The 288,358-nt window shown below is 37.8% G+C and overlaps 2 protein-coding genes, 1 non-coding gene and 3 pseudogenes across 33 annotated transcripts; 3 read left to right on the top strand and 3 right to left on the bottom strand.

Annotated features, from left to right (window-relative positions):
• Positions 1-10,001: 10,001 nt before the first annotated feature.
• On the top strand, positions 10,002-11,048 carry LOC147823506 (syncytin-1-like). The gene has a single exon (XM_087193022.1). The coding sequence runs from the start codon at positions 10,002-10,004 to the stop codon at positions 11,046-11,048; it is 1,047 nt and encodes a 348-aa protein (XP_087049148.1).
• Positions 11,049-50,204: 39,156 nt separating this feature from the next.
• Lmo7 (LIM domain 7) lies at positions 50,205-269,677 on the bottom strand. Of its 31 annotated transcripts, none has more exons than XM_087192899.1 (33): positions 196,953-197,023; positions 184,705-184,774; positions 147,959-148,065; positions 113,160-113,190; positions 112,235-112,348; positions 108,549-108,747; positions 105,055-105,307; positions 104,448-104,726; positions 103,835-104,113; positions 103,351-103,554; positions 101,800-102,519; positions 100,728-100,757; positions 92,021-92,138; positions 89,922-90,064; positions 88,060-88,489; positions 85,645-85,950; positions 74,709-74,823; positions 73,325-73,486; positions 72,385-72,572; positions 71,278-71,338; positions 69,494-69,550; positions 69,305-69,346; positions 67,513-67,538; positions 66,886-66,990; positions 66,228-66,320; positions 65,492-65,850; positions 64,428-64,496; positions 62,165-62,217; positions 59,609-59,822; positions 55,171-55,455; positions 53,487-53,595; positions 52,267-52,369; positions 50,205-50,945 (listed from the first exon to the last, which is right to left on the bottom strand). In XM_087192899.1, the coding sequence occupies exons 7-33, from the start codon at positions 105,267-105,269 to the stop codon at positions 50,923-50,925; spliced, it is 4,788 nt and encodes a 1,595-aa protein (XP_087049025.1). In that variant the 5' UTR covers positions 105,270-105,307; positions 108,549-108,747; positions 112,235-112,348; positions 113,160-113,190; positions 147,959-148,065; positions 184,705-184,774; positions 196,953-197,023; the 3' UTR covers positions 50,205-50,922. The 31 variants fall into 31 exon arrangements, with proteins under 31 accessions (XP_087049025.1, XP_087049029.1, XP_087049053.1 ...); XM_087192903.1 differs by having other exon boundaries at positions 72,385-72,491; XM_087192927.1 differs by lacking the exons at positions 69,305-69,346; positions 104,448-104,726 and adding an exon at positions 269,306-269,677.
• On the bottom strand, positions 56,629-56,765 carry LOC147823505 (small nucleolar RNA SNORA2/SNORA34 family). Its single transcript, XR_015443756.1, has one exon. It is a non-coding gene; the product is annotated as a small nucleolar RNA SNORA2/SNORA34 family (small nucleolar RNA).
• LOC147823504 (U5 spliceosomal RNA) lies at positions 58,651-58,741 on the bottom strand (annotated as a pseudogene).
• Positions 175,756-176,685, top strand: LOC106009419 (mitochondrial nicotinamide adenine dinucleotide transporter SLC25A51-like; annotated as a pseudogene).
• On the top strand, positions 212,466-213,864 carry LOC101716232 (glycoprotein endo-alpha-1,2-mannosidase pseudogene; annotated as a pseudogene).
• Positions 269,678-288,358: the final 18,681 nt, after the last annotated feature.

Raw genomic sequence — 288,358 nt, 5'->3', positions numbered from 1 at the left:
GCTCAATGGTTCTGCCGCCTGCCTCACAAGCTCAAGGTCCCGAATTCAATTCCTGGTACAAAAAAAAAAAAAAGAAGTGTTTATAAATAAATAAATAATATTTTGCCTGGGCATGAAATTCATAAGTGTTGGCCCACTGTTTTTTGTGGAGAAGTCTGAGCTTAGACTGATATTGATATAGGGTATATGATACATGGACCTCCAAATAATGTAAGGAAAATAATGATAACTCCCAACCTGTGAGATACTTCAAATGCTGAGCTTGTGTTTTTTTAAAATCAAAGAATGGATTTGAGGAACAATGAAAGTTAAAGTAGGAAAAATTAATTGAGAGAAAGAAAGCACCTGTCTACGAGAGACAGAAGAGAGCCCAGAAGGTGGGTTTCTAGCCAATCCTGCTTCTCAAGGGTGATTTATTGAGCAAAGCCACAAGGTGAGATGGGTTTGAAGTGGGACAAGACTATAGTCAACTAATAATGCTAAGGAAAATATAAAATAATATAGAATAACTGCCTGCCTCATTTTGCTTCTGTAATTTGTTTTGCTTCTCAGAATAGCAATACCAGATACTTCACCATTAACCATAAGTTTGTGGGCATGAGATAAGCAAATGCCTGAAATATTGCCTAACTGCAACCCCCACCCAAGTGAGGCCGGATGTCCACATCATGCCTCACAAACAAAAGTACACATAGACCCTAAGCTTTCTATAAACCACATGACCAGAATTGTGTAAATGTAAGCCACCAGTGTAACTCCAGGTCAGTCCTTGAAGGCATGTTCTGTGGGGTTGGGCTGCTACCAAATAAATTTTGTTGTTTTACCCCTGCTACTCTGTCTCTTGTGAGTCTTTTGGTTATTCCCAGCAAAATCTACAACATTTGGTGCGTTGGCCAGGAAACTGAAACTGCTCACCACTCTCATTTGGTCAGTCGCTTTGGACCCTGATGGAGTGAGATACAGCCTCCTGACCCTCTGGAAGGGGTGATGCCCCTCATACCTGATTAGTCCCTGGCCCTCTGGAGGCCCCCAGATGCCATATCACCACCAGTGGTAAGGATGAGCCCATCTAAGGAGACCGAGAGGCACAGGCATTGGTGACAATGGACATGGTAGGCCCCTGGGACCAGACCCTAGATTCTCTACTTTGTAATTGTCATGCTGACTTCGTTCATTTGTTAAAGGGGCCTGATCACCCACACCGGGTATTGTATCACATTTGGTGTCCACAATTTGACTTTGTTCTGATATTCTGTATCTTAGGAGGTCCCGGGGTGGGAATGTTTAAGCTCTGAGTGATTGTGTGTGAATGTTAGAATGATTGTGAGCAGACAGTGGAAAAATGGACTCTCTTGCCTGTGCCACAAGACCTAGGGTGGGGTACCTCTGTGCTTAAAGATCCCCCAAGTCATGGGCTTGATTGGGCCTGATCTGTGAACTGTGGACACATCTAAAAAAGGCCAGATGGGAAACTCTTGTGACGAGTAAAATTCCTGAATGCCTAGATGGTCCTTAAAGTGCAAGTCACCCAGTCAGACAGGCACCTGAGTGGGTTGCTTTTGAGTGGCCATCCCCCTTTTGTCTTGAGTCTCCATACAAGGGTACCCATACACACACCAACACTCTGATTGGCTGATCCTGGGGACAGAAACATGTCATCCTACTGTTTTGGCATGCATGCTTGAGAATTTTAAGAAAGGTTTTACTGGAAATTATGATATTAAGATGAAACCCCAAAAACTTAGAACATTTTGTGAGTTAGAATGGCCCAAGCTTTGCCCAGCTTGGCCAACTGAGAGGTCCCTAGATGAGGGTCTCGTCTGGTCTGTCTGGCTAACAGTCACCACCCCTGGATGGGAACATCCAGATCAATTTCCCTATATTGATTTATGGCTCAAATTGTGCCACAGAATGCCTTCTTGGCTTCATATGTGTGCCCTGGAAGCAAAAAGCAATATCCTGGTCCTCTGTCAGAAAGGGGACAATGCTGGAAAGAAACTAGTCCTTTCAGACCTGGACTGAGAGAATTTAGACTTTCCCCTCCTTACGCGGCTGTCCCAGCCCTATGACATCAGCATAGGGCCCCTGCAGCCTCGGCCTCACCTGATTCAACCCAGCTGCTCCAAGACCCAGGTACCCCAAGATGAGGCAAATAAAAACAATGGAACTTGGGGAGCTTGTCAAAAATAACAACCAGATAGCTCAACGAAAAAGGTTATCTTCCTTGAGACTTTAACTGAGACCTTGACAGCTTGGAGCCTTGCACACCAAGCCTCGGAGCCTCTCAAGCTTCTGCTCCACAGCAATCAGTGGCTGATGAGAACTGTTTAGTTTCCATTTTAAAACAACCACTTGTCAAATCTGCTATCTTTCACACCACAGACTCACCTCTCTCAAAAATGTAACATCATTACAGACAAATCCTAGGGCTCCCCTCTGGAGGAGATCAAGCTGCCTCCCCCTCTTTTGAGTTGCTAGGTTCACAGGTGTGGAGGAGGTGGGGACAAAAGCATGAGAATTCCTTGGCTTTAGAGCACCAGAATGTGCATGCTGTGGTCAGACTCAGAGAGGATTGAATAGGGCTTACACTCAAATTGGAAAAAACTGAAAAGAGAATATAAGTAATGGATTGAAAATAGCTAAGAAAGCTCTGAAGAGCATAAGCCAAAATGAGAAAAAAACACACTCTTGACTTTACAAGCCAAGGCCAATGCTGTAGTATCAGCCTAATGCTGCTGCAAAGGTCTGGAATCCAAAACAAAGCCAGAAAATCTACAACTGTGCTCTACCAGACATAAAGAGATTTTACAAGAGAAATCAAGTTACAAATTTTAGCTAATTGACAAATGTATCTGTGTTTCACTTTGAGTTGACATTTAATTGGTGTGTTTAAAATATTCCTTGCACAGTGCAAATTTTTCAATTGTAATTATAAGGTTACCTTGCTCTTTTCTGTACTCTGTTGATTAAAAAAACTCAATGTTACTACCATTCTATTGACAGCCAACCAAATTTAAAGTATAAAAATCGAAGAACAAAAAAGGGGCACTTTAAAATTTTAACAGCTAAAGACAAGTTTATGATGAAAGGTCTATAGTAAGTGAGATAAAAAAATATTAAAAAGCTATAAGTAAAAGAGATACAATTTTGATATAAAAAATTTTTGTATGTTTATCTTGTTAGAAAAATAAAGAGAGATATGTAAGACCAGAAGGCCTAGGTATGTCAAAAGATGAGCAAAAGTGATTTATCAAAAAATATGTATGTTTGTTGGTTGGTTTCAAGTTTGTTATAAAAAGTTTAAATATGTTTACATTGGTTGTCATCAAAGGGTTAAATTCTAAATATGTTACTATAATATGTGTACATTAGTCATCTTCAAAGGGTTTAAGAGCCAACAAGTAAGCCAGTCCCAGCACCTGGAAGGAAGCTCCCCCGCCGCCATCCCAAGCTCCTAGGGCAGAGAAGCTGACCTGGTCCCAGCACCTGGAAGGAAGCTCCCCCACCGCCATCCCAATCTCCTAGGGCACAGAAGCTGAGCTGGTCCCAGCACCGTGCAGGAAGCTCTCCCACTGCCATCCCAAGCTCCTAGGGCAGAGAAGGTGAGCCACATGGGCACCAGAAGCACCCCCCTCCCCACCGTGGAAATGAGAAGACATGTAAACAAGTCTCAAAACCAGACTTCTGGATCACCTACAGCAACCCCAAAGGGAAATGAGATGGAACAATCTGATACTCAACCACCTGGACTCTCTGAACTGGCAACAAAAGAGGATCTGGGAAAAATGAAATCAGAAATAATTACTCAGATAACAGCAAAGATTGTGCTCATGGTGCAAGACATGATTAATAAATCTAGAGAGGACACAGATAAAAAAAATAGAGGATCTGAGGAACATGATGGAATCCCAACATAGGAAACAAATGGAATCCATAAAACAGATACAAACACATTTCCAGGAGATTAAAAACTCCATTGAAAGTCTGCACAGCAGAATGAACCAATGTGAGGATAGAATTTCAGATGTAGAAGAAAAGATGGCAATTAGTGACCAGGAAAAGAAAAATTGCTTTAAAATTGTAAGTGAACACAAGAAATCAATCCAGCAGCTGCTAGATGATGGAAAGAAGAATAACATAAAACTGATTGGAGTCAATGAAGAAAGAGGAGAGAGTGCAGATGACATAAAAAAGCTGTTCACAGAAGTGATGGCAGAAAACTTCCTAAGGAGGGGAAAAGAACTTGACATACAGATAAGTGAGGCATAATAGGACTCCAAATAGCCTTGATCAAAAAATTCTACACATAGGCATATAATAGCTAGGATTCCAGAAATCCAACAGAAGAACAAAATTCTGCAAGCAGTGAGAGAAAAGAAACAAATCACATACAAAGGAAAGCCCTTCAGAATCACAGCAGACTTCTTAATGCAAACCCTCAAGGCAAGAAGAGCTTGGAGTGATGTATTGCAAGCCCTAAAGGAAAACAGCCTCCAACCCAGATTGATGTACACTGCAAAACTATCTTTCAAAATTGATGGAGAAATAAGATACTGTCATGATAAAGAGCACCTCAGGAACTTCATGAATATCAAACTGGCACTCCAAAAAATTTTAGGCAATACCCTAGGAAAAGACAATGAGGATCACAACCCCAGGAAACCCAGCAGAATGAATCCATTGGGTGTGAGAAATTAAATGCAAAGGGGGAGAATCCAACAAAAAGAAAAAGTCATGACAAGGCTTTTAAAACTTTTAACTTCATCTCCCTAATGAGGGTATAATTCAGTCTTGTTCTTGTACTGATTAGTATTTTTCTGATTCTAGAGTTGCACACCTCTCCTTGTGCTATACTGGCTATTTGTCATCTTCTTGTATCTACTTTTTAACTGGGTTGTCTATTAATGAGCTCTAAGTATTCTTTATATATTCTGGTCATAGGTTATATGCATTGTACATATGGTCTGTTTAAGGACTACTTTTCATTTTAATGATGTCATTTAAAGTTCTAAGTTTTAATGGAATCTCATTTATCAATTTTTTCTTTTATACATCATGTCTTTTGTATACTAGATAGTTCTTGCCTACCCTAAATTCATAAACATTTTCCCTTATAATTCCTTCTTAAAGTTTTATACTTTTAGGCTTTCATATTTAGGTTCATAGATCCCTTCAAGTTATTTTCATGTATGGAAATAAAGTGTTGAGGTTAATTTTTTATATACTGATACCAGATGTTCTAGTGCCATTTGCTGCAAACACTATCTCTTCCTCTGCTCTTGAATTGAGTTTATATTCTATAAAATGCTAATGTTAAATAATCTTTCAAAACTCAGTGGACCATATATGTATGGTTCTATTTCTAGATTCTCTGTTTTATTGAAATGATCTATATGTCTTTCCTTTCACCAACACTGCTTTGATTACTGTAGATTTAGAATAAGTCTTAAAATTAGGTAATAAATGTCTTCCAACACTGTTTTTTTTTTTAACTTTTCTAGGTCCTTTGTACTCCTGCATAACTTTAAAATTTCAATATCCAATTCTTCATTTATAGAAAGTATACACAGACCTGAATTTTTATATATACCTTGTGTTTTCTAATCCTGCTAAATTCAAATACAAGTTCTAAGGGCTCCTAGAGATTTCTTAGTATTTTCTCTGTAGATGATCATTTCATCTACATATAAATATTTTGCTTCTACTTTGCCAATCCTATCCTAATTGCGTCATTTTATTGCCAGACTATTTTGGTGGGGCCTAGGTTTCAAAGTTTAATAGACAGATAAAGAGTAAGCATATCTGCCCTTGTTCCCCACCTTAGGGAGAAAGCATTGTATCTTCTCCATTCATAGAAGGCATTCTCACTGGAAGTATGGAGTACATGTCTTTAATCTGTGGAGAAGTTTCTGTTCTACTTCTGGTCTCCTGATAGCTTTTACCATGAACATCTGTAGAATTTAGTCCAATACTTTTTCTCCAACTAGTGACAGGATCATATGGCTTTTTTCCTTTCCTCTGTTAAAATGATGACTTTTGGGGGTGGATCTTCCAGTGCTGAACCAACACTGCCCTCCCTATAACAAAACCACTTTCTACATCCTGCCAGATCTGACTCCTAATAGTTGGTTTTGTTAAAAAATTTTCTATCTCTGTTCATATTTTTTCTTCTATTATCTTTATCCAGTTTTAGGATTAGCACAATGTTGATTTCCTAAAGTGAGGGGAGAAGTGTTCCTTCCTTTTTCTGCTTTGTTTGATATAATTTATCAGTTAAAATGTATATGAGCCTGTTGTTGTCATATAGGTAGGTTTTCAAGCTAGGAATATACTTTCTTTAATAGGTGCTATTCAAATTTTATATTTCCTCCAGAGTTAGTTTCATTAATTTGTCTTCCAAGGTACTCCTTAGAAGTTGTCACATTTATTTCAAAACAGATTTTTGAAATATGCTTTCTGTATCCCTTTAAATTCTGTAAAATCTGTGGTAATGTCTCCTAGATCTTGATATTGTAATTTTAAAAATGTATAATTGATATTGTGTAACAGGAAGTAAAGATCTAAAGGAGCAGGGGAAATGGGAGGGGTAGGGGAAAGGAGAAAAGGGAAAAGAAAAAATATGAGAAAAGGAAAAAAATGGAAACAAAGTCTTTGCAAATAGGGAAGGGTGGAGGGGGTGAAGGGAGGGCAAGGGAAGGGGGAAAAAAAAAGAACCAAGAAACTCATGTAATGGTACAAGATCCCAATGATGAATGTAACTGTACTGTATACCTAAAATGTACCAATAAACTTAATGGGAAAAAAAAGAGCCAACAGGTTACAAGATGACCTCCTCCTTTGTAATGAGTCAAAAAAAAAAAGGACTGTTGGGAAGGGACCAAGTCCCTCTTCAAGTTCCTGCAAGACTCAGGATATAAAGTCTCATGGAAAAAAGCACAAATTTGTCAGACCAAAGTGCAGTATTTGGGGTTTGACTTAGAAAAAGGACAGAGGAGACTAGGTCCAGAGGAAAAAGAAGTCATTTGTTCTCTGCCAAGGCCCACAACCAAACAGGCTCTGAGAATTCATCAGGATGGCAGGATTCTGCAGAATCTGAGTCCTGGGGTTCATGGAGAAAATAAAGCCGCTATATGAGATGCTAAAAGGCAAGGAAAAGGAACATTACAACATAAAATGGAACACTAAACAAGATTCATTCTTCAGAGAACTGAAAAAGGCTTTGAGCGAAACTCTTTCACTCGGCATCCCAGATGTCACCAGACCCTTCAACTTGTTTTTAGATGAAAAAATCATGTTGCCTTGGGGGTCTTAACTCAGAAGGTGGGCCCTTAGAAAAGACCTGTTGCTTACCTCTCAAAAGCTTTTGACCCCATGGCAAGAGGATGGCCTCCCTGTTTACGAGCTGTGGCTGCTGCAGTCATATTAACAAAAGCTAACAAACTGACTTTAGGGCAAGAACTAACTGTGTATACTTCTCATTCAGTAATGGAGTTATTAAATAGTAAAGGGCAGAATTGGCTCTCCAATAGCCACATCATTCAATACCAGGCACACCTGTATGAGAATCCTCACCTGACCATCGCAGCTGTAAAAGCTCTAAATCCTACAACTTACCTGCCCTCTGAAATGGGTCCACCTGACCACAATTGCCTGATGACTGTTAATGAAGCCTGTGCTAGCTGACCAGACCTTCAGATGACTCCCCTGACTGACACTGAGTACACCCTTTTTACAGATGGAAGTAGCTCAGTTAGGGAAGAAATCTGCTGCTCCAGATATGCAATGGTAACCACCAAAGACATGCTCCTAGCCGGACCTCTTCCAACAGGATGGTTGGCACAAAAGGCCGAACTGTGGACATTGATTCAGGCACTCAGATGGTCAAAAGGAAAAGTCAATACATACTGATTCCAGATATGCTTTTGTTACCATACATGTCCATAGTATGCTGTACAAAGAGAGAGGATTGCATATGACAGGAGAAAAACAAGTTAAAAATAAAAAATCCTGCAGCTCCTTGATGCAGTTTGGGACCCTCTAAAGGTAGCTGTCATGCATTACAGAGGCCATCAAAAAGTAAAAGATTCCATTACTCTTGGGAACTCAAAGGCAGAAGCTCTCCTTTCAAAGATATACGAATAGACTTCACAGAAGTGAAGCCATGCAGAAGCTACTGATATCTATTAGTGCCTACTCAGGGTGGATTGAATCTTTCCCCACTAAGACAGAAAAAGCCCAAGAAGTATGCAGGGTCCTTCTAAGAGAAATCATTCCAAGATATTGACTCCCTCTGACCATTGGCAGTGACAATGGTAAAAGTAGGAAGGATGAACAGAACTATTAAGTTAGCTCTAAGTATTGCCTAGAGACCCAGGCCAATTGGGTAGATCTCTTACCCTTTGCCTTGATAAAAATTAGAAATGTGCCTAACAAGGGAAAGTTCTCCCTTTTTGAGATCCTGTTTGGAAGGCCACCACCTTTGATTAAAAGTCTTAGGGGCAATATGCACAAAATAGAAAGTCTAATGCTTAACCAACTGCTTGAGGCTCTAGGACAGGCTTTTAATCAGCTACACAAATATTATGGGGAAAGGGATAACATTCCCACAGATACTTCTGCTCATTTATTTGAGCCAGGGGACCAAATTTATATAAAAGATTGAAAAAAGGACTCCCTCACCCCAGTGTAAAAAGGGCCTTATGTTATTGTTATGACAATTCCCACAATAGTAAAAGTTGCAGAAATCCAGCTTTGGATTCATCATTCAAGAATCAAGGAATTTCATCCAGGAGACTCCTGAATGTAGTAGCCGGATCCAGCAAACCTGCTGAAGGCAACCCTGCTGAGATGGTGCTCTCAAAGCCCTGCTCCTGTCACTCTGGAAACTGACGGGTCAATGCATGGCTGAAGAAATTAAAGGAGACAACTCTCTCAAAAGCCCTGCTGACAGGCTGAAGTATGGCTAAAAGCTCATAAATAGTTGTACCACTTTGTTGACTGGGACTTTCCTACTCACTGTTGTTGTTTAGTTTTATTATTGTTTTGCTATTATTGCTGTGTGTTTAGTTCTAATTGGGTTCCTCTTTGGCATTGCTCTGAGTGCTAGTGCCCCAAAAGACTGGAGTACTTGCCAAAAATGCTGGTTTGCTATCACATATTGATGTACCTTCCCACTTTTCTGTGTTCTTATGTGTTTAAGGTAAATACAGGACATTGGAACTTTGAACTGAGTATGTAAAAGCCTAAAGATTCAAAGTTTGATGCCCAAACAAAACTAAGGTAATTAAATGGAAACCCAAAGAGCATCCCCTGCCCATTGCATTTGATGGATGCCCCTGCCAGCAATACAGCTGGCCAGAAGTGATAGATTGTGAAGGACATAATAAGGAATGGCAATACTGTACAACGAGGTCAGACGGGCAAACAAGAATGGCTATAAAGTTCCAAAGACAACAAAAGGCTTAAATGGAAAAGAACACACAGTCCCCAAATTGCCATACTTGTAAAGAAACAGAATGTAACCCACTTAAAATAGTTATACCTAAATAACTCAAAGGACAGGTTACTTTGCTGGCAGATGTAGTGCTGCAAAATAGAAAAGTCCTCAATTTATTAATTGCTAAGTATGGGAAAACTTGTCTTTACCTAGGGAAGAATGTTGTTATTATGCAAATAAATCAGGAGTAGTCAGAGAATCCATGACCCAACTGAAAGAGAGATTAAATCAGATGAAAACTAAATAGGTTCCCAGGATACTAACTCCTGGTAAAATTGACAGTTCACTGGATGGAAAACATGGTTGGGAGCTCTAATGGGACCCAAAATGGCTAAAGGGTCATTGGCTACAAATTGGTATTGGATTGGGAAGCTGGTGGCAGTACAATTTTGAAGGAATCCCTGTAGGTTGGACCATGCTCATAAAAAAGGTCTGGACCACAGATAGGTCCACTGTGTGAAAAGGCCCATCTCTAAAATTACTAAAAGGTTTAAAGAAAAGCCAGATGAATTACACAAGTATTGATATGGTCCAAACAATCAATAGCACCCACCAGCTCCTATTAGCAGCAGACCCAGAACTAGCCTCTGATTGCTGGATCTGTGCCCCCTTAAGCCAAATGTCATACCAGGCTCTCAGTATTATAGTGAGTAACACTGTGGTCAGGAACCCGACCTTAGGGGCCTCAGCCCTGCTAATTGAAGAACCTACTGAGGCCATAGGTAACAGTACCTGCCTTCTTGGAAACAAACTACACCTGAATGCTACCTGTGAGTGTACAAATATCATTGTGTACAGGGATAGTAATGTTTCTGCCCCTGAAGGGACCTTCTTTGTTTGTGGAGATGGAGTTTATAGAGTGTTCTCCCCCCAAATCCATGGACTGTATGCCTTAGTAATTTTAATTCCCAGGTTGTCAGTCTATACCCCGACTGACATGGCAAAAGTACCTCTAAAAATTGGCACAATCAGAGGTCTCAACAAGAGGAAAAGGAACCCTATCATTGTGCCCATAATGGCAGGACTAGCCATTGCTGGAAGCCTTGCCCTAGAGGAAACAGCTCTTGGTCTAGGACAACAACAGTACCTGCTTTTAGGAAAGGAAGTAAAAGAAAGTCTGGAGGAGGTAAGAGCCTCTATCCTCACACTCCAAGGGCAAATTAACTCCTTGGCAGGTGTGGTATTACAAAATAGAAGGGCACTGGATTTACTAACTGCAAAACATGGGGGAATTTGCTTATATCTAGGAGAGGAATGCTGTTACTATACTAATAAGTCTGGAATAGTAATAGAATTTATGGATAAACTTAAAAGGAGGTTAGACAAAATGGGAGAACAATTTGACACTGAAAATTCAAATTCATGGGGCAACTGGGCCCTATCTAAATGGAAACCATGGTTAGGGGTCCTTGTGCGACCACTACTCACTTTGCAAGCCTTAGCTACAATAGGCCCCTGCATTATTAGTTGGATAACCAAGTTCATCACACAAAGAATAAACTCTATCCAGAACTACCAGATTAGTAATGTCAATGATGAAGCATCATCATGAATCAAAACAAATGGGGGAATGTTAAGGAAAATATAAAATAATATAGAATAACTGCCTGCCTCATTCTGCTTCTGTAACTTGCTTTGCTTGCTTGTTTCATTTCTCAGAATAGCAATACCAGATGCTTCACCATTAACCACAAGTTTGTGGGCACAAGATAAGCAAATGTCTGCAACATTGCTTAACCACAACTCCCACCCAAGTGAGGCCAGATGTCCACAGCATGCCTCACAAACAAAAGTACACCATAGACCCTAAGTTTTCTGTAAACCACATGACCAGGATTGTATAAATATAAGCCACCAGTGCAACTCTGGGTTAGTCCTTGAAAGCATGTTCCTGTGGGGCTGGCCGGCTAGCAAATAAATTTTATTGTTTTATCTCTGCTCCTCTGTCTCCTGTGAGTCTTTTGGTTACTCTCAGAAAAATCCACAACAATAAGATTAAAAGTATAGTCATTTAGGTAATATTAATCCAATGGGAAATCACAAGGTGGGTGAGGTGCAACAAAACTATGGCCAGCCAAAAATTACAAGTATCGCTGCCTAGGTAATAGATTGATTAAAGGGGAATCAAATGGGGAAGCAAGTCATGTAGCAAGTGTACATGAAATGAACTAGGATTTTCAGGGAGGAATGGGCTCAGGAGCTTTTGGTCCCCACCCAAAGTGATCAATACCTATTTAGAATATCAATCACTGCTGTTCTCCCTCAGGGAATTATGTGGGTGTAGTGGTTTCTCTTTTCTTGAATCCTGGCCTTCAGTGAATGTGCCTCCTCCAGTCTCAATTGTCTTCTGTACTGAGGGCCCAGACCTGCCTAACTGCCTTATAATATTTTCTAAATAACTTAGCTGTTTGCAATAGTATTTTTTACTAGACTCTTTCTTTTATATGAAGTTTGTGTTTATCATTCTGGTTTTAATTTTTCTGGGAAATAGTTCTTTCAAACTTAGATTTTTCTTTTACTCATAAAATATTCCAAATATTTTCCTAAATCATTATTGCCATTTTACCTCTTTAGGACACATATATCGCCTTGTCATTTTTACTCCAAACTTTTAAACTCTCCTTCCATTTTAATGGGTTCAGTTTTATTATTTCTCTTACTCTGTTTTCATCCATGTTTAGTCTTTATTGTACCAGTGCTTTGCTTTTACTTTTGTAGTGATTTTATTCATTTTCCTTCTTTCACTTTTCTGCCAGCTCACAATTTATCTCCTCATACATTTAACCAACTATCTCTGAGCTTTTTTATTTATGCTTTGCGCTTTTGCTATTTTGGAGCAGTGGACCATTAATTTTTCATGGTTTTGATTTTTTTTTTTTTTCGGTACTAGGGATTGAACTCAGGACCTTGCACTTGCACTGTGCCACTGAGTTAAATTCCTGCCCCAGTTGACCATTAATTTTTGTAATGAAGTGAAATACATTAAATTTTCATCTACAATATATTCCTAGAACACATTATTTATCGGCACATTTTCCCTCTTTTTCTTTTCTTTTTTCTAGTAATGACTTTGTATACATCTGTGATGATTTTTTTTTTTAGTTTGGTTTTAATTTTCTTTGTGTGTACCAGGGATTGAACTCAGGACCTTGCACTTTCAAGGCAGGTGGCAGCACCACTGAGCTAAATCCCTGGTCTGTGGTTTTAATTTTTATATGTGAGTCTGTGGAAATCAGTATGGAGATACCTCAAAGAACTAGGACTAGAGGTCCCATTTCACCCAGCTATTCCCCTGCTGGGTATCTTCCCCAAAGAATTAAAAGAATCATACCACAGCAATATATATGCACCCATGTTCAGAGCAGCACAGTTTGTAATAGCTAAAGTTTGGAAACAGCCCAAGTGCCCATCAATTGGAAACTGGATAAAGAAGATGTGGTTTTTTTATAAAATGGAGTACTACTCAGCCATAAAGAATGAAAAACTAGAGTCATTTATAGCTAAATGGATGCATATAGAGGCCATACTCTTAAGTGAAATAAATAGGACACACATGTGTAAATACCGAATAGTTTCACTAGTGTGAGAAACTGATAGTGTAAACAAGGGTTAAAATGATTAAAATGAATAATTGATAATTTGAAATAGGAAAAAAGGTCCAAAGACGAAGGAGTGAAAGGAGGGGAAGGGGAAAGGAAAGGAGGGAAAGGAAAAACTATGAGAAAAGAAAAAAAAATAAAAATGGAAATGTGTGTATAAATAGGGAAGGGCAGAGGGGGTGAAGGGCACACAGGTAATGGGGAAAAAATAAGAACCAAGATACATCATGTACAGGTACAAACACCCAATGATAAATGTAAATGGATTGTATACCTAAAATGTACCAATAAAAGAACTTAGAAAAAAATGTTTATATGTGAGTGAGGTAAATTTTCCTGAACCAGTTTTAGATATGAGGGGCATGTGAGGAAGAAGCCAGAACAGACTTCTCCAATGGCAGGAATTTTCCTACTGTCCCATATTTATGCCCACAGGCTCTTTGAGAATTCACTTTTCCCTAGGCATAAAGTTAGTCAGTTGTGGGGATATTTGTAATGTAGAGACATCTGCAGTCTCACCACGCTCTCCACAAGGACATTTTGCTTTGTGCAAGTTGTGTTACTAAGATAATTCTTCCTTCAGTCCCTCTCTTCATTTCTCAGAAAAAAGCCAATGTGAGAGAAACTTCCATGACAACCAATGTTCCTGATTCCTGTTATAAATGGCATGTGAGAGGCTACTCAGACATAAGCTATATGAGAGAAAAAGCTTTCTTCCTGTACAGATGTGAACAGGGACTGAAATAGGGGGCAGATTTCAGCAGATACCTGAGAAGAGCCAAATTTATTTCATCCATGTGTGGATGAGCTGACAGAGAATAAGAGAGAGAGAGAGATCAGCAACTAGCTGGGGGAGAAATTAAGTTTGTATGAAGCTTGAAATGGAGGTTATAATCTAGAGTGGAATGTTTATGATTGACGGTCCAAGGACAGTCAGCACAGGGGTGCAGACTCTTTGGCACTGGGGAAATTATATACTCCATCCTATATTTTCTTTATGGCCAGCTGTCCTATTCACTGAGAGTAGCCTGTTGTTTGCAGAGAATGGCATGTTTACTATGGAGGTCTCATTCAGACCAGGCATAACAATTCCCAAGTTCCAAACAGAGGCTTTAGTTTTGCTTCTTTAGGTGAGATCTCCAACTTTTAAAAGCACACTTCTTTTGGGGATTTTTCATGAACCAGTTCTCTAATTCCTCCCATCCCTATGTTTGATGGCTAATATAATCATTATCACTTCACCTCTTTTGTTGTTAAGAATTTATCCTATCTCCTTTTTTAAAGACAGATATAACATTTCTCATTCTTTGTTTGCTTTTGGTTAAGTCAGAAGCAAAGTTAGTAAATGCTAATTTTATATTACCACCCTCAAGATGGAAGTACATAATCTTCTTAAGAAAGAACCTATTTTGCAATTAAAATGACACAGAGAAAATAATAAAAAGGGAGAAGAAGGAAATTCAACTTCCTGATAAAAAACCTATTCTAAAGAAAGCCATAATAAGCTCTACCTACTCTTGGCCTCTGATTTCCATTTCAGAAAAACCATTACTAATCATCATGGTGGGCACTTGTTAACAAGGAGGTCATTTTGCCTCAGTACCAAAGTATTTTCTTTGAACAGATGCTATCAAGTGGTGCTACACCTGGCTGTTTAACACTGAAAGCTCTACAAGGTTTGCCATCACTGCATTAGGCCAATAACAATTGCTGTAATTTTTAAGGCTTCATATAATAACAATGAGATGATAACTTATCCCATCATGCTATGCATTTATTTATTTTTATGTAAAAATTAAGTTATAAAATGAGAATACAGAATCATTCAACAAAGAAAAAGAAGCAACTCACACATGACAAGCAGCTTTTTTTGTGGGTAACAGAAAGACTAGTGAGACAGAGAATTTTCACCCCTGAAAGTGTCACAGAATCAGCTGTCACATTTGACATTAAAATTAATTGTGGATAAACTGAATCTTCTGACAGATTTCCAGCAGCCAATAATTTAGTAAAAGTGTTCTGTTTTGGAAAGCCAAGAATGTCAGCTAAAGGTCAGCTCCTCAGTACTTAAAATGCCCCTTTTCTGTAAGAGAATGTTAAAATTAGACTATTCTCGCCACTATCTAAAATTGAAGAAAGTAATCAATAGGTGTTAAGTGTCCCTACACTACAAAATAAAGGATAAGACAAATTCTGCACAACTTGCAAAATAAATGATATATCAGTTTTGTCATAATCTGCTAATCAACCAGCCTAACTGTGTTGAAGGAATAAAGTTAAAGGAATTAGAAAGCAGAATTAACTTCAGAAAGTTATGGAGTGCTGTAACATTCTCTCTCTTCCCGGCTGGGGATTTAGCTCAGTGGTTCCGCAGCCTGCCTTGCAAACACAAGGTCCCAGAGTTTGATCCCTGGTTCCAAAACAACAAAAACAAACAAACATTCTCTCTTACCATCAGAGGAGGGAAGAGGGCAAGAAAAATAAACTTCTAAGTGAAGGGAGGTTGGCTTCAATCACAATGTACCAGGCTCATGGTTTTGAAAACACCAAGGGATGAAATCTTGAAGCAAAGGAGGAATTGTACTGGAAATAAGGAGAAGCAGAATAGCTCCTGGATTTCCAGGAGGGCTTCTGAATGGAGTGGCCGCATTGCCCCCCGACCTAGAGCTAATTATAGATAAACAGAGCACAGGAATTGCTCAGTGGTTTAGTGGTCACTTACCACAGATGGCTCTGTGGATTTAAAATGACCAGTTCTGCTGGGGACATAGCTCAGTGGAACCATGCCTGCCTGGAAAACACAAGGTCCTGAGTTTGATCCCTGGTATTGTAAAAAAAAAAAAAAAATGATCAACCGGGACTCAGGCTTTTAACCCAGTTCTTAAACATGAAACGTTTACTCCAAACTAGAATCTCAGAAAGAAGTGGTTAATTTGCATTATAATTTCCTCAAAAAAAAGTAGTTTAGTAAAGAATAGCTGTACCTTCCTTTAGTAGAGAGTAGGCTGCATTCTACACTGCCTGAGGAATTTCATTCTTTGTCCAAAGTCCTAGTTCACTATTCCAATTTATATCAGTATGGCTGGTCACCCCACTTTAAGGCCCTTTCACTAACCAGTTGCCTTACTCATAAACTAACTAAACAAACTATTTTCTACAGCATGATATATGTAGAATCCCAGACTGACCTCAGATCTTTTGACTTTGTAAAGTCTAAAGCAAGGAGCCCCTGCCCTGGATGGAAAAAAAAAGTTTTAAAAACTCCACTGGGAACAAACTGTCCCTCGTTTGGTGTGATGTGAGTTACACAGGGAAGAAAGCTGACCTGGCCCTGCCTTGAAGTGGACTTTGCTTTATATGGTAGTATACTACCATATTACCATATTACTATAGTATAAGGTAGGACTTGAAAAGTGAGCGTTAGCATGAGATGGACTCCTGGATAACCAGAGGCTGAGGCTCAATTCATGAGAATTACAAAGAACTTCAGCAGCAGTGTTTCCATGGAAATTACCTGAAGATGATTGCTTCTTATGTATTTGTCTAGCTTTCCAGTTGTTTATGTTGGGAGAACTATTGGTTACCATGATAACTGGAAGACTGGTGGACATCTCACTGTCTAAGAGTGCATGGAGATACAACAAAAGCTGGCTGAAACTTCATCCCAGTAGCAGAAACAAAACATCCACTGTGCTTGAAATGATAATAATGAGAAACAGTAAATTTGTCTTCTGCTTGTGCCATATATTCAACTCATTCAATATACCAGTTATTACCATTTCAGAGCAACTGTTTTCAAATAATGGCATAAGAAAGAGGGTATGTTTAGGGAATGATATCATTGCCCTTTAATTAAAAGATGCAGGAAATGGTGATCTATAAAAATTTGGTTGCAGAGGAATAAAGTTGGAGTAAGCTGGTGTAGGGGAAGCTCTGAGTTTAGAATCAGTCCCAGCTCAGCTCCTTATCAGCATTATTGAGCAAGTCATTTAACTTCTCAAAGTCACTGTCCCCTATCAATATAGCTGTATTACAACCTGGCCTTCCTTTTTCTCATGAGTAATAGATGTGAAATTGTTTGTAAACCTTCTATACCTGCTAGCTTTATTAGTAGAAACTTGATTTGGGAGCTATATGAAATAGAAACACAAAAGTTGTATGCTAGATATGAATATAGATTCTGTTCCTAACTCTTCTCTAAGAATATATAAAAATAATGACATTTCCCATTTATTCAGTGTCTGCTACATGCCTGGAACAATTTTGGAGATTTTTGCTATTTACATTCTGTAACAAACTTGAAAGATAGCTATTATCCACACACCCCCACCCCTGATTTTGCAAATCAAAGAACCAAGGGTACAGAAAATTAAGAATCTTACTCAAGGTCAAATGAAAAATTGAAAAATCAAATTCATACTCTTGTGTCTAGAAGCCTAGATTCCCCCCCCCCCCAAGGCACTACACTAACCAGGATAAACATTATTCTTTTGGAACTTCCTAACTTTCCTCTGTGAAATGAAGATTTTTTTAATTAATTAAATTTTTTTTGGTGCTGGGGATCGAACTTGGGTCCTTGTGCTTGCCAGGCAGACACTGGAATCACCGAGCTAAATCTCCGGCCCTAAAAAGAAGATTTTGAACCACATTGTAATTATTACCATCCTTTCTCATCTAAACATGGACAATCACAACATGGTTTTGTAAGACTGAGGGCCTTACCAAATGCTCCGAGGAGCTGACTGCAGTGAGGATCACCTGGGAGGAAACACACCGGACAGATTGAGATGGAAAAAACAGACCTTTATTAGTCTGGCCAGATGGCACCCTCCGAGCAAACAAGCTTAGAGAAGCCCCGAGCTCAGGGGGTTGGAAGGTTTTATAGGGGCTGAAGGGGAGCTTAGCAAGCAGAACTACAGAAGCGGAATTTTTGTGGTTAGGGGATGGTTAGGGGAGTTTGCAGATGTTCTTTACTTATCTACAGGATGTTCTTTACACAGAAACAATGGTACATTCCATGGTGTCCTAACAGATAAACAAGTACATTCCAGAAACTCTGTGTCCTTTAGTGACCCCGAAACCCATAGGGACAAGATGGAGGGCCTGTAACAAGATGGCGTTACTTGTATTAAGTCTCACCTGGGTCTTACAGTTTCATAATCTTATTAAATTTCAATTGTAAAAAAGTCTCATTTTGGGAAGGGGATTTAGCTCAGTGGTTCTGCTGCTTGCTAACAAGTGCGAGGGCCTGAGTTCAATCCCCGGTACAAAAAAAAAAGTCTCATCTAATTCCATGTTCATATAATTGGAATTATTGAATTCTAGGAGTATATTTGGTCCAGTTTTTGTATTCAGCTTCTGATCTGCTATCCAGGGATTTCAACATGAACAATGATTTTCTTATTTGATCATACAGGTCTTGGTGTTCCACTTGTTTTCTCCCATACACTGGTTTTCTTGGTCACTTTCCCATCTCTGAGACAGAATACCCCACACTCACAACATAAAGGAGAAGAGGTTTACCTTGGCTCACAGTTTCAGTCCATTGCCAGTGTGTCCAAGGCAAGAACAGGATGGCAAAGGGGCAGGGCAAAGGAAAAGATGCTCAGCCAGAGCAACCAGAAGGGAGGAGCCGGAGAGGAAGACATAACCTTTCAGGTCGTGTGCCCAGTAATATGCTGTTGGGAGCAATGCTACATAATTTTAGGGAAAAATCATTTGGTTAGCCTAGTTCTCCTGCCTACAGCCCAGCTATGGAATCCTGAGACATAATTCCATTTTGGCCTCCAGTCACAGCTGAGCCATCAATGATCCAGTGATGCTGTTATTCTGCAGGACAAGAAACATCCTGGGAGCTGAAAACATCCTGGTAGGAACAAACATCTACTCAGTTCCTCATTGTTCTTGGATTGTTACATCTTATTTATGCAGGATGTACTGAACTCTCTGCAAGTCATTTGTTACATTTGTTTCTCCCGATGTACTGAGTACTGAATAAAAGGTGCAGTAAGCTGGGGGCTTTTGTTTTTGCCATCCAGAGCAGCACTGATCAGACCCAAAGCTCAGCTTCTTCTCAGTCTTTTTTCTACCTTTCCTGTAATTCGCCTTGTGCTGCTGTGGCTCGCAGGAGACTAGGACTTACTGCAGAGGTTCTACTAACATCCCCTTTCCCTGTTCCCTACAATATGCCTCTTCTGATCAAGCTCTGCCTTCTACCAGCACATACAGCTATGGACTCATCAATGGATTAATCCACTAGTAAGTATAGAGCCCCAATGATCCAGTCACCTTCCACATACATGAGACATTTGGGACCATTTCAGATCCAAACTATAGTGTTAGTCATCTACTTGGTATATTGCTAGATGCTTTATCTCTTATAGCTGGCTAGAAGTTGAGGAAATGTACTCTAACAGGATGCATTTAAGAGTTAGTCCCCTTACCCATTCTAATATCCCTTGTGTCTACTGAGATTATGCAAAAAAAAAACCTTATTACCCATCATTTTGTACACACTCGGTTCATGCTGCAGACAACTAGTATTTTATCCTGTGGTCATTGGTACCAATCGTAACTTTCATTTCTTTCTTTCTTTTCGGTACTGGGGATCGAACTTGGGTCCTTGCACTTGCAAAGCAGGCAGCAGAACCACTGAGCTAAATTCCTGGCCCCTATTTCTTTTACTTTTAAATTCATACAACCCAGGGCAATAACACTACCACTCTGTAATTGTAGTTGTGGAGTTGGCCTGAGAAATGAGAAAAAGGAAAGCCTTCATCTCACTTTTCACTGATGGCATTTGAAGTGGGAACATGGTGGAAGGAAGAATAAGCTACTGCCTTCCATGGGGTAGCAGTGGTAGCCTTTGACATAACGAAAGATCATTCCACAACCATTAGTGGGCAGGGGAAAACTAGAATAAATGCATCAAAGACATCATCAAAGAGACTTTGCCCCCATCTCCCTGTGACAGATAGTCCAGCTGGAACTGCATTGTACATATGAAAAGCATAGAAGAAAAGAAAATATTCAGCATCAAAGTCAATGACATTGGTATATGACTGGCTCAGAGAAGGAGTTGCTTGAAAATATTTGTGCTATTGATAAATAAACAGGGAAATACTAACTTAACTCATCAGGGCAGACATTCTCCTTGCACAATCTGGGGATCTAAGGACCTAAAGCCCCAGGTCTTTGTGGTCTAAAAGTCCTTGATACTCTTTAACTTCGGGTCTCCAAGTGTGATGAGCAACTGGCAAGTAGTAAGATGCTAACTTGGCTGTCACCTCCAAATAAATCATTAATTTCTCTCCTTGATTACCAACCATAAGGGTCTTAGCACACATAACAAGTTAATATATCATCACTGGTCAATTTCTTAACACCCTTGAGAATATCAAGGGCATTATGACCAGAAAATTATTTGGCTGAAACACAAGTTTCTAAGGCATTCTGCCTCCTACAGAAATTCAGGCAATCTCTACATCCAAGTTGACCTCTTTTTCAATCTCCTGAATTTAAAATTAATGCAACATCACTCTTTGCTGCATGATTGAAGATTCTAAACTCTGAAATGTAATCATATGCAAAATGTTAGTAGGGCAAAAGATCAAGGGCATGTATAAGGCAATTTGACACATTCTGAGGCCAAGTCAGAAAGGCCAAAACAGAAAATAAATTGCAACTATCAAGGGCATGAAGAAGCAGCAGCAGGGCCATGCTTTGTAATACATTAGCAATGAGAGCAAAGTATAGATTCCTTAATTGTTGTGGTAGGAAGGGAAATAGAACAATAGATAACAGCAGAATGGTGGAGATATTAAACATCTCCACTGTTAGAACACACATATCAAAGTTTTGAATAGTTTGACTTGATTTTTGACATAAATGAAAGCAAAATAATATATCAATAATCAGAGACCTGCTTCTTACTGTACTTGAAAGAAAAAGCAGTCAGTCTGATCAGAAAGTACTTTCCCAACTGCCTACTGGGTATTGCTGGATGTCTCAAAGTTACTGCAAATTCAGTCCATGCAAAAGAAAATTCATCACATTTTCATCAAAAATAATTCCTCTCCCAAAATATTTTCTGTCACTGCCAATGACACTACCATTCATTTTCCCAAATCTACAAGCCTTGAAATATAATCTTTGACTCATCTTCCTTCCATCCTTGATGTTTATTATCAGCCACTTAAGGTTTTTTGTTTCTTTTGAAACAGATGTTTCAAAAGAATTATTCACAAAAGGAACCAAAACACCTGTTTTGAAGGGGAAAGAAAGAACCTAAATTGGTTCTCTTGATCTATTGATCTCTTAATCTATTCCTTTCTCTGTGTCCACTGCTTCCTTTAATCTTTCATCTTACAATTTAACTCTTACACCATTGCCAGTTCCTTCTTGGAACCCACTTATTTTATACATCAGAGTTATTGTCTTGAATTTATTTTCCAACACCACAAGTTTCCTGTCTTCTGTCTCACCAGCTCTTCACCTATCAGTGTTGTTTTCCACAAAATGTGAAACCTCATGTGATGTGATGTGCCACTGCTATTCTGCTATCTTTTTCCTTGTCAGTGCCAAACTTCTCAGAATGCTCAATTCTCTACCCCAATCAAAGGTGTACTTTTTTTCTCAAGGACCCAACAGAACACAAACACTGAATATGAGCTCTGCTTAGACCCACATTCAGAGAGTTCGTGCTTCACCTCTCAGGTCAGACACCTCAGTTCTGATGCTCATTAGCTCCTTAGCCAAACTAGAGTTTGGGAACTGAAAGTAAAAAGAGGTGGAAGTGGAAGGAGTACAGTATTGATATTTTGAGCAGAATCCAGCTCGGGCATTGTAAGTACTTGTCTTAGTAAATAACCTTGGCTTGTAGAAACCAAAACTTATGATCTCAGAGACTGTACACAACAAAAGTTTATTTCTCTCTCTCTCTCATACCTCAGTCCAACATGAATCATGGTATGGGAGGAGTAGGGAATGGGGAGCATGAACACTAGACTGCCTGAGTGTTTTTGTTTTTTGGGGGGGGGTTTGGCACCAGGGATCAAAATCAGGACCTTGAGCTTGCAAGGCAGGCTCCTGAGTCTTGATATTACCACTACTTTCAGAGAGAGAGAGAGACACATCATAGGAGCTTTATATAGGCCATGCCTGGAAGTGGGGTATATTTCTTCCACCATATAGTCAACTAGACAGAGCTTGAGAGTACAATGAGAGAAGATTGGTTCCCATCTCCCAAAGCCACCAGCAAGAGAGGACGTGGTTCTCTCAGGAAAATTTCATGTGGGAACTCCAGGCAGAGAAAACAGCTAGAGAATCCTCAGTGAAAGAAAGAATAGAAATATTTCACATTTGTGCATGCAGAGGCCCCCATGGTTACTCTCGTTCCAGCCCAGAAGATCATGGCCTTCTCCCCTCGCCCTTCCTTTGCATGGTCCAACACTGCCGGAACCCAGCCCACCTCCAGGAAGCACTGATATGGGATGGAGAGCACAGGATAGAGGTTGACAATGCTTCCTCCCTCACTACAGGCTTCCAAGCCAGAAACAGGATAAACCTGGGTCGAGGAGAAGCTTCAGCTGTTAAAAATCCACATTTTTAATGTTAGTCCTCTCAAGATAATACTGCTCACATGAATAATAAACACCAGAAATGTTATGAGACTAGCCTAAGAGCTCATCCAAGAGTGGGAAAATCTGAGCCATGTGGTACATTCTAAGGGGAGAAAGCTAGAGCTGCTTTCTGCTCATTTAGACAGTGTCCAGCTCCTCCTTTAAACCAACATCACCACTTTGCTTTACCTGTTCTCCTGACATCTTGATGTGATCATTGAACTTGTGCTCAGACAAAGGAGTATGTTAAGGATACATTCACTTGTACAGTAAATGAACATCTTGAGATATCACTATGGCTTGTATATAGATGTCCCCCCCAAAGCCTCATGTAGACATGTGGGGAGTTTCAAAGGTGGCTAGATTAGGTGTGTCAATGTGGATAAAGGGTATGATGCTGAGATTAAGGAGGTGGAATTCCCACCCTGGGTGTGGGTGGCACCAATCAATAGGCTTATAGCCTGGATGAAATATAAAGACAGAAAGGAAAAGCAGGCCTGCTGCTGCTTCTGCTGTGGCTGTTGCTTACTGCTTGCTGCCTTCTGTCTGCTCTACCACACCATGAACTGTTTCTCCTCTGTGATGCCCCTCTTCCATGCCACCCTGCCTTAGAGCCAGCTGACTATGGACTGAAACCTCTACAAACTATGAGCTAAATAAATCTTTTCTCCCTTAACTTGTGGGTGTCAAGATTTTTGGTCCCAGCAACAAGAAAAATAACTAAGACACATATTATACTAATCTAATAAATATTTTTTGAGTAAAAAACATCTTCCATGGAAAAAATAAATACATATTACAAACTTAAATACTATGTGTAGATCCTGTGGTGGCTTTATAATGTATCATTTTGGCCAAACTATATTTCCCAGAATTCTGTTTCCTTTTTGTTTCTAGTCAGACCAAAAGAAGGATTCTTGGGAGATATAGAGGAAAGAGGAACATAGCAAGCTTTCCATAGATCACACATGTTGCCAATCTGGTGAGTCACCACCTGACATGAAGCAGCCACGGGAACCAGCTTCCCCAATCTTCCTTCAGCTTTGATATCTGGGCCAGGCTGACTCCTGGAACAAGTGTATGTATTTAGCTTCTTGATGAAGGGCCTTGACTGCTGCAGGATATTCTTGGCAGAGAGGCTAGCAGCAAAGGAGGAGGAGAAGGAGAAGAAGAGAGTGGTGAGGAGAAAGAGAAGAGGAAGGAGAAGGAGGAAGAGGAAAGAAAAAAAGAAAGAAGGGAAGAAGGAAAGAAAAGAGGAAAGAAAAAAGAAAGAAGGGGAGAAAAGAGATCAACAGATGGACACAGGTGGATCATCCTCCTATGGAGCTCCAGCTTGTCCCTGTAGGTTCCACCCACCCTTAACCTCTGCATTGTGCATACATCTCCCTCCTCACCCACAATGCTGTTCTGTGAACATCACACTCCAGCAACACATGGGGGCCCAAGGGTGGGGAGAGATCGAATTTTTCTGCTTAAACTTGGCTTAATGCAAGAAATGTGAATAAAAAGAAAAAGATCAGTGGGGTCCTGTGGTAGGTTGTTACAGGTGGAGTCATCAGTAAGCCTCTCTGAGGAGGTAACATTTGGACAGAGACTTGAATAAGGTAGTAAATGAAGCTCTATCTGGAGTAACAAGTACAAAGACCTTGCATCCAGCATGCTGAAGAAACAAAAAGGCTGATATATAGTTGGACCAGGGAAGGACACAGCCTGGCCACAGGGTGAAGAACTGACTGGGAAGAGTCAAAAGGGAAACTAGATCTCTTGGCAGGGGCTGGACCATGTGGTAGTGGCCAAAATGGTAAGAAATGACCTGACTCAGTACATATTTTGAAAGGAGATCTGCTGGGGAATTGTTAATGGAATGTATATGGATGTGAAGGAAAAGAGAAATCAAGAATAAGACTATGATAATCCCTATTCTCAAGGAAACAGTCTGTGCACCTACATTTTTTAGGGTAAAACTTAGAACAAGTGCTACCAACCAGAAAACCATGGCTATTTCAGAACACAGCAGGATTAGCTCTGTGCATGCCCCATACTCATGCTCTTCCACACTACCCTATCTCATTTAAATAACTATGTCTTTCATCTTCACTCAACTGTGAACTCCATAAGGGCAGGGATTATTCTTACTCAACTGTCTTTGCCCCAGTCCACTTAGAGCAGTGACTTGCGGAAAACAGAATTTAATAAAATTTTGTTTGTGCTAATTTTACTTGAAAAAGTCTAGAAATGTTCAAAACTGTCATAAGCTTCCCTAATTCCTTCAAATCATATCACAAAGCCTTCCTTTATGGAAAATTAAATATGCGGATTTATTTACATGTGCAGATCTCTCTCACCCTCTCTCTCTCTTTCAGCTAAGTTCAAACATTTGAGAATATGCTAGGAATCAAAGATTAAAAGAAAGAAATTGTTTTATTCTTGCCATTTACTTCATAAAAGAATTAGAATTTAACAAAGTCCATTCATATATCAGACAGATTTTGGGCAACTACATTCTAATCAAACCAACTAAGGCCAATTCAATATCCTACCCATGTTAGATATTAATTAATAAAGTTAATTAAAGCAATTTGAAATCTTCCTTTCCTGATTTCATTAGCACTGACTTTTTCAACTAATAAAGAACCTTTCTTAAGTATTATGAATTGTTATGGAAATCACAAATTGCAGACGCATTTGTGAAGGAGAAATAATTTATTCATTAATTACTAAAATTCACTGACCATAAATTTGTCACTGAAATAAAACTGTGGCACTTATACGCAGATGCACTCATAAATAACTAAATAATTAAACTCACAGCCAAAGAATAAAAGCTGCTCAATGGGCACAATGAAACCCAAATAAGTATCCCACAGGACAAAAATAGAACATGTAATAAAAATTATGCTAATCTGCACGTGACCCTGTCAAAGCTTTTATGCTAGCAGTTTTCAGAAATTCTACTTTGTTTTCCAAAACTTAGATCCTGTTCGGTGTCCCTTAAGAGTACCAATGTACTGGAAGCATCCAAGAGTAGATAGTGTCCCTGTCAACACTGCATCTGTGTGGAAATGAGAAGTGTGGTCTTCTAGCTGTTGGAGCACATCCTCCCCCAACTTCCCATTTCCCCAGTATGGCCCCAGCTCTCCAGTGGGGAAGAAGCCAGAAGGATTAAGAGAGGACAACCAGAACAACTGAACACCTATGACTTTGTAATAGCCACACTCAACACCTGCTTAAAATTTTTTCTCCACCTTCAAACAACATAATTGATGGTGAAGGTTTAATTAAATAGCTCAACGTCACCCAATACCAGAGGTTTTATATCCAGCTTTTGCTGACTCCAGATCCTATTGTTTTGCCATGTGAGTTTGGCTTAAAGATAGGACCTCAAGTCTCTGGTTTGGACCTGTCCTCCAAAGAATCCTGCACAGGAGTTCTGTGCTGAGACCACTCTGAATAAACTGGCCTGCTCATTAGGTTAACAGCTCCTTTTTCTGCATCAAACTATTTTGTTCAGCAGTCTCTTTCTGTCTTTGGAAAGCAAATCAATGCATTGACAGCAACCTGGAGACCTCTGCTATATCAGAAGCTTGTTGATTTTTATACTCTATTTATATACTGTGTTTTTGAATATTGTGTGAAAAGATGAGAAAGGTAACAAAGAAAATCAGTGGCAGAGCCTTTGAATGATGAGTTAGATAATAGAAGAATGAGTAAGAATAGAAATTAGTTAAGCATTTCCACCTCTTCCTGCCCCATCACTTTTTTATAAAAATTACCTGGGGTTGGTTCTGAGAACTTGAACTTGTTATCTTGACCCTCTCAGTAACTAGCTAAGTTGCCTTGGCCAAGTCTTTTATCTTACAAAACTCCTACCTCCTCATTTGCAAAACTGTGTCCATGAAGTCAGTGTGAAGGTTAAGCATAATTGTTAACTTAATTGGCTTGGGAGCTGCCTTAATCTATGAGATTAGTAGAGCACACTGCTGGCTGCATCTGGGTGGGTCATGGTGTGGTGACCTTGGGTACTATATCTAGTCTCTGGCCCCTTCCTCTGTGACACTGTTCCCATTCTCTGCTTTTCAACCACTACGAACTAAACAGCTTTGTTCTCATTTGCCCTTTGTCCATGATATTTATGCTTTGGAGCCAGTTTACCATGCACTGAGTCCCTTGGAACCATCAGTCAAATTAAACCTCTTCTCCTTTAAGTTGTATGTGTTGGGTGTTATGTCCCTCCATTGAGAAAGCTGACTAACACAGTCAGTTTTACATAGTTGTCATGTAGAAGCTCAACTAAGAATATGTATGTCCAAGAAGAGGCTAACAGGAGAAATATAGCCCCTAGATATGTTTTACTTGACCAGCTGAGTAGCTTTTTAAAATGATAATTTGAATTTAAGAATAAATATGGTTCTCAGTTGGGCACAGTCCTCACCACTCCCTACTGTCTTATAACAGGCAGGTCCACACACAGATATTATTTTCCTGGGCCCTGGGATCTGGTGAATTTATATTTGTACCTCAAAAGCTTGAATATCTTCTGTTAACTGCAATGAAGCATATTGATAGTGTAAATATTGTGTATTTCTTTGAGGACAAGTATCAGATCCTAGCATCTTTATGTCATGATAATATAATTTAACAGAATGCATTTAGATATTGATCTCCAAATAGAAGCTTCTAGAAATTAAATCATGTTGATGGTGTCTTTATAACAGTGTGACATTCTCCATGGAGGATTCCATGAGTCCCCCTGATCAAACTGCAAAACACTGATTCCCAGGACATAAGACATTTTACTTTGTCCTTCCAGAGAATACTTGAATTCTTTTTAAAAAAGCGTCATAAGGCCTGACTTGAATTGAAATCCTGCATTTGTATGCTATAGCAATGGCTCAGGTCATGGACATTTTAGAAGGAAATCAAATAAGTAAATCAATAGTACAGAAACTATTTACCCTGGGGCCCAGCTGCTACCCTGTGGTGCATTATAGTACTTAATATTTCCATGATTCAAGTTCCCCTGATTTCAAGGAATAAACGGTATTTCGAATGTACAAAAAGTTATTATATATTCAATTAAGCAACTCCCAAAGAACTTTTATACACTCCTGAATACTGGGTATTGCATGGCCCTAGAGGGTCTCATCTAGAATCTAAAGCAGGAATTAGAAGTCAGGCTAGCCACAGGAGAGGGTAAAAACAAGAACAGCTATTTTGGCCTCCCCATGCCAAATGTTCTCTTGCAGGCTGAGTGCCTTTATTTCTATCCACTAATAAAAGAATAATATATATGTAAGAAAATTGTATGTTCTAGACCTCTTGTCATTAATTTATATAAATGGGGGTGGAACACAAGTTAATATCAGTTCTACTTCCTTATCCATAATTAGACAGTTTTCTCCATAGGTTTAAATAACACCTTTTAGCCAAAGCTTTCAGATTTCTCCTTTGTAATGACTTCATTTTCTCAATAGTTATGAGCTAGGGTGTTGCTATGGTTTAGATCTCAGATATCTCCTATGTTCAGAGGTGATTGGCTCATAAGGTCTCTAACTTCAGCAGAGGATTCATCCACTGATAAGATCATAATTTGGTGGCATCATTGGGAGGTACTGGAACTTAGGAGGTGAGACCTAGTTAAAGGGGGTGGGTCATTGGGGGCATGACGTTGGGGATTATATCTTGTCCCTGGCCCCTTCCTCTTGGGCTCATTCCCTCTCTCTGCTTCCCAGCTGCCATGAGGTAAGCTGCTTTCCTCCACTATGCCCTTCCCCTTCCACCATGTTCTGCTCACCTCAGGCCCACAGCAAAAGAATCAGCTGATCATGGACTGAAAGTGTGAGCCAAACCTTTCCTCCTTTAAGTTGTTTCTCTCAGTCACAGCAATAAAAAGCTAACTAACACAAGAGCGTTAGAGTCTTTGTGGTACAAATAAAAAAGGAGACAAAATGATTAGCCCCAAAGCCTCATCTGGTTCTCTTTTTCTAGGCCCCCACCATATTCTGCAGATACATGTGACCAGGGATCAAGGTCAGCACTCTGAGCTACATCAGAAATAACTGGTTCCAGTACAGACATAAGTAAGAGAGGAAAAATTTCAGCGGAGAGAAGTTTGAAGGCACATCTCTGGGAAAGCTTAATCAATCATCTACTGTTCTTGTTTTCACTCTGCACAGTACTGACTCCCAATATATTAGCTCATGGGTCCCCCAGAGATCTGGAGAGCTAATCCAAGGAGAGATAGAAGGACCCATATTTTCAAGACATACATCTTCAAACACTGTCCTCATATGGCATAGTTTGTATATATAGCTGTTACTATTTTTAATCTTATACAATTTATGTGCTGCTCTGAGTTATGAAATAGCAATTATTTGAAATGCTATTAAATTCATTATAGTCTTGTAATTAGTTATTGCCTCTATCATTATATGATAAAAGCGCAAGTATTATTGTATGGGGGCTACTGGAAAATGAATAATGTTTTATGCATTTAAAAAATGTTGGAAACTGCTATCCTAAATGATTTTCTGAAGTATATGTTACCAGACAAAACTGCATACACAGAACCCAGTTTCTTGGGAGTAATGAAGATTTACAGCAAACTATTCAACACTTTCAATCATTCATATTTTATTATTTCTATTCATACCCTTATGTGTCCGCTTTCTGAAAGTTTTATTTCTCAAACAATTATAACTATTTTCTTATTTGGTCTTTTTATCGTAAACATATGCTACCTATGAAGATGTCTTAATATTTTAAATTAAAAATCTCCTTTCCTCACCATTATTTAGCTTAGGGACGTCTGATTGGGAATTATAGCTCTGAAGTTTCCACTTATTTTGAGTTTATTTTTACAATGATCAGAATCTCCAACACTAATTTCTCTGCATCACAATAGGTACCTAATCACCCTTTTTTATTACTTTGGAACAATTAACATTCTTCTTTACTTAGTTTAGAAATAGTATTATAACCAACAATGGCCTTTGTTTCACAACTGGCTGCAAGCCAGGTAAGTATGATTGATTTTTCTGCAGAAGGAGTTTCGTTTCCCAGTGTTTGCTGAAGTAATCCCCTCAACGAACTTACAGGCACAATGCTGATTTCAGTATAGACTTCCTATTGGTCAGTCTCCAGGCTCAAAACTCAATGGGAATTTCAGAGAAAGGGCAGCTGTGATTATGGGAATGACACTGATCTTTTTCTGGTATTGGAAAATCTTATGAGAGATGAAAAGTTTAGAAGACAATAAATTGCAACACTTGTAACATTGAAGGAAAAGAAACACTGAGGCTGACAGTGAAATTAGGCAAAAGTCTACCTAGATAAACCACAGACTTAGCAATGATGTACAACTGACATCTTTGAAATGGGTTCCATATATGATCATTTTCATTTTAATCATTATCATTTTACACATGAAATGTGCAATGAAACCAAAGCTTAAAATACCACTTTCTCACTGTGCTTAATGATAGACTTGCACTCATATTTCAAATGCATTATACCACAAACGATGGTATGAATCATTCTAAATATCCTATCCTAAGCCCTTTGCTAGATAATTGATCTTTGTAACCAAAGAAACAGTCTTGAATCTCAACCAAGAAATGTAAGAGAAAAGTTTCAAGAGAAAAGTAAAGAGTAATTATAAAATGTTTGTCCAAGTAAGTAATACTTGAAAGTGATTATCAAGATCACCTGGGAAATTTTTTTTAACACAACTTTCCATCTTCCATGATTAAAGTTTCAATTAGTCTTAGGTAGAATTTAGGATCTACACTTTTTCACTCATAGGGTAACTCAAATAACCTACCAAATTTGGGTACCTAACCTTCTTGGGGTCCCCCATATAATGTAATCACCCTCGATATTTTTCTGAACACACCAACCAGTGTTACCAATGGCCCAGCCAAGAACCATCTTTCCCACTTTTCACTCATTTGCCAACAATAAGAGAAATAGTACAGTATGTGCTTAGAAAAACCACATCCAGTAATTATTGGCACTTGCTGTCTAGATGGATTGTTTAAAATTATCATCTGTTTTGATGATAACTACAGGAACCAGACTTGTTCACTGCTTTCAATTTTAACACTGATACTAACCTATGATTAGTTTGGGGCCACTGTGAGTAGTTAGCTTGCTATTTGAAGCAATCATAACAAATCCAAAGAAAGAATGACAAAGTAGGACAAAGAGCTAGCTTTTGTGTCCTCCCAAGGCCAAGAGGTGTCCCCACAGTGACCATGCCACGGTAATAAGGATGAGTCAGGGCTTGGAAGATCATAGAATCCTAGTGATCCTCAGCCAGGAACTTTCCTTTGTGTGACACTGATATATCCTCTGGTTGAGTCATTTTAATTCAAAGTAATATGTGTTGTTTGCTATTTGTTTTAGAGACTAGTTGCAAAAATGATAACTTTTGTTCACACATTAATGGAAACACCCTGGTGTTCTAGAAATCTAGATAAAAGTCAACATCCTCATAAGGATTTTTGCATCTTCCCTGGACTATTTTGCCTCTTCCCAGAATTGCTGAAAGAACTTTAGTCTCAAACGTTGCGTGAAATTTAGTAAAATTGATTCAAGATGTCAGAGATTATGGAAAGTCATTCTATGGATTAAGAATTCCACCACCAGCTGCCCAGTTCCCCTCATTACTCTCACCATCACTCCCCTGTCCATCGCCCCTCCACCCCAGCTCTGAAACCTGGCCAAGCAGTTCCAAAGTCTCGATATGAAGTGGGATATAGTATTTAGAGACATGATCTCCAGGCACACTGGATTTAAAACCCACCATGATCAGCACAATGCCTTTAGAGAAGACTATTGGCTATTAGATACACCATTTGTTAACTGGAAATGATATTGGAATTTTCTCCTCTGGGTTTTTGGAAAAATGATATGAGATCATACATTAAAGCACAAAGCAAAAAAAAAAAAAATTGGAACGTGATAAGTACTCCCAAATATTTACCCAAGGGTCACTTAATAGTTGATGAGCCACTGAGCTATGAAATGATGCAATTGATCTTCTCCTTGCCTCATAAAGGCGAATCAGAAACGAAACCAGCTCAGAGAGTATTTTTTAATATTAATACTCAAATACCAGAAGATTTATACCAGTGATCTCAAAAAATTTGCAGTTCAGTTAGCAATACACTACAATCACATGAAACAGGGAATGTGAGAAGCAATCTACGTGATGATGAAATTAATAAAATAAAAAATAGAAGTTAAGCAAAATCCTATTGAGTAATGATATTCAAGGAAAGCATTTGGGAAAAGACATTTTGAATTTAATGCTAAAAGTGAGAAGTAACCAATTTGCAGTGACAGAGAAGAATGTTTCAAATAAAGGACGTTGTTAGGAACACCCTTGACATGGCTGGAAGTAGTTACAGTGAGAAGGAGGAAGGGTAGATGGGAGCAGTGATAGCCAGAGGGGAGAGTTTGTGGAGTCCTCTGGCCACTTGCAGCTATGAGTTTCCAACAGAGAATGGAGAGGAGGAGAAGAAGGCAGGCTTCAGTGAATCAGCAGTGTGTGCCTTGTGGGAGTGTGGAGTACGGGCCTTGGGGGAGTAAATGCAGGCAGAACAAGTGGATCAAATCATATTCCTGAAATAATTTCATGACAATATTTAATCGAGGTTTCTATCATTTCATATCAGAATCATTCCTTCTGTGACTGCAGTAATGAAGTCCACGTGCACTGGGAGAGGGAGGAAGTATGGAAACCAACAAAGGAAAAAAGCAGGGCCTGGTTAAAGAAAGCAATCAGATCTATATTCAGATCCTAGCTTCACCAATTTCCAACTAGGTGACCTTGGGTAAGATACTTAACCCCTCTCAGCTTCAGGATCCTTCTGGATAAAACCTGGATAATACCCAGTATGCCCAGTTCATCTAATATTAAAGGTAGCATGTAAAGCACAATGCCCTGCACACAATAAGCACTTCATAAATGCTAGATATTACTATGGCACACAGAGCAGGCAATAGAATCCAAACAACATGAAAAATGTAGTCTAGAGTTGGGAGTATTCAAAGATCCTATCAGAAGCTTCAAAAAAATTCCTTTGTTTTAGAACTGTATTCTAAAAACAAAACAAAACAATTCTTGTATGACATGCCAGCTCCTCAGGGTTTGTCTTCCCCCTAGTGGTCAGATAAGCCCACTTCAGGCGTGAAGGCTGGACAAAGCCTCTGAACATCTGATTTCATTGACCAGAAACCCAAGTCCTGAGGAGGTAAAGTGACCTTCCCAAGGTCATAGTATTTAAAAAGCAGTGTTATAATCCAGGTCTTGGGCACTTCTCTTTTAGTTTCTTCCAACCACCCAAAAGGCTAGAAGGAGATGTAAATTTAAGCAGGAAGTTTAATGTTTACAAAGAACAGGCCTCCCTCACTCCACTGTACTTACGCAGTAAGATCTATTTTCTTTTTGTAACAGAGAGATTTTAACAAGACCTTCCTGGCACTTGCCTGAGCCAGGCAAAACTGTTGAAAACAAAGGGAAATCTGTGGTGCTTGTGATCAGCCACAGCTGGGCTCCATGGGGCTAACAGAGACAAGTTAATGCATATTAAGGAATTCCTGACTTAGCGGGTCATCAAGAACATTTTTTTATCAGGAAGCTGACCTGGGAAGGAAAAAAGGGATGAATGCCCTCTTCCTGTGAGGAGGTGTTGGGCTAGGGATGGTTTGCAGCCCAGCCAGATTAACTGATTTAAACTGGCTGTGTCTCTTACTTGCTCTGTGGGCTTTGCCTAATCTTCAAAGCTAGATTTTGTCATCTGCAAAAGTCAGGTTTGAGAACTTGTATTTGAGTACCAAATGGCCATATTTTCCAAGCATAAATGTTTTGCATACTGCTGTGCTTTGGATACTGAATGCCCCCCAGCCAAGGCCAATGTGTGGAGGTTTGGTCCCCAGGGTGGCACTATTGGAAAGTAGTGGAAACTAAGAGGCAGGGCCTGGTAGGAGGTCTTTAAGCCATCAGGGGGAGGTGTCCTAGAAGGAGAATATGTGACCCTGGTCCCCTCATTATTATCTTTTGCTTCCTGGCCATGAAGGAAGCAGTTTGCTCTGCCATATGCTCCCCACCATTGCTGTCCAACAACCCCAACACAGGCCTAAAAGCTATGGATCCATCTGACCATGAACAGGAACCTCTCAAACCAAGAGTCAAAATGAACTTTTCTGCTTTATACATTAATATCTCAGATATTTTGTTACAGTGACAGAAAGTCAGCATAAATATAATAGAACTTCATATAAATGTAAGTTGTTAACATTTTCACATTGCACTAAAAGGTGAGTATAAAATCTACAACTTTGGAAAAGAAAGGTTTATAATCACCGTGGTTCTATTGTGAGAAAGTCTTTTAACCTTTCTGTGCCTCTTTACTCAACTGAAAATATAAATACTTTATAAATTAATGAGAATTCATAGCTCAATGTCTAGGTGTTCAAAAATGTTATTTGAATTTAAAATGAAAACAACCCACCCTCACTTTTCTTCCTCTCCTTGTCTACCCTTTAAAACTGATAGGTCTCCCACTATCTCAGCAGCTATTATGTATAGTAGCTGCCCCTTCCTATTGTGCCTTGTCCCCGCCCTTGTGTGACATCACACCAAGATGGTTGCTCCCACCAAAGAACAAACCTTTCTTCCCAGCATGCCCCTGTTCCCACCTAGAGAATAACCTAATACTGGTTCACCTCCTACCACCTAGTGACATCACCGGCTCCTCCATTCCCTAGCCACTACCTCACTCAACCCCACCTCAGCTCCTACAAGCCCTACCCCCGCTCCTATAAAAGGCACTTGCCATCCCAGCCATAATGCTTTTGTCTCTCCTTTGTTCAGAGACAGCCCAGCAGATCTGTTCCCCTAATAAAGGCTTGCTGTGGCCTGGTCTGGTCTTGGTTTTCGGCCCTTTTACCTGACAAAAACTAAATTTCAACTTGAAGTTTTGGTTAGAGGCTTGGTTGGCAGGTATGACTGAAGCCACTCAAACAGCTCTGCAGATTTACAGATGAATAAATTACGGTTTGCAGTACAGACTCATCTATGGTTCCACCTGAATGTTCCCATTTTCTATAGCTTTATATGGGATAAGGAGAGTTTCTGCTCTGACACTTTTTTTAAAGTATGACTGAGCTAGACCATGGTCCTCATGTCTGGTGACAAGTCCTGTCCTCATTAGCTCTTACATGTTCCATAATTAGCACCGTGGATCCCAATTACTTCTCTTATCAATGATGATAACACAGAGGGAAGAAGCTGAGGGGCCATGATAAGGAAAGAGCATAAAAGCAGCAGGCTGATGGTTACCACAGGTGAGCAGCTAGGAGTAAACAGGGAGGAAATGCTGATTCAAGAATACATGGATTCAGTTAGATAGTATTGCAGATAGGTAAGTTAATTAGATGTCTTGTAGGCAGTTAGACAAGGCCAGCCCACAAGGAGTCAACATGGAGGACAGTGAAGACACTTTCACTGAAGGCCAGCATTATAAAAGGAGAGAAACTACCACATCCCTGTAGGATGAATAGCAGTGATTGATATTCTAAACAGGTATCAATCACCTGTGTGGGGGCCAAGGTCTTAACCCAGCCTTTCCAGGAAATATCCCTGACCCACCCTTACTGAAAATCCTTGTACCCTTGCTATGGGACTTGCTCCCCCATTTGGCTCCCATTTAATCAATATTACCTGGGTGACTGTACTTGTCATCTTATTGGTTGTTCATGGTTTTGCCCCACCTCATGCCCACCTTGTAAATTTCCACTGGGTCTTTTTTTTTTTTTTTTGGTACCGGGGATCAAACTCGGGACCTTGCACTTGCAAGGCAGGCTGCAGAACCACTGAGCTAAATCCCTGGCCCTCCACTGGGTCTTATAGTTTTGTCCCACTTTGTACCCACCTCACCACATGGCTTTGCTGTAAAACATCTTTGAAAAGTAGGGTGAGCAGGCAACCCACTTTCCAGTCCCCCTTCTGTCTCTCTTAGAGGCTTTCTTTCTCTCAATAAATTTTTCCTACTCTTAACTTCCATTATTCCTAGAATTCATTCTTCAATTTTAGAGAACACAAACTCTCATTTCGGATATCTAATAGGTTTGGGAGTTACATCTCTTCCCCCTATAACAATAGGAGGAACAGGCTTCAGTGATCTATTGTGCAGAATGATGACTATAATAAATAATATCATATATATTTGAAAATTGCTAAAAGAATAGACTTTAATTATTTTCACCACAAAAATATCTATGAGGTAATAGATGTCTTCATTAGTTTGGTTAATCATTCTACATTTCAAACATACATCAAAATATCACATTATATTCCATAAATGCATACAATTATTATTCATCAATTAAAAATAAAAATTTTAAAAAATAAAGTACCTAATATAAACTGACATTTTGTGCCAAGAACTGTCCTACACCAAAAATAAAGTCAGCTAATGCTCATAAACATTTCATGCTCTGTGGACTATCATGAGCTTCATTTTACAGAGGAGAAAACAGAGACAAATTACAGTGACTTGCACAGAGAGTGAGAAGACTGGTAAAAGCAGCAATTTGATGCCAAAACCTGCACTCAACCTCTCTGCTAGATTGCTTCTCATTATACAAACAGATCATGCAAATAACCGTAAGTATGAAGAAAAACAATCAGCTCCAATGTTGTCAAGAATGTCACACTGGTAGATAAGGGGTCACAGGCTGTTTTAGGATTGAACCTTTGGTCTAAGTACACAACTCTAAATTTCCAACTAGGAAGTCCTATCTGTAGACCAGGCAACAGTGTCCTTAAAATAGGCCACTGCCAGGTAAAGATTCTTCTGAAGTACACATCGTATTTTATAAATAGGATTTACATATGCTTAAAATATTGCATTATAAAATGACTACTAATTTACCAATGAAATTACCTAACCTTGACTCTCCTTCATCCATGACCACCACACTGCCAATAAAACCACCATTCCTAAGCTACCATGCTTTTGTCATGTGCTCCTGTTGGTAAAGTAGAACTATACAAAATGGGAAATCTGTCTGCTATGACCAATTGGGAACATTTGGACTCTGGATTACAGAGTTATGTTAGTCTCCCAAACAAATCCTATGCTCTTGGATCCCTTTTCCTTCAATGACTGCCCACTATGGCAGTCCATCAGGATGTCTTCCCGCTCTGTCCAGATGAATTACCATGGAGTAAATGAAACTTGAGGTTCAGGTCCCTTTCTTAGAAAGTAATATGTGTTGACATGGTCATAAATTGTGTACTTTGCTGTCTTGATACATGAATGTCTTACAGAAGAGGCCTATGCTCCTCATGCTGCCCTGCCCCATCGTGTCATCATGTGAAGGCACAGGTCAAAGGAGATGCAGATGGCCCACTTTAGAGCTCTCTGGCAGTAGGAAAAAAGACCAAGGCTTGAAATGAACAGAATCAGAAGCTAGTCAGTTGAAAATTCTTCCAAATCTTTCTGGTCATAAATGAAGGAATTTTCAGAGTTTTCCAGTACCGAGATTCTTCAAAATTTGCATGGCATGACAAAAAAAAAGTGAACCTGAAAGAAATGTATAAATTGTTGAAAGTTTGTTCAACCATGATAAAGGAAAGACTAGGTCGTCTGTTTAAAAATGTATTACCCCATCAGAGATGTATAAAGAAGCAATCACAATATGTAGCCAAGACTCTAGGGAAAAACTCTTCTAAAGATGCATCAGGATGTTAATGAATAAAAATGTCCTTACTGGAGTTTAATGCTTCACAATTTGTCAGTGCTTCAAAATTTGAAATTTTGAGGGATTTTTCTTCTTTTAAATTTTTACTTTTGTCCTAAGTTATATTTTCACTTAAAGAAGATGACAAATTCTCCTAAGCTTCCAGCTCTGTCAGTCTGCATCTGCCAGTTTCTGCACACTCCCCTAGTCTCCTCACACACGGGTCTGCCCCCCAACCTGGTAGGTACATTCCTCCCCTAGACGTGGCACCTCTCTCTCACTTCATGCAGGTGTGTGCTCAGATGTCCCCCTTATCAACAATCTCCCCAAGCAAAGTCCTCTCTAGAACAGACTCCTTATTCCCCACCAGCTTGATACACTGCATGTCACAGCTCTGCCACCTGACACATGTGTGGGGTCTCTCACGGTAAGAGACACTCCAACTAAGGGTCACTTCATCTGTGCATCTGCTTTGTGAGATCAAGACCTGGCACATAGTAGGCACTTGATGAATACTCACAGGCTGAATGAACAAAAAAATGTGAGTCTATTCAGTAATCTCTCCTACTCTGAGGTTTTGTTTTCCATAATTTTCAGTTACCCATGATCAACAGTGGTCTTTGTTCAGCATATCCACACTCTAAATTATTTGCCTATTTAGTCACTTGGTAATCAGATCGACTTCAAGGTATCAGGTATCGTAGTGCCAATACTTTTGGTTACTACAGTTTCAGACATTCACTGGGGGTCTTGGAACACATCCCCCATGGATAAGGGGAAACTACTGTCTGTGTGTGTAGATACATGGATATATAGTTGACATATATTATTTATACTTCTTTAACTGTAATTATATATTATATACTATTAAATATGTATTATATTGATGTTAAACATATTGCTCAATATTATAGGGTATATTATACAATATTAAATGATAAATATCAAAAACATATTATTACATCTGCAATGAAGGATTGCTCTGCCTAATGGGAGCTCTCTGGACTCCATTGGCCCTGAAAGCCCAAGTTAAAGGAGGACCAGAAGCTGTCAGTCATCCTCCTGGGGCTCCTATGCCTTTGCCCACTGAGGTCATTGCATTTTTTAATTTTTATTTTTATCAGTACACGTTTGCAGTAGTGATTATATTCATCGTGGGGAGTTGGTACACCAACTCATCTTAATTTCTGTTACATCCCTTTACCTGCACCCTCCCTCCATCCCTTGATCCCCTTCTTATTATTCCAGCAATCTACTCTTCTTTCTCCTACAAGGCCAAGATTTAAAATAAAACAAAATAAAATAAAACTTATATTTAAAACCTTGCAATGTGCAAAGTCAGAAGCCGCGTTCCTGACAATACTCGCCTCTCCCACTGAAAAAGAAACGACAGGAGCAAAGGCCCCCACGAAGAGGGCTGGCTCATTAGCTGGGGGAACACTGAGAAGCCTGGGACACAGCGGCCTCCATCAAAGCCTGCAGCTCGCTCCGGGACGACCGCAGGCTTCCGGAGCCGAACGCTAAATCCGCGGGTGCAGACCGCGCCCCAAAGCTGAAGGCCCCGGAGGAGCAGGGGGCAGCGCAATGCCCCGTTAATCCTTCAGCCAGTGTCCATCAGGACTCGGTGCGCGGTGTCCCCAGACTACTACTGTAGGACTACTGGGTAATGCAAAAGCTGATTTAAATTATAAAACAGAAAGGAAGGGGGCGGGAGGAGCCGCTGACTCTTCCTCCATCTGTACTCACACTGCCACCTAGTGTGCAGAGTACGTAAAAGAGCCACACAGAGATTTAGGAAATCCCTGATTTACTAAAAACTTTTATTAAGTGCCATTTCTTGGTGATTTTCCAAATTTGTGCTGATTCCGTTTCATCTCAAAAGCTGAAGTAGTTTTTAGAAAACAGCTTAATTTATCCTTTCTTTCAAAATTCAGATTTCACTATTCCCCTAAGAGTTAACATCCATCCTTTTATTTGCCAGCCACTTTTCCTAAGGGCTTTACCTGAATGCACTGAGTTCATGGTCGCGGGAAGCTCCTTCGAGAGGCTATTGGCAACCTTCGTTTACTTTAGGTTTGCACATAAAATAAGGCAGAGAGACTGTGAGGCCGTGGAGGTTACACGTGGAGGAAGAGACTAAGGCCCACAGTGAATTCCCAAGACTGCTGTCTAAGCCTTCACCCCATCCCGCTTCTCATTCTAAGCACTAATTGCCATGAAAACATTAAAAATAATCAGAAAACTTGGTTAGACCCCTCCAGGACTTGGGAAACAAATACAGCTTGTGGGGCATAATTATGGGGGAGATTTTTATCTGATCACCAGCAGCTTTTCGCATGGAGATTGGTGTATCTGAGTGTAACTTCCTGCTCCAGGTGAATTATAACAAAACAACAGAAAGAGTGCCACAGCTAACACTCCAACTCCAACTCTCAACAGATGCAAATTTGTTTTTATTGCAATCTCCTTCACAGTCTTAAAAGTATCCATATTAGTGAAAACAGGTAAGGTGAGAGTGCTATGAACAGGGAATGAAAAGACCTAAGATGCCTTGTGTGAAGCACCTTTGTGAGTTTATTTTTGTAACCTGAGTTTCTGGGACTAACATTTTTTATCCTTTTTTTTGGTGCCGGGGATCGAAATCAGCGACTTTGTGCTTGCGAGGCAGGCGGCGGAACCACTGAGCTAAATCCCCGGCTCATCTTTTTAAACAAGGCATCTCAGTTTAGAAAAGAGAAGCACATAGCCCCCACTAGGCATTATGTGATGGCTCTTAGTTGGATTGAGAAACACATAGAAATTAATAAACCACACTTCTAGGAGAGCGTGTGGGGTGTTTCCAGAGGCTAATAGGCATGTTGGACAGCAAACGGGGCAAGGAGATCTACTCTGAATGTGGGTAGCACCATCTAATAGGCTGGGGACCGATGGGACCACTGCAGGACAGGCTCTTCCTCTAGCTCTCTGCTTAACAGCTGCCATGAACTGAGCAGCTTCCTTCCACCAAGCCCTTTCACCATGGTGTTTCTGTCCCTCCAGTTTCTACCTAAAAGCAATGGAGCCAGGTGACTACAGACTAAACCATGAACCAAATGAACCTTTCCTCTTTTGTCATCCTCAAGTACTTTGTCACAGTGACAGAAAACTAACAGCATATTTATATATAAATCATATATAAGCACTTTGACATGTTGTATACATCATGAAAATATGTCAAAAATAAAAGGTTACAAAGAGAAACATAAGCCGTTTTAACTGTGTGTCAGTATAATACAAATCATATTGCCTCAGATTTTTAATTTTTCATAATATCTTTGTGAAAATGATTGAATAGTCCATTTTTCTTTTTATTAGTATGTGATATATAATAAATACATTCATTATGGGGTGTTGGCATATATACATATCACTTCTTGATCCTTTTTAATTCCCTATCCCCTCCTCTCCCATCTCCTCCACCCCATCCCTAGATCCCCTTTTTATCTCCATGAAGTCTGTCTCCCTGTTTCCTACAACCTATCTTTTGTTTTGCTACTATATCCTATTTTTATTAAATACCTTGGTTGGTGATAAAGATGAGAAGATTTGGCTATTAGTGTATAGGTGTTCTTGGTTGGTGGCTGTCATTAAAGGCAAGGGTGGCTCACTCATTTGACATTCATTTGCTCAATGCCATCTACCCATTAAGCAGAGGTTTTGTTAAAAACGAGCCAGTAAATTTCCATCCCACTCTGCTCATTCACTGAGTTCCTTCACATTAATAAATTTGGTCAAACCCTGCTAAAATTACATCATTTGAAAATATTTTCAAATGTATTAGCTACCAATGAGAATTTTTACATATAAAATATTTAGTTTTTCAAAAAGCCATAACAGTAGAATATTTTAAATATTAATTTTTACAATATTGTTTTCTTCAAAAAGCAATTATTTTCTTATTCATTGTTAAATTATCTTCATCTTGCAAAAAGCTGATTAAGTTTATGCAAGTGTATGCTAATTATCTACTAGGAAAACAATAGCCTATGCTTCAGGGAAAGATCAACAAAACTTTTTCCAAGGGAAAGAATATATAATATCCTCAACTATTGCCAAACAAAATAATAAAAACAAAGCCATCAAACATTTACACAGGAAAAAAAAAAAAAAAAAAAGACTTTCCTGGCCACTCTCTAACTAACTCATTACAGAGTGCTATTCTACCCTAGTAGAAGTCTGGTTTTTATAAAATTAACCACTTTGGGAATTTCTGGCTTTGATTTTATTGACCCTAAAACTTGCAATAAACATGATAAAAATAGTATGATCATGATAATATGAGCCTTTGTTTAACTTTATTTTGGAATATACTCCAAAATAGTTATCTCTTCAATAGGTAAGCCTGCACAGTTTTATCATAACCTGTTTTTAATAAAGAAGTGATTTATTCTTGAGTATCTGGTTTTCTGGAATGTTTTTCTTGTGATGGCTCATAAAGCTGTTCTTTTGTATTCATTACTGAAACAGAATTTAGCAAATATCATAAACTCAGATATGATGGAGACACCTGTACTACGTAGCAATACTCCCACACTGAATTATTTGTTCTCATGCTTGTTTCTTCTTGACTTTGGCAATATTTACTGTATCTCTTCCAGTAATATTTGCTGACAAAGGAATCTGCGCATTATTTTCAGTGTATTATTTCAGCCATTTAAACCTCAACAAGAAGAGTAAGGTTATTTGCCTCCCTATCATTTGCCACTATATAATGAATTCTCAGAAGAGGCTTCTAAACATCTATCACTATATTTACTGTATGGTAGCCTATTATAATAGGATTAAATCTTGACTTTAAACATCACTGAAAAAGCAGATTTTTTTTTAATGTACTTCAGACATAGTTGAACATTTTGCCTGCAAGTTTAGAGGAGAGCTTGCTCAGCATGCATGAGGCCCTGGGTCTAATCCTTAACACTGCAAAAATAAAATAAAACAAAGTAAGATGAAATTAAACTTTGCATGTAAAGTTATGCCTCTAATCAATTTCAAGACATCACCCTGTGTGGAACACAAATAACCAAGAGAAGGCATCACTTCCAATGCTTCTCTGTGTGGAATTAAATTCCCCTTCAGGCCACAAGGCACCTCTATGCCACAGGTGACAAACAGAGCCACAAAGGCAAGTGTATGTAGGTCAACCCTTCCATGAGATACTAGGAAAGCTTAAAGTTTTATTTTGAACATAAAAATTTGTATAAATAAGTGTGCTAGTCTGTTCTTCCTACAAATATGACAGATCACCTTCCAATTCATTTTGGATAGCACTACCATAACAAATGAGTTACATACTGGCAAAATGGGCACCGCAGAAGTCATTGAAACCACCACTGCCCCAAAGAAAATTAAGTCTACTAAGAGTAAGTACCATTTTATTATAATTTTTGGAGATGAGCACTCATTTATAATGACAATTTGAGAAATATTAGTGTTTGTAGTTGAAATCATACTAACGTACTGTCTAAGAAATAGAGCCAGGAGGACGGGATATTAACCCATGGTTTTGGCTGTTAAATATCAAAGTGAATATTTGGCTGGTAAATATCGGCATGCTACAGTATGCTGAATAGTATTTCAAGATGTTCTCCTCCCAACCTTTGGAACCTATTAACATGTTACTTCCTATGGTCAAGGAACCTTGTGATCAAGGATCTGGGGGTGGAGATAATACACCAAGGGACCCAGAGGTGCACGATGGCAATGAAGAGCTGCAGCCCAGACCTTCCAGCCTGGACCAAATGGGAAAGTGGACACTGGGTGCAGCACTGAAACTAGGGAGAGCAGAGGGCCCCCCGGGCCCAATACAGGCCCATGTCACTATCACTGCATGAACATGCTCGGGGCTTAGATGCCACCCACAGGAAGGAGGGAAAATCCTAATTGGACAGGATATACATCTGAACAACTTGTACAGAAGAAATACACAAAACTAGATGTGTTCTGCTTTCAGAGGGGTTGGGTTCCAAAACGATACTACATTGAATTGTGTGTGGGAGGGGATGAAGATTGCAGATTTTGATAATTGAACTTTATAGTATGAAAATACCACAGGTGGGTGCTATCGTATTCCTAGCAGACTTGGCACCAAGAAAGCTCTCAGCACACACGGGGCAGAGGCAATATCCGGGCTTTCCTCTCCTGACTTACTTCATCTGGTCTCCTCTTCAGATGCAAGCTATGTACTTGAGACAAGGACCTAAACAGATTCTGAATGAAGGTATCCCGGACTGTCTAAACCTCAGCACACCCGAACCAGGGACAGTCTCCAGTACAGCGCTTCACTGGCTCTTAGACAGCCAGTCTGCCATGGAGGGAGAAAACTGCAAGAGCATCCGTGGCTGAGAGTTCCTCAGGCACCAATAATGAATGTTTCCCTGCTGCTGCAGAGCAGGCTTAAAGGGCAAATGAGCTCCTGACCAATGTAAGATGTGCTGTCTAGCCTGAAAGAGCCAGAGGCCTCAATGCCTCGCATGCAGGTCTGAACTCTGAATTCATTATTGACCTAATAGAGCATTTCACTTAAAAAAATAGCGTGTAGAACACAAAAATATGTAAATTAAAAGCCTGAATATAATTAAGAAAAAATGCTACACTATTTTCTTGATCCTAATAACTCTCTCCTATGAATTTTTCAGTAAGTCCTATTTCTTCTGCAAACTAAACAGCAAGAATTTATGACCATCTTCCACAGAACTCGTGTTGGGAAAAACTAGCTATTCATAAAACACTTTCAGGATCTTTACCCTATATCAGAGCATCACACAGAACAATGAAACAGAATAAGAGACTTACCAGGTCACCTAAATGTGTTAAACAGTTCCAAACCTTGTGATTAAAACTAAATCATAAAAAGAATATTTAGCCTATGATTTGCTTTCATAAGATTTTATATAAGAAGCCTGAAAACATACGAGATCCTTCTCACACTTTATATCAACTCTTCAAAAATTAGCTGCGTTCCCAATTTCTACCTCATCATTATCCAAATTTCCAATCAGTAACCACTCCCACACATGATCCTTGTTATAATTGAAGAAAATATTCTTTTCCCCTCTCATGCTTTTTCTATATTAAGAAACATTAATGAAAACAAGACAGGGTCTCACATCATGCAAATTTTCAGTAACTATGTTTCAAGAGAATTCATAAAGCTAATTAGAGTAGAAGTTGTCATTCATTCCTCAGCATTTATTCCATCAAAACCTCATGACCAGCAGAAACATAATTGTCATTTTCTCTTCATGGAAAGGGTCCTGATTGCCAGGAGAATAGGATTACCCTTTATTCAAAATGGGCAAATAATCCAAGTTTGTCTGATGAGAAGATTATTCTGCTGGAAGATTTTGAGAAGTCTTCTTCCACAGTGGAGAATAACAAGAAGCCAATCTCTTTTCCAATATATAATACAAGGAAGCACAAAGCCTGTCAGGGTTCTTGCAAGCATGGTAGCAATTACTTCTAGCACCAGGCCAATATGGATGGCTAAACAACCTGAAATAGATAAGCTCTTTTGATGACATTATTGAGCTGCTGGATGGATCAACTTTCTTGAAGTCCTGTCAGGTAAGGAAGTAAACTTTATATTCACAATTTAAGCATGCAAATAAATCACATATTAATGAATAGCACCTCTTCCTTCTGCTACTTAAACTCACTCCCTTATTTCCACTTACTTGTAGACATTCCTAATACATCAATTCCATAGGATGTTCTATCCAAAATAGAACACATCTCTCAACCAAAAATCAGCCTGTAAATTACCCAGTCTTCAGAGATACTTTCACTTCTCTTTGGATCCTGTCGTATTGGTGACTCACGATCTCTCCCACATCCATCTATTCCTTTTTGCAGTCTCACCATGCTGAGCCAGACCTTCTTTTCATGTATGCATTATTTATTGTGCATTTACTATGGCATTATTCTGGGCACTGGTGATACAGCAATGAAATGATGAACAATCTTACCTCCATGGAGCTTTCATTGCTCTGGGAGAAGGTACAAACAATCAGTAAAGGAGTACAACAATATGTAATAATTATAAGGTAAAAACTAAAGGAAAAAAGCAGCTTTTATGACCAGCTAGTCATGGAGAAATCATCTGAGCAGATGACATTTGACTGGACGCCTAAATGAGAATGAGCCATGAAAGTGCTTTGGGAAATCATCCATTACCCCATGACATTTTTAATCTGGTATTTGTAGAACTCTGGACCCATGTTTCTCAAAGTATTTTTTTAATTAACACATGATAATTATACTATTTATAGGGTATGTGATAACTTGATATATGCATAAAGTATGTAATGATCCAATCGGGGGTAATATTTGCATCTCCTTGAAATATTCTTTTCTGTTGGGAACCTTTGAATTCCTTTCATCTAGTTCTATATAAAATATATATACAGATGTTTCTCTTTTAACGATCTACCTCTTTAATGATTGTTCAGATTTATAACTGAGTCGTGCTATTCGGACTTAGGACTTGCCACTCAGATTTACAACCCATTTTTTTTTGTACAGTTCTTGTTTATAGAGCCTTAATGTCTTTTCTGTACAGTACACCTTGTTTATACAGCACTGTAATTTTTGCTGATTTTACTGTATGGTACTGTAGTTTTATGTTCTTATATATTGCATGTAAGAGTCATGCAAATAAAAGCAAAAATCATTAAGTTGGAGTTTCCTTTGACCATTTCTTTGTTGTGAATATGTATTGTAATGTAAATACTATATATAATTCCTCACTTAGAGACAAATTCATTTAATGACCTAGTCATCACAGGAACGGAGCTCAGTCATTAGATGAGGAATGTCTGTAGTAAATTATAAACTGTAGTATTCTATTGTGCTATACAACACTAAAACATTCCTCTTTTAGTAAGTACTGGGTAAAATAAATAATCACTACTTCTGAACACATTATCACACAGAGCATAGCTAGTGATCTGCTCATTCCTCTACCAAACAGGCCAAACTGTGTAAGGTTTTGGTGGGAATATAAAGTAGGGAGAAACCACTGGTACATGGAACTTAACTCAGAAGTGGTATTTTGTTCTTTCCACATCCTCAATCTGTTAAGATTGTATCTTCCCTTAAAGATGTGTTCAAATATCAACTCTTCTGTAAAATCACTTCTACTCCCTTAGTGTGTGGTTTGTGGATTCTCACACACTATACTTATAATCCAAGTTTCTTTTACCATGGATGAGGATCTTTTAGTATGTGCCTCTTTCATATAACATTGACCTTTTAGTAATCATAACTACTTTTAGAACCCACATGCTTTATGAAAAAGAATCTAGATGTTGCCCTCTGTATGGATTTTATGTACAAACCAGCTTTTTGTGTGCTATTTTTACTTACATGAATTGGGACTTGCATTACCATGCCTTTTAATTCTTCCTCCAGATTGCAAGGAAGGATGTTAAAGTGCTAAATAAAACAAGTAAAATCCCAACACTGACACACCCCATTAGACATACCTCTCAACTCTAATAAGCAAGACGTCATTATCTTATGTCTACTCACTGAAATTAAGTTTCACCTTTGTGGGCTGGGCTTGTTTTTACTCTATGATACAGAGGAACATTTTAAGCAAAATACCAAATTAAATTTTGAAATTGAATAAATTTAATGTTCATGCTACTTTCTTTTCTGAATTTAGCAGTGAAGGTTCATGCCTTAACATTCATAAGGGTAAAATCCTCAACTTTTCTGTGTTCAAGCCAACTCCTAAAACAGAAACATTTGCTTTCACAGAAATATGGAAGAATAAATTATCCCTTCTAATTCTTCTCACTTCTCCCCATGGAGGGAAAAGTGATAAAGGTTCGCAGTTGGCTTAGCACTTTAAATAGGGGCACAATTCACTATTTACAGAGGTAATTCTCAGGTATGGAAACAACAACAAAAAAGTGAACATCCAGGGAATATATCTGCAACTGTTGCATAAATGAAGGACCTGAAGAAGTTGGAGGAATATTTATGAAATTTTAAAACACAGAAATAGCTTATGCCTTAATAAGCCATCCATACAGGAATTTCTTTTTTTATATATATACAGGAATTTCGACTCAACCTGTCCCTGCTTCCCACAAAGCACAGGTAAATAATGAAAATTCATAGCATGAAGATTGAAAACTTGCCAATTCAATGCTAGAACTCCAAGGGAATTCCTACCAACTACCACAAAGTGCAACTGTAAATGATTATTTAAATGGGAGGGGAAGGGGAAAGGAAAGAAGGGAAAAGAAAAAATATGAGAAAAGGAAAAAAATGGAAACAAAGTCTTTGTAAATAGGGAAGCGGGGGTGAAGGGAGAGCAGGGAATGGGGAAAAAAATAAGAACCAAAATAAATCATGTAAAGGTACAAGATCCCAATGATGAATGTAACTGTATTGTATATCTAAAATGTACCAGTAAACTTAATGGAAAAAAATGATTATTTAAGGGCCAAACCCTATATGTAGCTTGAAATGTAGCAGTATGAACATAGCCTGCATGTGTGAGTCAGCTTTTCATCACTGTAACAAAATGCCTGAGAAAACAAGAGAGGAAAATTTTATTCTTAGCTCTTAAGTTTCAATCCATGGTCCACAGATTTCATTACTTTGGGCTGAAGGGTATGGCAGAGGGAAGCTGTTTACCTTATGACAGCCAGGTAGCAGAGAGTGAGTCAGAGAGGAAGGGGCTGGCCAGGGACAAGACATCATTTCCAAGGAAATGCCTCCAGTAGTGACCTACTTCCTCCAACTAAAACTGGAACTAAAATTTTAATTTTCTCCCACATTAATACTTCATAACTACATATTTTAAACCTATTCTGACAGTTCTCATTTCCTATAATTATGCAGCCATTTACATTATTTTAAAGGATTGACGCAAGTTTATATATTGGTTCAAAGTATGCTAAAGTTTTTATTCTTGTATTTCCATTCTAGATTTCTAAAACAGAATGCTTTCTTCTCTGTAAATTTTCTAAACTCACTGGGGTAATAAAATGAATGTAAAGATTTTATTCAAATGAGCCAGCCATTTATTATCACATTTTTTATCACATTTTTTTCTTACCATAAAAAATTTTGTATTCAAAGACATAACTTTATTAAAATAAAGACAAAGTTCCTCATCAAAGTTTTCCATTAAAAACATCAAGACTGTAGCAAGAGTTTCACAGATGGAAGAGACAACCCACAATGTGGGAAAAAATCTTCACCTGCTCTTCCTCAGACAAAGGTCTACTATCTTGAATCTATAAAGAACTTAAAAAGATCAGACCTCCCAAATTTAAAGACCCAGTCCAAAAATGGGCATCTGAAATGAACAGACATTTCTCAGACAAAGAAGTAGAAACAGCAAATAAATACATGAAAAGATGTTCAACATCACTGGTCATTCGAGAGATGCAAATGAAAACAAAGCTGAGATTCCACTTCACTCCACAAAGAATGGCTGCTATCATGAAATCAACCAATAACAAATGCTGGTGGGGCTGTGGGGAAAGAGGAACCCTGCTCCACTGCTGGTGGGAGTGTAGACTGGTGCAAGCACTGTGGAAATCAGTATGGAGATACCTCAAAGAACTAGGACTGGAAGTCCCATTTGACCCTGCTATTCCACTGCTGGGGATCTTCCCCAAAGAATTAAAAGAATCATACCACAGTGATATATGTATGCCCATGTTCATAGCAGCACAGTCTGTAATAGCTAAAACTTGGAAACAGCCCAAATGCCCATCAACTGGAAAATGGATAAAGAAAATGTGGTTTTTTAATAAAATGGAGTACTACTCAGCCATAAAAAATGAGAAATTAGAGATATTTATAGCTAAGTGGATGCATATTGAGGCGATACACTTAAGTGAAATAAATAGGACACACATGAATAAATACTGAATAGTTTCTCTGGTGTGAGAAACTGAAAGTGTAAATAAGGACTAAATGTATAATAGGTCATGTGAAATAGGAAGAAAAGAGGCAAAGGGGAAGGAAGTGGGAGGGCTAGGGGAAAGGATAGAAGGGAATGGGATTAATATGAGAAAATGGAAAAATAGGAACAAAAATCTTTGTAAGTAGGGAGGAATGGAGGGGTTGAAGGGAGGGCTGGGCGAGGATGAAAAATAAGAACCAAGAGAGACTATGTAAAGGTGCAAATTTCCAATGATGAATGTCATTATATTGTATACCTAAAATGTACCAATGATTAGCATGAATAATCGATAATGTAAAATAGGAAGAAAAGGTCCAAAGGTGTAGGGGTAGTGGAAGGGGCAGGGGAAAGGAAAGAAGGGAAAGGAAAAAATGATGAGAAATGAAAAAAATGGAAATAAAATCTTTGTAAATAGGGAAGGGTGGAGTGGGTGATGGGAGGGCTAGGAATGGGGAAAAAATAAGAACCAAGATGCATTATGTAAAGATACAATTCCCAATGAGAAATGTAAGTGTGTTGTATACCTACAATGTACCAATAAAAGAATTTAATTAAAAAATAAATAAATAAAATAAAATAGTTTCACAGATGCACACATACAAAAATTTGTCAGATTATACATTTTAAAGATATGCAGTTTATTCTACGTCAGTGATATTTTAGTAAAGCTGCTAAATAAAACATAATATCACAAATGACCATGTACCAAAATATGATTAAAAGGCAAAAAAAGGAGACACATACACACAAGTAAAAGAGAACTACTCTTTAAATGCATCAACAAGTTTATTTACAAATGCAGATGAACAGAAAGGCTCATTAGATTCTGGAGAAAACTTCTGGTATATAAACCATGGTTATTTTCCATTAATAAAAACAAGCAGTTTCTACTGAGAATTACTTAGCAACAGTTTTAGTGAAGAAAACAGAGCTCCCATCATCAAGCAAATAAATGTTACATAAACTAAAAATTTTTTCATCATGTTACATAGGTAGAAAGGATGCAGAAAGCAAATTTAGGGTGGATTTAAATGAAAATTTTCATACGCTTCTGCATTAACTTAGTATACATTACAATAAACAGAGTAGATGCAATTACATATTTATATTAACTATTCCAAATAATGTTTAAGAACTTAAAAAAAACAATAAAATACCTTCTTCAAAACACTAAAGAGTCAAACTAGATCATTATCCACCTCAAAAATATTTTAAAATTCTTTTTTCTCTTGTGCTTTCCAGATGCTAAATTCAATAAGTGAATACTGCACTTTTCCCACATATAATTTCCTTCTTATAAATAAACAACAAAAATACAGGTTCTACCAAGACTACAGTGCTCCCAGATAGTCTAATGAAGCCCCACAAAAGTTATTTTTTCAAAAAACAGAGCTAAAAAGACATACAACATATATTTATAGATCTACATCAGCAGCAACCACCTCTTCTTCTATCTGCAACAGTGCTTTCGAATGGAGGCTTACATCACATGGCAGTTGGCCGTCCAGCTGATCAGGCAAGAGAGAAGAGAGAAAAGTGCTTAGATTCAGAAACACGTGAATATTGCCACCTGGGATACATAGCAGTCATCACTCAGTGCGGCCCAGTGAGGTAGAAAGAGTCACCTGTCACTCAGTCTTAGGATAAAGCTAGGCAAACAGCAGCCTTTGGGCTGTAGAATTATTTTTTTTAATGGAGTAAATACTAACTGCTGATATAGAAAGATATTACACTCAACTCTCTCTTATTTGCACTGAAGAAGAGAAAAGGCATGGGCAATTTTACAATAATGATTCCAAAAATCAATTATATTTGGCTTTGGAATAAGAGAAAAGCACACACACATACACACACTCCTCAAGTCCATGCCCAGCCTTGACATTCTCCAACCTCAGTGTCCAGTGTCCAGGGAAAGTTAGGACAGCTGGGAAGGAAGGTTCAGAGCCACTGACAGATAAAAGAGAGTTGGCAGGACTTAAGCCACTTCCAAAGCACTCTTCACATGAGGGACCATACAAATACCTCGGAGTTCAAAAGCAAATGGTTTTGCTGATACCACTTGTACAACCCTTTCACAATAAGGAAGAAAAATGTTACCAGCATCAAGGTTCAAAATACACACAACAGTAATGGTTCTCTTGCTGTAGCAATAAACAATACACTAATTATGATAACCTACATTTCGTAACACACAAACACATACTGAATACAAAGTAGCATTTGAAATTCTTTTAAAAACTCAAGTTTTGCCAAAGGATGATATTAAAAAACCATATAATCAGAGTTAAGGCTCCCTTTTTAAAAATATTATATGTATTGATATATGATTATATATCAACACTAAACACAGAGTGACTTAGTCTTTATTACTTTAAATGATCATTTTCAAAGTTTTTATATTCTAAATTACATAATCAAAGTTCATTAGATAATAGAAATAAGACAATGACGAGAGAACAATCTTTAATCAAGAAGTAGATTTTAATCTATGAAGATTATTTGTTCAACTGTTTCAGTCTGATTGTATATTCTTGAATGATCAGAGCTTTCTCCAGACCCTGCACAGACTACATGAGACACTGTTCCAACTTTCAGATTTATGCCCCTCTCTAGTTCCTCGATCGTACAGCCCACCCTCATGTGGCCAGAACCCTGACAGTGACCTATTTGCTATACACTCTTTTTGAAAGGGGCAGACTAAGATTCCCAAAACCTAGAATTCTACGCCAGCGAACCTGGGGAGGAAGTGGCTGCTGGCTCAGGGAAATGCATGGGAACTCGTGGTCTCTTTAAAAGACAAGAAATTTTCTCTCTGATTTGCTCTCTTACATTTGAATCTGAGATAGCAGTTGTTGCAGTACAGTTGGTGGTTTCTGATTCGGACTTCAGCTCCTGAGGAAGAGCCTCCAAGGTCGCACTCACAGGACACACACTAGGGGACAAAAAAGAACACCCATAATTGGTAAGCTCAAGAAAGTTCAGAATCCACAGAATGTAGCTGCTAAGATCTTGGTTACATTTCAACAAAGAAAAAATAAAAATTAAAAAATCCAAGAGATGATTAGTAAATTAAAATCAAGCCTGCCAGAGAAAACCTTATTTAAAGCATCCATAAAGCCAATTTTAAGAGCCAAGATAATCATTCTAAACATACCCTCCAAAGCAGAAGTAATTTGCTGATTGGTTTGAAGAAATTTAGTCTTCATGCACCCCCAAGGAAGCAGAGGATAAGTCACCACATGAAAGGACTGGTTAAAATGAATGGAGTTTGGGTTTCTGGCGCGCCACTCTGTGGTGGGCCGTGCCCAGCGTTCCTGCGGCAAAAGCGTGGTGAGTGTTCCCACAGGGCAGCAGCTCACTTCAGTGCTAGGGATTTTGGTCCCATGTGCTCAAACACTAATTATTTTGACTCATTTTGCTCTACCTAGGAACAGCCCAAGCCAGTGCAGTGCATGCTTAAACAAGCTGTGGTCTGTGGGACTCCGCAATCAACAAATGGGAGCCTTGCTTCTGGCCAGATGCATGTTCAAGAACGAAACAAATGTGTCTCTAGAAATAAGTACTGCAAAACCAAGCAGTTAGAACAGCCTTAGTTCACTGGGATATACAAAATCCTGTCAGGCCTAATAAGGCTGTCCAATTGTGAAAATATTTACAATGGTTTTTCCTTACATATTCTCCCTAGGCAAAGCTAGGCTTTCAGACACTGCAGTAATTGCATGTCCTTATGCCATCAGTAACACTGGTAAATTGTATTTTAAGTATGCCTGGGGTAACACTTTAGAGAAAACATTTATGCACTGTAAATTTTATTTGTAGGATTCTAACAAGTTAGAGATAGGAAATGCATAGTTTTCAGATTTACTTTTTATAACAAGGCTCAAGTTTTTAGAACCAAGTAGCAAGTATTGTGTGAATCCAATGCAGCACAGACTGACACACACAGCACCTAGCTTGTTAGTGGCACAACCACACCCAGCGGCTCCAAGAAGCCATGCGCTCTCCAAGCAAAGCTTTGCAGGCCTGCAGGCTGTTTGTTGCAGTCTCACCTTAAAACAATGTAAATGATAACAAAGACCCAGGGACTCGATGATCATGGCAGCTCCTTTGCCCAGTATGTTATTACAGTAGGAGCACACACGCTTCCCACTGATTGACCTAGATGCAGAACAAGAACGGAACGGAGGCTTTCACCTGTGCAGTGCAAAGCTTGTGTTTAAAATCACTCTGGATTAGCATCAATAATGATAAGTCAAGAAAGGCTCTGAGGACTACAGGAGAAAACTTTTCACAGCCACCTAAAGCATGCCCTGACTTTACTGTAACCCTGGACTACCTGCACAGCAGCTCTTGGACCCTTGGTGCCTATCTGCCTTAATGGTGTCACCAGACAGCAACTATTTATTTAGGGGAGGGGACTTCTAGTTTACTTTTTGATGTGCATCTCATCTCTCTCAGTGCTAAGGCGCTTTCTCTTTACCTTCACATCCTTCCCGCATTTGTATGGCCCATCAGTGGCACTGAGCAATGTATGGCTGCTCAGTGCCTGATGTGACAACAGTCATCTCCCCAATCAAGACCTTCTCAGGGCAAGGAGGCTGTGGTCTGCTCTCTAGCCCCTGCTGCCCTTGGCTGGAGAGCCCAGGAAGCCCAGGAAGCACTGTCCTCTCTGCACAGATTTCGTCTCCCCTGAGAAACTGACCATAAATCCTCACCTCTTTTCTCTGACTTCAAACTCTCTAATACACATTTTGTAGGTTCTGATAAATGTAATATTCTTTGGATATAAAATGTTTTCTTTTAATATCTCTTATTTGACAGCAAAAAAAAAATGTAGTATCAGTGTATTTCAACTTACAAGCATTGTGTGTGCGACAAAAGTAGTACATGTCAGCAGAACAGAAGCACAGCTATACGTACTTAGGTGAAGCCCAAAAGATCTGGGCGAAGCTGTGCAGGTCTAAGAGCATAACCCACATTGACATCTGTGCTTCACTTCCTAGTACAAGGCCAGCGGCTGGTTAAGAGGCTATCAATCTCTTACACCTTCCCACACCACAGGACCTACACAATTCCGCCAATGCAGCCTGCACACAAGGTTGGCCAACCAGATAACAGGTAAGCAAGGGTTTGGGCAACCAAAACCCCCAAAGCAAGATCTAATCTATTTAATAATTTTCTTTTAAATCCATCTTGTTAAAAGCTTCCCAGATTATGGAGCTTGATTACACTGTCTTTCTTTTTTCTTTTGGTACCAGGGATCGAACTCGGGACCTTGTGATTGTGAGGCAGGCGGTGGAACCACTGAGCTAAATCCCTGGCCCTCTTTTTCTTTCAGTTCCTATGAGTTTGTGTTAGTGTGACTAAAAACAGTCAAACATTTTGCAATACTGCTTCTTCTAAAAAATGTGAAACATACTCAAGAGCTGCTATGTACTTTTGCAATTCCACATGTAAGATTCCTCATATTTCTCTTCCATCTAAGACACTGACCACAAGCACAGGCAGACCAGACCCTGGCAACAGGTAAACATCTTAAAGGTCTCAGGTGGGTCCACAAGACATCCATGAAGGTACTAAGAAAGACTTCTCAATTGACTTGAAAGAACTGACTTGGACACATTCAAAAGGCTCATATTTCTTTATCAGAATGCTAGGACAAGGTCTGGGGAAATTTTTAATCAAAACGTCCCCTGAGACCAAGAGAAAGAAAAGAAACTTGAAATGCCTCACCTGTTTCGGAGCTGAGAGCCTGGCTGTGAAGCAGAAAGGGAATGGCTGGGCAGGGTGGCAGACTGCGTAGTGGTAGCCAGCTTCACTGGGCCAGAAGGAGGAGGGCCCACACTGGAGGATGGGTTTCGCATATAAGCACGGTTTGACGTGGACAGGAACTGAGGAGGTGGGCGGCTAAAGTCTTGAACGGAGGAAGAAGCACAGACTCCCGAAGACTGATTGAGCCAAGGGGATTGTCTCCAAGAACCAGACCGCTGGGAGTCCAGGTTATCTAGAGACTCCCCTCTGCAATGCACAAAGGACTCATCAAGACAGCATCAAATCCTCAGCTAGAAATCTACCCAACACCTCAGGACAGCTGTGAAAAGATCCATCTTATGCATTTTATATCAGGTATCTACCCAACAGTCCAGTTACACATAAAATTACCTTTATTAAACTGTGTGTCCTCATCAGAGGCATTTCACATTTCAATCAACCTTCACTTTTATTTTTATTTATCTGGTGCTTAAATGAAAGAATAAGTACCAACCAAAGGGTAAAGAAAATTCAGAAGGAAAATATCTTTAAATAAAGACTAGGATTAAGAAGAGAGGCACTTACCCTTTACATCTTTAACAGACATATAAATCTTAAAATCTTTCAAAATTCAACCAAAAACTACATCTCAAGCACTTAAACATCATAGGTATTGGGCTAGACACTGTAACTACCATTTTAAACTTTATCTTCACAACACTACACAAGAGAGTTTTTAATCTCATGGATGTTAACTTGTCCACAGTAAAAGTCAGTCAGTAGCTTTCAAACCACTGTCATCCAGAGTCTAAAGCAACCCAGCCATGCTTCCACAAGGCTCTCATTCATTCACCACCCAAGCTCTTTCAACAACTGCTTAGTGCCTACATCATACGAAGCATTAATCAGCTACTTTCCTCAAATTGAATGTACATCTAAAAGAGGATTTAGTTTACGAGCTGATTTAAATACACCTTTTAGAACATTTTGGGGGGGGGTACAGGGGATCGAACTCAGGACCTTGAGCTTGCAAGGCAGGCAGCGGAACCATCGAGCTAAATCCCCAGCCCCTAGAACATTTTTCTTAAAGTTATATACTTATACTAATAGTGGCCTACAAAATTAACTCCAAATTATGAGGGGTTTTCTTACCTGGTCAGGTTTGTTTTTTTTTTTTTCAGTTGAAAAGTGTTTATCTCACTCTAAAATGAAATAAATAAAACTAGGAAAATTTAAGTCTGTACTTTTGATGCTGATACATATTTTTAAATAAATGTAAAACTATAAAGAGAGATAAAGATTTTGTTTGTTTGCTTTTTTGAGACAGGGTCTCACAATGCAGTCCAGGCTGGCCTCGAACTGCAGTGATCCTCCTGCCTCAGCCTTCCAAGTGCTGGTATTACAGCTATGCACCACCATGCCTGGATATAATTTGTTTAGTACTGTTTCTTTCTAATGAATTGACCATTCCATTTGCCAAGTTCTGAAATGGCCAACAGACCATAGAAAGACATCTCTTTAGGCTCCCGCTTGAAACCAACAGCTTCAGAAAACTCCCAGCCTTGATTCAGGGCCAGTGGTCAGGTTTTTTATTGATCTTAAGACATTTTCTTATACCAAGTTTAAAATGCTTAGTTTACTTGAGCATTATAGAAGTAATATATCAACACATGGAGAAAAACTGAAGCAGTACAGAAGGGTATTTGAGGGAGGGCAAAGGCCCCCTTCCTCCCTTGGTTACCATAACTACCTATAAATTCCTTACCACCCCAATCCCTAAAGGTAACCACTGTTAACTGTGGGTCCTTCCAGACCTTTCTCACCTATGCAAGCAAATATGTGCATATACATTCAAATTTACACAAGTACATATAAGTTTATATACAGGTACAATGTGCTTGTATGTTTAACCATCTATCAAATGGGATTATTCCACACACAATCTTCAATACCTTGCTACCACTTAACATATATTGTCTTAGATCATTTTCATGCCCGTTCATGTGATGGTCTGTACCCTGGAGGCCCCCATGAGCCAGGCTTCCGTATCCAGCCCTGTGCACTCCCTTCCCGCTGACTCTGAGGTTGACCTGTGACTAACCTGGCCAGTGAGGCATCAGCTAATATGATGCACTAGAGTGTGATAAACACAGGCCAGGGACTGTCCTTCTGGTAAGACCACCTCTGAATCCAGCGCCATGCCCTGAAGCAGCCTCCACGGATATATAGGGAGGCCCACAGGAAAACAGAAGTTCCTAGTCCAGAACTCTGACTGGACTCTCAGCAGAACCTCTACATTAAGGGCAGAAAAATCACAGCTCCTTACTAAGATATGTACAGCTTCTGAGCTAAGAATTCTTTTCTTTTTTTCTTTTTGAGACAGGGTCTCACTGTGTATTCCAGACTGGCCCCAAACTCATGGTGATCCTCCTGCCTCAGTCTCCAGAGTGCTGGGATTATAGGCATGCACCATAACTCCTGCTTCTTTTCATATTTCAAAGAATAATTTTTTAAATGTGACAATGATCAATACACAAAAAAATCTTGCCTATTCCAGCACTCAAGTTATTGCTGCTCAAGCGTCAGCCAACATCATGCAAAGAATTGCACAGGTAACTCTCAGAATTGAGAGAATGAATTATTATTTCAACCCCTATGTTTTGAGGTGGTGCATCATACAAAAATACACCTCTCTCATTCTTTAATAATTGTATAGTATTATATCTTATTGGTACACCAGTATTTATTGAACTACTGCTAAATATGCTCTTAACAGTGTGATTTTTTTTTTTACCATTGCCAATGTTTAAGTATACATTTTTGGATATATTTTTGCATACTTAGACAAATATATTCAGAAGATAAAGAGTATTAGAAACTAAATTGCTCACCGGGAATAACATAAAAATTTGCTTAATACATACTGAAAAACTATATACCCAACTACAAATGATAATTATTTTCCTTATACAATTATCAATACTAGGTTTAATCAATCTTTTAATCTTTAAAAATCTAATAAGGAAAAGGTTATATATTATTATGGGAATATTGTTGATCATTATACATTTACCCTTTTTTTGAGACCCGGTCTTGCTACAGAGCCCAGCCTGGCCTTGAACTCTCAGTGATCCTCCTGCCTCAGCCTTCCAAGTGCTGGGATTATTGGCATGTACCACCACACTGAGCTACATTAATTTTTTGTTGTTGTTTAAATTCTTTTATTGGTACATTTTAGGTATACAATACATTTACATTTACCATTGGGTATTTGTACCTGTACATGATGTATCTTGGTTCTTATTTTTTCCCCATTCCCTGTGCTCCCCTCCCTATTTACAAAGACTTTGTTTCCATTTTTTCCTTTTCTCATCATTTTTCCTTTCCCTCCTTTCCTTTCCCCTTCCCCTCCCACTTCCCCTACCCCTTTGGACCTTTTCTTCCTATTTCAAATTATCAATTAATTATTCATAAAACTCACAATTGTTCCTCTCCATGAAAATCTTTAGTAAAAGGCAAAAGATTTATATGATCTGAAGAGAAACCAAAGTATACCGAGCTGCATTAATTTTTGTTTCTCTTTCCTATAAACTGCCTGTTTGTATCACATGTCTATTTTTATGAAGTTATTGGGGTTCATTTGCTGATTTTTTTTTAAAAATGTTATTTGTATACTGAGAAAATTATCTCTTTTTGATAGCGCGCTATAAATAACTTTTCCCAGTTTTGTCAAGTAAGGAAATACTGAATCAGAGTAACTGCAGTATTTCCTTACCAAAATATACCTTTTAAAATGTTCACCCAGGGCCGGGGATTTAGCTCAGTGGTTTCGCCCCAAGTGCAAGGACCCGAGTTTGATCCCCGGTACCAAAAAAAAAAAAAGAATGTAAAATGTTCACCCATTTCATCTCCAATTTATATTTATATATTTACCTTCTTAAAGTTATAAAATTTAACTTTTTCACACTTTGTGAAATCCATTATGGTGATTCCAATGTAACTATTATCTCCTTATAAACCTAAACAGAGGTTTCCTTCTTTTCTTAATTCAGCAGCCTTTTTTAATAATCAGAATCCCACTTAGAGTTCTAAGACCAGACTTAACCTATTAAAACCATGTCATCCCATCCAACTGTCTTCCCTGCTTGAGCAACAGTTTCTCTTCTTATAAAATACAGTTACCATCTCTACCTTAAACCATTTTCCCTACATTAAATGAGATGATGTAGACAAATTAACAGACTCGTGCTTGACACAAATAGTGCTCCAGTAATATTGTCTTCAACTTGTCTTACTTTCGCCAAATGCCTAAAAGAGCTGAATAAATCATGACGACATCTTTATTGTCCTACTTATGAGCATGTCTATGAATTAAATATCTGTCTCACACCAGAGAAGTAATTTCTAAACTGCCTCTCACCTTCTCATAATTCCAGGCAGACAGATGGGCTCTTTATTCACACTGGAACTGCGCTGCCGGATCCAGCTGTTGTCATTGTGAAGGGATGTCCTCTTCCTCATCTCCTGAAGGATTTGCTGTCTCTCCAACTCTGCTCCTGAGGGGCCTTGATCTTTCTTGGAACTCCTCTGTGAAAAGGTAGTGCTTTCTATTCGGTCTAAGTATTTGTTGCTTCCTAAATTAAAAACATATCAAAAGCTTCCAGATTAGTAGATAAGAAATAATAATGGATAAAGCTCCAAAGATAGGGCAGCCTAAAATGTGACACTGTGCACACAAGCTAACATTACCATCTTCCAATGAGGTGGCTGCATGAGAAGAGACACTTTCTCCTCTTACTGCTGGAAATTCCAGCTCCACACCCACAGGCAGGCCACAGAGCACCCAGGAAGATCACAGCAGCAGCCCAACAGAAGAAAATTAGTATGGGTTTTAGCAACAGTCAGTTACAAAATCCTCATCTTGATATATTTCCTTCCATCTTCTTTTCCTTCTTAAATTAACCAGGGACATACTCCCTGAATGCTTGCTGGGACAACTCTACAAGAAAATAGGGAGTTTTCTTTTTAAAAACTTAACACTCCCCTTAGGGAGAGAGACATAGCCTGTTTGTGCCGTAAGTCACAGACTAAGCCATGTCCAAGTTGTAGAAATGTGGGAGTTGAATACGTGTGAGCATATTCAATTACTGAAATAGCTTTTGTGAATGGGAAAAACAGCGAAGTAATCCAAATGATAGTCCATGAATGCTACCATACTTGTTTCTAAGAAACTTGCAGAACTATAATTTGGATGTTGAACTTATTCCAAGGGCTTTGTCTCTTGAATTTGTTGACTAATTTCTCATTTGGGTAAAACAACTACAACTTTGAAGTGTCATCCATGCCTTAATGTGGATTAGGAAATTTTATCTAAGGATACTGTTAATGTTCTCTCAGAATTCATAATTTATCTAGTCCCATCTTCCAGTAAGCAATGATTTCTTAGATTGTATTTAACATAGCTTATCAATTTAGCTCAACATTAAATGAAACCTTTTCTACTTTCAAAGTACTTTATTGGCATAACCAAGTTATTTCCTCATACATTTAATAATTTCCACTGCCTATTATTCAGAAATTTGTAGTCCATTAATAAAAGGGAGAAAGCATACATACACATAGTAACCAGATTAGACACAAACAAGAAATGAACAAGATTATTCCAGAGAGTCACTTGCTGTTCAAACACAGGCCACGTGTTTAACTTAGGTAAGAATACAACCACTACATGATGAAAGTATTTAATGGAACATTGAAGCACTTAAACCATAATTTTAATAGTGGCAAGGTGCAAATTTAGGGAATAAGAAATGGAAAATTCAAATAGGGAAAAAAGTCCGAAGACCAGAGAAATGACTGATAAATTGGGAATTAAGAAAAAAGACAATTTGATTACAGTTAAGACTTCCTAGAGGGAAAAAATAGAAGAAAAAAAAAAAAAGGCTGGAAAGTTATATTAGGACCAAGATAACAGAAGACCCAACTTGTTCAAGGCAAGAAGCAGTGGAAAAAATCAGGGCCGGGGATTTAGCTCAGTGGTTCCGCCACCTGCCCTAAAAGCACAAGGACCCGAGTTCAATCCCTGGTACAAAAAAAACAGGCATGAAAAAAATCATAAATCCTACTGGAAAATGTAAATTCTGTAAGCTTCAACCAGAGGTTACCAACCAGTTTCCGCCAGACTATTTCAGCCAATAGACCTGATATTTTACTCACAGAGAATTTTAAATATTTTTAAATTCTTTGTCAGCAATTTAAAGACAACACACAGAAATACAGACTTTGTTTCCTTACTTTTTTACTTCTCTTTTAAAACAACAGAAATAGGTGGCTGTCAGAGGTTTGCATTCTCCCATGTGTCAGTGATGAGCTGGCACTGGGGAGAGCCTATCCACCTCAATGCCCGCCTGGCCTTGCATTTACTTACATAACTGACCAGGAGCCCCGCCCCCTTATGCAAACCCTTAAATTTTACTGATTGCTTAGAGTCTTTTTTCTTAGTTATGTAATTTCATTACACAAATTCATTATAAACATACAACTAACAGCATCAGCTTCCAAACTGTTTTTGGGAAGTTAGTAAAATTATCACTTTGCGTTTTTGACAGTTTGGCACTCAAATGTACCACTTCAAATTTGTATGTAATTTTAAGTCCCTTTGTATATTACAGAAATATCTTCTGTCCCATTTCTCCACTGCAGGATGAAATCTACTATACAAAACTGTATAAACATTACTTTCCGAACTTCCCACATAGTTCATTAGCTATTTAAACACCATTTTAACCAGCTGGTATTCTTTCCATTATAAATAAAGCCAAAATAAACATAAGATAGTTGTTTTATTACAGACACTAAAAATAGTATTTTAATATTAATTAATCTGAAAAATCTTGCCCTTAAAAATACTTATCATAGTATATGAACATACAAATAAGAAATTATGCTGAAGAAATTTTTAAGAAGTCACATTTACCATTTTTATTTGTGGGGTAATCATTCAGTTCAGTAATAGATCTGGATTTATTCCTAAAACATAAAACAAAATATATTAAGTATATCTCATGAAGAATATCTAGCTCATATTTATGAAACAAAAACACCAAACTAGATCATTTTTAAGGCATTCAATTTATTTCCTATGTCTGTGGAGAGCTATATTTATTTTTAAACCAAAGAATTTCTCATATCACACCAATTATCAGAAAACAGATGTGAGATGCTGGAAATGGACAGAAATATGACAACAGTGCTCTAGCTTCTATAATTAAGAATATAAGTTTCTGTCAGTGTTCACTCCATTCTGGATCTCAGTTTTATCCAGGCAAACAAAGCATCTGCCATCAGGTCACCCCAAGGCAGACTGAGCTGCTCCCTCCAGAGCCCCCCAGCATCAGGATGTCAACTTCTTGGGTATTAAGGCACCACTGGTCACTCTAGAACAGCAATTTCCAAGTGCTATCCTTGCATTCCAAACAGGGATTAAAGCATACTGCACAATCACCTTTTGAAAATGCCGAGCTTTAGGTCTATAAATCAACACATGCTGATCTCATTCTCACTCAACTAGACACACTGAGTTTCAAAAACAGTAACAATAATATACAATAGTATACAAATGCACATATATATATATATTATATATGCATACCATGCAATAATCTATAACACAGTGATGTACCACAACTAGTCGACAAGTGCATTTGTGAATAATTTTACTTAAGAAGAAAACATTTATTACCTGATCTCTGGCTAACTCCTCAGAGCCTCCAGGCATGCTTTAATCACACTACCTAGAGGTATTTATTTTCCAGGATTCCTTAATTTTCCTTTACCTGCACTTTATTTATTTAGTTGTATAAATAAAGATTTTTTTTTTTTGGTACTGGGGATCGAACTTGGGACCTTGCACTTGTGAGGCAGGCAGCAGAACCACTGAGCTAAATCCCCAGCCCATAAATAAAGATTTGTAAACATAAATAAATTCATAGCTTTAAAGAAGAGATAAACATCTTACTGATCTATAGTTATTCAGAGATGTTCATTATAAATAAGGTCATTTATCACTCGATATTCTTTTCTAGGTCTTGTCAACCCATTCCTACCTAGTCACTCCTTTCCTTTTCCCTGTCTACTCTTCTACCTTCACAGTCATCTTGATTGCCTATAGATATAATTCTTTCTTTATACCTATTAAATAAGGCAAAACTTCCTAAAGGAAGAATTTCATCTCTGAAAACACAGGCTAGTGGTCCTGCACCTGATATTTATAAACCAACTCTGTTCAAAAGTCCTGAGTAATTGCAGAGCTTCAAAGCATTTTAAGAATTACCTAAAACAGGGCCAGGGATTTAGCTCAGTGTTTCCAGCACCTGCCTTGCAAGCGTGAGGTCCCAAGTTCAATCCCAGGTACCAAAAAAACAACAAAAAAAGAATTACCTAAAACATTAAAAATTAATGCTTTAGGAAATTCTAAAACACATATAACCTTGTTGATATCTGAAATCTTACTATCATTCCCCAAAACTGACCAGTGGTTCTAACCAAACTATTTAAAAGCAAGAGAAAGGTCATAATTCTCATTTCAGACATCTTTACATAACTGTTTTTAAATAATCTTAAACTATTGCTCACAATGGATTACAAAAAAAATGGTCACAATTTTTCCCTTGTCTATATCCATTTTTCTTGCTATGTCTCTCTTCCTATAAGAAGGTAGAGTTTTTCTCTTTTCCATAAACTTGAGCCAGTCTTGTAACTTTATTTTGGACGGTAACTTAGACCTCAAGTGCCTTCCAGACTTCCTCTTTTGAACTTTCTTTCCCACCCAACCACCATGTATGTAAGCCCTCACCTGTTTGCCGGATGCCAAAAGACCCACGACCCTATTCAGTTGCTCTCATTGCCCCGCCTGCTAGCCAGCCAATCCCCCGAAGCAGAGCCGCCTAGTTAACTGTCTAGTGAACAGGTTTGTGTGAGCCCATTCAACTAAATAAAAGAACTGCCAAGTGAGCTCAACCCAGAAAGCTGATCAAGACAAGCATGAGCCAAGTCACTAAGTTTAGAGGTAACTGTTAGCCAGCAAAAACTGGCTGATACAACAATCAACTGGCAGGTTCTCTGTGCATCCCACAAACAAGCAAGGGCTAAAGTAGCTTTTCAGGTCATCAAGGAAAGCCTGGGGACATTCACTTAAAGTCAGTTACTATCAATCAAATAAAAGCAAATGTTCCACATACCTGTCATTAGGAAACAAACCTGAAGATTCTTCTTCCTCTTTCTTTGGTATATCATAGGAATCAACAGGCCTAAAAGGTCGGGGGGAGGGGGAGGTATAGTCAAAATATTAAACTTTATAATATTCTCTGATTAAGAAAAGGGTACCAAAATAATGAAATTTTTGTTTCTTTATGCAAATGCCCCCTGAGTTAAAAGTAAATATACCGAAATATTTCAATCAATCACTGTAGAAAACAGACCTACTACTACCAACAGATATTTGTTAGTCAGACATGCACAAGTGTATACTGCAGGGCCAGGGATTTAGCTCAGTGGTTCCACTGTCTGCCTTGCAAGCGCAAAGATCCTAGTTCAATCCCCGGTATCAAAAACAAAAAGAAAAAGACAAGTCTATATTGGACACCCACTCCAGTCCAGCACTGGCCTCTGGCTATGTTACAGAAGTAAGCTCATCTGTTGGCCTCACAGTGCTTACATTTTACTGGGGGAGGTAGGCCAATAGAAAAACACATAAAAGTAACATAAAACAGGGTAAGGGCACAGAGGCAGAAAAGGTAGAGAAGAGGCATACATTTTAAAAAGGGTAATTTAGAAAGTCTGACAGGATGATATGTGAGCAGAGATTTTAATAAAATGAATAAGGCTTTTATTTCTTGCAAAAGGAAAACTTTTTTCAGGCAGAGGAAAACAAAAAGTGCAAAAGTCCAGGGGTAGATTATATTGTATTGACTATTTCACAGAAAAATAAGCAGGCCAGGGTGTTTGGAACATGTGAATCAGGGGAAGAGTGTTAAGAACTTAAGAGAAACCAAAGGGTCAACACAGTTGGGACAAGGACTTTGCAAGGTATACTAAGGTGGCAAGAATCCATCTGAAGGTTGAGCCGGGAATTAAGGTAACATGACTGGTTTTGTGATATAAAGACTCCACTGGACTGCCTGCATTCCCTGTGTAGAGCAAGAACAGAAGGGACAGAGACCAGTGAGGTGCCTTGGAAGAGAGCACAATGCAATGAAGCCTAGCCTACTGCAACTCCCTCAGTCCTTGAGCTCTGGGGACAGACCTCCTATACTGGTATATTTTGACTGAAGTTTCCCTCTCTCTCTCTGCTTGGCGCATCTGCTCCTCAGCCTGGTGCTTTTGTGTTTCAGCTTCAGCCTCACGCTGCCTCTCCTCCTGCTCCTCCTGGGCCTGCTGCTCCCTCAGTTTCTGCTCCTTCTCAAGAATGAGCTGCTCCTGCAGCTTTGGGCTTTGGTCCTCATGAACAGCATCCGCTTCCCACTGCTTCTTCTCCTCTTCTCCTGCTCGGGTTCCTTCCCTGTCCGAAGACTTGGACCCTTCACTCCATGTGGCTTCCCAGGTGGCAATACCAGGTTCCCGTGGGCTCAGAGAGATGCTGTTGGAGTTTAGGACCATCAGTTCCTAAATGACCATTGGAAAAAACAAAAAAAGAAAGAAATACTCTCAGTCTTTGTCTCTCTAATTTCATATATAAATAGATTGATCCCATTTTAGATAATATTAATTGTAGTAGCCTGGAATTCCAATTAAAAATATTAAGTTTTATGACTAAAAAAGCCATATGAGTACTAAAATATAAGCTAAAAGAGGAAAAAGCGCTAAAGGAATTATGTAACAATATAATAGAAAAACTAGGAGAAATCAAAGCAAAATTCCAACAAACAAGAACTCATTACATTTTTTCAAAAAGTAACAGGTGTGCACATGAAGCCAAAATCAGGGGGAAAGGAGGAGTCCCTTGAAAAGAGAAGGAAGCAAACTATAAATGTCTCTTTCACCTCATCCAAGTACTTGGAATTCTCTCTCTCGGCCTCCTGTTTAGCCCTTTGCCACTCCTCTCTCAGTTTCTCCTGCTCACGCTGGTATTTTTCCTATGAAAAAATATGGCATATTAATCAATATTAACTCTTCGGGCAAAGCAGAATCTTCTTAACACTACTGTAACCTAAACCTTCACTTAAAGAGTGACCTTATTTTCAGTTAACTAATCAGATTTTATTTCCCAGAGTATAAAAGAGCTTGTATTGAACTAAAATGTACACATTAGGCAAGGGCAGATTCACGCAATTAGACTCATCACCACTCTTGGCCAGGGATGTAATTCATTAATGCCTCCAGCTAATGGCAAGTAAGGGAGCTGACTTACTCCACGATGGAGTTACAATGTCCTTACAAGGTCTGTGCACCTCTTACTCCTAAGTACACCCTTCACATACTGGTTTTCATTAGGGCTAATACATGATTTCAAAAGAAAGATTCTGAAAATCTTCAAGATGGAAAAGTAATTGTCCAATGTAAAATATTCAGCATACAAAAGGATTTGTTAGTGATGAGACTTCTTTTTAAAACTGGCTGCTCAATACTGTCTGACTAATCCCAGAAAAAAGCAATGAAAGCTAAGCCTCAGGCCTATTCACCCACACCCTCCGGTGCTACCTGCAGTAGGCGGTCCTGCTCCTTCTGCCACCTCTCCTGTCGCCTTCGCTCCTCCTCTTGATCCCATGCCCAACGGCTTGGGGTGCTGAGGGTTGGAACTGGAAGCTAACCAGTTATCAGAGAAAAAGTAAAAACATAGAACTTAACTTTATCAAGTTATCTATGGAACCACTTTCACATTTATCAGTCATTCATCTCACACAGTACTTAAGCTAAACCAGAGAAGATCTGACTTGACATTTACAAGTAAAATTTTTGAGAGCTTGTTTGGAGGTTCTAGCAGGGGAGCACAGCTACTCATATACCCTTGACCAAGGAAACGGTCCTCCTCTATCCAGGGGTGGTCATCCTCTTCCACTGAGGAAGTGCAGCGTGGGGCACAGCTTCGGGAGGGGCACACATGGAGCAGTGAGGAAGAGGACACCACCTAGCCAGCCAGATCATTCAAATCAACCCTGGCAATCAGATGTCACAGCCAGATCAAATCCACAAGTCTTTTGAACTTAGAAGAATTACTACCTGATAAACCTTTATAATTTAAACTAAGCAGTACTAGTGGTATACTAATTCAGTCCCACCAAGCTCACCCTATGTATGCATTTCCAATTACAAACAAATACTACTTACATCAGGAACCACAGAATCAGAGCTTCCTGCATGGCAGCACATAAGCAAGGGAGGGAAGAAAAGAACAATGTAAATCTTCATATTTCTATGCAATGATTCATTTCAGAAAACTGTATCACTATCTCTATGCCAGTATACTAAGTGACATCATTTTTAAGACAATGATCAATAAATCCTTTTATCTCTTTATGAATTCCATTTGTTACTCATCTTCAAAATTCAAAATGGTGGTGGCAAAGAAGTGCCGAAGGTATGCCCAGTTCCAGATACCAGAGCGGAACCAAGGAGATTTCTGAAGAGGTTTCAAGATTTTGTGACTGAACTGGGCCCTTTCTCACAGTTTGGCTTAATAGAGAAAAAAAACCTTCAAATAGTATGTCTACTAAATCCAATTTTTCACTTGCAACTATTCAACTACAGTGTTACAGCCAGAAGTCACATCTTTCAGATCCTCTTACTAAAAGAGCCATTTTTCACAAATCTCACACTGAAACAAACATGCTCAAGAATTCTTTTCCTTTCCTCTCCTATTATTTGAAACACATAAAACACATGTGGACATCTGCAAGCACAATCTTATTCTTTTTGTCCTTAGGAGCCCACATAATATGTGTATGTCTGCATGTGCACATGGATGTGCACATATAGTATAATGATTACAAAAAAGTAAAATGACAGATAATGGACTTTTACACAATATTTTTAAACTTTTCCTGAAACCTCAGCTGTCAAATAAATTACTCACTTACACAATTTTTTTTAAAGAAAATTGCTTTAAGACTTACAAAAATGTTCTTTCCTAAAATAGCTTGTTGATGAAAAGCAAAAAAATATCAGAATAGAGAAAGAAAAGGAATTATTTTAACTCATTTGAGTTAGGAGTTTTAAATTACCTAGTCATAGAAAAGAGGGACTATAATTTTTAAAAGTATAAATCAAGGGCCAGGGATTTAGCTCAGTGGTTCCGAAAGTGCCTGCCTCAAAAGCGCAAGGTCCCGAGTTTGATCCCCAGGACCAAAAAAAAAAAAAAAGAAGTACAAATCAAAAACACAAAGGATACTGACACAAATAGTCATGCACAGCTGGTAAGCTATTTCTGCTTATGGTCAAAAAGAGACTTTAACCTACCAAAGACTAGGTGACTAACACAAAACACGCAAACCTGTAACTATCATGTTATAACACAATTTTTTAAATGTTTCAATAGCCTTAGAAGTAAGAAACAACATTTTAGACAGCACCAGCCCAATCTCTTCTGACCACTGCATCTCAAATGTTGGATATTACTTTTAAGTATTTCATAGCAAAACTGGGTTTGAACTGCATTCATGAGACAGAGCATTAGACCGATGTGAAAAGGGAGGAAATGCCACATGCAGCACACGGTGAGGCAGCCCTGCCTGACTACACCAACACGGAGTATTGCAAAATGTACCTGTGCTTAGAAGCAACCAAAATGTATTAACTTTGCCTTTACTTCAAAGTCAACAGAGCAGCCATAGCATCACTCCTAAGCCACCATCTCAACAGCAGTACATAGCCCTGTTCTTTATTAACAGCATTTTCCACAGCCAAAAACAAGTCAGTTTTTAAAAGCCAGCCAATTGTATGTTGGTGTAATCTGATATTATGCAATTTGTAGGAAGCAGTAAGGCTTAAATGACATTCCTCATTTCTTACTGTTACCCAGTGGAAAGACGTGTGTGTGTTTAACAGCATCTCAGGTTTTTTTACAAAGTTAAAATTTAAAAACCCTTTAGAGCTATGCAAAGGACACGCAAAGACCCATTACCACAGAGGTAGACCCATGAACTGTAAAAAAAGCCTGATGACCCTAGGAAAAGAATGGAAATGGGTTACGTTGCTTGGTCGTGACGGCCAAACTGAAAAGGCTCACTGCCCAGAACCACAGACCATGAGAAGGGTGGAGAGTTGAGAAGGAGTTCATGAAAGTGAATGAATTGTTAGCTTTGTGGTTTACCTTGTTCAAAAAACTGTGACCGCCTTTTTAAGTTTTTCAAAGAAATGGATTCAGATGCTAGTTGAAAAATAAAACAAATAATAAATACATGTCATTCATCTTAACTTCTTACCATTGGTAAATCAAATGATACTTGGTACACCTTTCCAATCTGTAGAAACTGTTATTTTTAAAATGACAAAACTGATAGCCATAGGAGATATGGATTATTTCAAAGCATATAGACATACATATTTTAGTAGCTTATATTACATTCAAATTAGTAAAAGGAATGGATACTTTTATTAACAAATTTTAGTTGGGAGCATTACACTGTCACAGCTATGAAAGCCATATGATCCATGCTAGGCAAATGAAAATTAACACTTTTTGCTTAGACTAATCATCTCTACCAAAAAGTATTCACAGTATTGATGAATAAAAACAGAAGTATCAGGAGTAAGAAGGACAGCAAAATAAATACATAAAGGCTAAAATTAAGATAGTTTTCAAACTAAAATATTTTTACCTAGTTTCCAAGAGTTTATAGTTACTGAATTCAGTCAGAAAGAAAAAGGAAATATTTTGACTTTTCCCCTCAGATTCGTCACAGAACTATGACATAAAATGTGAATGCAAGTATTACTTGACACTGGTGGATGCTTAATTTGTCTGAATAAAATCTCCAAATGACAGGGCCTGCATATAGTCCCATTGCCACTAAAGAGTTAGAGGGCTTATCAGTTGGCTGGAAGCCAGATGCCTTAGAGCTACCATCATGAAGAAAAATGAACAATGTTTGATTGGAAAAATGCTTTGATTAAAAAAAAACAATTTAAAAATAGCAATATAGTCACTTTTAACCACTGAAAATGAACTACAAAGACAACAAGGGAAGGGAAACATAACTGAGGTTGGCTTTGACATGACACATTATTAACTGGCAGAGTCACGAAAGCATTGTGGAAGCCCAGCCCTGCTCCTGGCAGCCTCATTTTATGGTAAAAGAAGTATGATCTTCTCAGTCTCTCCCTGCCTAGGCAGGACCAGATAGAACTTTCCTGTTTTGTTCACCCAAAGAACAGCACACTGTGTGCAGTAGCTTAATTATTTCTGGATGGGCAGAAGGAAGAGAATGATAACTCCAGCATTTCCCTAGACCCTTGGCTTTCTTTTCTCATGACCAATCAACAAATGACAAGTGTTATTGCCATTAGTATTTCTCTATTAAGGTCAGCTGCCAGGCAGGCATGGTGGTGCACACTTAAAATCCCAGCGCCCTGGGAGGCTGTGGCAGGAGGATCACAAATTGGAGCCCAGCCTGGCTAACTTAGTGACTTAGACAGACCCTGTTTCAAAATCAAAAATTTTAAAAAGGGCTGGGGAGATAGTTCAGTATGAAGGCCCTGAACTCAAACTCCAGTACCAAGAACCTTCATACAACAATAAAGGGGAAAGAAAACTTCATCATTTTGTATGTAACAAAGATTCCTTCTGCCAGTATACTACTACCAGAAAGCTGCTGGCCTTGGGGAACACGCTTCTCCTCTTTGCCTTAGGCAAACAAGCTCCTAAGCTCCAGAATGTGGTGCCCAAGTTTTGTTTGCAGTTCCCAAACTATTCAGTGCTAGAAGTGAATGCTCTTCCACCTGACTGAAACTGGATCTGTGTTCTAACCTTTTAGTTTCAACTTGCAGGGGATCAGTTTTTCTTTCACTCACAGACATTAATTTTTATAATAGAAAAACTTGACAGTTTTGACTTTTTCTGTACTACAAATGTTAAGTTATAATGGTGATAGTTACCTTTTGATTCAAAATTGTTGCTTTCATCATGTATTCCATTGATTTCTTTGGATTCAGTATACTAGAAAGGATAAAAATGCTAATTAATATTCTCTCCAGTTAGACTTTGAGCTTAAATAATGCATTTTTCATTAGTGAAAATATCTCTTAACAAGATGGGTGTTTCAGTGTATCCAATATTTGTAGAAGAATTAATGAGTAGCTGCAGGCAAGGATGGCCTTCAGTTTCATCAGTCATTAATATTCTAAGAAATACAATTTAAAAAATAGTGATTTTTGGCTTACATTTAGGAGTAGGCAAAATAGTCATACAGAACTTTCTCTTACATTTAAACCTTTTCTACACAATATAGTAAGATCTCTTTATAAAGTAAAAGTTCATTTGGTTAATTTTAAATTATTAACTTAATGAACAATTTTTTTACATTTTTATTCTAAAATTGTGTTTGGAGCAAAATTAATCTCTTCTACTAGGGCATACCAAAGACAGACCAATGGGAGAAGTCCACCTCCAGTATAACCAGTACATTTGAACAATTTAAATTATAAACAGGAATCAAATTTTTCAGAGCCTATATGAAAAAATATTGCTTTGACACATAAAAATTTCTACATTATAATTTTTGAATTGATTAATGGAACTGATTATGTCTTAATTCCACATGTAATTCTACCTATCAACTTCACCCACACAAAAAATGAAAATGCTTCATAGTATTTTATACTGCACCCAATAGCTGCATTTTCTGGTCCCATAAAGACTAAAGAATGCATAAGGATGTAATAGTGTATAATTTTACATAGTTGCTATTTCACACGGACAAAGATCTGAAAGATGATTGCATGATAAAAGACTGGTGAGAAATAACTACAACATTTCAGATCTTTTGATTTTACCATTATATAACTCATTATAATGCCCTATTAGTCAGAAATGCCTTACAGTTTTCAAAAGTAAGTACATTGTACTCTCTTTATGCAATCCTACTGAATTATTTATGTTTTTTAAAGTAGTATCACAATTCTTCAAATGAAATATTCTTTCCCACATACAATCCCTGTAGTTTCTCTGCTCTACACAGCTAGTTCTGTTTCTCAAATACTTACAGGACTCTGAAGGCTTTCGGAGAAATCAGTTGTTACTGATAGATTTGAAGACTTGTCTGAACTGTAAATTCCAGAAGTTGTATCAATCCACTTTGTTTCAGGTGAACCTATAATTTTGGTAGCCACACTGGTGAGATTGAGGGTTTTATGCCGTGTAAATGGCAGGAAAGGTTGGTCTTTGCCCCAGTCTGATTGGCACATGAAGATCAAGTAATGAATACACATAAACAGTGAAGTGGAAAGAATAGTTACTGATTGCACATACAAAAAACACACACATACCAGACAGACAGACAAATCAAGTAGTATGTGAAAGAAATTAAGTGTTTAGGGCTTTTAGCAACAGGCCACCTTTCCAAAACACAAATGTTAAATCATGTTAGCAGTGAAAAGACTAGCAAATTTGCTGACTCTTTCTATAAATTAAGAGTAGATATTATATTTTGATATCATATATTGGTAGGTCTGGAAATGCTTGATGTACTTCTCCATCTGACCTCAACCTGTAACTGAACAATATAATAATGGAAAATGTATACTGAAAGTTATTTGAGAACAAACAATAGACATATGACCTACCATACATTCTTATACCAATATAGTTATGATTCTGCAGAGAGGGTTAAAAGAGAATGTAATTCTTAATAGTCAACATTATTATAAATGACTCCCAAATGTAGAAACATTTGCCTTTATACTTGCACTCAGTGAGATGAGTGCATTACTTACTCAAATAATGTAGAGTTCAGTAAATGTGCTAGTGAAGACTTTTCAGACTATTCAAAGAGATATAATTCAAGATTTTCCAAACATCATGACAAAACACTTTTAAGCCAACAAAAAATATGAAAAAATAAAAAGTTATAAAGCAAACTGTTACAACCACTTGCTAAAAACCAGTTTCCCCATTTAGAAAGCCAGACAAGGTGGTAAAACTCACCAGATTTTCCATAACGCCTGATATCCAGCACTAGGTTTCCAGTTTCTTGAGCACTAGTCATGGTTTCCTCCCATTCTTTTGTATCCTTATATGAAAACTTGGTGTTGTTAATAGCAATAATTTCATCATCTACCTGCAGCTGAGAAAATTCTGCTGGGCTACCTAAATAATACAAAGTAAATTAAACAATAAAATAAAAAATAACCACATGTTCTACTAGTCAGTCACTGGTTTTTATAAAAAATGACTTCTTAATCTCACTAATCATTTCTCATTGTTTTCAGATAAAGAAGTCACTTTTCTGTTATAAATTATTTGTATATCCACAACATACAAAGTAACAAAGGCTTTTTTAATTTCATAGTATATTCATCATTATTGAAAGAAAGATAATCTCACCTATTCAAAAAATTCATCAACCTCCTAAGGACAAAGAAAATTTTTAATTATTTTTAAACTAAAAATGTGAAATACAGTATACTGCACTTTAACTGAGAAAATCAGATTCACTCTGGAAGGCAGGAGAAGAAAACATGACCACTTAAAATTGCATACTATTTCTGCTGTAACAAAAATACTACTATCCTATTGAAGCAACTTTGAAATTAAAAAAAAATAATCTGTTAATGTGCAATTTTCTATAGCTAAAATAAACAAACAAAAATTTCTCTTAAACACAATAGCTCTCATTTTAATTTTAGGCCTTCTAGCAATGTGCAGTTTTTGGCCTTGGCTTGGTACAAACCTGGTGGAGAAAGGGCAATCCTTTTACAAAAGTACCAGGCATCCAGAAGACCCCATGAGCCAGAGGTATATTAGGATACTCAAAAAACACATTACACTGAAGATTTAGTTCAGTAGTAGAGCACTTGCCTGGCATATTTGAGGCACTGGGTTCAATCCCAAGAAAGAAGGAAGGAAGGAAGGAAGGAAGGAAGGAAGGAAGGAAGGAAGGAAGGAAGGAAGGAAAAAGAAAGGAAAGAAAGAAAGAGAGAAAGAGAGAGAGAAGAAAATCCTACTTTACTGATTTATCATATACCATATATGTGTCTACCACAAAACAATATAATCATGGAAATTTCATTCTGAATCTTTCATTAAATATTTTTTAGCATTTTCAAAAATTTAACTTACAATTTTGGCAAATTCTTATAGTCACAAAATTAAGACTCATCAAAACTAAAATTAATTAGGCAAAAAGAATAAACAATATGTAATTTGTAACCTCAATAGTCCCATTGAAGAGGGTACAACCCCTCCACATACTAATGCATTTTTCACACGTTTTCTCTTCCTAAATCAAATAGACTAATGTCTGTTATTTTTTTCTCCTGAAGCACAGGGTAACACAGAAGGTAGTTCGGTAAGGTTAAGTCTGTTTTACCTGCTTCAACTGATGCTACAAAGATTCCAGAATAATCCCATTTTACGGTAAACCCAAAGTCAAGACTGTTCCCAGGTGTCTGGTTTATGCTGATTCTCATATCGCTGAACTGATCCTGAAAACAAAACATGAACCGTTAGTATCAGGTGTCCCTGGCACCCACCAGGAGGAAAGTCTATCCATGAAAGATGGAAAGCTGCATGCAAAGGACACTTGACTTGTTTCATGATAAACCAGAAGCTGCATTACTTCCCTAGGTTTAGTAAAACCTGTACATATGTATGTATCACGAGTTTACTATTTTTATGATAAAGTAAGGAAAATCTATCAACAAATGATAAGTTTCTCTTTATTAAAATACCAATCTGTTAGTTATTGATAAAGCTTAGCCTTTTGTCTACCATATAATCATGTCTAATTTACAAACCATTTATTCATTACCCAGGAATGAACTAGAGTGATTTTAATCATTTTTAAATGGCAACATATTTTTAAAACAAAATAAAAACCTACCACAAACATTGAACATATTCAACCGAATAATTCCAAGTGGTTTACAGAATTCAGCTACCAGCAGTGGTCATTGAGGAATTGCCCCCACTCCACCCTTTGGGCATCTCAAATTTGACAATGCATCTTTGCTTGTCCAGTCACCACAGGAGAACCTGGTGGTAAAGGTAAAGCTGCTACACCGCCTGCAAAATACAGGCCCATAACCCCCATGAGCAACTCACCCTGAGATGACAGAGGGTACCTATGAAAACATGCTGAGCTATACATCATAACTTCCTGGGGCAGAAAGCAAATCTCTAGTTCCACCTCCATTGCTACATGAAAAAATAACCCTGTATCTCCTAGGCCTTCCTTAACATCATTTTCTAAACCAAAATTTCAGTTTTACACAAAATTATGTTTGTGAAAACTATGTCTTTCATAATTTACATATGTTGCTTTATCTTAGGAAAGCAGCAAACACAGATCTTAACATACTTAATACATGTGTAATGCATTTACCAGACTAGTCTTTTAGTTCTTTGTCTCTTAAAAAGAACTTAGAGTTACCTATTAAAAAAAAAAAAAAAAGAAAAGAAACTTCTCAAACCTTCTTTACCTCCCAGAACACAGCCTATCAATTCTTCATTTTAATTTGGCAGCTAAACCCTAAATCAGGGCCAGTGGAGCAAGTAATAAAGCTTCCTGCCTAAGTTTTTCCAACCCTAAGACACATTTAAAATGAGTGACATATTCTGAGAAAATCTGAGGTAGCTCATAAGCATTAGGAAAAAAAGCAAAAAAGGCACCAAAAAAAGGAACAGGAACTTGCTATGGTACTTGGATATGTAGAAGTAGTGTTCACACTACTTATTCATCTGTTCAATATACATTTATTGTGTATCTGTTCTGCACAACACAGTTTGGAAGGCTTTGGAAAGTAAAGACAAATTAGGCATGGCCCTTGTTCTCAAGAAATAATTACTGAACTGACTCTTCAATAGTGTTTAGGTTTTTTAAACTAAGACAGTAACGCAGCCAATAATATGAAAAAGTTTTCTGAAGAAAGCCCTTTGTAAACCAGTTAAAGCAAGAGCATCCAGAAGTAATCTGAACATTCATCAATAATCAGCATGACGAACACCAACCTGAATATAACAAAAACTTTGCTAAGAATAGAAAAAATTACTAGCTAGTTCTACTCCTTAACCAAAACCACTATACACATAAATTAGAAGTGACTCGACGAAAATAAGTGGTCATCTTCACCACACCTACCAAAAAAACAAAACAAAACTGACTTAAATCCAATTAAAGTGCAGTACAGAAACTATTATTATATAAGGACTGAGAAACAAATGATGAGCTAGATATTCAAAACGCTAGCTGAGGTTTTTTAGCTTGAAGAATAAAAGACAAGATGGAGTTTCAATAGTCTCAAGAACATAAATACTCTGCGGGAAATGGCAAACATTACCCTTTTCTACACAATATACAATAAAGAATGCATTAAGCTATAGGGAAGAGTCTCATAATTATATGAGATCAGAAGAATTGTCTAACAAAAGACTGTTCTTACTTTGGAAATAAAGAGATCTCTGTTTGAGTATGGCAAATAAAAGGACAATTAACCACTTCTCTGAAAGTGTTGAGAGGGAAGACAGCCTCACTGTGGCTATTGCTGGCCAGGCTCTTGTGTTAGTCCTTGGAACAGTACAGAAAGAAGGCCACTTGGGCAGTTACAGGTACATTTCTATCAATAACCAGGTGATCTCAAGTATGGCCCTGAGCCTGGTACAGCCTTCTCTCTACCAGTTTTTGAGGTTTTTTGTTTCATTTTCAAAATGCTACTTTCAAATAAAAATCTTATTCAGATAACCCTTTCCCTTAACCAACATATAAAGATTCACATGGATGACTATAGTTTGGGAATAAATGTTACAGGGTCCACTTGTGTGGCCATCCCCCTGGGGCATCGTTGTGGAACACTGATTTTTAGATTATACCTGAGACTCCTTACATCATGAACTATATTCAATGATGATTTCAGGCAGCTTTCTTTCTCCTTACTTTTCTCTGCAATATACGCCAACTAAGTAGTCTACACAGAATCAAAGCTTTAGAAGATGCGAATAACAGAATTACCTTTTGAGCTGGATAGAACAAGAATTTAAATTACTGGGGGAACCTGGATTCTTGATGAAAAATGAACTACCCAAGTGGTTTCAGTTGTCCGTGCCAGGAATGAGAAAATAACAGTCGTCTGTCAACATCCTGACATTTAAAATAAAAACAATTTCTCTGAAATTTGAACAGAAGTATACACCAAAGCTGATTGCCTCACCAACTGTCAAATGGATGAAGCAGAAGTACAAGACTCTAAATTTTTAAAGACAAGCAAAGATCGTCTGGAGTTGTGACAGTAAGACTTATTTTTCCTGATTCTGATGAATTAAGATTTGTGTGTCACCACAGATACAAAGTAATGAGAAACAGGGTCAATCTTATGTACTAATAAGTCTGAAAATATTCTTTCTTTTTTTTTTTTTTGTACCAGAGATCGAACTCAGAACCCTGTGTTGCTGAGGCAAGTGCTGGAACCACTGAGCTAAATCCCCGGCCCCTCCTCTAACTTTTTCAATTAGTCAAATGTGCTGATTAAGGAAAGCTTACTTATTTAATGAACAATAAAGGTAGATTTGGTTTTATAAAATTTTTATCAGTATATCTTTATACTGCATAATGATTACATTCATCATGGGAGCTGTACATTATATAAAATCTTAATTCTTTTCAATTCTCCTTTTCCTCCCTACTCCTGCCCTGCTCTGCATCTCTTAGTCACCTTCCCATTTGGAAAAAAAAAAACCTACCTATCTCTTTCCTATTATCTTTTATTTTGCTCTTTAAATTATTTATACTTTGGGTTTCTCATATAAGAGAAACCATGTGATATTTAAGTTTGTGTGTCTGACTTCATTTAATATTATTATGTTCAGATGCATCCATTTTCCTATAAGTAACTCAAATGAATCATTCTTTATGGCTGTAGTACTCACTGTGCATAAATACCATAATCTGTTTGATGCATACATCAGCAACTTCCAAGATTTAGCTATTATAAGTTGTGATACTATAAACATGAGTATGCATATATCATTGTGATATGATGTCTTTAACTCTTTCAGGAAGATACCTAGAAGGGGAATAGCTAGGTCAAAGCCAATATCTATTTTCAGTTTTTTGAGAAATCTAGTTGTCTACAATACCATAGAAGGGTTCCTTTTGCCCCACAGCCTTGCCAGCATTTGTTATTATTTGATTTCTCAATGATGGCCATTCTTTCTGGAGTAAGATGGAACCTCAGTGTGGCTTTAAATTTGCATTTCTCTGGTGCTCAGAAATGTTGAACATTTTTTCTTGGATTTATTGGCCATTTGTACTTCTTCTGAGAAGTATCTATTCATTTCAGTTGCCTATTTCTTGATTGGATATTTATTTTAGGTGGTCTAATTTTTTTTGCATTCTTTATATATTCTAGATATTAGTCTTCTGTCTGAAAAGTAGCAGGCAAATTTTTTTGCCACTCTGTGGGTTGGCTCTTCATTCTATTGGCAGTTTCCTTTGCTGCACAGAGAGCTTTTTGTTTGTTTGTTTGGTACTGGGGATGGAACTTGGGACCTTGCACTTGCAAGGCAGGTGCCAGAACCACTGAGCTAAATCCCCGGCCCTGCACAGAGAGCTTTTAACCTCATATGATCCCATTTGCTAATTCTGAATGTTATTTCTTGTGCAATTGGGTGTTTGTTTGTTTCTTTCTTTCAGAAAATCCTTGCCTATGACTATTTCTTCAAAAATTTTCCCTAATTTTATATTCCAGCAGATTAAATGTTTGTTTTAACATTTAGATCTTTGATTCATTTTTATTTTAGTACAAAAATAGTGAGAGATATGGGTCTATGTTCGGTCTTTTCCATGTGTATAGCCAGTTTTCCCACCACCATTTGTTAAAAAGGCTAACTTTCCACCTATGTTTTTAGCCTCTTTGTCAAAGACCAGATGGCTGAATGTACCTGGGGTTGTTTCTACATCCTTTATTCTGTTCCAGTGATCTCATGTTTTTGTGCCAGTACCATACTGTTTTTATCACTGCAGCTATGTAATATAACTTAAAATCCATGATAGTGCTGCCTCCGGCTTTGCTACTGTTGTCCAGGTTTGCTTTTGCCATTCTGCATTTCCTTTTGTTCCATATGAATTTTAGGATTATTTTTCTTAGTTTTGTGAGGAATGCTACTGGTATCTTGATTGGGATTGCTTTAAATCTATATATCACATTTTGTAGTACAGCCATTTTGACAATATTGTTGCTGCCCATCCAGGAACAGGGGATGATATCTTTTTCATTTTCTGATGAACTCTTCAATCTCCTTTTTCAGAGTTTTATAGTTTTCCTTATAAAGGTCTTTCACTTCCTTTGTAAGGTTAATCCCTAAGTATTTAATTTTTCAGAAGTTACTGTGAATAGCATTATTTTACTAATTTCTCAGCAGGTTAAAATTAGATTTGGATTGTAAAGTCAGGAATAACAGAGCAAACAGATAATCTTTGAAATGGTGTATACATGGTTCTTTAGTGTCATTCAGTGTCTTGGGATGAGAACATTGCTATAGCTTGGCTTCAGAATGTCTCCACAGCCTGGGGCATTAAAGGCTTGGTCACCAGCATGCGGCACTAAGGAGAGGTGGTGCAATCTTTGGGGGAGGGGCTCAGTTGGAAAATGCCAGGTCATTGGGAGCATCCCTGGAAGGAGACATGGTGACCCTGGCCCTTCTTCTCTTTCTTTGCTTCCTGGCCACCAAAGCAGCTTTGCTCCATTCACCATGTGCTCCCTGCCACGATGTTCTGCCTCATCACAGGCACCAAACAACAAAACCAAGCACCTATGCACTGAAAGCTATGAAACTATGAGCCAAAATAAACCTTTCTTCCTCTTAAGTTGTTTATCTCAGGTATTTGTCATAGTGACAGAAAAGTAACACAAACGTGAAGTAAGCAGCCCTCAAATCCTGGCTGCAAGATACATCCAAATCTTTCCTTTCTTACATTTTCTCTTCTAGAGAACCAGGTGATGTTTCCACCCTTACCTTTACAAGACCCTTCCAAGCTTATCTTCTGCCTACTGAATCCATCTTCAGTCTTCACCCTGCTAGGCACTGCCAACTATTCCCATGTTGAGGAGTCAGGCTTGTAAGTCGTTTGTTATCCTACTTTTGCTTGCCTCCCCCACCATGTCTCACTAGGCATTTCTCAGTTTCTTCATTGTGTTCTGCTTCTTTCTCTTCTGTTGTTTTTCCCCAGTCAGTTACCAACCATTTTGTCTGCATGATTTCTTCAGCAACCACCTTCACTCCCACGAATCCAACTACTGCCCAACTTTTCCAAAATTAAATTCATCATCTTCCTCCCCAAACCTGCTCTTCCACCTCATTTTGTACACCTTAACTGCATCACTACCTACCCCAATTGCCTAAGTTAAAAACACCAGATTCTTCCTGAGTGCCTTGCTTTCTTGCTCCCTCCACTAATTGCTTTCTAAACTCCAAAATATAATCCCCATCCCAACTCTCCACTACACACACATCCATTTCACTAAAGTGCATCGAGTTCACAATCCATAAGTCCATCTTGAATCATCTCATCCTTCTTCTGGTTACCAGCTGAGTTCCAGCATGAGCTCCCCTAATTTCCTGCAGTCACCTCCTAATTTCCTCTTCCACCTCTATCCCTTTTTGTCCACCTTCCCTACCAAAAATCCAGTTACAAAACATACTGATTATAATGTCACATCCTATCTTAAAACTGCTGGTAGCACTTTACAGTCTACTTGGTAGATTTCAAACTCTACATTTCAGAAATAGATTCAGTTCTGATAAGTTTCAATAAATATACACCATATTACCACAAAATGATCTTAAGAATGATCTTTATAGACCAAACAATATTTCAGTCCCTACTGGCTCTAAAATTCTAAAAAATACAGGGAAGTTAAAATAAGTCAATATTCAACATCTTAACAATACATAAGGCAGTCCTCAAATTTGAGCATATCATATATCAAAACAAAAGAGAATTTGTAGCTATGGCCTAAGTATTTCACCAGCTTGTGGCAAGTCACATAGCTTTCAAATCTCAAGTACTTCACCAGTATGGGAATATTGAGAGGATTAAATGAAACATTTAAGAGGTGCCAAGGCACATAGCTCATGTTCAGTAATTATTTTCCTTTTTCCCATGAAAAACAATATTAAACATAATATACATGCTGGTTAAGCAGTTTCCAGATCAACAAAAGAAAATACTATTTGACTCTCAGATACTTAGCTCCAAAGCCAAGAGGACTCTGTCAGCATTCAATGGCTATTTACATTCCGGGTACTGTGCTAACTGGGAGAAAGATGGTTTGCTTTCCACTCTCTCAGAGTGTGTCTAGTGAAAGTGACTATCTAGATGCAAGGCCTGAAGTTAGGAGATAGGAGACTCTAGCTATTTAAAGGGGCATTCTCAGGCTTGAGTCAGAAAATGGACATGGAAAAAGCTTTCTTCCCTCCACATACAACAATTCTACTTTTGGATACTGCTTTAAATAGTCTGGGGCAGAGGTTCTGGAAGGGGGATTTGTGTGGGATTTGAAAGCAAAGGGCTCTAGAAGGACAGAAAAGAAAATAGAAACCTGTAAGCAAGACCAATTTGGGGAAAATCATGAACTCCACATCTGCAGGGCATCTGGGAGGGGAGGAAGGACTCAGAGCCACACTCCCTCCTATTCCTTGGGTCCTCTCCCCACAACTGCCTTGGTAGCCTAGATTAGCAAGGGAAGCAGGCAGGGAATGTAAAAACCATAAGGAGAGGCCAAGGGAAGAGGGAGTAAAGAAACAAAACCCCCAGCTCAGCAATGAGGAGGGGAAGGAAATTCCTGTGGGCAGACTGTAAATGAGGCCATATTAAGGTCTTTCCTTCATTATGCTTTTTCTTCCTTAAGGCACAAACCGCCTTGTTACCACAATTCTGTGATGGCCTCCTAACGAGTTTCTGCCTTCAGACTTCACTTCCTTAAAATAATTCTATGAAGCATCACAGGGCTTACATTCGTAAAACACACTCTATTCTTAAAACTCCACCACTAAAGAACTAATAAGGACTTTAAATTACCTGTCAGGTCAAGTTTATACTTCAGCCTTATAATCAAGGCCTTGAATGCAGTTCTGGTGAATATCAATTGCCAATGATGTGTAAAGATTATGGAAGGTACAAAGAATATCAGTGAAGAAGAAACATGTTAATATATGAAATACGGAAGAATTTAGCAAATGAAAAAGGTGCACTGTTCAAATTCCAACTAGGGTAATATAATATCTTGAGTCATAAAAGAAGTGGTTCTCCTGGGCTTTGAAGGACCCACACGACTTCAAACAGCAGATATGCAAGAGCTAAGTGTTATCAAATGAGGGAATAAAAAGAACAAATACACATGATGTGCTCAAGAAAGTATACAATTTGCCCAAGAAAAAAGCCAGCTTGTGTAGCTAAATCACCTCTTTCCCATGACACAGCATGATGTAGGTAATCTTGAGCCAGACTGCCTGGGTTCTAATCCTACTACCAGGACTTGGTACTCTGGATGCCCTTGGACAAGGAACATGACCATTTCAAATCTCAATTTTCACATCTATAAAACAGGGTTAACAATGATGGTGCCAAAAAGATAGGGCTGCTACAAGGATTAAATAAAATAATGTCCTCATAAGTCTGGCTGGTATATGGTAGGCACTTAATAAACGTTAGCTATTATGGTACTGTTGCAGGCTAGTCACAAGAAGCATCAGTGCCCTTCAACAGACTACATGGTGCCCCCAAAGGCTTTGGAGTAAAGAAACTGCTGGGTCCAGCCAGACATCAGGGTGAGCTAAACTGATATCAGTCTTGTGTAGAATGTACAAACGCCTGTGACTATTTGAAAAATGTTCACATTGATAGGGAAAAGACCTGAATTAGGGTAGTGACAGCTGGGACAACAGGAATGAGATCAAGGGAGATTCTGGAGGAAGAAACACAAGGATATTATCACCAGAAGTACAAGGCAGTAAAGAGAAAGAAGACCAGAACATTATTTTACAAAGCTACCAAGACATCTAGATGTTCCATTGTGCACTATTTTTGATTCTCCTGTTCTCTGAACACCTAGAGCAGTGATGGTAAATCTTTTAGAATTTTCGGTTTTTTTGTTTTTTGGGGTTTTTTTTTTTTGGTACTGGGGATTGAACTCGGGTCCTTGCACTTGCGCAGCAGGCGGCGAAACCACTGAGCTAAATCCCCGGCCCATCTTTCAGAACTTTCAATGATAACAAATAACCTGCTGCAGCACACGTGCCATAGGTTCACCACAACTGACCTAGAATTTTAAGTTTGAAGGAGCATTTAGACAAGTGCTACTCAAGGTTCTTTACATATTGCTCATCTGCTGTTTTATGCATTCATATCCTCTCTCTCTCTCTCTCTCTCTCTCTCTCTCTCTCTCTCTCTCTCAAGTCAATAAGCTGTATAGTGAGTATCCTAGTAGCATAGATAGGGACACTGCAAGCCTCAAAGGTAGTTAAGTTACCATATGAAATACACAATGTTCAAGAATTCCAATAGCTCCAATGGTTAAATGAAGTCTAATTTTCTCTGGTACAATACCATTTCAAGTTTGGTCACAAATGGGCATAAATCCATTAAATATAAAACCTGAAATAGTAATGTATTAATTTGGTCTCCTCTGAACTGCAATAGCCTGGGACACACCCACACACTGCACACACAGTGGGTGCAGAGTATCTTTTCCTTAATCCACGGATGGAGTTTATGAGCTGCCTCCCTAGGGGACATCCCACCCCTTAGCATGGAAGGCATTAACAGGCTGTTTTGCAGAATTTGCTATTTGAAAAGGTAAAGGGAAACACAAAAGCTCACAGAATAAAAAAAACTTGCTTCTGTTTTTATTATTCATCCACCAGTAACTTATGTTCCCCAAGTAGAATACAGCCTTTGGTTCTCATCTTCTGAAACCTATAACGTTAATTACAACTTTCCGATTCTTTAAAAATGTAACAAAATCACAACAAACCATTTTGGGAAACTGAAAAAATTTTTTTAAGTACAGTACATATTTTAAGTACAAAAATGTAACAAAATCACAACAAACCATTTTGGGAAACTGGAAAAATTGTTTTTAAGTACAGTACAAATATGCATAGGAACAATTCAAAAATATTCAGATGCTAAAAATGATTATCTGTAAATCATAGAATCACCAGAGATTTTTATTCATTATACCTTCCTGCATTTGCCAGTTTTCTCGGGCACATACTGGTAGTACCTTATAATCAGAAGAAGGTTAAACCAAAAGTTTACTCTAAAATTTTAAGCTTTCTTACACAAATAAAAATCTCATAATACTACATAAATATGCTATATCAAACTATTTCACATAAAGTTATTTCATTTCAACAACTTAAGTCATATACAGTACATGATCTTTTGCCTTGGAAAACAAATATACTCTACTAAGAATTCTAAACCAACTCAAAGAACCAGAACCTCTACCATGCTAAGAGGTTCATACAACTATTAAATTGCTTAACAGGAGGTTTTTCTAAAAAAGAAGAGTTTCCTATTAGAAAAAAAAGCTTTCAGAATGCTTTACATATAGGTCTAAAGAATATTTATTACCCAAATAATTCTTTTAAAAGTCATCTGTTAGCATTCCAAATAGGAAAAATTACAAAAGTCACAGTCTTCATCACATGGTATATTTTGGTAGGACTCTAAAGGTTAAGGATTCACAACTATCATATTGCAATTAAGCCTAGATCATACCATTAAGAGATAAGGTACTGGGCGGGGAGATTTAGCTCAGTGGCACCGCACCTGCCTCACAAGCGCAAGGTCCTAAGTTTGATCCCTGGTACCAAAAAAAAAAAAAGAGAGAGACAGAGATAAGGTACAACTCAAAATTCTAGGCACTGTAAACTATAAACTAGAATCTGATGTCATTGAAGGCTAAGATGATAGAGAATGAAATGCTATGTCCCTAGAGACCAGCACCTACGATGCGCATCAATATCTCATCGTGGCTAGCTTCCTTGGGAGGGGACTTTGATCACCCACATATCATTAGATCTGCATTTCCAAGTGACCCCTACACCTGAAACTGCTGAAATTCAGAGTGTTTACCAGGCAAACCCTGAGAAAACTCGTTCATCAAGTCCCTATAGACACGGATTATGACAATTATCCAGATCTATACACTCAGAGTTGGAAGAGACCTACTTCCTTTAAGATCTATTAAAATAAACTGCTTAAGTGTGTGATCCACAATGATAAAGATCCTTCCTGAACTCACCTGGGACCTTGAGATCTCTCTTTGTGATGAGCTTCTGCGTTCTTCAGGTTCCAACATTAAATTAGGGTCTGACGTCAAAGACAGCGTATCTTTAGAAGCAGGAGCCAGGTCTTGGGAGAGAGGTGAGAAGGCGGGTGTAGGAGAGGGCAAGCTTGCCACACCTTCTCCTGGGACTGCCTCTCTCTCACTGGACAAGCTAGAAACAAGCTGGCAGGTGTCAGGCTTTAGGGCAGGGAGGCTGACTGAATTGTTCTCAGTTGTCTTAACACCTTCAACATTTCCGTGATACTTCCAACCAGGATCCATCTAAATAAGAAAGATCATTTTAAATGTGGTACTCTATTAACCTTAATTTGTTTTAAAAATGCATTCATTAATATTTTATTTATGTGCCCATTTTATAGTTCTGGAGATCAAATGCAGGGCTTTCATGCATGCCAGATAAGTGCTCTACCAAAGTTACACCCTTAGCCCCACTTCTCAATATTTTAAAACTACAAAAATAACACATTTTTATTCTGGATCTGGAGATTATCATGTTGAGCAAAAAAAGGGGGGGATTATTAGGCAAGAGGAAGGGAACAAGAAGGAAGGGGCCTGTAAGAGGGAACAGATAGGATTAAATATATTATAAAAACTGAAACCTCCTCCCCAGAAATGTGAAGCTAAGGTGTAAAGTGAGACCAGGGGCAGGAGAGAGGGTGAAAATGATCCAAGAGTGTTACATGTATGTATGAATTTGCCAAAATTAACCCCATTAATCTGTACAACTAATAAAAAAACAGTAAAAATAAAACTATAAAAATAATACCCACAGTAAAGAAACCATTGCTAAAAATTTAGAGTACATTCTTTCATATCAATAAATATACAATAACATAGTAGGAAGAACAGATGTTCTAACAAAAGCATTATAATATACAAATTTCTGAAACTTGCTTTGTTTGTTTACATCACTCCAGGTGAATCAATAAATACAACTCTAAACCAGTCCTTTTAATTACTGAATATTCCATAGTGTGCATACCAATACTTTATTTGAGGTACATTTAAAACTGTTTAAGGTTTTCTGACACTTCCAAATACATTACAACAAATTCAAGTAGATCTTTGTAAATGAAATTTTCATTCATATAGCCCCAATTCCCAAAGATGTGCTGGATGAAAAGTTTAATTATATGTATTTTTTCTTAAAAACAACTGCAACTATACACTCCTAAAGAATGTATAAGAACTGTCATTTCTCTGCATTCCCATTAACACTAGATATTTCTAGCGTTTTAAATCTTGGTCAGGGCCACAGATCTAGCTCAGTGGCACAGCACCTACCTCACAAGCGCAAGGTCCTGAATTCGATCCCTGGTACCAATAAATAAATAAATAAATAAGTCTTGGTCAATCTGACAGATGAAAATTGCATGCCTTATTCTTAGCAAGAAGCTCTAATGAGGTTAAACATGCCTCTATGTGTTTTATGTTATCGGCCATTTAAATTCCCTTTTCCTTAAATTGGCCATCCATTTTCCATATCCGTTTTCCTAGTGTTGTATTTCCCTTACCAACTTGTAGAAATATTTTATAGCTTATAGAGTTTAACTCTTCATCTGTAACACACTGTGCTAACATTTGTCTTGAGTCCATCAATTGTCTTGACTCTAAGTTTAGTTTTTATGGTGTCGAATGTGCCTATACTTTCCAATACAGTAGTCAGGGGGTTCCTGGCTACTTCAGGAGGCCTTCCCTCACCTCAAATACTCTAATTTTTCAATTCACATTTTCCTCTTGTAGACTTTAAAGATTATACTTTGGCAGAAATAACACGAATTTGAATAATCTTAAATTGATTTTGCTTCTTTCACATAATTCAGATTATGAAATTGTAAGTACGGTACTGCTTCATAATCAGGAAAAATCCAGTACTATTCCATACCCTTCGAAATCCCAATAGTAATGTAAATATATATATTCTAATAAGATAGTTTAATAATTATATTCAAACATATCAAGTTCAGAAGTGCGAACTTAAGGAAGAAATTTATGTATAAACCCTTGAAAATATTTAGGCTAAGACATATGAAAAAGCTGTTTTGTAGCTCACAAAGAGCTGACTACTCCCAATTTCGGATTGTTCAACCTAATACTTTGCAAAAGCTGTATTTGAAAAAATATGACACTAAAAAATACTCTGCTTTAAAACACATCTTACTCATTTATAAAATGTACCAGCCCTACTTTCACTGAATTTAATCAATCCTGTATCGTTATTATTACTATGCATTAAATTTCTATTGGGTCTAAATTGACATAATATAAAAGTACTTTGTATGTGTTATAAACATTCCATACATCAAGTACACACAAGCTCCCCAACTTTTGCTCTTTGGAACAGACTATGTGAACTAGGAGCATTTTTACCGTATAGCATCTGGGGAGTGCCATTCCCCTTGACTGAGTTCCAAAAGGTCTCGGTGTGACCACAGATGTTAACCTGACTGTAGTATCAGTTTTCTGGTAACTTCTGGGGAGAGAAGCTGAAATTCGAGTCGGCTCCATTCGTGTACTCAGTGAATGCTGAGAAGACAAAGAGGCTGAGCTTTGTTTTTCGGTGAGGCTTTTAGAAGGAAGCTGAATTTCAGCTGCTACACTGTACTGTCTTTTTGTAAGAGTTGTAGACTCTTCTTTAGGAATTTCAGTAGGGTAAGTTGTTCCCTTCTCTTCCACTCTCTCACTCTGGTAACGGGCTTCTGACAGAGTCAGGGTAGCAGGAAGTTCTTCATCCAATACATCATCAGAAGAGTACATCCTCCGCCTAGATGTAATGGTAGACTTTTGATCTCGGGATTCCCTTAGCAGAAAAAAGCACACCATCACCACGAAGTTATGCATTTCACACCAAAAGTAGAAAGACAGTAATTAACATTTAAATGTTTAAGATAAAGACTACTGACAACACAATACTAAAAACAATAATAACACTAACAAAGAGTATGATCACATATCACGTACATTTTTAATGTCATGAGTAAAAACGCTTGTAAAAACTAGATTTTTTTACATTAAAGATGTTCTCAAGTATTCCTTTGGATATTATTTTTTAATTTATAGAAAGATCTGAATAAGGGCCAGGGATTTAGCTCAGTGGTTCAGGCGCCTGCCTTGCAAGCGCAAGGTCCTGAGTTTGATCTCCGGTACCAAAAAAAAAAAAAAAAAAAGAAAAGAACGATCTGAATAATAAAATATGGAAATTTTAACGAGAGATTATTTACAAAATTTTATACACAACTTTTCAAGTCTTACAAAATGAAAAACACCATATATAAATGAGTAAGAACCACTTTAACCCTCTAAAGATATAGATTCCTTTGATAGCATCATGAGTTTTTTCCCTATATAAAATTTACAATACACTAGTAAAAATAAACAAGTACAAAAGACTTAGGCATTTATGAACATGTAGTCAATTTATAGCTTCATGCAGCTTGATAGAACTTCCATGGACAATTAGTACAGATTAAAAATCACTATTCATATTTATCGAGCTGACAGAACACCCTCATCTAACATTTAATAAGGGTAAGGAGCACCTACTTCGCAGGCTGTGTTGCAGTTAAGTGAATGAAATTCTGTTTATCACTGACTTTTCAAACACAAAGGAGTTTTGTTTAATTTTATGTGACAGCATATTTCCTTTTTGACATTATTCCTAAAGCATACTTACCTTCTCCCTGACCTATAAATATCCTAAGGTTTCACACAGTAACTGCTTTACAGGAAAGGATAAATTTAACCTTTATCCTTCTATGTTGCAATGCAAAGAACAAATCAGTAAGCCCAGACATTTATACTTATACAGTAGACTTCCTTTAAAAGATAATTTATGTTCCATCACTCACACAAAAAATTATTATATTTCACACAATTTAGTTAAAAGTCAGAGCTGATTTTATTTTCTCATTCCATTCCTAAATTCATTCTAAAAAGATAAAAACTAGTTATCTTTTCTGTACCAAATACAGCCAACCCTTTCCACTTTTTGTGTAAATGTACGATGTGAAACAAAGACATACTCCCTACCTGTGTTAAGCACTCATTTCTTTTATTGATCCAAGTAACTATTTCAACACTACTTTGTTTTTTTCACTGCAAGCAAAATCCTACATGTCTCTTCTATTTGATTAAAGTTGAAGCTTGCTGACTCCACATTGCACCACACTAACACAAAACCTCCATTTCTGACACTGGGCTCTCTGAGCATAAGACGCATTCAGCCTCATTACCTGTCCTGCAGCATTTCCTTAAATGTCTTGGAGCTTCTCTCAGACTTCTCCAATGCCTGCTTTTCAATTTCTTCCCTCTCTTCTTTTTTCTTCTGCAGGTCTGAAGTGTAATTTCTCCGACGATCTTTCCATTTTGCAAGATCCTGACAGAAAATCACATCAGCACAGAAATACCTGAATTCCTACACACCTTTTCTAGCAGCAAGAGTGCACCAGAGTATCCTGTTACGTTGCTGAGACTATTTGCTCCAGCTTGTGCCAAGGTGCCCTAATTTTGCTTTTTATAGCCAGCGTTTCTGTACCAAGCCTTTATCTCAGGTGTCTGTCTCACAAACCTGACCTAATATGAAAGATCCCAGTTTTGTTTTCTCAGAAAGTGTTGTCTAGTTGTTTCACAAAGAAAGCTAAATGCTTGTAATTAAGTGCCAGGTTAAATTGATCAGGAATTGTTTCAAATGCAGTTTCATCTCTCTCCAAAAGCCTGGCCGTTACATGAAAGGACATGTTCACTATTAAGAAAAAAACAGATGCTATAATAGTAACAGTTCAGGTCAGATGCATATTCAGTGGCATTAACAAACAGAAGCTCAATCACTATAAACACATACATGAATAAGTCAAAGACATGGCTCCCTTCAAGGAACTCTGAGTTCACAAGGGAGAGACAGACATGGGAATAAAATTTAGTAATGAGCAAGATAGAATTACTTGGGAAAGCAAGGGTCCTAAGGAGAGAGGGGAGAGTTTGCAGAGGCCCCACTGAGGAGACAAAATTTGATTATGTGATGTGAAAGAGAGTAAACTATTCCTAGGTTAAGGTAATATGGAAGATCATGCAGAACAACCCAGCACCATTTTCCCATAACCCCTGAAGCTTTCAGTGTGGCTTAGCTGGGTAACCCAGGACTATCAGTCTAACTGAGATTTTCAATTACCCCTAGCAACCTAGGTGAGTTCTGACACCCAGGGGGTTAAGACAGTATGAAAAGTACAGACTTTTCTCTCTCCAAAACACAAATGCCATGCTAAGGAGACCAAGAGGCATTCCAGTCCAAAAAGGAGTACATCTGAGGTCTCAGACTAAAGGAAACCTCACCCTCACAGGATTCAAAATAAGTTTGGGAGCAGACAGGGCCACTCCTTTTCAAACAGCCTGAAATCAATATGAACTATTTCCAGAAAGAACAAAAGTAGTGTGGGATTTAGTTCTTGAAGACACGTGGTATGAATTTTCACCTGACTTAACCTAATGGATAACCCCTTCAATATTATTTTCATACCAAAAATTTTGCCATGGATTTTGGCAAGGTGACACTGAATTACTTACTGATTTTTGACAATAAAATTGAGTTCCAATGAAAGAAGCATCAGAATTTAGAAATACAGCCAAGCTGGAGGTTTCAACTTCACTGCATATAGACTTCTTTGAAAATATTTTCTGTCTTTGGGTCTTTTGTTCATGCTACAACTTGACTCTCTTACCACAATGCTGTACTCAAAATTACAATTTTTTTTAAAAGGATAAAGCTTTCTTCTTTAGGATCAAAACTAAAGATTCAGTCTATATCCATATAAACACCTGAATATGTCAGCTCTGTAGAAACACCTAATTTCAATTCATATTCGATAATGACTTCTTAAGCCAAATTATTACTCTGGATTTTATTTTATTTCTTCACAATCTCTTCAATTAATTTTAACCCTTTTCATCTAGACCTACTAATGTCAAGATCCGTGCTAGACCTCTGCTTATCTACAATCCCATATTTAAACAAGGTCTTTTCCTGTCAACAGCATAATTAATGGTAATGCCCCAACTCAACCACCAAAGCAAGTAAGCAATGAAGCATTACGATTCTGCAATGAAGCTCACATTTTTTTTGAAAGCTCAGTGAATATTAGAAGATAAACATTCTTTTATATTTTTCACCGTGGTCTTTAAAATGTGCAATTGTAACAGGTTTAAAAAGAGGTTTAAAAGTGTTTGGTAGCATTTCCTACAGAACCAAACAGTGTAATAGTAATTGTCTCTGGAGTATAGTGTCTTGAAGAGAAACAAAGAAAAGTCCAACAAATATACTCAAGTGGAGAATACTCACATCTTGCCATTTCTGATCTTGTTCTTTTAATTGGGATTTTATTTTCTGCATCTCCTCATAACGCAGCTGACGCAAGTGCTGAACATCCTCTGGGCTGACATCACTCATGGACTTACTCCTGTGGCAAGAAAACCATGGTCACTAAGGTTCATGTGACCAGTCAGAAGGGCAAAAGGAAGGTTGGGCTTACATTTGGAAATTCCACCTAAATTTCTGATATGCTGCCTAGACGCTCCAGTGATAGCATCATGGGAACAGCACAAGAGAGATAAATGGTGTTTTTCCAAAATGCAGAAACAGGAGCCTGCTTCTCAAGCCAGGTGTAAATTTTTTTTTCACAAAATGGCCAAATTAATTCTGTACAAGTCTGAAAGAAATAATCTAATGGTCAGATTTGGAAAAGTCAATGCATCAAAATGTTTCTTTAGGGAAAAAATTATTATTAGCCACTAGAAATATCTGTCTTTATTTTGCTAGCTTCCCCAAAGGTAAGCTATTAAAGTTTGGCCACCTTTTCTGGGTGCTTACTAAATAATTTAGTGATTACCTGATATTTTCTCCTCAAGTTCAATACCATGAATAGATGTGCTGTTGCTTTTGAAAGATTCTGTAAGATCTACCCTGCCACTGCACTGGCCTTGTTTTCAAAGGACACAGGCAGTTTCCAGCAGCCTGTTAGAACCCCCTTGACTGCCCTTGCCTTGATCAAGGCAACGTTCATGGATTCACCTTGTTGCTCCCCTCAGGAGTTGAGGTCTAACCCCCCTTTTCCCCAACACTGGGGATTGAAGCAAAGGCCTTCACACTGAGCTGCATCCCCAGCCCTTTTCTTTTTTATTTTTTGAGACAAGATCTTATGAAGTCAACATATTGCCCAGGTTGTATTGAACTTGAAATCCTTCTGACACAGCATCCCAGAGTGCTGAGACTGCTGGACTGCACTAGAGAAGAAACAGAGAGCGGGCAGATCGACACAGGCAGTGACTGCTGTCTGTATGCACATAATACAAAGGGTAAACCACACCTGAGGAGAAAGGGAGATTAAGGATGCCCCACTCCCCACCTTTAGAAAGGAAGGGGTCAGGTCTGAATATTGAAGATCAAGTACAAATAAAAGAGACAGAAAGTGTGTAAAGGTGAGGTGCTCCCAATGCTCCTTCTTATAGATCCATCCTGTTGCACTTCTGAGTTAATCATAACTGACTATGTTCTTAGTTATTTAAGTGACTTACCTTATCTTCCTCCCATGCAATTCTGCCATTACATTTCCTTCATAAAGGAAACTCAGTCTTGTTTAGCTTAGGAATTCAATTACAGCTTCCTTGAGAAGGACTCCCAAGACTACAGCTTTGGATCTGCCCTTCCTTTCACTCATTTCCGTCTGCTCACTGAATAAAGATTTCTGCCTGAATATCCCCTAGGCAGCACAACTGTAAAAGGATCAGTTGAAATAATATCTAAAAAGGATTTTGTAACACCTGGTTATTGTTGATGTAGTTGAACTCAGTCTTGTTCCCAGTCTGCCTTCCCTCTGTATTTAATGGCCCTGCCCCCAATCATTCATATTTGAAACCTGAAAAGCATTTTTCACTTTTGTTTCTCCCTTCTCCTCACTTTCAGTTAGTTATCAACTCTTCTCATTGTCTCTTTCTTTCCATCTATATAGCCAACACCCGAGATCAGAGTATAGAAAGACCTCACCTAGACTTCCAAAACAGCTGCTTAACCTGTCACCCAAACAAGGTCTTGCCTCAAACGCTCCCTCTAACTCAAACATTCTCCCTCAGTACATGTGCCTTTTCTTCCCCAGAATTTGGAATTGAGCCCAAGGCCTTTGCACTGAGTTATATCCCAGGCACTTTTAAAAAAATATTTGAAGCAGGGGCTAAGTTGTTTGGGCTGGGTGGCTCAAATTTCCAATCCTCCTGCCTCAGCCTCCCTCACAAGCCCTGTATTCCTGGGAAGAAAAATACATTAACATAGCACCCAGGATACAGGATAGATTCATTTAATATCTGTGTTAAGAATGAGGTTAATTTTCATCATTGTTTAATCAAGAAAAATGTACTAAATTTGAAATGTTTCTAATTCTTTCTATGAGAAAGCATTAATGCTCCCACAAGATTTATGAAATTATTAAGGTTTTATTAAGGTAAGGAATAAACACAGAATATATGAGTGCACATATGAAAATATATGACTCGGGCTGGGGATTTAGCTCAGTGGTTCCAGTGCCTGCCTTGCACTGGAATTAACCACAAATAATGCAAGTATTTGAGCTAATCCAACAACAGACTCACTAAAAAGTGAAGAAAAAAATGTTTAGGACCAAAGCGTGAGGGGAATCTGGACACACAACCCATGAGGTTACATAAACTCCAGAACAAAATTGAAAGTGCTAATTAATACTTTAATAAATTTCTTTAGTGGAAGGTCGGGCTGTATAAATTGACACAGAACCTCTTTTACTGCTTTTATTCCTATGCAGTGAAACATTAACATGCATCTTCTATGCAGAAACAACTTCAGACATACTCAGCCACCTCATCTTTGACAAAGGATCCAACCACCCTCTTTGGAGGAAACAGCCTATTTAATAAATGATGTTGGAAAAACTGGATTTCAACTTGCCGAAGATTAAAACTAGACCCATAACTATCACCATGCACTAAACTAAGATTGAAGTGGATTAAAGATCTAAATATTAAGACAGAAACACTAAACTTGCTGGAAGATAAGTTAGGTATAACTCTTAAAGACACTGGCATAGGAAAAGACTTTATGAACAAAACCTCAGTAGCAAGGGAACTAGCATAAAGAATCAACAACTGGCATCTCATCTTATTAAAAAGCTTCTGCACTACAAGAGAAACCACCAACAGAGCTAAGAAACAACCTACAATGTGGGAAAAAAATTTTAGCAGCTGTACCTTAGACAAAAGACTACTATCTAGAATATATATAAAGAACTGAAAAAAAATCAGATCCCCCCTCAAATTCAAAGACCCAATTCAAAAATGGGTATCTGAAATGAACAGATATTTCTCAGACAAAGAAGTAAAAGCAGCAAATAAACATATGAAAAAATGTTCAACATCACTGGTCATTCAAGAGATGCAGATGAAAACAACACTGAGATTCCACCTCACCCAGAAAGAATGGCTGCTATCATGAAATCAACCAATAACAAATGCTGGCAGGGGTGTGGGGAGAAAGGAACCCTTCTCCATTGTTGGTGGGAGTGCAGACTGGTGCAACCACTGCGGAAATCAGTGTGGAGATACCTCAAAGAACTAGGGCTAGAGGTCCCATTTGATCCAGCTATTCCCTTGCTGGGTATTTTCCCAAAAGAATTAAAAGAATCATACCACAGTGATATATGTGCACCCATGTTCAGAATGGCACAGTTTGTAATAGCTAAAACTTGGAAACAGCCCAAGTGCCCCTCAACTGGAAACTGGATAAAGAAGATGTGGGGGTTTTTTATAAAATGGAGTACTACTCAGCCATAAAGAACAAGAAACTAGAGACATTTATAGCTAAATGGATGCATATTGAGGTCATACTCTTAAGTGAAATAAATAGGACACACATGTGTAAATAATGAATAGTTTCTCTAGTGTGAGAAACTGAAAGTGTAAATAAGGATTTAAATGATTAAAATGAATAACTGATAATTTGAAATAGGAAAAAAAGGTCCACAAGGGTAGGGGTGGTGGGAGGGGAAGGGGAAAGGAAAGAAGGGAAAGGAAAAATTATGAGAAAAGAAAAGAAATGGAAATGAAGTCTATGTAAATAGGGAAGGGTGGAGGGGGTGAAGGGCGCACAGGTAATGGGGGAAAAAATAAGAACCAAGATACATCATGTACAGGTACAAACACCCAATGATAAATGTAAACGTACTGTATACCTAAAATGTACCAATAAAGGAATTTAAGGGGAAAAAATCCATCTCACAAAAGTGCTTCTCAAGGGCAAGCCTAGAACCCATCTGGTGCTGTGTACAATTTTTATTAAAGCAAAAATGATTATGTGGGTTCTCCTGAAAGCTAACTTTTCAATTTGCTTCAAATTCACGAGTGAGCTGCACTTGGTGGTACACTCCTATATACACTCCTATATACACTCCTATATACACTCCAGTGCTCTTGGAGGCTGAAGCAGAAGGATCATAAATTCAAGCTCAGCCCAGGCAACATAGTGACAATGTCTCAAAACTTTTTAAAAATGAAAAAGGACTAGTGATATAGCTCAGTGCCAAGATCCTGCATTCAATCCCCAGTAATGAGAAAAAAAAAACAGGGACTTACCCCAGACTACACTGATAAAAATCTAGAACTTCTAGAGTCTTGAAGTCAGATCATGAAAAATTCTTTCCTGTCTCATCAGCATGAAGACCATATTATTAAATTCGTGAGGACTCACTGTGTGCCCAAAGCACTGCCAAGAAGCCTCTGTGGTTTATCTGCTTAAGCAAATCCCTAATCCAGTTCTACCACTCAGGAGTCAGCATCCTTGGGAAAGCTGAAATCTCTTTTGAAATGCAGATAACACCTGCCTGTCTACCTCACAAATTGAAATAAGCACCACAGATAGCATCAGTAAAACTGTTTGGGAAAACTACGATGGGTTACATGTTTTTTAAATGAAGTGCCAGTCACTGGTAGGTCACACCATAATTCTCTTAAAATTCATCTACCTGCTAGAGTTGTATTTCCTTATTTGGAAAGACTCCAGTTTACAACTGCATTTGGATTTTTGCCAAAAAATACAGGTGTAACATTTTGCCTTTTGGCTGAATAGAGTTATAATTGCAATTTGAGGAAGACAAGAACAGGAAAGTTAATGAAAAAGGTATCAATCATAAAATAAGATCAAACTTATAAAGATCTTATAAAAACTTATAAAATAAGATCTCCTACTATTCGGATTGCCTATAATGCTCCTGGCTTTTATTTTTCTTCTCTTTTTCTTTTTATTTTTTATTTTTGGCTAGTGTTAAGTCATCTTAGAATCCAATTTCAGGCTTACAGGTGAATATCTAAAAAGTAAGAGAAAAAAGGAATAAAGTAAGGCAAATTTTCCAAACTATGAAATCACCTGATAGTCTTACACAGCAAACAGAAATTCCAAGGGACAAAGTGAGGAGGTCCCCAGCCTTGAGAAGGAGATATGAATATACTTATAAATGTACCTCTCTATGATTTTCTTTAGATATTTTAAAATTCTGTGAAGAGTAGTCAATGCTATAACCTCTGTGAGAGGCTTTATAATTACCATAAACATAAAACAACATAATGAGGATTTTTCATTTATAGATTTATCATCTAAAGCAAGGTTTCTCAATAGAAACACTATTGATATTTGAGCCGGAAATGTTTGAGAGGAATATCCTGTGTTCTGTGGGACATTTAGCAACAACCAGGGCTATAAGGTACTAAATGAGAGTAGCATGCATACACACCTGGTTGTGACAACAAAAAGTGTCTCCAGGCATTACCAAATGTCTCCTGGCATGAAAAAAATCTACCTAAAGTAAAGCACACCAACTTTCCTTGTTCTTTCTTTTTGCTGTCTTGTGACTTGATAATTCTACAGATTCTTTTGGCCAAAACCTCTAAGAGAAGTATAAGTGGTCATAGTTGTATTTGATTATAACTTCACCTGCAATCAGTGTTTGTTTCCTGTTCATGATGCACAGACTGAATTGCTTAATCACATTACAAGATTATTTCTGTATATTCTTTTTTTTTTTTTTTGGTACCAGGGATCGAACTCGGGTCCTTGCGCTTGCGCAGCAGGCGGCGAAACCACTGAGCTAAATTCCCAGTCCAATTTCTGTATATTCTTATAACACATTTTTATCTTTCATTAACAGCTTATTCCAGAAGACAACATAACTAAATTTTCAAATTTCACAGAACCATATAGACATAAATTCATGAAGCACAAAAGCACACATGAGAAACACAGCCACATACAAAGCATCTTGCTACAAATAAACTGAAGGTGTTAAATGACAAATAAGAAGCAAGTCATCAGGCTGGGCAGGTGGCTCAATAGCAGAGCACATGCTTAGCATGCACAAGGCCCTGGGTTCAATCCTCAGCACAGACACATGAAAGTCAGAATTTAATAGGTTAAGAACTCAAAAGGCAATTGCACATTTCTCTTAAAAGTGCTCCTTACCAAAAAGAAAGCATTCATATTACAGGAGGTTATTTTTCAATTACAGGATGTTGAGCAATAATGCTTTTCCAAATAAACACACCAAGCTTAACAAGGTACATTGTGTTCAGAGAAAGATCACTGAATGAAAACATGAAATGGGTTGTGAGTTAAAAGCCTATATATAATTGAATTTGTATTCAACTGAATTTTTATTTTATTTTCATTGCCTATCAGCTTAAGGAAAGCACTGGTGACTGATAGGATATGGGGGGATCAACTGATCTAAAAATCACTAGAGTTTTCTAAAGAAACATTACTGTCCATTATTAGACAAGTTATGCATTATTCATCAGTCTCAATTTACAGATTATCTTGTTTTATTTGTATAGTTACCTTGGCACTAAGCCACTTGGGGAACAGCCTTTAAAACAAATACAGTACTATCCAAAAAACTATCTTGGAATTTTCTACAGAAACCATTTGCTGCTGCTAGCTATAGTTCAGAAAAACCTTTAGCTTTTTGAGCTTTGGTCTTTAGGTCTCTTCCCTCTCTCCTCCCCACTCCTGCCCTCTCCTCTCCCCTCTTTTCTCTCTTTTTTCCTCTCCTCTCCCCCGACCTGCCTCTCAGTTTGAACCCAAGGACTTCACACTCATGAGCTACTTCCCTAGCCTTTTTTTGGTTGGGGGTGGGGTGGGGTGGCACATTGGATCTTGCTAAACTGGCCAAGTTGGGCTTGAACTTACAAGTTTCCTAACTCAGCCTCCCAGAGTACTGGGATCACAGGTATGCACAACCACACCTGGCTGGTTCCTCCCTGAACTCAGTCACATAACATTCCCTTAACTAAGGAGGAACACACTAGTCAGTGAGATAGTATGCACACATGACAATTAAGTACTTGTACTCTGGGCACTTATATCCGCTTAAGGTAAAATAGCTATTCCTGAGACCTGCTTATTTTATAAAATCATATTTAATTCACAAATGACAAATCTTTCTGAAAGTTATTTAAAATGCTTGAAGCTCCAAAAGGAAGAAGGAGGCAGTACTGGGGAGTGAAGCCAGGGCCTTATGAATGTGAGGCAAGCACTCTATCACTAAGCTATATTTTCAACCCTGCCAAGAGATTTTTAATCAAGTTAAAACAGTTTTCCCATGATGAAATGAGAATTGCAGGCATTAAGAATTAAGTATTATTCTACAGACTGCCTTCTTCGCCTTCACAGATGAAAACAGCATTATAAGTGTATGAGGATCTGGGCAAAGGATAACATGCCTTAACATGACACACTGAAAATATGCTGAGAGACATTTTTTAAAATCAGTGGTTGAGAAGTACTCCCAGTAAGTTGTCCATGGCTCAATTACATTTTTGACATTTAGAATAGTTCTATTATTGCATTAAATGGTAATTTTGTTACCGTCCAAGATTTCTGAACTATCTAAATTATCAAAAGCTACCAAATTAGATATCCTTAGAAATGAAGTAAATCCTGGGGAAAATACTCAGCCACCAAGGCTTAGGTAGAAATTAAAATTTGAAAGCCTTAAATTCTTGTACTCAAAAACTATTACCTATAAGATTCACAAAGCCTCAGAAAGTTTGGTGGAAACTACTCAGAAATAGATACCTGGTGATTTTATAATAAGAATGAATAATTTAAAAATTTTTTTATTATTCTAGAAATTAAAAAGAACTTCCTGAGGGTTAGTTTTGCACTACCATGTCTACCACTTGACAATTAAACATCAGTAGACAAAAACTGAGAATTAGTGATACAGTTCTTGCAACAATACTGCAAACTAGCAAGATGTTATTTTTGCAATTTTGAAAATCTAGTTTTGTTCTATGCATACTATGTTATAAGTTTTTATGCTAATCAGGAATCGTAAAAATGTTTCCAAATATTTGTAGTGGAGGGGCTGGGGATTTAGCTCAGTGGTGCTGCTGCCTGCCCCGCAAGGGCAAGGTGCTGAGTTCGATCCCCAGTAACAAAAAACAAAACAAAACAAAACAAAACAATATATATTTGTAGTAGAAGACTGATGCCATTCACCATCCCTACTAACACAGCTCTCCATGAGCTGAGTAGATGAATTGTACCAACTGTGGGCATTCTAACCTGGAGTAAATGCTATTATCTTTTTCTACTACAGGCTTTCTAAAACATGGTTCAGCAACCATGAAATTAGAAGCGTAAGTCTATTTACCACTCAAATATCAAAATATACACAATCTTAGGTATTCTTAACTCATTAAATTTTTTAAAAAAGAAAAAAGGGATAGAACTGAATTTTAAACTTCTAATATAACAGAAATTTTGTTTTATATAGTATTTCATGCACTGTACACTCAAATACAGAAATAGTATCATTAGGCTGCAACATTAATAAAAACTTCCAATTTTAAAATTTCATGCACTGCATAAAGCATCCCCATTCAGTGACATGCCGAGATAGAAATGCAATGACAAGTTACACAAAAGCCAAGAATTAAGCACAGATTTTTTTTTTACTGTGAACCACAAAACTTACCCATTCTCACCATAAATCTTTTGAAAGAGTCTGAGAAATCAGAAAACCAAAAATTTTAAAAGTCACATTTTCCAGTTATGTTAGTTTCTAATTGTTCAGTGTCTTTTGAGTCTAATTGAGGATGGACATATCTCAAAAGGTTGCTTCTTCAGCTGCATTCTTGATTATGTTCCAAGTGCTCATCCATCTTATATCTCAAGAAACTCAGATTAAGCAAAATGAAAGCTTTCAATTTACTGACCCAACAAGTCTATAAGAAAAGGCTTCCCATTGTCAGGAAGTAGCAAGTTAGATTTAGAGTCTACTAATTTTATTCAGCCTAATCAGATTTGTCCATCTCAAAATTCAATAAACATTCATCAAAAAGGCAAGTTATAAATAATTACATTACCAAAATGTCCACAACTGCATACATGTAAAACTCAGCAGACAGTAAATAACATTCATGCATTTTGATGAAATTTGCATTAAACTTTATAAATAAAAATGTTATAAGTTGGTAGTCCAAGAAACCTCCTTCAAAAGCAGAAGTCAAGCTAAATAAAATTTGCAATGCCATATTTTAAGGAATATGCATACCTCAAAAACTTAGGCAATCCAAAATATGAGAAACACATATAAAGCCAAACTACCACCAGACTATTATAGAAATGCCTGAATATAAGAATAAAAGTCTGGGGCCAGGGATTTAGTTCAGTGGTTCTGCCACCTGTTCAAGTGCAAGGTCATGAGTTTGATCCCTGGTACCAAAAAAAAAAAAAAAAAGAAAGAATAAAAGTCTGTAAATATAATTGGAAAACATTTTTATGAAATTTCATATTATAGAATAGTACCGCAGTCTAAAAGCCAAAGATTCATATATATATCTTCTCAAATGGGCTTAAAAGATGTGCAAATATGGAATTGCACCTTTTTTAATGAAATAACTAAAAAAGCAAAATAAATTTTTACAGGATGCTTCAACACAGCACACGACATGCAGGGTTGAGCAATGTGATACTGCCTTTGGCACATGGAAAGTTACACAAGACCATCTATTACAAGCCAAACTCTTGCAAAAACACACTCTGACCTCTCCACCATTAGCCTCTTCTTGTGCCTAAGCCGGCTGGCCTCGCAGATGGCCCCCCACTTCTCTAAGTCGGCCTCACTGCAGGGGCCAGGGGTGAAGGTGATGGGAGGCACAGGAGTGCCCAGTTTCCAAGACTGGATCTTACGAGTCAACATGTCATCTTTCTTCCGCTGATATGAAGGAACTAATATTCTACAGCTATTACTTTTTTCTTTGGATGGGCGTGTCCTTTCAAGTACACAGAGAAATTTGGCTTGGATTTCCGGAGGCAGAGTCCAGGGATCGGGAAAAGGGACTGGCTGGTATCTATCTGGGGCCCCGGAGAGAGGCACTTCTTTTTTCGGTGCTGGAATTCGGCGGACAATCATATCGTCTTTTTCTAAATCTGGTAGTACAAGTTCACCTTCTCTATACTGCAAAATTATATCTCGCTCTATGGGTTCATCTTGCTCAGAGAATCTTTTGAAGTCTTCAAAAGCCCGAAGAACACATGGATTTGCATGGAAAGCCCCAGTTTTTCTGACAAAGAAATCATCATTTTCTAAGTCAGGATCCAGAGCTGTCATTTCAAGGTCATCTTTTCTATTGCCTGGTGCATGAGAGAGATTCTTTCTGTGTGTTATGAGCCTTGGGCCAGAAGTGGGATCGATTTTGATATTTGTTTCAGAAGACAAGATGTCGTCAGAGTATGTTTGGAGGGCCTGAAGTAATAAAAACTGACTGAAGCAGAGAAAGGAAAAAAGGAAGGGAGAATCATATTAAGTTTGAGGAGAAAAGGTAATTGCAAGTGGAATTATTTTAGGGTCATGGGAGCACTCAAAAGACAGACAGACTACCATTAAATGCTATCATCTGTGACTTTCCTATGGATCTCTTACAGAAACAAGAGCAAAACATACTTCCCCAGATAACTGGGCACTACTGAGGGCAAGGAATGGGCTAGAACTTGCACCAGGGATACCTCTCTCAAAGGCTTTCTTGTGTTACTCCTTGTGCCCATTTTTTCATTCCCTTAGCCTGAGTAGCCACATGCCCCCACTAGAGAGAAGCACTGCTCTCAGAAAGTTTTAACAGGTAGCTGTTATGCACTTTATGCAACAGGTACATATAATGATGAGCAAAAAAACCTAAATTTCTCTTAAGTTTTATAAAAGACTTTAAGGAATGCTTTGCATTCTCCCATCAGACTTGCCCCTCCCAGTCTCTATCTAAAAGTTATTTCCTTTCTCCACATCTCTATACATGGCACAATTGTAAACTCTGGTAATCTTTTTTAAAAGCCTTTTTGGAATGGTTTTCTGAAAGAACTATATAATATATAAAGAAATATATACTCTTTTGCACATTATTGTGCTAACAAAGAATATCAAATCCCATAGACTTCTAGGCTTACATGCTCATATGTTATATATTATGTTTTTATACTAAATCTATAAAGCATGTTTCCATGTTGCAGGACAGTGAGGTTGAGGTTAACACAGCAGCAAAAGCAGGCCAATTAGGTGCCTCAGGCCAGACCCCAAGCAGGTGGGCTTGTGTAGACAGGTGCACCTGGGCTCATCCAAGGCGCCACTGGCTCTCCTGGCTGCATGGGTGTCCTCTGATCTTGTGGCCTGTTTGGTAGCTAGTTCCAGCAAACGTGAAGGTCTTTGGCAATTGCTGTCTATCCTACTCTCTGCTTTCTGTATTCTATTAAAAATGGTGGAGCTTCTGTCAAAGCCTGAGTCCACTTCCTTAGAGTCTGAATTCCTTCTACTGTGAAGTGACATGGAGAAAAGAAAGAGGGAAAGAGGGAGAAAAAGAATTGGAGAGGAATAAAACTACTGGAATTAATGGCAAGCTATGACCACATACAGAAGAGGGCTTTTTAAGATCCAAATTCTAAGGTTTAAATTTAAACAAATATTCTTCAGTTATACAGGATCCATAATGTTTAATGGGAAATTCACCTTTCCCTAAGTCAAAACAAACATAGATGCACCAGGTTAGGGTACGGATAAACACCGGAAGAACAGAAACATGCACAGAGACAAACCTGAATCCCTGAAATTCTTTATACCAAGGTTTATAAGTTTCCCTTTTTATTCTTTTCCAGTTCACGTCTTCTGGGGTCCAGCATTTGGGAAGAAACTGATCAAAAGAATTCCCTGGGTTTGGTATGATTGGACTTAGCTTTCGCACATAAAGATCATCCTTTACAATGTTGGGTATGCCTGTTGGCTTTTCTTCTTCCTCTTCCAAATAACAAGAGTTTGGAGTTCCTCGAGCTGTTGACCAGTTCTGCACACTGGTGCCCCAAGTCCTCCTTTGGTTACTGTTCAAAACATCCAACCAGGTAAGACACTGTGAGCTATTTGTGACACAGAACACAAAAGGCATGCATTCCGCCTCACAAATCTTATACCACTGTGAATGAAGCAGATGAACTCCCATTCCCATCACCACAGCTCCTAGAACAAAGTTAAGGCATTACAGCATCTCATTTTAGTTAGAGAATAGTTAAGTGCACATACCCACTTCTAATTAATGACACTTAATTGGAAGCTGTGTTAAAAGAAAGACAAATTACAAACAGTTTGGAGTGTTATTTTCTGAATTAAATCAGCAGCAAGATAGACATCCAGATCCAGGACAAATATATTTCTGACCTCGTCAGTGTGCATAGCCCAGCGGCTAATGTATCAGGAGAAAATATTTGTTGACCAGAGTTGGGAGAGGTGGTTTTCGAGATGAAGCTCTCAGGCCTCTTTTTCACTTGGAATCTACGGTTGGCTAGGTCATCCAAAATCACGTCAGGCAACTTTCGTTCATTCTCAGAGTCTGAACCACTTTCAGAATCATACAACTCCTTATAGGAAGTTGGGTTTGAAAAGTCATACTCTGCTCTGCTAATTTGATGGGAAATTAAAGGAGTCTTGTCATGTCCACTAAGACCAACAAAAAAGGAAAAGAAGGGAAGAAAGTACAGCAGAGCTCACAATGAACACTATCAGTCATCCAGTAAGCTGAAAAATACCAATAACCAGAAGGCATGCATTTAAAAAAAAAAGACCTAGAAATCATATGCTGACATTCTAAAAGAGAACAAATTATCTTCAAGATATGTATGACTACAAGCACAGGTAAGAAGAAAAAATATCACTAGTGAGATTTATTACCTAATACATTTTAAGAGCTAATCTTTTTACCATATTTAAATATCTTGTCAAATTCACAAAACATACTGGACTGCGTAATCACATCACATCCTCATACCTTGAAAATGTCCCATCTGCATCCGTATAGATCGGGCTTGCCCAACTTCTTCGGTTATTCTCATTTTTGTCTGGCTTTTTCTTCCTCAAAGGTGCTGGCACATATGAGGGCTGTCTACTTTTGTTAGGTAAAAAACGATTGAATGGTAAAGCAGACTTTGGTTCAATGGCTGAAATCCTTCTATAGGACATATCATCTTTGTTATAATCCTGCATTTTGAATATAAATTCCGAATCCGTGTCACTTTCAAAACCTATAAAAAAGGAAAAAACATTTGCTTTACTCTCCAGATTATTCTCCTGACTGAAACCCCTCAGTGTGTCTGCTTTGTCTTTCTCTTGGAAACCCAGTGCTGCTACTGAGAACTGCAGGGAATATTTTTAGAAATTTGTCATGAAGTTGTGATAAGATCCATTAGGAGGAACTTGCTTTGCATACTGGAAGCCCATGCAGCACATTCTTCTTCTGTCACATTCTAAGTAGAAAAAAACCCATTCAACTGCTGAACCCTTTTTGTTCCCAGTATTCTTTGCCTCCAGGATGTTTCATACAATTTTTTGATGTAAACATGTAAAGAAAACCCAGCAATAGAGTCACAGACACTTAAAACCATTTACAAAAGTAACTCTAGGAAAACTTGGTAATTTAAAATAAGGCATGGAGCTACCAAATTTACATGAGGGGAGAGATAAGGACATAGAAAGAGAAGTAAAAATGCAGAAGACTGCAAAAGAGTCTGGTAGATCTTCATGAGAGCCTACGAACAAGAATCCAACATCAGATACGAGGTTAGGCTGGGTGACTTCTAAAGTCCCAAAAGAATCTCAAGTCTTACTGCCTACATGAGAGCACAAGAGAAATTATATTGAGGACACTGTATTTAGATTTAAAATCATTTTTTAAAAAAGCTCAAAAGGACACCCTTTGATAGACCTCAAGGTCAGATAGATACAAGCAATAATTAATCTACACTCGTAAAAACGCAAAACCCATTATTTTAAAGAAACAGCAAGAAAAGAAGAGAGAAAATAACACTACAGATTCAAACTGAGTAGTCTCATTCCTGCCCTCCTTTCTGCCTGCCTCATGCACATTTGTGAAGGCATGTATGCTGCCTGCTTCTCACAAGGCTCTCCCAGAGGCAGGCTCTGCACGGCACCTGACTGCTCAGGCTCTGTTCCTGTAGGGCCAACCTGAGCTCAAGGCAGTCCAGTCTCCTCCCTCCTTCCTGGCAGGAGTCCATAGTAAGTAACACTGAGAATAGTCTTCAGGAAGTGGTTTGACACACACCTGTGACACAGGGACAGTAAGAGGAGAGTCACAGCAAAACTAAACAAGAGAAAACATTGTCAGCTATGGCCAAGAGGATTAGGAGTCAATAATCTAGTCGTTTTTTACCACCTCCTATTTAAGACTTTTCTCTTACTTCCAAAATAATGTGCCAAGGATCCTAGTCAAACCGTACATGTGAAATATTAAAATCATGAAGTATTCTACTTCTGAATTTTTTAAGTTAAAATTTTTTTTAGCCCAGGGTAGTGCTCTGCAGTTTTTTGGTACCAGGGATCGAACTCAGTACCTTGCACTTGTGAGGCAGGCGCAGTGCCACTGAGTTAAATCCCCGGCCCAATCTCATTCTTGATATAAGTTTTCATAACTAGGGAAATTCATTTTGCAATTCTTTTGTCCCAAAAGTATTACCCTAAACTGTGGTGCTAATAACTATAACCCTGTGAAAAGCAGCAGAATTCTAATAAACTACTAACAGAAATACTTTATCATCCTAGTATCCCCTCCGGCTGCAATTGCCAAGACCTCCAAGCAAAGTCCATCTGCAGCCCCTTTTCATAAGGCTTTTTTGGAGACCAGGAAGCAGTGTGACCAGAGCCTTCTACTTCAGGTTACACACACCGAGGACCCTTCCCGGGTGTCTGAGGAGAGGACCAGTGACCTGCCACATCTGCACAGACTGAAGTCTGCCTATGCCCACAAGCTTGCAATCCTTCCATTTTTAGTCTTTGTTGGCCGGATAAAAATTTAAACATCACATGTTGTAGGTGCTTCAGTCTGGACAAAGTAATATAGTAGACTAAGAATTTCAGACTCTGAATTTACAACTTTAATCACTCTGATGAATTATAAACTCAGATTTATTTCCTTAAAGGCACAGTAACCATCATCCAGGATATGAAAATGTCATACCTAGATAGCAAACAGCTAACAAATGCAATAGTAATTATAAAGATTAGTGCTTAAATAACTATTGATATTTTTAATACTAATACTCTAAAATCTAAAGATTTTACTTTTTCTGTACTGGGGATTGAACCCAAGGCCTTTTTACTGAGCTATATCATTAGACCTTTTTGTATTTTGAGTCTAGGTCTTGCTAAATCACTGTTTTCCTCAGGCAGGGATTAAACATGGAATCCTCCCCTAGAGGGCTAAGATTACAGGCATGCTCCACCATACCTAAGTAAGAATTTAGTTTTTATTACAATGGTTGATTTTTGAAAAACAAATTCATTATATATAGTTTGCTTATGTTTGAAATTTTTCATAATAAACTTCTAGGGAAACAATTTAGAAATATAAGGCAATATCCAGAATACACAAGCAAAGTGAAATCCCTAATAATCGAGCACAAATTCACATGAAAAGTCTCAATATTTCATGAGAAACATTTTCAGTTTTTGTTTTTGGCATGGTGCTAACGATGCAAGCTAGGGCCTCACATATGCCAGGCAGGTGCCCTAATCACTGAGCTACATCCCCAGCATTTCAAGAAATTCTAACTGTTGTTTCAATCTAGTCAATTCAGAGTAGCTAGAGATTCATTCAAAAATTGCTGACTGCCTAGTAGCCACAGGAATAATGTGTGCTTAAATAAATGACTTGACTATAACTTTGGTATTTAAAAGAAGGTTCCCTGGACAGCACTGCCTTGACATATTCCTTTCAGGTTTGCTCTGTCTTGGGTTAGCTCTGACCCCGATATGACCAAAAGATATTTCTTACCACCCAATTAGGCAGCATGCTACCCAATCCATCAAAGTTTAGAGGTAATTATAAAAAATATTCCTCCTGTTTACTTCTTGACTTTTTTAAATCTTTGAGGAAAAAGCAAGAGAAGAAAAAAAATTACTCAGGAGCTAGGATAGTTATTTTTACAGAATCTTACTTATATTCACTTCTATGTTTAGATATATGAGCTAATATGCTTCTTACATGAAGATTACTAAGCCAGAATATGAAAAGGCCAAATTATCTCTAATAAATCAAGTCACAGTGAACTATCTCCTCACCAGTTCTGTCAAAAATGGAAACTATCCCCACTATGAGAAGGAAAAATTAAGAAACCCCAGTTATACTTAAATATTTTAATCTATATATTGGTGAAATTTTTGCCTAATTTTCATTCCTTTTTTCTACTTTTTCCTGCTCTTAATTTTCTCTTATGTTAACAAAAATAAAGAGCCAAACATTCAACTCACCTTCACGATCTCCTCTCAGTGCGATACCTGAGGAGCAGCTGGCCAGTGACCTAGACCCCAAGGAATCTAAGCTTTCCAAGGAATCTTCCGTCTTATGGCTGCCTGGAGGAGCAGGAAATTCTCCCCGGTCAGGACACCAGCTATCGCTGTAACCACTGTCCTGGGCACTTCTGCTCAAGCAGCCAGAGTCTTCAAGTGCCTACAGAAAACATTTTATAAGGAACAGTACGTTAGTATCCACTGCCAAAAATGTAAAAGTTGTGTTTCATTTGATAGTTGAGACAATGAGATTTCCCTGCTGTACATTTTTAAAAAGCTGATAAAAATCAGAAAATATGTCTCCAATTCTTTTCCCACCATTAATACAATAAGGGGACATTCAATATGGTTAATAAAGTGGTATAGTCTATCTTAAAAATAAGTAATATGAAAGAGGATAATAAAATAAGTTGATTAAAATAATACTGAAATGCTATAATCAATGATTACTTACAGTTCTCTGGCAAATAAACATGAAAGGAGTCAAGGAAAACAAAACCAATCTTAATTTAGGCATCTAACTGGAGATAAATTAAGATTATTCCATATATCTCCAAAAAATAATTACTATGGTTTATATTAAACATAAAACCATAATAGTTATAAAGTTCTTTAAACCTATGCACCACGCTCTATAAAAAAGATTTTTTTAGGAAAAAAAAAACACTGGGCATACATATTACAGAACCTATTTGTTTTCACTAATTTTAAAACCAAGATTTAAGATGCTAGCAGCTCTGCTGTCTTCTTGATTGAGTCAAGGGATGCATACTTGTTTGCTAACACATAAAACCTATTTTCCTTGGATCTAAATAAAATATTTGTTTGGCTTATATAAGAGATAAAAAGAATAAAACATGGTGTACAGATAAAGAACTTACACAGAATAAGAATTTTCAATCAACAACCCTCAAAGAAACTTAATGACAAAAGATAATTCATATAATTGAACTTTTTAAAATTTGAATTTAAGTAAAACTTGTAAAGTCCTTAGCATATTCCTGACACGTGGTACTAAATGAATACCTAACAAGTACAATTTTTAACATAGTAAAGGTAATTTTGTCATTATAGTAAAAAATCATCAATATTACTTACAGATGATATTACTAATACAGAGATAGTCTGAAGAACCTAGAAATTTCTAATATACAAATATGTGAACCTTGATAAATTATGATTCAGATTTTTTATAAAAGAGCTATGAAAAGTAGCTGGGAGGTAATTGGGAATTTTAATAAGGCCTGGGTAATATATAACAGGACTATATATGAAATTTCTTAATATGAACAATGGCTATACAGAAGCATATTTTTACTCTTGGGAGATGCATGCTGAGTATTTAAGAGTGAGATACGGTATCTGGAATTTACCTTAAAATGGGTAAGTAAAACTAAAGACAGATGATAGATACTTAAAGCCAATATGGGAAATATTAATAATTAACTCAGATGATGATTATCTGGGTATGTGCATTATTTTCAACTTTTAATTATGTATATATTCAACATATGAAAAACATGTAAACTGAGTAATTAACAGCTGTCTCAGGCTTATAGTAGACTCATGATAGAGCCATTACTTCATGGTTCAATTGTTTCACAAGTGTTTGAAGCTCAAATAAGGTCTAGTAGATTTATATGAGATTTCATATCCTTTAGATGCCAGATATCCTGGCATTAAAAGTTGACATCCTGTCATGAAAATGCCAGCCCTACCTTATACCCTGCTATTTTCAAGCAGATGGGAAAGCTAGACCTAGTGCTGGTAACAACTATTCCTCAAATGTACAAGAATATTTAAATTTTGTTAAGTAAATCTTTAAATCCATCAGGTTTCTTAAGCATGTACTTGTTGATGCCGTAGAGCTAGCACACATCAAAATAATTTTTGACATCATAAACATTACAGTGACTGATGGGCCATCTCAGTTATAAAATATTCAAGTCTGGCCTCAGAGCCTTGCTTTTAAGAACTTCATTCTGACATGTCACCTAAAATGACTCATCTTCAACTTGTAAAATGACTCTAGTACAGTAGCTTATGCAAAGTATTTTTTAATTGCAATGTTGGATTGGTGCTAAGCATTATCTACTTGAATGGGAAAGTGTGATGAACATAATGATTTTGAGTTTTATAGAACTGATGCAAACCAGATGACACATTCATATGGTTCTCGCGGCCATTCCCAAATGTAGTTTTATCTAGCAAAAATTCCTTTTACTCACTCTGACATTGACACTGGTAACAAAAAATGGCCTGTCATGAGGCATTCCTAGCAAAAATACTACCTTAAGATTGTTCAACCTGAGTCAGACTGTCATAAAAAGTTCCAAAGGCTATAAGGGACACTAGTACATGAACCAAAGTCCTACTCAGTTTCATTTGAATGTTTTCTTAGTTGAAACAACTGTAAAGGAAGGCTCTCTCCCTGTGGCCAAAGCCCCCAGCAATTCATCCTTCAGAGCCTCACCCTCTCTTCATAACAGTGACCAATCTGCTTGTCTATCTCAATACACAACTGTAGAACAGTGAGGCCAAGTCATTTTCCAGGAGTGTTTTCCCAACATCTATACAGTATGTGTACCTGTTAGTATCTCAAATATTGCCTGAATTAACTCATCCATGCCATTAGAATGAAATGATATCAACTCTTTACAATTCAAAAGGAAAATAAAGGAATACCTGAACCCTTCAATGCCCCCTTTACGTAAGTACATGGCTGGACTCACAAAGTAAATTTTATATGTAAAGAGGCAAATGTAGGGCAAGACGATTATTTTCCTCCAGGACTAAAATTTTTCATCCTCCAATCACAACTGACATTTAGTGCATCCTTACAATGTGCCAGAGACTAATGCTAAATGCCTCTAGATACAGCATCATTTAATCATCAAAAAAAACTATAAATCTAATACTGTAAATTAGATGGTGCTTTACTATTTTGACTGCATATCTTCTTCTAAGGCCTGAACATTCCCCTGGATAAATACCCCCTTGGAAAAATTATTTTTCCCATTTGGGTCTTATTAATGAACATTTGGCAGAACTATGGTTGTACGTCTTGGCACTCAGCTCTTCTTAAACAGTCTATAAACATTCAAAAGCTGTCACACTTAGTCTAAAATAGGAAAGAACAGAAATGTGTGTAAGACCAAGGATTCTAGCTTTAAAATCTTACCAAATTTCACTCAGCATTCACTACTCTTCAGGAAACAAAGGCACTATAATTACATTGGTATGTAATCATTAGAAATGACTTAGGATAAGAACACATTAATATACAGAAATTGAGTAACTTCTATAAATTTTAAGAGCCCTGAAAATGCCTTTCTACTGAACTAATTATTGAGTTCATAATGAGCACAGAAACAGTTAAGCTGTGTGACCTATAAGAAAAGAAGCAAATAGGTATAATACCAAATTATCTGAAATTAAGAGATAAATCTCTAGATCTTGAAAAGTGCTCTAGAATAGGTTCACTTCTCGGTAGTGGCACATGGAGCACCAAACAAGTAATAATCTTATCTACTTAGCCCAGTCAAGAGTGGAGTAAAGACAGTCAGAACCGTCATATTTGTTAGGGAGTAGGAGAAAGTCAAGGTATTAGTTACAGTGGTTGCCTCATGCAGATGTAGTTTTCTTACCTTAGTCAGAGCTTGTCCTAAAAGATTCTCAAATGCTTTCAAATTAAGATAGGGACCATTATAATAAGGGTTACTCTGTGCTTTTCTTCCCAGCCAGTACAAGGTTATCAAAACCTTAAAAAAAATTCATGAACAAGAAGATCAGTCTATTTAGCAACCAACTACAAGCACAAATGCAACTGAGTACTGCAGATAAATGATAGATCACATTACTCTATGGCAGAAATACACACTTTTAAATTTATGGCAATGAGAAGCGCCATTTAAAAATCTTAATTATTCTTACTAGATTTTCTTGTTTCAGAACAAGTTCTCTGCGCAAAAGGTATTCACATACTAGCACATATAAAGGAGGCAAAAATTTGTAAGAGAAAAACACAAATAAAACTTTAAATCCCATCAATATTTTAAATAAAATTACAAAACAAACACCTAAAATAAGTAATCCTCAGCATTCTTAATAAGAACATTAAGCTTTTTAAAAAAATAAAGCTGTCCCTTTTAGACATTCTTCTATATATGTAAATATTAAAGACAGTATATGAGTTTACAATGAATAATTACCCAGAGACCTTAAATATTCAGTGTTTTTCCTTGAAGTCTGATTTGATGGTTCCTACTTGCCCCCCTAAAAGTCCTAAAATGAGTTTGCCCTTACCACATTAGTAACATAACAACCAGCTTCCTAAATCTAACCAACCCTCATACCATGATGTCAGGGAATATATGTTCTATGTATTTTAACACATATATTTAAGTATATGCAAAGTTTGTAACTGGCTGGTTTCTAGGTGAAATTAAATTAGGAAAAAAAATACAGAGCATATTTTTATTTTTATTTCAGAGCATTTTTTTAGGTACACTACTTTCTTACAAAATACAAATGTAAAAACTGTAATGCTCAATTAAAGTAAATATATCTTACATTTTTCACTCTCCTATCAGTCTCTTCTTGCCTATAAAGAAAAAGAAAATATTAATATCCATGAGTCTTAAATTACTAAGTATAACTTTAAAATCATTTTTATTCTAAAGTTCTACAAATATTAATATCACTTGGAAATTTGAAAATCTTAAGGCACATTATTTCCCATCAGAAGAATTAGTCCATATTCACTGATTTGGTTAAATGTAATGGTCCCTGTTCTATAAAAAGTAATGTTCTTTTTCTCTCCTGTTATCCATTATAATCTGATTTTTAAAATATGTTATTGAGAGCTCTGTATTCTCATTTTAAACACTGCTTAAACCTGGGGGATGGGAGGAGAAGGGATGGATGTGTATTCATGACAGGAAAATTGGGAAACAAGAAAAAATCTTAAAAGAAAAAAAAATAGGTAGTTTTTTCTAACTACTACATTACACTACACTACACTGGAGTTTCTTCTCCATTGTCTACAAGGTTTGTCACCCAAATTCCCCAGAGCAAACTTCTCAGAGACCATGGCTATGCAGATGTTCAAAAATGCAGTTTAAAAAATAACTGTGGCTGGGGATGTAGCTCAGTGGAATGCCCCTGCCTCACAAGCACAAGGTCCTGTGTTCAATCCCCGGTACCAAAACAAAACAAAACCTGTGAACCTCAGCCCAAAGAAACTGCACAAAGTGGGGGGAGGGGGGATTTCCCACATATGAAAGAGCATGATTTTTATGGGAAGGTTAAAAGGAGGTAGATGTCTTTTCAACGTAGAAGAGAAAGCAGTATGCTATGGAATAAAGAAGCCTGAGCTAGCTAGCTTCTAAAACAGCTTTTCAGCCTAACTGTAAGTGTTTACTTTTAGGATAAAATATGCACAGACACACATGTTATCCATATGTATGTAGACAATATATAAATAAAACACATCACAGAGATCACTTACTTTCATATATAAAGAGAGCCAAAGAAAAAGATGTGAGTGGGAGTACCCAGAGGCCAATATTTAATATAGCTTTCAAAGAATCCACAAGGCCACTATGACTATTCCTTTTCACAGAAAAAAATGAACCAAAATCAATTTAAGAATAATATGCACCTCCCACCCACCCCCAAAACAGATCTTAACAATAAAATTCACAAACTTTCACATTATTGGTGGAACTATAAGTTGGTGCAACTATTTATACTCTTACCCTACTTAGTAATATCTATTTAAGCAATATATATTAATATTCTATGAACTAGTCCATTTCTACGTTTATGCTCAACAACATTTATATTTACCAAAATTCATATACAAGGTTTATAGTAATACTGTATATAATAGCTAAAACTGGAAGATTTTCACATGACTAACAGTCATAAGAATTACAGAATATCCACATAATGAACTATTACAGGACAATGAGAATGAAAACCTGTAGCTGCATTTAACCATGTGGTTCTATCTCATAAGCAATGGGGAAAAAAAGAAGCCATGACCAATAAATACATAAAGAAATGTTCAATACTTCTGGCCATTCAAGAAATGAAAAATAAGGGCCAGGGGTTTAGCTCAGTGGTTCTGGAGCCTGCCTCGCAAGTGCAAGGACCCGAGTTCAAATTCTGGTACCAAAAAAAAGAAAAAAACACTGAGATTCCATCTTACTCCAGAAAGAATGGCTAGCTTAAGAAAACAACCAATAACAAATGCTAAAAAGGCTGTGGGGAAAAAAGAACTCTTCTTCATTGTTTGTGGGAGTGTGAACTAGTACAGCACTATGGAAATCGGTATGCAGAGTCTTCAGAAAACTAAAAATATAAATTCCATTTAACCCAGCTATTTCCCTTCTAAGTATCTTTCCAAAACAGTTAAAGATATCATACCACAATGAGGAATGGATACCCATGTTTATAGCAGCATAACTCGTAACAGCTAAGTCTTGGAGCCTATATGTCCATCAACAGATAATGAATAAAGAAAAAGTGGTATTTATACACAATGGAGTACTACTCTGCCATAAAGGATAAACTTGAGCCATCTGTAGGAAAATGAATGTACGTTGAGATCACAATGTTAAAGGAAGTAAATCATACACACAAGCTTAAGTATCACATGGTTTCTCTCTATCTTTTTTTTTTTTTTCTTTTTTTTTTGGTACTGCGGATTGAACTTGGGACCCTGCGCTTGCAAGGCAAGCGGCAGAGCCACTGAGCTACATCCCCGCCCTGGTTTCTCTTATATGAGAAACTCAATATATAAATAAAGTGCAAAATAAAAGACAGACAAATAGGAAAAAGGAGAAAAAAATTATTGTAAGTAAGACAATGTATTTAAAAGTGAACCTCAATTTAGTATAATTATCTTACATGTTTTATGTGGTTTTGGCCTGTTATTGTGACTGTTAATCTGTAGGTATGATAATTAACTTTATAAAGACTTATAAGATAAATAAATGAAGCTGATGCTGGCAAAAAAGGAGGGGGGAAGGGAAGAATTGAGATGTGTTATATATTTGTACCAATTCCCCAGAGTGAATGTAATCATTATGTACTGTAAACATATACAGATAAAAATAATTTTTTTAAAAAAATTATAAACCAGAGCTTCCAAAACTATGAGCCAAAATAAAACTGTTCTCTATAAGTAAAAGAAGAGGAGCAGGAGGAGGAGGAGGGGAAAAGGGAGAGGGAGGGAGAGGGGAGGGGTAGGAGGAAGAGGAAGACAAAGAGGAAGAGGAGGTGGAGGAGGAGAAAAGGCCAGACACAAAAGAGCACAGGCTATTTGGATAGATGTACACAAAGTGCAAAAGTAGGCTTGTCCAGTTCATCTTAATTGTCAACATGAATGGACTGAGAGACTCCTAGAGTGGTGACTGGACCATGAGGGCACTATATTTTGGTGGATTAATCCTCTGATGTTCTCAGCCAAATGTGCCATTAAGAGGTGTGGCCTAGTTGGAAGAGGATCACTAACAATGTGCTTTTGAAGGGTTATCTTGTCCCAGCCACCATGAAGTGAGCAACTTTGCTCCACCATACCCTTTCACCCTGATGTTGGAGCCAGCTGACAATGGATTGAAATTGTAAGCCAAAATAAACTTTTTCCCCTTTAAGTTGTAGATGCCTGGTATTTTGTCCTAACCATTGGAAAAGGTGACTAAAACACAGGCAAAACAAAGATATGCTATTAGAGGTCAGGACAGTAGTCACCCATGTGCGAGAAATTGACAGAAGTCATTGGCAAAGGGTAGGGCTTCTAGGATGCTGATAATTTGTATTTTGATCTGGAAGTTGACTACACCTAAGCATATTCCGTTTCTAAATAAATCTTTATACTGTACATTTACAGCATGTATGCTTTTCCTATGTATATTATACTTCAAAAAAAGTGAATAGAACAAATTTCACAGCCCAAGGGCCCAAACCATAACTTACCTTTTGAGTACAAAAAGAATCATCTTGTAAAAATTAATAACATTTTGGAAGTAGTAAGTGGGGAAGTCGCTAGAAACAGTCAATGATTAGTTATAAACACACAGCCCCTTGTTAAATTAATGACCACTACACACACACACACCTCAACTATTAAATTATCCAAAGCACAGAAGAACCATTGATACAGAGTACAAAGGATGTACTAGCCCAAGAGTTAGCCCACCTTTGTCAAGAACATACTCAGAGCAGAAGAAATAGAGCTCTCTTGAACCTCCGACTTCCTTTCCACGGCCCTCCATAAAGTTTTCAATCCAACACACTCATCTACTTTTGACTTTTTATAACAATAGAGCAATAACTGGAAATGCAAAGTACAGCCTATTCTGATTCAGACTGTCACAACAGCAGTGTCCTTGGCATTATTGTCCTTCATTCACTTTACATTCCCTTCTCAATATGAGCATATACAATATGCTCTTCAACACAGTGATACCAAGTTAGTGTCCTATCACTGAAATGTAATGCCAGGAATTCAAGTAATTGATGATTTGCTGAAGTAAAGAGTTCACTCCGACACACCATAAACATCCTACTGCATGAAGTCGGAAACCAGGCCTCTCCTTTCCCTGGGATGGCCACAGGACATTACCCCCAAGACCTTTTAACTATAACAAGTGTGAGAGTGGAGGTGAGCTCAGCACAACTGGAATCTGCCTGACCCAGTCAATGAGTAAGGCAGCAGTGTCTCCACAGTTGAATAATTTCCATCATTGGAAACATGCTGGTAGAGTTGATGTGGTATAATACCATGCTGAAGGAGCAAGTGGTTTGGGGTCATATTGGGCTCCTACACTGTATTTATTTGGGCCACTTACTTGACTTTCAAAGCTTCAGTTTCCTTCTGGATAAACTGGGTATGATGCCTCCTATTTCAAAAAATCAGGAGGAAATCTACTCATGTACTTAGTAGAATCCCTAACATCACAGTCATCAGCAGAGACTGTGTGAGGTCAGGGCATTCTCATTCCCATTCTGTCCACAAAGTCCTCCTAGTGAAGTCATGCTGGATACCAATACTCATACTGCAACTTTCCTGCCTGACATTCCCCATCTTTATCCTACTTTTCCAAATAACCTTCTACTACATGCATTTACTTTTCATATTTCTCTGCTCTACTAGAATCCCAAAAGGTTTGTGTGGTTTTGTTCACTATCCCAAGGGCTTAAGACAGAATGTGGCCCCTTAAAAATTACATAAAAATATGTGTTTAAAAATGCACAGTTATGGCACACAGATGCCCTCAAATACTGGTTGAACACATTTATTCAACTTACAGAAATGTGAGGAAAAAGCTAAAGTGATAATAGCTTTGGAGACTTTTGTGGTTATTGTTGGTACTGGGGATTGAATCCAGAGCCTCGCACCTGCCAGGCAAGCACTCCTCCTGTGTTAGTTACTTTTCTCTCATTGCTGAGACAAAATACTGGACACCTAAAGTTAAAGGGGGAAGGGTTATTTAGCTCAGTTTGTAGAGGTTTCAGTTCATAATCAGCTGGTTCCAAGGCAGGGTGGCTTGGCAGAGGGGCATCCGAGAAAAGAAGTTCATGGCAAGCAGAAGACAGCAAAAGCAAGCAAGCAAGGAACCTTAACAGTGTCTTTCTGCCCCTTTTTTTATCCAGACTACTAGGGTTAGGATAATGCCAAACCAATCAGTGTAGTAATTCAGTAATTACAAATCCATAATCCCAGTGGTACACACTCTGGATTCAGCCACCTCTGAAAAATGACTTTGAGGTTTTGGGGAGACATCTAGACACAAACCACAACATTCCACCCCTTGCCCCCCAAAGACTCATGCACATCCCTTTATGGAAAAGGCATTTAGTCCATCTCCAAAAGTTGCAAAAGTTTGAATATTTTCAGCATTGCTGAAAATTCCAAGTCCAAAGTCTCCTCTGAGATTTAAGGCAAACTCTTAGCTGCAAGCCCTTATACAAACAAAAAGAAAGTTAAACACTTCCAACATTCAATGGCACAAGATAGACATTTCCACTCCAAAAGTTATAAATGGGGATACAAAGGAATGGGACTAAAGCAAGTCCAAAATCCAACAGGGCAAACATTCAATCCCACAGTTCCACTTCTTGCATTCCAGGCAATCTGGCAAATTGTGAACTCCAAAGGGCTTGGGTAGCTCCGCCCCTACAGCACTCCTGGTGGTTGTAGCTCCCATGGCTTCTCTCTTGGGCCAACTCTGCTCCCTCCTTGCAGTTTTCCTCACATGATCCACGTTCCTCGATTCTCCAAACTTCTGGGAGTCTCCACTGCACCTTTGGCTTCACACTCACAACTTCTTCACACACTGCCCTCTCAGGAGCACACTGCCTGACCTCCCTGGCCTTCTGAAATCTGGGTGAAAGTTTTCTTGACTCCACAACTCTTGCATTCTGCATGCACCTAAAACCAGCACCACCTCTGTGGATAAAGCCATAGTTTGCTGCCAGCTGGAGCAGTAGCCAGGCTTCCTTCTCTCTTGGCTGAAGGGTGCCTATGAGCCAAATCCTGAGGAACAACTTCCCTATCCTGTCACCATTCTGGAACATGGTGCTCTAGGGCTTTCTTCTCAAAGCAAAGTCTTTCACTTGTGCAATTTTGAGGCCTCAAAGGATGGAGTCTTGCTGATTCTTTGATACCTCCAGGCCATCTTTTCTAGTTTCCTGTTTCTTCTCTGCAATCAAGATCTCCTCTGCTCTCTTTCAAGACTGCAACTTTACTGTAGCTTCCTTTCTGAACAAACTCAAAACATTTTAAATCATTCTGTTAGGCTCTTTACTCTTGCTTCTCAACATAAATCTGACTAAAAACCCCTAATAGTAGCCATGTCATGACCTCCATATCAGACTGCCTTGAAATTTCTTCTGTGAGGTTAGTCTGCCCCACTAATCTTAGTCCCAGGCAAAGTCTCTGGACACGAGCAAAATGCAGACAAACTTTCTGCAAGGCATAACACACATCTCCTGGAGTCCAACAGCCATTCAGTCCTTCTTCCCAGCAGAAACCTCTTGAGCTTGGTCTTTACTGGCAGGATTTCTATCAGCCTTGTCTTCTGAGCTCTGATCATCTCCCATATAGTACAGCCTAAGGCGCTCCACCTCTACTTTTTCAGCCAGCCTCTCCAAACCTTTCCAAACTCTTCCCACAAGCCATTCCCAAAGGCTGCCGAATCACTTGGTCAGGTATAATCACAGCAACAACCCCACTTCTCTGGTACCAAACTCTGGCTTAGTTACTTTTCTCACTGCTGAGATGAAATACCTGACACCCAAAGAAAGTTAAAGGAGGAAAAGTTTATTTGGCTTATGGTTCGTAGAGGTTTCAGTCTATCATCGGCTGGCTCTAAGGCAGGGTGGCTTGGCAGACAGGCCTTGCAGGGGAGAAACAGTTCATGGTAGCCAGAAGGTAGCAAAAGCAACAGGGAGTCTTAATAGAGTCTTTCTGCCCCTTTTATTTTATCCAGACTACTGGGATTAGGGCGGTGCCAAACCAATCAGTGGACTGGTTTAGTAATCACACGCCCTTAATCCCAACATCACACACTCTAGATTCAGATACCTCTGAAAAAGGCACCTATGAGCATATGAGGTTTTGAAAGAACATCTAGACCCAAACCATAACACTACCACTGAGCTAGGTTCCCTGCCCCCTCCTTTTGGGAGAGGAGGTGAGTCAGGGTCTTACTGAATTACCTGGGCTGATCTAAGACTTTCAATCCTCGTCTCAGCCTCCTGAGTAGCTGCATCACCACGCATCACCATGGCCCCAGAGCAGGAGATTCTTAATAAATATTCATATGATGTCAAAGACACCAATTAAGTTGGATTAGCTTACTTTACATGTATCCAATTTTTACTCAGACTGAAGTGATATTCATATATTTTACCAAAAAAGACAAACAAAAGCAAAAGCCAGTTTGCAAACATTGAGGACAAAGCTTAAATGCTAATGACTGATGAAAAAGGCCAAAGAATCCATACCTACATCAAAACATAAATTTACTATTGAGAGGGAAAGAATAGTTCAGCAAAATTTTTAAAATTACTGTCTTGAATATATTGATAGCCTTCATTCTATGCTTAGATCATGTATTAACTTTTAAATACTATATTTAATATTCATGAGATAGCAAGAACAGCACAGATACAATCTTCCTCACTGTTAATGAAATAGTTCTGGTAATTCCTTTGCTGCCTCACAAAGGGCCAGAAGACATCTTCCCATCAAGACCCCTGAACTTTGCGTCCATCAGTCTACTCTCCCAGCTGTCATCACCTTATCCTAACAGCTACTTGATATTACTTAGAACCAGGCAGCTCTAGGTCTGATTTTTTTTACACTGAGTTTAAATCTCTAAGATTTTAAAAAACAAGTGTGAATCACTCAAGAAACAATTTCTAACCAAAGGACAGAGGAAATAAAAAGTCCACATCTTTGCCTGGACTATCCTTAAGAGACACTTTGCTAGTCTTCCCATGAGGAGGCAGCTCAGCCACAAGGGCTCTGGGGTCAGCCCTCCTGCCTGGATTCTGGCTCCACTTTTTCTAAGCTGTGGGAACATGATCACAGTACTTAACTCTGTCTCCAAAGTTTCACCTGCAAAACAGAACAACAGTTCCAGCCCCACTGGGCTCCAAAGAGAGGGATAAAAAGTGCTTAACCCAGGCAGAGTAAGTAAATGAGACATTTCAAGACTATCTCCCAGTGATCCGCCTGAACCAAACCAAACCACTGGGAGAAAGGGCAACGGCCAGAAGGCAGTCAACTTTTTCTTGCACATAAAGCTTCCCCCCAGAAATATTTCTATGAAACATAATTTACAACATTCTTTCATGTTACACTTTCATTGCCCTCTTGCCTTGGAAGACTTGAAACAAGGATAATAAATTATTTCTAGGATAAGGTCAAAGGAAGGGCAGGCAAACTGGAGTGGTATTAATGCCACTATCTCAACATCCATGTTGGCACAAGCCAGCCCTCCCCACCATCCGTGGGCTACGAAAGCCAAATCCAAAAGCTCAACATGTGAAAGAAAAAAATGTGTCTTCACAGCCAAAAGCCTATCTCCCTCATACCTGACTGCACAGTTTGTGAATAAAGTGCTAATGAATGAGGTTATGATTTACCACTGTGTGCCAGCCAGCTGTGTTCTAGAGTTGCACCAAAAAATCTCCCAAATCTCCCTGCAGAGGGCTAACTTTGAGCCGACACACATGCGACCTACTCAAGCCTTCCTGCGGGCCCCTCTGAGGGACTGCAGAGCTGGAGCCATCCAGACAGATGATTGTATGCCAGAGTCCATCACTGGCCAGGCAGTCAAACACTGAAAAATTCACAGGTCACCTAAAGCCACTCCTTGCCAACTTGAAGAATTAGAGCCAAAAGAGACAAAGGAAATCTCTCTCCGGAAGAGTAAAGCTTCATAGGATTTGACACAGAGCCCTAGTTTTTCTGTCTTCCATTTCTCAGTAGCCTTTTTTTCTCAAAAGTACAACCAACTTTTCTCATTTGCAGCAATGAAAGGCCCAATCTTCCTTTGCTCTGCTCCGACCTCATAATTCTCGAGAGTTGAATTTTCCATGTTCCAAAAGTATCTCTTCTCCCCAAAGCCCAGCCCCACCCTCCTGAGTCAACCTCAGTTAAAATCAAATATAGTAGCCCGACTGAACCATTACATGGAAAAACGTAACTAAAATCTGATGCTGGAATTTCTGATAGAGTAGGAATACCTGTAATCAAAAAGGTAAGGAGTCTGGCCACTCTGCCAAGCCTCTAGTCCAGGTGATCCCAGCTAAACAAAGAACTGAAAATTCAACTTGGGACTCAAGCAGTTACCTACCCAGCTTAGTGTCCTCCTTGCTACCAGAGTTAAGTTCCCTGCTGTGCTTCTTTGTTCCTCAGAACAACTGGAGCTTATGGAGTGATTATGTCCTCAAGGCTCCACTTCCTGAGGCTAGTTCCCAGAGTTAGGTATAGAATCTTCCTAGAGACCCAGCCCCACCCTACCCTGCCCTTGGTGGTGGTACCAGCTGACCTGGGTGTTGCTTTATGGGACTAGGTTGATATTAGAGAAGCTGGGCTCAATGAATACTTGGTCCCCCTCCAAGCCACTAAGTAATCTCTGTTCTCCAGTTGTTGCTTATTCTGTTGACCACCTGCTAGCACTTAAAAAAAAAAAAAATCAAAAAATGAAGTCCTGAATCATGATTTTACAAGCAGTCACAAGAAGTGTGTGGACAGCATCTGGTTACATATATGGGGCAAGGACAGAGGCACATGTACAGGAAGGGGAGACAGCAGAGAGAACTCAAAGCAGATGTCCTGATGGCAGGACAGTGGTGGCATAGTCTGTTTTGTGTTGTAGAACAGAATACCACAGACTGGGTGATTTATGAGAGAGAGAGAGAGAGAGAGAGAGAGAGAGGGGTGAATTTCATGCACTTTTAGAGATTGGGAAGTCCAAGGTCAAGAGACAGACATCTGGTAAGACAGAAGGTAGAGAGGGGTGGGAGGAAAAAGGGAAATAGGCTGCGCTCACCCTCTTATAAGAGCCTGCCTGCTGCAGTAACAGCATTAATCTATTCCCGAGAGCAAAGCCCTAATTACCTCTTAAAGGTCTCAAATCTCAACGCTTTTGCACTGGGGATGAGTTTTCCAACATATGAAATTTCAGGACACGTTCAAAGCAGAGCAAGCAGCATCTTTCTTATATATGCAACAAGTCTGTCTCCAAATAGGAAGAAAGCCTAGGCGTTTAGAGCAACTCTAGCATACTATGTTAAATTTTAAGAAACAGCAAGAAAACTTGTAACACTACTGTCTCAAAAGAAAGGGGCCATTGCTATTCAAAATATAGGTATCGAATTAGGAATCTATCAGGAATGGCTTCATTCCCCATCAATGGAAGTTCTATTCTATTAATAGAAGTTCATCCATTGCATTATTTAAAATAGAACTAATACTACCAGTTTTCTTTCACTACATCAAATAGATGTGTGTATAAAAGTTGTAGGTGAGTTCTTAGAAAAAAAAGTAAGTTGCATTAAAAGGAAGAAAGTAAGAAATTGAAGTTCTGCTTCCTTCCCTCCCACTTCATCCTAAAAATGAAACTACATTCCATTTGACAACCTTCCAGTGATGTTGGAGATGCGTGACTCACTGGTTTTAATGTGCCATTTCTACAAAATGCAGCTCCATCTGACTGAAGTGGAAACCATAAAAATGACACTTGAGAACATAACACCATCCCTGGAGATAATTAGTGAGCACAAACACATAAACCTAATTTCTATACTTACCTATGTGAGAAAAAACTCTTGGAAATTCAACAATTTTTGCCCTAGCAACATAATTATTATTCCAATCATGACATGAATAAGTACATTCTTGTTAAAAATAACTCATTATTAAATTTCACACCCCTCCCACACACTATAAAAATAGCAGTTTCACTTAAAGAGAAGGAGGGGCATATGCATTAAAAGATCCTAGCACACAATTCTATAATAAAATTGAAGAATGCTATAGCAGGAGTTGGGGGGTAGGTTTTATCCTAAACTCTCTCAGTCAGGAACATTTTTATAATTCTTTTCTATTTTATGTAATATATTTGCTATTACATAAATTTGACTTCACATTTGAGACCTATGTGTATATCCCATTAGCTAGTAAACCAGAGACAGAATTATGATCCATTTTGTATGATCCTATGTTTGTTAACTGGAGTTCAATTATATAAAATGTATGGAGGGAGAGAGCAGAAGTGATTTCAACCAAAGAAACTTAACCTTAACTTTTCTCCTATAAGTAACAATGCTAGGTAGCCACAGCAACGGAGATACTGGGTTTTCCTTTTAAATATGAAGCTTGAGACCCTTAACAAAACTAAAATGATGATTAGGTAAATGGTAATTTAGACACTCAAATACAATGCTCAAAGTAGAAATCTTGCCTGGAGGTATAATTTGGGGAGTTGTCTTGTATATAAATGAAATGTAAAGTCATACGACTGAATGAGATCACCTTTATAAGTAAGTACAGTATACACAGAGAAGAGGTCCAAGGATAGAGCCCTGGGAAACCCAAGTCATAAAGGTTAAGAAACAGGAGAAAGTGGCAAAGCAGCTTATAAGGACCACCCAGGGAGACAGGAGTGGCCTACCACAGTGAAGGCAAAGAAGGAGGAAGGTGCAAACCCAGTAACTAGTGAATTATTTTCTCACCTCTTATGGTATCTTACACACACACCCCACATATAATGACTCTTCTTCTCTGAGGAGCAGCAGTTAGTAATGACAAATATTAACATTAACAAAAATTTAATCAAGCTGGGCAGGTAGCCCACACCTATAATCCCAGCAGTCTGGACACCTGAGGCAGGAAGATCAAAAATTCAAGCCCAGTCTGGAGGGCTTAGTGAGACCATATCACAAAATAAAAATTAAAAAGGGCTGGGGATGTACCTCAGTTCAAAGGCCCTGGGATCAATCCCCAGTACCAAAAAAAAAAAAAAAAAACATATCTCAAAACCACTCATGTCCCTGAAGATACAATTTAAGAGAATATTGAACTGGGTATCTGTTAGGTATCCTTCCAGACTTGAATCCACACTCAGCAAATCAAAATGAAATTCAATTATAAATATAAATTTCCTAGATATTGGAACACAATCCTGTGCCAGACCATTTACTTTCATTCAAATGTTCCTCAAAGTGTGTATAACAGAACAGGAAAAAATGGCAAATTGTTAAACGGACTTCAGGGCAAAAAAATTTTTTTTTGAAAAATGCTACATACTCCATTGTTCTCTTGAATATATATATATAAAATAGCAAATTAAAATCCTGAGACGTGCTCTAAAAAGACACCTATTTTACAAAATTCACTTTTTAAATTTTTTGGCAAAACAGACATTTGAGGATACTACTTTTTTTTTTTTTTTGGTATTGGGTATCAAACTCATATCCTTGCACTTTCAAGGCAGGCAGCGGAACCACTGAGCTAAATCCCCAGCCTTGAGGATACTACTATTAATGAAATGTTTTCCAGCTGTGTTCTTTTTAACTACATTATATTAAGTATATAATTAATATAATCATAGCAACTGCTTTTATTAAGCATTTTTTATCAATCATTATGCCAACTGTTCTACATTACCTCCTTTAATCCATACAACAATCTAATTAATGATTTAGAGATTAGGAAAATAAGATTCCAAAAGTTTAAGAAATTTTTCCAAGGCAAAAATCTATGAAGATTTGATGTGATTCATAAACTTCCCCAAGACCCAGTATTGGTACAATCATGAACATTTTTATAGTAATATGTATTTTCAAAATAATTTACTTCTTTCTTAATTCTGAGAAATTATTCTCTTTATCCTGAAATATACCTGTCAATATTTTTTTTCAAACTGCTAGTTCAAAACTTACCTATGTCAACAATAATTTCCTTCCTGAATCTGCTTTCCAAAGATAATGGCAGAAATTCCCAATATGGCAATAGGAAATGACAAATTTTAAATACAAATTTCACAATCTCATATATTTAATTCATTCAAGGATTACTCAGAGGGAAATTGCCAAAGCACTTTTAAAAAGACTGCTATGTAAATTAATTCCCATCATCATAATCCTCAGACAGAGAAAAGTATTGATTTCCCATAGTTTACAACCCCTAATCCATTTTAAATTTGCTTTCTGTAAGAACAGCACTCATGAACTGCAAATAAATAAGATTACAGGGGCTGGGAGTATGGCTCAGTGGTAGGGTACTTGTCTCACTTGTGTGAGGCACTGGGTTCCATCTCCAATACTCCAAATAAACAAAAAAGAATGAATAAATTTAAGTAAGTACCTACAAAATTAAATGGGAAAGTCTTAGTTTCCTGAAGGTACACTTTCTTATCTTAAGGAATACTATAAAGACAGTATCTACCATTAGGTTTGCAAAAATTAAACATATATTTAAAGTGCCTAGCATGTAAATACACATCACCTTTCCCAATGTACATGAAAGTTCTCTGTGAAGCCCAAAATGGGGTAAACTGTTATTTGTAAATTATTATATCATTACACAAATCCCTTAGGTATAATTTGAATATTTTAAATATGCCATGTATCTGTAATACAAGCCCTGTACAGTCAAAATAATACATTCATGCAACATGTTCAGAAGTTTCTGTGCTACTTAACTATCGCTCTTCTCTAAGACTTGCATCAAAATTTAGTATCCTCTCCAAAACAGAATCTTACTCCTCCAGTTTTTTGTTATGTCACTTTTGTCCTACACTTTGTCTGTTTAACAAAAGCTTCTTGGGCTGGGGATTTAGCTTAGTGGCACCACACCTGTCTCACAAGCACAAGGTCCTGAGTTCGATCCCCAGTACCAAACAAACAAACAAAAAAACCCCATAAGCTTCTCTTTAATGTTTATTTGAACAATCCCAAGATGAAAAAACTAAACTTTGCACAATTTTACTTATGCTAAAGATTAACAGAGAAAATATAAAGTAATTTTAAATGAGGGCATTTAAGCCTCCATAATATTAACATTTTGAACTTCATAATCTTTTGTCATATGGAGACTATCCTGAGCATTATAGGATATAAAGCAGCTTCCTTTGCCTATAGCCCCTTATTAGGGTTGGATATGAATTGTCCCCCAAAGGTTCATGTGTTCAAGGCATGGTCCCCAATGCAGCAATACTTAGAGGTAGGGCTTTGGAGAAATGATCAAATCATGAAGACACTGAGCCTCATCAATGATCAAGCTACTTATGGGTCATAATTTAATGGGCTTTGGGAGGCGATGAAAAGTTAGTGGGGAGGACCTAGTTGAAAAGAGCAGGTCCTTGGGTTGGGAGCAGTTCCACATAATTTTTGGGAAAATCATTTCATAATTAAATTATGATTAGGCCTAGTTTTCCTGCCTACAGGCCAGCTATGGCATGTTCAGACATAACTCCATTTTTGCCTCTGGTCACAGCTAAGACCTCAGTGGTCCCATGATGTCATGACATTCCAAGGCAGGATTACATTAGCTGAGGACATCTTGGTTCCTTAAGAACTGAGTAGTAAGAGATAAGTTTCACCTGGGGAGGAACAAATTCCTAATCAACATAAAGTTCCTCACAGACCTAGGATCTTCATCTGCATAAATTCCTCATTGTTATAGGATTATCACAGCCTCTGACTCATCTGTTACTGCCAAAGTACTGAATAAAGGTGTGGCAAGCTTGGGGTGCCATCATTTTTGCTGCACAGAGCAGCACTGATCAGGCCCAAAGCTCAGCTTCTTCTCTAAGTCTGTTTCCTGTCTTTATTAATTATTTCGACTTGTGCTGTTGTGGCTCACAGGAGAACAGGACTCACTGCAGGGGTTCTGGTAATGTCCCCTTTCCCTGTTTCTTACACTTAGGGGCATGCCCCAGAGGACTTTATCTTGTCCCTGGGTCCCTTCTTTCCCTCTCTCTCATAGTCTGGTTCCTGTCAGCCATGAAGCAAGCTACTTTGCTCCACTACAGCATGCTTCATGGCATGCTGTACTGGTTGCCAGGATCCTAAAATTAGCTAAAAGGGTCCCTTAATGACTGTGATCTGGAAAAAGGTATTAAATGTATGAGCAAAGCATATACCCCAAGCAAAGACTATATCCTTGAGAAGTTAATGGGTCAAAAGGCATCACAGCAGAGACCGAGTAAATATACTACATATGAAAGCAACATAGAAAGATCCTGTCTCAAAATAAAAAATAAAAAGGGCTGGGGATGTAGCTCAGCCCTCCCTGGGTTCAATCGCCACATCACATACCATACACAGAGAGAGAGAGAGAGAGAGAGAGAGAGAGAGACATCTCATTCTCCATCTTCACCCCATCTACAATCAGCCACTGCCAGCAACATCATCTGATTTATGTCAATTTAAAACTAAATTTTCACATAAAACTATTTGACTGCAATTCATTTAGAGAATAGTTTAAAACTTTGACAACATCTTTCCCATAGCAATTTGCAAATATGTAAAAAGTTTAGGTGCCTTTAGAAAAAAGAAATTTTTCTTTATGAAGATATTCTCTAAACTTCCCAAATGTCATGAGTCTCATGTACAGAAATAAAGTCGGAGGGCCGGGGATGCAGCTCAGTGGTGCCGTGCCTGCCTGGCAAGTGCAAGGTCCTGAGTTGGATCTCCAGTACCAGAAAAAATAAAAAAATTAAGTTGGAGGAATTCATTGCTCAAAGGAAAAAAAAACTCACAATCTTTAACTTAATACTTTGCTTCTAGTAATTTGTAGAGGGTACTATCTTTCTTTAGCAAGTCAAGATGATGTATTACTTAAAATTTTCCATTTTTATATATCAATCTTGATTATATATATTTATATGAATGTACATAAACACACACACACGTACATGCACCCACTCCATTTCCTACTTAGCCTTCCATATAGCACTTGGAATTTCAGAATATTATCATAGTACTATCAACTACCCTACATAAACTGTTGAAAAGGAATGGGCATGCTTCAAGTAAAATATGGTAACTTGTTTTCAAATTCAAGTTAATATATAACTCTACCTGTCAGTCAACTTTCCCCTTAAACTAGTTTACATTTATTGCAATCAATTTTGATTTTCTCATATATGGATACCTTTTCAAGACTTCCCCAGAGTCTAACGATTTCCCCCACCCTCACTCTTCCATTCACCATAGGTAGTCCTGACCCAATTCTACTAATACTTCCCAGGAAAGTTTTCTCAGCTACAATCCACTGTCTTTATCCCTGCCCGTAATTTAAAACTTAACTTCCTCTTGAGCACATGCATCATCTAATCCCCATGCTCATCACTGGTAAAGGGCCTACAAGTTTCAGAGTCAAAAACCGGAGGCCTAAACCAGACAGCTCTGTTTCCCTCAAATCTCACTTCCCCATTGCTGAAGCTCATCAATTCTAGCTAAAATTGCATCTCTTTTTTCTCAGATGTAATTCATTGCCTGCTTTCTCTCTTGCCCTTCCAAGCCTCCTCCAATGGGAGGGCCCAAGAACCTCCCTCAAGAAAATCCTCTCTGGGGCAAGGGGTCCAGTAATACAGATTTTAATGAGCCCAGCAGATGATTTTTGATGTATTTTAATAATTGAAACCACTGTCCAAGAAACAAACCAAAGTCTAAATTATGCCTGAACTGAAACTACAGCTTCAACGAGTTCAGCAAGTTTTTAGAAAAAGGAAGTTAAACTGAAAAGTAATTCACAGCCCTACCCAACTAGAATGAAAACATAAACAATAAAAAGTACAAAGAAACTTGAAGTTACGTGAAAAGACTGGTACTTCTGGTGAAAGATTTTCAAATGTAGACTGAAAAGACCTCAATATGCTTCACCATGCCTAAGTACACTTAAGAAAGCACTGTAAAATGCACTGGGTTTGGCGCTATTACTATACACAAAGCTACCACTCAGGATGCCACCAGGACTCTAAAGAGCAGGGAAGCCCACTGAGTTGATGATTTAACAATTCACAGGATCCAAAAGAGAAGATCTAAGAGAGGAGGAAGAAAAACTACCCTACCCATCTTGAATACACAGAACACAATGTTTCAAGTAGCACTAAAGAAAATTTTTCCATAAGATTTCTGAAAAGTCAACCAATGTCAGTTTTAAAGGAAAGCTATTCAGAAAGTTACTTTTGTTGCTTTTATAATTTCCTCATAATACCATTCAGACCTGTTTTGTGTTCTTGAAAAGGGTAATTGGTGAGAAAGCAATCTAGAGATATTTTTGGTAACACCTAATTTCTAGTTTGTTTTCCCCAATTATGAAAATCTGAACTATATAATGTTGAAATAATTCATATGAATGTGATAAAAGATTAAGCACTATTATAAGAACCTTACTGGAAAATCCCAAAGTAGTTTGCATAAAAATAGTTATGCATAAATAAAATTTTCAGGTACCAGACATAAAGGAAAACACCATCATTATGAAAATGAGTACAGAACATGAGTAAAGAAAAATGTACAGTGGCTGCATAGAAAAATTAAAATGCCATCAGTAAAGTCCTTTACATTCAAAGATGTATAATTATATAAATATTTTTTTCTTCTAACTGAAACAGCTAAGCTGCCTTTAAAAATCTAAATCTAGCCTTTATTTTATTCAGATTCCTAAATCTGAATAAGTCATAAGTTAAAATGCAGAGAAAGTATCATCACTATACAGTCATTCACTGAAATGTGATTGGAGCCAGGGATTTAGCTCAGTGGTTTCGTCGCCTGCTTCGCAAGCACAAGGACCTGAGTTCGATCCCCCGTACCAAAAAAACAAAAAAAAAAAGAAATGTGATTAACGTTAGGTAAAATGAAAGAGTACTCTCTATCTGAAGTCCTTTGTCGCTCTGGTTGAGGACAGTAAAAATAACTACCCTGGAATCAGGATGTGGCACTGAGGTCCAGACACCCACCACTGTCACTGCTGATGGTACAAAAGCCACCACCTGCTTTCTTTGGGACCAGACTTTTTTCCTATATGTGAAGAGTCTGTATTAGATGAGATTATCTCTTTAGTACTTTCCCACTCTGATATTCTGACTTTTAACTCTTACAAAGAATAACTCCTCAGGGGTGAAGGGTGCAGAGGTAATGGGAGAAAAAATAAGAACTAAGATACATCGTGTTATGGTACAAACACCCAGTGATAAATGTAAATGTATTTTATACCTAAAATGTACCAATAAATATATAAATTAAAATAAAAAAGAATAACTCCTCAGAAGTACACATCTCTAAATAGTCGCACTATAATTTTAAAGCTGACATGAAAGTCAATGTAGAGCTTTACTAGTCTCCCTAGACAGTCTTTCTCTAAGTTTAAACACAACAATGTACACTTGTGCCAATTGCATGACATGACTAAGCACCTTGAGCTAATATAAATAGATGTCCCCATGTACTACCTTGATTATAACTGTTAGATAATGTGCTCCAGAGGTGCTGAAGCCCGACCTAAATGTATGCCAGGGGCGAGGAATATAGCCCAGTGGTACAACACATGCATGGCATGCACAAGGCACTGGGTTCAAGTTAAAAATTCTTTTGAAGATTCAATTAAGCCATTGGGAGCAGAAAACCGTAAGTTATTAATGCCATTCCTTAAAAGCAATTTTAAGACATCATAAAAACATAAGCTTTCAAATAATGTAATCCCAAATTTCTTCTTAAAGTTTCAATAGAATATAAAAACAGAATGAAACACCAGATTATCAGATAATGTACTTAGGAGTGGGTAAGGAGAAGAGAATCAAGAACAATGAACTTATCAGGAGGAGGAAGGAATATTTAGAAAGTCAGAAGTTATCAGGGCCAAGGATATAGCTGAGTGGCACAGTGCTTGCCTAGGATATGTGAGGCCCTGGGTTTGAAACCCAGCACCACAAAAAACAAGTTAGAACTTCAAGAAAAATCTTTTCTGAGTCTTTAATTCTCATTCTCCCCTCCATGAATCTCAAAGAGATTTAACCCTTGGACATAATGATTTACTACTACTACTAATTTCTTTTCTTTTTTCTTTTTTTGGTACTGGGGATCAAACTCGGGTACTTCTGCTTTCGAGGCAGGCAGCAGAACCACTGAGCTAAATCCCTGGCCCTACTACTAATTTCTTAATAAGATGATACCCTCTACTTCCATAACAACTATTACTAAAATTAGGAGGACAAATCATCCAGTTACAGGCAAGTCTTTAAGAGAGTAGCAAAATCAATTATTCCTAAGTGATAGACCAAATTAAGAATTGTTAGTGGGTTATTTGATAATTTTATGTGGGCGCAGTGCCAGACATCAAATCCATGCCCTTGAACATGATAGGCAAGTATTCTAACACTGAGCTACACCCCTAACTCTAATTTTATGGACTTTATTTACATTACTATATATAAATAACCTTTTCGGGGGGGTGGAGGGCAGTTCTGGAGATTGAACCCAGGTCCTCTGCGCTGAGCTACATCCCAAGCCCTGTACTTTTTTTTTTTTTTTTTTAAATTTTGAGACAAGGTCTCACTAAGTTGCCCAGGAGAGGCTCAAATTTGCAGTCCTCCTGCCTCAGCCTCCTAGAAACAAACATTTTTGCTTTCATATTTTTTGTTCTAAGACCAGTGAATATTATGTTTATATAAAATGTTTACAACTGTTATCATATGAAAATACCTACGGATGATGGAGAGATCATTCCCTTAGTTTTCCATGTTTTAAGATTTAGATTTGGGCTAGGTATGTAGTTCACAAGTAGAGTGCTTGCTAAGAGTACCCAAGGCCCTGGGTTCAATCCTCAGCACCATTAAAAAAAAAAGATTTAGATTTAATTGGCACATAGTTCTTAGTTAACTCTAAACCACAAACAAGGGGGAAAAACTTCTCATCTTATATATAAGATTAAGAGAATTCAGGGGCGCTTCCTTCCGACACTGCATGTGGAGCAGACTGAGTATACAGGGTTGTCACATGGATGGCACCATCCTCTCCAGGCTGAGGAAACCCTGCCAGTTCTATAGCAGCCTCTTTCCTCCATGTCTGCTGCTTCCCTCCTAAAATGATTTCTTCTCAAAAGGCAGATCCTGCCTTATTCCTCCAAGGATAAAATCATATTGCTTAGCTTACGCTTACAATCCTCTTGTCTTAAGACTCATCCCCACTTTTAACCATTGAGTTATTTTTACCTGTATTTTATTAAGCAAGAAGTTACTGGGAATCAGAGACTAAGGATTTAAACTGAGCTAAACATAACTGAAGATTATTGTGAGGGGAAAAAAAAATCCCTCAAATGATCCATATTTGAGAGAAAAAAGTCCACAAAAGGAAAAACTACCAACTCAGTGGTACTTTGTCCTTTCACTTCTGCCATACAAGTTCCTCCCACCAACCTGCCCAACATCTCTGCATGTTCCACAGTGTTAATGTGCTTACCCAATTAGCTTTTAACAATTATTTTCTAATTCTGCCTAGTGCTGGATATGCTAACAGTAGTTTTTGTTTTGTTTTGCTTTTGTTTTTAAAAAGCCTACCATCAAAAGGCTGGAGGTATGGTTTAGTGGGGAAAAAAAAAAAGAAACAAAACATTATAAAAGCTAAAAAGGGTTTTAAAAAAAAAGTTGGGGGTGGTAGCATATGTTTGTAATCCCAGTACTTTGGGAGGCTGACCCATGAGGATCACAAATTTAAGACTAGCCTGGGCAACTTGGCAAGACCAGGCCTTAAAATTTAAAAAAAATTTTTTTAAAGGGCTGGAGATGTAGCTCAGTTCCCAGTACCACAATCAATCAACCAATCAATAAAAATAGAAGACTGTCGTGTAGACTATACACAGCATAGGAGTTCAAAGAACAGAGAAAAGTCTAAACATTGACCAATAAGAGTATCATTGGTAACGTTGCTAATACTTATTGAATATATGCTCTTTGTCAGGTACTCAAGCTCTTTACATGAAATAACTCAATCCTCACAATAGGTCCTACGAAGTTAGTAGGTACTAGTGGTTTTTCCCATTTTATGTTTGCACAAAGAAGTTAAGGGAACTTGCCAAAGACCTCAGTTACTAATGGCTGAACTAAGACTAGTTGTCTGGCTTCCTCTTCTAGTAAGGGATGGCATCATGGATGAGACCAGATGGAGCCTAAACTTCATAAATGGCTGTCCAAGGGAGGCCCCAAAAAGGAAGCTGGTCTACTTGGTTGATAATGCCTGTGTGCGAGAGAAATAATATAGTTGAATAAGCAACAAGGAACACAAAGGTAGAGCAACATAAAGGTCTGTCAGAGGAGTGAGTGCACCTGGATCTGACAAGATGGATAGAAGGAGACATAGTAGTCTCAGCAGTGAGAATGCACAGGTCAAATCCACACACAAGATATAAGGAGAGCAATAGACAAGATACCAAATCTCTTTTAGAAAAAAATGAAGAGTCAAAATGCATTTAACCATCTGATCATACAGAGCTCCCTCAAATTCAAATCATATAGTCTTAAAAACAAAAGACAAACCTCAACCATTTATGAGCGTAAACTGAAGTACAAAGATAAGCCCTGCCAGACTGCACACAAGGATGAAAGAGAAAAGAGGTCTCCTGTGCAGACATAAACACACCCCAACCTGTACTAGATAGTGTGCTTATTTTATTAACAAACAAAAATTGTACATATTTATCAAGCACAAGATGATGTTGTGAAATACGTACACACTGTGGAACAGCTAAATGGAGCTAATTCACATGTGTTATAACCTCAACGTGCTTTCTTTTCTGACTCTAAACAAAGACCTCAACTATGTGAACATTTACAGGAGACAAAGTTTTCCAAAACTATAGTATTGTTAAAATATAACATTAATCCCAACAGCTCATTTAACTGGTGCCTTTAGACCTACTGAAGATAGACATTTCATCTAGAAAAAATATTTAACATCACATTTACAAAAAAAAAATCTTCCTTCCCTGGCCTGTCCTCACCCTGCTGTCTCTTTCTTCATAGTCCTCATCTTTGTCTTGTGTTATTTTACTTTTAGCCATTAGCTGTCCCCCTTCTTAAAGTATATGCCTAAGAATGACAGAGATTTATGTCACCACTAAACAATGTCAAGCACACAAAAGGGGCTCAATAGATGCAGATGTTTGGTAAGCTCATTTATTTATCATATCAAACACTCTGGTAATACACAAGCCTTTAAGTGTTGTTTTACAACCTCAGCAGTTAAAAGCTGCAGAAGTTTTTTGTAGTAAAATTGGAGTGTTTGGCTAAATCGTGTCTTTTCTTTGCAGACTGATGGTTGATTATTCAATGCTGTTTTGGGGGATAGGTTTGCAGGGATTGGGGAGGATGGGCAGATAAGTACACTTGCTATGTTCATTTGCATATAATGTGTCTAAAATTGCCTATTCTTGGCGGGGTTGTATGAATTCTTGTATGAATAGCTTTTTACATGAAATATGGTGTTGAGATTTAAAACCAGAGAATGGGAAGACAATTTTTCCTCTTGCTACAGGAAAGTGTACAAAACAGATGCAGGGGCTTGGTACAGCTGACATTAGCTTTGTCTGGGGATGCCACAATTAAGGACCCAAGGCTAGGACATTCATTGGGCGACACTGGAATCTCTGATCTGCTTTCAGTATCCATCTGGGTCCAGAAGATGAGCCCATGCTCTATAGGAAAAGCATGGTGTTGCCTGGAAGGGGCAAACTTTCCTTCTGCTGGTCACTCCCTTGTGAAGCAGCTCCTAGTTAGCACAGGAAGTCAGGGTAGAAAGAGAAGTATTCTTTTACTCTTTTTTTTTAATTAAGCATTTCCTTTGTGTTACATTTGCTTTCCGACTTGTGCTTATTTACTGGTGCAAAAACATTTTTGTAAGTATGAATACTTCTCTTTTACCCTCACTTTCACGGAGCTGGACTTAGTTTTCCTACAAATGATTACTGTCTCTTCATAGAAGACTCCCAAATCTACAGCCCTGACTTCTGCTTAAATATCCTGACAACTCCTGCATTTCTATCTGAAGGTTCTACTGTCAAATCCAACAAAATGTGTTAGAAACTTAATTTTCATCTAACCTCCAAAGAGGCTGCCTTTCCTGTTTTGCTAATGATTGCACAGCTCTAAAGATGGCTCCTCTTGCCCCTTTACCCTAATCAATCCCCTCAGTTCAAATATCTTTGGCATCTGTCTCTTCACTCACACTTTCACTACATTCAGCAGTTGGCATCTTCATCCCAACACCCACGAACTGCAACCATTTCCTTCTCTGCTTTCCAGCTTCCATGCTGGTTTTCACACACTGGTTTTACAGTCTACTTCATCACTCCATCTTTCTAAGCCTCTGATTTTAACATTTTACCCTTCTGCTCAAAAGTTTTGGGAACTAATCTCACAGCCAGTGAGAGAATGTTTTAAAACCCTTAGCCGGAATACTCAATGTACCACTGAAGCTGCTGCTGGCCTACCTATCATCCTGCCTCCCTTCTGCCAACCGACTCTAGAACTCATGCCTCAGCTTCCCTGGCAAATGTAAGCCTCAAGAGTGCAACCCTTGCTGTGAGTGGACTTTACTTACTGCTTCACATCTGGAGGGCCTCTAAACTGTTTGATTAAACCTCTTGCCTCTGTGCTTTTGGACGTGCCAATCGTTTTACAGTGGTCTTTCACTTTCCACACAGATCCGATCCAACCTACCTAATCCTATCCTATGCCCCCAAATCTCACTCCAGAGTGTTATCATTTTTGTCTGAACCCTTCTTGTTCAGAGGCTTTAGAATGTGATCCTCATTGGTCAGACCTGGCTAAAAACAGACTCGAATCCCTGCCATAGGCCTAATGAAATCAGAGCCTGTATGTGAATAAAATCAGTTGCTGTTTCATGGGCACATGGGAGTTTGAGAAGCAATGTTTAAATTACCTGACTTCTAAGTAAAGCCTGGGTAATTTCTCACCTGCAGCTACTAAAACACAAACTTCTCCATTATCTCTACAACTTCCTTCATACCCAAACAGCTTCATGGAGCTCATGTGTGACAGATACATGTTAACACGTTTTTTTAATGCCTTCAATCTTCATATCTTTTGAATACACTTCAGAGGCAAAATCTTATAGTTTTGAACACAGTGCTCTTATTTTATAACAAGAGTTTCCACTTGCCCCATTTCCTAAACATGACCTTGAGCAAGTCATTGAGTCAAGTTCTACACTTGTCAATTCAGGCAATCACTCTATCTTATACAGTAGAGCTCTAAGATTACACATGTAATTAAGCAAAATGTCCAGACATTACTTTCTATTCTCCACACCTTCTCAAAAATCATATTTTTCCTTCCTTTATGTATACAATAACCTTAAAACTAAAATGTTTTATTATTACACCTAACCTATCCACTAGTTATTTAAGGGAAAAGTGTTCTTGTTGGTATACTTCTGCTATACTCATATCATACCAGTTTAATGTATTCTTATTTGTATATTTCTGCTATATTCATATCTGAGGCTATTATTAATGTATCTTTAGTGATATAAAACACCACATTCTTAAAATGAAAATTTTAAGAAATTTAAGAAAATTTAATAAATATTTCTTCCAATTAATAAATGTCAATCATTTAGAACTTTAAAAATAGTTTTCTAAAGCTTGGTGAGAGAGGTGATCTCTACATTTAATTGTAAATTCTAGTAAAGGAATTCTTTAAGTGTTTCTGTGCTTGAGTCATATCTTGGACTTTGCTTTTCTGAGTCACCGTCTGATCCCCAACTTTTTTTTTCCTGCAACTAAAGAGGAGTTTCATCTTACTGGAATTAGACTGTGCTATTTATTGTTGCACTGAATGCTCTGTGCTTAACACCTGTTTCAAATCCTCCAATGGCCATGTGGATAAAAGAACTTTTGAACATTATACCATAATAATTTTTCCTCCTTTAATTTTTTTTTGCTTATAATTCATGTTTCAGAATAGAACTTCAAATTAATAACCATTAGAGCTTTGTATGAAATTTGATATACGATATAAATGGTAACAAAAATAATATCCTATATATTATTTTCTATTTTAAAGACCAGTAATGTGCAGCCAATCTAGAGGTGGGAAATGTAGTTTAGTTTGGTTTTTAACAAGATTAAGTAAATTAGAACACTACAAACTGGTAAACAAGGAATTAGTCAAGATAAAATGTATTTATCAGTTCCATTTTTAAAGACAGGTTCAATGCCAGAGCTATAAAGGTCAAAGTATGATAGTATGACCCCAAGCAATTCACACTAGTACAGTTTTACAATCCTCAGCTTTTAACAGGACTATTCCATTACCATGCCAAATACAATTGAGCATTCATAAATATCTACATCAAAGTCATAAAACCTACAAAGGTATTTATGTAAACTGTCAATAAAATCACATATTCTATTATTTCTCAACTAGCCCATGTTAAAGAACCACACTTGTACCATATTTTGGCTGCTGCAAGGCATGTTTGTCTGCATTTAACATTCCCCTAAGATTAGGAGGTTATAAAAATCAAGTATCTTAGATGTGAAAGCATATCATAACATAGCCATTTGAAGCTACTTAGCACACAAAATAGAAAAAAAATCTTAAAATCACAACACAAAGATATTTACCATGTATGAAATGAGTGAGATAGTTTCTATCGTGTACAAAAATTCACTTTGGGTAAAGCCAGCTGGTTAAAAAATAACTTGTGACAAGATTAGCCACATAAAACTAGAAAAAAATATCAGCAAATTGTTAAAGGCTGTTTAAGTCTGTTTAGAAAATACAATGGAAGGAGCACATGTTTTGCAGGCAAAGACACTCCTAGAATTAAAATCCTAGCTCTGTTACTTGGTCAAGGTCAGACAACCAAGGAAGTTTGTCTTCTCTCTGCCTCATTTCACTGCAGACATCTCAAGTAAAAGGGAAATATCCACAGGGCTATTATTAGTTTAGAAATAACTTATGTAAGATACCTGATAGTGCCCATAGCTCTGATCTAGTTTATCTAAACATACTTGATTACAGTGATAGGAATATCTGAGATGTTCTGGTCCTTTTAATACAGTGATTTCTTAATCTCATTGCTACTTATTACTCCAAATTCAGCATTCTTTTAGAGTTATCAACTATAAATCAATGCTTCCTTGGGACTCAAAAGCAAAAAATTAAATTAACTTTTCTCTTCTCTACTTTTGGTTTTAAGATCAAGGAAGAAAAGGAATAGGTTTTGTTTTCTTCACTCACAGGGTTCAGGATCTGTACATAGTAAATATTAATTATTCATTGGATACTACTGACAGGGCACAAGACAAAAGGTCCACAGATGAAAGCAATACCCCCAGCCATGCCTCATAAACCCACTCACATGCACACCCACCCACACGCCTTTTTCCTATCAGCCCAATCAAGGTTTTGCAGGAAGTCTCCACTCTCAAGAACCCACAGCTTGTAGTATCTATAGATGTCAGAGTCTTTTAATACAGAGACTTTTTTCCCTTCATTTTCTTTTAAGTAGTATGGAAAGGAGAATGGAAAATATAGGAAAGGGGGATATCAAGCTTTGTTTCTGGACTCTGAATGCTTGGGACAAAAATACTCCTATTTTTTTCCACCAAGGCATAGACCAAGCCCCTTTGGTGAAAAAACTCATCACTGAAATCAACAAAGATGTGGGGCCTCAGAAATTAGTGTGTGGACTCTACTCTTGCATACTTTATAGGTAAATACACACAATGAAACACAAAACTGAGCACGAGTTAAATAATACCTATTACAGATTTTTCCATCTCAGTAGTAAGCCAAAAGAAGCCTAGCAACATGCCAGGAAAATTGTTTACCCAGATACAGATTCTTTTGAAGATTATTTCCACATTTCCTCAAAAAGAAAAAATACAGAAAAAAAGCATTTAAAAAAAAAAATCTTGCAGCTACGAATATGATGGTGTAATGAAACAGTGAAAGGTAGTCACAATGTTGATACTTGATATTTATTTAGGGATTTCTTCCCCAAACTGCCCTAAGCATACCAGGAAAATCCTATTAAACTGAAAGCGGTCAATACAAACAGCTTCATTCAAACCAGGGCCTCTCCCACGCTTACTCTAGTCTTCTGCTTTGCCATTCTAACAATAAATTGTAATAAGTTTAATAAATGAAAATATTTTTTAAAAACACATCTGTTTTAATATCTGCTCTCAATAGAGAGAAGGTATAAGACTGAAATGTCTTAAATTCTCCAAAACGGGCTGGGGATTTAGCTCAGTGGTTCCGGCGCCTGCCTCAAAAGCACAAGGTCCAGAGTTCAATCCCCGGTACCAAAAGAAAAAAAAAAAAAAATTCTCCAAAACAAAGATATGCAGCTTATCATCACAATTTTTAAGTATCCAGGGGTGATTTTCTCACATGCTTCCCTACAGGGTGTATATATATTTTTACAGTATCAAAAAAGGAACCCCAAATTATGAAAATGTTCAATAACAACAACTACATACCAGTTATTGAACACTTATAACATGCCAGGCACTATACACCTTATACTGTATATGTGACGTCATTTGATCATCACAGCATTCTCGGGAGGTGGGGGTATCACCCAAGTAGTATTATTGTTTGCCAAGTTCCAAACAGCCAGTATATTTATCTGCCTTCTTATTGATATATCCCAAGGTTTCAGCACACCAAGCTTTGATGCTTGATGGTTTATATCTAAAATGATCCTCAAAAGTCTCATGTGTTGGAGGATAACTGGATCATGGGGGCTCTTCATTTATCAGCAGATTCATCCATTGATGAGTTCAGAAGCTGAATGTGCTTTTAGAAGGTGGGGCCTAGTTGGAATTGGGTAACTGGAGAAATGTTCTGGAAAACAGTATTCTTGTCTCCAGCTCTTCCCTTTTTTGTCTGTTTCCCGGATGTCACAGGTTAACAGCTTTCTTCTGCTGGGCTCTTCCATCATGTCCCTCTGCTACCTGGTATCTGAAGTGGAGCCAGATGATCATGGACTGAAACCATTAGCCAAAATAAAACTTCTCCTCCTCTAAGTTGTGTGTATCAGGTACTTTGTCCCGGAAACTGAAAAGTGACTAATTATCATCTGCCGTAACATTAAATGTACAGAGAATCCAACCTATCATGGGGAGAGAAAGTAACTGGTTGAAGGTCATTCAACCACTATGCAACAAGTCAGGAAACCCAATCTCTGCTCTCATCCAAGATGCTTCTGGCCACAGCAAGTGACTAACATTTACTACATGTTCGTGAGAGACTGAAACTCAGCCTGGGGCTTAGTAGAAACAGTTTATTTGAACTATTAAGAAATCTTCAAGTTTCTTTGTGTTCATATTCTTCAAATGAGTTTTAATTATGCCAAAGTCAAAGTAATTGTGATGGGAAGTGAAGTGGTAATACTTTGATATGTAATGGTAGACAAAGGTAAGAGGCACTAAAGCAGATAGGTTGGCTATGGAAAGAGTAAATCTTATTGCAAATTTGTTACCAAAATGTCTTATTATAGTAATCTTAATAACTTCTCATAAGAAATTACCTCTACTGTGGGTTCTTGTTTCTCAAAAATTCTACTCCTTTCTCTTGAGTTTCTACAAGATATTCCAACTACCTATATACCACCATATTTTTCCACTCAAAACTCTTAAGCATATCTTTTAGATTTACTTCACAAGATGAAACATGAGTGATCATGACATAAACACATAGAAATGTTCTAATATTTTGTGTAAATACATATGTAAATATACATCCTTCAAATGTCAGCTAAGCGAATTACTATTTATCACTGCATATCAATATGAGAATTTATTAAAACTTCCAGCAACTACTTTGAAAGGGATATGGTTCAAAGTTCCTACTTTTTATTACTCACCCACTGGAAGGAAATAAACACTCCTCATTTAAACTTTAGAAGTTTCAGATCACATTGTAATGTGCCACATCACTATATAGTGTGATAAGTGAAAGGCAATTGAAACCAAAAGTTCAGTGACTGGTTGACCAGATTTGCTTCACATTTGAATGATGAGAATAAAAAGAGGAAGAGTTGGCAATAAGAAAAACAGTTTCTCTCTATCTTCAAAGTCTGATTTTAAAATATCCAGGAAGTTGTCATAATTAAAATCCAATTTCAAAAAACATTTACTCCTACAGTGCCAGGTACCAAGGAGATGATACATGCTCCCTTCCCTCAAGTACTTTCAAGTCTTAGAAATAGTTACACATAGATGGGGAGAAAAAAAAAACTGCTTTGAAGCTCAGATGAAAAATCTGTCACCTTCAATTAAAAGTTTTCTGATTAAAAAGATAAAATGACTGCATATCTCTATCTTCCACAGAGATCCCTGTGCATTTATCTTTACACAATATATTCCAGCTCTGAACTCAAGTCTTCTTCATATCTATAGATGTGTAAGGCAGGGGGTTGACAAGTTGCTAAGTTTCCTGAGCTTGACTTGAACTCATGATCCTCCTACCTCAGCCTCTCAAAATGCTGGGATTACAGGTATGGGTCACCATGCCAGGCTAGTACCTGATACAGAAGATGCTAAATCAATGCTTCTTATATGACAAACAGGTGAATAATTTCTCTAAAACCAAAATTTCTTCTTCCTGGATTAAGTGTCATTTTCTACTGCAGCTCCAAAAATAGATTCAAACACACACACCCCCAGTACCTCTACCCTCACACAGAAGATCGGTTAAATCAGGCCAGAATAGAACATGAAACACAGAGAAAAACAATGCTTAATACTTCTAATTACTGGTGAAGCTTCTATTTCCAAAAACAGCTAAAGGGTCTAGAGATATGATAGGGCCATGTATACTATTTATTCTATTGGAGTCATTTACTAGACAGCCTTACAAGCAATAATTTGAAAGACAGAAGAGTATCTTCCCCAAAACTATGTCTCCTTGGTTTAACCTCCTGAAAGGCCTTGTTATAAAACAAATGCTACTGGATAACAAGCTCAACAGACTGTCAACCTTTCATAAATTGACTCATATCGACAGCTAATCAGATTAGAAACCAAGTGAAACTCTCTGAAGCAGTGAATATCAGTGAGGTTACTTTTGAAGATAAAGACCCTGGCCAGGTTCAGTATGAAATCACACCCAGCAGGCCAAGACAGAACCAAGCCCTGTGGCTTTTTGGATGTGAGAGAGTACAGAAATTAGGAAGAAGAGCTGCCATTCAGAAACTTGTATATCTGAGAAACAGATTAAGAACTCAAAATGGAGAAAAGACAGACAGAAATAAAATCTTAATTTTGCTCTGACTTATCCCAGCATCAGACTTGTCTTAAATTCTATAACCTTTCTCTACAGCTAGGACTCTTTAAGTAGTCAAACTTTTCAATCAAAGACCACTTGCCAATTTGACTATGCATTTTTGCTGCTAACTTTAAAAAGAGCCTCAGATATTCAGAAGAATTAACATTCCCTCCCAATAAGTAATACCAAAGAATGGCTGAATACAGCGATTTATATAGTATAATGAGCTTCCCTTTTGTTTTTGTTTTTTATTTTGTTTTCTAGTAAGTTGGTAGGAAGAGAACATTTAAAAATAGTAACATGAATTGACAGGTGGAAGTCACCATGTTCAAGTTGCAGATCCAAGTGTAGTTATCATTAAGCTTGCTTTAAAGAAAAGATTAAGAAGTTAAAAACTCCATTTGAAAGATATACTTGTAGAAAAGGAAGTAAACCAAGTTTAAATTGGAAAAGAGTGGAAATTAAAGAATTCAAAATTATTTTTTCTTACATGAATAAATCTTAAATAAATACACATACATATCTCAAGCTTAATTTGGCAGATGGTTAAAACAGGGTGCCATCTGGGACCTTGACTCCTAAGAAAACACTATAGTACTGCCATAAAATTGAGAATCCTGCTGAAGCTTTGCAGAAGACATAACACTTTTAAAATATCATTTTGAGCCTCTTTTATGTTCACAATGGAAAGATGTTAATACTAATTTTGCTTTCAACCACTGTTCCTTTGGCACTCAGCATGTGTAAAAATAAGATATTTTATTTCTGTACCTCACTTTAATATGTTAAAAAAATCCCTCAGTCAATATCAATGTTTATCTAAAATTACATTTTATCTTAAAACATTAAACCCTAGATAATGATAGAGCAAGTCTCCAAAAGAAAACAATTTCTTTGCACGACTGAAATATTGTGTTCAAAAGCACTACCATCCTGTAATCATATTATGAACAGATGTATCTGAAGAAGTGCTAAAAACTGGATTGGAATGATAAGGGGGTGGAAAGAAAAAACATGTTTACAATCTGTTCAAATTCTCCACTTAAAATTTTTTGAAATAAATCAGTTAGAGCAATGGTTTAAACACAGGACTTAGTTTCAAAGTCAAGTTACTAAACATATAAAATTAAAACTCTGCCTTTCTGCCAACTCTGAGTTCTCCACTACAGGACCTCTGGGCTACATTTTAAGTCACTTTTCATAAGCAAGTGTTCTGTGCTTCTCCTAAAACCCAGACGCCACTGCAAAGATCATGATGCTTGCTATCGCAGCTCCCTGGTGTGCTATTGCATCTCATGTGTTTATTCTCCTACATGAAATTTATAGGTGTGCAGATTTTGCATGTTAAATTCAGTATAGATATATAGTAAATTGTTATTATAATGATTCAAGCTTGATGTCATGGCCTCCAATTGGGGTAGACCTACATCTGTCATTCATGGAGACTAAATCATAAATTTCCTTGTGAGCCTATTGGAAAGAAAAAAGTAAAGATCAATCCTACCCATTAAGCCAGGAGACATCAACATTAAAAATAACAGCTGACTCAATACCAAAATGAATGGAATCATTCAAATATATCTGGAAAAGTTCATACCACTACTTCCTGCAACTTAAAATAATTCATTTAGAAAATTAGACCTCATGTCTAATTTAGTATGTATAATTTCAGAAACATAAAGAGTGCTCTAGTTCTGGCTCACCAGTGACAGAATTACAAATTAAATTGTAAATTTCAAATTGCTGGAAAACAGCTGTAGTTAGGCTCTGGATTACTGAAATTATTTGCTACCAATAGCTCTTTAACTGTTTCTACCCTAGCAGTTCATTCTCAGCACACAAAACTCTCCCAGGCTCCATATACTCACTATATGTTTATCACTTCGCAAAAATCACTTCAAGTTAGCCAACATAGAGGATATTAACTGTTCCTTCTGTTTGCTCTCAGTATGCCATGGTTACATTGTGTTTACAATGAGGCCAGCAACAGGGCTAGGTACTGTGAGATACACTTAGGCAGCTGAGTGATGATTGAGCACTTAAAATACTCAAATTATTTGCCACATTTTTTTCTTTTTGCTTAGTCCTGAGCCATATTTGCCACATTTTTCTAAACTAAATGTACAGAGATGAGCAAAATAATCTCAAAGTACTTCCATTACTACATTCTCAAACAATTACAATGAGACTTCCAATTGAATAAGCATACTAACAAGGAAATGTAGACATTATTACATGACAGTAAATAAGTTACATTGCAGCAGTGTAGTTTTCCTTTCCACCCAGCTGTTTTGCTGGCAAAAAGGGAATGAGTAAGGAATTCCAAGTCTGTGCCAGAATTTCTCAACTCCAGCATTATAACTATTTGAAGTAGAAAAATTCTTCATTTTGAGGATTGTCCTACGCACTTAAGGGCATTTAACACCATTCATGCCCCACTCGATGCCTGTGGCACCCTCACCCCAGTATTGCAACCAAAAATGTCTCCAGACATAGTCAAATGTCCTCAGAGGCAAGACTGCCTCCAGTTGAGAACCACTGATCTAACCAACACCAAGTCTTTAATCTACAATAATGATAGGACAAGTTTTTTAAATTTACAGGAGTCTCCACATTACATAAGAGAAAAATGAGAAACTAGAAAGCATTATTATTTAGTAAGTAACTATTTGCTTTCCCTTAAGTCTGCTTCCCTTAATAAAAATGCTATCTCAGGGTTTAAGAGCTCGGCCAATGTTTTTAAAGCAGTCATTTGCCAGCTCTCTTAGGTCTCATCTGGGAGGCTCCGGAGCAGCCAGACTCTTTATTCTTGGTCTAGCAAGACACACTTATCAGGGGAAACGTTCTCAAGCAAAGCCAAAGTCCTCACGTAGGCATGCTCACTGGAAAGACTGAGGCACACCTTGCTTTGATGGACTTGCGGTTTCCACTGAAACAAGCTGTTCTGCATACTTCTTACTGCTGCTGTAACTACGTGACCTCCTGGTTTCACTTTGTCAGTCATGTCATTTCACTAACAGCTGAGCCCTGATACTGATTTCTCTTAGCGATTTTAGACCCAACGGCCCCTGAAATAGGCTCCAGGCAAGCCTTATAGGAATAAGGAGCCAACAAACAAGTTTCACCTAGTCTAGCCTACTCAACTATAGGCTGCAGAGTTTCAAAACAATATGATGTTAGAAGGAAGCACCTTCACCCTTAATAGGCATCAACAACTGAAGAAAAAGAAGACTTTCAGAGTCTATAAAGTTCCTTTGACCATCAGAACATGTTGATCAGGAAAAATAAATTCATTTAAATTTTTACTTTTCATGAAAACTAAATACAGCCTCATATATTACAGAAGTAAACATTATGGTGATGGAACTTAGGATAACTCAACAATAACTCAATCAGCAATGCTGACAGATGCACGTATCACTGCTGTGGATTAAGGAAAATGTTCACTAGAATTATACAGGTAGGTTGGAAATAGTTTGCTCATCTTAAAAAATATTGTTAGATTTTTAAAAAATGAATGCTAACTTAAATTTGAGGTTGTACTATTAAAAAACAATGTATACTATCTGAGATATTTATCGTTATTTTTCTTCATAAAGCAATGGCTACATGTAAGTTGTTATAGTTAATTTTTAATAATGATTAAAGTTACTATTAGAGATATTAACCACATAAACTAAATCTCTTTGATAACTAGTAAACACCGATTTTTCCATTTCTATTATTTTCACAGAATAAAGTATATATTTCCTTACTCGGCAAATGTTAATTAGGTATGAAAGCCCTATAAGGAGATTGGCATTATTATAAAATTAAATCATTTTGCTGTCACATTTATCTGGTAATTTGACTTCATTACTGATTTCCTGAAAGCAAAGTAGATTTATAGGAAAAAAATCTCATAAAAATTTAAAACCAGATTTCCTGAAACTATACACTCACACATGAATACTATTTTCCACTTAAAATCCAACACCATACCTGTTTTCATCCCTACTTTTGCTTTCTTGTCAAAATATTAAAATAGTGAAAAACAGCATATTTTTTTTAAAAGCAATCACAACTGGTAAGGTCATTGGCATTACACGCTGGTCCCAAGCAATTCAACCTTCCAAATACAAACAAAGTCTCTTTTACTACTGTGTTACTCTAATTTTGATGTTAACAATTATGTCTTAACTACAAATACAGTAAAAATTACTTTTAAATAATTATTTTCAGTCTGTAAATTATAATGTACTTTATAGGTACAAAGACTATCCTTACTATGAGAAACCAAACACTACCAAACTGGACAAGCATTAAATATAAACTACCATTTTGTTCAGTACAGAGATCTAAGACACATTATAAATTACAGACAGCTTCACATTCACAGACCTCAAGCCATTTTTTAAATAGTCTATTTTGGAATGAGAACAGACAAAGACACAGAGATGAATGGTTTTCCAGTAATCACAAACTCTCAGCAGTTATTTTCACATAAGCTGCAAGCCCGGAGTTTAAATATATACATAACAAACCAGTGAAACTTACTTGACAGTGACTCGATTCGATAAATCCTGTAGATCCCCAGGATGGAAAAGCTGGGCTTCTTTCAATCCAATCTGTTCACAAGCTTTCAAAAAAACGTTTACATTATCCTGTGAAAAGAATTGGAAAGTGATTGCTTAGCTAAGCTCACTCTCAAAGGTTAAAAATTTTTATGATATAACTTCCTAGATTCAAAGTCCAATTACAGCCAGCAAAAGAGGCGGTAGCCAGACCAATGCATATGTATATTAAAAAAAAAAAAAAAAAAAAAAAAAAGATGTAGGCACACAGAGCCTCTCAGTCTCCAGAGCATAAAAGGTAGTGCTATCTTGTGCCCAAGCATACACTGTTTCTGTGATCTTTGTGACTGGCACGTTAAACATTACCTGTTATAGGACAAGCGTCCAGCCACTGAGCAGTAATCTACACTTTGATGTCAGCTCTGCTCTGCAAACAAACGCTCTCTTCCCAGCTTTGCACGACAAGCCTCACCTCTCCTCTTTAAAAATAACTCCAGCTACTGACATTCACCCACCCAGAAACTGTTGGCAGGGAAGAAATAAGAGGAGGAACGTTCAGTTTCTATGATTACAAATTACAGAACGACTGTGGAATACCACACCTGGAATCTGGGTTTGGTTGCTGAGCCAGCTCTTGACGGACAGGGAAACCATTCTATAGGACCACGGAGAATCCTGGTGCTCATTGGCTAAGTGGCAGGGTTTAGGAGTGGCATGTTACTCACTCCCTGCACCTGTCTCATGGGCTGCCCCTCCCCAAAAAGAAAAAGAAAAAAAATCTACCCTCCTCCTCCAAAGCTGCCCTTGTATCTAATTTCAAAACCCCAATCCTCCATTTACCAACCAATGCTTTCCATTAATGTAAACTGCTGCACAAACAAGGACCAAAATCTATCCTATTTTACAGTCAGCTGTACTTCAACCATACACATTTGGTCACTGGAATCAGCTTAGGCTTCATCTTTACTAGTTTTAAAAAAGAAAGAAGAAAACACCTGACGGGGCTGAGTTTGTGATGATCTAAGTAGGCTATTTTGCTTTGTTGAGGTTCTCGGGCAAAGGAATGTCCTCCTTATGAGCCAACACATGCTTGTCAAACTAAGCATGCTGGCAACCCACCTGAGGGGTTAGCCTTAGGAGACTTCACCTCCTTCCCAGGGGTCAACTTTCACAGACCAGAAGACAACCTGCCACTTGGAGAAAGCACTTCCTCTTTCCCGCTTCAGGCAGCCCATCCCACAGGAAGGGAAGTTGGGGCGGCATGGCAAAGAGACAGGGAATGATTAGAAAAAGGAGAGAGAGATGAAGGGGCAAAATTCATAGGTTAGCTTTGTAGAGAGCGAGGGGACTTAGGAAAGTGCAAAAGAAGGTGTGACAGACAAAAGCAACACTGATTGCTAGGGAGTGAAAGGACATTTTTAAAAAATCACTATTTGTAAAAGAGAGGTTGTTCCAGGGTGCTGTCAGTAAAAGGGTGGATTACCTAGTTAGAATCTGAAATCCATGAATCATTTAAAATAAGATGGCTTCAAGGATTAAAGAAGCCAAAAGTTGAGTAGCCTTATGAGAGACATTTAATGTGACTTTATGCAGAAAAAGGAGAAATAATTTATTGGTAAAATTCCAGGAGAAACAAAAAGATAATTTTATTGTTAAGCTCATAATTTCTAAAACCTACTATCTGTACTTGCCAGATGATATAAATGAATGGTTCTAAAAACTGGGTCCCTAAGGAACAAACCACACATAAAAAAACGTTTGGTATACCAATACTCCAAATTCTATAGGTAGCAAATTTCACACCAAAAAATGAAAAGTAAACTAGTAGAAGTCTTCCTACCAACTCAATTTGGCTCTGAATGTTTAAAGCATTATAAAGTACTGAGCTAGAGGTATGATTCAGTGTTAGAAGATTTGCCTAGCATGTTTAAGGCCCTGAGTTCAATCTCTAGCACCAAAAACTAAAGCATTAGAAGTGTTAAAGGAAGGTCAAACTCAAAACAATAATTTTGAGTTTAAAACTTATTGAACTGAGAGTCAAAACAATTCTTCACATATTTTGTAAAAACATAATAGCATTTATCTAGTTAACAATATGTACAAATGATAAGGATAAAGCCACACATTCCACAAAACTTATCTGAGTATTTAGAGAGAAAACACTTAAAATCTAAAGTGTCCATACTTAGAGACAAAGATCAAGAAAAAATAACTATAATTCAATTTTAGTCTTATGTAAAGCCTTCATCTTAATCAAAAAGCAGAATGTCTTTTACACAGTTCAATGCACTCAATTTTAAAGCAGAGAGACTTTGGAAATAAAGCCACACATGAGTTATTTGGCAAGAACGGATTGTACTAAGATCAGAATTGTAATCTGCATCACACTCATTGGATTTGAGCCCATTAGAAATTTATTCTTTTGCAATTTCAAAGGACCCAGGCAAAGTGTTGCCTCAAGGGATATACAAAATTATAAAATAAAATTTTCATGTCTGCTGAAACATCAAGCAGCCACACCTCATTCAGCATAATAAAAGGAAAGCATTTAGTCCTCATTTAATGGAATCATTTTTACTTCAAATGACCAAAAATAAAACTAAAAATAAAAGATAAATTGAAGCAATCTAAACTGCTACCTTGACTCCAAGTTAGCCCTGCCTCTAACTATGTGCTTTGGAAGGATTAGTTAACCCTCTGGTCCCATTTTCCTCATCTGTACAGTGTACAGTGTGTGGATCTGTATCCCGTTACCAATGGCAAACACTTCCCTTTGCAAGGGGAGAGAGGCCATCCCTGACCCAATACATCACAAATACTTCATAGCCCAACTTCCATAAAATACTTTTTGTCAAAATCCTGCTTTAAACACGCACAATCCCAATACTTTCAGGACCAAAAGTGACTTCTCAAAAAAAAAAAAAATGTAATGACAAAACTTAAAGGTATCTAACTGGTCCTTTATACTCAAAGACTTTATGACTATAATAAAAGTAGATAGTAAGATTTCTATACACTTTCCAACCACCTTCCCACTGATTAATAAACCACAATATTTACTAAAAACTAAGATAGGATGAGGAAGTCAAAAAATCTACAAAGGTTCTCAGGTTTGTATTAGTTCACTGTAGTACATCTATTAACTTTCTATTGCTGCATAACAAATTATTTCAAAACTTAGCTGCTTAAGGCAATAGATGTTGATGATTTCGCACATCAGGAGTGTCAACAACATGAAAGTAGCCTTCACTGGATGCTCTGACTTGAAGAATTCTCATCAGGTTGTAGTCATGTCAGTCCAGAGTGCAGTCATCTGAAGACCTTCCTAGAGCTGGAAGTAATCTCCAAGGTAGCTCACTCATATGGTAGTCAAATCATACCTGGCGGTTTCCAGGAAGCCTCAGTTCTTTACCAAATGGACATCTCCATAGGATTATCAGACAAAGCCAGCAATCCAAGAGAGAGCAAGATGGAAGCATAATGTAGCTTTTGAGTCACATTCCATCATTTCCTCAGTATTCTATTGGTTACAAAGATCAGCTCAGTCTAATGTAAGGAAGACTACACAAGAACATGAATACCAGGTAAGAAACATGGGGGCATACTTGTGGGTTAGCTTCCACCTTTGACTCTGAACCCCAATGATTCAATGATTCATATCTTGTCTATATAACAAAATTCACTAACTTCTACCCAAGGCCCCAGAATTCTCAACCCTTTAGAAAGTAAGATAAAAGTTCAGAATCTCATTATTTAAGTCAGATCCAGGTGTACATGAGGTTCCTTGGGTATAATTTCTTAAGTATAGTCCCTGGGCACACTTCCTCTCAAGCTGATTGTCAGTAAACTAAAAAGAAGTTACCTATCCACCGCCTGTTCTCAATACACAATGGTGGGGCAGGTGTATAAATCAGGATAAACATTGTGGGCCTGGATCAGAAGAAATGAAAGGCGCACAGGAGTTACAGGTTCACAGAAATTTTGACACTGTACAAGGCTGGCATTTCCTTCATTAGGACTCAAGGCCAGAAAATACTTCTTCATGCTTTTTGGCTCTATCCTCTGTAATCTTCATGCCACCCTAAAAATCATCTTCACTTTTCCTTGAAAAGAAACCCATGGTTACAGGTGTGTGGTTTTCTCAGTCTGCTTCCTTTATTTTTAATTTTTATCAGTACACATTGGCAGTACATAAAGATTATATTCATCATGGGGAGTCAGTATAGGTACAAAACACATCTTTATACTTTTACGTCCCCTTTTCCTCTCCTCTTCTTCTCCCTATCAGTCTACTTTCTTTCCTATCTTTCTGAAAGAAATTTGAGGGGCTGAAAGGTCTCTTTTAATTTTATAATTCTGTCTCAGTCTAAGCTGGCAGTCTTTCTGCAAATACAATTCTCTCAAAGATGTCCTAGATCTTATATGAATCTTACCGGGTTTCACTCCATTAGACAAAAGCCACGCCCACGAATCTCAAGAGAAGCCTTTCTCTGCCTGAAGTTCCTAGAAGCCCTATTACTGGGCTGGACACACCTTTCAGGCACCACCCTGGATCTTTCTAGAAATTTAAAGGGTCTTACACCCATCTTCAACTTCATCTTTAGACCTTATTTTCCTGCCAATGTTCTTAATTTGATCTATCCCTGAAAAGTATTTCTCAATTCTAGAAACACAAGGCTGGCAGTTGTCAGTACCAGCAATTCCTGTGTTGCTCTCTTTCTCTCTCATATTTGCTATAATTAGTGGAGGAATCTAGACAGCACTTCAATGCTCTGAATGTCTCCTCACTAGAGGAATGAAATCTCTTCACTAGATCACCTGGTTAATTGAGTGTAACCGCTTGGCACACAGGAGTGAATACTGGGATCTAAAAAATCACTTTGAAAGCTGCCTACCACCATAGTTTTACAATTAAAAAGACAGAATCATCATTAATTTGTAATGAAAAGTATTCAGAGAAAGTAAGTTTCAGACATCCATGTCAAGATGTCCAGCTAGCAGTAAATTAGGTTCAAAGCTCATTAGCAATATGTCATCTTAAAGTAAGGCTTGAAGAGTCAAGTACACATTGGTAGTAGTTGAAATTAAGGTTGTTGATGAGCCCTCTTAGATAAGCAAAGGAAATGAAGCATTGACAATCAATTACAATATTTAAGAGCAGTTTTTAAAAATGGAAGAAAACAATCTAGCATACAGAGAAATCAGAGGTAAAAAGGCCATAACATTATGGAACACAAAAAAGACTGTTTCAAAAATGAGAAAGGCTAGGTGGGCAAAATGGTGCACACCTGTAACACCAGCTACTTGAGTGGATGAAAAAGGCCACCACAGATTGAGCCCAGGCAAGACAACTTAGTGACTTAACAATACTTTGTCTCAAAAATAAACGAAAAGGGACCACTGGCGACAGTGCCGAGGAACAGAGCTGCCCCCATCCCAGAGGAGGTAAACCTTCTGGACTACCGGAACACTGCCCCCAGCACCTAGGAGCAGAGCTGCCCCCACAGCAGAGGAGGTGAACGTTCCAGGCCGCCATACTACCACCCCCAGCACCAAGGAGGTGAGCCATGAAGGTGCGAGCAGCACACACACCTCCACCCACAACCCCACACCCCCACCCCGATTGAAATGAGAAGGCAGTCTCAAAACATGACTTTCAGATCACCTAAAGTAACCCCAAAGGAAAACAAGATGGAACAATCTGATACTCAATCACCTGGACTCCCTGATCTGGCAATGAAAGATGATCTGGAAAAAATGAAATCAGAAATAATTTCTCAGATAACAACAGAGACTGTGCCCATAGTGCAAGACATGATAAATAAATCTAGAGGACAGAGATGAAAAACAAATTAGAGGAGCTGAAGAACATGAGTGAATCCCAACATAGGAAACAAATGGAATCCATAAAACAGATGCAAATAGATTTCCAGGACATGAAAAACTCCATTGAAAGTCTACACAGCAGAATGAGCCAATGTGAGGACAGAATTTCAGACATAGAAGATAAGATTGCAATTAGTGACCAGGAAAAGAAAAATTTTTAAAAATAGCAAGGGACCACAAGAAATCAATTCAGAGCCCGCTGCAGATAGGCAGGTCTGCGCACGACCTACCGAGGTCCTGAGTCATGCGGAAGACGCCGAATCACCTGCTGCACACAGGAAGGTCTGCCCACGCCTTAACAAGGTCCCCAGTCCTGCGGAACACACCAAATCACCCGCTGCAGACAGGAAGGTCTGTGCATGCCCTACCGAGGTCCCAAGTCACATGGAAGACACCGAATCATCCCGCTGCAGACAGGCAACCACCTGGTTCCACACTACAAAGATGCAGAGGACACCAGACCACCAGACCATGGTACTGAGTCCCACTGCTCCCGGCCCAAAGGTAGGGGCTTCTGAGCCGTTGTCCCATGCCTCCTGGTCCAGAGGAAGGGGCTTCCCGGCCACCATCCCTCGTGCTGCTCCCAGCCCAGAGGAAAGGGCTTTTGGGCCACCTTCTGCCCCACTGCTCCTGGCCCAGAGGAAGGGGCTTCCCGGCCACCATCCCTCCCACTGCTCCCAGCACAAGGAAAGGGCTTTTGGGCCACCATCCCTAACACTACTCCCGGCCACTGTCCCACCTCTCCCAGCTCAGAGGAGGAAATCCGTGCAGGCGCTAATAGCCTCCCACCCCAGTCGAAATGAGAAAACACGTAAATAAGTCTCAAAACCAGACTTCCAGATCACCTACAGCAACCCCAAAGGGAAATGAGATGGAACACTCTGATACTCAACCACCTGGACCCACTGAACTGGCAACAAAAGAGGATCTGGAAAAAATGAAATCAGAAATAATTTCTCAGATAACAGGAGAAACTGTGCCCCTAGTGCAAGACATGATTAATAAATCTAGAGAGGAGCTCAGGAACATGATGGAATCCCAAAATAGGAAACAAATGGAATCCATAAAACAGATGCAAATAGATTTCCAGGACATGAAAAACTCCACTGAAAGTCTACACAGCAGAATGAGCCAATGTGAGGACAGAATTTCAGATATAGAAGATAAGACTGCAATTAGTGACCAGGACAAGAAAAATTGTTTCAAAATGCTAAGAGAACATGACAAATCAATCCAGCAGCTGCTAGATAATGCAAAGAAGAATAACATAAGACTGATTGGAGTCAATGAAGAAACAGGAGAGAGTGCAGATGACATAAAAAATCTTGTCACAGAAATAATGGCAGAAAACTTCCCAAGCAGGGGAAAAGAGCTTCACATACAGATAAGTGAGGCATATAGGACTCCAAATAGCCTTGATCAAAAAAAATCTACACATAGGCATATAATTGTTAAGATTCCAGAAACTCAACAGAAGAACAAAGTTCTACAAGCAGTTAGAGAAAAGAACCAAATCACATACAAAGGAAAGCCCATCAGAATCACAGCAGACTTCTCAACACATACCATCAAAGCAAGAAGAGCTTGGAGTGACATATTCCAAGCCCTAAATGAAAACAGCTTCCAACCCAGATTGATGTACCCTGCAAAACTATCTTTCAAAATGGATGGAGAAATAAGATACTTTCATGACAAAGAGCACCTTAGGAACTTCGTGAATACCAAACCAGCACTCCAAAGAATTTTACACAATATCCAAGGAAGAGACATTGAGGACCTCAACCCCAGGAAGCAAAGCAGAATGAACCCATCTGACATGACAAGAAATTAAATGTAAAGGGGGAGAACCCAACAAAAAGAAAAAGTCATGGCAATGACAAGTCAATACGTTTCAGTTATAACCATCAATGTTAATGGTCTCAATTCACCAATCAAAAGAAACACACTGGCAGAATGGGTCAAGAAGCAAAATCCAACAATATGCTGCATACAAGAAACACACTTCATTCAAAAGGAAACTCATAGACTGAAAGTTAAAGGGTGGAAAACAATACTCCATGGAACAGGAACCCGAAAAAAAGCAGGAGTAGCTATCCTCTTTGCAGATCAAGTAGATTTCAAACCAACACTGATTAAGAGAGACGAAGAAGGACACTACATCCTTGTAAAGGGAACAATCCAAGAGGAAGAGATGACAATCATAAATATCTATGCACCAAACACTAGTGCGCCCAACTATATAAAACAAATACTAACGGACATGAAAAGTCATACATGTACTAATACAATTGTAGTGGGGGACCTCAACACCCCACTGTCACAAATAGATAGATCAACTAGACTAAAAATAAGTAATGAAATACTAGAACTCAATCGAACTCTTGAACAAATGAACTTAACAGATGTTTACAGAGTCTTCCACCCAAGAAAATCAGAATACACATTCTTCTCAGCTGCACATGGGTCATTCTCCAAAATAGACCACATACTCAAACATAGAACATGTTTAAGTAAGTGCAAAGTAATTGAAGTTATCCCCTGTATATTACCAGACCATACTGCGATGAAATTGGAGATTCATAGCAAAAGAAACTCAAAAAAGTTCATAAAGACATGGAAATTGAACAACACACTTCTGAATAACCAATGGGTCACAGAGGAAATAAAAGAAGAAATCAGATCCTTCAATTAAATGACAATGACAATACAACATATCGGAATCTGTGGGACACAATGAAAGCAGTCTTACAAGGGAAATTTGTAGCAGTGAATACGCATATTAGGAAAACAGAACAAGCCCAATTAAACAACCTGATGCTGAATCTCAAGCTTCTAGAAAAAGAAGAGCAGGACAACCGCAAATCTCATACAAGGGATGAAATTATAAAGATCAGAGGAGAAATCAATGCAATGGAGACTAAGAGAATGATACAAAAAAATCAATGAAGCCAAGAGCTGGTTCTTCAAAGGAATCAACAAAATTGACAAACTCTTAGCCAACCTTGTCAGAAAAAGGAAAGAAAAGGCCCAAATCCATGCAATTAGGAATGAAAAGGGTGAAATGACAACAGACCCAGCAGAAATTCAGAGGATCATCAATACCTACTTCCAGAACCTATACGCCAATAAGATGGAAAACACAGAAGAAATGGACAGATTCCTAGATACATATGAATTACCAAAGTTGAATGAAGAAGACCTAAAAATTCTGAACAACCCAATATCAACCAATGGAATTGAAAATGTAATTAAAAACTTATCAACTAAGAAAAACCCAGGCCCTGATGGCTTCACTGCTGAATTCTACAAGACATTTAGAGAGGAACTGCTGCCACTAATGTTTAAACTCTTCAATAAAATTGAAAGGGAAGCAATACTCCCAAATTAATTCCTGGAAACAAGCATCACCTTGATCCCCAAAGCAGAGAAAGACCCAACTGAAAAAGAGAACTATAGGCCAATCTTACTAATGAACAGAGATGCAAAAATCCTTAATAAAATAATGGCAAACAGAATGCAGAAGATCATCAAGATCATACACCCTGATCAAGTGGGATTCATCCCACGGATGCAGGGATGGTTCAACATATGCAAATCAGTCAATGTAATACACTTTATCAATAGAGCCAAGGACAAAAAATTTGATTATCTCCATAGACGCAGAAAAAGTATTTGACAAAATCCAACATGCATTTATCATAAAAACCCTACAAAAAAATTGGAATAGATGGTCTCTACCTCAAACTGATAGAAGCCATCTATGAATAACCAACAGCCAATATCATACTAAATGGTCAAAAACTGAAACCCTTCACACTAAAATCAGGAACAAGACAAGGATGTCCACTATCACCACTCTTGTTCAATATAGTTCTGGAAACATTAGCCATGGCAATTAGACATCAGAAAGAAATAAAAGGAATAAAGATAGGTAATGAAGAAATCAAATTGTCATTATTTGAAGATGACATGATACTCTATATAGAAGACCCCAAGAGCTCCACCAAAAGTCTTCTAGACTTAATAACCAAATTCAGTCAAGTAGCTGGTTACAAGGTCATCACACAAAAATCAATAGCTTTCCTCTGCACAAATGACAGACTCACTGAGAGAGAAATAGGGCAAATAATTCCTTTCACAATAGCATCCAAAAAACGGAAATACCTAGGAATCATCTTAACGAAAGAAATCAAAGACCTCTTCTCTGAAAACTATGGCACTCTGAAAAGAGAGATTGAAGATGATATCAGAAAACGGACAGACATCCCCTGCTCCTGGGTAGGAAGGATTAATAGAGTGAAAATGGCCATACTTCCAAAACTGCTATATAGATTTAATGCAATTCCAATTGAGTTCCCAGCAGCATACTTCATAGACCTCGAGAAAACAATCCAAAAATTCATTTGGAACAAGAAGAGACCCAGAATAGCTAAAGCAATTCTAGGTAACAGAGACATGGCAGGGGATATCACAATCCCCAACCTGCAACTCTACTACAAAGCTACTGTGATAAAAACAGCATGGTACTGGCAAAGAAACAGACTTGAAGACCAGTGGAACAGATTAGAAGATGCAGAAACAACTCCAGACACACTCAGCCATCTCATCTTCGATAAAGGAGCCAAACACCCTCACTGGAGGAAAGATAGCCTCTTTAATAAATGGTGCTGGAAAAATTGGACTTCAACTTGCCAAAGATTAAAACTAGACCTGTATCTTTCACCATGCACTAAACTAAAATCAAAATGGATTAAAGATCTAAATATTAAGATAGAAACTCTGAACCAGTTGGAACAGAGGTTAGGTAGAACCCTTGAAGACATCGGTGTAGGAAAAGTTGTTATGAACAAAACTTCAGTTGCCTGAGAACTAGCACAATCAATCAACAAGTGGGATCTCTTCTTATTAAAAGGCTTCTGCACAGCAAGAGAAACCACCAGCAGTGTGAAGAGATAACCCACAATGTGGGAAAAAATCTTCAGCTGCTCTTCCTCAGACAAAGGTCTACTATCTCAAATCTACAAAGAACTTAAAAAGATCAGACCTCCCAAATTTAAAGACCCAATCCAAAAATGGGCATCTGAAATGAACAGACATTTCTCAGACAAAGAAGTAGAAATAGCAAATAAATACATGAAAAAATGTTCAACACCACATTCGAGAGATGCAAATGAAAACAAAGCTGAGATTCCACTTCACTCCAGAAAGAATGGCTGCTATCAAAAATCAACCAATAACAAATCCTGGCAGGGCTGTGGAGAAAGAGGAACCCTGCTCCACTGCTGGTGGGAGTGTAGACTGGTGCAAGCACTGTGGAAATCAGTATGGAGATACCTCAAAGAACTAGGACTGGAAGTCCCATTTGACCCCCCTATTCCACTGCTGGGGATCTTCCCCAAAGAATTAAAAGAATCATACCACAGTGATATATGTGGGCCCACATTCATAGCAGCAGAGTTTGTAATAGCTAAAACTTGGAAACAGCCCAAATGCCCATCAACTGGAGACTGGATAAAGAAAATGTGGTTTTTTTCATCAAATGAAGTACTACTCAGCCATAAAAAATGAGAAATTAGAGACATTTATAGCTAAGTGGATGCACATTGAGGCCATACTCTTAAGTGAAATAAATAGGACACACATGTATAAATACTGAATAGTTTCTCTGTTGTGAGAAACTGAAAGTGTAAATAAGGACCAAATGTATAATGTGAAATAGGAAGAAAAGGGGCAAAGGGGAAGGAAATGGAAGGGCTAGGGGAAAGGATAGAAGGGAATGAGATTAATATGAGAAAATGGAAAAATAGGAACAAAATCTTGGTAAATAGGGAGGAATTAAGGGGTTGAAGGGAGGGCTGGGCAAGGATGAAAAATAAGAACCAAGAGAGACTATGTAAAAGTGCAAATTTCCAATGATGAATGTGATTATATTGTATACTTAAAATGTACCAATGATTAGAATGAATAATCGATAATGTAAAATAGGAAGAAAAGGTCCAAAGGGGTAGGGGTAGTGGGACGGGCAGGGGAAAGGAAAGAAGGGAAAGGCAAAATGATGAGAAATGGAAAAAATGGAAATAAAGTCTTTGTAAATAGGGAAGGGTGGAGGGGGTGAAGGGAGGGCTAGGAATGGGGAAAAAATAAGAACCAAGATGCATCATATAAAGGTACAAGTTCCCAATGAGAAATGTAATTGTGTTGTATACCTACAATGTACCAATAAAAGAATTTAATTTTTTAAAAAAAGAAATCAATTCCGTAGCTGCTAGACGATGCAAAGAAGAATAACATAAGACTGATTGGAGTCAATGAAGAAACAGGAGAGAGTGTAGACAACATAAAAAAACTGTTCACAGAAGTGATGGCAGAAAACTTCCCAAGCAAGGGAAAAGAATTTGACATACATATAAGTGAGGCATATAGGACTCCAAACTAGCCTTTGATGAAAAAAAAAGTACACATAGACATATAACTGTTAAGATTCCAGAAACCCACAGAAGAACAAAATCTTACAAGCAGTTAAAAAAAGAAATAAATCACATACAAAGAAAGCCCATCAGAATCACAGCAGACTTCTCAACACATACCATCAAAGCAAGAAGAGCTTGGAGTGCTGTACTTCAAGCCCTAAATGAAAACGGCCTCCAACTCAGATTGATGTACCCTGCAAAACTATCTTTCAAAATAGATGGAGAAATAAGATACTTTCATGACAAAGAGAACCTTAGGAACTTCATGAATACCAAACCAGCACTCCAAAAACTTTTAGACAATATCCTAGGAAAAGACAATGAAGATCACAACTCCAGGAAGCGCAGCTGGATGAATCCATCAAACACAACACAAAATTAAACGCAAAGGGTGAGAATCCAACAAAAAAAAAAGTCATGAAATGATAAGTCAATACATATCAGTTATAACCATCAATGTTAATGGTCTCACTTCACCAATCAAACAAATAGATGGGCAGAATGGGTCAAGAAGCAAGATCCAAAAACATGCTGCATACAAGAAACATACTTAATTCAAAAAGGAACTCATAGACTGAAAGTTAAAGGGTGGAAAACAATACTCCATGCAAAAGGAACCTGAACAAAAGGAGGAGTAGCTATCCTCTTTGCAGATCAAGTAGATTTCAAACCAACACTGATTACGAGAGACAAAGAAGGACACTAAGTCCTTGTAAAGGGAACAATCCAAGAAGAAGACATGGCAATCATAAACATATATGCACCAAACACTATTGTGGCCAACTATATAAAACAAATACTAATGGACATGAAAGGCCATATATGCACTAATACAATAGTAGTGGGGGACCTCAACACCCCACTGTCACAAATAGATCAACTGGACAAAACATAAGCAATGAAATACTGGAACTCAATCAAACCCTTGAACAAATGAACTTAACAGATGTTTACAGAGTGTTCCACTGCACAAAATCAGAATACACATTCTTTTCGGCTGCACACAGGATATTCTCCAAAATAGACCACATATTCACTCATAGAACATGTTTCAGTAAGTGCAAAGGAATTGAAGTTATGCCCTGTATATTATCAGACCACAGTGCGATGAAATTGGAGATCAAAAGCAAAAGAAACTGTGAGCATTTCATAAACACATGGAAACTAAACAACACATTTCTGAATAACCAATGGGTCACAGAGGAAATTAAAGAAGAAATCAGACAGTTCCTCCAATTAAATGACAATGCCAATACAATGTATCGGAATCTATGGGACACAATGGAAGAAGTTTTATGAGGGAAATTCGTAGCAGTGAATACTCATACTAGGAAAACAGAGTGAGCCCAATTAACCTGATGCTGAACCTCAAGCTTATAGAAAAAGAAGAGCAGCTGAGATACCTCAAAGAACTAGGACTGGAAGTCCCATTTGATCCCCCTATTCCACTGCTGGGGATCTTCCCCAAAGAATTAAAAGAATCATACCACAGTGATATATGTGTGCCCATGTTCATAGCAGCAGAGTTTGTAATAGCTAAAACTTGGAAACAGCCCAAATGCCCATCAACTGGAGACTGGATAAAGAAAATTGTGGTTTCTTTAATAAAATGGAGTACTACTCAGCCATAAAAAATGAGAAATTAGAGACATTTATAGCTAAGTAGATGCACATTGAGGCCATACTCTTAAGTGAAATAAATAGGACACACATGTGTAAATACTGAATAGTTTCTCTGGTGTGAGAAACTGAAATTGTAAATAAGGACTAAATGTATAATAGGTAATGTGAAATAGGAAGAAAAGGGGCAAAGGGGAAGGAAGTGGGAGGGCTAGGGGAAAGGATAGAAGGGAATGGGATTAATATGAGAAAATGGAAAAATAGGAACAAAATCTTGGTAAATAGGGAAGACTGGAGGGGTTGAAGGGAGGGCTGGGCAAGGGTGAAAAATAAGAACCAAGAGAGACTATGTAAAGGTGCAAATTTCCAATGATGAATGTCATTATATTGTATACCTAAAATGTACCAATGATTAGAATGAATAATCGATAATGTAAAATAGGAAGAAAAGGTCCAAAGGTGTAGGGGTAGTGGAAGGGGCAGGGGAAAGGAAAGAAGGGAAAGGAAAAATGATGAGAAATGAAAAAAATGGAAATAAAATCTTTGTAAATAGGGAAGGGTGGAGTGGGTGAAGGGAGGGCTAGGAATGAGGAAAAAATAAGAACCAAGATGCATTATATAAAGGTACAAGTTCCCAATGAGAAATGTAATTGTGTTGTATACCTACAATGTACCAATAAAAGAATTTAATACAATAAATAAATAAATAAATAAATAAAACAAAAATGAATCTTAAAAAAAAAAAGAAAGAAAGAAAAAGAAGAGCAGGACAAACCCAAAGCTCATACAAGGGAGAATATTATAAAAATCAGAGCAGAAATCAATCCAATGGAGACTAAGAGAATGATACAAAAAAATCAATGAAGCCAAGAGCTGGTTCTTCGAAAGAATCAACAAAATTGTCAAACCCTCAGGCAACCTTATCAGAAAAAGGAAAGAAAAGGCCCAAATCCATGCAATTAGGAATGAAAAGGGTGAAATTACAACAGACCCAGCAGAAATCCAGAGGATCATCAATACCTACTTCCAGAACCTATACACCAATAAGATGTAAAACAAAGAAGAAATGGACAGATTCCTAGATGCGTATGACTTACCAAAGTTGAATGAAGAAGACCTAAAAATTCTAAACAACCCAATATCAATAATGAAATTGAAAATTTTATTTAAATCTTACCACCCTAGGAAAGCCCAGGTCCTGATGGCTTCACTGCTGAATTCTACAAGACATTTAGAGAGGAACTACTGCCACTACTGTTTAAACTCTTCAATGAAATTGAAAGGGAAGCAATACTCCTGAATTCATTCCTGGAAGCAAGCATCACCTTGATCCCCAAAGCAGAGAAAGACCTATCCAAAAAGAGAACTGTAGGCCAATCTCACTAATGAACATAGATGCAAAAATCCTTATTAAGATACTGGCAAATAGAATGCAGAAGATCGTCAAGAAGATCATATACTTTGACCAAGTGAGATTCATCCCAGGGATGCAGGGATGGTTCAACATATGCAAATCAATCAATGTAAAACACTATATCAATAGAGCCAAGGCCAAAAACCATACGATCACTTCAATAGATGCAGAAAAATCATTGGATAAAATCCATCTTTCATTTATGATAAAAACCCTACAAAATCTTGGAACAGTCTCTACCTCAATCCGATAAAAGTTATCTATGAAAAACCAACAGTCAATATCATACTAAATGGTCAAAAACAGAAATCCTTCACACTAAAATCAGGAACAAGACAAGGATGTCCACTATCACCACTCCTGTTCAATATAGTTTTCGAAACATTAGCCACATCAATTGGACAAGAGAAAGAAATAAAAGGGATAAAGATAGGAAAGGAAGAAGTTAAATTGTCATTATTTTCAGATGACATGACACTCTCTATAGAAGACCCCAAGAACTCCACCAAAAGTCTTCTAGACTTAATAACCAAATTCAGTCAAGCAGCTGGTTACAGGGTCAACACACAAAAATCAATAGCTTTCCTCTACACAAACGGACTCACTGACAAGAGAAATAGCGCAAACAATTCCTTTCACAATAGCATCCAAAAAACTGACATACCTAGGAATCAACCTAACAAAAGAAATCAAAGATCTCTTCTCTGAAAACTATAGCACTCTGAAAAGAGAGATTGAAGATGATATCAGAAAATGGAAAGACATCACTTGCTCCTGGGTAGGAAGAACCAACATAGTGAAAATGGCCATAATTCCAAAACTGCTATATAGGCTCAATGTAATCCCAATTGAAATCCCAGCAGCATACTTCACAAAATAATCCAAAAATTCGTTTGGAACAAGAAGAGACCTAGAACAGCAAAAGTAATTCTAGGCAACAGAGACAAGGCAAGGGGTAACACAACCCCCAACTTGAAACTATACTACAAAGCTACTGTGATAAAAACAGCATGGTACTGGCAAAGAAACAGACCTGAGGACCAGTGGAACAGACGAGAAGATGCAGAAACAACTCCAGACACACTCAGCCACCTCATCTTTGACAAAGAAGCCAAACACCCTCATTGGAGGAAAGACAGTCTCTTTAATAAATGTTGCTGGAAAAATTGGGTTTCAACTTGCCAAAGATTAAAACTAGACCTGTATCTCTCACCATGCACCAAACTAAAATTGAAATGGATTAAAGACCTAAATATTGAAACAGAAACGCTGAACTGGCTGGAATAGAGGTTAGGTAGAACTCCTGAAGACACTGGTGTAGGAAAAGATTTTATGAACAAAACCTCAGTTGCCCGTGAACTAGCACAAACAATCAAGTGGGATCTCTTCTTATTGAAAAGCTTCTGCACAGCAAGAGAAACCACCAGCAGTGTGAAAAGACAACCCAGAATGTGGGAAAAAATCTTCACCTGCTGTTCCTCAAAGGTCTACTATCTCAAATCTATAAAGAACTTAAAAAAATCAGACCTGCCAAATTTAAAGACCCAGTCCGAAAATGGGCATCTGAAATGAACAGACATTTCTCAGACAAAGAAGTAGAAATAGCAAATAAATACATGAAAAAATGTTCAACATCACTGGTCATTCAAGAGATGCAAATGAAAACAATGCTGAGATTCCACCTCACTCCAGAAAGAATGGCTGCTATCGTGAAATCAACCAATAACAAATTCTGGCAGGGCTGTGGAGAAAGAGGAATATTGCTCCACTGCTGGTGGGAGTGTAGACTGTTACAGCCACTGTGGAAATTAGTATGGAGATACCTCAAAGAACTAGAAATGGAAGTCATATTTGACCCAGCTATTCCTCTGCTGGGGATCTTCCCCAAAGAATTAAAAGAATCATACCACAGTGATATATGTGCACCCATGTTGATAGCAGCACAATTTGTAATAGCTAAACCTTGGAAGCAGCCCAACTGCCCATGAACTGGAGACTGGATAAAGAAAATGTGGGGTTTTTTATAAGATGGATTACTACTCAGCCATAAAAAATGGGAAATTAAGACATTTATAGCTAAATGAATCCACATTGAGGTGATGCTCTTAAGTGAAATAAACAGGACACACATGTGTACATACCGAATAGTTTCTCTGGTGTGAGAAACTGAAAATGTAAATAAGGACTAAAAGGTATAATAGATAATGTGAAATAGGAAGAAAAGGGGCAAAGGGGAAGGGGAAGTAGGAGGGGTAGGGGAAAGCCAAGAAGGGAATGGAATTAAGATGAGAAAATGAAAAAAACGGAAACAGCCGGGGATTTAGCTCAGTGGTTCCGGCGCGTGCCTTGCAAGTGCAAGGTCCCGAGTTCGATCCCCAGTACAAAAAGAAAAGAAAAGAAAACGGAAACAAAGTCTTTGTAAATAGGGAGGGATGGAGGGATTGAAGGAAGGGAAGGGGAAGGGGAAGGGGAAGGGGGAAAAGTAAGAACCAAGAGAGATTATGTAAAGGTGCAAATTTCCAATGATGAATGTCATTATATTGTATACCTAAAATGTACCAATAAAATTAATTTTTTAAAAAGTAAATAAATAAACAAGAAGGGCTGGGGATATATTTCGAGCAGTTTTAATGGCTTCAGTGTCCAGTACCAGAGGAGGAAGAAGTGGTTTTGGAAAGGGGTTAGGGAACATGGAAGTAGAAAGTCAGGTGCTGCAAAGAGCTGCAATCAGGGAAGAATGAAAACTACCAAAGAATTTGACAAAATCAAATGAAGTATCCTTAATGGCCATAACTCCAGGGAGCTAATAAATAAGAGAAGGTCAGCTATTGGCAATGGATTGTGGAGACCCAAAAACTAAAAAATCTCCTTCCTATGTCACCCTGATAGCCAGCCACATACTCAAGCCTCCCATCACTCTACTTGCCCTCCAAAAGCCCTTAACCAGTAACATATTCATATGTCAGTTCAACCCATTTCTTGATCTTTTATTAGAGCTGGAAGTGGTTGGGAAGAATGTCAGGGGTCCAAAGGTGAATGAGTGTGACGGTTAATCATAGTATGTCAATTTGATTGGAGTACAGTACGCTCCACAGATTAGCAAAGCACAGTTGTGGGAGTGTCTGTGGATGACTGCCACATAGGCCAGCAAATTCAGGGGGAAAGACTCACCCTGATGTACATGTAGCAACCAATAGGTTTTCAGCCTGGATGCAATTAAAAAGAGAAAGTAGAAGAAAGTCTGCCTGTTTTTTGAAGAACTCCAGTTTTCTTGAGTGGGTACAACCTTTGCTGGCAAAGCCTTTGGACACTGATTGCCAGTTTCTCCAGCTTTCTGATGCAGACTCATACTGGTCACTTTCCAGTGGGCTTCTGAGCCTTTAGCTTTGGTCTGTCATTACATCTTTCATTCCTCTTGTTCTGTAGCTTCCATATTCTTGGACTGAGCAGCTACTGGAACCTCCTGCTCTCTAGGACTGCAGGTGGCTACTATAAATTCTTCTGCTTCTGCAGAGGGCCATTATGGACTCTGTCACCTCTCATCCTATCTAATAAACCCCTCTGAATAACTATATATATATATTCTATTGACTCTGTTCCTCTAGAGAACCCTAATAATACAATTAGTCATACCTATTGTAGCATTCAGTCAACATAAGGGCTCTTTTTTATTTTGTGATTTTACTATTTTCCTCCCCATCCCATATGCCCACATTCACTTCCATGCCTCTCCATTAAACGTGCATTCCCCTAGGTATAGATCCTGAAGAAATGAAAAGATTCTCAAACACACACATGTACATGTACACTGATAGCAGCACTATTCACAACAGTCAAAAGGTAGAAAAAGTTAAAATGTCCATCAACGATCAATGGAAAACAAGTTGCATAGCACAAGGAATATCTGCCCATTTAAAAGGCATGAAATATTGAAACATGCTACAATGTGGATCACTCTCCAAAACTCAGGCAAAGTGAAAGGAGCACACTAAGGTCACAGATCCTATTCATATGAAAGAGCGAAAATGGATAAGTTCCTAGAGACAGAATGTGAAGTGGTTGCCAGGAGCTGGAGGAAGAAGAAATGAGAAGAAGCTACATGATGGCCAAGAGGTTTTAAAGTACAGTGTTGGAAATGCTTACAACATTGTGAATGTAACAAGTGCCAGTGAATTACCCACTTTAAAATGATTAATTTCAAGCTATATTAGCTTCACTTAAATAATGTCTAAAGGATGCTTTCTCCAATATGTTTAAAAATGTAAATGTTCTTTGTGGGTATAATTTATATAAATGATAGTATGCTCCAGATTTTTTCCCTTACACATCAAAAATTTCATTATGCAAAAGTCTAAATCCTTTTTAAAATAAACTATAGGAGTGGGGGTGTAGCTCAGTGGTTGGCCACATGCCTAGTGTGAGGCCCTGGGTTTGATCCCCAGCACTGAAAAGGAAAGGAAAGGAAACACTATACTACCTGTACTGTCACTTTGCTCTAAATCATTATTTTCAATTTTACCTGAGAAATAAAAGAACCTTTAATGACAAAATTCCAGGTGTGGTGACTTCCAAGGTAGAAGGCTTACTTTGTATCATGGAACTTTAATGTAATAATAAATATGGAACTATCCATAAGACCAATTAGTCCTATTTGGGCAAAAGTTTCCTGCGTGTACAGGATCAAGAACTGACATAAATAAAAGTGAATTATTTATGCAGAAAGGATAATCAAGAGATTTACTACAAAAAGAACTAAGTAAGATTGAAATCCTAACTAATTCTGAAAAGCAGTGAAGCCATGCTCAGAGGTGTGCCTGAGGGTCTTGCAAAGCTTAAACCAAAACTTCAAGAAAGACATCACCTAGAAGTGCTCTCGATCAATCAGCCAAATACTTTTCTAGTGATTAGTTTGATCTGGAATCCCTAGAAAAGGACCCATACCTATTTTAAAGAAGATTTCCCCAATTACAGAGAGTCAATCCCTCTGAATCATAGTAACACAATGATGTAAATCAATTTAACCTGAGGCCATGAGACGTGGCTACCTCAGTTCTTTTTCCATTATGATATGGCACCAAAGTCCTTGCCTCCTCTAGCCCTGATGTAACAGTGCCAAAAATGTTAGTAGCTATGTGTCAGCATTCAGGAAGCTCTGTCTCCACAGATGTTTATCATTTGCAGCAGACAAATTCAAATGACTCTATACCTTAGGATAATGGACACACATGGGTCCTGAATCGGCCACATCAAAACACAAAGGGAGGCCATGTATCTTAGTTATTTTTCTTATTGCTGAAACAAAATACCATACATACAAAGTGAAGGGAGGAAAGGTTTATTTGGCTCACAGTTTGTAGGTTTCAGTCCCTATTCGGCTGGCTCTGAGGCAGGGTGGCATAGCAGACATGAATTGCAGAGGAGAAACAGTTCATGGCAGGCAGAAGGTAGCAAAGCAAGGAAGGGATCTTAGCAGCTTCTTTCTGCCCCTTTTATAGTCTTATCTAGGCTAGCTGGATTAGAGTGGTGCCAAACCAATCAGTGGACTGATTTAGTAACCACACACCTTAACCCCAGCATCACACACTCTAGATTCAGGCACTTATGACCACATGAGGCTAGTGGGGGGGGGGGTTAGACACAAACCATAACATCATGCATTCTTACATAAAGCTGATGCTCAGAGAAGCTGGAGAATGGCAGCCCTATGGGCTTGCTACTCAAAGCGAGATCTACAGACCAGCAGTATTGACTTTGCTGGGCGCCTATTAGAAATGCAGAATCTTGAGCTCCACCCCAGACCTGCTGAATCACAGCCTGCACTGAAAAGAGATTTCCCAGGTGACTCAAGTTTTTTGAAACAACAAGGCGTGTGGCAAATAAAGTGAGGAAAATATTATCAAATAAGACTTACAGCAGTTTTTTGTTAGTGAGTACCTGAGTCACCTATGGATTATAGAACTCTCACCAGTAGACCATCACCAAAAGTATTTGAATTCCATTCTTACTATGTGTTAACAGTGATCAAAGTCATTTTAAAGCAATTCCTAGTACTAAAGTGAATAAACTATATCCAAATTTGCATTTTAATTAAGAAAGCAGTTGAGCCACAGATTTGATCAGCTGGTACTACTTTTTTATTTATTATTTTGGAAAATTCACCATCTATCTTATGGCTTGCTTAATAATATATACAATCTGTCAACTCACACATCTACATTTTATGGCAACAACATATAGGTAAACACTCATTAGATAGATAACATTAATAGTTATTTGTAAGGAAAATAAGCAGCTAGTCTCACCTAGTTTTTAAAAGCTTTCTTTGGTTATCTATTTCTAGAGGAAGAAAAAGCCATGATCATTTGCTGATAGCAAAAGAGTTGAGGACAAGGAAAGCAATGAAATTCTGTAATACATGAAAACAAAAGTAGGGAAAAACTAGGAAAGCTCACTGCCAAGCAACATTGAGGGCCCAGGAGATGATACATGCTATAAGAATGCCAGTACCAGGGTGACTGATATTTTGCCAGCACTGCCTGGCAGAGTAGGAGCCAAAACCACCACACCAACGAAGGCAGACTGAGAGTTGGCAAGTTAGGGCAGCAGAGAGCCTGGAGAGGGAGGGCTGAGCATACTGTTAAAGGCTAGTTATTGAAATGTTTAATTAACTCAGGTTATAATTAACTATACAGAAGCAATAACAGGCTTTGTCAAACTGCAGCATAAAGTAACAGTTTTGCATATTATTCAAATTAAGCCTTACTTGAAAAGTAAAGTCTAAAGTTTACCTACTCTTTTATTAAAAAGTGCTGAAATTGATCCTTAAGAAGTTCTGTCCTCAAATTATCCATGTTCTGTGCTCCAAAGTAAAACAAGTAATTGCTTTAGGAAAACACATTAATGATGCAAAAACAGACTTTATGAAGCAATAAAGCACATTTAAATCAGGAAAACTACATGGCAAAACTAGAGAGCCAGCTGGAAGTTGGAGCTCTTTTGTGCACCAACCCCTTAGGGGCCACTCGTACAGATGTTTCTGCATCACCAGCCCGTGTTTAAACTTTCCAGCCCCAGGGACCTGCCACTTCACGAGGATGACTCACTTTTGGTCATTCCTGTGTCACAAGTCCAAAGACTCCCTTCCTGTAATTGTAAAACAGTGATCCTAAGTCTATCTCCTTAATAATTCGAACTCAATTTTCTGTCTCGCCTATGAACCTCTTAGTTACTTAGCCCTCCTGCTTCATCTACCCCTCAACCTCACATCTTCCTGTTAGGTGCCTTTGTTGCTTCAGAGTCCCTTGTCCTTCACATGGCATTTTTTGTTCTTGTATTATCGAATTGGCCCTTCAACTGAACGAGTTAGCTTTGCCAGCTTACTGACTATTGAGTTTTATTTTATGCCACATAGCATACAAAGGCACTTTACACAAATTATCTCACTCAAATTCTCACTGAAAAATTTGGTAAATTTCACTGTTCCCATTGTTCATATAGGGAAACTGAAGCCCAGAAGGTAATGTTACCTGCCCAACCTCATACATTAACTTATGGGGCTTGGATTCAAATACAGTACTATCACTCTTGAATCTATGCTGTTCAAAATAGAGGCTAAAACAACAGTTTTATTATAGTTTCAGAAGTACACAATTTCACTGAGCTAAAATCAAGGTTTCCAATGTGGTTTTTCTATAAAATGGAGTACTACTCAGCCATCAGGAACGAGAAACTAGATACATTTATAGATGAGTGGATGCACATTGAGGCCATACTCTTAAGTGAAATAAATAGGACACAACGTCTAAATACCAAATAGTTTCTCTGGTATGAAAAACTAAAAGTGTAAATAAGGATCAAAATGTATAATTGGTATTGTGAAATAGGAAGAAAAGGTCTAAAGGAGTAGGGGAAGTGGGAGGGGTAGGGGAAAGGAAAGAAGGGAATGGAATTAATATGAGAAAATGAAAAAATGGAAACAAAGTCTTTGTAAATAGGGAAAGGAGGGAGGGGTGAAGGGAGGGCAGGGGAAGGGGGAAAAAATAAGAACCAAGATACATCATGTAAAGGTACCACCTCCCAATAATGAATGTAACTGTATTGTATACCTAAAATGTACCAATAAACTTAATGAAAAAAAAATTCAAAGCTTCCACAGGGTGATGCTCCTGCTGCATTCTAGGAGAGAACTCAGGTCCTTGCTTTTCCAACTTCTACAAGCCACCTACATTCCCAGCTCATGATCTTATTCCATCATCTTCAAAACAAGTAGCATCAGGCTGAATCTTTCTCACGCTACCATCTATTTGGTTCTTCCTTTCAAACCTCCTTCTTCTAAAGCCTCCTCTGATTACACTGGGCCCACCTGGATTGCCCTAGATACACACTGGAACTAAATGTCAACTGATTAGCCACCGTAATTCCAGCTGCAACCTAGGATTATAGGTGTGTACCACTGTACCTGGATAATGCTGCTCTTATAAAAATGAAGATAACAGGGTTATTTTGAGGATTTAATGAGAAAAAAAATTGTGACTGGAAAATCATATATATAATATAGTTAGTAAATAGATGTCGCCTAACTTCTGTTACAGGTGTGGGTACTTTTTATGGTAGCATCTGTACAGTATTATACTGTTAACTGAGATCACATGCACCAGCCATACATAGATAACACTGACTTCAACAGTTCATTTGAGGATTACCTGTGAGTTTAAATGAACGATGGGCTGGTCAAATTAAGTTGGATATAGAAAAATCTAAATTGAAAATCATACGATCTTGCCAGTGAGGTGTCATTGGATAAAGGTTTACAATGAAAGAATAAGTTTTTAAGCATATAAAGCCACTCTAGACTCATGTGACCTTTCTTTTCAATCAAAACACAGTTAAACTCTATTTCTGATTTTTAAAAACCTGTTTGATACTTGAGCACATCTAAGTTACTTTTTAAATTTTATTTTATTAGTACATGTGTGTAGCACATAATGTTTACATTCCCTGTGGGAAGTTGGTACAAATATATAACATATCTTAATTTCTTTTCTTTTCTCATCTCCTTTCCTTATCCTCCCTCCCTCATTCACCCATCTCTTGATCCCCTTGATTTTCATGTATTTTGAATCTAATTAGAGATTTTACTGTTCAGTACATTAGCTACACAGTACTGGTTCAATATCTATAAATTGGACAATTCCCATGTTTTCATCTCATCTTTTTTTTCTTCAGCATAAACAGGACAAGCATAAAGCTCTAAGGCAAACTGCCAGAAACTTCACTTGAAGCTTACATGAATTTAAACATTCTGTCTCATAAAAATTGAGCGAGTTTACCTAGCTATTGAAGATTTCACCCATAAACACTATCATTGAGTTTACTTTTCTCCATCTTGACTATACCAAGTCCACAAGAAGAGACGCCATGCAGAAATTAAGACAGATGCCTTAAGGAAAGATGTATGATATAAATACATAAAATATTGGCAAATAAAATTGTAATGATGTCAGAAAGACAACAAAAAACCAAAGACACAAGAGACTCCCAACCTGTCTGCAGGATACCCAGATACTGGCTGCCATGAGGGAATGCAGACCCACTATTGCCACTCAAGAGAAGCCAGCAATAAGTACTGAAGCAAAAATCTGAAGATGTGGAATGGCTGGCTCAGTATATTTTGAGACCGACTCTTGTTAAGGCACTAAGTTGTCCAGGTTGGCCTCAAACTTATAAGGCTGGCTTCTAGTGATTTCCTTGTTCTTCGATTAAAAATCACAAATTGTCTCTTTATCTTTTCTGCAATTCTGTCAGGGAACACCACCTGAAATCCAAATTGCTTGCTTTCTATTCTTTTCTTTTCTTTTCTTTCTTTCATTTTGTCCTCTGCAATCTTATGCAAATTCCCTCAGGAAAAGAAGCGGTATCTCAGTGCAAGCTTTTATGTAACATTCAGGCCTTCCACTGACTGGATGAGAGCAATCTGCTTTACACAGTCTACTGATTCAAATGTCAATCTCATCTAAAAACATCCTCACAAATCCAAAATCCTCACACCCAAAGCACAGTTGACCCAATATCTAGGCAACCCATGCCACAGTCAAGTTGACACAAGAAATTAACTATCACAACTACTGAAATGAGTCTTCAACTGGCTTCCTTCTTCTCGTCATGATTTCCTTCAGTCTTATCTTCATACAGCAACAGTGATCATTTTAAGGCTTTTGTTGAGAAATAGCTCACATATCATGCAGTTCACCAATTAAAGTGTACAACTCAAGAGTTTTCAAATATATTCACAGATAATGAATACATCGATTCACCACAGGCAACCAATGACCTTCTAACCAATTAAGTTGTTCTCCAAACACCCTAATAGCACCTTGCATACTTAGAATAGAATGCACGCTACTCCCCAGTCTGAGAAGCCTCACACAGCCTGTCTTGCCTAACTCTTCACCTCACTCATGAAGACTCACAGTCCTCCTGCTGACCCCCCTGACCCTCACCTGCCCCTTGCCTTCCCAGGGCTCACTCGCCTCCCAACACTTCGTTTAGGTCCCTGATCAAATGTCAGCTCAGACAAGAGATGGCCTTGACCACCTTCACTAAAACACTTCTCATATACCCTCGGTCCTTCTTTATCCATCTGTTATTTTCCTAACGTAATTATTGGCAACTGGCAAGGCTTATTTTCTTCACTATAATTACTGGCACCTGTCAGGATATTACTGATTTATTGGCTGTGCTCTCACCTCACTCCACGGAATAACAGCTTTCTCTGTCTTGTTTCCAGCTATGTCCTAAGTGCCTCGAACAGTGCCTGACACATAGGTGTTCAATAAATATTTCTAGGAAGAAAGGGGCAGGAATAAGCCTAAGACATATCAAGTGACTAGTGCCTTTCACACCAGTCTTATACTTTGAATTCTATTTATTATCAGCCTTACTTGCTCCTCTTTTCTATATAACAAAAAGTATCTACAAAAAGTCCACATTTATTTGAAGGAAATTTCATATATGATATAATCCTACTCAAATACTGAATGCATTTTTGAATTAATTATTTTTAACTCTACAAGGTAATTATAGTGTTGCTTTAGCAATTCTAATGCATTAATGCTCAAAAAAAAAAAAAAAAAAAAGTTGGCCGCAAGGCTGAAATTGGCATATAAATGTTGATCTTAGATTTGAAAACAAGCAGGTTTGGGAACTCGAGGGACATGCTCGTAAACTTGTGCCAGCACCATGATTAAGAGATTATGACCAGAAATAAAACAGGAGTTTCCTGCTCTACAGCACTACATCACCATGAGGGTATCGGAAACAATGTCAGTGCTGACACTGAGTTTTTAAGTTTCCACTCTTAGTGACATTTATTTTTTATTAGGAGTAGAAGAGAAGCCAAGAGACAAGAAAGCTTAAGAAATCTCCTGAGAATATTTTATAAATAACTCCACCACTACTGACTTATTAAATGCCCTTTGTATGGAAATGTTAAGACATTCAGAGATTTAATGTCTAGCATTTGTTACCTTGAAGATGCCCAATGCACCATTCCCAGTCTATTCATCAGACTTGTTATTAGACAATCCTAAACATTTCAAAATATACATCATGATCTCTAAACTTGCAGTAAAACATTCAAAACCCAAAAGGTCATTTAGATTAATATGCAATCAAAGGAAATGCCATTTTCAATGTACAATATGATCTCATTTTTAGTAAATGGTGAACTTACACACTATAATTTCTGACACAAATATAACAATACATTATTACAGTAATACTGCAGTACTATGCTATATATTTAGAAGCAAATGTACTCAATGTTTATGTTATTGATGTTTTGTTTTTACAGAAAACGATGAGACTGACAAATTAGTAAGGTAAGAATAGTTTAAATTTTAGTGTTTCAGTCAAAGTTACACATCTTGTAAAAGAAGTTCATGCTCCTTTGGGTGGGGGGAACATTTCTTCAGTATAGTTTAATAATAAAGCCAAATTTAGGACCAGGGATTTAGCTCAGCAGCCTAGCACCTGCCTGGCAAGCACAAGGTCCTAAGGTCAATCCCCGGTACCCCCCCCCCCAAATAGCCAAATTTATTCAAGTTTATTGCTATCCTCTAACATTCACTGTCTCTATTTAAAAATAGGAGAATACAATCCAGGTCTGCACCTGCACGGAGGCAGGCGGGCGACTTGCCTGCATTCCTGGATTGGAGAAATGGATGCCTGGAGAATGCTTGTTCTGCGACACCATGTTGCATCGCCTTATACAAAACCAGTGTAGAATGCCCTTCGTATGGGGGTGGTGGCATCAGTCTCTGAAATCCAGGTTATCAAAATTGACTCCAGAAAAGAGAACCTAACAGACCAGTATCAATGGAAGAAATTGAGGAAGTTACCAGAAACCTGTCATTCCCTACAATGCAAAGCTCAGCTGATGTCATAGGTTTAAAAAAATCCTTCATGAACAAGAGAGATCAGAAGCAACATGATGGATTCAGAAGTTCATGAAAAGAGCCCACCAATCCTAACATCTTCCAAACAAGACATATCACCTCCCATTACTAGTGTTGGTGAAATGAAGCATTATTTCTGCAGCTGCTGTGCAGCTTTCAGCAATACAGCAATCGCATTTCCAGTTAGAAGGTCCTCTTTCGGCAGCAGCTTTATAGAATCAAAACCTGGGATGCAGTACTTCAGTTTGAGGAGGGATGGATTTCAAAACTTGTATCATGGAATCCTTCCCCCATTAATGCAGAAAACAACTACCCTGGCACTTATGTTTGGCCTGTATGAGGATTTGTCCTGCTGTCTCCATAAACACGTCAGTGCTCCAGAGTTTGCAACCCATGGTATGGCAGCAATACTTGTAGGGACAACAGAAGCCATTTTCACTCCACTGGAAAGAGTTCAGACATTGTTTCAAGACCACAACCATCCTGACAAATTTACAAACACTTATCTGGCCTTTAGGGCACTGAAATGCCATGGAATTAAGAGAGTATTATCTAGGTCGAGGCTGGGTGCCCATTCTTTTCCGTAATGGATTCAGCAATCTTCTTTTTTTTGGCCTTCAAGGTCCCATTAAGGAGCATCTGCCTATTGCAACAATTCAGTTTTCACTTGGTTAATGACTTTATCTGTGGAGGTGTATTGGGTGCTATGTTGGGGTTCTTGTTTTTTCCAGTTAATGTTGTAAAAACTCACATATAGTCGCAGATTGGTGGGGAGTTTCAGTCTTTCTCCAAGGTTTTCAAAACAATCTGGCTAAGGGCCAGGGATTTAGCTCAGTGGTTCCACTGCCTGCCTCGCAAGCACTAGGTCCCGAGTTCAATCACCGGTACCAAAAAATAAAAAACAATCTGGCTAAAATGGGACAGGAAACTGACAAATCTCTTCAGGGGTGCCCATCTGAATTATCATCGGTCCCTCATCTCTTGGGGCATAATCAATGTGACTTATGAATTCTTGTTAAAGGTCTTCTGAAAAAAGTCACCAGTGAAGAGCCATGTATCAACTGAACAGACCTGAGAAAAATGAAGTTTGGCTTAGGTTCAAATTTGGCCCCAATATAAGTTGGTGTTGGGCTCCAGGGATTTAGCCCAGTGGTTCCGCCACTTGCCTTGCAAGTACAAAGATCTGAGATCAATCCCCAGTACCAAAAAAAACCCCAATGTAAGTTGGTGCCATTGAGTCCAGGCCACAGTGAATTATGGGAAGGCTGTTTTCCCTGAGCATCAACAAAAACAGAATAAAAGGTTTCAGGGTTAGGGATTTAGCTCAGTGGTTCTGGCACCTGCCTCACAAGCACAAGGTCCCGAGTTCAATTCCCAGTACCAAAAAAAAAAAAAAAAGGTTTCAGTACAAAACTTTTTTTAAAAAATGGGAGAATAGAAACTCACCTTTTAACTTAATCAAATATCACAGTCTTAATGTAGCAGATATGAAATTGATCCAAGTCAGTGAGTTGTGAGATAAAAAATTAATTCATAGAGATACAGAGCCTTCAACTATCATCAAATATGAAGAAATTTAAAAAATAAAAATGAAAGCAGAGTTGAGCATTAGCAGAAAGAGTGTTACATGAGGGACCTCAATGTGGCTTTCCTCTACAACCCCAACCTATAGAAGTTAATCTACAGACACCTGAAAATGGGGGGAACATGGTAGTCAGAAACAGATCAGCAAGAATGCTACTAAGCAATCAAATAGGCAAGGGTGAACAAATCAAAGAGAAATTACTTGGTACAAGTATTTTCCAAACTTTCAAAGTACAAGTCTTCCTCATGCTAATCTACAAAATCAGCAATAAAATGTCAAAAGAGAGAACAGGGCCGGGGATTTAGCTCAGTGGTTTCGCCGCCTGCTGCACAAGCGCAAGGACCCAAGTTCGATCCCCGATACCAGAAAAAAAAAACAAAAACAAAACAGAGAACAGACACTAGTAATCTTAGCTTCACTATTAATCTTAGCCTCTGAAAATGCCTCCACAATACCCTCTTTCCATCTTTTCCCATGCTGTTGCATATTATCAGTGTACTGTATCCTTCAGTCCTTAAATATATTCACAGATATATTTTGCTTACCGCCAGTAGAAAGCTGTGCCCTCTGAGACAAGCACAGGGTTTGCCCCAGCAGAAAGCAACCCTCCATAACTCTTATGCAAGCATATATGGTCTGCTCCTTCCTGTAACTCATCCAGATCACATTCCAATACCCACTATTTTCTCTTCAACCACACAAAATGCATTCCTGCCTCCTACTCAGAAAAGTACTACCCTTGAATGAAAAATAGTACTTATATTCATACTTCTTATATTATTTCAACCTAGATAAGAAAGGAAAAGAAACAGAATTGGGCTTCTCCTCCCACCCAAAAATACTCTTTCCTGAAGTCTCACTGTTTGGTTTTTTTTGTGGGAAATGTCCACAAGCTCCAGTGCCACAAATTTCCCTCTTCTCAGATGAGGGGGGAATAATCAAAGTCCCTGTGTGAGAATGTCTTTAGAAAAGCACATGCTAAGACCAAGGTAGCATTATTTCATTATATATAGCAGACTTCTTGGTTGAACTTTCCATTGCTGCTGGGAGGAAACATCCAGATGTTTCACTAGAGACTTTTTAGCAAACAGGCCTCATTACTTTACTGGCAGCCAAGTATACAGGCCAGGGAAGTTGAAAGAGTCGGAAGTAGCTTCACATAGAAACAAAAACATTAACCACTAACTGACCTTTTGAAAAATGGCAGCAAGAATGGATGCAGAGACTTGCTCTGTTTCTTGAAGCAGTTATTGTGATGGCAAAAGCAACGGACACAGCCAACAGCTTAAGCCAGCTGACATCTTTGCACATCTCCTGCCTTCCTCAACATTCTTGAACAAAGAGTCAACTTTCCCAGCCTCTACAATCACACCTTACACATTTCACCCCTGCAAGTAATCTAACAAGAGTAATCTTTTACAGCAAAGATGTTCAAATTTACTCTATATTTTAGATGCAGGTGTAGATATATTAAAATAGTTGCTATTGAGTCCACTGATAGAAATGGTCAAACAAATTAGTCAAACCAAATTTCCTGCAGTACTGTTCTTTTCAAAGGAAAATTCTGATTAAAATGGAAAATATAACTAGATCAATCAAATCTCTAGTTAGTTAGCAAACTGACCCATGCAGAAGTATAGTGATTACTGTCTTGACTTTAGCTCAGTGGTTCTCAGTCAGGGATGATTTTATTCCATGGGGGTCACTGGCAATGTCGGAGACATGTTCAGCTGTCACAAATGGTAGGAAAGCTGAGTTTCACTATTACTTAGTGCACAAAAGCCAAGGATGCTGCTAAAAACTCTATAATGCACAGGACAGAGCTCCACAACAAAGAATTATCTGCACCCAACTGTCAACAGTGCTGAGATTGAGAAATCTAGCTTTATGCAAATAAATCATGATGTCCAAGATTTCCACATGCCTTAAGGTTAATAAATTCCTTAATGTTCCTTCACATATTATATTTCATCCATACTAAAATACAGATGGTAAACATTATTTTGCTTCAGTGGTTCTTTTCCCCATCAGGATATCTTGCCTGTTTTCTTGGGGTTTTGTTTTCATCTTGGGATTTTTTTTTAATTTCCAAATAAAGTTTTAGTTTTGAGTTTCAAAGTATTGAACATAACCACATTTAACAACAGCTAATTTTCTAGAAGACACAAACTCTTAGGTTAGATTTTTTTTTTAACATGGCTTTGATAAGAACAGAAATATTAGGAAAAATAAGGAGAATGCATTTCTTTATGAAATAAGAGTCAAGCAAGTAAGAAAAGATCTGAAAGAATATAGTTACTATCTTCCCAAAGAAAATAATCACATGAATGTTTTAAGCCAAGAACTCAATAAATTTCTAAGTCATCTAAACATCTCTCTTCATGTTGTTATTGCTCAGAGGACAGTCTTTGTTTTTCCCACAGGGCACTCAGCAAAGTAAGCCCTGACTTAAAAAGTAAACACATATGGTAAGTAAGTGAGGTGAATTTAAAAGGTATAGCTAACAATGCAGTAAGGAAGGAGCAATGGAAGAGGGACCTGGCCTACCATAACCACTCAGCTTATCGCATAACACAGAAATTACTACTGTATTTGACTTGCCTTGGTGTATTTACTCCACACAAACCTCGTTCACAGTATGCACTTCCACCCATACACCTGAGTTGAATGAGCCGAAGAAAAACAACACTCCTCACCATAACCCATGTGCCAAGAGAACTATCTTCCCAATTAACACTTCTGTATAAATAGCTGTAGCCTAGAAAGAAAAGGGAACCTAGTATAGCCAGATTCCATTCTTGGGAAGCTCAACTAAAACACATCCAAAAAAGGTCTCCTGTTGGAAATGGAGCAGAAAAAAGTAATCAGACAGAATGTAGCTGCCATGTTTATGGCTGAATGCTGGATTAATTGGAGAGTCTTCTGATAAATCCTCAATGTAAAACACTCTTCTTCTGATTGGAAGCATCTCTGTTTTGCTACTCAGAAAAGTATGCACTGCATGTAAAACTGATGAAATCTGACTGAAGGCTTTGGATTGTACAAGGTTTTGCTTTCCTGGTTTTGCAAGATGGTACACTGCAGAAAACTAGTTGAACAGTTCCTTCACAGAAGGACCTCTTTGTGTGACTTGCAACTTTCTGTGAATCTACATTTATTTCAATGTAAAAAGTTTTATTTAAAGAAAGTATTAGTTACCATGCTCCCTATGAAATTAATAGGGGAAGTTTCCTTGCTTCCTCCCAGCTTCTGATGGTTTGCAAGCAATCCTTGATGATCCTTGAGTTGCAGATAGGCCACCCCAATCTCATCTTCACGTGGCATTCTTCCCATAGGTATGTCTTCACGTGGCCATCATTTCATAAAGACACCAGTCAGGTTAGGGACCCATTTTTTTCCAGTAGGACCTCATTTTAACTACATCACCTGCAACAATCTTATTTCCTCACATTCTGAGGTCCTGGGGTTCAGAATGTCCACATATCTTGCGTGTGTGTGTGTGCACGCATGCGTGCTTTGGGTTCAGTTTTGGTTTTTGAGATAGAGGTCTCACTATATAGTCCACGCTAGTCTTGAACTTACTATGTAGTCTCAACTATGTGGCCTCAAATTTGCAGCAGTCCTTCTGTCTCAGTCTCTCGAGTGGTGGGGTTACAGGCATGCACCGCCATGTCCAGCTCTATGTATTTTTGAGGGGATATAACCCATAATATTATCCCATCAAAGACCCAATTCTCAATGAAAATACTATTCATTCATTCCTTTTAAAAAAATCTTCATATATATGTATGTGCATATAATAATGATACCTGGGTTGTCTAACTCAATTTGTTCCACATTCATGTTCAAACATGGAAAATTCAAGAACTAAACATATTTTTCTCAGAAGAAATAATGGAAAACCAAATAACTGATTCTGAGGCACAAAAATTACACATATAAATTTATTTTTCCAGGACTTTAACAAATTTTGCAATGATTTCTTTAGCTCTTATCGTGGTTCTCACAGTTTTCCCCTTAGCTTTACTGCTGGTATCACTAACTTTCTTTGGCACCATGGTTATGATATTTTACACAAATAAAGTGCAAAAAAAAGCACAATGATGGGGCCGGGGATTTAGCTCAGTGGCACCAGGCCTGCCTTGCAAGTGCAAGGTCCTGAGTTCAATCTTGGGTACCAAAAAAAAGCACAATGATGGATTTTTTTGGTGGTTTTTTTTTTTTTTGGTACTGGGGATCGAACTCGGGACCTTGCGTTTTCAAGGTAGGCGCCGGAACCACTAAGCTAAATTCCCGGCCCTACGTTGGATGTTTTAAAGCATTAACACAAGCACTATATGTTGTCTAGGCAAGAGCGGTGCTTAGGCTGAGGTATCACCCCTTTGTGTCCATGGCAAGATGTGACATGTGACTCACTCTCTGGCCCCCTACAGGTTTTTTTTCAAGTCACATTTTTGGTTCAACTATGAGCAAAGTTAGAAACATCAAGCAGATTTTTTTCCAATGTTGCTGTTCAAGTAATGGAATGTTCAAGTTTATATACATTTATTTGTGTATGTAAATGTAAGCAAATACACATATATATACAGTGGTACCTCAGTTCATGAACTTAATTCATTCCACATTCCAGGGAAGATGGCCACAGTCATGTTCATCTCTCAATGTGGAGTTTGTGAATGGAAGCAAAATTTTGCCAAATGCTTCTGTTTGTGAACCAAATTGTTCACGAACAGAAGCATTTGTGAACCAAGGTATTACTGTATTACTATGTTGAGTGCTGTGAATATACATAATACTGCTATGAAGAGTCTGGCTCAGATATTTCATTTTTCCTCCATAAATGTCAAAAATTAAGGCTTCTGACATTTTTCCTAAGGAATTCTTAGAGATCCATCTTCATAATCCCATTATGACTGCTCACTGATGTCCAACACATATCAGTCCATTTCAGTTTTCTGTAGCACATTTATTAGGTGGTACTTTCTTGCACATTTGCTAATTTATTTCCCACACACACACACACACACACACACACACACACACCCATTTTGAAGTGGAAGTCCATACAGTATTCATCCTTGCTCCTACAATACATCTCTATAAGCTAGAAACATTGTCAACCTAATAGTGCCTCATTTATTTGTTAAAAGAAGGAACATTTGCCAAATTATTTGTGTCAGACTCTCTCTATATACTATATGTCTTTTAACGTTCATAACAATGTCCTTCCAGGTAGCTGCCAAAACCCTAATTCACAGTTGAAATGAAGGCTTTGAGAAGTTTTCACATAACCATCCAGACAAGTATCAGAAGAAGTCAAATGAGGCAGAATGCTAACTTCCATCAATTTGGCTTAGCTCATTCTGCAACTAAAGTCACTCTTATTCTCCAATATTCAATTGAAAATACTCACTGTCTTTGATTTGGGAAATTATTCAACTTAACATACTGGAAATACATTTCATTTTAGTTTCTAAAGATAAAATCTGACTGGATAGGATTTCTAATGCTTGAAATAGAAATACTTGGAGTGATCTTTGGGCTTAAAATACATTTGTACTTGCATCTAATCATACAATCAGAAAATAGAACAAAACCTACAGTGGCCAGCAACAACAAACCGGCACAACTCAAGCATTCCAAATATGCAGGATGTTTCAGATCGAGACTAATTTCATCTAACATGCATGTAATTGAACCAATTAGTGACCATCCAAAATAAAAATATTAGACTAATAGTAACTCAAACCATTTGAAAAGATAGAAATCAAACTTTTATTTTCATAGAAGTTGTTTTACAAAAGTCATTTTCATATAAAAATTATTTAAACTACATGTTTCATTCATATAATATAACAGGAGTATATGGAGCTTTTTACCTAACCAAATTTGAGACCAATAAAAATATCAGGTCAGCTGCCTATTCATGAGAGACACAGAATAGAGGTAACTTAGTAAGAAGGAATTAATATTGGAACTAACTACCTTGGCAACTTTACATATATTCTATATTTCAAATGAAAACTATAAAAACTTTTTATTTTTCTCTCCTAGACAGGTATTCTCCAACAATAAACACTTTGCAAAACTCATCTCTCTCAAGACTTTGATGAGCTTTACATGCCACCTGGAAACCCAAAATCTTCGGGGTCATTACCTTTAATAACAGTACTCATGTTGTTAGCATCTGTAAACACATGAATGGCTCAACAGAAGTTTTTTCAATGCATATTATAAATATTGTAACTATTCCAAAGATAACCAGTTTGTTTCTAATTCCAATTATTAGCTGTCTTAAACTTCAGTGTTGTGTGAAAATTTTTCTGACTCATATCATCGGCACTGATTTTTTTTAGGATTTCTAAAATTTTGAAAATTATTCATCAATTATATTTAATTACAAATTATTTCCAAAAACACAGCTCATGTTATTGGTTGCTCCAGTGTCTTGACCCATCAAAATAACTATATAATGATGGTATAGGATACTTTTCATACATAAAGTCCTGAAATTAAAGCTAGAAGAAATCTAGAGAATCATCACTGTCATTTTATGGATAATGACTGTCAAGACAGTGACTTGTCCAATATCACAGAGGATATTAGTAGGAAACCTATTACATAAACCAAAAGAGCTAGCAGCTCTTAATATACTTGCAAATACACTTAAAATCTAAATGATGAGTGAAAAGTAATGCATAAACAGAAAGCAGCAGAAACATAATAACTCATGAATTCCTGTGAGTCCAGGAGCCCATGTGGTCAGCTTAAAAATAACATATGCACAGCTGGGCTTCAGGAAGAATTTGACCTACACAAATGCAATGTGTGGGAGAAAAAAGCCAAGAAAGGGAATATATCAAGTTTGAGGCAAAACAAACAAACAAACAAAAAAATCAAAACAAACACAATAAATAAATGCCTCCCACCAAAAGGGAAATGAAGAAAGGAATTGACAATATATGGAGGACATAGCTAAAGATACTTTTCTTCAGGGAAAAAAAAAATAAACCTAACCCAATTTCTATAGTAATTGCAGGTAAGAGAGAGAATCCATGCCCTCCTTTTTTACATTTCCAAGACCAAAAAGAAATCCAGTTTTGAACTGAGAACAATAAAAATCCCCTCTCATAGCTATTCTGAAACACACAGTACATCACTATTAACTATAGTCACCTTACTGTGCAACAGAACACCAGAACTACATCATATTGTACCCTGTAAATATATACAATTATTTGTCAAATAAAAATGAAAGTAAAAAAAGAAATCTAGTTTTGAAGATAATTTATTACTTACCAAACCTGCTATTGGTGTGGACAGTCTATTAATCTTCTTAATGATGCCAGGTTTAAGCTTATTAATCAAACTGAAATTAAACAAAGAAATAATATATGCAATTATAAGACTGTCGATATGAGATCAATATTCTTTGAAACTTTCTCATAAATGACATCTAGCATTATTTCAACCCCAATGTATTATTCAGAGACAAGAGCCCATCAGAAAGCAAGCAACAACAACAATGAATAAAAGCAAAAGAGAAAAAAACACAAGTCAAGAAAGAGACAAGAATTCTGCTGCACACAATGGTGAAATGGTCTTCTATATACAAAGCCAGGACCTTATAATAGTTTCACATTTATTATTTATACCCAGTTTAAGAATCTCTTCATTACAATTTAGTTCACTTGGGCTGGGGATTTAGCTCAGTGGTTCCACTGCCTGCCTCACAAGCGCAAGGTCCCAAGTTCGATCCCTGGTACCAAAAAAAAAAAAAAACCCACAAATAATTTAGTTCACTTGGCCCTAAGAACTTTTTCCTAATAAAAGAAAGTTCACTTTTATTTTCTCTCAAACTGATCCTTATTTTAAAAGATAGTTTCAAAACCAGATTCACAGGATACAGAGGAATTTACTGAAATAGTTAACTAGTTAGTGCTGGCTCAGTATAAGCCCAGAATTGGATTGTTACCATAGCAGAATGGGTGAAAATTAAATGTACCAGGGCTCCTCCAAATTATCTTAGAGTCTAATACTGAACTAGCTTGCTAATATGACAGATACTTCAAAGATATTTATGACTCTATACTCTACAACACTAAAAAAGAAATTCAGCTTTCACAACCACACTTATTAGAGTACAACTTTGGCTCTAAATCTAGATTATAAATTCAATGTTTTTGTTGTTCAGTGACACAGTGCCAGGCCATGTTGTAATTCAATACTATAATAATGTTTTTCTATTAATGTAAGCTTGGATAATTAATCATTAATCACTGTCAAAAAATAGTATCTTGAAACGGTAATTTCCTATTCAGTAATTCATCCAGAGAGCAAATAATTCTTTATTTTTGTAACAGAGCTGCAACAGAAAGCAAATAGAGGGGAAAAAAATCAAATATTCTAATTTACTGGTTTCCTCTTCATAATGGGCAAAAGGAAGAAAAAACCCTGAAGCTTATGGAATGTCACCCCTTCAACATTCCAGAGATTTATATAATATATATAATAAAAAAGTCTCAATTTAATAGCCTTTAGAATGCTGTTCAACAGGATTCAAAATTACAAAGCAGTGGCTTATGAAGATTTAGTTTGGCAAACAAAAGATATTTTTCTGTTTTAGTAGTTTGTTCACACAAAGATCTTTGCACATCTTAATACCGATAATAAAACCATCCCCCCTTTTTTGTTTTGTAGCACTGGGGACTGAACATACAGGCTTGTGCATGTTAGCCATGTGCTCTACCACTGAGATACACTCTCAGCCCCAACCCCTAACTTTAAGTATTTCCTACAACTATTATTCCTTGATTCCTAATTTCTGATTTGTGTACTCAAAGTCTTGTAAAGAAAGGCTTTCTCCCTTCATGACACATTATTTTCTCTAATCACTAGTTGAGGATCAAGAAAAGAACTGAGCAGATTTATAGGGAATGACAATTCCAAATTAATTCTTTAGTTGTCCCCTATTAACTGGGTATTTCTGTAATTTTATTACTGGTGGCATTCTTGCAATCCATAGAAGAACTAATAACTGAAGCACCACCTAGTAGGAACATTATTCTGGCATAGTATATAAATCCAGAAACTATTTGCAGTCGTTGACCACTAGGTTGGCAATGAATTTCTTAGAGTAACTTTTATTTTAAAGTGTAATCTTTCAGTGATATCAATTAGAGGCTAATATGAATTGGGCAACATATAAACTATCAGGAAATTTTGGCACAGTTACTCTGTTAGAGAAAGAGCATCATAAATTCCTGCCCTACCTATTTGAGTCACTGGTGACTCTGACCAGGTCATTCAGGTTTACCTGTTTATATCACCTATCGCTTTTATATTACAGAGTTAGTAATTTCAAAAGCATTTTTAAAGCACAAGTTCTGAAATGAATAATAAAACAGTTTACTTTCAATTAGGCAGCCAGGGGAAGTACTGGATAGAGGTCAAGGAAACAGCATGCATCCCGGTGATGAGTCAACTGACTCCTCCCTCACAGGCAGGTTCTGCCATAGCTAGTACTTAAAAGCAACATACACCCAACAGATTAGTCTTCCTTCTCCACTCCTGAACCTTACTAAACTCTAGTGTGCAAACACGGAAATAACCACAAGGAAAAAAACAGCACCCTGGACAACACATAAGCCACCCTTTAACAAGTTGAGTCACCAGAGAAAAATGCTGTTTCCTTTTCATCCTTACAATGGTCATAGGCTGTAAGCCTGAAAATGTGGAGGAAATGCACATATGATTCAAGCAAATACTGAGCATCCAATAAAATTATGAATATTATTTTCATAGACAATTAAAAGAAGAACTTTAGGATATTTTTTCAGTTTAGGATAAACTTCAGTGAAATTTAAGTCTACGTAAATGAAAAGAGGCAGAATCCCATGTAAAATCAAACACAAGTGTCATCTATGGAAATTCTCTCTTTTACAAACAGAAATTCTCTGCATAGTAAGTACTCTTTTTCTTTTTTTTTTTTTTTTTTGGTACCGGGGATCGAACTCTGGTCCTTGTGCTTGCACAGCAGGTGGCGAAACCACTGAGCTAAATCCCCAGCCCTATAGTAAATATTCTTAGATTACACATGTGGAATTTGTAAAGGGGACACTGCCTTCAGGTCACTGACTCTATTCCAGAATGAGATAGGACTGAGGATGTAGCTCAGTGGTAGAGCACTTGCCTAACATAAGACCCTGAATTATTTCCCCAGAATGTGGGGTGTGGGTCAGATAACATGATAACTTTCAAGATGCCTCCATGTACTAGAATCTAGACTCAGTCATGGGACTGTTTTCTCTGCCACTATCACATGTTTCATCCATCTACCCCTGAATAGAATAAACTCTCTATATCCCCAAGCTTTCCCTGAGGCCATGGGATAAACCTGGATGTATGCTTGCTTAATATATCAGAGATTAGCTCTTTTGTAAGATTAACACCAAAACAGAAATCACCTAATAATGTGATACCTCCTATGGTATCTTACAATATCACTTACAATAAGCCTTGCAAACCCTCTCTTCTTCAGCTCATTCCCCACTGCAGTCTAAATGTGTGTGTCCCTTAAAATTCCTGTGTTGAAATTCTAGCCTCCAACATGATGTATTAGGAGGTGGGTGCCAAGATCATGTGGGCTATGTTCTATAAATGGGACTAATTCACTTAGTGAAGAGGTCTTGCCCTGTCCCCCACGTGAAGTTACAGTAAGAAGACATCTGCCTATGAAGATAGCAGACACCAGGTGTCTGCAGGTGTCTTGATCTTGAACACCCCAGGCTGCAGATCAGTGAGGACAAATTCATGTTGAGTATAAGCTACCCAGTCAATGGGACTTCTTAGACCGAAGGGTCTAAGATAACCTTCAAACTATCTTTTTTTTTCTTGCTCCTCTAACCTCAAATATGTTGACCACTCCCTCCAAAAGGAGAGAGTTACCTAATAATAGATGCTAGAAAGTTGGCTCTGTTCCCAGGCCTTGTTATCAGTGAAGGTGTCCTGACTTTAATATAACTCAGATGCAACACTCTGAAAATCATCCATAAAGCTCAGCTATAAAAAGGTTTTAGCAAGAACTAGAAGTTGATGCTCTACTCTCAGTTAATCTCCAGAAACCAGTACCAAATGTCAACCTTCATTTTCAATTTATCAGAAAGCTTTTCAGGCATAGTACAAAATTTAGTAACACCTTTTTCACTTCCCAGTTCCAAAGATTTTCAAAGTGAGTAAGAAACACTGACGTGGAAAAGTGCATCAACACAGTGAATAAACTTTTTAACCTCTAAATTATTATTTTAGTGATTCATACATACACATTCCTAATATCTTCCCATCACCCAACAGTAGGATTCTGGGTTCATGTCCTAGTTCGGCCATGTAACTATTAAGTAATGTTACTGAATTCCTCTCCATCCCTTTGTGTAGGTAGATGAGGTTGAGGGGCCATCCTCTTAAGTTGTACATAGGTTCACTCCAATTTTTGCCACAGTAGAAATGCTTTGATGCATATTTGTATGTGTGTATTTGTCCATCCTCATTTTAGTTTCTACTATCCTATTTTTAAAAATGAAACCATCTGTATTAGGCTATAATCCTTAACCAGAAAGAAATGTGGCAACATGAATCAATGCACTTTTCATCAGCAGGCAGATTTTCTGCACATTTCTCATGGCACTTTCAATAGCAGTGACCCTGTTTCCCTCCACATATCAGCTACCTATTATGTATCTTTCCACTGTGCTGCAAAAGCTTTTGCAACTACTTCAGGCCAGGGGCCAGTACTGAGTATTGAACCCAGGCCTTTGCACTAAGCTACATCTCCAGCCCTTTTTTATTTTGAGATAGAGTTTTGCCAAGATGCTAAACTGTCCAGGTCAAGTTCAAATTTACAATCCTTCTGCCTCAGCCTACTAGACCAGAGTGGTAGGATTATAAGCATAATCACCACTCTTAAGGATTTTTTTAAAAAATTTCACCAACTTGACATTCACATTCCAAATATATTGACATTCACATTTCAAATATATAAGCTGTTTTTAATATTTTCCATTATGAAGAGGTTTTATAAAATATCTTTGTTTACTAAGTTTTTTCTCAGAACAGATTCCCAAAAGCAAGACTGCCAAGAATATCTTGTGATTTATATGATAAATATATTTATTAATGAACAAAATAGCACAAAATTACTTGATAAGTACTGTAAAGTTGCTTTTCACAGAGTGTACCAGGCTATATTTGGTCATTTTGAGATTAAAAAGCATATTGCCATCCTTTTTCTTGGGGGCGGGGGGCCGCTGGGGATCAAACCTAGTGCCTTGCACACACTAACCTAAGCACATGTTTTGCAGCTAAGCTACGTTCCCAGATCTGTTGCCTTGTTTATCATTATTATTATTGCTAATTTGACCAAAAAAGTATCTACTTATAGTATAATTATTTCTTACTAGTGAATGTAAAGATTTTATTGTTTGTCAATAGTACTTCCTCATTTGTGAAGTGTTTGAACACACTCTTGTACATTTGTCTACTGAGGTTTTAATGTATGTACTTTACCTCTTTGTTCAAGGACCATCACCTTAACTCAAACTATTTTATTTGTCACAACATATATATTTTCTTCTTTTTTTTCTGCTATCTTTTCAAAACTTAGAACTTTACCATCAAAGATTTTTTTAACTCTTCAATTTTATTTTTTAGCTTTTGTTTTTTTTTTTTTTTTGGTACTGGGAATCGAACTCAGGACCTTGCGCTTGAGAGGCAGGTGTCAGCTCCACTGAGCTAAATCCCTGGCCTGCTTTTGTATTATCTTAATCTAGTATTCTGGTAAATGGTGACTTGTTAAATTAATTCTTAACTGACTATTTATCCAACATGACAAATTAACTGATTCACTGCCTCCATTTTCTCCTCTCATATCATAGATTCTTAGATGTAAAAATGTACTTCTGGACCTCCTGTTCCATTAATGTACGCATTTATAAATTAATCCAGGGCCAGGGATTAAACTCAGTGGTTTCGCCACCTGCTGGGCAAGCACAAGGACCTGAGTTCGATCCCCGGTACCCCCCCCCCAAAAAAAGAAGGTTATAAATTAACCCATACTTCTTAAGGACAGTATTTTGTCATGTGTCCTAATATTAAAACAGGCAATATACACAAAAATGTTATTTTTAGAATTTTTCCTGTTCTGACCTGTTTATTCTCCCACATAAACCTTGAAAGATTCCTAGTGTCAGAAAAAAACTGGATTTGGGGCCAGGGATTTAGCTCAGCAGCACAGTGCCTGCCTGGCAAGCATGAGGTCCTGAGTTCGATTCTTGGTACCCCCAAAAAAGGAAAATCTAGGTTTTATATGAGCATTAGAGTAAAACTACCAATTGCTATCTATAGGTTTATACAAAAATGTTACCTATTTCAATTTTAAGTTTTACAGCATACCACTTTTATACATATGATCTCATGTCATTTTCTGACTGACAAAAGGTAGCTATATAAAAATTGTCAAACTGTCTCTCTTTCAAGGCTATTACTGTAGTTTTAACTTATGAGATATCATCATATATTTGTGTTTCTTATAATATCCATTTCTTTTTGCTTAATTTACCTCTTATTCTCTTAGTAGAATTCATACAGTTACAATTTAGTAGGAAATAAGTTTTCCACGTATTCACTTGACAGCCTCTGTTATATCAAAAGCCTATTTCATTAAGTTCCTGCTCATCAACTTCACTATTGTGAGACCTAACTAACTCCATTTTAAACTTTGACTCCATCTTAAATATAAGACAGTGAAGTGGCCTTGACATAAATTCCACTTCACTGAAGTCAACTATTCCCCTAGTCTCCTCTGTGCCCATAAAATAATGATAAAATGTCCTTGCTGTGGGACAACAGATTAAAAAAAAAAGACACAGCTCCTAACTCAATCCTCTGTCTGCCCAGAAAACAGATGCTCCTGGGCCCATTATCTATAGAACATTCTGTCAATGTGCTGATTGTTCCTTTTTCCCATAAACTCTATATGTAGCCACCCCTCAACCCCCCATGCGTGCTAAATATCAACCAATCATGTAACTGCTAAATGGAACATCCCCAAACCTTGCGGTAGCCACAATAAAAACCCTGCTGATTTGGAATTCGGGGCTCTCAATCCTGATCCGCTGCATCGGTGACGGTTGAGTGCCCCTGCTCAAGCTTGAATAAACGACCCTCGTGTGTTTACATCGGAATCGGCTCCTTGGTAGTCTCTGGGGACTTCGCGATCTGGGCACAGCACTATAAGTTGTTTAGATCACAGATATGTATGTAGCTCATGCATTACTTCCTTCTATTTTTAGTAAACAATCATTGTCATATACTTCCTAGAACCCTATGACTGAAATGCTGAATTTAGGATAAGAAAAAACACTACCAATGTTACACAAAGCTTATGAAGCATACAAGACTGTGTTTCCCTCTCTCAAGTTTGAGGCTGCCATATTAAAAAAAAAAAACAAAACTGCAAAACTTAAAATGAATCTGTATAATATGGGTAACATACGGAAGTACATTCTTAGGTTGATGTTTGCCAAGCAGTCCTTCAATTTAATAAACTCTTTTTAAAAACATGTTATAGTTTACATTAAGAATATCCCCCAAATTCTAATGCACTCCAAGGTGGGCCTTTTAAAAGAGGCCTGGACCATGTGAGTGCTATAGCTGACTTCTTGTCACAAGGTGGGGCCTCTCCGAGAGAGGTGGGACCTGACCTATTTCTCCCTCCTCAGCTCCTCCCTTCACTCTCTGCTTCCTAGACACCATGACATGAGTAGTTTTCCTCTGCACCAGGCCCTTCCACCATGACACTTCTGCCTTGGCACCATGTACTGCCAACAATGTACTGAAACTTTTGAAACTGTGAGCCAACATAAATTTCTCCTTTAAGTTATGTCAGGTATTCTGTCTCAGCGATAAGGACAGTGATAAGACAATGTAGATATTATATTACAGGTAACATGAATCAGTAAAGCTAATAATAAAAAACTAACCAGGGCCAGGGATTTAGCTCAGTGGTTTTGCTGCCTGCTGCACAAGCGCAAGGACCCGAGTTCCATCCCCGGTACCAAAAAAAAACAAACCTAACCATAAAATACCACCATGAAGAGAAGGAAGTTTAAATATTTTTAACTACTTCTACAAATTTGAATTTGGACCTTCACATCTTTACCTATTACTTACTGGCTGGATCATCAAGTAACATGGAAACTTCAAAGTTTATTTTCTTCACTTTGAAATGAAGAAAAACTTTTCTCTATTTAAATTTCAAAAGGCTATAATAATGGACTAGGTCAATACAAAGTGTCAGCTTCCTGGAGTGCTGTAGGTGAGCAATTGTCCTCCTCTTGAAATTCAAATTTGGAAACAGCTCAAGAAAAATGCCTTCATCATTATACTTTGAGCCTCCCATAGAGCACTACATGGAAGACACAAGGGCCCACAATGTCCCTGGCACTCTGTGTGGAAGTCTCCAACTATAACAGAAAGACGGAGCTCTCATGGGATGGATGACAAGAGACAAAGTTCTTAATGTTGTCCAATACCTTTAAAAAGTCACCTGACTTACCCAACAGTAAATATGGTTTGTAAATTTCTATTCTTCTTTTATCAGTGTATCTTTGACATATTATTATGGTATTTTAGTCACAAAGCAGATACAAATAAACAGAATTTCTCACACCAATAGGTGAACATCTTGCCATCTTTCCAAGCAGCAAGCAAAGCAAAAGAAGACTGGATGACAGTCTGAGAACTTTCCTCAGTAATATGAGCCACGTGTTCAAAATGGCACAAACTTCTGGTGTGTGTGGTCAACAAATGCAGAGCAAAAGCGTGGGATCATTCAGAGAGGGGAAGTATACACTGATTAACCAATAATACACCCAATCAGACGATCTTCAAACTTTTTTACTTCATAGAATAAAGAATGTTTTCACCTGTATATTTTCAAGATTGTCATCATAAGGTGAGTAACTGGGAAATTACCAACTGTTATCACTAGCTAGGTAGGCTTCAACCAAATACAGTAATTCTCCCAGGGCTGCCAGCAAAACAGGGTTGCAAATATTTATGTAGTGGTAAATCTTGTTTTTTTAAATATATATTTTAAATATGTAATAGGGTAGTCCCCATGAACACTAAGAAAAACTGGAAAGACAAGACAGATTAATGATACTCAATAAAATTCAGAGAAGATTATAATGAAGGGCTGAAATCACTTCATTTTTGTCAAAAAAATTGGTTTGTTCCCATTTCATTGGTTAATAAAGTCACAAGACAGTATGTGTCTAAGGTAAACAGCAAAAGAATTACTATATTGACTTCCACTAGGGGAGTATGCTTTAGTCCTCTAACTCACTGGGACTCACTGCCAATCAAACTAAATGAAATGCAAATGATTAACATGAACATGCTAACTTTAAGTGTCAATCACAGTAAAAGTCAGCAAGTGCCCAGAATTACCCTTGTACTCAGATATGCACCATGTCCAAATCCTCAGCATGGTTTATGCCCAATTTAGATGTTCTGAAATGTCAGCTCACTGCCAGTTGAGTGAAAGCTATAATAAGCTCCTCTAACTCTTGACTTTGATATTTCAAAATGCCAGTTTAAAAAAAAAAAACATTATTAGAGGATAAAGAGCTGCTGAGATTACCAGATAAAATATTAAGAAAACTCTTTAATAGTGATAATGAACAAGAATGTCTAATGATTTTTAACAAGTAACAAACAGACTCTTTATTCCATAAGAATTACAGCTCTGGCAGGGAGCCAAACAGAAATCAGCCCACCCTCTCCATCAGAAAATGATTCAGATTTCAAAAACATTCTAACCATATTTCAGCTAGAAATTAAGATCTCTAACGGGCAAAAAATTCTTAAAGACAACGTCCTATATTTGCCATTAATTTACACCTCAGGGCCTATACAGCAGGCATGTGTACAGCTGCCTTTGCCTTCTTTGTATTACATATAACTCAAGTGGATGTGGTCACAAACAGTAGTGCCTGCTTCAACATCTTGTAGACCAACCAGCTAAGGTTTCTTCAGTTATAGATTAATAAAGAATATTGTTACCTGGACTTTTTCCCCCCAACATTTCACCTTTTAATTTGTCTTTTTACTGACCAGTAGCTATGAACAATGTGATCCACAATTTAGAGAAAGTGTTTTAATGTAAATATTATGCAGCACTTTGGTGTCCCACAGTAAACTACACAACCGCTGGTTACCATTTATGTAAGTAACTTTTCAGAAACATTCATTTAAAAAATAGTACTACAAAGATCAATTAGACATATGATAATACACAAACCCCCAAGCTACATATTTCAATTTGGAAATACTGTAAGAGTTAGCTTTTGGAAATTTGTTATTGAAAGTAACTTAAAAACAAACTAATATTATCTTTAATCATCCATCAAAATGTTTGTTGTCATCATTAAAGTAGAAATTATATATTTATTCTAACTTGTATTGTTTTTTGATCAAAACAGTTTATCAACTGTGACTATCCTAATTTGTAAAAACCGTATGTCTATCTTTTTAAGCTGGATATAATTTTTAAAAATCATTTCAAATAATTCAGAGCCAAGGCTGATGAAAAAATTACACTTTAGAACAAAAATTATGTGTCCTTATCATTCAGAAGTAATGCCCCCAAAAAGTGGGATCCCTAAAATATTTTGAGCAATGCATTATCACTAAAAATGTACAACCTACATCTTTGAATATATTATTTATTGGGGTATATGCTCTTATAAACCTAAAAGTCCACCCACCTTTTACATAAACCCATCTAACTCCTATACAGAGATGTGAGGCTCAGAACTGACAATTGTTACACTATAAACGTCTCATAGTTCATACTCATAGTTGCAGTAGTTTACAGGACACTGGTGCTTTCTGACAGATATTTTCCCCCTCCATCTTCAGGACACACGACAATATTTATAACATGGTTTTCAAATCAACATAATTTTTCCTCACTGACTAATTGGGATAACCATGTGGTCTACTTAAGTGAGTTTAAACACTATCCAACAAAGATTCTGAATGTGACACTGAAGAGAACTAGAAATATCATTTAAACTTTACTCATAGCCCTCCTCTGTGTGCCTGTCCTGGCCTATATCAGGTATAACCACATGAAACTGACATTACTGTAGGTCATAAATGGCTGAATACCAGCAACCCCATATGGGACTAGTGAATGACACTCTAAAACAAAGGAGTTTCAACATCTGCCAAGAGAGCTGATTTACAGCGTTATCTTCCTAACAACAACTTGCATTTATACAAAGTTTAATAGTTTACAAAAACCTCAACAGATGCATTATTGAACCCAGCAACCCTGTGAATTAAGCAGATAAAATATCCTGATGTCTACAGATGAGAAAGTAAAGATCAAATATTAAAAGTCACTTGATCAGACATAAACAGAAGTCTCTTATTCAAATGTCTGAAAGTGACAGAGCATGGAATCTAACATTTTGACTCTGGATCTTTTTTGCAAACAACATCCTTCAAAAGGAGAATCAAAATTATCTAAATACTAGTACATATATTCCGGTGCTTACATGAGGACAGATTCCACAGATATCTATGTAATAAGTGCCTAGACTGGAGTTATTAAGTGCTTTGATAAATGTGGGTGGGTACTCAAGTGCATTCTTACAATTTATTTGCTCACAGTACCTTCCTCCTGGATTTCATCCATTTGCCTCTCAGTCCTGCCTCCCTTTCCCTTATCCCCAAAGGTCACATAAACTTTTCCATGTATCCATTGGAGAACCAAACACTGCGCTAAACATACAATGTTAGCCTTCTGTCATTAATCATGGCACCAGACTATTTTACTTATGATAATCATAGCCCACAGTATAGTTTTCAATAATATCTATTAACTGAATGAATGGTCCACGATTCAAATTGATTTGGGTAATAAAGTGACATCACTTAAAGCATAAAATCAAATTTTGCTGCTCCAATCATCATGACTTATTGATGAACAAAGTAAAGTAGTCTTATATTAATGTCAAAACCAGGTGATTCTTGGGCTGGGGATTTAGCTCAGTGGCACCACGTCTGCCTCACAAATGCAAAGTCCTGAGTTCGATCCCCAGTACAAAAAAAAAAAAAACAAGTGATTTTACATGTTAGACTATTCAGAGTAAGTGACAGGGAGTGAAATCTAATAAGCCTTCCTCTTCAACCACCCACCTCTACTGGCCTACGACGCAATAATAGAATCTTTCTTGCTTACTAATTAGAAATAATATATGTTTCACTAACTCTATCTGTAGATACAGAGACTAATAACTCCTCCTACTGTCTCCTACTCTGGGGGTGTCAATTCACAGGGATCAAATCTCACTTGTGACCAAGAAGACGGATCTGGGACTACAGAGACCATGGATGGCAGTATGGGACATATCATAGCAACTCTTCCCCACAAACACATCTTTGCTTATGAGTTATTTTTAAATGCTTTAAATACTTACTCACACAACAGGATGCCATTTTCTAGAGAAGCTCTGAAATCCTTTGTTTGAAAATTCTTCTCTGTTACCGCCTGAAAGACAGATTTGGGTGTTAACTGTCTCTTCAACAAGGATTACACACAAGTCAAATTCAGTATTAGATTAATTAAAAGGCATCCAGCTTGTACCTAAAGGATTTACATATATCACCAAAAGCTATTACTTATGGGAAATTACATGCTGTTCTGTTACAACCATTTTACTGTGAACAAATATATGCAGAAAAAAACACAATGAGTGCTTTCTGCAACATAACCTTTTTGGGATGATAAACAAAAGTTAGAAGCTAAGCTAAACTTCCAACATTAATAAACTAAGAATAAAGTTTAAGATATAAACTTAAGTATATCTATATATGCACATCATTAAATTCAATTTCATCTTTCTTCTTTTTTTTTTTTTTTTTGGTACTGGGAATTGAACTCGGGTCCTTGCACTTGTGCAGCAGGTGGCAAAACTACTGAGCTAAATCCCTGGCAGCAATTTCATCTTTAAATACCTCATCTCATTACAAAGCTAAGAAGCAAAAAGATTAATTTCCTTAATCTTATTCATGAAGTATCCCTAATTTGTGCAAAAAAACTGTTTACTGCAACTTCATAAGAAGACTAGTAAATCCTAGCACAGAGAGACCAAAAGAGAGAAGATGAAAAACATTTTAAATACCCAATTTCCAACTTAAGGCTATTACATATGACAGGCCACTTGTAGCTGTCCCCACCAAAGATCTTAATGAAACACCTAGAAAAATACCTTGACTAGGTCTCTAGAGGGTGGAGTGGTTGAGACAGAAAAGGGGGCTGCACAGGAGTGGTGAGCAGTAGCAGACAAAGGGGAGGCTATTGTGGGAAAAACTGTCACAGTGGAGAAAACTGCTCCACGAATGATCCCTGGGCCCAGATCCCCAGGCAGGCAGAGGGCGGGGAACCAACAGCAGGGACATCAGCTACCCTAGACATGTACTTGCCACTGGAGAGCAGGAGTCTTTGTTCCACCTGCTATGGCATTCAGGGAGAAATATATTTCTGGAATCCTGAATTGGCAAGTCACTAACCTTTAAATCCCAGGTCAGCCACAAGATTCAAGCATATGTGAAATAATGTTCGCCACCACACTTCTGCTTTTGTGTCTCACCTCTGCTCACTTTCAACCCTCCCAGAATTCTCTAAGTCTTCATTCTGCATCTCTTCACCATACCCAGCACTGGTATACCTAGATACAACATCTGTTAACTGACAAAATAATAGTAGCTTTCACAATTAAAGTTAGCAGGGCATGACGGTGTGTGTCTGCAGTCCCAGGATTCAAGAAGCTGAGGCAGGAGGGCCATGAGTTGAAGCCAGGCCTAGGTAACCTAGTGAGACTCTATCTCAAAATAAAAAATAAAAAGGACTGGGGATGTAGCTTAGTGTGAAGGCCCTGAAAAAAAATCTATTAAATTAACTTCTGTATCCTCAAAACATAGCAAAAATTATAAAGATCTATAAAAGACCTCAAAAATAAGTCACATTTTAAAATATGAATCCACTGTTATGTTAGAATTTATATTCTGAAAGAAATTCCAGAATTTCAAAAGAACACCTTTTTATCTAGTCACCCTAATCTAGCAACTACTCATTTAGTTTTGAACCTTACTCACTAGTAAGTTATTTAAGGTGTGACACATTTTACATAATTGAGGTTATGATTCACACAAATTAAATAAACAGAGACCACATGTTTCTCACTTAAATTATCAAAAGTCAACAAGAAAAAGGAGTGATCACTATGTAGTCAAACAGCCACACCTTGCCTTCTATACAATTTTTTTTCTCTCTCTTGCACTCCCCTTTTGCATATTTTTCTAAGGAAGTTAAATAAAATCAGTGTTACCTAAAATAATCTGAGGGGATGTACACAGACAAGAAGAACTGGGATTTAATCCGGGATCCATCTTGTACTACCTACTTGTGATTGCATCACCCCTCAGTCCTCTGATTTTTAAAAGGAAATACTAGACTTCTCTGCTTCACAGTAAACAGATGATAATGTAAAAATATTTCTGATCCTTTACAAAAAAAAAAAAATTACACACTCTAATCTAATCTACTTGTGCTTCTTCCAACCATGGTTCTGACTAGCCGAGCAGCCATCCTGCTGGGTAGATTCTGCAAAGTGAGCTCCCGGGCAAGGTGCTCCCTGGGAAGTGGTAATTAGTCCAATGAAGCATGTTATGGGCAGGGCAGTCACCAAGGGCACATTGCATTGGGCACAAACACTGCTGCCAAACCTGTCTGACTGCCTCCAGCCTCTAGAGAAACCCATGACAGGAAGTTTCAAAAGGGCAGATTTTGTGGAATAAAATACCTATCAGCTAACTATATAGGTTATACATGCCAAATTCAAAAGTATCAAAAAGCTATTTCTTTTCCTACAAAGTGTGTTAATAAATTGCCTTCACACCCTTTACTCTTTTGTTGATGGTTTTATTTTAATCCCCTTGCTAAATAAAATTTCCCACCCATATAAGCAACAAGTTTCCCCAAAGCTCCACTGCTCAGTTCCAATTCTGACCATATAATCCACATGATTTAAATCCCAAACATTCTAGGAACTTCTCAAAGACCACTTCATACCAGACTGGTTATCAGCAAAACACCACTAATGCAAGACAGCAGGCCTTCACCTCCTTAAAATCTTTCAATTCCTTTTAAACAGCCATTTAAATAGCGTCTAGAATCCTGAAAGCACTATTATATTTTTGTGCAAATCACAGTACACAAAACACAGTGCCTGTATGAGCTTGTTATAAAGAGGGAGGGGGTAGTGCTGACAAACACTAGGCCATGATCTTCATTCAACTAAGCTCATAGTTCACTCCAAACTAAGTCACTGAATAACAGATTAACCAGCTACTAGATCATGATATTTAAGATATATATCATCTACTTTTGCTTCATTGGGCTTATATTACTTTTTAGATTGAAAATGTCTATCTATACATATATTAAAATATGTGTGTATGTAGGTATGTACAGAAAATATACATACATACATACACATAAAATGTGAGTATTTATTGGAAGTACAATCAAATAGAAATTCCCTCCAAGTACTGGATTTTAAAAACAGATACATATCATTGTGCCAATCATATCAACATAAGCAATAATTTTTGAAACCCCAAGGAACATTTAACACTAGAAGCTACTGTCATACAAAAGAACATTGTGAAAGAATTCACAAAGGACAGTTATGTCCTCGAGTGGAAAATTAAGGCAGACTTGTATATTCTTCCAATGCAATAAATAACCTTACATTGAGATAATCCACACAGGAAACAATCCACATTGTTTCCATAGGAAGAAGCCCCAGGCTGTTAAAACATCAAGGAGGTGGCATGCTCTTCAGCCAGTTTCTCAAGCTGTCTCTGAATTCAAAACACCCTTCTCTCCTTTCTTTCATTAAACTTCCTGTTGGAAGCAACCACTGTCTGATCCCAATGAGTCCACAAGGCCAGTTTAATTTTTATACTGAAGTCCCTGAGACATCTATATTATTATTAATGATGCAATAACTTTACAGATTCTATTGGTTACACATGCCAAAAATATCCCCCAAAAGGCAAAGATGACAGCACACAGTTAACCTAGTAGGTAAAAATAATAATTTTAATGGGGTAAGTGTGTATCTCCTACCTCAATCCTTTCTCAGAGTAAAATTATTTTAAAAGTTATTCGTGATGTTAGAGAAGCCAGTTCTTGCCAAAAGGATGCACAGTGCCTTGTTAAATAAACATAGTGCTTCCCTCCCAACACTCCCTCAAAAAGAATCTGGAGTCAGGAAAGTTGAAATGGGAGTCACTGGCTCCCTGGGTAATGAGGGTAAATCTAACTTCTCCAGACCTCAGTCTTCTCAGATATAAACCAGGACTCCACATTATGACAGTCTCCATTTCCTGTCTGCTTTAGGAACCATCTCTCTTAATTTTCACAGTAGCTCTGTTTCTTCCCCCAGTTTGTACACAAGGAAACAGAGTTATCATAAATCTACTGCAGTTGAGATGGAGGTTAGTAAGTAGTTCCTGTAGGATCAAAGGTCTTTGAAAGCACTCAAGGAACTTTACAGTTAGAGACCTACCTACCGCCTATGCCCCCCAGGGAGTCCCAGGCCACACCATAAACTCTAAAGGGCAAGAGGGTCCTAACCCAACTCCCTACTGGCTGAAATATGGTTTAGACATACTTGTCACTTGTGCTCAAATTATTCTATGAATATTTGCACTTACAAGGAAGAAAATTAAAAAGACAAAATTGATGGTTAAATTTCTGGTGTGTACTACAGTATAAGAAGGTAGGTTGTGATGTATTGGAAGAACCTTCAGCCGGGGATTTAGCTCAGTGGTTTCGCCGCCTAATGCGCAAGTGCAAGGACCCGAGTTCGATCCCCGGTACCAAAAAAAAAGATACAGACTTGGAAGAACCTTCAGTTCCTGAAATCACTTTATTAAAATATCCTTCTACTGGACCAAAGTGAACTCATCCCAGTTCAGTTAAAAGAAAAATATATAAGAGCCCGTGAAAACATGTCACATTAGTGATCCACCTTTGTGAAAGAAAACATTCTTGACTGGAAACTTTAAAATTAAAAGCTTATCCCCACTACTGACTTGCTACATTAATGTTTATCTAGGTTAAAGAATATGCTAGAATTTAACTTTCTACATTTACATAATCAGCCTTCATTTTAACTAAGATATTAAGAAAGTGTTCATTTATCTTATTCAAAAGTCATTTAATGACATTCTGCTATACACATACCTGACATGGAGTGAGACACTCAGAATGAAAAAGGTGAAAAAATTCCTGGAAATTTCTCTTTAAAAATCTAACTCCACCCTGAGGCCAGAAAAAAAAATTTAACCCCATTTTGAAATGTGTGGTCAAAACGATATTTTAAGCCTAGACATCTCTCTGAAATGTGGTTAACTCTGAATTGCAGCATGTTCTTGGTTAATTGATACTGTATGTTCAGCAAATAACACTGTTTTATGGGACATAATTCTCCTGTCACTAGCTTCTATTAAGACTTGGCTTTGTACTCCGTAAGAGTCTGGAACACACTAGGGCTGTTTTTGCCAATACTAATAACATTTGATAGCAAAACCAAAGACAACCCACAGTCTTCCAAGTTAGTGGTAATCAGAATTGCAGAGATCACTGAATTCTAAATAGATTCCAAAAGATTCACAGTGATCAAAAGTCTAAACGTTTTTCCTTCCCCACTCCTCCCCCAAGACCTTCATCTGCAAGTGGCCAGTGTAAATTTCACCTCCCACTGTACCTACCCTCTCTAGAAAACAGCCCCCAAATCATCACACAGCCATGAGCATAGAGGGAAAACAGCAAAATGCAATGCTCTAGGTTGTGTGAAGAATCAACTATCTTTTCAAACACCCAAAATTCTCATTAGGCCAAATGTCAGCTACACTCACATTCCGAGGGCAAAAGAAGAGTCAGTTTAAACCATTTCTTGTCTAGGAGAAGAAGTACAGTTCTAAACACTGTCCAACTTTTTCAGGTTGTCATCTCAAATTATTTTTCTAAATGACAATTATGAACAAGCCAAAAGCGAAATACAAATAGAAAGAACTAAGTAAAACTATGAGAAGAAAGGAAACTTTGCTCCAGGGATAACAATTTTTGTGCAAGATTTTTATCAACATACAAAATTCAAGACAACCTGATCCCTGTTAGCAACCAGTTAAGTTCATTAAAATCATCACACACAGAAACATGCTTGTTTTACAACTACATCTTGTTCTATTAAGAATCAAAAAAATTACTTCTAAAGAGTTAATTACATTTGTCCAGAGTCATACTCTAATTTGTTGTTACAGACAATAAGAAAAATATCCCAAGAGAAAAAAATGCCTAGCAAAAGCCCTGTCTAGCACACAAGTTATTTTTTTTCTACATCAAGAGGCACAAGTGGATATGAACATCTATTATCAGGATATTTTAAGTATAGTACAAATGCTTAATATAATCATGGGTTCTCAAAGGTCAAAAGATGTTTTTGCAGAAATGTCTCACACACACATTAGCAAGTCTCAACAATTATCTGCTTACCACCCTGTGAATTACTATGAGATTCATCACTGTGGGAAGCATTCATTTTTGGAAATAGTGTGTCTGTATTACAGGTGAGAGTCACTACTTATTTTATATGAACCTTAAATTGATAGTTATGTCCTTGGTACCCATAATGTACTTTACTATCCGGTTTAAGTTTAGTATTAAAGGATGAAGCTGTGCCCTGTTGCACAGGAATTCTCACCATGACTCTGGATGGATTTCTACTACAAGTCAACAACAATGCAGTCCTTCTGCTACCTGTTTGTCAACCTTCCTTCAATTTGACAATAAATTTCTAGGGGGCAAAACAGTAACTACAACTGTATTCCTAGTGCATACTCAAGTGAAACGAAAACATATCTCTTTGTCAAACCTTACACATGAATGTTCCCAGAGTGGGAACAACCCAATATCCATCAACTGATGAATGAACAGATATAATGTACATAGAATATTGTTTGCTAATAAAAAGGAACGGAGTGCTGATATATGCTACAATATGAATGAACCTTGAAAACAGGCTAGGTGAAAGAAACCAGACCCAAAACACCATATGTCATATCATTTATGTGAAATGTCTTCTCTAATAGGCAAACCCATAGAAACAACAAACAGGTTAGTGTTTGTTAGATGGCAGAGGATGGAAAGGATGGGGAGTGACTGCTAATGGTTAAGGGTTTCTTTCTGGGGTGATAAAAAAATTTTGAACTTGGTGTTAAATGCAAAGCTCTGTGAACACATTGGTATGTGAATTGTATCTGAGTAAATTTATTCTTTAAAAAATTGGCTGAACTTACAAATTCACACATTCTATTCATATTCAGTAAAGATGACTTTCTCAAGCTAATTACAAAAGATCTTTCCCACTCTTTCATACCTTATACACAAAAGAATTCATACCCGGCACGGTGGCACACACCTGTAATCCCAGTATTCTGAGAGGCTGAGACTTGAGGATCGTGTGTACCACTCCAGCCTGGACAACTTAGTGAGACTCTGTCTCAAAATTTTTTTTAAAAAAATTTTTTTACAGGGCTGAGATGTAGCTCAGTGTGAAGGCCTTAGGTTCAATTTTCAGTACCAAAGAAAAATAAAGTCAATATACGTGAAGCTATTTAAGTGACCTTGTATACTTTAAGTGCTTTTCGACACAAACACACAATATATCCCCCATAGGAACAGTTGTTAATTTGCAAAGCAGAATTCCCATCCCTCTATTTCACGCACAGAAATATTTTATCGTTAAATTATAATCATATTTTCTTTTATATATTTGCACCTATCCTGTTTTTAAGTGTGACATCTTTGCATTATACCTAAACAATTCCACAGCACTAGGTTGTCTCAAGGGCATTTATTGTCTTCTTTTCATAATTCACGTTATATGGTTTCAAAGCAAAAAATACATTTAAAGTGGAATGAAGGCCACAGCAAATGGGCAATGGAAGCCCCTACACACTCCCTACTGTGAGTTACTTACATTCCCAATAATAGATCTGTGAAGAAGTCCATTTCCCTCAAACAACTTTCAGGAGCAAAGTTTTTCCTGGACTATGTGTGTCCAACCTTTTGGCTTGCCTGGGCTGCACTGAGTAGAGACATTGTCCTGGACCATGTATAAAATATATAATATGGTAGGTGTATATAAGTAATGAAACCCCACCTTTTTACATTTTTATTGTAACATTATAAAAAGGACGGCAACATGAACATGAAACTAGTGGGATATGTGGCTTTGTTTTGTGAATCTACTGCATCAATGACTGGTTGGTAGAACTGGTTATAATTCTTAGTGAGTTCTCAGGGTGTTTATCTAATCTAATTTTCCTCTTTGTATATTTCATCCTTGAAAATAGTTCTAAAACGTATATACTGCCAAAAATGACACGAATAAGATGTGACTGCAAGGGATATTCTTCTCTGGGAAGACAGGTCTTCTAAAGGTGAGACATGATCAAATTTTTTCAAGTTGAATATCTGTAACTTTATCCATTCCAAAAACTTGTAGGTAAACATTTGTTTTTCTAGTACTAGCAAAGTTGTATATGTAATTAAAATATCATGAGCAAAAAAACTATCTAAAACATTTTTGTACTTCCTATACCACAATTACTATAAAACTACTTTAACTTATTAAATCATTTTAGAAAATAACAAGCCCAAACTCAGTAATTAAATCAGAAAACTTACACATCGGCTTAATAATACATGTGTAGGTAGGCTGAAACACTATGATGGCTAATCGCTGTCTTTACAGTTGCATACACACACACACACACACACACACACGGAAGGAAGCTGAAATGACATCAGTAATCACTGAGTTTTACTCACCAAGTTGCAGAAGCATGTAACATGATGTACACAGGCTTTGATTTGGTTGCCTGTGTGTTGCAGCCCACAAGGCAGAGTTAGCAATGCACTGTGTTCTGCTTTACACAGCTTTCCATTGTTGCCTACAGACTCCATTCTTGAGCACCAGGCAACCAAGTAATCAAAATGTCACTAAAAATCACATAATAATGTCAACAGTTTATGACCTCTGAGGGCCTCTTTATTAGCTGTTCCACACCGCACGCAGGCCACAGGCTGGACACAACTGCCCTAGACTTTCTACAACCTTATGAGATCTCAAGAAGTTTTCTAATTTATCTCAAAAGTAGACATGCTGACAGCCCTACAATGCATCCAATTTATTAGTTTAAATTGTTAGTTTAAAATATCCTTGACCAAGTAATAATTTTACTGATGTTTACTGGAATCATTTGTTGAATGGTTGAATGCACAAATGTTGAAACCCTAAAAGTAATTTTTTTAAAACACTACTTTGGTGCACTGAGACATATAAAAGACCAATATGCCACATTCCCCCTCAGGACAGCAAAGAGAAGGAGGACTCCACCTAGAGAAATGAATAGGTTGGTTTTTCCCCCAAAATATCAGTAACCTTGAGAATTCTGTTTCAGGAAGTCTGCATGACCTCCCTCAATAGTGCTGATGGCTTTCTCTGGTCCCGTCTATCCATTAGGTTTCTAGCCCTACACAACAAAAGTACACCTCTCAACTGACTTCAGCTTCTGAAGGAGATAGCACAGCCTACAGGCTGTTTCCACCATGTAGATATGTTTTGTTTGGCTCCTGCAGTAGGTTGATGTTGGGAAATAGTAAACAGAGGAGAATGCGAGCTCCTCTTAAAAATAAATAAATAAATAAATAAAGTCTAGCAGTCAAAGGCAGCATTACCTCACATCCACAACTGGCTGCCCCAGGTAATGACCAGCTCCTCAGGAGCAAGCACATTCTCTAGGGAGTGACAGTCCCCAGATATCCCATGGACTTACGCCATCCTGCATTGCTCTTGGACAGCACCTGTGTGGCCCTGGCAGCCAAGTCAATTTGAGAATATGTGGGCTTTTTGCTTTGTGTCCTCGAGGCCTAGAATAATGCCTGTCCCACAGAAAGGACTACCTGATCAACTCAGAATTGAGGGTGAAGAAGAATCACCCACGGAGCTGTTTGGTTTTTTTATTATATATACATACATACAGGTCACTGGCCTTTCTCAAGTCCACCTTTTCCAGAATCTTACTAAAAATGTCTCTAATGTACTGTTTGGGGGGAAAGAACTTGAGATACCTTCCACTAAGTCCTAACTCTACCAATAACTGTTTGATTTTGAACAGGTATCTAGAGTTCCTATGAGACTTGATTTCCTTATAAGAAAATGCATTTGTACTAAATCATCAACTCATCATCTCACAGCTTGAAGTGCTCTGATTCTTTTTTCAATCTAAGGAAACCAAGTGTTTCTGTTCTCTGCTACCATCTACTGGCACATCCCTAGTACCACAGAGGTCTAAACTAGCTTTGGGACCATTTTCCCTGCCCTTATTACATAAAAAATAACTCATTTCAAATTTTTTTTAAAAAACAGTAAAAAAGTTATACTTGGTGACAAGTAAAAACACTTTTATATAATAACACGAGTTTGTCACCTTTATTAAATCTCCAAGAGCTTCTGATGTGTTCCTACACAACTAGTTTTGGAACACTCAAATACACTGAAACTTTTTGTGAAATAAAAACCTCCATATTAAAGTATGCAATCTGTCCAACTATAGATTTGAGGCTCTCCATGGAACAACTTTCTATAGTTAAAACAATTCCAAAACGGGGTTGGGGATGTAGCTCAGTGATAGAATATTTGCCTAGCACGGATGAAGCCCTGGGTTCAATCTTCAGCACAAAACAAACAAAAAATCAAAGATGGAATGAAGTTCACTTTTGAAGAAAAGTTCCTGACACAGAAAATGTTCAGAGGCCAAAAATATGCGATTCGCCTTGAGTGAGAATGCTAAGATTCCTCTCAATGCTCTTGATAATTTCTCTTGTTCAGGCACCAGGGAGCTCATGGATTTGAGTTCCCTGCTAGCTTATACATGGATTTTGCTCTCTAACCTAGAACTCCAGCCCAGCAGGGAATCAATATGGATAGACAGCCAATGATAATTGGATGCTCCTGGCCTGGATGTTTAGCCAGAACTGGGCAGGACCTGCGGAGGAAGCAGCTGGGTGTGACAGAACATGTAGGAAGCTGGAGGAGATGGGTTACTCTGCCAGGCTTTCCAAAATGATTACTTCATCCTCCTCGAAACTAAAGCTTGATCTCCCAACCACTCCCTTGTTCAAATTCTCCTGAGCTCACCTGCTAGGAGCTCCACCTTAAAAACTGTCCATTTAAACAAACTCCAAGCAGGTTCTTCTAAGTCTGTAACTCTAGTCCTTCCCCAAAGCCTGACATCCTTCCTTGCATCTGTACTCTCTGTTGAGAGTTTCCTCTTGAGCACTCACCTCATCTTCAACCCGGCACAGAAAACAGTCTCCACTCTCTCACCCAGGACAGAGTTACCACATCTCACTTCTCTGTTGAAATCCAGAGACCATCAGTCTCCTAATTGCTGAGACTCAAGACATCAGAAGGAGCCTTGTCTCCCCAAATCCCTATGATTCTTCCCACTCATTCCAGGCTTGTCCTCTGGCAGATGCAACACCTCAATATTTTCCCTCTGTCTTAATCCTCTGCTCTGCAATTCAATGCCAAAATCACTGCTAACAAAATTGCTGCTCAAAACCTTCCAAAAGACTACTGGCTTGTAGAGTAAGGGCTTCTAGCCTACCTTTTACCCCTTGATTCCCAACACATGGATAAATTTCACCTAAACACAAAAACTCAATGCCCTCAATATCTTCAGTTCTCCTTTTTTTTTTTTTTTTTTTTGTACCAGAAATCTAACTCAGGGCGTCATGCTTACCAGGCATGTACTCATGCTGTACTGCTGAGCTACATCCCGGGCCCAATGCAAATTACATCTTTCCACTGTCTTCCCCAAGACAGTCCCAGGGAGGCCTTCTCCCTTCATGTCTTCTACGACACTGATCTTCTAAGGCACAAAGTTAGTGATTCCACTATTCTGCCTTATGTCTCCTTTATTTGTTCACCTTCTCTTTTGTCCTACATTGAAATTTTATTGAGGTCAGGAAACTCCATAAAAGTTTTGCATATTTTCTACTGCTTCCTTCCACTGTATAACATCACAATGTTTTTTTTTAAATCTTAAATTCTTCTAAAGGCAAAAACTTGGTCCCATGAAACAGAGTTGAAACAGAAACCATTGCTTGAGGGACACAAAAACAACTAATTCAGGTTAAGAGACTAAAGAGCACAATTAAGGACTATGATTTTGACCTTTAAAAAAGGTGGTGTGATGAGGTAGAGCAAGATGAGGGAGCTCCATGACCTCCACAGATGCCAGTCACAAAAGCAGGAGGTGGCAGGAAGGCAAATCTGCCTCATTGCCTCTGCCGTGGCCACAATTCAGAAACAATAGTCCCGGGTCAGACAGGTGGCACCTATACACCATGGAAAAACACTCTGAGAGATGCTGGTGGGCAAGCAAAGATCTAACAAATACCTTGAGGGGAGAAGGGAAAGCCTCAAATTGCCATTAACTAATATTTTCCTCCCCAACAAAGAACAATGACAATTACCCTACGTCATGATACAGAAAATGGAAGCAGAAGACCAAAAAACTGGAGGAAAAGGAGAACGGATTCAGGGGAGGCAGACTGTGAGAGGCTCATGAAATAATTATCACCCCAGCCTAAAGCTGAGCCAGATGGCAGCCACAGACAATGGAGACCCATACAAGCAATATGAAATTTTGATGAATTCTTTAATGGCTAGAGGATGAAAGCCCATATTCCAGAAACAGGCTAATCATAGAACAAATGTCAGTGCTACACACATACACAAGTACTTAAATTGCTTTCACTATTTACTCATCTGTATTTGTACATTTCCCAAAATGTCATTGCTTAATAAGTGCTTTCACTGGTGAGAATGATGATAGTTTATCTCATGAATGTTAATGTTACAGTTCTAAACTCAAAGGTTATACTCCAGATCATTATATTATCCAAAAAAGGCCACATAATACAGCTACCTACACATGTGACCCAAACTTACAGCTACAGTTCTTAAATGAGATCCATACATGCCACTTCCTGGCATCTCAACATGAGGAATTAAGCAAAGTTATATCTCCTATAACAGTATGCTTTTAATCCTTAAAATGAGCAGACTAATTACATAAGAGTATGTACGGAGCATTATGAACTCTAGCTTGTCTAAGCCAAAGAAGATTGTGTTAGTCAGCTTTCCATCACTCTAATGAAATATTTAAGATGACCTATAAGGAGAAAAGATTTACTTTGGCTTAGAATTTTGGAGATTCCAGTCTATGACTAACTGGCCTCATTTCTTTGAGCCTGTGACCAGACAGCCCACCTTGGGGAGGAGCATGTGGCAGAGCAAAATGGCTCCCTGCGTGGCCAAGAAGCAAAGGAGATAAAAAGGAGAAGACCAGGGTTCCACATTCCCCTTCAAAGATACACCAACAATGACTGGAAGGAAGACCTCCCACTAGGCCCCAACTACCAAAGGTTTTACTATCTCCCAACACCACTACTCTGGGAACAAAGCCTTCAACATAAGGGCCTTCAGGTTCATTCAAGATCAAAACTACACAAAGATGGACTAACCATCCTGAAACTAGCTGCTGTCTGTTGACTTGTGACCCACTCTGTAGAGCTAGGGCCTGCTTATACTGAGCTAATACAGATCAAGAATGATTGAGCAGAGGGGCTGGGGATTTAGCTCAGTGGTATCGCCGCCTGCTGCTTAAGCGGAAGGACCCGAGTTCGATCCCCGGTGCCAAAAAAAAAGAATGATTGAGCAGAATGTTAACAGTTGGGTTTTCCCTGGCAGAAATGAAAGAACAACAGAGCAAATAGGAAGACTTTTGTCACTAAAGTGGCTTAGTATTAATCTATGCAGACTACAATAAGGAAGGAAAGACAGAAGGCTGGTAAGATGGAAAAAGGTAAAGAGGTTTTGAGTATATCAATACAGTTGAAGCTACAAGGTAAGATGATGGGCAAATTTAGATGGGGGAGTAATGAGGACTGAACTAAAGGGTGCTCTTAGGTAAATCCTTAGCCCACCATCTATTTTTAAATTTTGAGACTTACTAAGTTGCCCAGGTGGGACTTGAACTTGCAATCCTCTTAGCTCAGTCTCCCCCAGTGCTGGGATCAAAGGCAAATATCCTACTCCCAGCTAAAATGTTGAGGTTTAATAATGTAAAAGTTAAGGCCCTACAGGACATAGCTAAAGCTAGTAATAGGTCATCAAACAAAGTACTATAGTAGTGGAGGTCATGGAATTTCCCAATTGGAAAAGCTGACAGCCCTCTTGGTCTTCACTGCATCTATACTGTCTTCTAGGATGGTGAGGGGGTCAAAGTGGGAAGAGAAACAGTCAAGTGCTCATGTCTTCATTGAGTAAAGAGGAATAAGAAGGAGGTCTATATAATAATAGGACAGATGTTGAGTACTTTAACCAAAAGGAGTAACCATAGGTATTTCTATGTGAACATTTCAGGCTAAGTGTCTAGAAACAGCCACTTCCTTCAAGCCCTGTGGTATATAGGGTGCTGGAAAACAGTAAACCTCACTGGGAAAGACTACAGGAGAAAACAGAAGACTGGGATTCTCGTAAGGCAAAGGAGTAAAGGAAAGGATAGGGAAAGAGGTAAACATTGGAATGTATACTTTGGAACAACTGTTCTAGAGGCCAGAGTGGAAAGGTCTAGGAGGAAGTATGGGAATTTGGCCAGGAAGTCAAAAGTATTGAGGATGACCAAAACTCCTCCATGTTGGCTAGTATTAAGGCTGACAAGACTTAGCCAGCTGTAAGGATGGCCAAATATGTTATTAAATATTTCCATGTTATATGTAACAGTAAATAACTTGTGATACAAGTCAGGCTAAGACCATACAAATCTTGCATATTTTTAGGATAAAGCAGTCTGCATTTTGAAACTAAGCTGAATAAACATCCTCTACTCAACAAACACCCAGATTGATGGGATGAATAATACTTCAAACATTAGGTCATTAGACTGTAAACAGTGAGATTTTGTGATTATATTCACATTACCTGAAGCAAAACTAATTTTTTTTAGAGCTTTGTAAAGAGAATTTCCTTCAGGTACACTTTGGCTTAGAGAAATCTTCCAGTTTTGCTAAAAGAGTCCATTCTAAATGGATGTGCCAAAACTTTTCATTTCCTATAATCTCATTTTAATTGTATTTTAAATATTTATGGATGCAACATGTAGACAATTCTTTATATATTCTCTGAAAACTTGAAGAAATGTAAGAAAAAGTAGTTTTAATTATTACTTATCAAATAGAAACAATTGTCCATGCATCCACTCAATAACTGTCATTTATGCATTTGCTTAGTAGTATGCTGAAGTAGAAGATAAAAAACTTATGAACCTAATCTTACTGAAAACTAGGTCTAAGGCCAGGGATTTAACTCAGTGGTTCTGCCGCCTGCCCCGAAAGAGCGAGGACCAGAGATCAATTCCCATTACCAAAAAAAAAAAAGAAAACTAGGTTTTAAACTAGGGATGGGTAAACGAACACCTAAGGGTAAAATCTAGCCTTCTGCCTGATTTTTAAATAAAGTTTTGTTGGAACCTAGCCTCCGATAATTAACAATGGGATTTCTGCACCCGCGGGCCCCGCCCCTCCGGCCCCTCACGCCCCACAGGCCCTCTCCCCACCCCGCAGGCCCTCTCAGGCTCCGGAAAAGGCTGGAGCAAGTGTTTGACCGGCGGGGCTGTTCGGGCTCTGACAGGCAGCTCTTGGCTTTCTCCGCATTCCGGGTCGCAGCCACTCGGCCGACGTCCGACTCCCCGAGCCTGCAAAACATTTACTGTTTTGGAATTAAAAGGATGTCATCATGGCAAAATTTTGGAAAAGGACTCGCATCATTTTGTCACTTTTTGTTCTATTTATTTTCTCTGTGATGATGAATTTTAAAATGCTGAGACCAAATACAGCTACTTTTGGAGCTCCTTTTGGACTTGACCTTCTTCCAGAACTTCATCAACACACTTCATTTGGGGAAAAAACTTGATTTACAAAAGAGTGACAGAATCAAGAGCGAAACCAATACCAAGAATTTAAAAAGTATCGAAATCACTATGAAACCTTCCAAGGCCTCTGAATTTAAGCTTGAAGAACTGGCTCCTCTGAATTACTTCTTCAATGTATTTTATTACAGTTTGTATGGAAAGCCACAATTTGATGGTAAATATATACAGTGGAACCAACCAGTCTTACAACACTGGGACCCTAGAATAGCCAAGCATTATCCACAAGGGAGACACACACCCCAGATGACATTGGCCCCAGCTTTTATCCCGAGTTGGGAAGTTACAGCTCTCGGGACCCTTCTGTCATAGAAACTCACATGAGACAAATGCGTTCAGCTTCTATTGGTGTGCTTGCACTATCTTGGTACCCACCTGATTCAAAAGATGAGAATGGAGAAGCTACTGATAACTTAGTACCAACTATTTTGGATAAGGCCCATAAATACAATCTAAAGGTCACTTTTCACATAGAACCCTATAGCAATCGAGATGATCAAAACATGTATCAAAATGTCAAATACATTATAGACAGATAAGGAAATCATCCAGCCTTTTACAGGTACAAGACAAGAACTGGGAAATCTCTTCCTATGTTTTATGTATACAATTCCTATATCACAAAGCCTGAAAAATGGGCCAATCTGTTAACTACTTCAGGGTCTCACAGTGTTCGAAATTCCCCTTATGATGGTTTATTTATTGCACTTCTAGTAGAAGAAAAACATAAAAATGATACTCTTCAAAGTAGTTTTGATGGTATTTACACGTATTTTGCCACAAATGGCTTTACTTATGGCTCCTCACATCAGAACTGGGCTAATCTAAAACTCTTTTGTGATAAGTACAACTTAATGTTTATCCCAAGTGTGGGTCCAGGATACACAGACACCAGCATCCGGCCTTGGAACACTCAAAACACGCGGAACAGAATCAATGGAAAGTACTATGAAGTCGGTCTGGGTGCTGCACTTCAGACCCATCCAGGTTTAATTTCTATCACCTCTTTTAATGAATGGCATGAAGGAACCCAGATTGAGAAAGCTATTCCCAAAAGAATGAGTAATAGTGTATTTAGACTATCGGCCTCATAAACCAAACCTTTATCTAGAACTTACTCGTAAGTGGTCTGAAAAATTTAGTAAGGAAAGAACAGCTTATGTATCAGATGATCAGATGCCCATTACTTAAGGGACTGATTAAAGGTTAGTAATTATCAAAATCACCTAATTTCAAGAAATACATTCCTTTTGTTTTGAGTTATGGAACAGTTCTGTCAAAATCAATACTATTATTATCTTTATTAAAGGGTTTTTTTTTTTTACTTTTTTAAAGATAGTAAATACTGCACTGAGAAAATATTGTAGAGAAAAGTTGTGTAAATAACATTCTTTTTTGTTTTTTTTTTGGTACCGAGGATCCAACTCGGGTCTTTGTGCTTGCGCAGCAGGCAGCGAAACCACTGAGCTAAATCCCTGGCCCTAAATAACATTCTTCATGGCATTATTTGCTACCTTTCTGACTGAAATCGAAAATCTGCTCGAGTGAAAATTTAATTTTCAGTTCACAGTGGATAAATGCCTGTTATATAAAGTAGCTATCACACAGCTAATTCTTGTTTGTATCCTAGGCCCAAAGATATAGGGCTGTATGTATATTTGGTACATCAAACAAAGAAAAATATGACCTAAAAAAGATAGTGTACAGGGGCTGGAGATTTAGCTTAGTGGTTCTGTCGCTTGCCTTGCAAGCACAAGGACCCGAATTCAATTCCGAGTACCACAAAAAAAAAAAAAAAAAAAAAAAGATAGTGTACAGAGTTTGTTTCTAATTTTTTCAGTGATTCAGTTTCCTTTATTATATTAGTAAAGAGTCTAGATAACTCCTATTGTGATAAAATTCTCAAAAATATAATCACTTTTTCTCAAATTTGCTATGAATCTAAAACCACTTTAAATAATAGTCTTTTATGTATTTTAAGTTATATACATTAACCCTTACTGTGTCAGGAAGACTACAGTCTGTACCATCATTTGAAGATTTTTGGTTAACTATAGCATGCTAAGTGTTTGGCATGTTTAGTGTTTCTGCTTTACTATGCTGTACAGTATACCAATTTTAGAACTATAGAAAGCACTTTTATAAAAGTTAGTGATTATACTTCAATTATTAGGAAAGTGCTTCACAATTATCATGAATATATGATGCCCTAGATATTATTATTTTCAGGATACCTTGTCAATCTCTAACTTTTCTGTTATTTATGTCTTAAAATTTAATATTCACCAGACATTATTAGCTAAGAAAGAAGAATGTTAATTCTATCATTGGGTTGTCTTTTAACATTTTATGTTTTACCAAAAATAGCAAAGAACATGCGCTTACCATTTCAGATATTACAGACATGGAAACAAAAGCTTGTTTATATTTAAAGTAATTTCTGAGAAGACAATAGTTTAAATTCATATATATAATGATACATATTCCCATTTATATAATGATATCTCCATTTTAAAATGTAATACATTTTATGGTATCCATCAGGTTAAAATATTTGTGACAAATAACTATCATATTGTGGCAAATGGATCAATCATTTGTGTGCTGAAAGTCAATCTCTTTAATAACACATTAACGACAGGACCATAATTCATATGTCTTTCTGCTGAGTGGTTTGAACCACCAGTGGTACATACATGACCGTCCCATACATGAATGTACCACTTCTACCACTAGGGGTACAAGTTGCCTAATGAAAGAGTCATGCATGTACCACCATTGGTTCAAGCTGATGAGAACATTCTCAAAACTAAATAAAAATAAAAGGAACTCTATTATTATAGTTATATTTGTAACCATAAGTACACTAAAAAGCATCTAATACATCCTTTTATATAAATATTCTTAGATATTTAATTCTATTATGAGAAGCAATAGGGTAATGCTAACAAGCAATATATATAAATCTTCTGAGTACAGATATTCACAAACAAATTAGCACTGAGATTTATCATAAAATTGCCTACCAGGTGATAAAATTTATTTTCTGTTGTTGTTGTTGTTTTTTGTTTGTTTGGGGGTTTTTTTGGTACCGGGAATCGAACTTGGGTCCTTGCGTTTTCGAGGCAGGCGATGGAACCACTGAGCTAAATCCCCGGCCCTAAAATTTATTTTTAAATAGTGATTTTGAAGTAAAATATGATGTTTAAAAAAAAAAAGAAGCATGGTTAACAAAGTTACTTATAATTTAAGAATTTTCTATTTCTCAGAGAATGATCAGACCATTGAAAATTTTCTGGAGAAAGTTATAAGGATACAGTATAATGATATTTTGATATAACCGAGCATCTTCACAGGAACAAATATACAATATGCATAGGAACAAATATACAATATAACCTGTGAATTTTTTTATATTGTTAGCCACTATGTTATTTTTAAATAAATTATAAATGCATGCTTACTAATATTTTATAACATACCATATTTTATTAAGTTTTGTTGGAGAAATGTTTACTATACGGGGGATTTTCTTCATTGCTTATCTTGTATATTTCAAACTGCCATAACAGAAAATGAATTTTGTGAAATGGTACTGAGATTAAGGGGAAGTATATAAAAAGATGAAGTTCTCAGAAGGGATGCCACCTTTTTCTTGTTCCTGCTGAAGACATAGATAATGCGCTATATCATATCTTATCTCTGTTCTGTCCTGATTCCCCAACCCTTTCCCCTAACCAGTTAATAGCAGTCAAATTTCAAAATAAGATGACACAGATTCTGTATTCATTGTAAAAAGTTATTCTCAAAGAAAAAATGATTGGAATATCTTTTCATAATGGCTTAGTAGTTTATAATTATCTATTTCTTGCCTTTTTGAATAAAGTAATTACAGTAAAAAAAAAAGTGTGATTTCTCACACAATGGACAGAACTGATTGGTCCTAACAGACTCATGTTCCATAAAGCCGAAACCACTACTGTCTTGTCCTCTACAGAAAAGTCTGATGCCTAATATAATCAACAAATTATTAAATGTTTTTGATTTGTTCATTCAAATACATCAATGTCAAACCTAGTACAACTTGAGTATATATACCTAATCAAAAAATCTGAGGGCTGGGGATTTAGCTCAGTGATGCCCACATCTGCCTCCCAAGCACAAGGTCCTGAATTTGATCCCCAGTACCAAAAAAAAAAAAAAAATTCCAAAATTTAAAATGCTTTTTGAACACTGACAAAATGCTATAAATGGAAAAGTACACACCTGACCCCACGTGACAATCACAGCCAAAACATACAAACCAAAAAAAATTTAAACATTATTATATAAAATTACCTTCAGGCCAAATGGACAAGGGGTACATGAAACATGTTATGGCTTGTATCTAGATATCCTCCCAAAGCCTCATGTGCTCATAGGTGGGAGTTTTGGGAGGTGGCTGGATATAGCTTGTGTAATGCTGGGATTAAATTGTGTGATGCTAGGATTAAGGGTGCATGAATACTAAATTAGTACACTGATTGTTTTAGCACAGTTCTAGGTGTGGAGGAGGGGAAGGCCCACACTGGGTGTGACTGGCACCACCCAAAATGAGGGCAGCCTAGACGGATATAAAAGAACAGAAAGAAGGCAGGCTTGCTGCTGCTTCTTTGCTACTTCGCCGCTTTGCTGCCTTCTGCCTACATGAACTGTTTCTCCTCTGTAATGCCTCTTTTCTATGCCACCTTGCCTTGGAGCTAGCCAACTGTGAACAAAAACCTCTACAAACTGTGAGCCACAATAACTCTTTCTTTAACTTTGAGTGTGGAGTATTTTGTCTCAGCAATGAGAAAAGTAAGACAAAACATAAATGAATTTCATGTTTAGGCTTGGGTCCCACTTCAATCATATCTCATGTAGATGCAAAATATTATAAAATCCAAAAAAATTGAAAATGTAAAATTCCTAGTCCAGCCATTTCCAGTAAGAGCAATGCAAGCTGTACTTGGATAGACACAAATAATAGAAGACATAACATGCCTTGAAAGAGCTTTCAAATGCAGGACAAAACAAAATGAAATTACAAGCTCCTGGTGTCTAAGAGGGCCCTCCAGAAGCCCAGTATAAGCAGATTAATCAGAGAAGATTCCTAGCCCACACTTTCCTTAGAAGGGGCAACCTGGTACCTTCATGGCCCTTTGGGAGTTTGCTGACTTTACCCCTTTAAAGATTCCCTTCTTTAAGAAAATGGAACTCTGCTTCTGACTGCTACATCCTGGAAAACAGTTATTCATGAAATGTCAACAGGGTACAGTCCCACCCAGGACCTCAGCATTTAGTTCTGTGCCCATGAGGTAAATCATCTCACTGTGGGGTGGTTGGCACAAAGCCCTATTTCCAAGACTACAGACTTCTGAATATGGCCAGGAAGGAGAAGGGTACTATCTAGAACTATTCTCTTGCAGACTTAAAACTCATGAAAAGATGTAGAGTGGGTTCTTTCTTCCTGGCCTAAATGAACTGAGATTGTATCGAATTCTAAAGATGAAGCCTCGGCTCTGAGTGTAGTTTAGTGGGACAGCACTTCCCTAGCATGCCTGAGGCTCTGGTTGTGGTTCTCAGCCCTACCGGAAGGAAGGAAGGAAGGAAGGAAGGAAGGAAGGAAGGAGGAGGGGAGGGGAGGGGAGGGGAGGGGAGGGGAGAGAGGGAGGTAAGGAGGATGAATTTTGGATGAATAGAAAATAGAGAAGGCTGAGGAACTCAGTGACCAGCTGGCTACTAGAGAGTGTGGTGTAAAATCTCCTAATGCTCTTGAAATTTTGTGAGTTAAAAGGGATGCTGAAATTGCACAGGCTGCTCAAAAAATAAAAAACAAGGTTGATGCAAAGAACAGATGAAAACTAAAAAAGAATATAGGATAAGTGCATCTTGGCCACCATTCTTGAATACATCTATAAGTTCAAGTGCTCGATTTACTTAAAGAGGTCAAAAACTAAACATAGAATTATTTCCTAAGGAATTTACCTTAGTAAAGGGAATTCTTTTATTTATACAAAATTTACCTTAGTAAAGGGAATTCTTTTATTTATACAAAATTTCTAAGTATACATTTCTAAGTATACAACAGTATAAAATCCATTTTTTCTCATAATTTGTTACAGCATAGTCAACAAACTTCTTATATTTTAACTTAGTTTAACGGTAGTAATGGTTGTTTTTAAGATTACTGCTTGTTTAGAATGGATTAGTCATAAGTGCCAAGACAGTCTCCACAGATATTGTCTTTAAAACAACTGTAAATACTTTAATGTTATAAACATTAAATCTTTCTTGAGAGGGATTGGAGTTTACATTTCAGTCATGTTGCAGAAGTCATTGATTAATTTTATATGTACTCTTAAATAAAATGCAAATTTTAAAAGAATATATAACAAGTGTTAAAGAAATATGTACTTTATCCTCTAGAATAACTGCTTGGGGAGAAAGAAAAAGTTTGAGAGAAAAATCACATTTTGTTGAAGTTAACATGGCATCACAAAGCTAGGGGAGGAGCATAACAATGTTGTCTTCATGCTGAAGTTGCCCTTCTTCCCCACAGAGCTCCATGGTGCTCTAAAATATGGAGTTCAATGAAGGCTGCATGAACACAGCCTGCCCTCTGGTGGCCCGGAAGCACTGTCTCCCACTAGGGCTTTCTCCCAATCCCCATATTGTATTTTTGGGTTCCATAACTTTTCCTAGTTATTTTCCTTCAAAATTTACTCATCCTTTATTCTAGTCACCTATGACTGATCTGACGTGCCAGTCTAATATTTCTGACAAAATAGATGCTAATGCAGTCAAGTTTTAGGCCTCCCACATAATCCATGTTCACTTTATAGAAACATCCTGGAAAGGGTAACATAAAATTCAGGACAGGTTTTACCCATCATGCAGGTAAAATCTGCAGTGTAGCTGGATGCTCTCCCATAGGACAACTTTAAGGGAAGGAATGTGTGTAGTATCCCAACATTCATATGTTAAAATCCTAATCCTGAATGTGCCAGTATTAAGAAGTAGGGCCTCTAGGGGTAATTTAGGTCATGAGGATAGAGACCTCATACATGAGATTAGTGCCCTTATAAGAGACCTCACGGAGTTCTCCAGCCCCCTTTCTGCCTTGCGAGGGCACAATGAGAAGGTACCATTTATGAACCAGAAAACTGGCCATCATCAAACACCTAATCTTTCAGCATCTTAATCTTGGGCTTCCTTGCCTTCAGAATTACAAGAAATAAATACATGTTGTTTCAGGGCCCCAGCCCAAACTGACTAAGACAAAAATTGTACATTTCCATGCCTTCTCTATGTTTCTCATTCTTTTACTGCAAGGATCAGTTTTCCAACATTATTTTCATAAACTGCCTATTCTTCTGTACATCTTCCATTCATCTGTCATACCTAAAAATCCCCTCCCACAAAGCCAATTCCAATACACTTTACTCCTTGCAGGAGATTAAAAAAGCTAAGATGGAAAATCCTTGGATTGATTAGTCTTCATTTCTCAGTGAATTGATGTGCTAGTAGCCATTTTCCTCCCTATTTATCATCCCTATTTCTTACACAAAACCGTGGCCCATGGATACATCCCAATTTTGGAGCTCAGAAAGGGATATAAAGTATTCTGAACTAAAGAAGATTGGAAGGTCCCAGAAGCATCCTCAGAACCAAAGTCTCTAACCTTTTCCTGTCCTCTAGGATTTCTTCCTTCTTACTCTTGCAAAGTTCAGAGAGAGAGCTATATTTGATATTCTCTTATCTTCCTTACGACAGATCCTCCAAAAGGAACTCAGTTGTCATTAAGTCCTGCTATAGTCTCTCACTGAATATCCAACACTCCAACACTGGGATGTATCTGTATCCATGGGCCATAATTATATACTATATGAAATGGGATTGATAAAAAGAGAGAACAATGGTTACTAACACATCAACCCACTGGAAATGAAATCCAATTGTATAGAACTCAATTTTCCTGAGTCCTGCCATACTCTGGATCTAAAATGTCTCCCAAAAGCCCATGTGTTAAAGGGTGAGCCCTCCATTTGGCATTATTGGAAACCGGTAGAACCTTTAAGAGATGGACCTGGTGGGAGATCTTAGATCAATGCGGTCAGGCCCTCAAAGGGGACTGTGAGACCCAGGTCCCTTCCTCTCTTACTTCCAGCCATGAGGTGAGTGCCACCTGCACCACTCACCCCTAGCATGATGTACTTACTCCCTTGCCACAGACCTAAAGGCAACAAGGCAACTCATCAGGGACTGAAACCTCCAAGACTATGGGCCAAAATAAATCTTTCATCTTTATAAGCTGGTTTTCTCAGATTTTCGCTTAGAATTTTAAAAATCCTAGCTAACACAAGACCCCTTCCCCAGGAAGCTCATCAACCAGGAAGACTGCCTGTATCACTGGAGAAGTGACTGGAGCTTCACACTACTACAAAGCAGACTGTCACAGGCTGGTGCCCATTCTTCTGAAGGCCCATTCATCTTTCCCCAAAGTCAACTACTCACTAGGTTGCCCTGTACCCACAATCCTCTAAGAAGAGTATATACAGACTTCTCGATCTCCCTGGGTATTTGGGTACTCACTTTTTCCTGTGATGCTCCCACTCATATAATAAATGCATGTATCTTTTCTATTACTAACCTTTCTACTGTCAGTTTATTTCATAGACTCAATTATTAAATCTTTAGAGGGTAGAAAATTTTTTCTCCAATATATCTAGACCGTGAAAAGCTGTTTCCATCCTTTCTTTCTCTTCATTGTTAGATCTGTCAGCCACATCCTGGGCCTTAGGGAGCTAAGATGCACTCAAGGGTAGTAAGTCTAAAAGCACAGTTTAAGGTCAACATGTACTTCAAGAGGCATTGTGGTTCAAATGAAGAGCTGAGTTCTGAGTTAGTTTCCCTAGGATAAAATCCAAGTAAATATTCCACTGCTTCCCTTTGTCGACAAGGCCTGGAGGCCACCCAGGATAGGCAGATGAGAAGATTAAAATGTATTGCCAGACTTTCATCTTTTAATGGGTCTCTTACTTTGGCATTCTCTTAGAAGACAATAGGCGAGGGTGAGGCTTCAGTTTCCTTCCACTTCACACAAACCTGAGTAAACTCTAGCCAGAACACTCAGATATGTAGCACTGCGGCCTTATTCCTAGAGGCCAGCAGGGTTTACAGAAACTGTAATCCCAGTTACTACAAATTCATGACTCCCCTTTACAGGATGTTTACTGAGTCTTTGCTAAGCAAAATAAATAAAGGCAAATTCCATGGAAAATCTAGACCAAAAGATACCCAGAGAGCAAAACTTTTGTTATCTAACAAATTCTTAGGAAATTACCTGTATGGTAATGATTGGTAAGTTACAAAAAAAGATGTCCTCTGTATTACTGACTCTACACAATAATTTACAAAGAGCTGAAGGTAGGTAGAATTTGCCATTGTTAAGCCAACAAATCACAATATCAATCTAACACTATGATATTCAAAGCTGATATCCAAAGCTCTTCACAAAGTGTAAGTCATTACGTATAAGGTGACATAATTAAAAATCTTTAGAGACAAAAGGAAAGTAAATGAGTAGTAAGGAGCAGACAGTATACAGTAACAAGCACCAGGTTTATGCCAGACACCTTGCTTTCCAATTCTCGCTCTGCCACTCTCTGTGTTACAGAATTTTAAGCCTTCCTCTATTTTTCCTTCTATTTAACCTAATTTACACAAGAAAGTTAGCCGACTCCTGTACCCTTCCTACAGGACTTTCTCCCTTACATAGTGAAAACCATAAAAAGAAAGAGAAAGAAGAAAAGAAAAAGAGAGGCTAAGAAATTTTATAACAAAGTTGAGGTACATGTTCTTTTCTTCTACTTCATACTGCTAATGGATATACTTATGATATTGACCTTGGTTTAAAAGTACTGGAGAAAAGTGGCACAGCGGAAAAAATAATCCGTTAAGGAAAATACAAAGATGAGGCTGTATTAAGATTGACAATAATTAATGCTGAGACACAACTGGGCATCTACAGGCAAAAATAAATAAAATATAAATTTCAATCCATACTTTGCACCATATACAAATATAAATCTAAAGGAATTTCAATCCAACTGTCAAATATGAATCTATAAAACTTCCAGAAGAAACAATGGAGACAATCTTTGTGACTTTGATTAAGCCAACATATCTTACATATTAACCAAAGGTACAACTGATAAAAGAAAAAAAGGTAAATTGATTTCCTCTAAAGTTCTACTCTTTTATGAGAATGCAAGTAAGTCAAACTACTAGGAGAAATATTTGCAAAATATATCCAATAAAGAACTTATCTCTAGAATATAGAATGCTCAAAAACAAACCAATTTAAAAGATGAACAAGTAAACTGAACACAGATTTCACTGAAAATATATATGGATAGCAAATAAGCACACCAAAAATGTGCTCAAATGACACTGGCATAATAAAAAGAATGACTCAGTGTTTGATGCTGACCCCTGACTGCTTTCAAGGTCCCCAGCCTCCCCTTTCCTCCTTGCCCCACATCTGGACATCCCTGTGAGAAAGCCCATGGAGATTTTCTTACTATCTACCCCTTGGTGCCCATGGAGATTTCAAACCACTCAGGCTCGCTGTCAAAAAAGGGCACCTCATCTAGACTCTAACCCTTAACCAAAATAAAAATCCAAAACCACCAACCCCCTTTCCACCTCTGACTCCAGACAATACCTGACCCTTCTCCTTGGAGAATCTCTTGCTATTTACTTATGAATAATAAACTTTACTTCACATTCATTGGTACCCATCTGTCATTTATCCTGACATCCAGAAATTCCTGGAGAAGGAGAAGACCATTGCCTACTGTTCATCTTAGGATGCTAGGTGCTCAAATAAAACAATTAGTAATTACAAAAATGCAGGTTAAAATTACTATGAAGTATGACTGTACAATGATCAACATACTACTACTTCTACATACTAATACTACATTTAAGAGTGGCTAAAATTTTAAGAACTCACAATAGGAAGTGTTGACAAGGATGCAGACAATCTCAAAAAACAAAATTACAAGTGCCTAAAAGGACCAAAACCAGATTAGTTGCCATGGACTGCAAAAGGGTGCACGGGAAAATCCGGGAAGGTGTTGAAATTGGCCAGTGTCTCACAGATACACAATTGTATGTATCTGGCAGAACTTGCTACACTAAAAAGGGTGAACTTTATCCAAATATAAGAAAAAAGGGTGAAAATTACCCAAATATAAAAAAGATAGGTTGGGTCCAGTGGTGCACACTTATAATCTCATCTACACGGGCGACTGAGACAGGAGAATCATAAGTTCAAAGCCAGCCTGGGCAGTTTAGAAAGAATCTATCTCAAAACAAAAAGTAAAAAGAATGAGGATGTAGCTCAGTGGTAGAGCACTTGTCTAGCATATGTGAGGCCCTGGGTTCAATCCTCTGTACCAAAAAAAAAAAGTCATTAGTGTGACTTTTTATAAGAATTGTTGCCATTTTCTGAACCAATATTAACATAAGTTTAGGACAGTGATTCTTAAATTTTGCTAAGCATTAACAATCACCAGACCATTTGCTTGTGGGAGTTTGTTTTGCTTCTTTGTCACAAGGACCTCTCAGGAGGGCCTCACATTGTACCACTGAGAAACACCACTAGCCCCTGGACAATTTGATAATACTTTAGATTCCTACCCTGCTCCAGCGTGGGAGCTGGGATCTGTAGGTAATAAGCATTTAGATGACTCTGATGCAGCTGGCCCAAAAGCTGTATCTTGGGACTGTTAAGTACTTTGTCAAGGCCAAAGCTGATGAAAACACCTTTCCTCCATTGCTTCATCTGTGTCTCAATCCTTTGCAAGGTTCAGTAGCTCTAGTTGTATAGATTATAGTATCTGCATCTTCTAGAACTGCTGTCTTACCCTATTGGCTCTGGATTAGCTAGACATAGCAAACACATCTGTTTGAAGCTCATCATTCTAGCAAGGAACCTATGATATAGTAGACAGTAACTATTTATAAAATGGAAGAAATGTTGAGCAACTCATGGAGCTAATCTATTTTCTTTGTCAATACAGCACAACATTTTTTTATATAAAAGGAGGTTAATACATGTTTTCTGAATAAAATCGTGTGTTACACAAAGAAAGGAGGGAAAATCCCCAATGGATACAGGCCTCTAAAAGATAGAACCCAATAAGTTACAAAGACAAAAATGTCTGTACACAGCAAGAGGGCTCTATCAGGGAAGGAGCTGGGCATAATAAATATGATCGAATGCCAGATTCTGTCTAAGGTCATTTCCACATTTCCATTCTATAAGAGCTATAGATTTCAGATAATCACATTTCATGTCATGAACAATTTTACCAAGCTGCAAAGACAAGAAAGAAATCCATGGAGAGACGTAGATCAATCTGACCACAAGCATTAATCATGGAACATTTAACCATTTGTGTTTAAGACAAATTTCAAACAAAAAACCATTAATTCTCCATCTTCCAACACACTGTTCCATGTGTAACCTAGACTAGTACATTTATTTTTAAAGAAATATTACAGTAAATGCTCACGTGAAAACAGAGAGGAGCAAAGCTGATCCAATTGCAGACAGGTAAGCATGGGAAGCAGGCAGAAAATTCTAGGCCCAATCCCACCTCCAACTCCCAAAACTCACCAACAGAAATCCATGCTCTGTGGAACCCCATGTGAAAACTTTGCTCAAAAATAAGGTAACAAGGATACAAGTTACAAGAAATACAGCTCATTTCTGTTCTAAGATTGTCAGCTAGTTTAATAAATTTGACTAGGTTATGAAAAATTTAATATTCATTAGTTATTCTATATGCATGTCTGATTTTTTTCACTACTATATCTCAAACACCTAGAAAAGACATTGGCACATATGGTGGGTATCAAATATTTGTTGAATGAATGAACATAATGTAGCTTGTAAACATCAAAATACAACCTATCCTATTTGTTAAATTCTGATTTCAGGTACTGTTAAAAAAATAAACGTCAGGCCAAGGATTTAGCTCAGTGGTTCCTCTGCCTGCCTTGCAAGTGCAAGGTCCCGAGTTCGATCCCCAGTACAAAAAAAAAAAAATTTAATGCCAAAGATTAACTTTCACAGAGAATAACTGTAGTTTTTAAAAAAATTAAGTAAATGAAACTGTGATTAATCAAAAGTACTTTTGTACCATATTTTCAATAGCCTATATCTCTGAGCCAGGGGCAAAGTTATGCTCCAAATGCCCCAGTCTTTATTAGTAGTGTTTCATGTGTATATAATTAGCTGTGTCTTCTCAGAATTAAACAAAATTTGAAAGGGGAGTGGGACAGGGACAGGACCTGCGCTCATTCCATAACATAAATAAGGTCTTAAAAGCCTTTTCTAAAAAGGTAAGTCGTTCTTATCTCAGACACAAAAATAAAAGTTGTACTATTTGGATTTATCCCAAACTTTACAGCTCTCCCACTAAACGCTTCAATCACAGACTAACAGCTGTAATTCCATGTTACAATTTTAATCATTCAATAGATAAAAAGCCCTGTAAGAAAGCTTCATGTGCAATCACCAAAGATCTGCCACCTTATTACAGAAAGGTACTACCTTGAATGGTTTGTTGTTATTGTTGTTGTTTAAAAACATTGGGGAGGTTGTCCTCAACTTATTTACTTATACCCCTCTTGGTGGCTAAAAGCTTTGTTAATAATGCAATGCATTCTCATCTTTGTTTGCCAGGGAAAGGAGGCTTAAATTTCACATTCATATTCGATTGGAGAAGCTGTGGAATGCATTAAATAAGGAACATTTTATCCAAAAGCAGAACCACCTTAATCTTCAGTTGTGGATTGATACTGAGAGAGACATTCCTGGAATTCAAAAGAGAATCAACGCCTAACAAATTCATGCTCCCCACCCTGGTGTCAAGTTGCCTGCCGCATTGCTTAGAAAGGTTCATTTTCCCCCGGAGTCAAAGACACTTAGAAGGTGTTCATGTTAATGCAAAGAAGCCAGATTGGAGTGTTGGGTGTCTTTGTGTATAACAGATAGAGAAAGATAAGCTGTGAAAAATCTATTTTTTGTTAGCTATAATCATATTAACAATCATAGACATAGTGGAGCAAGAAGAGTCAGTGTTAATTCAATCAGTAGGACAAATATTTAGTCTGGAGAAAGGCATACTTAAGCATTAATATGCTATACTTGACAGCATAATTTTATTTCATAACATTTACTTAGTGTCCAGTGTGCTCTACGCAGGATGCTGAGGATATTTTCAGCAAGAATATGACTGCATCTAACATTTTATATGTACATATAATAACACCTAGCATTATATACATATATATAATATACATATACACATTTATACTTTACTATATATGTAATTATACAGTAATTACATTAGTAATTACTATATATTCATTAGTGACGTGATTTTATATATACAACGGAGGGGTTTTTTGGTCTTTTGGGGGGTAGCAGGGATCAAACTCAGGACCTTGCGCTCATGAGGCAGGCGGTGGAACCACTGAGCTAAATGCCCGGCCCTACAACGGAGTTTTTTACAAGCATGTTCAGTTTTAGAGAACATTTACAAAATTCTCCATGAATCTTTAAGATTATTTTGCTTCTTGTAAGCTAAAAACCACTGTGTGTCTTTTACATGAAGATATTTATGAATAAGAATGCCAATTTATAAAATATTCTTCCATTTTATGTCTATAAGCATCATGTCTCAGTGATCAACTTCTTCAAGTAAGTTAATAAACAACTGTCATTCTTTGTTCAAAAAATAGCATTCCAGTAATGAATGGTTGGATAACATTTAGATACAGAGCTCTCTCACAAAGTTCACCCACCACCTTACAGCTTGCCCAGCTCTAAACAACAAAGATATCTTTGGAGTTGTCTTGCTGGTTCAGAATCCCAATACCACAGAACAGAAAATATCTTCAAAAAGAGTATATTCAGTTTCTTCTTGGAACTCAAAAATGAAATTAAATAAATAAAACTAAGAAGAGGAAAGGGGAAAGGGAGGTGTCAATCTGAAAATAAAGCCCATTTTTCTAAACACATTTAGATATTACTACATGAAAGCACTTGTTTTATAATCATGAAACCTAGCTTAAATTTAGTTTACAAAAGATTTTGTAACTGAAAGCAAATACAGAGTACAAATATGTTTGAACATTCTTCTGCAATAATTTAAGCCAAAGACAAAATTATAAATAACAGAGATAGAAAGTTGAAATTAATCCTGAAACAAAATACTACAAACTACTTGCTGTTACTGGCAGATTTAATTCAGAATTTGTGTGTGTGAGTGTGAGTGTGTGTGTGTGTGTGTGCGTACTAGGGACTGAAAAGTGCCTTGGTGTGTGCTTGGTAAGTGCTCTAAAACTGAGAGATGCCTTCCAACTCAAGTGCTTGGGTTTTTGTACTCTTGAGACAAGGTTTTGCTATATAGTCCACCCTGGCCTTGAACTCACTGCATAGCCCAGGCTGGCCTCCCACTTCAGCCTCACACACTGCTTGGATTATAGGAGTATACCACCATGCTCAGCTTGTACTTTTATTTTCTTTACAAGGAAAACTCTATTGTTTAAAGATTGGAGCTACGACTGGGCCAGGGATGTAGCTCAGCAGTGCCATACCTGCCTAGTAAGTACAAGGTCCTGAGCTTGATCCCTGGTATCAGACACTACTATTCCATTACTCTAATCAGAACACTGTTCAATAGAGTATTTTTCATTTCCTTTGCATGAGTTTTCTTTATCTTTCAAAAACTGAGCTAATGCCCACATGAGAAAGCCAACACATATGGTTTGAGATCCCATTGTACTTCAATGTAATGTTGTGGATACCCTGCCCTTCAAATCTATTTGGCTGGTATACTAAGAAAAACTAAGAATTCAGTCCTTCCATTGAACTGCATTCTTTCCCTGTACTTCTCTCTCTGCTTTGAGTTTGCCAACATATACAGAAGCACTCTGACCTCTGCTGCCAGAAATTGGAACTTTTTCCATAAATGTTTTTACTTCAATTACATTTTTCTATAAAGCTCACAGTATCCATAATAAGGTTTCTGAAAGTATAATCCATATCAATTTCCTGGATGATGGCCCACAAATGCTAGGAAATTGACTTACCAGTATTTTCTTTGATGATACTCTTCCTAAACTTTTTACAAGTTATCAAGGCAAAATTAACCCTTTTGTAATGTTAATTCAAGTTGGAAAAGTGTTTCTTAAATTGAGGTCAATCGGTATACTTCTGGAAATCAAAAACACTGATCCAAACATTGTTAATTTTAGGAATAAGCTTTTCTTTAAGTGTAATAATGTTGGTTATGTTAAAGTCACTGCTCTACTTCTCTATTAAAATCTGCAAACAAATATTTCAAGAAAAAAGATATTAAATCATGCATCCGAGTGTATGAAACTGTAATTCAGTAACAAATGAAAAAAGAATTTTGCAAAAAAGTTTCTATTTCTAAAAAATTTCAAATTAAAAATTTTAAATTTACTAATAGCCAAAGAAGATACTAGGAATACTACTGAAATTCCCTAGTTTGGATTACCAATGGGGTCTTTAGTGTATTTAAAAAATAGCTAATTTTAATGTCAAAAATTATTTAATATCACAGGAAAAGATGCTAAAGCATTAAAATACACATATAAAATGGGTTATGACAGTCACAAGATTATGATTAGCTGTGGTTTCCTATTTGCTTTTCATCATTTTCTAGACATTGTCCAATAAGCATGTATTTCCTTTATAATCAGTGGGGAAATTACCTTTCAAATGACAGTCTATAACGAAACTTAGTATATAATACCCAGATAGATGTCCCTTAAAGTTAATAATTGATTTTGTTCCAAGTAGCAAGAAATTCACAGCACTAAACAGCCCAAGAATGTCATCAAGGTCCCCTTTAGCACGCTGGCCTTCACTGGCATGTTTTGTTGCCTCAGCTGCTGAGCATCCACAATCTTACATTCTTGTGCAGGTAGGAAAAGAGAAATGGGCAAGACCAAAATGATGTGCTGGCAAGGTAATAGATCTTCCAGAAGTCAGACCAGTGGTGGCAAACCTATGGCACATCTGCCACAGCAGGCTGTTATCACTGAAAGCTCTAAAAGGTTCACCATCACTGATAATCTCAGAGTCTTCTGTAGCACATGACCATCCCTAGCAACAAGGGTGTCTGGGAAGACAAATAATTTCATCTGTATTTACTAACATTCTCACAAAAGTCAGGGTTCAGATCATGAAAAGAAAAGAATGGGTATCAGATGGATAGTCTATAATATCCACCATGTAAAACAGGGTGAATTCACATGGGTAATAATGGGAGGAAAAAAATAAGTTTGATCTGTAGCTCGTGCCTTCTACTTATGTTAATTCCAAGTAAATCAATGATTTTAAAAGGCATATGCATACAATAACCTCAAGAAACTAGGAGAATTTTTATACTCCAGGAGTAAGAATTATCTTTGTGATACAAAACTCAAAAATCATGAAAGAAAAGCTTAAACTCAACTAGATAAAATTCAAGATGTTTCTTCAAAGGAAAACATACACACACACACACACACACACACACACACACAAACTGGCTCACATCCTAGGGAAAAAGCTGATTTCCATAACAAAGAAGGAACTTCTACAAAGGAGGAAAAGGGACATAAAAAGCAAACAGAAAAGACTCAAATTGTACCTAAACATATTAAGAGATGACCAACCTTATTAGTTAAACACAAAATCAAAATTACAAGATAGCATCTTCATCCTTCTCCTTGGCAAAGAACAAGAATGGTGGTAACAGATCCACTCATCTGAGGCTCAAGACAATGCAAATTGGCTGAACCTGTAAAGAAAACCATCAGTTCAATTGCTAGGAATCAGCCTATGGTTTTAACTGCAAACATGAAAAATGACCATGCCCAATGTTATTCACTGAAGCAGTGCTTATAATTATTAGGAAAAAATCTTAAATGTATATTGAAAGACAAGTTATATAAATTCTAGTTCATCTATACAATGAAACACAATGCAGTCATAAAAATGAAATTTTACTTTTTTTTTGGTATGGAAATCGATCGAACTCAGGACTTTGAGCTTGTGAGGAAGTCATGGCGTCACTGAGCTAAATACCCAGCCCCATAAAAACAAAATTGTAAACAAAGCCCTTTATGTACCAATATATAAGGGCACTCAAGCTATCTTGTTACATGACAATACTAAGGAACATAATAGTTTATCCAGACACTGCTCACCTTACAATGGGGTTATAACCATTGTAACCAATAACCCCAATGTCAGAAGAAAATGCATTTAATGCACCTAATTGAACATCATAGCTTAGCCTAGCCTCCCTTAAATGTGCTCAGGCACTAAACACAAAGCTCATATAACAAAGTGTTGAATACCTCATGAAATTTATGGAATACTACACACAAGGGGCAAAGTCATATCACACACTCGCTGGTGAAAGCATACTGGGCCTGAAGAATGTTTGGTACATTGTACTAAAATTAAGTGCTGCACGACTGGGATGCATTGGAACACTGCAAAGGGTCAAGTATATTCCTCCTGATCCCATGGTTGACAGGGAGCTGGGGCTCACTTGCCGCGGTCCAGCACGGCTAGAGAGGTCATATCACACATCACTAGCCCAGGGAAAGATTCAAAATCAAAAATCAAATTTTGGCTTCACTGGGTGGGTATCATTTTCACATTATCATAAATTGAAAATCTGAAGCCAAACCAGGAACCTGTACATTATTTCCATTTGTATTTTTAAAGTTTGAGCAATACAGGAAATACACAGACCATTTAAAGCATTCAGATTTCTCAGAAGATGTCTGAATATTTCTTTCTTTACTATGCCCAGTTGACTTGCACTTTCTGACCAAACAATGAAAACTCAAGATTATGAAGAGCTTCTACAGAAGGTGAGGAAGACAGCAGCCTGGCTAGGGAAATTGAGCTTCAAAGCAGATGTGATATGTTTTACTCCTGAGCAACGAACCTTAGAAAGGTAGGGCCCAAAATGTCTTTACCACCAAATAATCACCTATAGATTCATATTTTAACAAGTTTTGATTATAAGATGTAAATAATGGTAGAAAGTCAGCTCTCATTTTATCTTTAATCAAATATTTTCACCATTACCTGTTAGTAACACAATGATAATTACCAGCTTCATGAGAGCTAGAAGGAACCAGAGGAATTTTTATTGTTAACTGGCTCAAGTGAGAAGAAGGCAAAAAATATACTTACTTCTCAATGGCAGAAAATGCAAGAAGCGACAGGAATGTACCCAATAGCTATTTTGCAACTTTAAAGATAGCACAGTGCACTCAGGAAGCTACAAAATCTTACCTTCTTCTACTTCACCCCACTTTTCTGATTCCCATACTAGCTCAGCCTAATGTGTTCCACCTACTGTGATCTCATCTGAGTATGTGTCCGCTCCAAAACTCATGTTGAAACTTAATCCCTAAATCTTATGCTAATGTATTTGGAGGTGGGGTCACCAGGATTAGAAGGTCATTAGGATTAGATCATATCATGCAGGTGGACCCCACACTATGGCATTTAGTGACTTTATAAGATGAAGATAGACTCAGGTTAGCCTAGCTACTTGATCTTAACACTCCATACCTTCCTCTACCTTGAGATTCTGCAGAAACTCCTCATTAGCAAGAAGGCCTCCACTAGATGCAGCCCCTTAATCTTGGACTTCCCAGCCTCCAGAACTGAGCTGAATAAACCTTTATTCTTTATGAATTAATCAGTCTAGATTATTCCATATAGCAAGAGAAAATGGCCTACAAAATGGTAATTCAAACTTTTCTCTTATTAACAAAAGAGAGCCTCCCCCCTCCTGACAAAAAGGAGAAGGAGTCAGGTAGGGACATGCCTATAATCCCAGCCCTCTGGAGGGTGAGGCATGAGGATTGTAAATTCAAGTTTAGCCTGGGCAACTCAGAAATTTAGTGAGACCCTGTCCTAAAATAAAGAAAAAAGGGGCAAGGGATGTAGGTCAATGTGAAAGCCCAAGGTTCAATCTCCCCTCCAGTACTGGAAGAAAAAATAAAAGAGGAGGAGGAGGAGAAATAGGAGAAGTAGGAGACAAAGAAAGAAAAAGAAAGAAGGAAAAAGGAAAGGAGACAAATAGTAGTAGTAAGGATTCCATACTTCCTCACCATTGCACAAATTTTTAAAGACTTTCCCTGCTTTAAGGGCTTAAAATCAGCAAACTTTAAGAAGCTAAACCTAAAGTATACAGCAATTTGCAATTCCCCAGCCACCTACAAAATGCAGGAAGAGCTGAGAGGGAACACTTAGACCAGAGATGTTCTCTACACACTTGGCACTGGAATCCCTGTTTCCACCAGATCACAGCCTATCACACCCTATCCTATACCCTCAAACCTCTGCCACTAAGTCTTGACTATGTGCAGAGTACAATAAAAGGTGCCATAAGAGAGAATACTAAAAAGAAAAGAAAAAAAGTCCCTGCTCTCATGGAGCTCATAACCACTAAATCACAAGCTCTGCATGCACATGTGCCAGCCTGCACAGGCAGCCTCTAAAGTCTTCCAATAGAGCAGCTTTCCAAGAGTGAAAACTCTGTAAGTGCATAAGTACAAAGAGGATAGTATGGCAAATGGTCTCCAACAGATGAGGCCAGACAGGGCACTGCTCTGCTCTTCTTAATCTTATTCCCCTCTATCAGGCAATCTCTCCTCCTCTTATCACCCAGACTTCCAGAAAGAGAAATCTATACTCTCTGTCTTCACCTCTGCGTCTCCAATTTACCTCTCAGTGGACTCCAATTTGTCTTCCACCTTCACTCTGAAAATACTCTGACGAAGCCACTAGTGAACCTCTAACTTGCTGATTAAATAGGATTTCTCAGTCATCTCTCTGAACTCCTAATTTGATATTACCTATTTCAATGTTAAACTGCTTGTAAGTCACAAACCTTTTCAGAAATCTGATGAATGCTATGAATACTCTCCCCAGAAAAAAAAAATCTCTTTTCCCTCCCTCTTCTCACAACCACCCCCACACACAATGCAGAGTATTCAGAAACCCCAGGAAACTTAACCCTGGACAAACCTGGTCAACAGATCCCAGGTTCAGAACTGCTGACCACTCACTCACTTGCTTACAGTAATGCCTTTCTCTTACAAATTATTCCACTTGCCTTTTAAATTCCTTCCTGAGTTTCACTAAGTGAATAATACCAAGACAGTGTTACAATTCCACTCTGGGCTGGTCAAGTAGCTCCCATCAGACCAATTTTTCTACAGACAAGAACTATAAACTCAGCATTAATGTATAAAAAACAATTTTTGAGGCCACTGGAGATGAACAGAAAGTAGGCAATTACATGGAAGAAGGAGTGGCATTAGATAAGAGTGCAAGTTTTTAAGGTTTACAGCCTGAGCAAAGGCCATCCAAGCGGCTAAAATTCTGATAGAAAACCCGCAGTCTCACCTGCGTTCAGAAACAGAGGTCAGAGTCCAAAACAACCACTCACTGGAGTGAGAAGGAAATTCCAGGCAAGAGAGAGGAAATATAAAAACTCCTCCCAATTTCTAGATGGCCCTGAACCTTGGATATGTAGGCCAATGTTAAGAATCCCAGCTAAGGCAAAATGACCAGAACTGAGATTTAAGCTTCCACTGTTATTCCCAAATAACAGTACAAAAGTAAATCTGTTCTTTCTCCCATATGAACTCTAAAGGCATCTAAATTACTACTTTAAAATATCCATATATGTGGAGATCAATAACCACACTATGCAAAGAAAATTAAAGCTGAAAAAAAAAAGAAAGAATGAAAAAGAAAGAACAGATTTGTCTCCAAATTTTAATTGGCTCTAAAATGTAACCTCAATTTCTGATTTAAATTTCTAAAAAAAAATTATGGAAAAAAAACTAATAGAATATTCTACCTAAGGGTAAGAGCATTAAAACTATGAAGCATTTACTACTACTTACAGTAGTTATTTTCTCAACAATAAACAGTACTAAAAAATCTGTATTCTATAAACATATGTGTCACCTTATAGCATTATTCTAATTTAAATAGAATAGAAAGTATATTCTCACCAGCTTTAGTGCCTCTCAGGACAACTATATAAAGATTTTCCAGTTGCTATAGAACATTATCTTACATTGCTTTTGTATTATGAATCCAAGATTTAAAAGATGGAGATTAGGAAGTAAATAAATATATAATCTACATATTTCTAAATGATCAAGTATAGTTAGGCAGAACCAAAGAACTAGAAAGCTTTTCTTTGTACTTATATAATGAGCAAGTAGTCCAAGTGCTATGCTTTGGATATAGTTTAAGTGTGTCCCCCAAGGGTTCCTGTGTTGGAAGTCCCACTTAACAATGTTGAGAGGTGGAGCTCAGCGGGCAGTAGCTGTGCTGCCTTCAAAAAGAATTTAATGTAGTTCTCAAGGACCCTGGTTAGTTCTCCCATAAGAGTTACGAAGGAGCAAGACTGGCCCTTTCCACTGTCTTTGGCATCCTGTGTGTCCATGTTATCTCTCTTTCTTCCTCACATTCCTGTGGTAATATTATCTGCCATGATGTGATGCAGTTATGGAGTCCCTTGCCACAACCAGTATCATGCTATGTTAGACTTTAAAATTATGACTTAAATAACCCTCTTTTCTTCCTAAGTACTATGTTGTAGCAATGGAAAACAGATTAAAACACCACCTTAAAAGAAGCCACACTCTAATGTTTTCTTAGCTAATTTGAATGATAAAATCATGGCAACATTTTAGATTAAAAAATACCTTAAAATTTATTGATATACTTCTTACATTTACTTTTCTCTATTCCATATACAGATTATAAAAATAAAGGAAAAAATCTGAAGCAACACTTAAAAGCAGAGAGAAAATTATCACCAGGAAGACAGACAATCAAAGGAACTTCTAGAAAAGAGACTAACAAGAAAAAAATGTCTAGAAAACCCTCAGCCCTAAAGAACAGAGATATATATCTTCAAAATAGAGAAAGTAGATAAAACTTATTCTATTCTATTCTTTATTACTTTCAGATTTCCACAGTAATTAAATACAAATAGACAAAATTCTTTTTCTAATTGAAAACAATATTTTTGCAGCTGTCAGCCTCAACCACAAAACATAAATTTTTCCCTATAAAGTTTGAGCAGAAACATGAGACTACAAATATAAATTTTGTTGCCTTATAAGGATATTTGGAAATATCCTTTCAAGGACCAGAAATTACCTAAACTAAAATTAACCTTGCTATTGGGTTCCAGATATATCATTCAGAGTTAGGAAAAAGAAAATCAAATGTTTCATTTGGGATTAAGTTCTATATTTAAATACACAGTGGGGAAGATTTTAATTTTTCCATAGTCATAGCATTAAATAAAATCTATAGGCAGCCCTTGGTTTGGACTAATCTCCTGCACCCAGAAGACCAAACCAAAATGGAGTCACTCATGCTAAAGTCCCATATCAAAAAGCTGAAACTACATTCTTCATTTGACCTTCTGATAAATCTCCAGAGATAATAGCCAGATCCCCAAATGAGCCAGTGTTAGTCAGCATAAGTTCTCAGTTTTACCCTTCACAAGGAAAATTACTGAAATGACCAATCCACATTCTGTTCTGTTTCTGTTCTCTTAGCCTTTTTCTGTCTACAAAGCCAAGCTGCTCTGCAAAGCGTCTCAGAAATACTGTTTTATGGAAAAAGTATTCCTCAATTCTAGGATCATAAACAGCCAATCTTTAAATTTATAATTTTGTCTCTTTGTATTGTGCTTCTTGATTACTTTACATTCTTTTAATCCTATGCATATAAACTTTTCCAATGTTATGAGAAGTGATACTGATATGGTTTGGTACTGAGGATCAAACCCAGGATGGTCACACTGAACTACAACTCCAGTCCTTTTTAAATTCTGAGATGCCCAGGCTGGGCTTAAACTTGTGATCCTCCTGCCTCAAACTTATAGGGTGCTGGGATTTCCTGTGCTATGATGCCTGCCTATCATTTTCTATCTTAAATACTTGACATAAAGACAAGAACTGGTGCCAACTCTAAAATATACTAGTACTTACTAGACCTAGAAGAGTGAAAGCAATTCTGGGCAACAAAAACAAGGTGGGAGCATCACACCTGAAATTATACTACAAAGCTACAAACAAAGATAAAAAACAGCATGGTACTGGCAAAAAATCAGACCTGAGGATCAAAAGAACTGACTAGAAGATGCAGAAACAACTCAAAACACACTCAGCCACATTATCTTTGACAAAGGAGCCAAACAGCTTCACTGGAAGAAAGATAGCCTCTTTAATAAATGGTGCTGGAAAAACTGGCTTTCCACATGCCAGAGACTAAAACTAGACCTATCTCTCACCATTCCCTAAATTAAAATCGAAAAGGATTAACATCTAAATATTAAAACAGAAACACTAAATCTGCTGGAATAGGTAAGAGAAGGTGAAGAGAAGAGAATAGGTGGAGAGAATAGGTAGAACTATTGGAGACACAGGTGTACACAAAGACTTTATGAACAAAACCCCAACTGCACAGGAAATATCACAAAGAATCAACAACTGGGATCTCATTTTATTAAAAAGCTTTTTCACAGCAAAAGTAACCACCAGTAGAATGAAGAGACAACCCACAGAGTGGGAAAAAAATTTTGGCAGCTATTCTTCAAACAAAAGACTAACATCTAGAATATATAAAGAACTCAAAAAATCAGACCCCCCCAAAATTTAAAGACCCAATCCAAAAATGTGCATCTGAAATGAAGACACTTACTTCTCAGATGAAAAAGTACAAACAGCAAATAAATATATGAAAAAATGCTCAAAATCACTTGTCATTCGAGAGATGCAAATTAAGACAACATTGACATTCTATCTCACTCCAGAAAAAATGGCTATTATCAAGAAATCAACCAATAACAAATGCTGGCAGAGCTGTGGGGGAAAAGGAACCCTTCTCCACCGCTGGTGGGAGTGCAGACTGGTGCAACCACTGTGGAAATCAGTGTGGAGATTCCTCAAAAGACTAAAACTAGAGATTCCATTTGACTCAGCTATTCCCCTTCTTGGTATCTTCCTGAAAAAATTAAAAGCATCATACCACCGTGATATATGCGCATTCATGTTTACAGCAGCACAGTTTGTAATAGCTAAATCTAGGAAACAGCCCAAATGCCCATGAATTGATGAATGGATAAAGAAAATGTGGGGTTTTTTTTTATACAATTAAGTACTACTCTGCCATAAAGAAGGATAAATGAGGCATTTCTAGGTAAATGGATGTACCTTGAGACCATACTCTTTTTTTTTTTTTTTGGTACTGGGGATCGAACTCAGGACCTTGCACTTGTGAGGCAGGTGCCTGAATCTCTGAGCTAAATCCCCAGCCTTGAGACCATACTCTTAAGTGAAATAAATAAGACACAGATTATCAAATATCGAATGGTTTCTCGGATGTGAGAAACTGAAAGTGTAAATAAGGACCAAATGTATAATGGATACTGTGAAATAGGAACAAAATGCTCAAATGGGAAGAGAAACTAAGGAGAGGGAATGGGAAAAGGAAAAAAAGAATAGAAGGAAAAAGGGAAACAAGGCTTTTGTAAATAAGGAGGGGAAGAGGGGTTGAAGGGAGGGGAGGGAATAAGGAAAAAACAGAAGAATTAAGATATATCATGTAGGGCTGGGGATATAGCTCAGCAGTGCAGCACCTGCCTGGCAAGCAGGAGGCCCTGAGTTCCATTCCTGGTACCAAAAAAAAAGATCTATTATGTACAGATACAAATTTCATATAATGAATGTTATTATTATGTATATCTAAAACATACCAATAGAGTTAATTTTAAAGAATAAATTCTGAGATAAGTCACTTAGATGTCAAGGCTGGAGCTCAAACTTGCTATCCTCCTGCCTCAACCAACAAGTGTTCTGGAAAGATCACATGAGAACATACAGGAAAGTATTTCATAAGCTCCAAACTACCAGTATGACATCTGTGAACCTGGGACAGTTAAATCAACATTTTTGCTCACAAAGGCTTCTTCCAAAGGTTAATCATTATCTCCCTGCTAGCCTTCATAGGGCAATTGTCAGAGTGGTCTAACACTTCAAGAATGTGAAGGCAAATGTGAAACCATACCAGTAACTGATAAGTATAGTCCTGGCTAAGTAACCAGTTTCTAAAAATTCCATGGGTACCACAGAAAAACTTCTGGCACATTAAAGAGCTTAGCTCCTAGGAGAAAAAGATATAGCATCTGCCCTAGAGAGGTTTTTACTGCATTGAATGAGACTCATAATTCATGAAACTACTGAAATCATGCGTAAAAAATGTGTGCTTATGATCGTTTTTAGGAAGAAAGAAATTCATAGCTTTCATAAGAATTTTCAGTACTACATCATGAATAAAATTGGAAACTACTGTTAGAAAAGCAAAAATTGTGAAGGACATAAAAAAAGAAACTTAAGGATGAACCACAGCCAAGGATGAATCTGGGCCTTCCGTTAAATTGTTAAATAAGAATCTAAAGTTATAAATTTCATATACAAAACATTTATAATTTATCATTTATAGACACAGAAAAATACAGTCTTTTTTTTTTTGGTACCGGGGATCGAATTCAGGACCTTGTGCTTGCGAGGCAGGCGCCGAAACCACTGAGCTAAATCCCCGGCCCAATCATTTTTTAAAAAATATTTCAGGGACAGGGATTTAGCTCAATGGTTTCGGCGCCTGCTGCGCAAGGGCAAGGACCCGAGTCTGATCCCCGGTACCAAAAAAAAAAAAATTTTCAACTCTTAAAGAAGTAACCCTAAATGATCATGACAATGTGGGAGGAATCATTATGAATTTTTAATAAAGCACAGAATTTTATACATGCAAATTATACCTCAATATCGTTGTAAAATATGAATAAATAATAAAATAAAGGACAAAAGGTTATCTTTTATATCTGCTTCAAGTGTAGAGGCTGATTACAATCACAATAGTTCAGAGGATATTTCTCATGCCTCCTGGGCTCAGCCAGAGATGAGGAAGGAAAATGACAATCAGGTGGCAGCGACGGGAAGTCGTGTCTGGTTACTTAATAGTCACTGTTCATTCTTTCATGCATTTATGGGATTTGGTCCTGTTCCTTCCTTTTAGTTAAATTTCCTCATTGCTTGTGTCCACATTTTGCTGCATTCCTTCATTGCTCCAACTGATACAGCTCTGTCCTAGCACCATCTTACCCTCTAAACCCCATGAAACAGGTTTTACTACCACAGTGCAAGAAAAAAGCTAAAGCACAAGGAAGTTCACTAACTTGTCACTAACTTGTCACATTGTGCAGTTTACAAAGCACTCTGAATTTTATTATTGGCCTCCCAATGCCAAGCAGCTACTTTCTCTTCCTAAAATTAGTATCTGGTGATATTGGCCTAATACACTTCAACTTTCCTTTGACACCTACTCTATACAGGGTGCTGGAAAATGTAGGGATGGAAAAACTAGTCTCAGCTCTGCAAGTGTTCTCACATCTACTTGTAAAAAGACAGTGATATGTATAATTGAGGTAAAAACGAGTAGACATATGTAGAAGAAAGAATTACTGCTGGAGAGAATATGGATAAGGGATGTAAAGTGAACAGTTAAAAAGAAAAGTGAAAGTGAAATTTGTAAAAATGTCTGTGGCCTTGAACTTCCCAACTAACTCTACTTGTGCGGATTCCATACTCCTTTAAGGATTTTCTGATTTTCATTGCCCAAGTATATTATCAGTGAACATGAAACTTCTTGACAATAAATAAGGCATTTCCTATCTAACTACTCAGAAACAAAATCTCAAAGAGTCAAAAGAATGAACACATAAGAGGACATACTATGGGAAACTGATGGAGTGATATTTAGGAACACAGGGGCCTTTTGCTCCTGGCACAGCAGATGGTTTACTCTACAACCTCTTGAGACCATGGTGCTCCTAACCACTGAGGAACAGAGAGACCGGGAGAAAGCAAAAGTAGTTAAGAAAGACCCTCAAGTGGAAGACTCAGTGAGACTTTCTATATGAAAACTGGAATCAACTGTGCCCTGTCAATGAAGAAACTGGAAAGAAAAAAACTAAGAAAAATCAAGAAAGAAGGAAAATTTGACATTAACAGGAAAGGTAGAAAAAAATGAAATGGAGATTTTATCCACTGCAGATACCAAAACAAATAAATTACATAGAAGTAGGTTCTTTAAAAGGATCAATAAGATAAACATACCTCTGAGTAAGAATTTGATACGGTTTAAAAATGTACATAAAAGATAACATACAATAGAGCAAAATACAGAGTAAAATCAGACAATAAACAAAGATCCAAGACAATGGCAGCAAGGGGTTTTTAAAATCTCTCCCACTATAATGCAATAAATTCCCAATGCTAGGGACCTTTCTCTTTGTTTGGTGCTGTGTTCCCAGCATCTACATTGTCTGAAATATATTTAAATGTTTAAGAAGCATTTTTAAGTGATTACACAGTTTTTTGTACAAGAACATTATCAGCTATTAACTAAAATTTGAGAATCTAAATAGAATAGACAGACCTCCAGAATCATGTGAAATGCCAAATAAATGTAACAAGAAATAGGCTTTGAATCAGTATTCCTCAGAAATATTTCCAGACTTAAATGGTTTTACATTTGATAGAATAAGAGAGGAAGCAACACAAATTCATTTTATGAGGCTACTAGTATCTTGATTCCAAATCCATATAACGTATGAAAATAAAATTAAGGGATGATTCATGTACAAATGTAAGTGATAAAAAATTAGGGCCGGGGATGTAGCTCAGTGGCACTGCACTTGTCTGGAAAGTGCAAGGTCCTTAGTTCAATCCCCAGTACCAGAAAAAAAAAAAAAAAGCTTTATCTCTGATTCTTTTTTTGTACATAGGGAGGGGAGGGCGGTTGAGGGGAGGATGGGCTAAAATTTAAAAATAAAGTAGCTTTGATACACACAAAAAAAAATTAGAAAACTGTCAAGTAAAAAACACTAGCAACATATCTTTAAATTTCATGACAGAGAGTATATTCCAAGAAAGGAAGAATAGCTTAATATTAAAACATGTGTCAGTATATTTCACCACAATAATGGATTAGAGAAAACAATTTACATAATTTCAACACATGCCAAAAATTCATGTGATACAGTTCAACATCAAATTGAGATATTCTCAGAACCAAGAATAGAAGAAAGTGCCCACAAATTAATGTTATATACCAAAGACTATAGCAAACTAGAATAACAGAAAGGAAAAACCTTTGATGCATTGCTATTAAGATAAGAACAAATCAAAGATGCTACATAATGCTGGCAATGCTGACCAAAGTAATGAGAAAAGAAAAAAAATATGAGAGACCAGAAGGAATTTGATGCAACTATGACTATTTGGAGATGATCTGGTTAATTACAGAAAAATAATCAACTCTTAAAACTAAGAAAGTTGGTTTCCTGAATAGTTAATTCCTCAATAGCATTTTTCTATACTAACCAATTAGAAGACAAAATTAAATAGGGCTCCTATCTGATAATTGGAATTTTAGTCATAATTTTTAAAAGAAACTGTTAGCTTTTCACTGCTGTGACCAAATATCTGAGATAAACAACTTAAAAAGAGGAAAGATTTATTTTGACACACAGTTTCAGTCCATGGCCAGCCACTCCAGGGCTCTTTGGCCTGGGAGAAGGCAGAAACATCACAGCAGGAGTGTGTGGTGGAGAAAAATCTCCGCATGTCAAGGTAGTCAAGAAGCAGAGATGGAATGAAAGAACCAGAGAGGTAAAAACAGGGGACCAGATACAGCCTCTGAGGTCACACCTCCACAATCCACTCCCTGGCATCAGTTCCTGTTTCTATCACCTCCCAATAATCCCATCAAATTATGATACTTGATGAAGTTACAGCCCTCACACTCCATTCACTTCCCAAAAAGCCCATCAGTAAAAAAAGCCTTCAACACAATGAGTCCTCTGGGAGACATTGCAGGTAACAATCATAACAGATATCAAAGGAATATGTTTAAATGATTTGAAAAGTATGTACCTCACAGATGGGATTAAATATTGTAAAGCTGTCTATTCTCCCCAAATTGATTCAGAAAATCAAGCAATTTCAATCAAATGCTAGCAGAATTAAAGGGTTTCCCCAAACTAATTGTAAAGCTTATATAGAAAAATACAAATTTACAGAACAGCTAAATCAATTTTGAAAAACTGAAGATTCATATTGTCTGATATTTGACATACATTAAAGCCAATTAAAAAGCAACACTGCTACAGCCATAGACAAACAAATAACAGAGAATGCAAAAGTAGGTAGATATCTTGATGTATAATTTTTAAGTAGGAAAGAGGGATAGAATAGATTATTAAGTATTGATGCCAGAAAAACTGAAGGAAAAAATAAACATTGCTGTACCTCATATCACATACAAACATAAAATACAAATCACTACCCACATGTGAATGTAAATATAAACAAATCAGAATAGCATATGGAAAAATATCTTCATGGCTTAAAGAACCATAAAACTCTTAACTGTAAAACATGAACAGATGAATGTGACATCAAGCAAAGAACTGCTAATCAAGAAAGGATACTGTAGAATAAAATGATAGGTGAAGGCCTCAGAGAGGATATTGGAAACAAAACAAGGAAATAGATTAGATAGATAGATATAGAGATACATACATATATATACATATACACACACACATATATATAGATGTATATTAACAAAGTATTTCTCCTTATCAATAAGAAATCCAATAACCAACAGGAAAAGGACAGAGGGTTTTCACTGAAGGGGAAACCCAAACTGGTCTATAAAGACATCCTCAATTTGACCTTTAATTAGAGAAATGTATATTAAAACAACATGAGCTAGTCTTTGAGGGATACTATATCAGTTTTAGGGGAATCTGATTCACTCTGTATTCTCTCTCTCTCTTCTATCTGGCCGGGATCTGGATCATAAAATCTGAGAGCTCTTTGGCTCAAAGACTACAGTGTAAGAATTTCAGAAACATGCTTCAGCTGTTCCTTTGTCAGGTAATTAAATCATCTGCTGCTATCATCAAAACTCACATATACACATGTCATCTACACATACATGCATGAGATATTTTACAATCTACAGGACTGGCAAAACTTACCAAATCAGATAATATCTGTGAAGGTGAGTGGATTTGCTTGCTAGGACTGCTGTAACAAAATACCACAGCTGATTGACTTAGAAAATCAGAAATTTATTGTGTCACAGTTCTGAAGCCTAGACATCTACAATTAAGATGTCTGCAGGGCCAGGGATTTAGCTCAGTGGCACCGCGCCTGCCTCACAAGTGCAAGGTCCTGAGTTCGATCCCCAGTTCCAAAAAAAAGATGTCTTCAGGGACATGCTACCTCTGAAACTTGTAAGGGAAGGATCTTTGCTGGTCTCTTCCAACTTTCTGGTGGCTTGCTCAGAATTCCTGGCATTCATTTGCTTGTAGATACATCACTTCAATTCCTTACTTTCACATGGCTATGTTCTCTCTATGTCTGCATCCAAATTTACCTTTTTTTATTAGGACATCAATCATATTAGATTAGTGCTCACCCTAATGACCTCACTTTAAATTGATTGTCACTATAAAGACTATTTCTGAATAGGTCATATTCAGAAATACTGACACTAAAACTTCCCCATACATTTTGAGGGAAACACAAAGCAGTTAACAATATTAAAGACTAACGTCTGGCTCATCCTTAGACTGCTGACCAGCAAGGAAGAAGGAAAGGAGGATCCTGAACTCTAACCCTCTTCATAGGGTGGAAACCTCAGAAAAGTTGTAGTATGATAGACCTGAACTAAGCTTTCTCATTGCCAATAGGATTGATGTAACCTTTCCGAAACTCAAATGAAACTTGCAGACTAGGATTTCTCTGTATTAGCTCTAACTATAAACCTTCTAAAGTCTACTGACAAAGGCTAAACATGGAATTTCATAAACCATAACCATCCAACTCTTTGGTAATACAAAATTATGCATGATTTATTCCAAAGTCATAAGTTAGGAGTAAAGATTACAGGCCATGTTTTAAAATATAAGCTATCTCTGTCTATTGAAAAATGCTGGAGTTAACTTTCTAAAAAATTTTGAAAAGTAATCAACGAATCTGAATTGCTGAAGAGGTGGTCAAAAACAAGATAATGTTAATAATATATCTATAGAGGACCTAAAGCATGTTAAACACAATAGGAAGTGGTAGCACATTAAATGCAGCTTTCCAACCCATCCCAACTTCAAATCCCAACTTCAAAGCTGAGAACGTTCCTGGGACTACACTCCAGGTCCAGTATCGGGCCTCCAGGGAGGAAACCCAGGTGCTATTGCAGGATTGTCTCCCTTCAACATCAGGGAAGTGGGGGGCCGAGAGGAGCTACCCTTGCATCCTGTGCCCCAGATTTGTTTTTCTGGTTTTCACCAACAGTATTTCCTTCTCACACCATTCCAACCATTCAGAGATGGTGTTCATGTGGATTAAATCCTTTGTTGATTTCCTTGCCTCCTCGTGTACATTCATAAGAGCTCCCCTTCCTGAAAGTCTCTTCATCTGACTCAAATGAGGTGCAATCCCTAGAATCCTGATAGATATCCTGGCTTAGTTACTTTTCTCATTGCTGAGACAAAATACTCAACACCCACAACTTCAAAGAAGAAAGGTTTATTTTAGCTCACAGTTTGTAGAGGTCTCAGTTCATAGAAGTCAGGGCAGCATGGCAGAGGGGCGAGGGAGAGGAGAAACAGTTCATGGGAGGACAGGCAGAATGTAGCAAAGCAGCAGCATCAAGCCTCTTTTCCTTTTATCCCATACAGGCTACAAGCCTACTGGTTGGTGCCACCCACACCTAGGGTGACCCTTCCCATTATCCACACCCAGAACTACGCTAAACCAACCAGTGGACAAATTTACTTATCACACTTGCTTAATCCATATTCACATACCCTATGTCCAGCCACCTTCAAAAGCCCCAACCATGAGCACATGAGGCTTTGGCAGGGACATCTAGACACAAGCCATAACACATCCCCAAGTTTTTACTTGGTAGATGGGTAGGGGATAGAAGGTAGTGATAATGAAATTGAGGAAGGTTCATTTTTATTTATGAAAAAAATTTTTGATATTGCTTTATGATTCAAGTAAATTCTCCATTAAGAAATTCCCTATGGGGCCAGAGATTTACCTCAATGGTTCCACCGCCTGCCTTGCAAGTGCAAGGACCAGAGTTCGATCCCCAGTACCAAAAAAAGAAAAAAGAAATTCCCTATGGCTCTAAACAGAAAAGTACACGAAATTTAAACATTGATTTGCCAACTTTAAAATTACTAGGCATTAACTGATTAGTACAATTTAACAAGGATTATACTTGAGTAATTCATAAACATCTCTAATATTTATAGTGGGAATTTGCAAATTATTTATTGGCTTATGATGTATTGTAGACCTAAATTTACTAAAATAAAACTATTGGACTCTGTTATCACAGACCTACAGTTTATTCCCTTTAGGTACAAAATAACAGAATCATTACAGGCTGCTTCTAGTTATGCCGATGGCTTTCCTTCTCCTACCTAGCATTTCTTCCTTCTAAAAGCTGCATATCTAAGTCTCAGATTTCAGTCAATAAGAATTTGTGGTACCTGCGTTATAGGCAAAGCACTGAACTCCTTCACCACACTTTTCTTTTGGAAATTTCTACGGATCATCAAAGGCACTGTGCTGGTCCTGGATAATTTGACACCTCCCCTCAATTAGCTGTGGCAAAGACAGATGACTAATTATAACAAGTGGAGTACATTTTAGACATTCTCCTTTAGGCTAACAGTCACAGAATGGACACATCAGAAACAGTTGTGATGCTACAGAAATCACACAAGGAGAGAACCCAAGTGTTAGGGCTTATATCTTCATGTCCCCCAAAGCCTCATGCACTCATGCTTTTGGGAGGGAGCTAGATTATGAGTGTGTGATACTGGATTAGTCCACCAATGGGTCTGTAGCTGGGTGTGATGCCAGGGGGCGAAGCGTGGTGGGAGCAGGTAGGTCACTGTGAGCAGGACCTGATTAGATAAAGATACAGATACAGACATGTAGATGTGTATCCCTCCTGCCTCGAGCTCTCACTGCCTCCTGCCTGCCACACCATGAACTCTTCCTCCTCTGCCGTGGCCTTCTGCCATACTGTCCTGCCTTGGAGCCAGCTGACTATGGACAGAAACCTCTACAAAGGGTGAACTAAAATAAACCTTTCCTCCTTTAAATTGTGGATGTTGTGTATTTTGTCCCAGCAACAAGAAATAACTAAGACACCATCATTAGGTATGAGGCTCTCTCTTCTTTGAACAGGTTACTTATGCCATCTGATCAGTTTTCTCATCTGCACAATGCAATTATTTGAGATGACTTGAACTTAATGTTCAATATGTCAAATATATGTTAGTTTCCTTTTTGCCTTGAAGGGGCAAGTTTTTCTCAGAGGTGTAAGGGGAAAAGTCTTTAGGCTAACAATGTACTTCAGTAGCAGACACACGCTTAGTATATGCATGTATATATATGTATATAGTATATGCATTCTTAGTATATGCTTAGTATATGCCCAGCACCAAAAAATAAAGAAAGAAAAATTTTAAAAGAAAAATTTCATTCACTGTACATCTATTACAACGAATATCTATTATTGTTTGTTTTTTTCCTTCCCTGCTGTGCTCTCCAGGTGATTGAAAGAATATAGGTAAAAGCTAGACTGTGAAAGGCATAGATGGGGTTGAGATTCCACCTCTGAAATGACAGCTACAAAGATTATGTTTGTGACCCATTATTAGCACAGGCAGTGGAACATATGGTAGGAATTTCAACCCATCTATTACTTTAGTTTATCTTTCTTATATAAATTTTTCTGCTGTCTGGCATTCACCATCCCATTACTCATCATTTAAATTTTGCCTCCTCACATTATGGATTTATGATTTATATATGCTTCCTCAATTCCATTTTAGAATTAGATAGGACTTTAAAATTTTTTAATATGGTGACATGCCCTTCATTTCTGTGAAACTGCACCTCAGCAGTATCGTAAACTTCACTCAATGTCTTTCTAGTCTTCTACAATATACACCTAAACACACACACACAAAAAAAATTTTGCTTAAACACAATGCACTGTCTACACATTTCTCTTAATTGTCTCCCCAAATGGAACCAAAATGACAGCATAAGAATTAAAGGCATTAACCCACAGAAAAGAGAAAAACAAAAGAAACATTTGGAAAATGGAAAGTAGATGGAGGAAAGGTCCTGACTGACCAGAATGGAGGAAGTTTAGACTTCAGGACAAGCAAAGGAATCCTGAGGAAGCAAAGCCCACAAGTTCTCCCAGAAAGACTCAGAGTCCACAGGCAGGAAAGGGGTAAGAGAAACATGGTTGGGTATACAAAGATTGGTAGAGAATCAGAAAGCAGCTGGACAAAGATTACTAAAAATTTAAAAGAAGCTTTCAACTTAAAAGAGGCCAGGGGCCAGGGATTTAGCTCAGTGGTTCCACCGCCTGCCTTGCAAGCGCAAGGTCCCAAGTTAGATCCCCAGTACCAAAAAAATCCCAAAAAACTTAAAAGAGGCCAAAGCCCAAAGGAATCTCAAAGAAACAGACAATTCAGGAAGGAAAAAAAAGGACTGTATTATAAAATCAACAGAAGGCAAAAATAGTAATTGCAATCCTAACAAAGTAAAATGCTACGACAAAGGAAAAATCAGAAAATAAGCATGGTAGACAATTAATGGTCAACCCAATACTGTCAATACCTTCTTCCTTAGTAATGGAGGCTCTATATTATTGAAGGCAATAGTATACTCAGCTAAAATCATTGTTTGGACTCCCTTAGATATAGGGGTTACCAAGCAGAAGTAGAAATAATTTAGTTGGGCTTCAAAGAAAGTTCCTAACGGAACAAGCAGAACTTCTTAGGTGTCTTTAATGTGACCTCCTTTAAGGCCTGGACTATCCCAGAGCAAGTATGCTTGACACACTTTAGTCCCAGATCACGCCAAATGCTGAAACACTGGTCACATCATTAAACCTGTGCCCCAAAATGACCCACCCAAAATGCAATTTTCCTCCAATATGCTTCAATTTCACAAAGTATTTTAACATTACATCGGGCATCACAAGCACAGAGAGGGCTACCATAACTAAACTGAATAAGGAAACCTGAATTTTAAATAACTTGGTAATAATCAAGAAGCCAGAAACTCATCTGGAATTTATTAAGCCAAGTATATTCATTTCCTTACACAAAAAAGGATTACTGTAAATTGTAGTGTGGCTGTCAACCACATTCTTTACCAAAACTAAGACCAAATTTCAAAAGTATCAGTTAGTTGGCAAGTTGTACCTTTAAGTTCTTACAAACATTTTCCAAGCCTAAAAATGTTTGCAAATTGGCTTTAAAACAGGCAGTTCTATCAACTCTATCCTTTGAATAAAAACACCTAAAAATGTACTTCCTTTCTTGATGGACTGTAAAAAGCTTCTCTTTTCTAAAATAGCATTTTAGTGAAAATAAAAGTTTTTAGTAAAACACTATAAATGTCCTTCTTGGAAAGATCTTACAATTGCCTCTTCCAAAATGAATACAGGACAGGAGCTAAATTAATAAAATGATTCAAAGACAAACACATATGATAAGCAATTTAAAGGGAAAAAGATGCATGAGGAACAAAGAATAGCTAGACAAATACACATAAATATCTATACAGTAATGTATGAAGGCTTAATTTATTTTAAAAGGAAAAACTTAATACATGGGCTATGTATGCCCAACTCAATCTGCAACTTCAAATAGACAGGAGTTACAAGGAAGGGTAGGGAGCAGTGACTACTGGAACACCTGACAGTGTTTTCCACAGTGCAGTAAACATAGAGGTCTCTTCCTTCAGTGTGAAATGTCTCCGGCCAGTCAACTTTAGCTCTAGATTTTTATTATAATTCTGTTGACAGAAAATAATACAAAGCAAGGAAATGTTAGAATGAACTCATAGGATCTCTGATGAGAATATGACAAAAATACCATCATCAAGAAACAAAATACTCTACTCTTAAGACATCTGTCTTTTCTCAGACATGAAAGGATTTTTTTTAATCACAGCTAAAGAATATATGGTGGACCCTCAAGTTACCACAGGCCTGACATATGAGCAACCTGGGTTAATTAGGTTAATGGAAGATTCATCTGCCTCTTGTTATCCATAGCGTGTACCCAGGTAAACATCCAGATCTCCGCTGTACTGACTTGCAACCAATTTGAGTTACACCCAGCCCTTAGGAACTGATGGAGTTCATAAGTCAAGGGTCCACTGTATAAGGGATTGGGGATGTAGCTCAGTGATCCAGCATTTGCCTAGCATGCATAAGGCCACAGGTTCAATCAATCCCCAATACTACACACACACACACACACACATGCACACACACACACACACACAAAGCAGTCGTGCTAGGAAAGAAAAAAATCATTTAGTGATCTATTTTTATTATATCTAGATTCAAGTAGAATTATAATATGGGCATCATTTGTTAAGTTTCTACATATATTTCACATCCATTTTTTTTCTTAACCCTATTACCCTCTTGCAGTTCTCATTTTTTACAACTGTGGGAACTTAGGCCTACAGACAATACACATCTCCTCCATGGGCATACATATTACCCTGGGATCTGTTATGTATGAATTTGCCATTCTTACCCCAATGCCATGCCAGCACCCAGAAAAATGAACAATCACACAGCATACCAAGGGTGTATACTCTCAGTTACATGGCAATTATGTGGATCTGTTTTCTTTTGTTTTTTTCCATTAAGTTTATTGGTACATTTTCAGTATAAAATACAGTTACATTCATCATTGGGATCTTGTACCATTACACGAGTATCTTGGTTCTTATTTTTTTCCCCATTTCCCTGCCCTCCCTTCACCCCCTCCACCCTTCCCTATTTCCAAAGACTTTGTTTCCATTTTTCTCCTTTTCTCATATTTTTTCTTTTTCCTTTTTTCCTTTCCCCTACCCCTCCCACTTCCCCTGCTCCTATAGACCGTTTCTTCCTATTACACAGTATCAATTATACATTTTTTAAATTATAATATCAAGATCAAGGAGACATTACCACAGATTTTACAGAATTTAAAAGGATATAGAAAGCATATTTCAAAAATCTGTTTTGAAATAAATTTCACAACTTCTAAGAAGTAGCTTGGAAGACAAATTAATGAAACTAACTCTGGAGGAAATATAAAATTTGAATAGCACCTATTAAAGAAAGTATATTCCTAGCTTGAAAACCTACCTATATGACAACAGCAGGCTCATAAACATTTTTACTGATAAATTATATCAAACAAAGCAGAAAAAAGAAGGAACACTTCTCCCCTCATTTTAGGAACTCAACATTGTGCTAATCCTAAAACTGGATAAAGATAATAGAAGAAAAAAGTATGAATATAGATAGAAATTTGTTTAACAAAACAAACCATTGGAAATCAGATCTGGCAGGATGTAGAAAGTGGTTTTGTTATAGGGATGGCAGTGTTGGTTCAGCATTGGAAGATCCACCGCCAAAACTCATCATTTGAACAGAGGAAAGGAAAAAGCCATATGATCCTGTCAGTAGTTGGAGAAAAAGTATCAGACTAAATTCTACAGCTGTTCATGGTAAAAGCTATCAGGAGCCTAGAAGTAGAACAGAACCTTCTCAACAGATTAAAGACATGTACTCCATACTTCCAGCGAGAATGCCTTATATAAATGGAGAAGATACAATGCTTTCTCCTTAATGTGGGGAACAAGGACAGATATGCTTACTCTTTATCTGTCCATTAAACTTTGAAACCTAGTCCCCACCAAAATAGTCTGGCAATAAAATGACACAACTAGGTTAGGATTGGCATGGCAGAAGCAAAATCTTTATATGTAGATGAAATGATCATCTACAGAGAAAATACTAAGAAATCTCTAGGAGCCCCTAGAACTTGTACTTGAATTTAGCAGGATTAGAAAACACAAGGTATATGTAAAAATTCAGGTCTGTGTATACTTGCTATAAATGAAGAATTGGATATTGAAACTTAAAAGTTATGTAGGAGTACAAAGAACCTAGAAAAGTTAAAAACAAAAACAAAAACAATGTTGTAAGACATTTATTACCTAATTTTAAGACTTCTTCTAAAGCTACAGTAATCAAGGCAGTGTTGGTGTAAGGAAAGACATATAGAACATTGTAATAAAACAGAGAATCTAGAAATAGAACCCACATATATGGTCCGCTGAGTTTTAAAAGATTATTTAACATTAGCATGTTATAGAATATAAACTCAATTCAAGAGCTGAGGAAGAGATAGTGTTTTCAGCAAATGCCATTAGAACACGTGATATCCGTATATAAAAAATTAACCTCAACCCTTTATTTCCATACATGAAAATAACTTGAAGGGATCTGTGAACCTAAATATGAAAGCCTAAAAGTATAAAACTTTAAAAAGAAATTATAAGGGAAAATATTTATGAATTTAGGGTAGGCAAGAACTACCTAGGATACAACAAACATGATGTGTAAAAGAAAAAAATTGATAAATGAGATTCCATCAAAATTTAGAACTTTAGGGCTGGGGATTTAGCTCAGTGGTTCTGCCGCCTGCTTCGCAAGCGCAAGGACCCGAGTTCGATCCCTGGTACCAAAAAAAAAAAATTAAAATTTAGAACTTTAAATAACATCATTAAAGTGAAAAGTAGTCCTTAAACAGACCATATTTACAATGCATATAACCTATGACCAGAATATATAAAGAACTCTTACAGCTCATTAATAGACAACCCAATTACAAAGTAGACACAAGAAGATGATAAATAGCCAGTATAGCACAAGGAAAGGTGTGCAACTCTAGAATCAGAAAAATACTAATGAATACAATAACAAGATTGAATTATACCCTCATTAGGGAGATGAAGTTAAAAGTTTTAAAAGCCTTGTCATGACTTTTTCTTTTTGTTGGACTCTCCCCCTTTAGGTTTAATTTGTCATGCCCAATGGATTCATTCTGCTGGGTTTCCTGGGGTTGTGATCCTCATTTTCTTTTCCCAGGGTACTGTCTAAAATTTTTTGGAGTGCCGGTTTGGTATTCATGAAGTTCCTGAGGTGCTCTTTATCATGAAAGTATCTTATTTCTCCATCAATTTTGAAAGACAGTTTTGCAGGGTACATCAATCTGGGTTGGAGGCTGTTTTCCTTTAGGGCTTGAAATACATCACTCCAAGCTCTTCTTGCCTTGAGGGTTTGCACTGAGAAGTCTGCTCTGATTCTGATGGGCTTTCCTTTGTATGTGATTTGTTTCTTTTCTCTCAGTGCTTGCAGAATTTTGCTCTTCTGGTGGATTTCTGGAGTCCTAACTATTATATGCCTATGTGTAGATTTTTTTTGATCAAGGCTATTTGGAGTCCTATATGCCTCACTTATCTGTATGTCAAGTTCTTTTCCCCTGCTTGGGAAGTTTTCTGCCATCACTTCTGTGAAGAGTTTTTTTATGTCATCTGCACTCTCTCCTCTTTCTTCATTGACTCCAATCAGTCTTATGTTATTCTTCTTTGCATCATCTAGTAGCTGTTGGATTGATTTCTCGTGTTTCCTTACAATTTTAAAGCAGGTTTTCTTTTCCTGGTCACTAATTGCAATCTTTTCTTCTACATCTGAAATTCTATCCTCACATTGGTTCATTCTGCTGTGCAGATTTTCAATGGAGTTTTTAATCTCCTGGAAATCTGTTTGTATCTGTTTTATGGATTTCATTTATTTCCTATGTTGGGATTCCATCATGTTCCTCAGATCCTCTATTTTTTTAATCTGTGTCCTCTCTAGATTTATTAATCATGTCTTGCACCATGAGCACAATCTTTGCTGTTATCTGAGTAATTATTTCTGATTTCATTTTTCCCAGATCCTCTTTTGTTGCCAGTTCAGAGAGTCCAAGTGGTTGAGTATCACAGTGTTCCTTCTCATTTCCCTTTGGGGTTGCTGTAGGTGATCCTGAAGTCTGTTTTTGAGGCTTGTTTACATGTCTTCTCATTTCCGGGGGGGGGGGTGCTTCTGGCACCTGCACAGCTCACCTTCTCTGCCCTAGGAGTGTGGGATGGCAGCGGGGGAGCTTCCTTCTGGGTGCTGGGACTGGCTCAGCTTCTCTCTATGTGTATGTGTTAACGGCTGGAAAAGTTTGAGTTCCTTTCTTGTACCTTATGATTAATATGACTATGCCCTTTAGGGTCATTAAGTCTACATAATTCACATACATTGATTCTAAATTCTGAAAAACAAAGTATCTTCACCAAATTATTCTCAGCTGAAAATTCCTGGGAAGAAGAAGGGTATTACTCCCTGTTTATCAGGAGAGGAGAGATAAGGTCAGAAGATAAAAAGGCTTTCAGATGATCTTCAGTGTCTTGAGGTCACAATTTGTTTAATTACAGCAGAGTGCTTCAACTTAATAGAGCAAAGCACAATGATTCTTTTTTGGACTTGTTCTTAGAGTACAATTCTTTTAAATATTAAGTTTTTGTACCTCTACTATATCTAATAGTGTAGGCTAGGGGGTAGGGAGTGACTTGTTAACACAAATAAACAGTTTGAGAAAATGTTTCTTCTATCTCTTCTATTATGAAATGCCTGCTGTTTCTATCTATCTCTTCTATTATGAAATGCCTGCTCCAGACCAGTGGTGGTGAACTCATGACAAAAGATGTTAATGTATGAGTTGTTTTTTCTAAACTAAATCTCAGTATTCAGGCTTAATTTCAGTGTTGGCACTCTGCAATAAGCAAGTGGATTCTGGGTTGCAGTTTGGACCCTCTGTCTCTAAAAGGTTTGCCATCCCTGCCTTAGACCAAGACCTTGCGCAGATTTTCTGTAGCTTGGTTTAGTTCCTACCAACACTCCAAAGCCATACTTTCGCCGGGGTTTAGCTCAGTGGTTCTGCCGCCTGCCTTGCAAGCACAAGGTCCCAAGGTACCAAAAACAAAAACAAAACAAAACAAAAACAAAGCCATACTTTCAAAAAGTGAGAGATTACTTTCTTGTAAAATGTGATGGGGTTTTTTCCCATTTTCTTTTCCCTTGATCACTTCCTCCAGTCCTGAACACTGTTGATGATCTGCAGCCTTTCTACTTATCTTTCATGAAACCAATGCTTCCTTAGGATTTCAAACACATACCTGGTTTCTCCCTAGCTTGCTGGTCACCACCTTCCTTTCCTTTTCCTGTCCTCTTCTTACCAGAAGCCATTTCCTAAGGCTCAGTCCTTGATTCTTTATGAAATACGGTCTTTCCCCTCTGCTAACATATTCTGTTCCATGGGTTCCAAGATCACCTGATGCAGCCTGTACCACACACACACACACACACACACACACACACACACACACACACACTTCAAAATCTTTATCCATAATTTATTCTCTAATTCTATCTTGAGTCCAGCACCTTCCACACTAAGTAGAATATTAGCTTCATTGTCCTTCAACAGGACCATTCAAAGGACCCCTGCTCATGCTAGAATAACCCTCCCCAACTTGAAAGCCTTCATGCTTCATGTCAAGAAGGACCTTCCCTAATACCTTCCAATTGCTTTTTCTCTCTTCAACCTTCCTGAAGGTTTGCTGTGTAATATATTCTCCTTCACCCTAAGCAGGTCCTGTGACTGTCTCCTCCCTGACAGGACAAGTCCCAGATGAAACCAAGATAGCAAGTGTTCTGTCCATTCCCTTCCTCACCTCACATACACAATGTTTCAAAGTCCCAGTCCCTTCCCAACATCAGGAAGCTACTTAATAATATCTTCTTACACTTGACTCTGAATTTACACTGTATTCCATATTAAGTTAATTTTCTATGCTTTTTAGCTTAACTCCAGTTGTGAAATAAGAAAAACAAGAAAGACAGCAGCTGATATGTATGTGCCTGTGCAGCAGGTAAGGCTGTAAGAGGAAGACAAATAGGAGATGAGAAATGAAGTAGTTGAGAGCTTGAGTTTTTCTGTTAGATAAATCTAAGTTCAAATATTGGTTCTACTTGTATCAGCTGGAGGGGGCACTTAACTTCTCTGAGCTTCTCTTTTCTCATATGTACAAAAATTACAATGATAACAATTACCACTTAATTCGTGTAACAGGAAGAATTAAAAAAAGAAAAAACGAAAGTCAGTTTGTACCAATACAGATGAGGCACTTCATTCAGCTTCCCTTTTCTAAACAAAGCTCTTTCGAAAGCCTGTACCCTCAGTTTTGTGTGTTATGTCAAAATGATTCCTAAAACCTAGGATATGAAGCACAGCATAAGCCCTGAGTTGGAGCAGAAGGGAGAAACTTTCCTGTTCTCAAGGTTTTTATTATTTTCTTTTATTGCTAAATAAGGCAAAGCTCTTTTTGCTCCTTTGTCTCCAGTGAGTACTGGGTGCCATCCAATTGGGAGCTGTGAAGGCCAAAGCCTCTCGATGACTGTCCCCAGCACAGGGCATTCAAGTACCAAGGCTCGCCTCTACCTGCAACTTTCTTGGGTGTTTACCTTACAATACTTGCTTTCCTTCAGGCATCCTTAGAATTGGTTTAGAATAGAACAAAGTCTATTTCTCATGGTTTAAATTTGCTTTAAAAAAAGTAATATGCTTGGAACTTGCTCAATCTTGAACTGAACTTTAAAACTTTAAAGCATATGAAAAAAATACAACAAAACCAAATTCTCTTGTTGAGTTAAGCATAGCCAGGAAGCCAGTCACATCACAGGGCTAAAAAGATTTCAAGTATAAAAAATTAAAACATTTGTTCACACAGCCATTTACTTCCCCATGAATGCTTACTGAGCACCTACTAAATATTTAGCACTAATCTGAGGCTTGTAAGCAAAATACGTTCTTGCTCATGAAGCATTTCTATTCCCGTAAAACAGCCAAATACACATATGTGTACATGCATGCACACACACACACACACACACACACACACGATGCATATCAGTGTTGATAAGTGCCATGAATGTAAGAGTATAGAGTGACAGGGAGGCTATTTTACACGGGAAAAGGGGATGTGGAGATGTTATCATTTAAGCTGATACCTTAATCAATGAGGGAAATGTCTTTATGCAGAAGAAACAACACAAAACTCTACAAAAAAAACATCTTCTTTGCACATTTCAGGAATAGCAAGAAGCCAGTAGGACAGAGCATGCAAGCAGTATGAAGAGTAGGAAGAGATCATGTGGGGCCTATAGGCTGTAGATTACATTTTCAGATTTCATTCTAAATGTAATAGAAAGACATTGCTCGGGAGGAAAAGGTAGAATTGAATGCATAATCTTTGACTTACATTCTTAAAAGAGGGAGCTGAGTGCTATTTTGGAAGCAGGGAGTTCGAGCTATTAATGCAAAAGCGTAAGTGAAAGGTGATGATGGATGTGACCACAAGTTGTCAGATTCTGAATATATTTGGAGACACAGAAAGTCGAGTTTCTTCACAAACTGAATGTGTGGGGTGATTAAAAAACAACAAGAAGCAATGGGTGAGTGCCTGAGCAATAACGTGGGTGCCTGAAAAAACAGGTGAAAAGAGATACCATTTCCTAGGAAAGAAACAGGCAAAAGGAGACGAGTATGAGCAGGTAAGTGGTGGAAAAGGGAAGAGCAATACAGATGGAAAGATCCAAGAGCTTTGTTTTAAACACAGCTATGTGTGATGCCCATCTGACCTACAGTGTGTCTGTGTGTGTACATATATATATTCAAATATGTATCCGAAATTTCAGGACAAGGGCAGGACAGGGATAAACACAGGGAAGTCTTCAGCATAGAGAAGGTATATACAGTGGACCCTCAAGTTACGACTGGCCTGACATACAAACAACTTGAGTTAATTAGGTTAACGGAAGATTTATCTGCCTCTTGTTATCCACAGTGTGTACCCAAGTAAACATGCAGATCTCAGGTGGACTGACTTAGTTACAACCAGCCCTTGGGAACTGATGGAGTTCATAAGTCACAGGTCCACTGTAAAGCTATGGACTTGATAATATCTGGTAGGGAAAAATTGCAGACAAAGATGAGACATGGAAAGATGAGCCTTTGGAGACTCTAGTGTTTACTCATGACAATAATTAGGAGGATTCCACAAAGAAAAATTAGAAACACTAGGGAAATAGAAAAGAAACCTAGAGGGCAGCTAAAAGGAAATGTTATGAGAAGAAAGTTATGACCAATTGAGTCTGACATTTTTGATAGATAATATTTTCTTTAGACAATAAGGTCAATTCTAAATTGATTAGGCACTGCTAAAGAAGTAAAGACAACATATTTGCTTATTTTCCATTTCATTGGGTGAAAAACTTTAAACTACTATAAAAAAAAAATCCAAACTCACTTATGTTCCTTTGAGTGTCATGAAATGGTGGTATAAGAAAATAATTTAGATAATTCTTTCCCAGTTCACACAACTAGGTCACATTTCAATCTAGTCAAGAAGACAAAGTCTTATCATGATCTCAGATTCTATAATATTTACAAGTCCAAAACACAAAAGAGAAGATATCCTTATCAAAAACATAACAAAGAGTTGGGGATTTAGCTCAGTGGTGCCGCTGCCTGCCTCCCAAGTGCAAGGCCCTGAGTTTGATCCCTGGTACCAAAAAAAAATAAAAAATAAAAAATAACATATATTGTGCAGCACTATACAATAAATCTGTATGATCTTGAGTATGCATGAACTATAGGGAACATAAGAGAAAATACTGATATTTTTATAAGTTACAGTGAACCCTAGAGTTATGACCGACCTGCCATACAAACAACTTGGGTTACAACCAGAATTTTAGTTTTAACTTTTGACCAAAGTCTTGCGTTACAACACAAATGCCAGATACAGATACAGATTTAACCCTTAAAAAGTTCTGGAAGGAACACTACAACATCCTTTCCTGTGTGGGGTTAATTGAGAAATCCTGGCCCAATGTCTTTCTTAAGGACACTGAGATCTGCCTGTACATGGGAAAGAGACTTTGAAGGTTGTGTAAAGGAGCCTGAGCCTTCAATTGACAACTTGAGTTACGACCAGCCCTCATGACCAAACTGAGTTCGTAAGTCAAGGGTCCACTTTTAAAATAAACTGTACTTTTAAAATAAACTCCCATTTTTGCTCAAATTATAACTCAATGTTGCCATATAAAAATGTTCCCCCATGGGCCAGGGATTTAGCTCAGGGCTTCCCCGTCTGCCTCGCATAAGCACAAGGTCCCAAGTTTGATCCCTGGTACAAAAAAAAAGTTCCCCTTTTAAAATACTTCATATGATTTATTGAGCACTAACTCATATACATAAATATATATTCCAACATGTAAATCTAAAATCTGCAGTTGCTCAAAGGTATCTACTAGCAATTCCAAAACATGTAATACAGTATTTGATCATCACATACTTTCCAAACACTAAGATCACAAGACAGAACCCAAACTTGAAATACAGTAAGACTTAGAGCTTTTGATACAATGAAGACAGCCCACTCTATTTCAGACTACAAACCCTAACAAAACGTCATTAACTGGCCAGGGTCATTCTGGTGCAGTACAGTGATTAAACAAGCAGGTCAACGAGTCAGATTGCCTGTATCTGAATTCCCTCCTTTCTTGAGCAAATTATTTTATGTCTCACCTCTCTTTGTCTTCCACTGAGAAAAACATCCTCAGGCAATAATAGTCTGGAATTATAAGGCTCTGTAGGTACACTGCATTTTCCAGGTGTCTTACAAATGGTAGAAACTGAAAAACACTAGTTCTTTTCATTGTAAGATGTCCACCTTCCCTGGTAAAGCCTTCACTAGTAAGTAGCTTGTTATTCAAATAAGCTGACTGTGGTATAGGTCAGTTCTTTCTCTCTAGGAGAAGGGCCTTCAACATAGAGTTAGAAGTCACACTGTGACCAATCAGTTATTACTGATCCTGCCCTCTCAACCCAGGCAAGTCTTTTCTAACCCTTCTCGTATGTGACTAGCTACTCCTGCTTGAACACAGACACAGTGTCTGCTGTGGTAATCACTCAAATATACATGAGCACCAAATTGAGCATCCTGTACCAGGAACTGAGCTGGTCTTTGGACAAGCTAGCAGGGGTATTTTATAATCTCTGGAAAGGCTGTGCAGGTAGCTGCTGTGATTCATCTCTACAACTTGCTAATGCCCATCTCTTTATAGCAAAGCAGCCGACTGAATATGCTAAACCCGTTTCAAAGTTATGCAGATATGACAGCTATTATCCTTATTAAAAGCTTTAAGTACATCAAACGTGTTTTTAAAGAAGTGCGCCCAATAATTATCTTTAGTAACAAAAGAGAGGCACAGGCATACATTATTCATCATTTCCTCAGGCTCCAACATATTTTTGACAGTTAACAAGCCTAAGGAGATCTGAAAACAAAAATTATGCCAACCTTTTTAGTGGACACAAAACATGCATTCATTTAACAAGCATTTCAGATCTGTCTGTTGGAGACTGCAGGACGATGGAACAGTATCAGTGATTCAGTGTGCACATGACAGTTCACCTACAAAGTGTAACTTCCCCAAATTAAAAGGATTGGACAAGTTTGTGGATGTTGCTTTGTTTTTCATAATTAACATTCACAAAGCAAGTGTTTTTCTATAACTCAAATGCTGTCACCCTGAGAAGCAGTTGTCTCCACTGCAGCCCTTCACTACCTAAATGCTCTTGGCATCCAGGGGAAAGAGCTGGAACCTTGCACAGGAGGATGATAGCCAAAGCAGACCAAACAAGTCCACATACTCCTCTCTCAGCCTAGGAGCACCTTACGGATGTCCGCTTTACACACGGCTGAAGAAACACCCAGGTGCTCTGCTTCCTCACCACAGCCAACTGTGACTTCAGTTAGTCCTCTTGTGACTTCACTGAAAGGGAACAGATCCTCCTTTCACCTTCCTCACTAAAGGAAACCAAGCAAGTCACCTGTTACCTACATGATTAATGTCATTAATGAGTTGAGAAAAAGCAGAGCAACATTCAACTTTCATCTCCTTATTTAAGGCAAAAACATGAATGGGAATTTCAAATTTTGGCCAACATAGGTAACAGCTCAACTTCTGCTCAGGGTTGTATCTCAGCTCAAAGCTGCTAGAAGGAAATGTGTTGAGATAGAACAATATCCCCCCAAATCATCCATTCTCTTAGACCCAGAGTTCACTTCTTTAACTGGTTCAAGGACACTTTTATGGAAGGTTAAATTCGTAGTATAATTCCCCTGCTTTGTAAAACAGGTCCATTGCTAGCACTTAGTGCCCCAGAACAGTGGAAGGATCCAGAATGACTGCCACTGCCCTGGAACCCTCTCAGCTCCTCAGGAAATACCTTGACCTATCTGTTTATACTTCCTGGAGTCAGGCCATGCTACTCACATAGTGCCCTGGTTCTCATTTGTGTGCACCATCTCCTTCTCAAGAGGAATTTAGCAACTCCCTGGTCTCTTGCCACCCCTCCCTTTCCTGGGATCCAAAACGCCGTGTCAAAACACACAAAATGCTACAGAAAGAAGAATTTGAGGGGGAAAGGATCAGGAGATATTTGGGGTGTTCAAACCTACCCTGCGAAATCTGTGGTGCTAGAACTCAGAAGAGTGGCAGTTTATAAAAGGGATGAAGACTGCTGTGCCCTTCTGGAAAGGATATTTTTTTTCTAGCGCATGTTTGTAATGCAGAATAGTAATGTTTGTTTAGGAGAACTGGTACATGCCTATAATATATCTTGATCATTTTCAATCCCTTCATCCACCTCTCCCTTTCCTCCCCTCTTCCCCTGCTCTGGAAGGGAATTTTCTTGAGTGAGGAAAATATTCTACCTCTTGATTGCTGTGCTACTTACATAGGTACATACATTTGACAAAACTCATACGACTATGTACTTAAAATTCACATGTTCTGCTACATGTAAACATTTCTTCAGTAAGAATAAACTGCTCTGAGCTACTTCTGGAAGTCATGTTGTATGCAACTTCAAGATCTCACAAGTTAGTCACCATGCCCCAGCCCAGTGAGCAACTGCATTAGGCCCACTGCAGCCAGTCTCAAACCTTGCCTTGTCTGACTCACCAGGGAGACTTCGGCAGCCTCAGTCCCCTCAATGCTATCACTCCACACTGTGCAGGGTTTGTTTGCAGGTAATCTTTTCCTGGAACATCCCTCTCCCTCCCCCTCCCCCTCCCCCCTCTCCCTCTCCCTCCCCCTCTCCCTCTCCTCTCTCTCTGTCTAGGTAAGGCACCAAGGATTTGTCAATAAGCAATAAATACGGCAAAGGCCTGGCACACAGTAGGCAAATAATAGGTATTTCTTGGACGACTACTTGCAAGTCTCCATGAGGGAAACCATCAAGTAAAAGGCAGGGAGGGGTAAAGTGATATAGCTCGGGGCCAGGTTTGAACAGAAGTGCACATGCTGAATAAATAGCAAATTACACACTGGCACTCAGATGAACACGTCTTATAGCAGGTCCCAACCACACCACTGCACCACATTCAGCTTTAGACACTGACACAATTCTCTACTGGGAAAAGAAATGAGTTCTGGTCCCCAAAACCCTACTTCTAAATTTTGGTAAGGGTTGATAGCTCTGATACTATACTTGCACTGAACAAGCATGTACTAGGCACCATGCCAATTACTCAAGCAAAGGATACCAGTCGTACCCTCAGCTTCTAGTCTTATATAGAGAAATTGATAAAATTATATAAAGTGCAAAAGGAAAGAGCTACATGAGCAAAAGAGGAGAGGAAGGAATGTGTCGGGGTGGAGGATTGTCTGTTCAGAAAAGGATTTATGTATGGTTGATTTGGGCCTAAGTATCGAAGAATGAAGAAGAGTTCACTAGATAAAAACAGAATAATGGAATATTTCATCCTAACAGGATAGAGGGGAGAAAACTGCTTCCTGAGCATGGGGAAATACAAGCATTGATTAGCAAGAACAAAAATACTTAATATCTCATTTAACCGTACAACCACTGTGACAGATTAACAGGAAAAAAGTGAAGTCTACAGGCTTTAAACAGCAGATTCAGGACTGACCAATGATTTCAAAAGCGTGCTCTCAGGCCAGGGATTTAGCTCAGTGGCACCGCGCCTGCCTTGCAAGTGCAAGGTCCTGAATTCGATCCCCAGTAGCAAAATAATAATAATAAAAATGAATAAAATTTTTCATGACTTCCCAGAAAACAAAGAACTAATAAGATGAGGTTTATATTTGGAAATAAAAAAATGCTGGCTGCAATAGCTGATCTAAGAATTGCTTTTTAACATTAGGGTTTTTTTTTTTTAACAACGTCTTACCATCATAGCACTTTCAAGTTTAAAGAAATAACATCAAGAATTAACAAATGGTGCAAAGGGATAGGGAAGGTGGTAGGGGTAGGGGAAAGGAAAAAAGGGAAAGGAAAAATTATGAGAAAAGGAAAAAAATGGAAACAAAGTCTTTGTAAATAGGGAAGGGTGAAGGGGGTAAAGGGAGGACAGGGAATAGGGAAAGAATAAGAAACAAGATACGTCATGTAAAGGTACAAGTTCCCAATGATAAAGGTAAATGTATTGAATACCTAAAATGTACCAATAAAAGAATTTAAGGGAAAAAACTCCAAGCAGACTAATATAATATTGATACTTTGTGAATGATTTTTTTAACTTAGCACAATTCCTACAGATTTATACAAACTGCTTCATATATGAATCACTTCTTCATTTTATTAATGATATATAGTCTATGATAAAAACACATTATTTTTGTTTTAATCATTCATCTAAGGAAAAAATGTTTCCTCCACAGTTTTTGTCTTTTGTGAATAAACCTATTATAATCACTTGTCTACAAAAAAAAAATTAACAAATGGGATCTTATCAAATAAAAATCTGCTGCACAGAAAAGGAAATAACCAGAAAGGTAAAGAGAAAAACCTACAAAGTGGGAAAATTTTTTTCTGTTATTTCATGACAGAAGAATAATATCTAGAATACAAACAACTCAAAAAAAATCAGACCCACCCCATAAAAGACTCAGTCACAAAATAGACAACTTAAGTGAATAGATACTTCTCAGAAGAAGGAGTACAAATGGCCCATAAGTACATGGGAAAAAAAGTTCCAAATTTTTTCTGGTTATTAGAGAAATGCAAATGCAAATTAAAACAATACTGAGATTCCATTTTACTCCATATACAATGACTATCATCAAGAAATCAAACAATAACAAATGCTGCCAAGGCTTCGGGGTGGGTGGCTCTCCTACATTGTTGGCTGGAATGTAAGTTAGTACAAACACTATAGAAATCAGTATGAAGAGTCCTCAAAAAACTAAAAATACAAATTCCATTCAACCCCTTCTGAGTATCTTCCCAAAAGAGTTAAAGACATCATATTACAGTGATACAATGATACCATGTTTATAGCAGCACAACTCACAAGAGCTAAATCTTATGAGCAGCCTAGACATCCACCAACAGATGAATGGATAAAGAAAATGATGTATTTAGACACAATGGAGTACTACTCTGCCATAAAGAAGGATAAACTTAAGTCATTTGTAGGAAAATGGATGGATGCATGCACCTGGAGACCACAATATTAAATCAGACATACAAGCCTATTACACAGTTTCTCTTATAGGAGAAACTCAAAACACAAAGAGCAAAATAAAAGATACATAACAGGAAACAGGGAGATAGGTCTTTTGCAAAAGGGAAGGGACCAAGGGATGGAGGGAGGGGACGGGGATGAAAAAAAACTAAGATGTGCTACGTAGGGCAGCCGCGCGGTGGCACACTCCTGTAACCCGGCACTCAGGAAGCTGAGCGGGAAGATCACTGTGAGCTGGAGGCCAGCCTGGACTAGATAGCGAGTTCAAGTTCCGCCTAAACTACATGGCAAGACCTTTTCAAAATACAAACAAACAAAAAAAGATGTGTTACAGACATGTACCAACTCCCCACAAGGAATGTACTATTGTGTAGTTATTATGTACATCTACTAAAAAGTTAGGGAAAAAAGTTTAATATTTATTGACTGTGTCAAAATTTTTAAAAAATTTTTTTTTGCAAATGTTAGCTGTCTTTATTTACACAGTAGTTTGAACCAAAAGTGGTTCAGAATGTTCCACCCTACCTCAGGGGCAGATTATATTCATAGCCAGAGAAAAGGAAGTGACATACCAAAAACAGGACTGAGGGACCAAAACAACCCAACTGGCCACAGCCGGCATGTTTTATTTGAACATAGTTTAAACAGGTGACTGTTTGTGGTTGGCTGAGACTCAATGACTTATTACAAATGTAGGCTATAACCTCTCTATATATTACATTATACTATAACCACTATGTATTAAGAAACTTTCAGGCCAAATTTAATTCACTTTAACAGCTCAAATTACATATAATTACCAAAAATGCTTCTATTAATTTAGTATCATTTTCAAATGATGGTTTAATCATTCTATCTGTTTCTGAAAAGCAACAGTAAACATTCATGAAGACTAGAGAATTGCAAGTTAAAAGCCTAGCCTGGGCATCTTAGTGACTTAATAAGACTGTCTCAAACTTTTAAAATGAATTTAAAGGGTTGAGACTTAGTTCATTGTGAAGGCCCTAGGTACCTAGTACTGAGGAAAAAAATCTTTACATTCTTTAGCACCAAAAGCAAGCAAAATAAACATGATAAAAATGGGGGCAAGTGGGAAACCAGACCACTCAAAGGTAAACTGAGTCAGAACTCACTGTAGTGCCAGACTTGGCAATAAACTCAAGCTGGCACCCTTGGGTCCTCTTACAGGATGACAGTGATACTGAAAGAATCAAATCCAGGGATAAAGGGAGGGCAGGTAAGCAGAAAGGCGTTTGGAAGTAAGCCTGTTCTGTGACAGTGACAGGAAGGGCTGTATTTAAACCTCAACCTAGATAGCAATATTAACTCACAGACTGCAAGCTGTTGATGAAGCAATGCAATGAGCAATATATTCAGTTTTTAATCGCGTCAGTATTTTATCTGTTCACTATATGTCTTTTTAATGTCCCAGCACAGAGCCAGAGGCAACTGTTAGGTATAGAAAATTAAAGGTGCAGCAGAACACAGCTAAAATTAGAGAGTCCAGGCTGTGTTTTCTACTACTTCGTCATCCATTCCATGACCTTGCTAGAATCAAGCTTCACCTTGGTCTCTGCCTTCAAACCATTACATAACTTGGTTTTAAACCTGTGCTTAATCATAAACCAGCCTTGCTACATTATTAATATTCCAAACACAGCATTTCCAACCTGATAATAATCCAATATCACTGTTATCTTAAAAGATAGCATTCCTACATTTGTTTTGACTATGAGGCTAGCCCCTGAATAGACAAACCAGGTTAACATTTATTTTTAAATGTGTGTGTGCGTGTGTGTGTGTGTGTGTGTATACACACATTCTTATGTACAGGGGCTGCGGATGAAGTTCAGTGGCAAAGTGCTTGTCCAACTGTCTAACGTGCAAGAGGCTCTGGATTCAATCCCTAGCACTGCCCCCCAAATATATGAGTGTGTGTGTGTATACATACATACACATGTATATATGGGTTATGAGTACAATCTGAAGTGAACAAAAAGAAAAATCAATAAAATAATAATGTCAGAATAAAAACCACTACACCTCACATCTCACTCTTTCTTCTCAACTCCAAAAAAAATTAATTTTAAAAATGTTAACTTAGATTACAAGAATAACAACACATTAGCTATTTAAAATCACAGATGGAAGGTTAGAGGTGCAGTTCAGTCATATTGCACTTTCTTAGCATGCCTACTTAGTATGCCTAAAGCCCTGTGTTCAATACTGAGCACCATAAAAAATAAAAATCACCAATGGAAAACGGAAATGGCAAGGACATACTGACATGAAGTCTGATCACCAATCAAAGCTTCATAAGTTCAGTAGTTTCTTAAATTTGGATATTAAAAACTGCAGCTGAAAATAAAGGTACCAGAAAATATTGTATATAATGGGCACAAGTTACATATTATAATATAGGCAGGTACATATATACACACATATATATGAATGACCCATCTATGCTCCAATATATGTAGAGGAAAGTGACATTAAAATAGAGCAAGAATATTAGCAAATAGGAGAAAGTTTTACATTATAATCTTCCTTGCTTTCCAAAATACTTTATAAAATACTTTGGAATCAACATTTTATCTTCAAATTAGAGGTTCTTAAAATTAATAGGTTGTGGCAAGGAGAGTCATTCATTCTGCTTCTTTTGTCAAGAACAATATTTTAAAATATGTGCTTTGGCTGTAATGACAAAGCTAAAAGAGAGGGGTAAATGTGGACAGACTGGAAAAATGAAAAAAACCTAAGAGTGAACCCACTGCTGTCACTTCCAATCCCCAAAGCATTCCCAAAGAATTTGTGAATATGTCTTCAATAACTGTTTGTCAGTGGTACAAGTGGCATGAGAAGAAAATTCACAATTTTAATTTCACTAACTTTATTAAAAAGATATGACAATACCTTTAGAAAGGACTCAGATTTATCCTAATAATGACCAAAACACAATACAGAGTTGTTAAATTATTACTGACAAATGCCTTTACATAGGATGGGACGGGAGTGGAAAGACGAGCATATATACTATGCACAATGATTATCTCTTATCACCATATATTTTAGGAGTTCATTACAAATTTCTCACAGAAACCCTACACAATTATGAGCAAGCTATGACAAACAAGGAATTCTTAGTTTTCTACAATCTGCAAGCTAAAACAAAGTTTGAAATTATCCAAATTCACTGATTTCCTAAGCAAATACAAAGCGCGAAGATACAAATTCCATACAGGAACTGTGCATGACCAAAAAAATGTCCTCAAGTCTGTTCCCCACTCCCTCCATTTCAACACTCAAACCAAAACAGCAAATCTGTTTTCTAAAATAATGCAGAACAAACACAACTAATGGAAAGTTACACTTAGAAACTTTGCCTTTTAAAAGTTTATGAATGAGCAAAGTTATTTCTCTTAACCACATAGCTGGAATTTTTCCACTCTCATTTCAATTCAAAATACAGTGTTTATCCTTCTCCCAACAGCCCTCCCTTCACAACTTTCTAAGTCACCTCTGGGCCAGCTCACTGTATCAGTCCAAAAGGACACCAAAAGCTAATTTCTTAGACCACCCCCCCATACTGTCTGGTGGGTATTTATAGTTCCCATTCCTTTACACAATGTCAGAAATCCAGGTTCATTCTTTACTTCCTCTACCTACATATGTGTTTCTTTAAAGAAAAATGAATTATTTTTAAATGCTGTTTGCTCTAGAATTCTTGAATATGCTATTTTTCTCATGGAATACTCTTTTAAGGCTAATTCAAACTTTCTAAATGCTGTACATTGAATAAACCGACACATGGCATCAATGACTCCACAAAGACTGCAAAGCCGGTCGGAGGAGTCAACAATATTTTTAACAAGCAAGTTTTTGCCTGATTCACATTTGCTTGAAAGGCTCCTTTTGCCTCGCTTTAAAAGTCATTTAGGGGCTGGAGACGTAGCTCAGCACAAAGATGCACAAGACCCCAGGTTCAATCGCCAGTAAAAAATTCATCAAAAATCCCCTCAAAAAACTCATCACTTTTATTTAGGAGAATAATGACTAGAAGTCACAGTGTAACCTTCTTCACATCAACACAGCCTAGCTAGCTCCCAGGTGTTGATGCGGAGACTACCTCCTCCTCTGTAGGTAGAAGGGAGAGGAAGATCTTGTCTAGAAAGCACAGCTGGGAAAACAACAACCCTTCCGAGAGTGACCCCAGGCTATCTCAGTGTCACCAACGCAGAACACTAAAGGCAAGCAGCGACCTCACTCCGTGGGCCGGAGCGGCCGGGAGTAACTCTCCAGGTGCAGCCCAGGTGTGCTCCTCCACCGCCCTTCCTCTCCCGCCCACATCACACCGCACACCCTGGCCGTCCAGGTACGAGTCCGGCATCCCTATTCTAGCCACTCCCAAGAAACGCACCGGAGGACCCAGGCCCGCTCTGCGCCAGCGCTCTGACTGCGCCCACCGACGGGCACCCGGGCGAGAGCCAGGAGAGCTGGTCCTTGCGGGGGGGGGGGGGGTCCCGAGCCGGGTGGGCAGGCGCCGAGCGGCTCCGGACACCGTCGCTGGGGAGCAACGCTAAACTAAGCTCTGCCTTAAGAGATGGGAGAGGCAGAACTTGCAAAGTCCCCAAACTGATGCCCCTCGTTCCGGCGAGGTCACCGGAGGAGGCCAAAGAGCAGAGCGCGGTCCCCGCGCGACGCCGGCCCGAGACCCCAAACTCCCATGCAAAGAAGAGCAGTAAGAGGCGCTCACCTCCACCCATCTCTGCGCCTCGGCGAACGCTACGGAGCACTCGGCTTCTGCCTCCTCCACTCCTTCCATGACTGGGGCGCGAGGAAAGACTCGGGCCGCACGGAGGTCTCACGCGTTTCGGTCGGGGCGGGGGCGCGGCTACCGAGCGGACTCGGCTCGGCCGCGAGGCGCCCGGCCGTCTTCCCCTTTGCGGCGCTAACGCAGTCTTAAGTTTTCGAAGCCACGCGAACTTGTAGACCTTGCTTCCAAGGAACTCCAGAAGTCCGCCCCGAAGCCCACAGGAACCGAGCAGGCGCGGGCGGCGGCGGAGCAGACGGGAGAGCGCGCCGTACCACCTGGACCGCGGCTGGGACCCCGAAGTCACAGCGCACCGCCCCACAGCGGTGGCCCCGCCCCTGCCCTCCCGGCCCGCCTAGTCGCCGCTTCCGTCCTCACCCCCTGGCGGATCCCCGGGCTCCTGCCTGCGGCCGCCTCCGCGGTCGAACCGTCGGGGCCGGGGGATGCCAACGTCCGCCTGAGCCGTGGCGCAGGACGAGCTCCGCCCCAGGGATGCACCCTGCGCCGCCCTTCCCGCAGCCCTGCCCTCTCTGGCCCCCTCGGGCTCACAGCTGCTGGGCCGCCTGACATACCAGGAATAACTGCCCACAATTGCCCCTTTCCCTGCCAAGAAACGTCCCCGCAGAATCGCCGCGGGGGCCCGGCCCGGGTAGTGCCCTCACCTGCGGCGGGGACCCCGGACACGCCGGCCCGCAGGCCCTGCTGGCGCCCCGGAGGGCAGTGGCCTCAGCACGTGCGGCCCGCGCCCCGCGCCCCAGCTCCGCCCCGACCCCTGGTGGGCTCGGGGGAAGGGACCTGCGGCTCGGCGTCCCCGAGGGCAGTCTCCCACCGGCTCAGCGCAGTTCAGGCCATTTGACTGCCCTCACAAATAACGTCTAAATGCCCACCTTTCAAATCGTGGGGACATTCGGGGTTGAGGGGCAGCAGGGAGACAAGTTATTTAGTATCTGTGGCGGGGCCAGAGAGTGGAAGGCGCTCGAGTTGGTGCCTATCCGAGCCACGCGTTGAAGTCTTACCACGTCACCTTTGCAGGAAGATAAAGATAGGTTTCTTTCTCATGAAAAGGAAGCAACACTTTATTCTTATTTTTCTGATTGGCTGTTTACTTTTTGTGATGAAAAATGCCAAAGATGTAGAGATACTAGTATAATGAATACCTAAAGCCTGTCATCTGTATTTGACAGGTTTTAGGTGATTTCATGGTAAATGTTCCAATATATATCTTGTCTTTAAAAGGACACTTTCCTGCATTACCATCCCATTTTTCATAACTAAACTAACGATAATTGCCAGTCCAGGCTTGAATTTCTCCAACTGACCCCTGACTTGTCAGACCAGGATTCAATCAATGGACGTGCATGGTATTTGATTATATCCCTTTTATCTAAAAAAGCCAGCTCTTCCTGCCCCTCCTCCCGTTTTTTGGAATGGCATTGTCATGTTGAAGAACCAAGCTGCCTTCTGGATTTGGCTTGTGCTTCTCTGTGATGTCTTCAACATATTTCTCTTTTCTCTGTATTTCCTGACTCCTGGAAGTTAGATCTGAAGCCTGGGTTGGAACCCATTTACTCTTTTGAATAAAAAACACCTGGGTTGAGTGATGAATTTTGTTTATTTGGTAGGTTTATTTTTGTTTAACCTCCCCACACACACACCCCCACACACCCCCCCCACACACCCCCCCCCACACACACACAAATTTTATTGGCAGTGTCTGTAATCAGTGGATCTGTTTGAAAGAGCTGACAAGGTTCAGGAATACAGTTGTTCCTGCTGAAGTGGAAAGACACTGCACCAACCATCTCTGCCTCTTGCCTAGCACTCCTATCAGGCCAAACTTATGGAGAGGATGAAATAAGAGCAAAATAAAAGACAATAGGAAACAAGAAGATAGATCTTTTCAAAGGGAAGGTGACCCAGAGATGGAGAGGGGGAAACAGAGGAAGGAAAGCAGATAAAAAAGAACCAAGATGTGTTATGTACATGGAGCAGCTCTCCATAGGAATGTAATCAGTATGTACTGCAAACATGTACTAACAAAAAAATCTAAAAATAAAAAAGAAACTGGGAAGTGTTTTGTTTTGTTTTTTGCTATCCAAGAACTGCTATTAAGTATTTAGTGAATACCTTGTACTTCTATCATCCAAAAGAATTTGAAGTATCTTTCAGTGTTTAAAAACATTAAGCAGTACAGTTGTCATATTTTTCATGCATTAGCAATGAAATGAACTGTTGGGAGAAAGGGGTACAATTTTTTTGGAAGATTATTTTGCAATACTAAATATCAAGTGTTTTTCAAAGGCCCATGGTCTATCTCAGCAATTCCATTTCTGGGAATTCATCCTAAGGCTATGAACAAAGATACAGGCACAGGCAAGCATCTGTGATGGATACAGCGATATCCCATCCAAACCTCCTTTTCTAAGAAAACCTGCGGCCCACCCCTAGGGAGTGTGGTCAGCGGTCACTGCCAGCTGTCAGCTCCTCCAGGATTGGCCTGGGCTGCAGAAGGCAGCCTCACATGAGGTCATGCTGACTAGAGCAGCTGTCCTCTGCTGAGTAAGTGACTTGAGTCTAAAAGATCAGCCTTTTCTACCAGTGAGGGTCAAGGCTGGAGGGCCTTCTCAGTGGATCCTGGGGTCTGCTGAGCCTTGTCAGACTCCTCCCTTGCTCATCCCTGCTCCTTCCCTTTTCCCTTTCCAGAGGGAGATCCGTAATATCTTGTATCTTCTATCTCAAATTCAAATTAGCTCATAGAGAACTCAAACTCTGATGGCATCAAGCATGATTTGTTAAAAATGAGAATCCCGAAGTAAAATTTATGACTCAGAACAAAGAATTGATAGTAGCAGAGTAGAAAATATCATTGACTACTGCAGCTAATAAGAATTGCTTTATAGCAGCACATCTCAACAGAAGTATGATTGACAATTTGGGTTTGATAATTCTTTGTTATAGTGATTATCCTGTGCACTGTAAGAGTTTTAGCAGCATCTATAGATTTCTACTAGATGCCAGTAATACCCTCGTAGATGTGACAACCAAAGATGTCTCCAGACATTGTGAAATATCTCCTGGGGGCCAAATTACTCCATTCTGAGAACTATTATTCAAAAGGAGAGATTGGCTTTCTTAAGAAATGCGTTGGTACAGTGGAATTGTGCCTTAGGCCCAAGTTCCTTATAACAAATGAGTTGGGTAGGGTGGAGAAAAATTTGGGTGAATTGGAAGAAAGAGGGTGTTCTGTGTTATAAATGAGGAAGGATAGGGACTGAATGATGCCTGGAGCAAAGATTATAAGAGAGAAGGAATCTGCTAGCTGAAAAAATTGAAAAAGGCATATAAAGCAGGAATGAGTCTAATGAAAAAATTGATGTTTGCACTGTGCATGTTACTCAAAAAAGATAAATAACATCTGAATTATGTGTTATATCAGCCAGAGAAACTAGAGAAATGGATTTAATACAAGCATATAAATATATATGAACTTACAAGATTGACACAATTGCCCCCCATAGAGTCGGTGTGGAAGTGTCCAAAAGGGGACCCAAAGGATCTAGCCAAAGGCTTGGAGCTCACTGTAGTGCCCTGTGCAAGTCTGTCTCAGGAGGCCAAAGGGTCCGTGATGGAAGGCTGAAGGGTCTACAATGGAAGGCCTAAGGCCTGTGATGGAAGACTGAAGGGTCTACACCAGAAGGCTGAAGAGTTTGCACTGGAAGCCAGGAAACATCGTCCAAGGTGAAAGTGAAGACTGGAGCTCCTCCAAAGAAGACAGAAGCAATCCTTCCTTCTTCATTTCCCTTTTATAACATCCCTAGGGTGGGTCCTCCACACTCCCAACTATGCTGAGCCAATTTGGATGGTCGTTACTCAGGTTGACACAATCAATCATCACACACACACACACACACACACACACACACACACATATATATACTGTGCTTTCATAACAGCTTAATTAAGAGGAAGAATCATTCCTAGAAGTAGAATATATAAAACATAATTATAACATTTATCCTATCCCTATCCCATGTCTACCACAAAAATACATCCTTCTATGTTAGTAATGAGAGGATTACGATGTTGTCAGTATTTATATAATGTTATCAGGACAGATAGGTTCAATTCTGTATTTGGACACAGACAGAAAAAAGGCAAAATGTTACAGATAATTATCAAGAAATGAACATAACAAGGGAAATGTGGATGTGCCAGAAAGCAAAAGAACAAACAAACAAAAAACACCAAAGTGAGTTCCATTTTTTATCACTCTCCAATGGCTGACAAAACCGGAGGAAGTTGTCAGTGCAGTCATAAAATGATGAGTGCTTTCCCCAGTGGACAAGGGCAGAGAAGGGAGAGATGAAAAGGCCTTGCTTCTTATCGACCTTCCCCCCTGGATTCAGACATCTCATTAAGAGATCACTGAGATGGTGACTTTCAAAACATGGAACCAACCCCATAATTTGAGGAGCAGTTAGTTATTTTCTTCCTACACTAAAAATCTTCAGACGGCTTTTTTTTTTTTTGGTTCTTTTTCATTCCTTTCTTCTTTTTTTTTTCTTTTTTCTTTTTCACATGTACAATGGTCTCCCATCATTAAACTCAAGTGATTTAACATAAATCTAAGGCCTTTTTTCCTCTATGGTCCCTCATTCTAGCCAGAACTGCAAAACCACGTTACATTTCTCTAAAAGATAGCAGTGAGATCAAAAGGACTTACCCTAGAATTAGCTTTAAAATAAACCATTGGGGTTTTCAGAAAAAAAAGAAAAAAGGAAGGAAAGAATGTGTGTTTATTAGACTTCTCTTCCTGAAGTCCAGTGAAATGAATAAAGTTTTCATTTTCTCTAAAAAAATCTTTAGCAAGCAAGGATAATTAAAGATAAAAAATAGTCAAGTGCAATTTTCCCTAAAACATTTATTGTTTTCTTTGTATTTTTCTGTTTTGGGGAAGAATTTCTACCCAATTTCTCATTAACTTCATTTGATAAAAGAAATAACTCTACTATTGGCTCAAATTGTTCTGCAAAAAGGACAAGGAAAATACTTGGGCATGGTTTATATTGTGTTATTAATACTTTAGGATTATAGTAGCAATTTTTGTTTACATTCTGAAAGTGGAGCCAAAGAAGAAATAGCCTCCCCATTATAGGAAATTTATAAAAGCTCAAACTATAATTTTTAGAATAATTATCTCTGGTCTATGAATATTATGGGGATATGGTTAATATTTTAGCTTCATAAAGGAATAGACCATGCCTAGGTCAATAATAATGTATTAAACACCTAAAATGTGCTAAGAAGGAAGATATTCATATTCACCACAATAAAATTTTTAAGATAGAAAAAATGTAAGGAAATGATTAAAGACTACAGAACTAACGATATCCAAGACAAAAGACCCAAGTTGTACTCCTATATTTCTGCTACTATTAATCTGAGCCTCCATGGTATGATCACCATGATCTCAAACAAACTTGATTCTCACCTCTAGACAGTATGAGGAAACTGTACAAATGTCTATGAAATGAAGTTCTTGGTTGCTGTTCAGAGTTCCAGCATGACCACAAAATTTCAATCTTTAGAAGAGACAGGTATGATACTCCTTGGTTCATCCATGGCTGCTATAAATGTCCTTGGTTATTATAGATAGAAACAAACCAATCAGGCCAAACCAGTCCAGGCATCTGCAACTGAAGTTAAAAAAAAATCCATGGCTCCAAGGCTTTCTCTGGACAAACTGAATAGACATCTATCTTTTGCTCCATTTCTCCTTGCTAAGACAATCAGTTGGAGAGGAATCCCTGTCTAAGACTTTGATATGAATTAAGACTAGGCACACATGCATACACACCTACACACTGGTGAGTCTAGGGCTATATTACTCTATTATTTGATGAAGTACTCTAATGGCCTCCATTTATTTAATTCAGAAATAGGTCTCTGTGCATGGTCTAGAATCAGAAGAATATGAGAGGAGAGGTCTGAAACTATATTGCATTTATTGTAGACTGCAAAAATTATTTGCTAGACATGTTGCCTTTATAGAAATGTTTGTTTCCCTTAATATGGACATAGACTATCCAATCCTTTAACATAGTTGTTTTATCATGTGAGTTTGTGTTTTATCCAAAATATACTCAGAAAAGACCAAAAGAAAACAGAAAGAATAAGAAAGCCCATATTTATTTCCCACAGGTCCCAAAACCTCAAGATAGATACCACTTTTCATGCTGACAACCATCCCATATTTTTTTCTACAGATATTTACCACCACCCCTCTCACACTTGCACTGCAACTCAGACTCTGGAATAAGTACTTCTGTGTAGATCCTTCTAAGCATGTCTAACACATTCTAGAGTGAAGGAAACTCCTTTAGGTAGTGAGCAGAAAATTCTTAAAGTAAGATAGAGATTGACTGAATCAAACATGTAGGAAAGGTGCTTCTCCAACAAATGAGAGCAGGTGGATCTTGATGTAGAATATAAAGGCTGGAAGCATAAAGGCAAGTTAGACCTTCAAAGGGTCTAATTTTCTTGCTTTAGAATCTAGACATAGTTGTATTTAGTAGGCATTGTTGTAATTTAATTCCCTCCTCAAGTGTGGAAACCTTCTGTAAAGGTGGATAGACAGCTTTAGTGATAGCATGCCCTTAGAAATAGCACACCCAGCATAAGGCAAAGAACTACCTAGAAAGGGTCAATGTCACAAGTGAGAAGATTGAAGCAAAAGGTGAAAAATTCCAAAGAAGTAATTAAACCAGAGACAGCTGAAGATACGTTCTCTTAAGAATTCTTAGAGAAAACTAGAAAAGGATCCAACCAAAATGGAGAATTACAAGCCAATCTCCCTAATGAAGTAGATGTAAAAATCCTCAATAAGATACTGGCAAACAGAATGCAGCAAATTATCAAAAGGTTATATACCATGACCAAGTTGGATTCATCCCAGGGATGCAGGGATGGTTCAACATACACAAATCAATAAATATAATACATTATATTAACAGAGCCAAAGACAAAAACTATACAATCCTCTCAATATGTGAAGAAAAAGCATTTGACAAGGTCCAACACCCATTCGTCATAAAACCCTACAGAAAATTGGTATAGATGGTCTTTATCTCAATCTGATAAAAGCCATGGGTGACAAACCAACAGCCAACATCAAATTAAATGGACAAAAATGAAAGCTTTCACTCTAAAATCAGGAATAAGACAAGGACATCCACTGTCACCACTCTTGTTCAATACAGTTCTGGAAACATTAGCCAAAGCAACTAGACAAGAGAAAGAAATAAAAGGAATAAGGATAGGGAAGGAAGAAGTTAAATTATCATTATTTGCAGATGACATGATACTCTACATAGAAGACCCCAGAACTCTACCAAAAGACTTTTAGATTTGATAACCAAATTCAGTGGCATAGCTGGATACAAAGTCAACACTCCAAAGTCAATAGCCTTCCGGTACACAAATAACAGATTCACAGAGAGAGAAATTAGAGAAACAATCCCTGTCACAATAGCATCCCCCAAAATGAAATACCTAGAAATCAATCTAATGAAGGAAGTAAAAAACCTCTACTTTGAAAAGCACAGTACTCTGAAAAAGGAGATTGAAGAGGATATCAGAAAATGGAAAAATATCCCTTTTTTTTGGATAGGAAGGAGCAATATAGTGAAAATTGCCATACTTCCAAAATTGTTATATTCATTGCAGTCTCAATCAAAATCCCAACAAAATATCTCACAGAATTAGAAAAAACAATCCTAAAATTCATTTGGAACCAGAAGAGACCTAGAATAGCAAAGGCAATTCTGGGTAACAAAGGCAAAGCAGGGAGTATCACAATCCCTGACATTAAATTATACTACAAAGCTACTATGATTAAAAACAGCATGGTACTGGCAAAAGAATAGACTGAGGATCAATGGACCAGAGTAGAGGATGCAGAAACAACTCCAGACATACTCAACAACCTTATCTTCAACAAAGGAGCCAAACACCTTCACTGGAAGAAAGATAGTCTCTTTAATAGATGGTGCTGGAAAAACTGCCTTTCCACATGCTGAAGATTGAAACTAGACCCATATCTTTACCATGCATTAACCTAAAATCAAAATGGATCAAAGATCTAAATATTAAAGCAGAAACACTAAATCTGCTGGAAAAGAGAATAGGTAAGACGCTTGAGGACATAGGAGTAGGCAAAGACTTCATGAACAAAATCCAGACTGCATGGGAAATACTACAAAGAGTCAACAACTGGGACCTCATCTTATTAAAAACCTTTTGCACGACAAGAGAAACCACCAACAGAGTGAAGAGACAACCCACAAAGTGGGAAAATTTTTTACCAGTTATTTAGAAAAAGGACTATTATCTAGACTATATAAAGAACTCAAAAAAATCACTTCTCAGATAAAGAATTAGAAACCACAAATTCAATAGGTGCAAATTAAAACAATGCTGAGAATCCATCTCACTCCAGAAAGAATGGCTGCTATCAAGAAATCAACCAATAACAAATGCTGGAGGGGATTTTGGGAAAAAGGAGCCTTTTCCCACTCCTGGTGGGAGTGTAGACTGGTGCAACCACTGTGGAAATCAGTGTGGCAATTTCTCAAAAAACTAAAACTAGAGGTTCCATTTGACCCGGCTATACTGCTTCTTGGTATCGTCCTGAAAGCATTAAATGCATCATACCATAGTGATAAATGCACACCCATGTTTACAGCAGCACAGTTTGTAACTAAATCTTGGTAACAGCCCAAATGCCCATCAACTGATGAGTGGATAAAGATGTCTTTTTTTTTTGTATTGGGGGTTGAACTTGGGTCCTTGTGCTTACACAAAAGGCAGCAAAACCACTGAGTTAGATCCGCAGCAAGATATCATTTTTTATACAATGGAGTACTACTCTGCCATAATGAAGAATGAGCTTCAGACATTTATAGCTAAATGGATGCACCTTGAGACCATACTCTTAAGTGAAATAAATCAGACACATATGTTTAAATACCACACTGAATGTGGAAATAAGGATTGAGATGTATAATGGATGTTGGGCAATGGGAAGAAAGTGTTCAAATGGGAAGAGGAACAAGGGAGGAGGGAGGGAGAAAGGAAGGAAGGGACAAGAAAAAAGTGAAAATAGAAGGAAAAATGGAAACAGCTTTCATATATAGGGAGGTGGGGGCTTGAGGGGGGGAATGGGATAAAATAAAATCAAGTAAATTTTTCAAAAAAAGAATTCTTGGAGTTACTGTAGGAAGCCTCAGATCAAAGCATTTTATTTGAAAATTAAATGAATCTACCTGCCAAAGGTCAAAGATTTGGGAATGCCCCAGAGAAACTTGGTTATCATCTTCAGTAAGAACCAACTTTATTCTCCTAGGAGTAGAATGGGCTAGAAGAAGAGTGCCTATCACTTGACCTTTCAAAGTTTCATTCCTAAGTACATTATGGTCAGTTGGCTCTCTCAGTAATAATTGTCACATATATAAAAATAAATCTAAATTAGTAATCTTCAACAGCCAAGGTTTTCATCATTGAATGACAAATTTAATTTGACAACAACTAAAATAAACTACCAGTAAAACCATGTCTTTCTGATTGCGCTTATTAGAAATTATAGAAAAGCTCTGCCTGGAGTGGAAAACTCTCCTTCCAGAATTCTTTTCAGTCCTCAAATTTATAACTGCAGAAACTCAGGCTGAAAAAGCAAACAACAACAACAACAATAACAAAAAACAGTATGAAAAAAGAAGGAGTATTAGCTAATCAACAAGTACCTAATGAACAACAGCAAATACTGTATTTTTCTGAGTTTCTAAGGCACTATACTAATTAGCAGAGATGAAAAGATAAACGCTAGTCCTCCTCCCCCCAAAATCAAATACAATTATGTATCCAATAAAATGCTAAGAATATTTTAAGTTTACTTCAAATTTTAGAGACATTTTAGTGATTAGAAATTTCAAATCATTTTTTAAAAACTATAGTGTAAAATATTTCATTTCCATTTCTACAAGAAAATATTTTTTTGCCTTTTTTTTAGCATAGATCTTACTACATTTCCCAAACTGACCTTAAAGTTGTGGGGTCAAATGATCCTTCTTCCTGAGCTTCCCAAGTAGCTGAGACTACAGGCACATGCCACCATGCCTGGCTTACAACAAAATAATTTTTACAGTAATTCATGCCAGCAAAATTCCTTGCCTAAGAGGTATTTTACTCATTAAGCCCTAGAGATCAGAGACAATTTTATTGAATGCTAAATTAAAAAGTCTCTGATTATCAAGAAAAAAGAAACTTAAATGGACAGTTCTGATGATACAAATCAACTTGTCGTGATATTACCTGATTATTTAATTACAATGGCTACCACTTCTGTCTAAGTCACCTCCCCTGGATTCTAGATGTGGTATATTGCAAACTTCAGCTTTTGTGTTCATGGCATTTGCCTTACTTGTTGAAACATTGTGGTGCACATTTGTTTAAGCAGGAAAAAAAAAAGAAAAAGGAAAAATTAAAAAACTAAAAAACTAAAAAATAAAAGATAAAAAGCAGCAGTTATTAATTTTAAAATCTACTTTCAATTGGTGTCCTGACATACTCAGCCAACACAATGGGAGAAGACTCTTCTTTTGTAAAACTAAATTATTCAAAACCAGATATTAGTGGTTTTTTATGTTTATTTTGAGGTCTATTGAATAGACCTAATGTCAGGTTAGGATAGTGGTTGTAAATCATTGTGATCATTAGTCTAAACATCCATTCATTTCTGGTTGGATCCCTTGAAAGGATCTCTAGATAGAATTCTCAAAGCTCTTAAAGGCATAATTAGAGTAGGAGCATTTTAATTACGAAGTAGTACTTTCAGTCAATTACAAGATTTAGAGAAAGAACGAGGAAAACTTTTCAAAGCAAAATCCAGCAGCACACAGAACTAAACTCAAACTGGCTTTGAGTAGTGTGTTGACGCTACTGTGAGCCCTTATACCTTTCTCACAAAAGCCCTCTACAAACTACAACATGTCTTTTGTTATCTTAGAATCTTCTACTATAGGACTGTATCAATGCAAGGGATGAATAATGATTACAGAAGTGATAAGAGGGTTTTAACAATATGCAATCTTGTGGTTTCCAACAACAAAAATTCAGGTTGAAAATGTCTATAAATTTGACTCAATTTTATTTCAGTTGCAGAATTTACATCTTGCTCTTCTACTGACCTCTTCCTGTCCTCCTATATGTGCTCCTGAAGAAAATCCAGATGGAAGAGCTCTGCCTTGATTCTTTCAAAGGAGCAATGTGGAAGTACACAAAGAACTCTATTACCTTCTCTGGTGAAGACTCCTTCACTGGGATATAACCAACCCACACAGACGCAGATATGGACTCTGATCAGTTGCTTCCAAATTTCCAGAGCTCAGATTTCGGTTCTCAGTATAACAAGACCAACTGTAAAAAGGAGAATATTCTATATTCCAATTTTTTTCAAAGCACTTGTAATAAAAACCATACCAATACACTGAACTTACTTGACCCTGTTCTGTCACCCTAGCACAATATTGAAAGTTCATCAAAATTAAAATAGCTATAAAAGAACCATGAATAGCAAAGGTAACGTGCAATGTTGAAATAATTTCTTGGGGTGATTTTGATTCTGTAAACATAGCTATCAAAAAGAAAAACAGCTTTCTTGGCCCACGAGAGTAAGAGGTTCAGATAAAAATGTTTTTCTAATGAGCAGTATGCTTAGGTACAGTATTATTACAGGAAAGACCAAAATTCCAATCATCCTTGCTAAATTGCATGTCTGCTAACTTCAACTATTTTAGGATTTTTTAAAAGTTAAGGCATTTCTAAATTACAGAAGAAATATGCACAGTGCCTTTGTATACGGGAATGAAATGTGATACATTTATCCTCCCCCGCCCACACACACTGGGGATTGAACCCTGGAAGCATCCAGCTACAACCTGACCCCTCTTGATTTTTTTAACGTTGTGACAGGGTCTTGCCAAATTGCCTAAGCTGGCCTGGAACATGAAATCCTCTTGCTTCAGTCTCCCAGTACTTGGGATTATAAGCTTTCACCCCTGTGTCTGGCAGAAACAATTTTCAATATAGCTTATTGCAGTGCCTCCAGGTGATGTTAACAATGATAGTCACCATTTGTGAGTGCTGGTCTTTATGTACTTTACTTATAATTCTCACACAAAACCTGCATTGAGAGTGCTTTTTGTTAAGGTTAAAATTTACCCAAACTACTAAGTCAGAGCCATTAATAAAACCTGATCTCACACCAAAGTCCGATCTCTGTTCATGATGCAGTGACTCTTAGATAATTGTTACATCTTCCTAATGTATTTTTTGGTGGAACCACTCTATTTTAGGCCATAACTTTAGTGTCATGGTACCAGTGGGAACATTGCAATTCTATATTATCAAGGTCAGATGTGCCATAATGAAGCAATTTCCGTAATACTGCCTCTTACTGGGTGTTAAGATTTGGATATGGTTTGAATGTGCCCCCCAAGATTTCATGTGTTAAAATTTAATCCCCATTGTGAGGTAGGGAAAGTTATTCTGAGAATAACGTTTAGAGGTAGGATTTTTTTTTTTGAGGTGATTGGGATTAAAATCATTAGGGTAGAATCCCCATGATTGAATCTTGGTGACTTTATAAAAGAGGGAAAGAAAAAAAAAAGAGATACAAACACACTTGCACTCCCTGTTTCTTGGCATAGCATACTGCACTCCCTTGCTGACAAGAAAGACATCACCAAATGCAGCCATTCAACCTTGCCTCCAGAACTGTGAAACCAAAATAAATTCCTCCTTGTTAAAATTTACACAGCCTGAGGTGTGTTATTGGCAAAAGAAGGCATACTACTATAGCAGGAAAAGGTTCTAACTGGCTATTAAGCAAACATTTTTTCTTTCTTACAAAGTTCCATTAGCTAGGATCTCCAAACTATATGGAAGAGGTGTCAATTCCTCCTGCCCAAGATTCACCTCTTAAACTTCATTCTAGAAAATCACCACTCAAAGTGTAGTCCTGGAACCAGCAGCTTTAGGGGCACCTAGAATCTTAATCAAATGCTTTTTGTAATAGCTCATAGCTTTTAAAATAAATAGTGCTAGGGAAACTGACTATCCACATGCAGAGGATTGAATCTAGACTCTCAACATGTACTAAACTAAAATAAAATGGAACAGAGTTCTAAATGTTAAGGCAGAAATATTTAAACTGCTGGAAGACAAAATAGGTAAAAGCATTGAAGGCATAAATGTAGCCAAGGACTTTCTGGACAAAACCCAATTGTACAAGAAATAGTATCAAGAATTAATAAATGGAATCATATAAAATTAAGAAGCTTATGCACAGCAGAGTAAAGAGACAACTTACAAAATGGAAAAAAATTGCCAGCTTTTCCTCAGACAAAGTATTAAGTCCTAGAATATATTAAAAAAACTCGAAATAATTAGACCTCCCAAAATAAAAGACCCAATCAAAAAATGGGCAACTGAAATAGGCATTTCTCAGAAGAGGTATAAAGTGTCAATAAATACATGAAAAATGTTCAACATCTGGCCATTAGAGAAAGGCAAATTAAAACAACACTGAGATTCCAACTCACTCCAGAAAGAATGGCTATTATCAAAAAAACAAACAATAACAAATGCTGACCAGACTTCAGGGAGGGGAAAACCCTTCTATACTGTTAGTGGTAATGTAAACTAGTACAACCACTATGAAAATCAGTATGGATATTCCTCAAAACTAAAAATAGAAATTCCATTCAACACAGGTATTTCTCTTCTAGGTGTCTTCCCAAAAAAGTTTAAGATTTTATTTTACAGTGATATATACATATCCATATTTATAGGAACTGAATTCATAACAGTTAAATTTTGGAAGCAACCTATATGTCCACCAACAAATGAATGAATAAAGAAAATGTGTTATTTATAAACACAATGGAGTACTACTCTGCCATAAAGAAAGATAAGTCATTTGTAGGAAAATGCATGCACCTTGAGACCATAATGTTAAGTGAAATAAATCAGGGGCTTAAATATCACATGGTTTCTCTTATATGACAAACTCAAAATATAAATAAAGAGTAAAATAAAAGATAGATAATAGGAAACAGGGAGATAGATTTTCTGCAAAAGAAAAGGGGATCAAGACATGGAGAGAGGGGGAAGAATGGGAAGGGGAGGAGATGAAAAAATAAAATACAATGTGTTATGTACATGTACCAACTCCCCATGAGAAATGTAATCATGTACTGCAAACGTGTACTAATAAAAAATAAAAATTGGGGGAAAATGCCCAATCTCAGGCCCCATGTACCAGCTGAGTCAGATTTTGCATTTTAACAAGATCTGGGATCAACTAAACTCAGTCAAGTGAAATGCTCAGATAGATAATGTACCCCATTGGAGGTACATCATTTCACTCCTTTCCTTTCTTCTCAATTTCTCTGTTTTTTTCTCAGATGGAAATATACTTTTAAAAAGCCAGCTATCCAGGCATGGTGGGTGGCACATTCCTTAATCCCAGCACTCTGAGAAGCTAAGGCAGGAGAATCTCAAGTTTGATCCCAGCTTAGACAACTTAGAAACTTATCCATACCCTGTCTCAAAAAGTAAGAAGAGTTGGGGATACAGCTCAGTGCAAAGGCCCTGGGCACACTCCCCAGCATTGCAAAAAATTTAAAAAGTGCTCAGGTGACTCTGCACACCCCCACACCCAACTATGACTTTATTTCTCTTCTTTTCTCAAGAAATGATTTAAAGAGGTTTCTATACTCCCTGAATCCATTCACTTCTCAACCCACTACAGTGGGTTTTTCTATCTGGGTAAGTATGCTAAGCACTATCCTGGGCTCCAAGGATAAAATGGTGTGGTCCTGATCCTCACATGACTATTACTGAAATTGTTCTCAGCTCATCACCAACTTCCTCATTTGTCAGTTGCAATGAACACTTTGGATTCGTTATCAGATAGAACCTAGCTGCTCTAGGTCAGATACTAAAGTGATTCTGCTAAAAATAGAAAACAATGATGTACTTCTTTTTAAAGAAAAAAGCTATTTTTAAGGTATCCCAATGGGGCCTCGGCCCCATTTATTTGAATAGCCAGAGGTTTGTTGTATGAGCAACAGTCTTAGATTTTAGGTAGCCATTTCCGTCCAACCTGGACAGCAGCCAAGAGAGGAGACACATAAATATGTATTTCCAATTCTTTTCCCTGAGGTCTGGAGTTCTGAAAAAAAATTTCAATCACTGCTACTACCTTTATAAAACTAACCCTATAGATCTATTCAACCTTACATGAACAGGATTTGTCCACGGTTAAACACTAAATATTAAGCAAAACTCTTTGCACAGACTATTCCTTTCGTCACAGACACAAAGGAGGTCAGAATGTGGTACTATCAACGACTTAGCCAATCTTGGAACAAATGTGCATTCTCCCTTCTTTCTGACCCCAGGGAAGAGATTTCTCCAAGGGCCTCACCTTGACTTTTCATCACAGGGCAATTTGGGGGCCTTCTAGAAAATGACTTGGCCTTGGCCCTCGTCCATGGCTACAGTGACATTGTTCATGCAAGTACCACTCACATTTTAGCTCCAGAGTAAGTAACAAAAGTGGCATTTTCAGAAAAGGAATCTACAATTTAGTATTTGGATACTGACTGGGAACAGTTGCAGATATCAGATCAGGGAAGCTAGGAGATGCTCAGTACATGAGCTGCATCATTTTTGAGCATCCCAGTTTGTCCAGGTTGGGATGGCAGGCCAACTGTACCGTCGGGGGTGGCCTACAGAGCAGCAGCAGCACATCATCCCCTGGGGTGGGCGGAGCTCCTAGATCAGCACTATTCACAAAGCCAGTGCTGTAGGCCCAAACTGCTGGGAGATAGTTCAGCGTGAGCTGGAATTTAGAGTGATTGGGATATTGGGCCTGCAGTTCCTCCAAATCCTTCCACGGGATTGTGTCCTTTTCAGTCTTGTTGGAAAAAGGGGAAAGCACTGGGTTGGATCTCCAGGGACCTTCAGAAGGGCTTGGAAGAGCTGTGGCATTGGGGTGATTCCTGTTCCCCTAGCAATCAGTTCCAGTTTGTTTGTTTATTTGTTTTTGCCATTCAGGGCTCTGGTGGAGATTTCTTGTTCTGCTGAATGTTAAAATTCCCTTAATGAAAAGATCCACGTAGCTTGGTCCTCATCACTGGTGGCAGGAGTATATGGCCTGATGACCAAGCCACAGGCAGTCCCAGAATGTGCTAGACAGGGCAAAGCAGAAGCTTTTGGAGTTGTGGTTCATAGTTGTCTTGTCTAGGAGTTGCAATACAGACTTCTCATTGGGGTCCAGAAGAGGGACCTGCAGGTGGCAAGACTTCTGCACTAAGTTGGTGCCCACAGCCAGATCTAGCTGAGCAAGCAGCCCTGTCCCAGCAAGGCCAGCAGAACTGGGCCCTGTGGGTAAAGGAGGCAGCATGACGGCCACTCTGGGGAAAAGTCTAGGGCATGGGTTCTGACTGTCCCATAAGACCAGCCACCTCAGTAGGGAGATCCAGGTTCAGAGCTTCAGAGAGGTAAAGCTGGCCAGGGTCACCAGCTTGGAGGTGTAGTATTGGGAACTCAACATCCAGGGAGGGTCCAGACCCCCTCAGGTTGGGGTTTGCATTGGGAGCTCCCAGTCCGGCCAGAGTGACTTGAACAAGACAGGCTGGGGTTCCATGGTGTAGGATATGGGATGAAGGTCTCACCAGCTGTATTCAAAAAGAGAAATTAAAAAAAAAAAGTATTTATATTAAAATGAAATGAGCTCCTCCCCCATTCCCAGTACTGGAGATAGAACCCAAGGATGCTGTACATCCAAAGTCCACCATTTATTTATTTATTTATTTATTTATTTACTTACTTACTTACTTACTTACTTACTTACTTACTTATTTATCTGATAGGGTCTCACTAAATTGCCCAGGTGAGATTTGAATTTGGGATTCTCTTACCTCAGCCTGCCTCAGTATATTTTTACTTTTAAATAAACAAATATTCTTAAAATGTTTTAATCTGTAATATAGGTGAACAGTTCTCTGGGATCCTGAATAATTTTTAAGAGTGTAAGGGGCTCCTGAGACCAAATTGAGAATTAGATTTTATTTTAAAACCAGATTAAGCCATGCCTGTAAACACAGCTTTGGAGGCTGAGGCAGAAAGATCACTTGAACATGTGAGACTCCATCTCAAAAATAAAGCAAAGCAAAACAAAACAAAAGGCAGATTTAATTGCTAATTACATCCCTAATATCGACATAGGTATCCATTGTATAATATATAATACTGGAAAGATTTGGCTACATTGGGATGAGCATTTTCTCTCCTATGTTAATTTAGCTAGAGTCACTTTCTCTAGGCATTCCACATGAAGTAAGAAAACAGAAGATGGTTATTAGTCTCGAAAAACAGCAACAACAACAAACTTTCAAAAAGATATCTAGTAGAGAAAGAGCTGGATTAAATGGAATTTCTGGACTTAGTTTTTTGAGGAATTTACACACTGATGTCCATCATATTACCCATGTTTATAGCACCGCAATTCGTAATAGCTAAATCTTGGAAGCAGCCAACAGATGAACAGATAAAGAAAATGTGATATTTACATACAGTGCAGTACTACTCTGCCATAAAGAAAGATAAACTTGAGTCATTTGCAGGAAAATGGATGTACCTTGAGACCATAATGTTAAGTGAGATTAAATCAGAACACAAACTTAAATATCACATGGTTTCTCTTATATGAGAAAGCCACAGTAAAGATAAAGAGCAAAATAAAACATAGATAATAGGAAATAGGAAGTAGTAGAGAGATACATCATTTTCAAAGGGGAAGGGGAAGGGGATCAAGAAAGGAAAGGAGTGGGAAGAGAGAGAAGGAACAGGGGATCAAAAAAGAATTGGGATATGTTATATACATGCACCAAGTCAACACAAGGAATATAAATATTATGTACTGTACACATGTACAAAACAAAATTTAAAAAGCAAAGGGATCAGGAGATGGGTGGAGGGGGGAAGGAGGGAAAGAAAGTGGATGAAAAAAAGAAGACATATTATGTATATGTACCAACTTCCCACAAGGAATGTCAGCATTATGTACTACACACATGTATTATTAAAATAAAATTTTTTCAAAAGCCTTCACTGGAATACTTGTAGCAATCAAGGTACATGCTTTAGTCTTCTGAAAGTGGAAAAATTTAATTAAAAACTAAAACAGTAAGGTGAATAGTTGACTTTAAGTATTCTTTTTGTGAGTTTGCTTTACCCAAATGCCATGTTTGCTAAAGTTCTTAAAACTTGGTACTGTTGTGCTCTTATCTTGAGTAATTCATGTACATCTGATTATCAAGCTATACCACAATATTGCTGTTAGAGTGACTATTTTTATTATATTAAAATGAAAAAATATTTAAAGTATTTCCATTCTGTTTATACAAGAGACCAATTCTCATAAGAATGCATCTTTTAAATTACACCCAGACCACAAAATACCATATTTTGGTCTTGAGGGTAAAAAATATGAACAGTGTAACATCTTTAGTGGTAGTGGAGGAAGGAGAGCCTGCTGGCTTCAAATATTTAGCATTCAGTAAGAATAAGGAAAGAAGTATCCCTTTTAAACAATTACATATACTGCTTAGCCCTAGAGGAAAGCTCAGATGCAATCTTTTTTTCGTCTTCTACCACACATAGTTAAATTCTCAGTAAGCAATGCAGCTTTTCATCAGACAAGTTTTACTACATTTTAAAAGTATAGTCTACTTTACAGCCTTCATCTGTGCCCCAAATCTTTCTTGTTTAGGATAAAAATAAGTCTTGAGAAATTTGTTTTCATCTTGTTGTTACAGAATATGTTTTGGACACAGAGATGTTATCCTTTAGCTCTTAAAGAAAACATTA

This window comes from Heterocephalus glaber, unplaced genomic scaffold, assembly GCF_053883595.1.
Source record: "Heterocephalus glaber isolate CG9 unplaced genomic scaffold, H.glaber_assembly_v1.0 deba00001577, whole genome shotgun sequence".
Taxonomy (NCBI): domain Eukaryota; kingdom Metazoa; phylum Chordata; class Mammalia; order Rodentia; family Bathyergidae; genus Heterocephalus; species Heterocephalus glaber.
This window is presented reverse-complemented; position numbering and strand designations above follow the sequence as displayed.

Excerpts from the sequence above, each read along its gene's own strand:
- LOC147823506 (XM_087193022.1), top strand. The coding sequence starts at position 10,002 with ATGAATTACACAAGTATTGATATGGTCCAAACAATCAATAGCACCCAC.
- Lmo7 (XM_087192905.1), bottom strand. The coding sequence starts at position 269,374 with ATGGAAGGAGTGGAGGAGGCAGAAGCCGAGTGCTCCGTAGCGTTCGCC. Across the intron at positions 65,851-66,227 it reads ATTCCAAGTACTTGGATGAG|GAACTGATGGTCCTAAACTC; the intron begins GTGAAAGAGACA and ends ATGGTCATTTAG. Across the intron at positions 55,456-59,608 it reads CTGCCTGGAATTATGAGAAG|AGGGGAGTCTCTAGATAACC; the intron begins GTGAGAGGCAGT and ends TGTGCATTGCAG.